The sequence below is a fragment of the Mercurialis annua genome, linkage group LG3 (genome assembly GCF_937616625.2).
Source record: "Mercurialis annua linkage group LG3, ddMerAnnu1.2, whole genome shotgun sequence".
Classification (NCBI taxonomy): Eukaryota; Viridiplantae; Streptophyta; class Magnoliopsida; order Malpighiales; family Euphorbiaceae; genus Mercurialis; species Mercurialis annua.
The window spans coordinates 48,715,207-49,003,564 of NC_065572.1; positions in this window are offsets into that span (position 1 = coordinate 48,715,207).

The window sequence follows — 288,358 nt, forward strand, 5'->3', positions numbered from 1 at the left end:
CAAACGTTTACAAACATTACGAAACAAATCTAAGCGTTTCACCTTTTTAGATATTTAAGCTAAACGTATACAAACGTTACGAAACATATCCAAACGTTTCACCTTTTTAGCGATTTAAACCAAACGTTTACAAACGTTACGAAACAAAACCAAACGTTTCACCTTTTTAGCAATTTCAGCCAAATATTTACAAATGCTACAAAACAAATCCAAACGTTTCACCTTTTTAGCGATTTAAGCCAAACATTTACAAACTCTACGAAACAAATCCAAACTTTTCACCTTTTTAGTGATTTAAGCCAAACGTTTACAAAGGTTACGAAACAAATCCAAACGTTTCCCTTTTTAGTTATTTAACCCAAACGTTGACAAATGTTACGAAACATATCCAAACGTTTCACCTTTTTAGCGATTTAAGCCAAACGTTTACAAACGTTACGAAACAAAACCAAACGTTTCACCTTTTTAGCAATTTCAGCCAAATATTTACAAATGCTACAAAACAAATCCAAACGTTTCACCTTTTTAGCGATTTAAGCCAAACATTTACAAACTCTACGAAACAAATCCAAACTTTTCACCTTTTTAGTGATTTAAGCCAAACGTTTACAAATGTTACGAAACAAATCCAAACGTTTCCCTTTTTAGTTATTTAACCCAAACGTTGACAAACGTTACGAAACAAATCCAAACGTTTCCCCTTTTAAGCGATTTAAGCCAAACTTTTAGAAACGTTACGAAACAAATCCAAATGCTTCACCTTTTTAGCGATTTAAGCCAAATGTTTACAAACGTTACGAAACAAATCCAAACGTTTACCCTTTTTAACGATTTAAGCCAAACGTTTAGAAATAGTACGAAACAAAACAAAATGCTCCACCTTTTTAGCGATTTAAGCCAAACGTTTACCAACGTTACGAAACGAATCCAAACGTTTCACCTTTTTAGCGATTTAAGCCAAACATTTACGAACGTTACGAAAAAAACCCAAACGTTTAAAATGTTACAAAACCAATCCAAACGTTTTACAGTTTTAGCGATTTAAGCCAAACGTTTACAAACGTTACGAAACAAATCCAAGCGTTTCACCTTTTTAGCAATTTAAGCCAAACGTTTACAAACAATAAAAAAAAATCCAAGTGTTTTACCTTTTTAGCAATTTAAGCCAAACGTTTACGAACTCTACGAAAGATATTCAAACATTTTACCTTTTTAGCGAATTAAGCCAAACGTTACGAAACAGATCCAAACGTTTCCCCTTTTTAGCGATTTAAGCCAAACGTTACAAATGTTACGAAACAAATCCAAACGTTTCCCCTTTTTAGTGAATTAAGCCAAACGTTTACAAACGATACGAAACAAATCCAAACGTTTCACATTTTTAGCGATTGAATTCAAACGTTTACAAACATAACAATACAAATCCAAACGTTTTACATATTTAGCGATTTAAGCCAAAAGTTTTCAAACGGTACGAAACAAAACCAAGCGTTTCACCTTTTTAAAAATTTAAACCAAACATTTACAAAAGTAATGAAACAAATCTAAGTGTTTCACCTTTTAGCATTTTATGCCAAACGTTTACAAACGTTACGAAACAAATCAAAGCGTTTCACCTTTTTAGCAATTTAAGCCAAACGTTTACAAACGTTAGAAAACTATTCCAACATTTCACCTTTGTAGCGATTTAAGCCAAACGTTTACCAACGGGACGAAACAAATCCAAACGTTTCACCTTTTAAGCGATTTAAGCCAAACGTTTGCAAACGCTACGAAACCAATGCAAACGTTTCCCCTTTTAAGCGATATAAGCCAAACGTTTACAAATGTTACAAAACAAATCCAAACGTTTCCCCTTTTAGCGATTTAAGCCAAACGTTTACAGACGTTACGAAACGAATCGAGACGTTTCACCTTTTTAGCGATTTAAGCCAAACATTTACAAACGTTACGAAACAAATCCAAACGATACCCCTTTTTAGAGATTTAAGCCAAACGTTTACAGACATTACGAAATAAATCAAACATTTAAAACGTTACGAAAAAAATCCAAATGTTTCACATTTTTAGCAGTTTAAGCAAAATGTTTACAAACGTTACGAAATAAAAACCAAGCGTTTCACTTTTTTAGCAATATAAGCCAAACGTTTATAAACATTACAAAACAAATCCAAGCGATTCACCTTTTTAGCAGTTTAAGCCAAACGTTTACTAACGATATCAAACATATTGAAACGTTTCACCTTTTTAGCGATTTAAGCCAAACGTTTACAAATGTTACAAAACATATCCAAACGTTTCACCTTTTTAGCAATTTTAGCCAAACATTTACAAAGGTTATGAAACAAATCCAAACGTTTCACCTTTTTAGCGAATTAAGCCACACGTCTACAAACGTTACGAAACAAAACAGGATATTTCACCTTTTTTGCCATTTAAGCCAAACGTTAACAAACATTACGAAACACAACCAAACGTTCAAAACGTTACGAAAAAAATCCCGAAGTTTCACCTTTTTAGCGATTGAAGCCAAACGTTTACAAACGTTACGAAACAAAACAAGACGTTTCACCTTTTTTGCGATTTAAGCCAAACGTTAACAAACATTACGAAACAAAACCAAATGTTTCAAACGTTACGAAACAAATCCAAGCGTTTCATGTTTTATGCAATTTAAACCAAGCATTTATAAACGTTGCGAGACAAATCCAAGCGTTTCACCTTTTTAGCAATTTAAGCCAAACGTTTACAAACGTTACGAAACAAATCCAAGCATTTCACCTTTTCAAAAATTTAATCAAAACGTTTACAAACGTTACGAAACAAATGTAAACTTTTCACCTTTTTAACAATTTAAGCCGAACTTTTACAAACGTTTCAAAAGAAAACCAAACGTTTCACCTTTTTAGCGATTTAAGCCAAACGTTAACAAACGTTACGAAACAAATCCAAACATTTCCCCTTTTTAGCGATTTAAGCCAAACGTTACAAATGTTACGAAACAAATCCAAACGTTTCCCCTTTTTAGTGAATTAAGCCAAACTTTTACAAATGTTACGAAACAAATCCAAACGTTTCACATTTTTAGCGATTGAATCCAAACGTTTACAAACATAAGCATACAAATTCAAACGTTTTACATATTTAGTGATTTAAGCCAAAAGTTTTCAAACGGTATGAAACAAAACCAAGCGTTTCACCTTTTTAGCAATTTAATCCAAATATTTACAAACATAATGAAACATATCTAAGCGTTTCACCTTTTTAGCATTTTATGCCAAACGTTTACAAACGTTACCAAACAAATCAAAGCGTTTCACCTTTTTAGCAATTTAAGCCAAACGTTTACAAACGCTACGAAACCAATGCAAATGTTTCCCCTTTTAAGAGATATAAGCCAAACGTTTACAAATGTTACAAAACAAATCCAAACGTTTCCCATTTTAGCGATTTAAGCGAAATGTTTACGGACGTTACGAAACGAATCCAAACGTTTCACCTTTTTAGCGATTTAAGCCAAACGTTTACAAACGTTACGAAACAAATCCAAACGATACCCCTTTTTAGAGATTTAAGCCAAACGTTTACAGACATTACGAAATAAACCAAACATTTAAAACGTTACGAAACAAATCCAAATGTTTCATATTTTTAGCAATTTAAGCCAAACGTTTACAAACGTTATGAAACAAAACCAAACTTTTCACCTTTTTAACGATTTAAGCCAAACGTTTACAAACGTTACGAAACAAAACCAAACGTTTACAAACATTACAAAACAAATCTAAGTGTTTCACCTTTTTAGATATTTAAGCTAAACGTATACAAATGTTACGAAACATATCCAAACGTTTCGCCTTTTTAGCGATTTAAGCCAAACGTTTACAAACGTTACGAAACAAATCCAAACGTTTCACCTTTTTAGCAATTTCAGCCAAATATTTACAAATGCTACAAAACAAATCCAAACGTTTCACCTTTTTAGCGATTTAAGCCAAACATTTACAAACTCTACGAAACAAATCCAAACGTTTCACGTTTTTAGTGATTTAAGCCAAACGTTTACAAATGTTACGAAACAAATCCAAACGTTTCCCCTTTTTAGTGATTTAAGCAAAACGTTGACAAACGTTACGAAACAAATCCAAACGTTTCCCCTTTTAAGCGATTTAAGCCAAACGTTTAGAAACGTTACGAAACAAATCCAAATGCTTCACCTTTTTAGCGATTTAAGCCAAACGTTTACAAACGTTACGAAACAAAACCAAACTTTTACAAACATTACAAAACAAATCTAAGCGTTTCACCTTTTTAGATATTTAAGCTAAACGTATACAAATGTTACGAAACATATCCAAACATTTCGCCTTTTTAGCGATTTAAGCCAAACGTTTGCAAACGTTACGAAACAAATCCAAACGTTTCCCCTTTTTAGCAATTTCAGCCAAATATTTACAAATGTTACAAAACAAATCCAAACGTTTCACCTTTTTAGCGATTTAAGCCAAACGCTTACAAACAATACAAAAAAATCCATGTGTTTTACCTTTTTTGCAATTTAAGCCAAACGTTTACAAACTTTACGAAAGATATTCAAACATTTTACCTTTCTAGCGATTTAAGCCAAACATTACGAAACAAATCCAAACTTTTTCCCTTTTTAGCGATTTAAGCCAAATGTTACAAATGTTACGAAACAAATCCAAACGTTTCCCCTTTTTAGTGAATTAAGCCAAACGTTTAGAAACGTTACGAAACAAACCCAAACGTTTCACATTTTTAGCGATTGAATCCAAACGTTTACAAACATAACAATATAAATCCAAACGTTTTACATATTTAGCGATTTAAGCCAAAAGTTTTCAAACGGTACGAAACAAAACCATGCGTTTCACCTTTTTAGCAATTTAAACCAAACATTTACAAACGTAATGAAACAAATCTAAGTGTTTCACCTTTTTAGCATTTTATGCCAAACGTTTAAAAACGTTACGAAACAAATCAAAGCGTTTCACCTTTTTAGCAATTTAAGCCAAACATTTACAAACGTTACAAAACTATTCCAACATTTAACCTTTGTAGCAATTTAAGCCAAACTTTTACCAACGGTACGAAAAAATCCAAACGTTTCCCCTTTTAAGCGATTTAAGCCAAACGTTTGCAAACACTACGAAACCAATGCTAACGTTTCACCTTTTAAGCGATATAAGCCAAACGTTTACAAATGTTACAAAACAAATACAAACGTTTCCCCTTTTAGCGATTTAAGCCAAACATTTACAGACGTTACGAAACGAATCCAAATGTTTCACCTTTTTAGCGATTTAAGCCAAACATTTACAAACATTACGAAACAAATCCAAACGATACCCCTTTTTAGAGATTTAAGCTAAACGTTTACAGACATTAATGCAAAAAAACCAAACATTTATAACGTTACGAAAAAAATCCAAATGTTTCATATTTTTAGCAATTTAAGCCAAATGTTTACAAACGTTACGAAACAAAACCAAACTTTTCACTTTTTTGGCGATTTAAGCCAAACGTTTACAAACGTTACGAAACAAAACCAAACGTTTACAAACATTACAAAACAAATCTAAGCGTTTCACCTTTTTAGATATTTAAGCTAAACGTATACAAACGTTACGAAACATATCCAAACGTTTCACCTTTTTAGCGATTGAAGCCAAACGTTTACAAACGTTACGAAGCAAATCCAAACGTTTCACCTTTTTAGCAATTTCAGCCAAATATTTACAAATGCTACAAAACAAATCCAAACGTTTCACCTTTTTAGCGATTTAAGCCAAACATTTACAAACTCTACGAAACAAATCCAAACGTTTCACCTTTTTAGTGATTTAAGCCAAACATTTACAAATATTACGAAACAAATCCAAACGTTTCCCTTTTTAGTTATTTAACCCAAACGTTGACAAACGTTACGAAACAAATCCAAACGTTTCCCCTTTTAAGCGATTTAAGCCAAACGTTTAGAAACGTTACGAAACAAATCCAAATGCTTCACCTTTTTAACGATTTAAGCCAAATGTTTACAAACGTTACGAAACAAATCCAAATGTTTCCCCTTTTTAACGATTTAAGCAAAACGTTTAGAAACGTTACGAAACAAAACAAAATGCTTCACCTTTTTAGCGATTTAAGGCAAACATTTACCAATGTTACGAAACAAATCCAAACGTTTCACCTTTTAAGCGATTTAAGCCAAACATTTACGAATGTTTCGAAAAAAACTCAAATGTTTAAAATGTTACAAAACCAATCCAAACGTTTTACAGTTTTAGCGATTTAAGCCAAATGTTACGAAACAAATCCAAGCGTTTCACCTTATTAGAAATTTAAGCCAAACGTTTACATACTCTACGAAAGATATTCAAACATTTTACCTTTCTAGCGATTTAAGCCAAACGTTACGAAACAAATCCAAAATATTCCCCTTTTTAGCGATTTAAGCCAACCGTTTCACATTTTTAGCGATTGAATCCAAACGTTTACAAACATGACAATACAAATCCAAACGTTTTACATATTTAGCGATTTATGCCAAAAGTTTTCAAACGATACGAAACAAAACCAAGCGTTTCACCTTTTTAGCAATTTAAACCAAACATTTACAAACGTAATGAAACAAATCTAAGCGTTTCACCTTTTTAGCATTTTATGCCAAACGTTTACAAACGTTACGAAACAAATCAAAGCGTTTCTCCTTTTTAGCAATTTAAGCCAAACGTTTACAAACTTTACAAAACTTTTCCAACATTTCACCTTTGTAGCAATTTAAGCCAAACGTTTACGAACGGTACGAAAAAAATCCAAACGTTTCACCTTTTAAGCGATTTAAGCCAAACGTTTGCAAACTCTACGAAACTAATGCTGACGTTTCACCTTTTAAGAGATATAAGCCAAACGTTTACAAATGTTACAAAATAAATCCAAATATTTCCTCTTTTTAGCGATTTAAGCCAAACGTTTACAAACGTTACGAAACAAATCCAAACGTTTCACCTTTTTAGCGATTTAAGCCAAAAATTTACAAACGTTACGACACAAATCCAAATGATAACAAATCCAAATGTTTTAAGCCAAATGATAACAAACATTACGATATAAACCAAACGTTTAAAACATTACGAAACAAATCCAAATGTTTCACATTTTTAGCAATTTAAGCCAAACATTTACAAAGGTTACGAAACAAAACCAAACTTTTCACCTTTTTAGCGATTTAAGCCAAACGTTTACAAACGTTACGAAACAAAACGAAACGTTTACAAACATTATAAAACAAATCCAAACGTTTCACCTTTTTAGCAATTTCAGCCAAATATTTACAAATGCTACGAAACAAATCCAAACGTTTCAACTTTTTAGTGATTTAAGCCAAACGTTTACAAATGCTACGAAACAAATCCAAACGTTTCTCCTTTTAAGTAATTTAAGCCAAACGTTGACAAACGTTACGAAAAAAATCCAAACGTTTCCCCTTTTAAGCGATTTAAGCCAAACGTTTAGAAACGTTACGAAACAAATCCCAATGCTTCACCTTTTTAGTGATTTAAGCCAAACGTTTACAAACGTTACGAAACAAATCCAAACGTTTCCCCTTTTTAACGATTTAAGCCAAACATTTAGAAACGTTACGAAACAAATCAAAATGCTTCACCCTTTTAGCGATTTAAGCCAAACGTTTACCAACGTTACGAAACAAATCCAAACGTTTCACCTTTTTAGCGATTTAAGCCAATCATTTATGAACGTTACGAAAAAAACCCAAACGTTTAAAATGTTACGAAATAAATCCAAACGTTTTACAGTTTTAGCAATTTAAGCCAAACGTTTACAAACGTTACGAAACAAATCCGAGCGTTTCACCTTTTTAGCAATTTAAGCCAAACGTTTACAAACAATACAAAAAAAATCCAAGCGTTTTACCTTTTTAGCAATAAGCCAAACGTTTACAAACTCTACGAAAGATATTCAAACATTTTACCTTTTTAGCGATTTAAGCCAAACGTTACGAAACAAATCTAAACGTTTCCCCTTTTTAGCGATTTAAGCCAAAAATTTACAAAGGTTACGAAATAAATCTAAACATTTCACCTTTTTAGCGATTTAAGCCAAACATTTACAAATGTTACGAAAAAAATCCAAACGTTTCACCTTTTTAGCGATTTAAGCCAAACGTTTACAAACGCTACAAAATATATCCAATAGTTTCAACTTTTTATCGATTTAAGCCAAACATTAACAAATGATACGAAACGAATCCAAGCATTACACCTTTTTATCAATTTAAGCCAAGCGTTTACAAACACTACGAAACAAATCCAAGCATTTCACCTTTTTAGTAATTTAAGACAAACGTTTACAAACGCTACGAAACAAATCCAACTGTTCCAACTTTTTAGCAAGTTAAGTCAAACATTTACAAACGCTACGAAACAAATCAAAACGTTTCACCTTTTTAGCAATTTAAGCCAAACGTTTACAAACGTTACGAAACAAATCTAAACGTTTCGCCTTTTTAAGGATTTAAGCCAAACATTTATAAACGTGACGAAACAAATCCTAACGTTTCACTTTTTTAGCGATTTAAGCCAAACGTTTACAAACATTACGAAATAAATCCAAATATTTCCCCATTTTAGCGATATAAGCCAAACGCGTACAAATGTTACGAAACAAATTCAAATGTTTCACCTTTATAGCAATTTAAGCCGAACGTTTTCAAACGTTATGAAACAAAAACAAACGTTTCACTTTATTAGTGATTTAAGCCAAACGTTAACAAACGTTACGAAACAAATCCAAACATTACCCCATTTAAGCGATTTAAGCCAAACATTTCAAACGTTACGAAACAAATCTAAACGTTTCCCCTTTTTAGTGATTGAAGTCAAACGTTTATAAACGTTACGAAACAAATCCAAACGTTTCACATTTTTAGCGATTGAAGCCAAACGTTTATAAACGTTACGAAACAAAACCAAACGTGTCACATATTTAGCGATTTAAGCCAAAAGTTTTCAAATCTTACGAAACAAATCAAGCGCTTAACCAAACTTTTACAAACGTAACAAAACAAATCCAAACGTTTCACTTATTTAGCATTTTACGCCAAACGTTTACAAACGTTACGAAACAAATCCAAGCGTTTCACCTTTTTAGAAATTTAAGCTAAAGGTTTACAAACGGTACGAAACAAATCCAACGTTTCACCTTTTTTAGAGATTTAAGCCAAACGTTTACAAACTCTACGAAACAAATCCAAACGTTTCACCTTTTTAGTGATTTAAGCCAAACGTTTACAAATGCTACGAAACAAATCCAAACGTTTCTCCTTTTAATTGATTTAAGCCAAACGTTGACAAACGTTACGAAAAAAATACAAACGTTTCCCCTTTTAAGCGATTTAAGCCAAACGTTTAGAAACGTTAAGAAACAAATCCAAATGCTTCACCTTTTTAGGGATTTAAGCCAAACGTTTACAAACGTTACGAAACAAATCAAAACGTTTCCCCTTTTTAACGATTTAAGCCAAACGTTTAGAAACGTTACGAAACAAATCAAAATGCTTCACCTTTTTAGCGATTTAAGCCAAACATTTACGAACGTTACGAAACAAATCCAAACGTTTCACCTTTTTAGCGATTTAAGCCAATCATTTACGAATGTTACGAAAAAAACCCAAACGTTTAAAATGTTACGAAATAAATCCAAACGTTTTACAGCTTTAGCGATTTAAGCCAAACGTTTACAAACGTTACGAAACAAATCCGGGCGTTTCACCTTTTTAGAAATTTAAGCCAAACGTTTACAAATAATACAAAAAAAATTCAAGCGTTTTACCTTTTTAGCAATTTAAGCCAAACGTTTACAAACTCTACGAAAGATATTCAAACATTTTACCTTTTTAGCGATTTAAGCCAAACGTTACGAAACAAATCTAAACGTTTCCCCTTTTTAGCGATTTAAGCCAAAAATTTACAAAGGTTACGAAATGAATCCAAACATTTCACCTTTTAAGCGATTTAAGCCAAACATTTACAAATGTTATGAAAAAAATCCAAACGTTTCACCTTTTTAGCGATTTAAGCTAAACGTTTACAAACGCTACAAAATATATCCAAACGTTTCAACTTTTTATCGATTTAAACCAAACATTAACAAATGCTACGAAACGAATCCAAGCATTCCACCTTTTTATCAATTTAAGCCAAGCGTTTACAAACACTACGAAACAAATCCAAGCATTTCACCTTTTTAGTAATTTAAGACAAACGTTTACAAACGCTACGAAACAAATCCAACTGTTCCAACTTTTTAGCAAGTTAAGCCAAACATTTACAAACGCTACGAAACAAATCCAAACATTTCACCTTTTTAGCAATTTAAGCCAAACGTTTACAAACGTTACGAAACAAATCTAAACGTTTCGCCTTTTTAAGGATTTAAGCCAAACATTTATAAACGTGACGAAACAAATCCTAACGTTTCACCTTTTTAGAGATTTAAGCCAAACGTTTACAAACGTTACGAAACAAATCCAAATATTTCCCCATTTTAGCGATATAAGCCAAACGCGTACAAATGTTACGAAACAAATTCAAATGTTTCACCTTTATAGTAATTTAAGCCGAACGTTTTCAAACGTTATGAAACAAAAACAAACGTTTTACTTTATTAGTGATTTAAGACAAACATTAACAAACGTTACGAAACAAATCCAAACATTACCCCATTTAAGCGATTTAAGCCAAACATTTTAAACGTTACGAAACAAATCTAAACGTTTCCCCTTTTTAGTGATTCAAGCCAAACGTTTATAAACGTTACGAAACAAATCCAAACGTTTCACATTTTTAGCGATTGAAGCCAAACGTTTATAAATGTTACGAAACAAAACAAAACGTGTCACATATTTCGCGATGTAAGCCAAAAGTTTTCAAATCTTACGAAACAAATCAAGCGTTTAACCAAACTTTTACAAACGTAACAAAACAAATCCAAACGTTTCACTTTTTTAGCATTTTACGCCAAACGTTTACAAACGTTACAAAACAAATCCAAGCGTTTCACCTTTTTAGAAATTTAAGCTGAAGGTTTACAAACGTTACGAAACAAATCCAACGTTTCACCCTTTTTAGCGATTTAATCCAAACGTTTACAAACGGTACGAAAAAATCCAAACGTTTCACATTTTTAGTGATTTAAGTCAAACATTTACAAACGCTATGAAACAAATCCAAATGATTCACCTTTTTAGCGATTTAAGCCAAAGGTTTACAAACGGTACGAAACAAATCCAAACGTTTCACCTTTTTAGCAATTTCAGCCAAATCTTTACAAATGCTACAAAACAAATCCAAACGTTTCACCTTTTTTGCGATTTAAGCCAAACATTTACAAACTCTACGAAACAAATCCAAACGTTTCACCTTTTTAGTGATTTAAGCCAAACGTTTACAAATGTTACGAAACAAATCCAAACGTTTCCCCTTTTTAGTGATTTAAGCCAAACGTTGACAAACGTTACGAAACAAATCCAAACGGTTCCTCTTTTATGCAATTTAAGCCAAACGTTTAGAAACGTAACGAAACAAATCCAAATGCTTCACCTTTTTAGCGATTTAAGCCAAATGTTTACAAACGTTACGAAACAAATCCAAACGTTTCCCCTTTTTGACGATTTAAGCCAAATGTTTAGAAATGATACAAAAAAATTAAAATGCTTCACCTTTTTAGCGATTTAAGCCAAACGTTTACCAACGTTACTAAACGAATCCCAACGTTTCACCTTTTTAGCGATTTAAGCCAAACATTTACGAACGTTACGAAAAAAACCCAAACGTTTAAAATGTTACAAAACCAATCCAAACGTTTTACAGTTTTAGCGATTTAAGCCTAACGTTTACAAACGTTACGAAACAAATCCACGTGTTTCACCTTTTTAGCAATTTAAGCCAAACGTTTACAAACAATACAAAAAAAAATCCAAGTGTTTTACCTTTTTAGCAATTTAAGCCAAACGTTTACAAACTCTACGAAAGATATTCAAACATTTTACCTTTTTAGCGATTTAAGCCAAACGTTACTAAACAAATCCAAATGTTTCCCCTTTTTAGTGAATTAAGCCAAATATTTACAAACGTTATGAAACAAATCCGAACGTTTCACATTTTTAGCGATTGAATCCAAACGTTTACAAACATAACAATACAAATCCAAACGTTTTACATATGTAGCGATTTAAGCCAAAAGTTTTCAAACGGTATGAAACAAAACCAAGCGTTTCACCTTTTTAGCAATTTAAACCAAACATTTACAAACGTAATGAAACAAATCTAAGCGTTTCACCTTTTTAGCATTTTATGCCAAACGTTTACAAACGTTACGAAACAAATCAAAGCGTTTTACCTTTTTAGCAATTTAAGCCAAACGTTTACAAACGTTACAAAACTATTCCAACATTTCACCTTTGTAGCGATTTAAGCCAAACGTTTACCAACGGTACGAAAAAAATCCAAACGTTTCACCTTTTAAGCGATTTAAGCCAAACGTTTGCAAACGCTACGAAACCAATGCAAACGTTTTACCTTTTAAGCGATATAAGCAAAATGTTTACAAATGTTACGAAACAAATCCAAACGTTTCCCCTTTTAGCGATTTAAGCCAAACATTTACAGACGTTACGAAACGAATCTAAACGTTTCACCCTTTTTAGCGATTTCAGCCAAACATTTAGAAACGTTACGAAACAAATCAAAACGATACCCCTTTTTTGAGATTAAAGCCAAACGTTTACAAACATTACGAAATAAACCAAACGTTTAAAAAGTTACGAAACAAATCCAAATGTTTCACATTTTTAGCAATTTAAGCCAAACGTTTACAAACGTTACGAAACAAAACCAAACTTTTCACCTTTTTAGCGATTTAAGCCAAACGTTTACAAACGTTACGAAACAAAACCAAACGTTTACAAACATTACAAAACAAATCTAAGCGTTTCACCTTTTTAGATATTTAAGCTAAACGTATACAAATGTTACGAAACATATCCAAACGTTTAACCTTTTTAGCGATTTCAGCCAAATATTTACAAATGCTACAAAAGAAATCCAAACGTTTTACCTTTTTAGCGATTTAAGCCAAACATTTACAAACTCTACGAAACAAATCCAAACGTTTCACCTTTTTAGTGATATAAGCCAAACGTTTACAAATGTTACGAAACAAATCCAAATGTTTCCCCTTTTTAGGGATTTAAGCCAAACGTTGACAAACGTTACGAAACAAATCCAAACGTTTCCCCTTTTAAACGATTTAAGCCAAACGTTTAGAAACGTTACGAAACAAATACAAATGCTTCACCTTTTTAGCGATTTAAGCCAAATGTTTACAAACGTTACTAAACAAATCCAAACGTTTCCCCTTTTTAACGATTTAAGCTAAACGTTTAGAAACGTTATGAAACAAAACAAAATGCTTCACCTTTTTAGCGTTTTTAGCCAAACGTTTACCAACGTTACGAAACGAATCCAAATGTTTCACCTTTTTAGCGATTTAAGCCAAACATTTACGAACGTTACGAAAAAAACCCAAATGTTTAAAATGTTACAAAACCAATCCAAACGTTTTACAGTTTTAGTGATTTAAGCCAAACATTTACAAACGTTACGAAACAAATCCAAGCGTTTCACCTTTTTAGCAATTTAAGCCAAACGTTTACAAACAATAAAAAAAAATCCAATTGTTTTACCTTTTTAGCAATTTAAGCCAAACGTTTACAAACACTACGAAAGATATTCAAACATTTTACCTTTTTAGCGATTTAAGAAAAACGTTACGAAACAAATCCAAATGTTTCCCCTTTTTAGCGATTTAAGCCAAACGTTACAAATGTTACGAAACAAATCCAAACATTTCACCTTTTTAGCGATTTAAGCCAAACATTTACAAATGTTACGAAAAAAATCTAAACGTTTCACCTTTTTAGCGATTTAAGCCAAACGTTTACAAACTCTACAAAATATATCCAAACGTTTCAACTTTTTATCGATTTAAGCCAAACATTTACAAATGCTACGAAACGAATCCAAGCATTCCACCTTTTTATCAATTTAAGCCAAGCGTTTACAAACACTACGAAACAAATCCAAGCATTTCACATTTTTAGTAATTTAAGACAAAAGTTTACAAACGCTACGACACAAATCCAAACGTTTCACCTTTTTCGCAATTTAAGCCAAACGTTTACAAACGTTACGAAACAAATCTAAACGTTTCGCCTTTTTAAGGATTTAAGCCAAACATTTATAAACATGACGAAACAAATCCTAACGTTTCACCTTTTTAGCGATTTAAGACAAACGTTTACAAACGTTACGAAACAAATGCAAATATTTCCCCATTTTAGCGATATAAGCCAAACGTGTACAAATGTTACGAAACAAATTCAAATGTTTCACCTCTATAGCAATTTAAGCCGAACAATTTCAAACGTTATGAAACAAAAACAAACGTTTCACTTTATTAGTGATTTAAGCCAAACGTTAACAAACGTTACGAAACAAATCCAAACGTTACCCCATTTTAGCGATTTAAGCCAAACATTTCAAACGTTATGTAACAAATCTAAACGTTTCCCCTTTTTAGTTATTGAAGCCAAGCGTTTATAAACGTTACGAAACAAATCCAAACGTTTCACATTTTTAGCGATTGAAGCCAAACGTTTACAAACAAAACCAAACGTGTCACATATTTAGCGATTTAAGCCAAAAGTTTTCAAATCTTACGAAACAAATCAAGCGTTTAACCTAACTTTTACACACGTAACGAAACAAATCCAAACGTTTCACTTTTTTAGCATTTTACGCCAAACGTTTACAAACGTTACGAAACAAATACAAGCGTTTCACCTTTTTAGAAATTTAAGCTAAAGGTTTACAAACGTTACGAAACAAATCCAACGTTTCACCTTTTTTAGCGATTTAAGCCAAACGTTTACAAACGGTACGGAAAAAATCCAAATGTTTCACATTTTTAGCGATTTAAGCCAAACGTTTACAAACGTTATAAAACAAATCCAAATGTTTCACCTTTTTAGCGATTTAAGCCAAAGGTTTACAAACATTACGAAACAAATCCAAACGTTTCACCTTTTTAGCGATTTAAGCCAAACATTTACAAACTCTACGAAACAAATCCAAACGTTTCACCTTTTTAGTGATTTAAGCCAAACGTTTACAAATGTTACGAAACAAATCCAAACATTTCCCCTTTTTAGTGATTTAAGCCAAACGTGGACAAACGTTTCGAAACAAATCCAAACGTTTCCCCTTTTAAACGACTTAAGCCAAACGTTTAGAAACGTTACGAAACAAAACAAAATGCTTCACCTTTTTAGCGATTTAAGCCAAACATTTACCAACTTTACGAAACGAATCCAAATGTTTCACCTTTTTAGCGATTTAAGCCAAACATTTACGAACGTTACGAAAAAAACCCAAACGTTTAAAATGTTACAAAACCAATCCAAACGTTTTACAGTTTTAGCGATTTAAGCCAAACGTTTATAAACATTACGAAACAAATCCAAGCGTTTCACCATATTAGTAATTTAAGACAAAGGTTTACAAACGCTACGAAACAAATCCAACTGTTTCAACTTTTTAGCAAGTTAATCTAAACATTTACAAACTCTACGAAACAAATCCAAACGTTTCACCTTTTTAGTGATTTAAGCCAAACGTTTACAAATGTTACGAAACAAATCCAAACGTTTCCCCTTTTTAGTGATTTAAGCCAAACATGGACAAACGTTACGAAACAAATCCAAACATTTCCCCTTTTAAACGACTTAAGCCAAACGTTTAGAAACGTTATGAAACAAATCCTAATGCTTTACCTTTTTAGCGATTCAAGACAAATGTTTACAAATGTTACGAAAGAAATCCAAACGTTCCCCCTTTTTAACGATTTAAGCCAAACGTTTAGAAACGTTACGAAACAAAACAAAATGCTTCACCTTTTTAGCGATTTAAGCCAAACATTTACCAACGTTACGAAACGAATCCAAACGTTTCACCTTTTTAGCGATTTAAGCCAAACATTTACGAACGTTACGAAAAAAACCGAAACATTTAAAATGTTAAAAAACCAATCCAAACGTTTTACAGTTTTAGCGATTTAAGCCAAACGTTTACAAACGTTACGAAACGAATCCAAGCGTTTCACCTTTTTAGCAATTTAAGCCAAACGTTTACAAACAATACAAAAAAAAAAATCCAAGTGTTTTACCTTTTTAGCAATTTAAGTCAAACATTTACGAACTCTACGAAAGATATTCAAACATTTTACCTTTTTAGAGAATTAAGCCAAACGTTACGAAACAAATCCAAACGTTTCCCCTTTTTAGCGATTTAAGCTAAACGTTACAAATGTTACGAAACAAATCCAAACGTTTCCCCTTTTTAGTGAATTAAGCCAAACGTTTACAAACGTTACGAAACAAACCCAAACGTTTCACATTTTTAGCGATTGAATCCAAACGTTTACAAACATAACAATACAAATCCAAACGTTTTACATATTTAGCGATTTAAGCCAAAAGTTTTCAAACGGTACGAAACAAAACCAAGCGTTTTACCTTTTTAGCAATTTAAACCAAACATTTACAAAAGTAATGAAACAAATCTAAGCGTTTCACCTATTTAGCATTTTATGCCAAACGTTTATTAACATTATGAAACAAATCAAAGCGTATCACCTTTTTAGCAATTTAAGCCAAACGTTTACAAACGTTAGAAAACTATTCCAACATTTCACCTTTGTAGGGATTTAAGCCAAACGTTTACCAACGGTACGAATCAAATCCAAACGTTCACCTTTTAAGCTATTTAAGCCAAACGTTTGCAAACGCTACGAAACCAATGCAAACGTTTCACCTTTTAAGCAATATAAGCCAAGCGTTTACAAATGTTACAAAACAAATCCAAACGTTTCCCCTTTTAGCGATTTAAGCCTAACGTTTACAGACGTTGTGAAACGAATCCAAATGTTTCACCTTTTTAGCGATTTAGGCCAAACATTTACAAACGTTACGAAACAAATCCAAACGATACCCCTTTTTAGAGATTTAAGCCAAACGTTTACAGACATTACGAAATAAACCAAACATTTAAAACGTTACGAAACAAATCCAAATGTTTCATATTTTTAGCAATTTAAGCCAAACGTTTACAAACGTTACGAAACAAAACCAAACGTTTCACATTTTTAGCGATTTAAGCCAAACGTATACAAGCGTTACGAAACAAAACCAAACGTTTACAAATATTACAAAACAAATCTAAGCGTTTCACCTTTTTAGATATTTAAGCTAAACGTATGCAAACGTTACGAAACATATCCAAACGTTTCACCTTTTTAGCGATTTAAGCCAAACGTGTACAAACGTTACGAAACAAATCCAAACGTTTCACCTTTTTAGCAATTTCAGCCAAATATTTACAAATGCTACAAAACAAATCCAAACGTTCCCCCTTTTTAGCGATTTAAGCCAAACATTTACAAACTATACGAAACAAATCCAAATGTTTCACCTTTTTAGTGATTTAAGCCAAACGTTTACAAATGTTACGAAACAAATCCAAACGTTTCCCCTTTTTAGAGATTTAAGCCAAACGTTGACAAACGTTACGAAACAAATCCAAACGTTTCCCCTTTTAAGCGATTTAAGCCAAACGTTTAGAAACGTTACGAAACAAATCCAAATGCTTCACCTTTTTAGCGATTTAATCCAAATGTTTACAAACGTTACGAAACAAATCCAAACGTTTCCCCTTTTTAACGATTTAAGCCAAACGTTTACAAACGCTACAAAACACATGCAAACGTTTCCCCTTTTTAGCGATTTATGCCAAACGTTTACAAACGTTACGAAACAAATTCAAACGTTTCACCTTTTTAGCTATTTAAGCCAAACGTTACAAACCTTACGAAACAAATCCAAACGTTTCACCTTTTTAGCGATTTAAACCAAACGTTTACAAACGTTACGAAACAAAACAAAACGTTTCTAACGTTACGAAACAAATTGAAACGTGTCACATTTTTAGCGATTTAAGCAAAACGTTTACAAACGTTACGTAACAAAACCAAGCGTTTCACCTTTTTAGCAATTTAAGCCAAATGTTTACAATTATACAAAACAAATCCAAGTTTTTTACTTTTTTCGCAGTTTAAGCCAAACGTTTACAAACGTTACGAAACATATCCAAACGTTTCACCTTTTGTAGCGATTTAAGCCAAACATTTACAAAGGTTACGAAACAAAGCAAACGTTTCACCTTTTTCGCGAATTAAGCAAAACGTTTACAAAGCTTACGAAACAAATCCAAATGTTTCACCTTATTTTCAATTTAAGCCAAACGTTTACAAATGCTAAGAAATAAAACCAAGCGTTTCACCTTTTTAGCAATCTAAGCCAAACGTTTACGAACATTACGAAACAAATCCAAATGTTTCACCTTTTTAGCAATTTAAATCCAAACGCTTCACCATTTTAGCGATTTACGGCAAACGTTTATAGACGTTACGAAACAAATCCAAACGTTTCACCTTTTTAGTGTTTTAAGCCAATTTTTTAGCGATTTAAGCTAACCGTTTACAGACGTTACGATACAAATCCAAATGTTTCACCTTTTTAGCAATATAAGCCAAACGCTTACAAACGTTACGAAACTAATCCAAACGTTTAAAATTTTACACCCTTTTTATAAATTTAAGCAAACGTTTACAAACGTTACGAAACAAATCCAAACTTTTCACCTTTTTTGCGATTTAAAACAAACGTTTAAAAACATTACGAAACAAATCGAAACGTTTCACCTTTTTAGCGATTTAAGCCAAACATTTACAAACGTAACGAAAGAAAACAAAACGTTTCACCTTTTTAGCGATATAAGCCAAACACTTACAAACATTAGGAAACAAATCCCAAACGTTTTCCATTATTAGCGATTTAAGCCAAACGTTTACAAAGGTTAGAAACAAATCCAAACGTTTCACCTTTTTAGCGATTTAAGCCAAACGTTTACAAATGGTACGAAACAAAACCAAATGTTTATAACGTTACGAAACAAATCCAAACGTTTCACATTTTTAGCAATTTTAGCAAAATGTTTACAAACGTTACGAAATAAAACCAAGCGTTTCACTTTTTTAGCAATTTAAGCCAAACGTTTACAAACATTACAAAACAAATCCAAGCGATTCACCTTTTTAGCAGTTTAAGCCAAACGTCTACTAACGATATCAAACATATCGAAACGTTTCACCTTTTTAGCGATTTAAGCCAAATGTTTACAAATGCTACGAAACAAATCCAAACGTTTCCCCTTTTTAACGATTTAAGCCAAACGTTTACAAACGCTACAAAACACATGCAAATGTTTCCCCTTTTTAGCGATTTATGCCAAACGTTTACAAACGTTACGAAACAAATTCAAACGTTTCACCTTTTTAGCTATTTAAGCCAAACGTTACAAACCTTACGAAACAAATCCAAACGTTTCACCTTTTTAGCGATTTAAACCAAACGTTTACAAACGTTACGAAACAAAACAAAACGTTTCTAACGTTACGAAACAAATTGAAACGTGTCACATTTTTAGCGATTTAAGCAAAACGTTTACAAACGTTACGAAACAAAACCAAGCGTTTCACCTTTTTAGCAATTTAAGCCAAATGTTTACAATTATACTAAACAAATCCAAGTTTTTTACTTTTTTCGCAGTTTAAGCCAAACGTTTACAAACGTTACGAAACATATCCAAACGTTTCACCTTTTTAGCGATTTAAGCCAAACATTTACAAAGGTTACGAAACAAAGCAAACGTTTCACCTTTTTCGCGAATTAAGCAAAACGTTTACAAAGCTTACGAAACAAATCCAAATGTTTCACCTTATTTTCAATTTAAGCCAAACGTTTACAAATGCTAAGAAATAAAACCAAGTGTTTCACCTTTTTAGCAATCTAAGCCAAACGTTTACGAACATTACGAATTAAATCCAAATGTTTCACCTTTTTAGCAATTTAAATCCAAACGCTTCACCATTTTAGCGATTTACGGCAAACGTTTATAGACGTTACGAAACAAATCCAAACGTTTCACCTTTTTAGTGTTTTAAGCCAATTTTTTAGCGATTTAAGCTAATCATTTACAGACGTTACGATACAAATCCAAATGTTTCACCTTTTTAGCAATATAAGCCAAACGTTTACAAACGTTACGAAACTAATCCAAACGTTTAAAATGTTACACCCTTTTTATAAATTTAAGCAAACGTTTACAAACGTTACGAAACAAATCCAAACTTTTCACCTTTTTTGCGATTTAAAACAAACGTTTAAAAACATTACGAAACAAATCGAAACGTTTCACCTTTTTAGCGATTTAAGCCTAACATTTACAAACGTAACGAAAGAAAACAAAACGTTTCACCTTTTTAGCGATATAAGCCAAACACTTACAAACATTAGGAAACAAATCCCAAACGTTTTCCATTATTAGCGATTTAAGCCAAACGTTTACAAAGGTTAGAAACAAATCCAAACGTTTCACCTTTTTAGCGATTTAAGCCAAACTTTTACAAATGGTACGAAACAAAACCAAATGTTTATAACGTTACGAAACAAATCCAAACGTTTCACATTTTTAGCAATTTTAGCAAAATGTTTACAAACGTTACGAAATAAAACCAAGCGTTTCACTTTTTTAGCAATTTAAGCCAAACGTTTACAAACATTACAAAACAAATCCAAGCGATTCACCTTTTTAGCAGTTTAAGCCAAACTTCTACTAACGATATCAAACATATCGAAACGTTTTACCTTTTTAGAAATTTTAGCCAAACATTTACAAAGGTTATGAAACAAATCCAAACATTTCACCTTTTTAGCGAATTAAGCCACACGTCTACAAACTTTACGAAACAAAACAGGATGTTTCACCTTTTTTGCCATTTAAGCCAAACGTTAACAAACATTACGAAACACAACCAAACGTTCAAAACGTTACGAAAAAAATCCCAAAGTTTCATCTTTTTAGCGATTGAAGCCAAACGTTTACAAACGTTACGAAACAAAACACGACGTTTCACCTTTTTTGCGACTTAAGCCAAACGTTAACAAACGTTACGAAACAAAACCAAACGTTACGAAACAAATCCAAGCGTTTCATGTTTTATGCAATTTAAACCAAACATTTATAAACGTTGCGAGACAAATCCAAGCGTTTCACCTTTTTAGCAATTTAAGCCAAACGTTTACAAACGTTACGAAACAAATCCAAGCATTTCACCTTTTTAGAAATTTAATCAAAACGTTTACAAACGTTACGAAACAAATCTAAACTTTTCACCTTTTTAACAATTTAAGCCGAACTTTTACAAATGTTTCAAAAGAAAACCAAATGTTTCACCTTTTTAGCGATTTAAGCCAAACGTTAACAAACGTTACGAAACAAATCCAAACATTTCCCCTTTTTAGCGATTTAAGCCAAACGTTACAAATGTTACGAAACAAATCCAAACGTTTCCCCTTTTTAGTGAATTAAGCCAAACTTTTACAAATGTTACGAAACAAATCCAAACGTTTCACATTTTTAGCGATTGAATCCAAACGTTTACAAACATAAGAATACAAATTCAAACGTTTTACATATTTAGCGATTTAAGCCAAAAGTTTTGAAACGGTATGAAACAAAACCAAGCGTTTCACCTTTTTAGCAATTTAATCCAAACATTTACAAACGTAATGAAACAAATCTAAGCGTTTCACCTTTTTAGCATTTTATGCCAAACGTTTACAAACGTTACCAAACAAATCAAGGCGTTTCACCTTTTTAGCAATTTAAGCCAAACGTTAACAAACGTTACAAAACTATTCCAACATTTCACCTTTGTAGCGATTTAAGCCAAACATTTACCAACGGTACGAAACAAAATCAAATGTTTCACCTTTTAAGCGATTTAAGCCAAACGTTTGCAAACGCTACGAAACCAATGCAAACGTTTCCCCTTTTAAGCGATATAAGCCAAACGTTTACAAATGTTATAAAACAAATCCAAACGTTTCCCCTTTTAGCGATTTACGCCAAACGTTTACAGACGTTACGAAACGAATCCAAACGTTTCACCTTTTTCGCGATTTAAGCCAAACGTTTACAAACGTTACGAAACAAATCCAAACGATACCCCTTTTTAGAGATTTAAGCCAAACGTTTACAGACATTACGAAATAAACCAAAAATTTAAAACGTTATGAAACAAATCCAAATGTTTCATATTTTTAGCAATTTAAGCCAAACGTTTACAAACGTTACAAAACAAAACCAAACTTTTCACCTTTTCAGTGATTTAAGCCAAACGTTTACAAACGTTACGAAACAAAACCAAACGTTGACAAACATTACGAAACAAATCTAAGCGTTTCACCTTTTTAGATATTTAAGCTAAACGTATACAAACGTTACGAAACAAATCCAAATGTTTCATATTTTTAGAAATTTAAGCCAAACGTTTACAAACGTTATGAAACAAAACCAAACTTTTCACCTTTTTAGCGATTTAAGCCAACCGTTTACAAACGTTACGAAACAAAACCAAACGTTTACAAATATTACAAAACAAATCTAAGCGTTTCACCTTTTTAGATATTTAAGCTAAACGTATACAAACGTTACGAAACATATCCAAACGTTTCACCTTTTTAGCGATTTAAGCCAAACGTTTACAAACGTTACGAAACAAATCCAAACGTTTCACCTTTTTAGCAATTTCAGCCAAATATTTACAAATGCTACAAAACAAATCCAAACGTTTCCCCTTTTTAGCGATTTAAGCCAAACATTTACAAACTATATGAAACAAATCCAAACGTTTCACCTTTTTAGTGATTTAAGCCAAACGTTTACAAATGTTACGAAACAAATCCAAACGTTTCCCCTTTTTAGTGATTTAAGCCAAACGTTGACAAACGTTACGAAACAAATCCAAACGTTTCCCCTTTTAAGCGATTTAAGCCAAACGTTTAGAAACGTTAGGAAACAAATCCAAATGCTTCACCTTTTTAGCGATTTAAGCCAAATGTTTACAAACGTTACGAAACAAATCCAAACGTTTCCCCTTTTTAACGATTTAAGCCAAACGTTTAGAAACGTTACGAAACAAAACAAAATGCTTCACCTTTTTTTAGCGATTTAAGCCAAACATTTACGAATGTTACGAAAAAAACCCAAACGTTTAAAATGTTACAAAACCAATCCAAACGTTTTACAGTTTTAGCGATTTAAGCCAAACGTTTACAAACATTATGACACAAATCCAAGCGTTTCCCCTTTTTAGCAATTTAAGCCAAACGTTTACAAACAATACAAAAAAAATCAGAGTGTTTTACCTTTTTAGCAATTTAAGCCAAACGTTTACAAACTCTACGAAAGATATTCAAACATTTTACCTTTCTAGCGATTTAAGCCAAAAGTTACGAAACAAATCCAAACGTTTCCTCTTTTTAGCGATTTAAGCCAAACGTTACAAATGTTACGAAACAAATCCAAACGTTTCCCCTTTTTAGTGAATTAAGCCAAACGTTTACAAACGTTACGAAACAAATCCAAACGTTTGGCTTAAATCCAAACGTTTACAAACATAACAATACAAATCAAAGCGTTTTAAATATTTAGCGATTTAAGCCAAAAGTTTTCAAACGGTACGAAACAAAACCAAGCGTTTCACCTTTTTAGCAATTTAAACCAAACATTTACAAACGTAATGAAACATATCTAAGCGTTTCACCTTTTTAGCATTTTATGCCAAACGTTTAAAAACGTTACGAAACAAATCAAAGCGTTTCACCTTTTTAGCAATTTAAGCCAAACATTTACAAACGTTACAAAACTATTCCAACATTTCACCTTTGTAGCAATTTAAGACAAACTTATACCAACGGTACGAAAAAATCCAAACGTTTCACCTTTTAAGCTATTTAAGCCAAACGTTTGCAAACGCTACGAAACCAATGCTAACGTTTCACCTTTTAAGCGATATAAGCCAAACGTTTACAAATGTTACAAAACAAATCCAAACGTTTCCCCTTTTAGCGATTTAAGCCAAACGTTTACAGACGTTGCGAAACGAATCCAAACGTTTCACCTTTTTAGTGATTTAAGCCAAACATTTACAAACGTTACGAAACAAACCCAAACGATACCCCTTTTTAAAGATTTAAGCTAAACGTTTACAGACATTACGAAACAAACCAAACATTTAAAACGTTACGAAACAAATCCAAATGTTTCATATTTTTAGCAATTTAAGCCAAACATTTACAAACGTTACGAAACAAAACCAAACTTTTCACCTTTTTAGCGATTTAAGCCAAACGTTTACAAACGTTACGAAACAAAACCAAACGTTTACAAACATTAAAAAAAATCTAAGTGTTTCACCTTTTTAGATATTTAAGCTAAACGTATACAAACGTTACGAAACATATCCAAACGTTTCACCTTTTTAGCGATTTAAGCCAAACGTTTACAAACGTTACGAAACAAATCCAAACGTTTCACCTTTTTAGCAATTTCAGCCAAATATTTATAAATGCTACAAAACAAATCCAAACATTTCACCTTTTTAGCGATTTAAGCCAAACATACAAACTCTACGAAACAAATCCAAACGTTTCCCCTTTTTAGTGATTTAAGCCAAACGTTGACAAACGTTACGAAACAAATCCAAATGTTTCCCCTTTTAAGCGATTTAGGCCAAACGTTTAGAAACGTTACGAAACAAATCCAAATGCTTCACCTTTTTAGCGATTTAAGCCAAATGTTTACAAACGTTACGAAACAAATCCAAATGTTTCCCCTTTTTAACGATTTAAGCCAAACGTTTACAAACGTTACGAAACAAAACAAAATGCTTCACCTTTTTAGCGATTTAAGGAAAACGTTTACCAATGTTACGAAACGAATCTAAACGTTTCACCTTTTTAGCGATTTAAGCCAAACATTTACGAATGTTACGAAAAAACCCAAACGTTTAAAATGTTACAAAATCAATCCAAACGTTTTACAGTTTTAGCGATTTAAGCCAAACGTTAAGAAACAAATCCAAGCGTTTCACCTTTTTAGCAATTTAAGCCAAACACTTACAAACAATACAAAAAAAATCCAAGTGTTTTACCTTTTTAGCAATTTAAGCCAAACGTTTACAAACTCTACGAAAGATATTCAAACATTTTACCTTTCTAGCGATTTAAGCCAAACGTTACGAAACAAATCCAAACTTTTCCCGTTTTTACCGATTTAAGCCAAACGTTACAAATGTTACGAAACAAATCCAAACGTTTCCCCTTTTTAGTGAATTAAGACAAACGTTTACAAACGTTACGAAACAAATCCAAACGTTTCACATTTTTAGCGATTGAATCCAAAAGTTTACAAACATAACAATACAAATCCAACCGTTTTACATATTTAGCGATTTAAGCCAAAAGTTTTCAAACGGTACGAAACAAAACCAAGCGTTTCACCTTTTTAGCAATTTAAACCAAACATTTACAAACGTAAGGAAACAAATCTAAGCGTTTCACCTTTTAATCATTTTATGCCAAACGTTTACAAACGTTACGAAACAAATGAAAGCGTTTCTCCTTTTTAGCAAATTAAGACAAACGTTTACAAACGTTACAAAACTATTCCAACATTTCACCTTTGTAGCAGTTTAAGCCAAACGTTTACCAACGGTACGAAAAAAATCCAAACGTTTCACCTTTTAAGCGATTTAAAACATTTGCAAACGCTACGAAACTAATGCTGACGTTTCACCTTTTAAGCAATATAAGCCAAACGTTTACAAATGTTACAAAACAAATTCAAATGTTTCCCCTTTTTAGCGATTTAAGCCAAACGTTTACAAACGTTACGAAACAAATCCAAACGTTTCACCTTTTTAGCGATTTAAGCCAAACATTTACAAACGTTATGAAGCAAATCCAAATGATAACCCTTTTTAGAGATTTAAGCCAAACATTTACAATCATTACGATATAAACCAAACGTTTAAAACATTACGAAACAAATCCAAATGTTTCACATTTTTAGCAATTTAAGCCAAACATTTATAAATGTTACGAAACAAAACCAAACTTTTCACCTTTTTAGAGATTTAAGTCAAACGTTTACAAACATTACGAAACAATACCAAACGTTTACAAACATTATAAAACAAATCTAAGAGTTTCACCTTTTTAGATATTTAAGCTAAACGTATACAAACGTTACGAAACATATCCAAACGTTTCACCTTTTTAGCGATTTAAGCCAAACGTTACGAAACAAATCCAAACGTTTCACCTTTTTACCAATTTCAGCCAAATCTTTACAAATGCTACAAAACAAATCCAAACGTTTCACCTTTAAAGTGATTTAAGCCAAACATTTACAAACTCTACGAAACAAATCCAAACGTTTCACCTTTTTAGTGATATAAGCCAAACATTTACAAATGTTACGAAACAAATCCAAGCGTTTCCCCTTTTTAGTGATTTAAGCCAAACGTTGACAAACGTTACGAAACAAATCCAAACGTTTCCCCTTTTAAGCGATTTAAGCCAAACGTTTAGAAACGTTACGAAACAAATCCAAATGCTTCACCTTTTTAGCGATTTAAGCAAAACGTTTACAAACGTTACGAAACAAATCCAAACCTTTCCCCTTTTTGACAATTTAAGCCAAATGTTTAGAAATGTTACGAAAAAAATAAAATGCTTCACCTTTTTAGCGATTTAAGCCAAACGTTTACCAACGTTACAAAACGAATCCAAACGTTTCACCTTTTTAGCGATTTAAGTCAAACATTTACGAACGTTACGAAAAAAACCCAAACGTTTAAAATGTTACAAAACCAATCCAAACGTTTTACAGTTTAGCGATTTAAGCCAAACGTTTACAAACGTTACGAAACAAATCCAAGCGTTTCACCTTTTTAGCAATTTAAGCCAAACGTTTACAAACAATACAAAAAAAAAAATCCAAGTGTTTTACCTTTTTAGCAATTTAAGCCAGACGTTTACAAACTCTACGAAAGATATTCAAACATTTTCCCTTTTTAGCGATTTAAGCTAAACGTTACGAAACAAATCCAAACGTTTCCCCTTTTTAGCAATTTAAGCCAAACGTTACAAACGTTACGAAACAAATCCAAACGTTTCCCCTTTTTAGTGAATTAAGCCAAATATTTACAAACGTTACGAAACAATTCCAAACGTTTCACATTTTTAGCGATTGAATCCAAACGTTTACAAACATAACAATACAAATCCAAACGTTTTACATATTTAGCGATTTAAGCCAAAAGTTTTCAAACGGTACGAAACAAAACCAAGCGTTTCACCTTTTTAGCAATTTAAACCAAACATTTACAAACGTAATAAAACAAATCTAAGAGTTTCACCTTTTTAGCATTTTATGCCAAACGTTTACAAACGTTACGAAACAAATCAAAGCGTTTCACCTTTTTAGCAATTTAAGCCAAACGTTTACAAACAATACAAAAAAAAATCCAAGTGTTTTACCTTTTTAGCAATTTAAGCCAAACGTTTACAAACTCTACGAAAGATATTCAAACATTTTACCTTTTTAGCGATTTAAGCCAAACGTTACGAAACAAATCCAAACGTTTCCCCTTTTTAGCGATTTAAGCCAAACGTTACAAATGTTAAGAGACAAATCCAAACGTTTCCCCTTTTTAGTGAATTAAGCCAAATATTTACAAAAGTTACGAAACAATTCCAAACGTTTCACATTTTTAGCGATTGAATCCAAACGTTTACAAACATAACAATACAAATCCAAACGTTTTACATATTTAGCGATTTAAGCCAAAAGGTTTCAAATGGTACGAAACAAAACCAAGTATTTCACCTTTTTAGCAATTTAAACCAAACATTTACAAACGTAATGAAACAAATCTAAGAGTTTCACCTTTTTAGCATTTTATGCCAAACGTTTACAAACGTTACGAAACAAATCAAAGCGTTTCACCTTTTTAGCAATTTAAGCCAAACGTTTACAAACGTTACAAAACTATTCCAACATTTCCCCTTTGTAGCGATTTAAGCCAAACGTTTACAAACGGTACGAAACAAACCCAAACGTTTCACCTATGAAGCGATTTAAGCCAAACGTTTGCAAACGCTACGAAACCAATGCAAACGTTTCCCCTTTTAAGCGATATAAGCCAAATGTTTACAAATGTTACGAAACAAATCCAAACGTTTCCCCTTTTAGCGATATAAGCAAAACGTTTACAGACGTTACGAAACGAATCCAAACGTTTCACCTTTTTAGCGATTTCAGCCAAACATTTACAAACGTTACGAAACAAATCCAAACGATACCCCTTTTTAGAGATTAAAGCCAAACGTTTACAGACATTATGAAATAAACCAAACATTTAAAACGTTACGAAACAAATCAAAATGTTTCACATTTTTAGCAATTTAAGCCAAACGTTACGAAACAAAACCAAACTTTTCACCTTTTTAGCGATTTAAGCCAAACGTTTACAAACATTACGAAACAAAACCAAACGTTTACAAACATTACAAAACAAATCTAAGCGTTTCACCTTTTTAGATATTTAAGCTAAACGTATACAAATGTTACGAAACATATCCAAACGTTTCACCTTTTTAGCGATTTAAGCCAAACGTTTACAAATGCTACGAAACAAATCAAAACGTTTCACCTTTTTAGCAATTTCAGCCAAATATTTACAAATGCTACAAAAGAAATCCAAACGTTTTACCTTTTTAGCGATTTAAGCCAAACATTTACAAACTCTACGAAACAAATCCAAACGTTTCCCGTTTTTAGTGATTTAAGCCAAACGTTACAAATGTTACGAAACAAATCAAAACATTTCACTTTTTTAGCGATTTAAGCCAAACATTTACAAATGTTACGAAAAAAATCCAAACGTTTCACCTTTTTAGCGATTTAAGCCAAACGTTTACAAACGCTACAAAATATATCCAAACGTTTCAACTTTTTATCGATTTAAGCCAAAAATTTACAAATGCTACGAAACGAATCCAAGCATTCCACCTTTTTATCAATTTAAGCCAAGCGTTTACAAACACTACGAAACAAATCCAAGCATTTCACCTTTTTAGTAATTTAAGACAAAAGTTTACAAACGCTACGAAACAAATCGAAGTGTTTCAACTTTTTAGCAAGTTAAGCCAAACATTTACAAACGCTACGAAACAAATCCAAACGTTTCACCTTTTTAGCAATTTAAGCCAAACGTTTACAAACGTTACGAAACAAATCCAAATATTTCCCCATTTTAGCGATATAAGCCAAACGTGTACAAATGTTACGAAACAAATTCAAATGTTTCACCTCTATAGCAATTTAAGCCGAACGTTTTCAAACGTTATGAAACAAAAACAAACGTTTCACTTTATTAGTGATTTAAGCCAAACGTTAACAAACGTTACGAAACAAATCCAAACGTTACCCCATTTCAGCGATTTAAGCCAAACATTTCAAACGTTACGTAACAAATCTAAACGTTTCCCTTTTTTAGTGATTGAAGCCAAACGTTTATAAACGTTACGAAACAAATCCAAACGTTTCACATTTTTAGCGATTGAAGCCAAACGTTTACAAACAAAACCAAACGTGTCACATATTTAGCGATTTAAGCCAAAAGTTTTCAAATCTTACGAAACAAATCAAGCGTTTAACCAAACTTTTACAAACGTAACGAAACAAATCCAAACGTTTCACTTTTTTAGCATTTTACGCCAAACGTTTACAAACGTTACGAAATAAATACAAGCGTTTCACCTTTTTAGAAATTTAAGCTAAAGGTTTACAAACGTTACGAAACAAATCCAATGTTTTACCTTTTTTAGCGATTTAAGCCAAATGTTTACAAACGGTACGAGAAAAATCCAAACGTTTCACATTTTTAGCGATTTAAGCCAAACATTTACAAACTCTACGAAACAAATCCAAACGTTTCACCTTTTTAGTGATTTAAGCCAAACGTTTACAAATGTTACGAAACAAATCCAAACGTTTCCCGTTTTTAGTGATTTAAGCCAAACGTGGACAAACGTTATGAAACAAATCAAAACGTTTCCCCTTTTAAACGACTTAAGCCAAACGTTTAGAAACGTTACGAAACAAATCCAAATGCTTTACCTTTTTAGCAATTTAAGCCAAAGGTTTACAAACTTTACGAAACAAATCCAAACGTTTCCCCTTTTTAGTGATTTAAGTCAAACGTGGACAAACGTTATGAAACAAATCCAAACGTTTCCCCTTTTAAACGACTTAAGCCAAACGTTTACAAACATTATGAAACAAATCCAAATGTTTCACCTTTTTAGCGATTTAAGCCAAAGGTTTACAAACTTTACGAAACAAATCCAAACGTTTCACCTTTTTAGCAATTTCGGCCAAATCTTTACAAATGCTACAAAACAAATCCAAACGTTTCACCTTTTTAGCGATTTAAGCCAAACATTTACAAACTCTACGAAACAAATCCAAACGTTTCACCTTTTTAGTGATTTAAGCCAAACGTTTACAAATGTTACGAAACAAATCAAAACGTTTCCCCTTTTTAGTGATTTAAGCCAAACGTGGACAAACGTTATGAAACAAATCCAAACGTTTCCCCTTTTAAACGACTTAAGCCAAACGTTTAGAAACGTTACGAAACAAATCCAAATGCTTTACCTTTTTAGCGATTTAAGACAAATGTTTACAAACGTTACGAAACAAATCCAAACGTTCCCCCTTTTTAACGATTTAAGCCAAACGTTTAGAAACGTTACGAAACAAAACAAAATGCTTCACCTTTTTAGCGATTTAAGCCAAACATTTACCAACGTTACGAAACGAATCCAAACGTTTCACCTTTTTAGCGATTTAAGCCAAACATTTACAAACGTTACGAAAAAAACCCAAACGTTTAAAATGTTACAAAACCAATCCAAACGTTTTACAGTTTTAGCGATTTAAGCCAAACGTTTACAAAAGTTACGAAACAAATCCAAGCGTTTGACCTTTTTATCAATTTAAGCCAAACGTTTACAAACAATACAAAAACAAATCCAAGTGTTTTACCTTTTTAGCAATATAAGCCAAGCGTTTACAAACTCTACGAAAGATATTCAAACATTTTACCTTTTTAGCAATTTAAACCAAACGTTACGAAACAAATCCAAACGTTTTTCCTTTTTAGAGATTTAAGCCAAACGTTACAAATGTTACGAAACAAATCCAAACGTTTCCCCTTTTTAGTGAATTAAGCCAAACGTTTACAAACGTTACGAAACAAATCCACACGTTTCACATTTTTAGCGATTGAATCCAAACGTTTACAAACATAATAATACAAATCCAAACGTTTTACATATTTAGCGATTTAAGCCAAAGGTTTTCAAACGGTACGAAACAAAACCAAGCGTTTCACCTTTTTAGCAATTTAAACCAAACATTTACAAACGTAATGAAACAAATCTAAGCGTTTCACCTATTTAGCATTTTATGCCAAACGTTTACAAACGTTACAAAACAAATCAAAGCGTTTCACCTTTTTAGCAATTTAAGTCAAACGTTTACAAACGTTACAAAACTATTCCAACATTTCACCTTTGTAGCAATTTAAGCCAAACGTTTACAAACTCTACGAAAGATATTCAAACATTTTACCTTTTTAGCGATTTAAGCCAAACGTTACGAAACAAATCTAAACGTTTCCCCTTTGTAGCGATTTAAGCCAAAAATTTACAAAGGTTACGAAATAAATCCAAACATATCACCTTTTTAGCGATTTAAGCCAAACATTTACAAATGTTATGAAAAAAATCCAAATGTTTCACCTTTTAACGATTTAAGCCAAATGTTTACAAACGCTACAAAATATATCCAAACGTTTCAACTTTTTATCGATTTAAGCCAAATATTTACAAATGCTACGAAACGAATCCAAGCATTCCACCTTTTTTTTAATTTAAGCCAAGCGTTTACAAACACTACGAAACAAATCCAAGCATTTCACCTTTTTAGTAATTTAAGACAAACGTTTACAAATGCTACGAAACAAATCCAATTGTTTCAACTTTTTAGCAAGTTAAGCCAAACATTTACATACGCTATGAATCAAATCCAAACGTTTCACCTCTTTAGCAATTAAAGCCAAACGTTTACAAACGTTACGAAACAAATCTAAATGTTTCGCCTTTTTCAGGATTTAAGCCAAACGTTTAGAAACGTTACGAAATAAAATAAAATGCTTCACCTTTTTTGCGATTTAAGCCAAACATTTACCAACGTTACGAAACGAATCCAAACGTTTCACCTTTTTAGCGATTTAAGCCAAACATTTACGAACGTTACGAAAAAAACCCAAACGTTTAAAATGTTAAAAAACCAATCCAAACGTTTTACAGTTTTAGCGAGTTAAGCCAAATGTTTACAAACGTTACGAAACAAATCCAAATGCTTTACCTTTTTAGCGATTTAAGACAAATGTTTACAAACGTTACGAAACAAATCCAAGTGTTTTACCTATTTAGCAATATAAGCCAAACGTTTACAAACTCTACGAAAGATATTCAAACATTTTACCTTTTTAGCGATTTAAGCCAAACGTTACGAAACAAATCCAAACGTTTTCCCTTTTTAGCGATTTAAGCCAAACGTTACAAATGTTACGAAACAAATCCAAACGTTTCCCCTTTTTAGTGAATTAAGCCAAACGTTTACAAACGTTACGAAACAAATCCAAACGTTTCACATTTTTTGCGATTGAATCCAAACGTTTACAAACATAACAATACAAATCCAAACGTTTTACATATTTAGCGATTTAAGCCAAAAGTTTTCAAACGGTACGAAACAAAACCAAGCGTTTCACCTTTTTAGCTATTTAAACCAAACATTTACAAACGTAATGAAACAAATCTAAGCATTTCACCTATTTAGCATTTTATGCCAAACGTTTACAAACGTTACGAAACAAATCAAAGTGTTTCACCTTTTTAGCAATTTAAGCCAAACGTTTACAAACGTTACAAAACTATTCCAACATTTCACCTTTGTAGCAATTTAAGCCAAACGTTTACAAACTCTACGAAAGATATTCAAACATTTTACCTTTTTAGCGATTTAAGCCAAACGTTACGAAACAAATACAAACGTTTCCCCTTTTTAGCGATTTAAGCCAAAAATTTACAAAGGTTACGAAATAAATCCAAACATATCACCTTTTTAGTGATTTAAGCCAAACATTTACAAATGTTACGAAAAAAATCCAAATGTTTCACCTTATTAGCGATTTAAGCCAAACGTTTACAAACGCTACAAAGTATATCCAAATGTTTCAACTTTTTATCGATTTAAGCCAAATATTTACAAATGCTACGAAACGAATCCAAGCATTCCACCTTTTTTTCAATTTAAGCCAAGCGTTTACAAACACTATGAAACAAATCCAAGCATTTCACCTTTTTAGTAATTTAAGACAAATGTTTACAAACGCTACGGAACAAATCCAACTGTTTCAACTTTTTAGCAAGTTAAGCCAAACATTTACAAACGCTATGAATCAAATCCAAACGTTTCACCTTTTTAGCAATTTAAGCCAAACATTTACAAACGTTACGAAACAAATCTAAACGTTTTCGCCTTTTTAAGGATTTAAGCCAAACGTTTATAAACGTGATGAAACAAATCCTAACGTTTCCCCTTTTTAGCGATTTAAGCCAAACATTTACAAACGTTATGAAACAAATCTTAATATTTCCCCATTTTAGCGATATAAGCCAAACGTGTACAAATGTTACGAAACAAATTCAAATGTTTCCCCTTTATAGCAATTTAAGCCGAACGTTTTCAAACGTGTTGAAACAAAAACAAACGTTTCACTTTATTAGCGATCTAAGCCAAACGTTAACAAACGTTACCAAACAAATCCAAACGTTACCCCATTTTAGCGATTTAAGCCAAACATTTCAAACGTTACGAAACAAATCTAAACGTTTCCCCTTTTTAGGGATTGAAGCAAAACATTTATAAACATTACGAAACAAATCCAAACGTTTCACATTTTTAGCAATTGAAGCCAAACGTTTACAAACGTTACGAAACAAAACCAAACGTGTCACATATTTAGCGATTTAAGCCAAAAGTTTTCAAATCTTACGAAACAAATCAAGCGTTTAACCAAACTTTTACAAACGTAACAAAACAAATCCAAACGTTTCACTTTTTTAGCATTTTACGCCAAACGTTTACAAACGTTACGAAACAAATCCAAGCGTTTCACTTTTTTAGAAATTTAAGCTAAAGGTTCACAAACGTTACGAAACAAATGCAACGTTTCACCTTTTTTAGCAATTTAAGTCAAACGTTTACAAACGGTAAGAAAAAATCCAAACGTTTCACATTTTTAGCGATTTAAGCCAAACGTTTACAAACGCTATGAAACAAATCCAAATGTTTCACCTTTTTAGCGATTTAAGCCAAACGTTTACAAACGTTACGAAACAAATCCAAACGTTTCACCTTTTTAGCAATTTCAGCAAAATATTTACAAATGCTACAAAGCAAATCCAAACGTTTCACCTTTTTAGCGATTTAAGCCAAACATTTACAAACTCTACGAAACAAATCCAAATGCTTCACCTTTTTAGCGATTTAAGCCACATGTTTACAAACGTTACGAAACAAATCCAAACGTTTCCCCTTTTTAACAATTTAAGCCAAACGTTTAGAAACGTTACGAAACAAAAGAAAATGCTTCACCTTTTTAGCGATTTAAGCCAAACGTTTACCAACGTTACAAAACGAATCCAAACGTTTCACCTTTTTAGCGATTTAAGCCAAACATTTACGAACGTTACGAAAAAAATCCAAACGTTTAAAATGTTACAAAACCAATCCAAACGTTTTACAGTTTTAGCGATTTAAGCCAAACGTTTACAAACGTTACGAAACAAATCCAAACGTTTCACATTTTTTGCGATTGAATCCAAACGTTTACAAACATAACAATACAAATCCAAACGTTTTACATATTTAGCGATTTAAGCCAAAAGTTTTCAAACGGTACGAAACGAAACCAAGCGTTTCACCTTTTTAGCTATTTAAACCAAACATTTACAAACGTAATGAAACAAATCTAAGCATTTCACCTATTTAGCATTTTATGCCAAACGTTTACAAACGTTACGAAACAAATCAAAGCGTTTCACCTTTTTAGCAATTTAAGCCAAACGTTTACCAACGTTACAAAACTATTCCAACATTTCACCTTTGTAGCAATTTAAGCCAAACGTTTACAAACTCTACGAAAGATATTCAAACATTTTACCTTTTTAGCGATTTAAGCCAAACGTTACGAAACAAATACAAACGTTTCCCCTTTTTAGCGATTTAAGCCAAAAATTTACAAAGGTTACGAAATAAATCCAAACATATCACCTTTTTAGTGATTTAAGCCAAACATTTACAAATGTTACGAAAAAAATCCAAATGTTTCACCTTATTAGCGATTTAAGCCAAACGTTTACAAACGATACAAAGTATATCCAAATGTTTTAACTTTTTATCTATTTAAGCCAAATATTTACAAATGCTACGAAACGAATCCAAGCATTCCACCTTTTTTTCAATTTAAGCCAAGCGTTTACAAACACTATGAAACAAATCCAAGCATTTCACCTTTTTAGTAATTTAAGACAAACGTTTACAAACGCTACGGAACAAATTCAACTGTTTCAACTTTTTAGCAAGTTAAGCCAAACATTTACAAACGCTATGAATCAAATCCAAACGTTTCACCTTTTTAGCAATTTAAGCCATACATTTACAAACGTTACGAAACAAATCTAAACGTTTTCGCCTTTTTAAGGATTTAAGCCAAACGTTTATAAACGTGATGAAACAAATCCTAACGTTTCCCCTTTTTAGTGATTTAAGCCAAACATTTACAAACGTTATGAAACAAATCTAAATATTTCCCCATTTTAGAGATATAAGCCAAACGTGTACAAATGTTACGAAACAAATTCAAATGTTTCACCTTTATAGCAATTTAAGCCGAACGTTTTCAAACGTTTTGAAACAAAAACAAACGTTTCACTTTATTAGCGATCTAAGCCAAACGTTAACAAACGTTACGAAACAAATCCAAACGTTACCCCATTTTAGTGATTTAAGCCAAACATTTCAAACGTTACGAAACAAATCTAAACGTTTCCCCTTTTTAGTGATTGAAGCAAAACATTTATAAACGTTACGAAACAAATCCAAACGTTTCACATTTTTAGCGATTGAAGCCAAACGTTTACAAACGTTACGAAACAAAACCAAACGTGTCACATATTTAGCGATTTAAGCCAAAAGTTTTCAAATCTTACGAAACAAATCAAGCGTTTAACCAAACTTTTACAAACGTAACAAAACAAATCCAAACGTTTCACTTTTTTAGCATTTTACACCAAACGTTTACAAACGTTACGAAACAAATCCAAGCGTTTCACGTTTTTAGAAATTTAAGCTAAAGGTTTACAAACGTTACGAAATAAATGCAACGTTTCACCTTTTTTAGCGATTTAAGCCAAACGTTTACAAACGGTACGAAAAAATCCAAACGTTTCACATTTTTAGCGATTTAAGCCAAACGTTTACAAACGCTATGAAACAAATCCAAATGTTTCACCTTTTTAGCAATTTAAGCCAAACGTTTACAAACGTTACGAAACAAATCCAAACGTTTCACCTTTTTAGCAATTTCAGCCAAATATTTACAAATGCTACAAAACAAATCCAAACGGTTCACCTTTTTAGCGATTTAAGCCAAACATTTACAAACTCTACGAAACAAATCCAAATGCTTCACCTTTTTAGCGATTTAAGCCAAATGCTTACAAACGTTACGAAACAAATCCAAACGTTTCCCCTTTTTAACAATTTAAGCCAAACGTTTAGAAACGTTACGAAACAAAAGAAAATGCTTCACCTTTTTAGCGATTTAAGCCAAACGTTTACCAACGTTACAAAACGAATCCAAACGTTTCACCTTTTTAGCGATTTAAGCCAAACATTTACGAACGTTACGAAAAAAACCCAAACGTTTAAAATGTTACAAAACCAATCCAAACGTTTTACAGTTTTAGCGATTTAAGCCAAACGTTTACAAACGTTACGAAACAAATCCAAACGTTTCACCTTTTTAGCCATTTAAGCCAAACGTTTACAAACAATACAAAAAAAATCCAAGTGTTTTACCTTTTTAGCAATTTAAGCCAAACATTTACAAACTCTAAGAAAGATATTCAAACATTTTACCTTTTTAGCGATTTAAGCAAAACGTTACGAAACAAATCCAAACGTTTCCCCTTTTTAGCGATTTAAGCCAAACGTTACAAATGTTACGAAACAAATCCAAACGTTTCCCCTTTTTAGTGAATTAAGCCAAACGTTTGCAAACGTTACGAAACAAATCCAAACGTTTCCCATTTTTAGCGATTGAATCCAAACGTTTACAAACATAACAATACAAATCCAAACGTTTTACATATTTAGCGATTTAAGCCAAAAGTTTTCAAACGGTACGAAACAAAACCAAGCGTTTCACCTTTTTAGCAATTTAAACCAAACATTTACAAACGTAATGAAACAAATCTAAGCGTTTCACCTTTTTAGCATTTTATGCCAAACGTTTACAAACGTTACGAAACAAATCAAAGCGTTTCACCTTTTTAGCAATTTAAGCCAAACGTTTACACACGTTACAAAACTATTCCAACATTTCACCTTTGTAGCGATTTAAGCCTAACGTTTACCAACGGTACGAAACAAATCCAAACGTTTCACCTTTTAAGCGATTTAAGCCAAACGTTTGCAAATGCTACGAAACCAATGCAAACGTTTCACCTTTTAAGCGATATAAGCCAAACGTTTACAAATGTTACGAAACAAATCCAAATGTTTCCCCTTTTAGCGATTTAAGCCAAACGTTTACAGACGTTACGAAACGAATCCAAACGTTTCACCTTTTTAGCAATTTCAGCCAAACATTTACAAACGTTACGAAACAAATCCAAACGATACCCCTTTTTAGAGATTTAAGCTAAACGTTTACAAACATTACGAAATAAACCAAACGTTTAAAACGTTACGAAACAAATCCAAAAGTTTCACATTTTTAGCAATTTAAGCCAAACGTTTACAAACGTTACGAAACAAAACCAAACTTTTCACCTTTTAAGCGATTTAAGCCAAACGTTTACAAACGTTATGAAAAAAAACCAAACGTTTACAAACATTACAAAATAAATCTAAGCGTTTCATCTTTTTAGATATTTAAGCTAAACGTATACAAACGTTACGAAACATATCCAAACGTTTCACCTTTTTAGCGATTTAAGCCAAACGTTTACAAACGTTACGAAACAAATCCAAACGTTTCACCTTTTTAGCAATTTCAACCAAATATTTACAAATGCTACAAAACAAATCCAAACGTTTCACCTTTTTAGAGATTTAAGCCAAACATTTACAAACTCTACGAAACAAATCCAAACGTTTCACCTTTTTAGTGATTTAAGCCAAACATTTACAAATGTTACGAAATAAATCCAAACGTTTCCCATTTTAAACGATTTAAGCCAAACGTTTAGAAAAGTTATGAAACAAATCCAAATGCTTCACCTTTTTAGGCGATTTAAGCCAAATGTTTTCAAACATTACAAAACAAATCCAAACGTTTCCCCTTTTCAACGATTTAAGCCAAACGTTTAGAGACGTTACGAAAGAAAACAAAATGCTTCACCTTTTTAGCGATTTAAGCCAAACGTTTACCAACGTTACGAAACGAATCCAAACGTTTCACCTTTTTAGCGATTTAAGCCAAACATTTACGAACGTTACTAAAAAAACCCAAACGTTTAAAATGTTACAAAACGAATCCAAACGTTTTACAGTTTTAGTGATTTAATCCAAACGTTTACAAACGTTACGAAACAAATCCAAGCGTTTCACCTATTTAGCAATTTAAGCCAAACGTTTACAAACGTTACGAAACAAACCAAAACATTTCACATTTTTAGCGATTGAATCCAAACGTTTACAAACATAACAATACAAATCCAAACGTTTTACATATTTAGCGATTTAAGCCAAATGTTTTCAAACGGTACGAAACAAAACCAAGCGTTTCACCTTTTTAGCAATTTAAACCAAACATAATGAACCAAATCTAAGCGTTTCACCTTTTTAGCATTTTATGCCAAACGTTTACAAACGTTACGAAACAAATCAAAGCGTTTCACCTTTTTAGCAATTTCAGCCAAACGTTTACAAACGTTACAAAACTATTCAAACATTTCACCTTTGTAGCAATTTAAGCCAAACGTTTACCGACGGTACGAAAAAATCCAAACGTTTCACCTTTTAAGCGATATAAGCCAAACGTTTGCAAACGCTACGAAACCAATGCTGACGTTTCACCTTTTAAGCGATATAAGCCAAACGTTTACAAATGTTACAAAACAAATCCAAACGTTTCCCCTTTTTAGCGATTTAAGCCAAACGTTTACAAACGTTACGAAACAAATCCAAACGTTTCACCTTTTTAGCGATTTAAGCCAAACATTTACAAACGTTACGAAACAAATCCAAATGATACCCCTTTTTAGAGATTTAAGCCAAACGTTTACAAACACTACGAAATAAACCAAACGTTTAAAACGTTATGAAACAAATCCAAATGTTTCACATTTTTAGCAATTTAAGCCAAACATTTACAAACGTTACGAAACAAATCCAAACTTTTTACCTTTTTAGCGATTTAAGCCAAACGTTTACAAACGTTACGAAACAAAACCAAACGTTTACAAACATTACAAAACAAATCTAAGTGTTTCACCTTTTTAGATATTTAAGCTAAATGTATACAAACGTTACGAAACATATCCAAACGTTTCACCTTTTTTGCGATTTAAGCCAAACGTTACGAAACAAATCCAAACGTTTCACCTTTTTAGCGATTTAAGCCATTCATTTACAAACGTTGTGAAACAAAAACAAAAGTTTCACTTTATTAGCGATTTAAGCCAAACGTTAACAAACGTTTCACCTTTTTAGTGATTTAAGCCAAACGTTTTCAAACGTTACGAAACAAATCTAAACGTTTCCCCTTTTTAGTGATTGAAGCCAAACGTTGACAAACGTTACGAAACAAATCCAAACGTTTCCCCTTTTAAGTGATATAAGCCAAACGTTTAGAAACGTTACGAAACAAATCCAAATGCTTCACCTTTTTAGTGATTTAAACCAAACGTTACGAAACAAATCCAAACGTTTCCCCGTTTTAACGATTTAAGCCAAACGTTTAAAAACGTTACGAAATAAATCAAAATGCTTCACCTTTTTAGCGATTTAAGCCAAACGTTTACCAACATTACGAAACAAATCCAAACGTTTCACCTTTTTAGCGATTTAAGCCATTCATTTACGAACGTTACGAAAAAAATCCAAACGTTTAAAATGTTACGAAACAAATCCAAACGTTTTACAGTTTTAGCGATTTAAGCCAAAAGTTTACAAACGTTACGAAACAAATCCAAGCGTTTCACCTTTTTAGCAATTTAAGCCAAACGTTTACAAACAATACAAAAAAAATCCAAGCGTTTTACCTTTTTAGCAATTTAAGCCAAACGTTTAAAAACTCTAGGAAAGATATTCAAACATTTTACCTCTTTAGCGATTTAAGATAAACGTGACGAAACAAATCCTAACGTTTCCCCTTTTTAGCGATTTAAGCCAAACTTTTACAAACGTTACGAAACAAATCCAAATGATACCCCTTTTTAGAGATTTAAGCTAAACGTTTACAAACATTACGAAATAAACCAAACGTTTAAAACGTTACGAAACAAATCCAAAAGTTTCACATTTTTAGCAATTTAAGCCAAACGTTACGAAACAAAACCAAACTTTTCACCTTTTAAGCGATTTAAGCCAAACGTTTACAAACGTTATGAAACAAAACCAAACGTTTACAAACATTACAAAATAAATCTAAGCGTTTCATCTTTTTAGATATTTAAGCTAAACGTATACAAACGTTACGAAACATATCCAAACGTTTCACCTTTTTAGCGATTTAAGCCAAACGTTTACAAACGTTACGAAACAAATCCAAACGTTTCACCTTTTTAGCAATTTCAACCAAATATTTACAAATGCTACAAAACAAATCCAAACGTTTCACCTTTTTAGAGATTTAAGCCAAACATTTACAAACTCTACGAAACAAATCCAAACGTTTCACCTTTTTAGTGATTTAAGCCAAACATTTACAAATGTTACGAAATAAATCCAAACGTTTCCCATTTTAAACGATTTAAGCCAAACGTTTAGAAAAGTTATGAAACAAATCCAAATGCTTCACCTTTTTAGGCGATTTAAGCCAAATGTTTTCAAACATTACAAAACAAATCCAAACGTTTCCCCTTTTCAACGATTTAAGCCAAACGTTTAGAGACGTTACGAAAGAAAACAAAATGCTTCACCTTTTTAGCGATTTAAGCCAAACGTTTACCAACGTTACGAAACGAATCCAAACGTTTCACCTTTTTAGCGATTTAAGCCAAACATTTACGAACGTTACTAAAAAAACCCAAACGTTTAAAATGTTACAAAACGAATCCAAACGTTTTACAGTTTTAGTGATTTAATCCAAACGTTTACAAACGTTACGAAACAAATCCAAGCGTTTCACCTATTTAGCAATTTAAGCCAAACGTTTACAAACGTTACGAAACAAACCAAAACATTTCACATTTTTAGCGATTGAATCCAAACGTTTACAAACATAACAATACAAATCCAAACGTTTTACATATTTAGCGATTTAAGCCAAATGTTTTCAAACGGTACGAAACAAAACCAAGCGTTTCACCTTTTTAGCAATTTAAACCAAACATTTACAAACATAATGAAACAAATCTAAGCGTTTCACCTTTTTAGCATTTTATGCCAAACGTTTACAAACGTTACGAAACAAATCAAAGCGTTTCACCTTTTTAGCAATTTCAGCCAAACGTTTACAAACGTTACAAAACTATTCAAACATTTCACCTTTGTAGCAATTTAAGCCAAACGTTTACCGACGGTACGAAAAAATCCAAACGTTTCACCTTTTAAGCGATATAAGCCAAACGTTTGCAAACGCTACGAAACCAATGCTGACGTTTCACCTTTTAAGCGATATAAGCCAAACGTTTACAAATGTTACAAAACAAATCCAAACGTTTCCCCTTTTTAGCGATTTAAGCCAAACGTTTACAAACGTTACGAAACAAATCCAAACGTTTCACCTTTTTAGCGATTTAAGCCAAACATTTACAAACGTTACGAAACAAATCCAAATGATACCCCTTTTTAGAGATTTAAGCCAAACGTTTACAAACACTACGAAATAAACCAAACGTTTAAAACGTTATGAAACAAATCCAAATGTTTCACATTTTTAGCAATTTAAGCCAAACATTTACAAACGTTACGAAACAAAACCAAACTTTTTACCTTTTTAGCGATTTAAGCCAAACGTTTACAAACGTTACGAAACAAAACCAAACGTTTACAAACATTACAAAACAAATCTAAGTGTTTCACCTTTTTAGATATTTAAGCTAAATGTATACAAACGTTACGAAACATATCCAAACGTTTCACCTTTTTTGCGATTTAAGCCAAACGTTACGAAACAAATCCAAACGTTTCACCTTTTTAGCGATTTAAGCCATTCATTTACAAACGTTGTGAAACAAAAACAAAAGTTTCACTTTATTAGCGATTTAAGCCAAACGTTAACAAACGTTTCACCTTTTTAGTGATTTAAGCCAAACGTTTTCAAACGTTACGAAACAAATCTAAACGTTTCCCCTTTTTAGTGATTGAAGCCAAACGTTGACAAACGTTACGAAACAAATCCAAACGTTTCCCCTTTTAAGTGATATAAGCCAAACGTTTAGAAACGTTACGAAACAAATCCAAATGCTTCACCTTTTTAGTGATTTAAACCAAACGTTACGAAACAAATCCAAACGTTTCCCCGTTTTAACGATTTAAGCCAAACGTTTAAAAACGTTACGAAATAAATCAAAATGCTTCACCTTTTTAGCGATTTAAGCCAAACGTTTACCAACATTACGAAACAAATCCAAACGTTTCACCTTTTTAGCGATTTAAGCCATTCATTTACGAACGTTACGAAAAAAATCCAAACGTTTAAAATGTTACGAAACAAATCCAAACGTTTTACAGTTTTAGCGATTTAAGCCAAAAGTTTACAAACGTTACGAAACAAATCCAAGCGTTTCACCTTTTTAGCAATTTAAGCCAAACGTTTACAAACAATACAAAAAAAATCCAAGCGTTTTACCTTTTTAGCAATTTAAGCCAAACGTTTAAAAACTCTAGGAAAGATATTCAAACATTTTACCTCTTTAGCGATTTAAGATAAACGTGACGAAACAAATCCTAACGTTTCCCCTTTTTAGCGATTTAAGCCAAACTTTTACAAACGTTACGAAACAAATCCAAATGATACCCCTTTTTAGAGATTTAAGCTAAACGTTTACAAACATTACGAAATAAACCAAACGTTTAAAACGTTACGAAACAAATCCAAAAGTTTCACATTTTTAGCAATTTAAGCCAAACGTTACGAAACAAAACCAAACTTTTCACCTTTTAAGCGATTTAAGCCAAACGTTTACAAACGTTATGAAACAAAACCAAACGTTTACAAACATTACAAAATAAATCTAAGCGTTTCATCTTTTTAGATATTTAAGCTAAACGTATACAAACGTTACGAAACATATCCAAACGTTTCACCTTTTTAGCGATTTAAGCCAAACGTTTACAAACGTTACGAAACAAATCCAAACGTTTCACCTTTTTAGCAATTTCAACCAAATATTTACAAATGCTACAAAACAAATCCAAACGTTTCACCTTTTTAGAGATTTAAGCCAAACATTTACAAACTCTACGAAACAAATCCAAACGTTTCACCTTTTTAGTGATTTAAGCCAAACATTTACAAATGTTACGAAATAAATCCAAACGTTTCCCATTTTAAACGATTTAAGCCAAACGTTTAGAAAAGTTATGAAACAAATCCAAATGCTTCACCTTTTTAGGCGATTTAAGCCAAATGTTTTCAAACATTACAAAACAAATCCAAACGTTTCCCCTTTTCAACGATTTAAGCCAAACGTTTAGAGACGTTACGAAAGAAAACAAAATGCTTCACCTTTTTAGCGATTTAAGCCAAACGTTTACCAACGTTACGAAACGAATCCAAACGTTTCACCTTTTTAGCGATTTAAGCCAAACATTTACGAACGTTACTAAAAAAACCCAAACGTTTAAAATGTTACAAAACGAATCCAAACGTTTTACAGTTTTAGTGATTTAATCCAAACGTTTACAAACGTTACGAAACAAATCCAAGCGTTTCACCTATTTAGCAATTTAAGCCAAACGTTTACAAACGTTACGAAACAAACCAAAACATTTCACATTTTTAGCGATTGAATCCAAACGTTTACAAACATAACAATACAAATCCAAACGTTTTACATATTTAGCGATTTAAGCCAAATGTTTTCAAACGGTACGAAACAAAACCAAGCGTTTCACCTTTTTAGCAATTTAAACCAAACATTTACAAACATAATGAAACAAATCTAAGCGTTTCACCTTTTTAGCATTTTATGCCAAACGTTTACAAACGTTACGAAACAAATCAAAGCGTTTCACCTTTTTAGCAATTTCAGCCAAACGTTTACAAACGTTACAAAACTATTCAAACATTTCACCTTTGTAGCAATTTAAGCCAAACGTTTACCGACGGTACGAAAAAATCCAAACGTTTCACCTTTTAAGCGATATAAGCCAAACGTTTGCAAACGCTACGAAACCAATGCTGACGTTTCACCTTTTAAGCGATATAAGCCAAACGTTTACAAATGTTACAAAACAAATCCAAACGTTTCCCCTTTTTAGCGATTTAAGCCAAACGTTTACAAACGTTACGAAACAAATCCAAACGTTTCACCTTTTTAGCGATTTAAGCCAAACATTTACAAACGTTACGAAACAAATCCAAATGATACCCCTTTTTAGAGATTTAAGCCAAACGTTTACAAACACTACGAAATAAACCAAACGTTTAAAACGTTATGAAACAAATCCAAATGTTTCACATTTTTAGCAATTTAAGCCAAACATTTACAAACGTTACGAAACAAAACCAAACTTTTTACCTTTTTAGCGATTTAAGCCAAACGTTTACAAACGTTACGAAACAAAACCAAACGTTTACAAACATTACAAAACAAATCTAAGTGTTTCACCTTTTTAGATATTTAAGCTAAATGTATACAAACGTTACGAAACATATCCAAACGTTTCACCTTTTTTGCGATTTAAGCCAAACGTTACGAAACAAATCCAAACGTTTCACCTTTTTAGCGATTTAAGCCATTCATTTACAAACGTTGTGAAACAAAAACAAAAGTTTCACTTTATTAGCGATTTAAGCCAAACGTTAACAAACGTTTCACCTTTTTAGTGATTTAAGCCAAACGTTTTCAAACGTTACGAAACAAATCTAAACGTTTCCCCTTTTTAGTGATTGAAGCCAAACGTTGACAAACGTTACGAAACAAATCCAAACGTTTCCCCTTTTAAGTGATATAAGCCAAACGTTTAGAAACGTTACGAAACAAATCCAAATGCTTCACCTTTTTAGTGATTTAAACCAAACGTTACGAAACAAATCCAAACGTTTCCCCGTTTTAACGATTTAAGCCAAACGTTTAAAAACGTTACGAAATAAATCAAAATGCTTCACCTTTTTAGCGATTTAAGCCAAACGTTTACCAACATTACGAAACAAATCCAAACGTTTCACCTTTTTAGCGATTTAAGCCATTCATTTACGAACGTTACGAAAAAAATCCAAACGTTTAAAATGTTACGAAACAAATCCAAACGTTTTACAGTTTTAGCGATTTAAGCCAAAAGTTTACAAACGTTACGAAACAAATCCAAGCGTTTCACCTTTTTAGCAATTTAAGCCAAACGTTTACAAACAATACAAAAAAAATCCAAGCGTTTTACCTTTTTAGCAATTTAAGCCAAACGTTTAAAAACTCTAGGAAAGATATTCAAACATTTTACCTCTTTAGCGATTTAAGATAAACGTGACGAAACAAATCCTAACGTTTCCCCTTTTTAGCGATTTAAGCCAAACTTTTACAAACGTTACGAAACAAATCCAAATATTTTCCCATTTTAGCGATATAAGCAAAACGTGTACAAATGTTACGAAACAAATTCAAATGTTTCACCTTTATAGCAATTTAAGCCGAACGTTTTCAAACGTTATGAAACAAAAACAAACGTTACACTTTATTAGCGATTTAAGCCAAACGTTAACAAACGTTACGAAACAAATCCAAACATTACCCCATTTTAGCGATTTAAGCCAAACATTTCAAACGTTACGAAACAAATCTAAACGTTTCCCCTTTTTAGTGATTGAATCCAAACGTTTATAAACGTTACGAAACAAATCCAAACGTTTCCCCTTTTTAGTGATTGAATCCAAACGTTTATAAACGTTACGAAACAAATCCATACGTTTCACCTTTTTAGCGATTTAAACCAAATGTTTACAAACGTTACGAAATAAAACCAAACGTTTACAAACATTACAAACAAATCCAAGCGTTCCACCTTTTTGGCAATTTAAGCCAAACGTTTACAAACGTTACGAAACAAATCCAAACGTTTCACCTTTTAAGCGATTTAAGCCAAACGTTTACAAACTCTACGAAACAAATCCAAACGTTTCACCTTTTTAGCGATTTAAGCCAAACATGTACAAAGGCCACGAAACAAATCCAAACGTTTCACCTTTTTAGCGATTTATGCCAAACGTTTACAAACGCTACGAAACAAATTGTAATACCCCGCAAATTTTCAGTGTTTTTCCGACAAATTTTTCCTATCGTTTTGAAGTAAAAATCAAAGTTAATGGTAGGGTTCGTGTTAGTTCGTGAGTGGATTAATTTGTGGTTCAACCATTTAATATTTTTAAATTAAAAAGAAAAAAAAAAGAAATTTGATCAATTCCTGTTCGAGAATTAAGATTCTTGAACGAGAATCATATTTTGGGCCTGGTCTCATACAAGACCAGGGGTTCTCGAACGAGAACCAAGCCCAAATGGGCTTTTCTCGTTCCAGAACATCTCAGCCTGTGTGATGCCTTGCATCCGGCCCTCTTCCATCACGATTCTAACCTAAATCCATTCGATATTTAAAGACGATTTCTCAACAGAAAATCTACATCACACTTCCCTTTAACCCTAGCCGTCATCCTCTTGCTCGTTCGCTGAGAAACAAAACAGTTATCGTCCTCCAAAGGTCGTTGTCCGGTAAGTTTCTAAAACCTTTGAAATTCAGTTTATGTTCAAAGCGGCAATTCTGTATTTTTTATCGTTCTTGCTCGTTTCTGGATCGAAATTGATTCCGTTTGATCTCAGACGTTGTGGACTCAATTCTCTACGTTTCCCTATCTCGTTTACGCTAAACAGTACGCTATCGATCTCGTTTCAATCGCTGTACGATTTCCGTTTTTTATTTTGCGTTAACTGTTATTGATACCTTTGAGTTACTGCTGATGCTTCCTTTCCCTTTTGGTTCATGATATTTCTTGTTTATGACTATGAATCCATTGGGTATGCTTAGTGTTTAATAGTTTAAGCTTTTGGATTGATTTCGTTAATGTCGTTCTCGGGCGGTTAAAATTTCAACGATGTCTTGAATTGTTTTTGATGTTCATGTTGATGGCTCGGTTGTGTATGGATTGTAGATTGTTTGTTTATTATTTTTAGGTTGAATTAAGAAGGTTTGATTTCATGAAAAGTTTGAGTTTTAGTTTCTGCAAATGGTTGAGCATGGCGGGGATGATTTCTTTTGAATGAGGAAGATGATGGCTTATTAGCCACTTTGATCATTAAATTGTGTTGTTTGAATTAACTAGATCCTTTAAGTTATTTTCATTTGTTTCGATAATAACTTTGATTTTAAATAGACAATTTGTATACGTAAATTTTTATAACATAAATTAATATAATTACTCGGGTAATTATATGTAATTTTAATTGAAATGTCAATTTGGCTAAATTGCGGTTTAGCCCCTAAGGTTTTTAAAAGACTTATTCAAGTAAAATTTTATCTATTGGATAACTTTTGGATTTTGATTAAATTATGAATTAGTAAATTGAGATCGAATAATTAATTTGATTTCGGATATCAAATTGGCTAAAGTATAGTTTAGTCCCTAATTGGCTAAAGTATAGTTTAGTCCCTAATTGGTCAAAGTACAGTTTAGTCCCTAAACTTTTATAAACTTAAAATGATTAGATGTTTGGATTGTAACTTGGGTTACTTGGAATTGAAGTTATTGAGTTCCGCTTTTAAAATAGATTATTATTTTATTGAATTATTTTATAAATATAAACTCGGGTTTATATTGGTAAACGTTTTGAGTCGGGTTAGACTTGGGTCACCCGACAAGTGAGGTTAGCTTGGTAGTTAATGATAACTCGGCTAACCCACTATTTGGAAATTAATTATTATTTAAAGATTATTAAATAAAATTTATAAATTGGATTTTAAGCGAGAACTCAATAGACATATATTAATTTTACTTTATTACCTTTTGGTTATTTTTGTGTTGCTTTGGATTATTTAATTCCGACGTATAATTGTGCTAGTCCTATGTGGTGTCTAGTACTCTCTAGAGTTAGGGTCTGTTTTAATAATTATTTTATTTGTCTAGACCCGTCTATTGTTCGTGCTCCACAGGCGAACCAGGATTAGTTGCTTGCCGGTATTCACGTGGATTAGCAAGCAGTGAGTTTGTACTTACTATTTACCGCTTTATTAAGTAAATTGTTATTTTAATATTAAATATATACATTGTACGTATATTTCGAACAGTTTTTATATTATGGCTCTTAGTTGGAACATGCTACATAATGGGCATCATTAGGACTGCGTGCGCACCGGTAATGATCTGGGTAATGTAATTATGGTAATGTGGTAATTGGGTGTGAGCATAGCTCTCGGGACCCAGTAGAGTAACTCGGTGTAGCTCCGCTCTCGGGACTCTGGTATAAGTGTGGTCAGTGGTAACTCGGTGTAGCTCAGCTCTCGGGACAAGACCTATTGGATTATGTTATTTATTTAGAATTGTGGATTAGGGTTCCAACTATTATTCATAATATCGTTATTAAATGTTTTAAACGCTTTTAAAGATTTTCCACTTAATAAATATAGATAGTGGTATAAACTCATCAAAGTATATCTGACCCCGTTGTTTTCCCAATTTTTCCCAGGGTTATGATCTGAGAGAGTCTGGTGATCTCCGCATTTACTTTTCCTTGGAGGTTGTATTTATTTTTGATAAACTGTAAAACTGTTTTATTCTTAGACCGCAGTAATAACTAGACGTTTTTATTATTATTATAGTTTTTGTCAGATTGGTCTGACTGATTATTTATTGCTCTGGCATGTTAAACGATTATTCCAGATTATTTATGTTAAGCCGATTAAATACTATTATTGGAAAGCATGTTATTTTAATTGTTAAATATTATAACTGCTAGATTTAGGCTGAAGTCTCGGTTGCCCCCTGGCATTGGTTTTCTGCAGGTTTACGTGTTTATATGTTAAATGAAAGGCTAGCTACGGGTTTTGGAACTACATTACCCATACCCTAACGCCGGTCGCGATTCATGAAAATGGGTCGTGACACAAATCCAGACATTTCACCTTTTTAGTGATTTATGCCAAATGTTTAGAAACGTTACGAAACAAATCCAAACGTTTCACCTTTTTAACGATTTAAGCCAGACGTTGACAAACGTTAAGAAAAAAATCCCGACGTTTCCCCTTTTTAGCGATTTAAGCCAAACGTTTACAAACGTTACGAAACAAATCCAAACGCTTCACCTTTTTAGCGAATTAAGCTAAACGTTTACAAACGTTACGAAAGAAATCCAAACATTTCACCTTTTTCGCGATTTAAGCCAAACGTTTACAAACGTTATGAAACAAAACCAAACGTTTAAAACATTACGAAACAAATCCAAACGTTCTACATTTTTAGCGATTTAAGCCAAACGTTTACAAACATTACGAAACAAAACCTTACGTTTCATCTTTTTAGCAATTTCAGCCAAACGTTTACAAACAACACAAAAGAAATCCAAGAGTTTCACTTTTTTAGCAATTTAAGCCAAACGTTTGAAAACGTTACGAAACAAATCCAACTGTTTCACCTTTTTAGCGATTTAAGCCAAACATTTACAAAAGTTACGAAACAAATCCAAACGTTTCACCTTTTTAGCGATTTAAGCCAAATATTTACAAAAGCTACGAAACAAATCCAAACGATTCCGCATTTTAGCGATTTAAGCCAAACGTTTACAAATGCTACGTAACTTATCCAAACGTTTCGCTTTTTTATAGATTTAAGCCAAACATTTACAAATGCTACGAAACGAATCCATGCGTTTCACCTTTTTATCAATTTAAGCCAAGCGTTTACAAACGCTACGAAACAAATCCAAGCATTTCACCTTTTTAGCAATTTACGACAAACGTTTACAAATGCTACGAAACAAATCAAAACGTTTCACCTTTTTTAGCAAGTTAAGCCAAACATTTACAAATGCTATTAAACAAATCCAAATGTTTCCCCTTTATAGCAATTTAAGCCAAAACGTTTACAAACGTTACGAAATAAAACCAAACGTTTCACCTTTTTAGTGATTTAAGCCAAACGTTACGAAACAAATCCAAACGTTTCCCCATTTTAGCGATTTAAACCAAATGTTTCAAACGTTACGAAACAAATCCAAACGTTCCCCCTTTTTAGCGATTTAAGCTAATTGTTTACAAACGTTATGAAACAAATCCAAACGTTTCGAATTTTTAGCGATTGAAGCCAAACGTTTACAAACGGTACGAAACAAATCCAAACGTTTCACCTTTTTTGCGATTTAAGCCAAACGTTTAAAAACGCTAGGAAACAAATCCAAACTTTTTACCTTTTTAGTGATTTAAGCCAAACGTCTACAAACATTACGAAACAAATCCAAACGTTTCAGCTTTTTAGCAATTTAAGCTAAACGTTGACAAATGTTATGAAAAAATCCCAATGTTTCGCCTTATTAGCGATTTAAGCGAAACGTTTACAAACGTTACGAAACAAATCCAAACACTTCACCTTATTACCAATTTAAGCCAAACGATTACAAACTTTACGAAAAAATCCAAACATTTCACCTTTTTAGTGATTTTAGCCAAACGTTTACAAACGTTACGAAACAAAACCAAACGTTTTAAACCTTACGAAACAAATCCAATCGTTTTACATTTTTAGCTATTTAAGCCAAACGTTTACAAACGTTATGAAACAAAACCAAGTGTTTCACCTCTTCAGCAATTTAAGCCAAACGTTTACAAACAATATAAAACAAATCCAAGCGTTTCACCTTTTTAGCAATTTAAGCCAAACGTTACGAAACATATCGAAACGATTCACCTTTTTAGCGATTTAAGCCAAACGTTTACAAACGTTCCTAAACAAATCCAAATGTTTGACCTTTTTAGCAATTTAAGCCAAACATTTACAAAGGTTACAAAACAAATCCAAATGTTTCACCTTTTTAGAGATTTAAGCCAAACGTTTACAAATGTTACGAAACAAATCCTAACGTTTCCCCTTTTTAGCGATTTAAGCCAAACGTTTATAAACACTACGAACATATCCAAACGTTTCACCTTTTTATCGATTTATGCCAGACATTTACAAACGCTACGAAACAAATCCAAGCGTTCCACCTTTTTATCAATTTGAGCCAAGCGTTTACAAACGCTACGAAACAAATCCAAGCATTTCATCTTTTTAGCAATTTAAGCCAAACATTTACAAACGTTATGAAACAAATCCAAACGTTTCACCTTTTTTGCAATTTCAGCCAAACGTTTACAAACGTTAGGAAACAAAACTAAACGTTTCAAACTTCACGAAACAAATCCAAACATTTCCCCTTTTTAGCGATATAAGCCAAATGTTTACAAACGTTACGAAACAAATCCAAACGTTTCACATGTTTAGCGATTTAAGCCAAAAAAATTCAAACATTATGAAACAAAACCAAGAGTTTCACTTTTTAGCAATTTAAACCAAACATTTACAAAGGTAACGAAACAAATCCAAGCGTTTCACCTTTTTAGCATTTTAAGCCAAACGTTTACAAACGCTATGAAACAAATCCAAGCGTTTCACCATTTTAGCAATTTAAGTCAAACATTTACAAACGTTACGAAACAAATCCAACGTTTCACCTTTGTAGTGATTTAAGCCAAACGTTTACAAACGGTACGAAACAAATCCAAAAGATTTCATCTTTTTAGCGATTTAAGCCAAACGTCTACAAACGTTACCAAACAAATCCAAACGTTTCACCTTTTAAGCGATTTAAGCCAAACATTTACAAACGTTACAAAACAAATCCAAACGTTTCCCCTTTTTAGCGATTTAATCCAAACGTTTACAAGCGTTACGAAACAAAACCAAACGTTTAAAACGATACGAAACAAATCCAAACGTTACGAAATAAAACCAAGCGTTCCACCTTTTTAGCGATTTAAGCCAAACATTTACAAAGGTTACGAAACAAATCCAAACGTTTACAAACGTTACGAAACAAATCCAAAAGTTTCCCCTTTTTAGCGATATAAGCCAAACGTTTACAAACGTTACGAAACGGAACCAAACGTTTATAAACATTACAAAACAAATCCAAGCATTTCCCTTTTTCTGCAATTTAAGCCAAACTTTTACAAACGTTACGAATCATATCTAAACACTTCACCTTTTTAGCAATTTAAGACAAACGTTTACAAACATTACGAAACAAATCCAAACGTTTCACCTTTTTAGCGATTTAAGCCAAACTTTTACAAATGTTACGAAACAAATCCAAACGTTTCACTTTTTTAGCGATTTAAGCCAAACGTTTACAAACGTTACGAAACAAAACCAAACATTTACAAACATTATATAACAAATCCAAGTGTTTCACCTTTTTAGAGATTTAAGCCAAACGTTTACTAAAGTTACGAAACAAATCCAAACGTTTCATCTTTTTATCGATTTAAGCCAAAACGTTTACAAACGTTACGAAACAAATCCAAACGTTACAAAACAAAACCAAATGTTTACAAACATTACGAAAAAGATCCCAGCGTTTCACCTTTTTAGCGATTTAAGCCAAACGTCTACAAACGTTACGAAACAAATCCAAACGTTTCACTTTTTTAGCGATTTAAGCCAAACATTTACAAAGGTTACAAAACAAATCCAAACGTTTCCCCTTTTTTTAGATTTATGCCAAACGTTTACAAATGTTACGAAACAAATCCAAATGTTTCCCCTTTTTAGCGATTTAAGCCAAGTGTTTACAAACTCTACGAAACATATCCAAACGTTTCACCTTTTTATCAATTTAAGCCAAACATTTAGAAATGCTATGAAACAAATCCAAGCATTTCACCTTTTTATCTATTTGACCCAAGCGTTTACAAACACTACGAAACAAATCCAAGCACTTCACCTTTTCAGTAATTTAAGACAAACGTTTACAAAACGCTACAAAAAAAATCCAAACGCTTCATCTTTTTAGCAATTTAAGCCAAACGTTTACAAACGTTACGAAACAAACCCAAACGTTTTCACCTTTTTAGAAATTTAAGCCGAACGTGTAGAAAACGTTAGGAAACAAAACCAAACGTTTCACATATTTTGCGATTTAACCCAAAACATTTCAAAAGTTACGAAATAAAACCAAGAGTTTCACCTTTTTAGTAATTTAAACCAAACATTTACAAACGTAACGAAATAAATCCAAGAGTTTCACCTTTTTAGCATTTTAAGCCAAACGTTTACAAACGTTATGAAAAGAAATCCAAGCGTTTCACCTTTTTCGCAATTTAATTCAAACGTTTACAAACGTTACGAAACAAATCCAACGTTTCACCTTTGTAGCGATTTAAGCCAAACGTTTTCAAACGGTACGAAACAAATCCAAACGTTTACAAACGCTAGGAAACAAATCAAAACGTTTCACCATTTTAGCGATTTAAGCCAAACGTTTACAAACGTTACGAAACAAATCCAAACGTTTCATCTTTTTAGCGATTTAAGCCAAACGTTGACAAACGTTACCGAACAAATCCAAAAATTAAACCTTTTTAGCGATTTAAGTCAAACGTCTACAAACGTTACGAAATAAATTCAAACGTTTCACCTTTTTAGCGATTTAGGCCAAACGTTTACAAACGTTACAAAACAAATCCAAACGTTTCATCTTTTTAGCGATTTAAGCCAAACATTATACAAACGTTACGAAACAAAACCAAACGTTTATAACGATACGAAACAAATCCAAACATTACGAAATAAAACCAAGCGTTCCACCTGTTTAGCGATTTAAGCCAAACATTTACACAGGTTACGAAACAAATCCAAACGTTTCACCTTTTTAGCGATTTAAGCCAAACGTTTACAAACGTTGCGAAACGAAACCAAACGTTTATAAACATTACAAAACAAATCCAAGCGGTTCCCTTTTTCTGCAATTTAAGCCAAACTTTTACAAACGTTACGAAACATATCCAAACGCTTCACCTTTTTAGTGATTTAAGCCAAACATTATTAAACAAATTCAAACGTTTCACCTTTTTAGCAATCTAAGCCAAACATTATCAAAGGCTATAAAACAAATCCAAACGTTTCACCTTTTTAGCGATTTATGCCAAACTTTTACAAATGTTATGAAACAAATCCAAACGTTTCACCTTTTTAGCAATCTATGCCGAACTTTTACAAACGCTACGAAACAAAACCAAGCGTTTCACCTTTTTAGCAAATTAAACAAAACATTTACAAAACGTAACGAAACAAATCCAAGTGTTTCAGATTTTTAGCATTTTAATCCAAACGATGACAAAGGTTATGAAACAAATCTAACCGTTTCACCTCTTTAGCAATTTAAGTCAAACGTTTACAAACGTTACAAAACAAATCCAACGTTTCACCTTTGTAGCGATTTAAACCAAAGGTTTACAAATGGTACGAAACAAATCCAAACGTTTCTCCTTTTTAGCGATTTAAGCCAAACATTTAGAAATGCTATGAAACAAATCCAAGCATTTCACCTTTTTAGCGATTTAAGCCAAACGTCTACAAACGTTACGAAACAAATCCAAACGTTTCACCTTTTTAGCGATTTAAGCCAAACGTCTACAAACGTTACGAAACAAATCCAAACGTTTCACCTTTTTATCGATTTAAGCCAAACTTTTACAAATGTTACGAAAAAAAAAACAAACGTTTACAATGTTACGAAACAAATCCAAACATTAACAAACGTTACGAAACAAATACAAACGTTTCACCTTTTTAGCGATTTAAGCCAAACGTTTACACACGCTACGAAACATATCCAAAAGTTTCACCTTTTTATGGATTTAAGCCAAACATTTACAAACGCTACGAAACGAATCCAAGCGTTTCACCTTTTTATCCATATAAGCCAAGTGTTTACAAATGCTGCAAAACAAATCCAAGTATTTCACATTTTTAGCAATTTAAGACAACCGTTTACAAACGCTACAAAACAAATCCAAACCTTTTACCTTTTTAGCGATTTAAGTCAAACGTCTACAAACGTTACGAAACAAATTCAAACGTTTCACCTTTTTAGCGATTTAAGCCAAACGTTTACAAACGTTACAAAAGCAATCCAAACGTGTCACCTTTTTAGCAATTTAATCCAAACATTAACAAACGTTACGAAACAAATACAAACGTTTCACCTTTTTAGCGATTTAAGCCAAACGTTTACACACGCTACGAAACATATCCAAAAGTTTCACCTTTTTATGGATTTAAGCCAAACATTTACAAACGCTACGAAACGAATCCAAGCGTTTCACCTTTTTATCCATATAAGCCAAGTGTTTACAAATGCTGCAAAACAAATCCAAGTATTTCACATTTTTAGCAATTTAAGACAACCGTTTACAAACGCTACAAAACAAATCCAAACCTTTTACCTTTTTAGCGATTTAAGTCAAACGTCTACAAACGTTACGAAGCAAATTCAAACGTTTCACCTTTTTAGCGATTTAAGCCAAACGTTTACAAACGTTACAAAAGCAATCCAAACGTGTCACCTTTTTAGCAATTTAAGCCAAACGTTTACAAACGTTATGAAACAAATCCAAGCGTTTCACATTTTTAGCAATTTAAGCAAAACGTTTACAAACGTTATGAAGCAAATCCAAATGTTTAACTTTTTTTGCAATTTAAGCCGATGTTTACAAACGTTGCGAAACAAATCCAAACATTTCACCTCTTTAGCAATTTAAGCCAAACGTTTACAAACTTTACGAAACAAAACCAAACGTTTACAAACATTAGAAAACAAATCAAAGTGTTTCCTCTTTTTAGCAATTTAAGAGAAACGTTTACAAACGTTACGGAACATATCCAAACGTTTCCCCTTTTTAGCGAATTAAGCGAAACGTTTACAAATGTTACAAAACAAACCCAAACGTTTCACCTTTTTAGCAATTTAAGCCAAACATTTACAAAGGCTACGAACAAATCCAAACGTTTCCCCTTTTTAGCGATTTAAGCCAAACGTTTACAAACGCTACCAAACAATCCAAACGTTTCCCCTTTTTAGCAATTTCAGCCAAACGTTTACAAACGTTACGAAACAAAACCAAACGTTTACAAACATTACAAAACAAATCCAAGCGTTTCACCGTTTTAGCGATTTAAGCTAATCATTTACAAAGGGTACGAAACAAATCCAACGTTTCCCCTTTTTAGAGATTTAAGCCAAACATTTACAAACGCTACAAAACAAATCCAAATGTTTCCCCTTTTTAGCGATTTAAGCCAAACGTTTACAAACTCTACGAAAGATATCCAAACGTTTCCCCTTTTTATGGATTTAAGCCAAATATTTACAAACGCTACTAAACGAATCCAAGCGTTTCACCTTTATATCAATTTAATCCAAGCGTTTACAAACACTACGAAACAAATCCAAGCATTTTACCTTTTTAGCAATCTAAGACAAACGTTTACAGACGTTACGAAACAAATCCAAACGTTTCACCTTTTTAGCAATTTAAACAAAACGTTTACAAACGTTACAAAACAAATCCAAACGTTTCCCCTTTTTAGCGATTTAAGCCAAACGTTTACAAGCGTTACGAAACAAAACCAAACGTTTAAAACGATACGAAACAAATCCAAACGTTACGAAATAAAACCAAGCGTTCCACCTTTTTAGCGATTTAAGCCAAACATTTACAAAGGTTACGAAACAAATCCAAATGTTTACAAACGTTACGAAACAAATCCAAAAGTTTCCCCTTTTTAGCGATATAAGCCAAACGTTTACAAACGTTACGAAACGGAACCAAACGTTTATAAACATTACAAAACAAATCCAAGCGTTTCCCTTTTTCTGCAATTTAAGCAAAACTTTTACAAACATTACGAATCATATCTAAACGCTTCACCTTTTTAGCAATTTAAGACAAACGTTTACAAACATTACGAAACAAATCCAAACGTTTCACCTTTTTAGCGATTTAAGCCAAACTTTTACAAATGTTACGAAACAAATCCAAACGTTTCACTTTTTTAGCGATTTAAGCCAAACGTTTACAAACGTTACGAAACAAAATCAAACATTTACAAACATTATATAACAAATCCAAGTGTTTCACCTTTTTAGAGATTTAAGCCAAACGTTTACTAAAGTTACGAAACAAATCCAAACGTTTCATCTTTTTATCGATTTAAGCCAAAACGTTTACAAACGTTACGAAACAAATCCAAACGTTACAAAACAAAACCAAATGTTTACAAACATTACGAAAAAGATCCCAGCGTTTCACCTTTTTAGCGATTTAAGCCAAACGTCTACAAACGTTACGAAACAAATCCAAACGTTTCACTTTTTTAGCGATTTAAGCCAAACATTTAAAAAGGTTACAAAACAAATCCAAACGTTTCCCCTTTTTTTAGATTTATGCCAAACGTTTACAAATGTTACGAAACAAATCCAAACGTTTCCCCTTTTTAGCGATTTAAGCCAAATGTTTACAAACTCTACGAAATATATCCAAACGTTTCACCTTTTTATCAATTTAAGCCAAACATTTAGAAATGCTATGAAACAAATCCAAGCATTTCACCTTTTTATCTATTTGACCCAAGCGTTTACAAACACTACGAAACAAATCCAAGCACTTCACCTTTTCAGTAAGTGAAGACAAACGTTTACAAAACGCTACAAAACAAATCCAAACGTTTCATCTTTTTAGCAATTTAAGCCAAACGTTTACAAACGTTACGAAACAAACCCAAACGTTTTACCTTTTTAGAAATTTAAGCCGAACGTTTAGAAAACGTTAGGAAACAAAACCAAACGTTTCACATATTTTGCGATTTAACCCAAAACATTTCAAAAGTTACGAAATAAAACCAAGAGTTTCACCTTTTTAGTAATTTAAACCAAACATTTACAAACGTAACGAAATAAATCCAAGAGTTTCACCTTTATAGCATTTTAAGCCAAACGTTTACAAACGTTATGAAAAGAAATCCAAGCGTTTCACCTTTTTTCGCAATTTAATTCAATCGTTTACAAACGTTACGAAACAAATCCAACGTTTCACCTTTGTAGCGATTTAAGCCAAACGTTTACAAATGGTACGAAACAAATCCAAGCGTTTACAAACGCTAGGAAACAAATCAAAACGTTTCACCATTTTAGCGATTTAAGCCAAACGTTTACAAACGTTACGAAACAAATCCAAACGTTTCACCTTTTTAGCTATTTAAGCCAAACGTTGACAAACGTTACCGAACAAATCCAAAAATTAAACCTTTTTAGCGATTTAAGTCAAACGTCTACAAACGTTACGAAATAAATTCAAACGTTTCACCTTTTTAGCGATTTAGGCCAAAGGTTTACAAACGTTACAAAACAAATCCAAACGTTTCATTTTTTTAGCGATTTAAGCCAAACATTATACAAACGTTACGAAACAAAACCAAACGTTTATAACGATACGAAACAAATCCAAACGTTACGAAATAAAACCAAGTGTTCCACCTGTTTAGCGATTTAAGCCAAACATTTACACAGGTTACGAAACAAATCCAAACGTTTCACCTTTTCAGCGATTTAAGCCAAACGTTTACAAACGTTGCGAAACGAAACCAAACGTTTATAAACATTACAAAACAAATCCAAGCGGTTCCCTTTTTCTGCAATTTAAGCCAAACTCTTACAAACGTTACGAAACATATCCAAACGCTTCACCTTTTTAGTGATTTAAGCCAAACATTATTAAACAAATTCAAACGTTTCATCTTTTTAGCAATTTAAGCCAAACATTATCAAAGGCTATGAAAAAAATCCAAACGTTTCACCTTTTTAGCGATTTATGCCAAACTTTTACAAATGTTATGAAACAAATCCAAACGTTTCACCTTTTTAGCAATCTATGCCGAACTTTTACAAACGCTACGAAAGAAAACCAAGGCGTTTTACCTTTTTAGCAAATTAAACAAAACATTTACAAAACGTAACGAAACAAATCCAAGTGTTTCAGATTTTTAACATTTTAAGCCAAACGTTTACAAAGGTTATGAAACAAATCTAACCGTTTCACCTCTTTAGCAATTTAAGTCAAACGTTTACAAACGTTACAAAACAAATCAAACGTTTCACCTTTGTAGCGATTTAAGCCAAAGGTTTACAAATGGTACGAAACAAATCCAAACGTTTCTCCTTTTTAGCGATTTAAGCCAAACATTTAGAAATGCTATGAAACAAATCCAAGCATTTCACCTTTTTAGCGATTTAAGCCAAACGTCTACAAACGTTACGAAACAAATCCAAACGTTTCACCTTTTTAGCGATTTAAGCCAAACGTCTACAAACGTTACGAAACAAATCCAAACGTTTCACCTTTTTATCGATTTAAGCCAAACTTTTACAAATGTTACGAAAAAAAAACAAACGTTTACAATGTTACGAAACAAATCCAAACATTAACAAACGTTACGAAACAAATACAAACGTTTCACCTTTTTAGCGATTTAAGCCAAACGTTTACACACGCTACGAAACATATCCAAAAGTTTCACCTTTTTATGGATTTAAGCCAAACATTTACAAACGCTACGAAACGAATCCAAGCGTTTCAACTTTTTATCCATATAAGCCAAGTGTTTACAAATGCTGCAAAACAAATCCAAGTATTTCACATTTTTAGCAATTTAAGACAACCGTTTACAAACGCTACAAAACAAATCCAAACCTTTTACCTTTTTAGCGATTTAAGTCAAACGTCTACAAACGTTACGAAACAAATTCAAACGTTTCACCTTTTTAGCGATTTAAGCCAAACGTTTACAAACGTTACAAAAGCAATCCAAACGTGTCACCTTTTTAGCAATTTAAGCCAAACATTTACAAACGTTACGAAACAAAGCCAAACGTTTAAAACGATACGAATTAAATCCAAACGTTACGAAATAAAACCAAGCGTTCCACCTTTTTAGCGATTTAAGCCAAACATTTACAAAGGTTACGAAACAAATCCAAACGCTTACAAACGTTACGAAACAAATCCAAACGTTTCCCCTTTTTAGCGATTTAAGCCAAACGTTTACAAACGTTGCAAAAAGAAACCAAACGTTTATAAAAATTACAAAACAAATCCAAGCGTTTCCCTTTTTCTGCAATTTAAGTCAAACTTTTACAAACGTTACGAAACATATCCAAACGCTTCACCTTTTTAGCAATTTAAGCCAAACGTTTACAAACATTACGAAACAAATCCAAACGTTTCTCCTTTTTAGCGATTTAAGCCAAACATTAACAAAGGCTACGAAACAAATCCAAACGTTTCGCCTTTTTAGCGAATTAAGCCAAACTTTTACAAATATTACGAAACAAATCCAAGCGTTTCACCTTTTTAACGATTTAAGCCAAACGTTTACAAACGTTACAAAACAAAACCAAACATTTACAAACATTATATAATAAATTCAAGTGTTTCACCTTTTTAGCGATTCAAGCCAAATTACGAAACAAATCCAAACGTTTCATCTTTTTATCGATTTAAGCCAAAACGTTTACAAACGTTACGAAACAAATACAAATGTTACGAAACAAAACCAAACATTTACAAACATTACAAAAAGATCCAAGCGTTTCACCTTTTTAGCAATTTAAGGCAAACGTTTACAAACGTTATGAAACAAATCCAAGCGTTTCACATTTTTAGCAATTTAAGCAAAACGTTTACAAACGTTATGAAGCAAATCCAAATGTTTAACTTTTTTTGCAATTTAAGCCGAAGTTTACAAACGTTGCGAAACAAATCCAAACGTTTCACCTCTTTAGCAATTGAAGCCAAACGTTTACAAACTTTACGAAACAAAACCAAACGTTTACAAACATTAGAAAACAAATCAAAGCGTTTCCTCTTTTTAGCAATTTAAGAGAAACGTTTACAAACGTTACGGAACATATCCAAACGTTTCCCCTTTTTAGCGAATTAAGCGAAACGTTTACAAATGTTACAAAACAAACCCAAACGTTTCACTTTTTTAGCAATTTAAGCCAAACATTTACAAAGGCTACGAACAAATCCAAACGTTTCCCCTTTTTAGCGATTTAAGCCAAACGTTTACAAACGCTACCAAACAATCCAAACGTTTCCCCTTTTTAGCAATTTCAGCCAAACGTTTACAAACGTTACGAAACAAAACCAAACGTTTACAAACATTACAAAACAAATCCAAGCGTTTCACCGTTTTAGCGATTTAAGCTAATCATTTACAAAGGGTACGAAACAAATCCAACATTTCCCCTTTTTAGAGATTTAAGCCAAACATTTACAAACGCTACAAAACAAATCCAAATGTTTCCCCTTTTTAGCGATTTAAGCCAAACGTTTACAAACTCTACGAAAGATATCCAAACGTTTCCCCTTTTTATGGATTTAAGCCAAATATTTACAAACGCTACTAAACGAATCCAAGTGTTTCACCTTTATATCAATTTAATCCAAGCGTTTACAAACACTACGAAACAAATCCAAGCATTTTACCTTTTTAGCAATCTAAGACAAACGTTTACAGACGTTACGAAACAAATCCAAACGTTTCACCTTTTTAGCAATTTAAACAAAACGTTTACAAAACGTAACGAAACTTATCCAAGCGTTTCAGATTTTTAGCATTTTAAGCCAAACGTTTACAAACGCTACGAAACATATCTAAGCGTTTTACCTTTTTAGCAATTTAAGTCAAACGTTTACAAGCGTTACGAAACAAATCCAACGTTTCACCTCTGCAGCAATTTAAGCCATACGTTTACAAACGGTACGAAACAAATCCAAACGTTTCTCCTTTTTAGCGATTTAAGCCAAACGTTTACAAACGCTATGAAACAAATCCAAACATTTCTCCTTTTTAGCGATTTAAGCCAAACGTTTACAAATGTTACGAAACAAATCCAAACGTTTCACCTTTTAATCGATTTAAGCCAAACTTTTACAAACATTACGAAAAAAACCAAACGTTTACAATGTTACGAAACAAATCCAAACGTTTACAAACTTTACGAAACAAAACCAAGTAGCGATTTAAGCCAAACATTTACAAAGGTTACGAAACAAATTCAAACGTTTCACCTTTTTAGCGATTTAAGCCAAACATTAACAAACGTTACGAAACAAATATAAACGTTTCACCTTTTTAGCGATTTAAGCCAAACGTTTACACACGCTACGAAACATATCCAAACGTTTCACCTTTTTCTCGATTTAAGCCAAACATTTACAAACGCTACGCAACGAATCCAAGCGTTTCACCTTTTTATCCATTTAAGCCACGTATTTACAAACGCTGCGAAACAAATCCAAGCATTTCACCTTTTTAGCAATTTAAGACAACCGTTTACAAACGCTACGAAACAAATCCAAACCTTTTACCTTTTCAGCAAGTTAAGCCAAACATTTACAAACGCTACGAAACAAATCCAAACGTTTCACCTTTTTAGCAATTTATGCCAAATGTTTTCAAACGTTACAAAATAAATCCAAACGTTTTACCTTTTTAGCAATTTAAATCCAAACGTTACACCTTTTTAGCGTAATAGACCAAAGGTTTATAAACATTGCGTAACAAATTCAAACGTTTCACCTTTTTAGCGATATAAGCCAAACGTTCCCCTTTTTTAGCGATTTAACTAAACGTTTACAAACGTTACGAAAATAATCCAAACGTCTAAAACGTTACAGAATCCTTTTTAGCAATTTAAGCCAAACGTATACAAACGCTACGAAAAAAATCCAAACGTTTCACCTTTTTAGCGATTTAAAACAAACGTTTACAAACATTACGAAACAAATCCAAACGTTTTCCCCTTTTTAGGGAATTAAGCCAAACGTTTACAAACGTTACGAAAAAAACAAAACTTTTCACCCTTTTATCGATTTAAGCCAAACATTTACAGACGCTACGAAAAAAATCAAAACGTTTCTCCTTTTTAACGATTTAAGCCAAACGTTTACGGACGTTACGAAGCAAATCCAAACGTTTCACCTTTATTGCGATTTAAGTGAAACATTTACAAACATTACGAAACAAATCCAAGCGTTTCCCATTTTTATCGATTTAAGCCAAACGTTTAAAAACGTTACGAAACAAATCCAACTGTTTCATCTTTTTAGCGATTTAAGCCAAACTTTTACAAACGTTACGAAACAAATCCAAGCGTTTCACCTTTTTAGTTATTTAAGCCAAATGTTTACAAACGTTACAAAATAAATCCAAGCTTTATTCTATTTAGCAATTTAATCCAAATTCTTACAAACGTTACAAAACAAATCCAAACATTTCACCTTTTTAGCGATTTAAGCCAATCGTTAACAAATGTTACGAAACAAAACCAAACGTTTAAAACGTTACGAAACAAATCAAAACGTTTCACCTTTTTAGCAATTTAAGCCAAAGATTTACAAACGTTACGAAACAAAACCAAGCGTTTAACCTTTTTAGCAATTTAAGCCAAACATTTACAAAAATTACCGAACAAATCCAAGGGTTTTACCTTTATAGGAGTTTAAACCAAACGTTTACGAACGTTACGAAACATATCCAAACGTTTCCCCTTTTTAGCGATTCAAGCCAAACAATTACAAACGTTACGAAACAAATCCAGACGTTTCACCTTTTTAGCTATTTAAGCCAAACATTTACAAAGGTTACGATACAACTCCAAACGTTTCACCTTTTTTGCAAATTAAGCCAAACGTTTACAAACGTTACGAAGAAAATCTAAATATTTCACCTATTTAGCAATTTAACCCAAACGTTTACAAACGTTGCGAAACTAATCCAAACGTTTAAAATCTTATGGAACCCTTTTTAGGAATTTAAGCCAAACGTTTGCAAATGTTACGAAACAAATCCAAACGTTTCCCCTTTTTAGTGATTTAGAACAAATGTTTACAAACATTACGAAAAAAATCCAAACGTTTCCTATTTTTAGCGATTTAAGCCAAACGTTTACAAACATTACGAAACAGAACTAATTGTTTCACCTCTTTAGTGATTTGATCCAAACATTTACAGACGTTACGATACAAATCCAAACGTTTCACCTTTTTAGCGATTTAGGCCAAACGTTTACATACGTTACAAAATAAATCTAAACGTTTCACCTTTATAGCGTTTTAAGCCAAACATTTACAAACATTACGAATCAAATCCAATTGTTTCCCCTTTTTAGCGGTTTAAGCCAAACGTTTAAAAATCTTACGAAACAAATCCAATTGTTTCACCTTTTTAGTGATTTAAGCCAAACTTTTACAAACGTTAAGAAACAAATCCAAGCGTTTTCCCTTTTTAGCAATAAAAGCCAAACATTTACAAACGTTACAAAACAAATCCAAACTTTTCACCTTTTTAGCGATTTAAGCCAAACGTTTACAAACATTGCCAAAAAAACAAAACGTTCAAAAACATTACAAAAAAAAAACAAGTGTTTAAAACGTTACGAAACAAATCCAAGCGTTTCACGTTTTTTGAAATTTAAGCCAAACATTTATAAACGTTGCGAAACAAATCCAAACGTTTCACCTTTATAGCGATTTAAGCCAAACGTTTACAAACGTAACGAAAAAATCCAAGCGTTTCACCTTTTTAGCAATTTAAGTCAAATGTTTAAAAACATTACGAAACAAATCCAAGTGTTTTACCTTTTTAGCGATTTAAACCGAACGTTACGAAACAAATCCAAAAGTTTCACCTTTTTAGCGATTTAAGCTAAACATTTACAAACGTTACGAAACAAAACATGACGTTTCACCTCTTTTGCGATTTTAGCAAATCTTTAACAAACATTACGAAACAAAACCAAACGTTTAAAACGTTACGAAAAAAATCCAAGCGTTTCACGTTTTTTGCAATTTATGCCAAAAGTTTACAAACGTTGCGAAACAAATCCAAACGTTTCACCATTTTAGTGATATAAGCCACACATTTACAAACATTCTGAATCAAATCCAAACGTTTCACCTTTTTAGCAATTTATACCAAACGTTTACAAACGTTACAAAACAAATCCAAGCGTTACGAAACAAAACCAATCTTTTACAAACGTTACGAAAAAAATCTAAGTGTTTCACCTTTTTAGCAATTTCAGCCAAACGTTTACAAACGTTACAAAAAAAATCCAAGTGTTTCACCTTTTTAGCAATATAAGCAAAACGTTTACAAACGTTACTAAACAAATCCAAACGTTTCACATTTTTAGAGATTTATGTCGAACGTTTACAAACGTTACGAAACAAAACCAAACATTTCACCTTTTTTGCTATTTAAGCCAAACGTAAATAAACGCTACGAAACAAATCCAAATGTTTCCCCATTTTAGCGATTTAAGCCAAACGTTACAAAACAGATCCAAACGTTTAATCTTTTTAGCAATTTAAGCAAAACTTTACAAACGTTACGTAACAAATACAAAACGTTTCACATTTATATCGATTGAAGCCAAACTTTTACAAACGTAACGAAACAATTCTAAACGTTTTATATATTCAGCAATTTTACAAACGTTACAAAATAAAACCAAGCGTTTCACATTTTTAGCAATTTAAACCAAATGTTTACAAACGTAACGATACAAATCCAACCGTTTCACCTTTTTAGCAATTTAAGCCAAACGTTACGAAATAAATCCAAGCGTTTCACCCTTTATAAAAATTTAGGCTAAACGTTTACAAACGTTACGAAACAATTCCAACGTTTCACCTTTTTAGCAATTTAAGCCAAACGTTTAGAAACGTTACGAAACAAATCCAAACGTTTCTACCTTTTTAGCGATTTAAGCCAAACGTTTACAAACGTTACGAAAGAAAACCAAACGTTTAAAACGTCACGAAACAAATCCAAACGTTTCACATTTTTTGCGATTTAAGCAAGACATTTACAAATGTTTCTAATTAAAACCAAGCGTTTCACCTTTTTAGCAATATATGCCAAATGTTTACAAACACTACAAAACATATCCAAGCTTTTACCTTTTTTAGCATTTTAAGACAAATGCTTACAGACGTTACGAAACATATCCAAACGTTTTCCCTTTTTAGCGATATAAGCCAAACGTTCACAAACGTTATGAAACAAATTTAAACGGTTCACCTTTTTAGTGATTTAAGGCAAACATTTACAAAGGTTACGAAAGAAATCCAAACGTTTCACCTTTTTAGCGAATTAAGCCAAACGTTTACAAACGTTGCGAAACCAATCCAAACGTTTCACCTTCTGACCGATTTAAGCCAAACGTTTACAAACATTACGAAACAAAACCATGCGTTTCACCTTTTTAGCAATCTAAGTCAAAAGTTTACAAACGTAACGAAACAAATCTAAACGTTTCACATTTATAACAATTTAAATCCAAATGTTTCCCCTTTCAAGAGATTTACGCCAAACATTTACAAACGTTACGAAACAAATCCAAACGTTTCACCTTTTTAGCGATTTAAGTCAAATTTTTAGCGATTTAAGCAAAACGTTTACAAACGTTACGAAACAAATCCAAATGTTTCCCCTTTTTAGCGATTTAAGCCAAACGTTTATAAACGTTACGAAACTAATCCAAACGTTTAAAACGTTACGGAACCCTTTTTTGAAATTTAAGCCAAACCTTTATAAACGTTACAAAACAAATCCCAAAGTTTCACCATTTTAATGATTTCAGACAATCGTTTCCAAACATTACGGAACAAATTTAAACGTTTCACCTTTTTAGCGAATTAAGCCAAACATCTACAAACGTTACAAAACAAAACCAAACATTTCACCTTTTTAGCGATTTAAGCCAAACGTTTACAAACGTTACGAAACAAATCCAAACATTTCACCTTTTTAGCGATTTAAGACAAACGTTTGCAAACATTATGAAACGAAACCAAACGTTTCACCTTTTTAGCGATTTAAGACAAACGTTTGCAAACATTACGAAACAAAACCAAACGTTTAAAATGTTGCGAAACAAATCCAAACTTTTTACATTTTTAGCGATTTAAACAAAACGTTTACAAACGTTACGAAGGAAAACCAAGCGTTTCACCTTTTTAGAAATTTAAGCCAAATGTTTATAAAAGTGGCGAAACAAATCCAAACGTTTTACCTTTTTAGAGATTTAAGCCAAACGTTTACAAACGTAACGAAAAAATCCAATCGTTTCACCTTTTTGGCAATTTAAGCCAAACGTTTAAAAACATTACCAAATAAATCCAAGCGTTTTACCTTTTTAGCGATTTAAGCTAAACGTTACGAACGTTTCACCGTTTTAGTGATTTAAGCCAAACGTTTACAAACGTTACGCAACAAAACATGACGTTTCACCTTTTTTGCAATTTTAGCAAATCTTTAACAAACATTAAGAAACAAAACCAAACGTTTAAAACGTTACGAAAAAAATCTAAGCGTTTCACGTTTTTTGCAATTTATGCCAAACGTTTACAAATGTTGCGAAACAAATCCAAACGTTTCACCATTTTAACGAGATAGGCCAAACATTTACAAAAGTTTCGAATCCAATCCAAACGTTTCACCTTTTTAGCAATTTATGCCAAACGTTTACAAACGTTATGAAACAAATCCAAGAGTGACGACACAAAACCAATCGTTTACAAAAGTTACGCAAAAAATCTAAGTGTTTCACGTTTTTAGCAATTTAAACCAAACGTTTACAAACGTTACGAAACAAATCCAAGCATTTCACCTTTTTAGCAATTTAAGCAAAACGTTTACAAACGTTACTAAAAAAATCCAAACGTTTCCCCTTTTTAGCGATTTAAGCCAAACGTTTACAAACGTTATGAAACAAAACCAAATTTTTCACCTTTTTACTGATTTAGGCCAAAGTTACGAAACAAATCCAAACGTTTCCCCATTTTAGCGATTTAAGCCAAACGTTTAAAACGTCACAAAACAGATCCAAACGTTTAACCTTTTTAGCGATTTAAGCCAAACTTTAAACGTTACGAAACCAATCCAAACGATTCATATTTTTAGCGATTGAAGCCAAACTTTTACAAACGTTACGAAACAATTCTAAACGTTTTATATATTTAGCAATTTTACAAACGTTACGAAAAAAACTAGGCGTTTCACCTTTTTAGCAAATTAAGCCAAACGTTTACAAACGTAACGAAAATAATCAAAACGTCTAAAACGTTACAGAATCCTTTTTAGCAATTTAAGCCAAACGTATACAAACGCTACGAAAAAAATCCAAACGTTTCACCTTTTTAGCGATTTAAAACAAACGTTTACAAACATTACGAAACAAATCCAAACGTTTTCCCCTTTTTAGGGATTTAAGCCAAACGTTTACAAACGTTACGAAAAAAAACCAAACTTTTCACCCTTTTATCGATTTAAGCCAAACATTTACAGACGTTACGAAAAAAATCAAAACGTTTCACCTTTTTAACGATTTAAGCCAAACGTTTACGGACGTTACGAAGCAAATCCAAACGTTTCACCTTTATTGCGATTTAAGTGAAACATTTACAAACATTACGAAACAAATCCAAGCGTTTCTCATTTTTATCGATTTAAGCCAAACGTTTAAAAACGTTACGAAACAAATCCAACTGTTTCACCTTTTTAGCGATTTAAGCCAAACTTTTACAAACGTTACGAAACAAATCCAAGTGTTTCACCTTTTTAGTTATTTAAGCCATATGTTTACAAACGTTACAAAATAAATCCAAGCTTTATTCTAATTAGCAATTTAATCCAAATTCTGACAAACGTTTCAAAACAAATCCAAACATTTCACCTTTTTAGCGATTTAAGCCAATCGTTAACAAATGTTACGAAACAAAACCAAACGTTTAAAACGTTACGAAACAAATAAAAACGTTTCACCTTTTTAGCAATTTAAGCTAAAGATTTACAAACGTTACGAAACAAAACCAAGCGTTTAACCTTTTTAGCAATTTAAGCCAAACATTTACAAAAATTACTGAACAAATCCAAGGGTTTTACCATTTTAGGAGTTTAAGCCAAACGTTTACGAACGTTACGAAACATATCCAAACGTTTCCCCTTTTTAGCGATTCAAGCCAAACAATTACAAACGTTACGAAATAAATCCAAACGTTTCACCTTTTTAGCTATTTAAGCCAAACATTTACAAAGGTTACGATACAACTCCAAACGTTTCACCTTTTTTGCGAATGAAGCCAAACGGTTACAAACGTTACAAAGAAAATCTAAATATTTCACCTATTTAGCAATTTAACCCAAACGTTTACAAACGTTACGAAACTAATCCAAACGTTTAAAATTTTATGGAACCCTTTTTAGGAATTTAAGCCAAACGTTTGCAAATGTTACGAAACAAATCCAAACGTTTCCCCTTTTTAGCGATTTAGAACAAACGTTTACAAACATTACGAAACAAATCCAAACGTTTCCTATTTTTAGCGATTTAAGCCAAACGTTTACAAACATTACGAAACAGAACCAATTGTTTCACCTCTTTAGTGATTTAATCCAAACATTTACAGACGTTACGATACAAATCCAAACGTTTCACCTTTTTAGCGATTTAGGCCAAACGTTTACACACGTTACAAAACAAATCTAAACGTTTCACCTTTATAGCGTTTTAAGCCAAAGATTTTCAAACATTACGAATCAAATCCAATTGTTTCCTCTTTTTAGCGGTTTAAGCCAAACGTTTAAAAATGTTACGAAACAAATCCAATTGTTTCGCCTTTTTAGTGATTTAAGCCAAACTTTTACAAACGTTAAGAAACAAATCCAAGCGTTTTCCCTTTTTAGCAATAAAAGCCAAACGTTTACATACGTTACGAAACAAATCCAAACTTTTCACCTTTTTAGCGATTTAAGCCAAACATTTACAAACATTGCCAAAAAAAACAAAACGTTTACAAACATTACGAAAAAAAAAACAAATGTTTAAAACGTTACGAAACAAATCCAAGCGTTTCCCGTTTTTTGAAATTTAAGCCAAACATTTATAAACGTTGCGAAACAAATCCAAACGTTTCACCTTTATAGCGATTTAAGCCAAACGTTTACAAACGTAACGAAAAAATCCAAGCGTTTCACCTTTTTAGCAATTTAAGTCAAATGTTTAAAAACATTATAAAACAAATCCAAGTGTTTTACTTTTTTAGCGATTTAAACCGAACGTTACGAAACAAATCCAAAAGTTTCACCTTTTTAGCGATTTAAGCTAAACGTTTACAAACGTTACGAAACAAAACATGACGTTTCACCTCTTTTGCGATTTTAGCAAATCTTTAACAAACATTATGAAACAAAACCAAACGTTTAAAACGTTACAAAACAAATCCAAGCGTTTCACGTTTTTTGCAATTTATGCCAAAAGTTTACAAACGTTGCGAAACAAATCCAAACGTTTCACCATTTTAGTCATATAAGCCAAACATTTACAAACGTTCTGAATCAAATCTAAACGTTTCACCTTTTTAGCAATTTATACCAAACGTTTACAAACGTTACAAAACAAATCCAAGCGTTACGAAACAAAACCAATCTTTTACAAACGTTATGAAAAAAATCTAAGTGTTTCACCTTTTTAGCAATTTCAGCCAAACGTTTACAAACGTTACAAAAAAATCCAAGTGTTTCACCTTTTTAGCAATTTAAGCAAAACGTTTACAAACGTTACTAAACAAATCCAAACGTTTCACATTTTTAGAGATTTATGTCGAACGTTTACAAACGTTACGAAACAAAACCAAACATTTCACCTTTTTAGCTATTTAAGCCAAACATAATTAAACGCTACGAAACAAATCCAAATGTTTCCCCATTTTAGCGATTTAAGCCAAACGTTACAAAACAGATCCAAACGTTTAACCTTTTTAGCAATTTAAGCAAAACGTTACAAACGTTACGTAACAAATACAAAACATTTCACATTTATATCGATTGAAGCCAAACTTTTACAAACGTAACGAAACAATTCTAAACGTTTTATATATTCAGCAATTTTACAAACGTTACAAAATAAAACCAAGCGTGTCACATTTTTGGCAATTTAAACCAAACGTTTACAAACGTAACGATACAAATCCAAGCGTTTCACCGTTTTAGCAATTTAAGCCAAACGTTACGAAATAAATCCAAGCGTTTCACCCTTTATAAAAATTTAGGCTAAACGTTTACAAACGTTACGAAACAATTCCAACGTTTCACCTTTTTAGCAATTTAAGCCAAACGTCTAGAAACGTTACGAAACAAATCCAAACGTTTCTACCTTTTTAGCGATTTAAGCCAAACGTTTACAAATGTTACGAAAGAAAACCAAACGTTTAAAACGTCACGAAACAAATCCAAACGTTTCACATTTTTTGCGATTTAAGCAAAACATTTACAAATGTTACTAATTAAAACCAAGCATTTCACCTTTTTAGCAATATATGCCAAATGTTTACAAACACTACAAAACATATCCAAGCTTTTACCTTTTTTAGCATTTTAAGCCAAATGCTTTCAGACGTTACGAAACATATCCAAACGTTTTCCCTTTTTAGCGATATAAGCCAAACGTTCACAAACGTTATGAGACAAATTGAAACGGCTCACCTTTTTAGTGATTTAAGGCAAACATTTACAAAGGTTACGAAAGAAATCCAAACGTTTCACCTTTTTAGCGAATTAAGCCAAACGTTTACAAACGTTGCGAAACCAATCCAAACGTTTCCCCTTCTGACCGATTTAAGCCAAACGTTTACAAACATTACGAAACAAAACCATGCGTTTCACCTTTTTAGCAATCTAAGTCTAAAGTTTACAAACGTAACGAAACAAATCCAAACGTTTCACATTTATAACAATTTAAATCCAAATGTTTCCCCTTTCTAGAGATTTACGCCAAACATTTACAAACGTTACGAAACAAATCCAAACGTTTCACCCTTTTAGCGATTTAAGTCAAATTTTTAGCGATTTAAGCAAAATGTTTACAAACGTTACGAAACAAATCCAAACGTTTCCCCTTTTTAGCGATTTAAGCCAAACGTTTACAAACGTTACGAAACTAATCCAAACGTTTAAAACGTTACAGAACCCTCTTTTGAAATTTAAGCCAAACGTTTATAAACGTTACAAAACAAATCTAAACGTTTTATATATTTAGCAATTTTACCAACGTTACGAAAAAAAACTAGGCGTTTCACCTTTTTAGCAATTTAAGCCAAACGTTTACAAACGTAACGAAACAAATCCAAGAGTTTAACCTTTTTAGCAATTTAAGCCAAACGTTTACAAACGTTACGAAATAAATCCAAACGTTTCACCCTTATAAAAATTTAGGCCAAATGTATACAAGCATTACGAAACAAATCCAATGTTTCCCCTTATTAGCAATTTAAGCCAAACGTTTAGAAACGTTACGAAACAAATACAAACGTTTCACCTTTTTAGCGATTTAAGCCAAACATTTATAAACGTTACGAAAGAAAACCAAACTTTTAAAACGTCATGAAACAAATCCAAACGTTTCATATTTTTTGCGATTTAAGCAAAACGTTTGCAAATATTACTAAACACAACCAAGCGTTTCACCTTTTTAGCAATTTATGCCAAATGTTTACAAACATTACAAAACAAATCCAAGATTTTACCTTTTGAACAGTTTAAGCCAAACGTTTACAAACGTTTTCCTTTTTTAGCGATATAAGCCAAATGTTTACAAACATTATGAAACAAATTGAAACGTTTCACCTTTTTAGCGATTTAAGGCAAACATTTATAAAGGTTACGAAAGAAATACAAATGTTTCACCTTTTTAGCGAATTAAGCCAAACGTTTACAAACGTTACGAAACAAATCCAAACGTTTCACCTTCTTAACGATTTAAGCCAAACGTTTACAAACACTACGAAACAAAACCAAGCGTTTCACCTTTTTAGCAATCTAAGCTAAACATTTACAAACGTGACGAAACAAATCCAAACGTTTCACATTTTTAACAATTTAAATCCAAACGTTTCCCCTTTCTAGCGATTTACGCCAAATGTTTACAACCGTTACAAAACAAATCCAAACTTTTCACCTTTTTAGCGATTTAAGCCAAATATTTAGCGATATAAGCTAAACGTTTACAAACATTACGAAACAAATCCAAAAGTTTCACCTTTTTAGCAATTTAAGCCAAACGTTTACAAACATTACGAAACTAATCGAAACGTTTAAAACGTTACGGAACCCTTTTTAGCAATTTAAGACAAACGTTTATAAACGTTACTAAACAAATCCCAAAGTTTCACCATTTTAGCGATTTCAGACAAACGTTTCCAAACATTACGAAACAAAACCAAACTTTTCACCTTAATAGCGATTTAAGCCAAATGTTTACAAACGTTAGAAACAAATCCAAACGTTTCACCTTTTTAGAGATTTAAGCCAAACGTTTCGAAATGTTATGAAACAAATCCAAATGTTTAACCTTTTTAGCGATTTAAGCCAAACGTTTACAAACATTACGAAACAAAACCAAACGTTTAAAATGTTGCAAAACCAATCCAAACTTTTCACATTTTTAGCGATTTAAACAAAACTTTTACGAATGTTACGAAGAAAAACCAAGTGTTTCACCTTTTTAGCAATTTAAGCCAAACGTTTACAAGCATTACAAAACAAATCCAAGTGTTTTACCTTTTTAGCAGTTTAAGCCAAACGTTTACAAACGATACGAAACATATCCAAACATTTCACCTTTTTAGCGATTTAAGCTAAACGTTTTCAAACGTTACGAAACAAATCCAAACGTTTCCCCTTTTTAGCGATTTAAGCCAAACATTTACAAACGTTACGAAACAAATCCAAACATTTCACCTTTTTTAGCGAATTAAGCCAAACGTTTATACACGTTACGAAACAAATCCAAATGTTTCCCCTTCTTAACGATTTAAGCCAAACGTTTACAAACGTTATGAAACAAAACTCAGCGTTTCACCTTTTCAGCAATCTAAGCCAAACGTTTACAAACGTTACGAAACAAATCCAAAGTTTTTCCTTTTTAGCAATTTAAATCCAAACGTTTCACCATTTTAGCTATTTACGCCAAATGTTTACAAACGTTACGAAACAAATCCAAACATTTGACCTTTTTAGCGATTTAAGCAAAACGTTTACAAACGTTACGAAACTAATCCAAACGTTCAAAACGTTATGGAACCCTTTTTAGCAATTTAAGCCAAACGTTTACAAACTTTACGAAAACAATCAAAACGTTTTACCGTTTTAGCGATTTAAAACAAAATTTTACAAACATTATGAAACAAATTTAAACGTTTCACCTTTTTAGCGATTTAAGCCAAACATTTACAATCGTTACGAAATTAAACCAAATGTTTCACCTTTTAAGTGATTTAAGCCAAACGTTTACAAACATTACGAAACAAATCCAAACATTTCACCTTTTTAGCAATTGAAGACAAGCGTTTACAAACGTTACGAAATAAGTCCAAACTTTTCACCTTTTTAGCGATTTAAGCCAAAAGTTTACAAACGTTATGAAACAAATCCAAGCGATTCCCCATTTAAGCGACTTAAGATAAACATTTATAAATGTTACGAAACAAAGCCAAACGTTTACAAATGTTACGACAAAAATCCATGCGTTTCACCTTTTTAGTAATTTAAGCCAATATTTACAAACGTTACGAAGCAAATGCAAATGGTCCACCTTTTTAGTGATGAAAGCCAAACGTTTATAAATTTTTAATGATTGAAGCCAAACGTTTACAAACTTTACGAAACAAATCCAAATGTATCACCTTTTTAACAATTTAAGCCAATCGTTTACAAACGTTATGAAACAAATCCAAATGTTTCACCTTTTTATCATATTAAGCCAAAAGTTTACAAACGTTACAAAACAAATCCCGTTTTTAGAAATTTAAGCTAAATGTTTACAAATAATACGAAACAAATCCAAACGTTTCACCTTTTAGCGATTGAAGACAAGCGTTTACAAACGTTACGAAACAAGTCCAAACGTTTTACCTTTTTAGCGATTTAAGCCAAAAGTTTAGAAACGTTACGAAACAAATCCAAGCGATTCCCCATTTAAGCGACTTAAGACAAACATTTATAAATGTTACGAAATAAAGCCAAACGTTTACAAACGATACGAAAAAAATCCAAACTATTCACGTTTTTAGCAATTTAAACCAAACGTTTAGAAACGTTACGAAACAAATCCAAAAGTTTCCCCATTTTAGCGATTTAAGCCAAACGTTTACAAACGCTACGAAACAAATCCAAACGTTTCCCCTTTTTAACAATTTAAGCCAAACGTTTACAAACGCTAAGAAACAAAACCAAACGTTTGAAACTTTACATAACAATTCCAAACGTTTCACATTTTTAGCGATTTAAGCCAAACGTTTACAAACGTTACGAAACAAATCCAAGCGTTTCACCTTTTTAGCATTTTAAGCCAAACGTTTACGAAAGTTATGAAACAAATCCAATTGTTTCATCTTTTTAGCAATATAAGCAAAACATTTACAATCATTACGAAAAAAATCCAAGTGTTTCACCTTTTTAGCGGTTTAAGCCAAATGCTTACAAACGTTACGAAACAAAACAAACATTAACCTTTTTAGCGATTTAAGCCAAATATTTAAAATTTTACGAAATAAATTCAAACGTTTACAAACATTACAGAACATAAACAAACGTTTCACATTTTCTGCAATTTAAGCCAAACGTTTACAAAGGTTACGAAATAAATCCAAACTTTTCACCTTTTTAGCGATTACAGCCAAAAGTTTACAAACTTTACAAAACAAATCCAAACGTTTACAAACATTACCGAACAAAAACAAATTTTTTACATTTTTAGCAATTTAAGCCGAACGTTTACAAATGTTACGAAACAAATCCAAACGTTTTACCTTTTTAGCGAATGATGCCAAACGTTTTCAAACGTTACGAAACAAATTCAGATGATTCCCCATTTAAGCAATTTAAGCAAAACATTTATAAACGTTACGAAACAAAACCAAAGGTTTACAAACATTACGAAACAAATCCAAACATTTACAAAAGTTACGAAACAAATCCAAACGTTTCCCCATTTTAGCGAATTAAGCCAAACGTTTACAAACATTACGAAACAAAACCAAACGTTTCATCTTTTTTGCAATTTAAGCCAAACGTTTACATACGTTTACAAACAAATCCAAACGTCTACAAACATTACGGAACAAAAATAAACTTTTCACATATTTAGCAATTTAAGCCAAACGTTTCTCGTTCTTAGCGACTGAAGCCAAACGTTTACAAAAGATATGAAAAAAATCCAAATGTTTCCCCAGTTTAGCGATTTAAGCCAAACGTTTATAAACGTTACGAAATAAAACCAAACGTTTACAAACGTTACAAAACAAATCCAAATGTTTACAAACGTTACGATACAAATCAAATTATTTCCCCATTTTAGCGATTTAAGTCAAATGTTTACGAACGTTACAAAACAAATCCAAACGTGTCACCTTTTTATCGATTTAAGCCAAACGTCTACAAGCGTTACGAAACAAATCCAAACGTTTCCTTATTTTAGCGATTTAAGCCAAAACTTTACAAACGTTACGAAACACATCCAAATGTTTCCCCTTTCTTGCGATTGAAGCCAAACGTTTACAAACATTACGAAACAAATCCAAACGTTTCACCTTTTCGCGATTTAAGCCAAATGTTTACAAACGTTACAAAACAAATCCAAGCGTTTCACCTTTTTAGCAATATGAGCCAAACGTTTGCAAACTTTACGAAACAAATCCAAACGTTTCACCTCTTAAGCGATATAAGTCAAACGTTTACAAACTTTACGAAAAAAATCCAAATGTTTCCCAAATTTAGCGATTTAAGCCAAACGTTTAAAACGTAACAAAACAAATCCAAATGTTTCCCCTTTTTAGCGATTTAAGCCAAATGTTTACAAACGTTACGAAACAAATCCAAATGTTTCCGCCTTTTAGCGATTGAAGCCAAACGTTTACAAATGTTACGAAACAAATCCAAACGATTCACCTTTTTAGAAATTTAAACGAAACGTTTACAAACGTTACGAAACAAATCCAAACGTTTTGCCTTTTTAGTGATTTAAGCCAACCGTTTACAAACGTTACGAAACAAAACAAAACGTTTAAAACATTACTAAGCAAATCCAAAGGTTTCACATTTTTAGCGATTTAAGCCAAACGTTTACAAATATTACGAAACAAATCTAAGCGTTTCACATTTTCAGCAATTTAACCTAAACGTTTACAAACGTCACAAAACAAATCCAAACGTTTCACCTTTTAAGCGATTTAAGCAAAACGTTTAAAACGTCACGAAACAAATCGAAACGTTTTTTCTTTTTAGCGATATAAGCCAAACGTTTACAAACGTCACAAAACAAATCCAAACGTTTCACCTTTTTAGTTATGTAAGCCAAACGTTTACAAACATTACGAAGCAAACCCAAATGTTTTACCTTTTTAATAATATAAGCCAAACGTTTACGAATGGTACGAATCAAATCTAAACGTTTCCCTCTTTTAGCGATTTAAGCCAAACGTTTACAAAGGTTATGAAACAAATCCAAATGCTTCACCTTTTTTATCAATTTAAGCCAATCGTTAACAAACGTTATGAAGCAAATCCAAACGTTTTACCTTTTTAGCAATTTAAGCCAAACGTTTACAAACGTTACGAAATAAATCCAAGCGTCTCACCTTTTTGGAGATATAAAACAAACATTTACAAACGTCACGAAGCATATCCAAACGTTTCAATTTTTTAGCGATTTAAGCCAAACGTTTACAAACGTCACCAAATAAATCCAAACGTTTCACCTTTTTAGGGTTTTAAGCCAAACGTCATCAAACGTCACGAAACAAGTCCAAACGTTTCACCTTTTGAGAGATTTAAGCCAAACGTTTACATACGTAATAAAACAAATCGAAACGTTTAACTTGTTTAGTGATTTAAGCAAAACGTTTACAAACGTTACGAAACAAATCCAAACGTTTCACTTTTTAGCAATTTAAGCCAAACGTTTACAAACGTTACGAAACAAATCCAAACGTTTCCCCTTTTTAGCGATTTAAGCCAAACATTTACAAATGTTACGAAACAAAACCAAACGTTTCCGTATTGTAGCGATTTAAGCCGAACGTTAATAAACATTACGAAACAAAACCAAACATTTACAAACGTTTCGAAACAAATCCAAATATTTACAAACGTTACGAAGCAAATCCAAACGTTTCTCCTTTTTAGCGATTTAAGCCAAACGTTTACAAACATTACGAAACAAATCCAAACGTTTCCCCATTTTAGCGATTTAAGCCAATTTTTCTAAAGTTTACGAAACAAAATCCAAACGTTTCCCCTTTTTTGAGATTGATGCCAAACGTTTACAAACATTACGAAACAAATCCAAACGTTTCCCCTTTTTAGCGATTTAAGCCAAACGTTTACAAACATTACGAAACAAATCCAAGCATTTCCCCTTTTTAGCAATATAAGCCAAACCTTTACAAAAGCTATGAAACAAATCGAGCCGTTTCTCCTTTTTTAGCGATTTAAGGCAAACGTTTACAAACTTACAAAACAAATCCAAATGTTTCCCCATTTTAGCGATTTAAGCCAAACGTATAAAACGTTACGAAACAAATCCAAACGTTTCACCTTTTTAGCCATTTAAGCCAAACGTTTACAAACTTTACGAGACAAAAACAAACGTTTCACTTTTTTAGCGATTTAAGTGAAACGTTCACAAATTTTTAGTGATTGGAGCCAAACATTTACAAATGTTACGAAACAAATCCAAACGTTTCACTTTTTTAACGATTTAAGCCAAACTTTTACAAACACTAAGAAACAAAACCAAACGTTTAAAACGTTACAAAACAATTCCAAATGTTTCACATTTTTGGCGATTTAAGCCAAACGTTAACAAACTTTATGGAACAAAACCAAACTTTTCACAGTTTTAGCAATTTAAGCCAAATGTTACGAAACAAATCCAAGCGTTTCACCTTTTTAGCGATTTAAGCCAAACGACTACAAAAGTTACGAAACTGTTTCATCTTTTTAGCAATATAAGCCAAACATTTACAAATGGTACGAAACAAATCCAAGTGTTTCACCTTTTTAGCGGTTTAAGCTAAATGCTTAGAAACGTTACGAAACAAAACCAAACATTTGACATTTTTAGCGATTTAAGCTAAATATTTAAAACATTACGAAATAAATCCAAACGTTTACAAACATTACAGAACAAAAAAAAAAACGTTTCACATTTTTAGCAATTTAAGCCAAACGTTTACAAACGTTACGAAACAAATCCAAACTTTTCAACTTTTTAGCGATTGAAGCCAAACGTTTACAAAGGTTACGAAACAAATCCAAATGTTTACAAACGTTACGAAACAAATCCAAATGTTTATAGCGATTTAAGGAAAACGTTTATAAACGTTACGAAATAAATCCAAATCTTTCACCTTTTTAGCGATTTAAGCCAAACGTTTACAAACGTTACGAAACAAATCAAAACATTTCAACATTTTAACAATTTATGCTAAACGTTTACAAACGTTACGTAAGAAATCCAAACGTTTCCCCTTTTCTGCGATTGAAGCCAAACGTTTACAAACATTACGCAACAAATCTAAATGTTTCGCCTTTTTAGCAATTTAGGCCAAACGTTTACAAACGTTACAAAACAAATCCAAGCGTTTCACCTTCTTTGCAATTTAAGCCAAACGTTTACAAACGTTACGAAATAAATCCAAACGTTTCACCTTTTTAGCGATTTAAGTCAAACGTTTACAAACATTACGAAACAAATCCAAACTTTTCACCTTTTTAGCAATTTAAGCCAAAGGTTTACAAACATTAAGAAACAAATCCAAGCGTTTCACCTTTTTAGGATTTTTAGCCAAACGTTTACAAACGCTACTAAACAAATCCGAGCGTTTCCTGTCTTTAGCAATTTAAGCCAAACATTTACAAACATTACAAAACAAATCCAAACATTTCACTTTTTTAGCGATTGAAGCCAAGCGTTTACAAACGTTATGAAACAAATCAAAACATTTCACCTTTTTAGCGATTTAAGCCAACAGTTTACAAACGTTACGAAACAAATCCATGCGATTCCCCATTTAAGCGACTTAAGCTAAACATTTATAAACGTTACGAAACAAAGCCAAACGTTTACAAATGCGACGACACAAATCCATGTGTTTCACCTTTTTAGCAATTTAAGCCAACATTTACAAATGTTACGAAGAAAATCCAAACATTCAACCTTTTTAGTGATTAAAGCCAAACGTTTAAAAAAATTTATTGATTGAAGCCACACGTTTACAAACGTTACGAAACAAATCCAAACGTATCACCTTTTTAGCAATTTAAGCCAATCGTTTACAAACGTTATGAAACAAATTAAAACGTTTCACCTTTTTAGCGATTTAAGCCAAACGTTAAAAAACTTTAGGAAACAAATCCAAATGTTTCCCAGTTTTAGCAATTTAAGCCAAACTTTTACAAACGTTATGAAACAAATCCAAACGTTTAACTTTTTTAGCGATTTAAGCCAGATGTTTACAAACGTTACAAAACAAATCCAAACGTTTCACATTTTTAGCGATTTAAGACAAACGTGTAGAAACGTTACGAAACAAATCCAAAAGTTTCCTCATTTTAGCGATTTAGGCCAAACGTTTACAAACGTTACGAAAAAATCCAAACGTTTCACCTTTTTAACGATTTAAGCCAAACATTTACAAACGTTTAAAACGTTACGAAACAATTCCTAACGTTTCACATTTTTGTCGATTTAAGCCAAATGTTTACAAACGTTACGGAACAAAACTAAACTTTTAACAGTTTTAGCAAATTAAGCTAAACGTTTACAAACGTCACGAAACAAATCTAAGCGTTTCACCTTTTTAGCGAAATAAGCCAAAAGTTTACAAAAGCTACGAAACAAATCCAACCGTTTCATCTTTTTAGCAATATAAGCCAAACGTGTACAAAGGTTATGAAATAAATCAAAACGTTTCACCTTTTTAGCAATTTATGCCAAACGTTTACAAACGTTACGAAATACAAGCGTTTCCCCTTCTTAAAAATATAAGCCAAAAGTTTACAAACGTTATGAAACAAATCCAAACGTTTCCCCTTTTTAGCTATTTAAGTCAAACGTTTATAGACATTACGAAACAAATCCAAGCGTTTCACCTTTTTAGCAATTTAAGCAAAACGTTTACAAATATTAGGAGACACATACAAGCGTTTCACCTTTTTAGCATTTTAAGCCAAACGTTTACAAACGTTACGAAACAAATCCAAGCGTTTCCCGTTTTTTGCAATTTAAGCCGAACGTTTACAAACATTACGAAACAAATCCAAACGTTTCACCTTTTTAGCGATTGAAGCCAAGCGTTTACAAACGTTACGAAACAAGTTCAAACGTTTCACCTTTTTAGCGATTTAAGCCAAAAGTTTACAAACGTTACGAAACAAATCCAAACGATTCCCCATTTAAGCGACTTAAGCCAAACATTTATAAATGTTATGAAACAAAGCCAAACGTTTACAAATGTTACTAAACAAATCCAAGCATTTCACCTTTTTAGCAATTTAAGCCAACATTTACAAACGTTCAACCTTTATAGCTATTAAAGGCAAATGTTTAGAAATTTTTAATGATTGAAGCCAAACGTTTACAAACGTTATGAAACAAATCCAAACGTATCACCTTTTTAGCAATTTAAGTCGATCGTTTACAAACGTTATGAAACAAATGCAAACGTTTCACCTTTTTAGTGATTTAAGCCAAACGTTTAAAAAGGTTACAAATCAAATCCAAATGTTTCCTAATTTTAGCAATTTAAGTCAAACGTTTACAAACGTTACGAAACAAATCTAAACGTTTCACTTTTTTAGCGATTTAAGCCAGATGTTTACAAACGTCACGAAAAAACCAAACGTTTCACGTTTTTTGCGATATAAGCCAAACGTTTAAAAATGTTACGAAACAAATCCAAAAGTTTCCCTATTTTAGAGATTTAAGCCAAAAGCTTACAAACGTTACGAAACAAATCCAAATGTTTCACCTTTTTAACGATTTAAGCCAAACATTTACAAACGCTAAACAAAACCAAACATTTAAAACGTTACGAAACAATTCCAAACATTTCACATTTTTGGCGATTTAAGCCAAATGTTTACTAACGTTACGAAACAAAACCAAACTTTTGACAATTTTAGCGATTGAAACAAAACGTTTACAAACGTCACGAAACAAATCCAATTGTTTCACCTTTTTAGCGATTTAAGCCAAACGTTTACAAAAGTTATGAAACGAATCCAACTGTTTCATTTTTTTAGGAATATAAGAAAAACATTTACAAACATTACGAAACAAATTCAAACTTTTCGCCTTTTTAGCGATATAAGCCAAACGTTTACAAACGTTACGAAACAAATCCAAGCGTTTCCCCTTCTTAGCAATTTAAGCCAAACGTTTACAAACGTTACGAAACAAATCCAAACGTTTCACCTTTTTAGCGATTTCAGTCAAACGTTTACAAACGTTACGAAACAAATCCAAACGTTTCACCTTTTTAGCAATTTAAGCCAAACATTTGCAGACATTACAAAACAAATCCAAGCGTTTCACCTTTTTAGCATTTTAAGCAAAACGTTCGCAAACGTTACGAAACAATTCCAAGCGTTTCCCGTTTTTAGCAATATAAGCCAAACGTTTACAAACATTATGAACAAATCAAAACGTTTCACCTTTTTAGCGATTGAAGCCAAGCGTTTACAAACGTTACGAAACGAGTCCAAACGTTTCACCTTTTTAGCAATTTAAGCCAAAAGTTTACAAACATTACGAAACAAATCCAAACGATTCCCCATTTAAGCGACTTAAGCCAAACATTTATAAATGTTACGAAACAAAGCCAAATGTTAACAAATCTTACGACACAGATCCAAGCATTTCATCTTTTTAGCAATTTAAGCCAACATTTACAAACGTTACGAAGCAAATCCAACCGTTCCACCTTTTTAGTGATTAAAGGCAAACCTTTACAAATTTTTAATTATTGAATCCAAACGTTTACAAACCTTACAAAACAAATCCAAACGTATCACCTTTTTAGCAATTTAAGGCATTTGTTTACAAACGTTATGAAACAAATCCAAACGTTTCACCTTTTTAACGATTTAAGCCAAACGTTTAAAAACGTTGCAAAACAAATCCAAATGTTTCCCAATTTTAGCAATTTATGCCAAACTTTTACAAACATTACGAAACAAATCCAAACGTTTCACTTTTTTAGCGATTTAAGCCAGACGTTTACAAACATTACGAAACTGATCCAAACATTTCACGTTTTTAGAGATTTAAGCCAAAAGTTTAGAAACGTTACGAAACAAATCCAAATGTTTCCCCATTTTAGCGATATAAGCCAAACGTTTACAAACGTTACGAAACAAATCTAAACGTTTCACCTTTTTAACGATTTAAGCCAAACGTTTAAAACGTTATGAAACAAATCCAAACGTTTCACATTTTTGGCGATTTAAGCTAAACATTTATATACGTTACGGAACAAAACCAAACTTTTGACAATTTTAGCGATTTAAGCCAAACGTTTACAAACGTTACGAAACAAATCCAAGCGTTTCACCTTTTTATCAATTGAAGCAAAACGTTTACAAAAGTTACGAAACAAATTCAACCGTTCCATCTTTTTAGCAATATAAACCAAACATTAACAAACGTTACGAAATAAATCCAAACGTTTCACCTTTTTAGCGGCTTAAGCCAAATGCTTACAAACGTTACGAAACAAAACAAAACATTTAACCTTTTTATCGATTTAAGCCAAATATTTAAAATGTTACGAAATAAATCCAAACGTTTACAAACATTACAGAATAAAAACAGACGTTTCATATTTTTAGCAATTTAAGCCAAACGTTTACAAACATTACGAAACAAATCTAAACGTTTCACCTTTTTAGCGAATGAAGCCAAATGTTTACAAACGTTACGAAACAAATCCAAACGATTCCCTATTTAAGCGATTTAAGCCAAACATTTATAAACGTTACGAAACAAAACCAAAGATTTACAAACGTTACGAAATAAATCCAAACGTTTACAAACGCTACGAAACAAATCCAAACGTTTCCCCATTTTAGCGAATTAAGTTAAAAGTTTAAAAACTTTACGAAACAAATCCAAACGTTTCATCTTTTTAGCGATTTAAGCCGAACGTTTACGTACGTTTACGAACAAATCCAAACGTTTGCAAACATTACAGAACAAAAAAAACTTTTCACATATTTAGCAATTTAAGCCAAACTTTACAAACGTTACTAAAAACAAATTTAAATGTTTCCCCTTTATAGCGATTAAAGACAAACGTTAAGAAAAAAATCCAAATGTTTCCCCAGTTTATCTATTTAAGCCAAACATTTATAAACGTTACGAAACAAAACCAAACGATTACAAACATTACGAAACAAAGCCAAATGTTTATAAACGTTACGATACAAATCTAATTGTTTCCCCATTTTAGCGATATAAGCCAAATGTTTCCGAACGTTATGAAACAAATCCAAACGTTTCACCTTTTTAGCGATTTAAGCCAAATGTCTACAAACGTTACGTAACAAATCCAAACGTTTTCCCATTTTAATGACTTAAGCTAAAAGTTTACAAACATTACGAAACAAATCCAAATGTTTCCCCTTTTTTGCGATTGAAGCCAAACGTTTACAAACATAACGAAACAAATCCAAACGTTTCCCCTTTTCGCAATTTGAGCCAAATGTTTACAAACGTTACGAACTAAATCCAAGCCTTTCACCTTTTTAGCAATATGAGTCAAACATTTACAAAAGTTACAAAAAAATCCAAACGGTTCACCTCTTTAGTAATTTAAGTCAAACGTTTACAAACTTTACGAAACAAATCCAAATGTTTCCCCATTTTAGCGATTTAAGTCAAACGTTTAAAACGTTACGAAACAAATCCAAACTTTTCACCTTTATAGCGATTTAAGCCAGACGTTTACAAACGTTACGAAACAAATCCAAACGTTTCCCTTTTTTTTTAGCAATTGAAGCCAAACGTTTACAAATGTTTCGAAACAAATCCAAACGTTTCACCTTTTTAGCAATTTAAACGAAACGTTTACAATCGTTACGAAACAAATCCAAACGTTTCACCTTTTTAGCGATTTAAGCCAAGCGTTTACAAACGTTTAAAACATTACTAAACAAATCCAAAGGTTACATTTTTAGCGATTTAAGCCAAACGTTTACAAACATTACGAGACAAAACCAATTGTTTATAAACGTTATGAAACAAATAAAAACGTTTCCCTCTTTTAGCGATTTAAGTTGAACGTTTACATACGTTACAAAACAAAACCAAACTTTTTACCTTTTTAGCTACTTAAGCCGAACCTTTACAAACGTTACGAAATATATCCAAACGATTCACCTTTTTGGCTATTTAACCCAAAAGTGTAAAAACGCTACGAAACAAATCCAAGCGTTTCACCTTTTTAGCAATTTAAACCAAACATTTACAAACGTTATGAAATAAGACCAAATGTTTCACCTTTTTAGCGATATAAGCCAAACGGTTACAAACATTACACAACAAATCCAAACGTTTCACCTTTTTAGCGATTTAAGTCAAACATTTACAAACGTAACGAAACAAATCCAAACGTTTCACCTTTTTGGCAATTTAAATCCAAACGTTTCACCTCCTTAGCGATTGAATCCAAAAGTTTACAAACGTTACGAAACAAATCCAAATGTTTCACTTTTTTAGCGATTTAAGCCAAACGTTTACAAACGAAACAAAAATAATCCAAACGTTTAAAACGTTACGAAACTCTTTTTAGCAATTTAAGACAAACGTTTACAAACGTTACGAAACAAATCCAAACGTTTCACCTTTTTGCGATTTAAAACAAACGTTTACAAAAATTACGAAACAAATCCAATCATTTCACCTCTTTAGCGATTTAAGCTGAACGTTTACAAACGTTTCACCTTTTTAGCGATTTAAGACAAACGTTTACAGATGTTACAGAAAAAATTTAAACGTTTCCCCTTCTTAGCGATTTAAGCCAAACATTTACAAACGTTTCGAAACAAGAGCAAAGGTTTCACTTTTTTAGCGATATAAGCCAAAAGTTTACGAACGTTACGAATTAAATCCAAGCGTTTCACCTTTTTTAAGATTTTAGCCAAACGTTTGAAAACGTTACGAAACCAATCCAAACGTTTCACCTTTTTGCGATTTAAAATAAACGTTTACAAATATTACGAAACAAATCCAAACATTTCACCTTTTTAGCGATTTAAGCTGAACGTTTACAAACGTTTCACCTTTTTAGCGATTTAAGCCAAACGTTAACAAACGTTACAAAACAAATTTAAACGTTTCACCTTCTTAGCGATTTAAGCCAAACGTTTACAAACGTTTCGAAACAAATCCAAAGGTTTCACTTTTTTAGCGATTTAAGCCAAACGTTACGAAACAAATCCAAACGTTTCACTTTTTTTGCGATTCAAGCCAAACGTTTACAAATATTACGAAACAAAACCAAACGTTTCAAACGTTACAAAACAAATCCAAGAGTTTCACCTTTTTAGCGATGTAAGCCAAACATTTACAAACGTTGCGAAACAAATCCAGACGATTCACCTTTTTAGCGATATAAGCCAAGCGTTTACAAATTTTTCGAAACAAATCCAAACTTTTCACCTTTTTAGCGATTTAAGCCAATCATTTACAAACATTACGAAACAAATCCAAGCGTTTCACCTTTTTAGAAATTTTAGCCAAACGTTGACAAACGGTACAAAACAAATCCAAACGTTTCCCTTTTTTAGCGATTTAAGCCAAACGTTTGAAAACGTTACGAAACAAATCCAAACGTTTTCCCTTTACGCGAAACGTTTACAAACGTTACGAAACTAATTCAAATATTTCCCCTTTTTACCGATTTAAGCCAAACATTGACAAACATTACGAAACAAAACAGGACGTTTCACCTTTTTTGCGATTTAAGCCAAACGTTTACAAATATTACGAGACAAAATCAAACGTGTAAAACGCTATAAAACAAATCCAAGCGTTTCACCTTTTTAGCAATATAAGCCAAATGTTTATAAACGTTGTGAAACAAATCAAAACGATTCACCTTTTAACCGATATAAGCCAAACATTTGCAAACGTTACGAAACAAATCCAAACGTTTCCCCTTTTTAGCGATTGGAGCCAAACGTTTACAAACGTTACGAAACAAATCCAAGTGTTTCATCTTTTTAGCAATTTATGCACAACGCTTAAAAACGTTACGAAAGAAAATCAAACGTTTCACCTTTTTAGTGATTTAGGCCAAACGTTTACAAACGTTACGAAACAAAACCAAGAGTTTCACCCTTTTTAGCAATTTAAGCCAAACTTTTACAAATGTTACGAAACAAATCTAAACGTTTCCCCCTTTTTAGAAATTTAAGCCAAACATTTACAAACATTACGAAACAAATCCAAACGTTTTACCTTTTTAGCAATTTAAGAAAAACGTTTACAAAAGTTACGAAACAAATCCAAGCGTCTTATCTTTTTGCAATTTAATCCAAACGTTAACAAACTTTACGAAACAAATCCATGCGTTTCACCCTTATAGCAATTTAAGCCAAACGTTTACAAACGTAACAAGACAATTCCAAACATTTCACCTTTTTAGCGATTTAAGCCCAACGTTTACAAACGTTACAAAACAAATGCAAACGTTTCACCTTCTTAGCGATTTAAGCGCAACGATTACAAACGTTATGAAACAAAATAGGATGTATCACCTTTTTTGCGATTTAAGCCAAGCGTTTACAAACATTACGAAACAAAACCAAACGCGTAAAACGTTACGAAACAAATCCAAGAGATTCACCTTTTTAACAATATAAGCCAAATGTTTATAAACATTGTGAAACAAATCAAAACGATTCACCTTTTTAGCGATATAAGCTAAACGCTTACTACGTTACAAAACAAATCCAAACATTTTCCCTTTTTAGTGATTTAAGCCAAACGTTTACAAACCTTGTAAAAAAAAATCCAAGCGTTTAACCTTTTTAGCAATTTAAGCAAAACGTTAACAAACGTTACGAAACAAAACCAAGCCTTTCACCTAATAAGCAATTTAAGCCAAACGTTTACAAACGTTGTGAAACAAATCCAAACGTTTCACCTTTTTAGCAATTTAAGCCAAACGTTTACAACCGTTACGAAACAAATCCAAACGTTTCCTCGTTTTAGTTATTTAAGCCAAACGTTTACAAACATTACGAAACAAATCCACACATTTACCCACTTTAGCGATTTATGCCAAAAGTTTAAAATGTTAAGAAACATATCCAAACGTTTCACCTATTTAGCGATTTAAGCCAAACGTTTACAAATGTTACGAAATAAATCCAAAATTTTCACATTTTTAGAGATTGAAGCCAAACATTTAGACGCTACGAAACAAATTCAAGCGTTTCACCTTTTTAGCGATTTAAGCCAAACATTTACAAACGCTACGAAACAAATCTAAACGTTTCTCCTTTTTAGCAATTTAAGCGAAACATTTATAAACGTTACGAAACAAATCCAAATGTTTCCCCTTTTTAGCAATTTAAGCCAAACGTTTGCAAATGTTACGAAAGAAATCCAAACATGTCAACTTTTTTGCGATTTAAGCCAAATGTCTACATACGATATCAAACAAATCCAAACGTTTCTATCCAAACGTTTCACCTTTTTAGTGATTTAAGCCAAACGTTTACAAACCTTATGAAAGAAAACCAATCGTTTCACCTATTTAGCAATTTAAGCAAAACGTTTACAAATGTTACGAAACAAAACCAAGCGTTTCACCTTTTTAGCGATTTAAGCCAAACGTTTACAAACGTTACGAAACAATACCAAGCGTTTCACCTTTTTCGCAATTTAAGCCAAATGTTTACAAACGTTACGAAACAAATCCAAACGTTTCACATTCTTAGCTATTTAAGCCAAATGTTTATAATCGTTACGAAACAAATCCAAACATTTCCTCTTTTTAGCGATTTAAGCCAAACGTTTCACCTTTTTAACGATTTAAGCTAAACATTTACAAACGCTAAGAAACAAAACCAAACTCTTAAAACGTTACTAAACAATTCCAAACGTTTCACATTTTTGGCGATTTAAGCCAAACGTTTACAAACGTTACAGAACAAAACCAAACTTTTGACAGTTTTAGCGAATTAAGCTAAACGTTTACAAACGTCACGAAACAAATCCAAACGTTTCACCTTTTTAGCGATTTAAGCCAAACGTTTACAAAAGTTATGAAACAAATCCTACCGTTTCATCTTTTTAGCAATATAAGCCAAACATTTACAAACGTTACAAAACAAATCCAAACGTTTTACCTTTTTAGCGATTTATGCCAAACGTTGACAAACGTTACGAAACAAATACAAGCGTTTCCCCTTCTTAGAAATATAAGCCAAACGTTTACAAACGTTACGAAACAAATCCAAACGTTTCCCCTTTTTAGCTATTTAAGTCCAACGTTTACAAACATTACGAAACAAATCCAAACGTTTCACTTTTTTAGCAATATAAGCCAAACGTTTACAAACATTACGAAACAAATACAAGCGTTTCACCTTTTTCGCATTTTAAGCCAAACGTTTACAAACGTTACGAAACAAATCCAAGCGTTTCCCGTTTTTCGCAATTTAAGCCAAACGTTTACAAACATTACGAAACAAGTCCAAACGTTTCCCCTTTTTAGCGATTTAAGCCAAAAGTTTACTAACGTTACGAAACAAATCCAAACGTTTCACCTTTTAAGCGACTTAATCCAAACATTTATAAATGTTATTATACAAAGCCAAATGTTTACAAATGTTACGACACAAATCCAAGCATTTCACCTTTTTAGCAATTTAAGCCAACATTTACAAACGTTACGAAGTAAATCCAAACGTTCAACCTTTTTAGTGATTAAAGGCAAACGTTTACAAATTTCTAATGATTGAAGCCAAACGTTTACGAACGTTACGAAACAAATCCAAACGTATCACCTTTTTAGCAATTTAAGCCAATCGTTTACAAACGTTATGAAACCAATCCAAACGTTTCACCTTTTTAGCGATTTAAGCCAAACGTTTAAAAACGTTACAAATCAAATCCAAATGTTTCCTAATTTTAGCAATTTAAGCCAAAAGTTTACAAACGTTACGGAACAAATCCAAACGTTTCACATTTTTAGCGATTTAAGCCAGACGTTTACAAACGTCACGAATAAAATCCAAACGTTTCACGTTTTTTGCGATTTAAGCCAAACGTTTACAAATGTTACGAAACAAATCCCAAAGTTTCCCTATTTTAGAGATTTAAGCCAAACGCTTACAAATGTTACGAAACAAATCCAAACGTTTCACCTTTTTAACTATTTAAGCCAAACGTTTACAAACACTAAACAAAACCAAACATTTAAAATGTTACGAAACAATTCCAAACGTTTCACATTTTTGGCGATATAATCCAAATGTTTACAAACGTTACGATACAAAACCAAACTTTTGACAGTTTTTGCGATTGAAGCCAAATGTTTACAAACGTCACGAAACAAATCCAACTGTTTCACCTTTTTAGCGATATAAGCCAAACATTTACAAAGTTACGAAACGAATCAAACCGTTTCATTTTTTTAGCAATATAAGAAAAACATTTACAAACATTACGAAACAAATCCAAACGTTTCACCTTTTTAGCGATATAAGCCAAACGTTTACAAACGTTACGAAACCAATCCAAGCGTTTCCCCTTCTTAGCAATTTAAGCCAAACGTTTACAAACGTTACGAAACAAATCCAAACGTTTGACCTTTTTAGCGATTTAAGTCAAACGTTTACAAACGTTACGAAACAAATCCAAACGTTTCACCTTTTTAGCAATTTAAGACAAACGTTTACAAAAATTAAAAAACAAATCCAAGCGTTTCACCTTTTTAGCATTTTAAGAAAAACGTTCGCAAACGTTACGAAACAATTCCAAGCGTTTTCTGTATTTAGCAATTTAAGCCAAACGTTTACAAACATTATGAACAAATCCAAACGTTTCACCTTTTTAGCGATTGAAGCCAAGAGTTTACAAACGTTAGGAAACAAGTCCAAACGTTTAACCTTTTTAACAATTGAAGCAAAAGTTTACAAACGTTATGAAACAAATACAAACGATTCCCCATTTAAGCGACTTAAGCCAAACATTTATAAATGTTACGAAACAAAGCCAAATGTTTACAAATCTTACGACACAGATCCAAGCATTTCACCTTTTTAGCAATATAAGCCAACATTTACAAACGTTACGAAGCAAATACAAACGTTCCACCTTTTTAGTGATTAAAGGCAAACGTTTACAAATTTTGAATGATTGAATCCAAACGTTTACAAACCTTACGAAACAAATCTAAACGTATCACCTTTTTAGCAATTTAAGGCAATCGTTTACAAACGTTATGAAACAAATCCAAACGTTTCACCTTTTTAACGATTTAAGCAAAACGATTAAAAACGTTACAAAACAAATCCAAATGTTTCCCAATTTTAGCAATTTAAGCCAAACGGTACGAAACAAATCCAAACGTTTCACTTTTTTAGCGATTTAAGCCAGACGTTTACAAACATTACGAAACTGATCCAAACGTTTCACGTTTTAAGAGATTTAAGCCAAAAGTTTAGAAACGTTACGAAACAAATCCAAATGTTTCCCCATTTTAGCGATATAAGCCAAACATTTACAAACGTTACGAAACAAATCCAAACGTTTCACCTTTTTAACGATTTAAGCCAAACATTTACAAACGTTTAAAACGTTACGAAACAATTCCAAACGTTTCACATTTTTGGCGATTTAAGCCAAACGTTTATAAATGTTAAGGAACAAAACCAAACTTTTGACAATTTTAGCGATTTAAGCCAAACGTTTACAAACGTTACGAAACAAATCCAAGCGTTTAACCTTTTTATCGATTGAATCCAAACGTTTACAAAAGTTACGAAACAAATCCAACCGTTTCATCTTTTTAGCAATATAAGCCAAACATTAACAAACATTACGAAATAAATCTAAGCGTTTCACCTTTTTAGCAGTTTAAGCCAAATGCTTACAAACGTTACGAAACAAAACAAAACATTTAACCTTTTTAGCGATTTAAGCCAAATATTTGAAATGCTACGAAATAAATCCAAACGTTTACAAACATTACAGAACAAAAACAAACGTTTCACATTTTTAGCAATTTCAGCCAAACGTTTACAAACGCTACGAAACAAATCTAAACGTTTCACCTTTTTAGCGAATGAAGCCAAACGTTTACAAACGTTACGAAACAAATCCAAACGATTCCACATTTAAGCGATTTAAGCCAAACATTTATAAACGTTACGAAACAAAACCAAAGATTTACAAACGTTACGAAACAAATCCAAACCTTTACAAACGCTACGAAACAAATCCAAATGTTTCCCTATTTTATCGAATTAAGTCAAAAGTTTACAAACTTTACGAAACAAATCCAAATGTTTCATCTTTTTAGCGGTATAAGCCAAACGTTTACATACGTTTACAAACAAATCCAAACATTTACAAACATTACAGAACAAAAAAATTTTCTCATATTTAGCAATTTAAGACAAACGTTTACAAACGTTACTAAAAACAAATCTAAATGTTTCCTCTTTATAGCGATTAAAGACGAACGTTAAGAAAACAATCCAAATGTTTCCCCAGTTTATCTATTTAAGCCAAACATTTATAAACGTTACGAAACAAAACCAAACGTTTACAAAAATTACAAAACAAAGCCAAATGTTTACAAACGTTACGATACAAATCTAATTGTTTCCCCATTTTAGCGATATAAGCCAAATGTTTCCGAACGTTACGAAACAAATCCAAACGTTTCACCTTTTTAGCGATTTAAGCCAAATGTCTACAAACGTTACGAAACAAATCCAAACGTTTCCACATTTTAGAGAGTTAAGCTAAAAGTTTACAAACGTTACGAAACAAATCCAAATGTTTCCCCTTTTTTGCGATTGAATCAAAACGTTTACAAACATTACGAAACAAATCCAAACGTTTCACCTTTTCGCAATTTGAGCCAAATGTTTACAAACGTTCCGAATAAAATCCAAGCCTTTCACCTTTTTAGCAATATGAGTCAAACATTTACAAAAGTTACGAAACAAATCCAAACGGTTCACCTCATTAGCGATTTAAGTCAAACGTTTACAAACTTTACGAAACAAATCCAAATGTTTCCCCATTTTAGCGATTTAAGCCAAACGTATAAAACGTTACGAAACAAATCCAAACTTTTCACCTTTTTAGCGATTTAAGCCAGACGTTTACAAACGTTACGAAACAAATTGAAATGTTTCCCTTTTTTAGCAATTGAAGGCAAACGTTTACAAATGTTACGAAACAAATCCAAACGTTTCACCTTTTTAGCAATTTAAACGAAACGTTTACAATCGTTACGAAACAAATCCAAACGTTTCACCTTTTTAGCGATTTAAGCCAAACATTTACAAACGTTACGAAACAAAACCGAACGTTTATAACATTACTAAACAAATCCAAAGGTTACATTTTTAGCGATTTAAGCCAAACGTTTACAAACATTACGAAACAAAACCAATTGTTTATAAACGTTACGAAACAAATAAAAACGTTTCCCTTTTTTAGCGATTTAAGCTGAACGTTTACATACGTTACAAAACAAAACCAAACTTTTCACCTTTTTAGCTACTTAAGCCGAACGTTTACAAACGTTACGAAACAAATCCAAACGATTCACCTTTTTGGCTATTTAAACAAAAAGTGTAAAAACGCTATGAAGCAAATCCAAGTGTTTCCCGTTTTTAGCAATTTATGCCAAACGTTTACAAACATTATGAACAGATCCAAACGTTTCACCTTTTTAGCGATTGAAGCCAAGCGTTTACAAACGTTATGAAACAAGTCCAAACGTTTCACCTTTTTAGCAATTGAAGCCAAAAGTTTGCAAACATTACGAAACAAATACAAACGATTCCCCTTTTAAGCGACTTAAGCCAAACATTTATAAATGTTACGAAACAAAGCCAAATGTTTACAAGTCTTACGACACAGATCCAAGCATTTCACCTTTTTAGCAATATAAGCCAACATTTACAAACTTTACGAAGCAAATACAAACGTTCCACCTTTTTAGTGATTAAAGGCAAACGTTTACAAATTTTTAATGATTGAATCCAAACGTTTACAAACCTTACGAAACAAATCCAAATGTATCACCTTTTTAGCAATTTGAGGCAATCGTTTACAAACGTTATGAAACAAATCCAAACGTTTCACCTTTTTAACGATTTAAGCCAAACGATTAAAAACGTTACAAAACAAATCCAAATGTTTCCCAATTTTAGCAATTTAAGCCAAACGTTACGAAACAAATCCAAACGTTTCACTTTTTTAGCGATTTAAGCCAGACGTTTACAAACATTACGAAACTGATCCAAACGTTTCACGTTTTAAGAGATTTAAGCCAAAAGTTTAGAAACGTTACGAAACAAATCCAAATGTTTCCCCATTTTAGCGATATAAGCCAAACGTTTACAAACGTTACGAAACAAATCCAAACGTTTCACTTTTTTAACGATTTAAGCCAAACATTTACAAACATTTAAAACGTTACAAAACAATTCCAAACGTTTCACATTTTTGGCGATTTAAGCCAAACGTTTATAAACGTTACGGAACAAAACCAAACTTTTGACAATTTTAGTGATTTAAGCCAAACGTTTACAAACGTTACGAAACAAATCCAAGCGTTTAACCTTTTTATCGATTGAAGCCAAACGTTTACAAAAGTTACGAAATAAATCCAAGCGTTTCATCTTTTTAGCAATATAAGCCAAACATTAACAAACGTTACGAAATAAATCCAAGCGTTTCACCTTTTAGCGGTTTAAGCCAAATGCTTACAAACGTTACAAAACAAAACAAAACGTTTAACCTTTTTAGCGATTTAAGCCAAATATTTAAAATGTTACGAAATAAATCCAAACGTTTACGAACATTACAGAACCAAAACAAACGTTTCACATTTTTAGCAATTCAAGCCAAACGTTTACAAACGTTACGAAACAAATCCAAATGTTTCACCTTTTTAGCGAATGAAGCCAAACGTTTACAAACGTTACGAAACAAATCCAAACAATTCCACATTTAAGCGATTTAAGCCAAACATTTATAAACGTTACGAAACAAAACCTAACCTTTACAAACGCTACGAAACAAATCCAAACGTTTCCCTATTTTATCGAATTAAGTCAAAAGTTTACAAACTTTACGAAACAAATCCAAATGTTTCATCTTTTTAGCGGTATAAGCCAAACGTTTACAAACAAATCCAAACGTTTACAAACATTACAGAACAAAAAAAACTTTTCACATATTTAGCAATTTAAGCCAAACGTTTACAAACGTTACTAAAAACAAATCTAAATGTTTCCCCTTTATAGCGATTAAAGACAAACATTAAGAAAAAAATCCAAATGTTTCCCCAGTTTATCTATTTAAGCCAAACATTTATAAACGTTACGAAACAAAACCAAACGTTTACAAACATTACGAAACAAAGACAAATGTTTACAAACGTTACGATAGAAATCTAATTGTTTCCCCATTTTAGCGATATAAGCCAAATGTTTCCGAACGTTACGAAACAAATCCAAACGTTTCACCTTTTTAGCGATTTAGGCCAAATGTCTACAAACGTTACCAAACAAATCCAAACGTTTCCACATTTTAGAGAGTTAAGCTAAAAGTTTACAAACGTTACGAAACAAATACAAATGTTTCCCCTTTTTTGCGATTGAATCCAAACGTTTACAAACATTACGAAACAAATCCAAACGTTTCACCTTTTCGCAATTTGAGCCAAATGTTTACAAACGTTCCGAATAAAATCCAAGCCTTTCACCTTTTTAGCAATATGAGTCAAACATTTACAAAAGTTACAAAACAAATCCAAACGGTTCACCTCATTAGCGATTTAAGTCAAACGTTTACAAACTTTACGAAACAAATCCAAATGTTTCCCCATTTTAGCGATTTAAGCCAAACGTATAAAACGTTACGAAACAAATCCAAACGTTTAAAACATTACTAAACAAATCCAAAGGTTACATTTTTAGCGATTTAAGCCAAACGATTACCAACATTACGAAACAAAACCAATTGTTTATAAACGTTACGAAACAAATAAAAATGTTTCCCTTTTTAAGCGATTTAAGCTGAACGTTTACATACGTTACAAAACAAAACCAAACTTTTTACCTTTTTAGCTACTTAAGCCGAACGTTTACCAACGTTACGAAACAAATCCAAACGATTCACCTTTTTGGCTATTTAAACCAAAAGTGTAAAAACGCTACGAAACAAATCCAAGCGTTTCCCGTTTTTAGCAATTTAAGCCAAACGTTTACAAACATTATGAACAAATCCAAACGTTTCACCCTTTTAGCGATTGAAGCCAAGCGTTTACAAACGTTATGAAACAAGTCCAAACGTTTCACCTTTTTAGCAATTGAAGCCAAAAGTTTACAAACATTAAGAAACATATACAAACGATTCCCCATTTAAGCGACTTAAGCCAAACATTTATAAATGTTACGAAACAAAGCCAAATGTTTACAAATCTTACGACACAAATCCAAACGTTTCACCTTTTTAACGATTTAAGCCAAACGATTAAAAACATTACAAAACAAATCCAAATGTTTCCCAATTTTAGTAATTTAAGCCAAACGTTACGAAACAAATCCAAACGTTTCACTTTTTTAGCGATTTAAGCCAGACGTTTACAAACATTACGAAACTGATCCAAACGTTTCACGTTTTAAGAGATTTAAGCCAAAAGTTTAGAAACGTTACGAAACAAATCCAAATGTTTCCCCAGTTTAGCGATATAAGCCAAACGTTTACAAACGTTACGAAACAAATCCAAACGTTTCACTTTTTTAACGATTTAAGCCAAACATTTACAAACGTTTAAAACGTTACGAAACAATTCCAAACGTTTCACATTTTTGGCGATTTAAGACAAACGTTTATAAACATTACGGAACAAAACAAAACTTTTGACAATTTTAGCGATTTAAGCCAAACCTTTACAAACGTTACGAAACAAATCCAAGCGTTTAACCTTTTTATCGATTGAAGCCAAACGTTTACAAAAGTTACGAAACAAATCCAACCGTTTCATCTTTTTAGCAATATAAGCCAAACATTAACAAACGTTACGAAATAAATCCAAGCGTTTCACCTTTTTAGCGGTTTAAGCCAAATGCTTACAAACGTTACGAAACAAAACAAAACGTTTAACCTTTTTAGCGATTTAAGCCAAATATTTAAAATGTTACGAAATAAATCCAAACGTTTACAAATATTACAGAACAAAAACAAACGTTTCCCATTTTTAGCAATTCAAGCCAAACGTTTACAAACGTTACGAAACAAATCCAAACGTTTCACCTTTTTAGCGAATGAAACCAAACATTTACAAACGTTACGAAACAAATCCAAACGATTCCCCATTTAAGCGATTTAAGCCAAACATTATAAACGTTATGAAACAAAACCAAAGATTTACAAACGTTACGAAACAAATCCAAACGTTTACAAACACTACGAAACAAATCCAAACGTTTCCCTATTTTAGCGAATTAAGTCAAAAGTTTACAAACTTTACGAAACAAATCCAAACGTTTCATCTTTTTAGCGATTTAAGCCAAACGTTTACAAACAAATCCAAACGTTTACAAACATTACAGAACAAAAAAAACTTTTCACATATTTAGCAATTTAAGCCAAACGTTTACAAACGTTACTAAAAACAAATCTAAATGTTTCCCCTTTATAGCGATTAAAGAAAAAAATCCAAATGTTTCCCCAGTTTATCTATTTAAGCCAAACATTTATAAACGTTACGAAACAAAACCAAACGTTTACAAACATTACGAAACAAAGCAAAATGTTTACAAACGTTACGATACAAATCTAATTGTTTCCCCATTTTAGCAATATAAGCCAAATGTTTCCGAACGTTACGAAACAAATCCAAACGTTTCACCTTTTTAGCGATTTAAGCCAAATGTCTACAAACGTTACGAAACAAATCCAAACGTTTCCCCATTTTAGTGAGTTAAGCTAAAAGTTTACAAACATTACGAAACAAATCCAAATGTTTCCCCTTTTTTGCGATTGAAGCCAAACGTTTACAAACATTACGAAACAAATCCAAACGTTTCACCTTTTCTCAATTTGAGCCAAATGTTTACAAACGTTACGAATTAAATCCAAGCCTTTCACCTTTTTAGCAATATGAGTCAAACATTTACAAAAGTTACGAAACAAATCCAAACGGATCACCTCTTTAGCGATTTAAGTCAAACGTATACAAACTTTACGAAACAAATCCAAATGTTTCCCCATTTTAGCGATTTATGCCAAACGTTTAAAACGTTACGAAACAAATCCAAAGTTTTCACCTTTTTAGCAATTTAAGTCAGACGTTTACAAACGTTACGAAACAAATCCAAACGTTTCCCTTTTTTAGCAATTGAAGCCAAACGTTTACAAATGTTACGAAACAAATCCAAACGTTTCACCTTTTTAGCAATTTAAGCGAAACGTTTACAAACGTTACGAAACATATCCAAATGTTTCACCTTTTTAGCGATTTAAGCCAAACGTTTAAAAACGTTACGAAACAAAACCGAACGTTTAAAACATTACTAAACAAATCCAAAGGTTACATTTTTAGCGACTTAAACCAAACGTTTACAAACATTACGAAACAGAACCAATTGTTTATAAACGTTACGAAACAAATAAAAACGTTTCCCTTTTTTAGCGATTTAAGCTGAACGTTTACATACGTTACAAAACAAAACCAAACTTTTTACCTTTTTAGCTACTTAAGCCGAACGTTTACAAATGTTACCAAACAAATCCAAACGATTCACCTTTTTGGCTATTTAAACCAAAAGTGTAAAAACGCTATGAAACAAATCCAATCGTTTCACCTTTTTAGCAATTTAAGCCAAACATTTACAAACATTACGAAACAAATCCAAACATTTCACCTTCTAAGCGATTTAAGCTGAACGTTTACAAACGTTTCACCTTTTTAGCGATTTAAGACAAACGTAATAGACATTACAAAACAAATTTAAACGTTTCACCTTCTTAGAGATTTAAGCCAAACGTTTACAAACGTTTCGAAACAAATCCAAAGGTTTCACTTTTTTAGCGATTTAAGCCAAATGTTTACAAACGTTACGAAACAAATCCAAACGTTTCACATTTTTTGCGATTCAAGCCAAACGTTTACAAATAGTACGAAACAAAACAAAACGTTTCAAACGTTACAAAACAAATCCAAGAGTTTCACCTTTTTAGCTATATATACCAAACGTTTACAAACGTTGCGAAACAAATCCAAACGTTTCCCTATTTTATCGAATTAAGTCAAAAGTTTACAAACTTTACGAAACAAATCCAAATGTTTCATCTTTTTAGCGGTATAAGCCAAACGTTTACAAACAAATCCAAACGTTTACAAACATTACAGAACAAAAAAAACTTTTCACATATTTAGCAATTTAAGCCAAACGTTTACAAACGTTACTAAAAACAAATCTAAATGTTTCCCCTTTATAGCGATTAAAGACAAACATTAAGAAAAAAATCCAAATGTTTCCCCAGTTTATCTATTTAAGCCAAACATTTATAAACGTTACGAAACAAAACCAAACGTTTACAAACATTACGAAACAAAGCCAAATGTTTACAAACGTTACGATACAAATCTAATTGTTTCCCCATTTTAGCGATATAAGCCAAATGTTTCCGAACGTTACAAAACAAATCCAAACGTTTCACCTTTTTAGCGATTTAAGCCAAATGTCTACAAACGTTACCAAACAAATCCAAACGTTTCCACATTTTAGAGAGTTAAGCTAAAAGTTTACAAACGTTACGAAACAAATCCAAATGTTTCCCCTTTTTTGCGATTGAATCCAAACGTTTACAAACATTACGAAACAAATCCAAACGTTTCACCTTTTCGCAATTTGAGCCAAATGTTTACAAACGTTCCGAATAAAATCCAAGCCTTTCACCCTTTTAGCAATATGAGTCAAACATTTACAAAAGTTACAAAACAAATCCAAACGGTTCACCTCATTAGCGATTTAAGTCAAACGTTTACAAACTTTAAGAAACAAATCCAAATGTTTCCCCATTTTAGCGATTTAAGCCAAACGTATAAAACGTTACGAAACAAATCCAAACGTTTAAAACATTACTAAACAAATCCAAAGGTTACATTTTTAGCGATTTAAGCCAAACGTTTACCAACATTACGAAACAAAACCAATTGTTTATAAACGTTACGAAACAAATAAAAACGTTTCCCTTTTTAAGCGATTTAAGCTGAATGTTTACATACGTTACAAAACAAAACCAAACTTTTTACCTTTTTAGCTACTTAAGCCGAACGTTTACCAACGTTACGAAACAAATCCAAACGATTCACCTTTTTGGCTATTTAAACCAAAAGTGTAAAAACGCTACGAAACAAATCCAAGCGTTTCCCGTTTTTAGCAATTTAAGCCAAACGTTTACAAACATTATGAACAAATCCAAACGTTTCACCTTTTTAGCGATTGAAGCCAAGCGTTTACAAACGTTATGAAACAAGTCCAAATGTTTCACCTTTTTAGCAATTGAAGCCAAAAGTTTACAAACATTAAGAAACATATACAAACGATTCCCCATTTAAGCGACTTAAGCCAAACATTTATAAATGTTACGAAACAAAGCCAAATGTTTACAAATCTTACGACAAAAATCCAAACGTTTCACCTTTTTAACGATTTAAGCCAAACGATTAAAAACATTACAAAACAAATCCAAATGTTTCCCAATTTTAGTAATTTAAGCCAAACGTTACGAAACAAATCCAAACGTTTCACTTTTTTAGCGATTTAAGCCAGACGTTTACAAACATTACGAAACTGATCCAAACGTTTCACGTTTTAAGAGATTTAAGCCAAAAGTTTAGAAACGTTACGAAACAAATCCAAATGTTTCCCCAGTTTAGCGATATAAGCCAAACGTTTACAAACGTTACGAAACAAATCCAAACGTTTCACTTTTTTAACGATTTAAGCCAAACATTTACAAACGTTTAAAACGTTACGAAACAATTCCAAACGTTTCACATTTTTGGCGATTTAAGCCAAACGTTTATAAACATTACGGAACAAAACCAAACTTTTGACAATTTTAGCGATTTAAGCCAAACCTTTACAAACGTTACGAAACAAATCCAAGCGTTTAACCTTTTTATCGATTGAAGCCAAACGTTTACAAAAGTTACGAAATAAATCCAACCGTTTCATCTTTTTAGCAATATAAGCCAAACATTAACAAACGTTACGAAATAAATCCAAGCGTTTCACCTTTTTAGCGGTTTAAGCCAAATGCTTACAAACGTTACGAAACAAAACAAAACGTTTAACCTTTTTAGCGATTTAAGCCAAATATTTAAAATGTTACGAAATAAATCCAAACGTTTACAAATATTACAAAACAAAAACAAACGTTTCCCATTTTTAGCAATTCAAGCCAAACGTTTACAAACGTTACGAAACAAATCCAAACGTTTCACCTTTTTAGCGAATGAAACCAAACATTTACAAACGTTACGAAACAAATCCAAACGATTCCCCATTTAAGCGATTTAAGCCAAACATTATAAACGTTATGAAACAAAACCAAAGATTTACAAACGTTACGAAACAAATCCAAACGTTTACAAACACTACGAAACAAATCCAAACGTTTCCCTATTTTAGCGAATTAAGTCAAAAGTTTACAAACTTTACGAAACAAATCCAAACGTTTCATCTTTTTAGCGATTTAAGCCAAACGTTTACAAACAAATCCAAACGTTTACAAACATTACAGAACAAAAAAAACTTTTCACATATTTAGCAATTTAAGCCAAACGTTTACAAACGTTACTAAAAACAAATCTAAATGTTTCCCCTTTATAGCGATTAAAGAAAAAAATCCAAATGTTTCCCCAGTTTATCTATTTAAGCCAAACATTTATAAACGTTACGAAACAAAACCAAACGTTTACAAACATTACGAAACAAAGCAAAATGTTTACAAACGTTACGATACAAATCTAATTGTTTCCCCATTTTAGCAATATAAGCCAAATGTTTCCGAACGTTACGAAACAAATCCAAACGTTTCACCTTTTTAGCGATTTAAGCCAAATGTCTACAAACGTTACGAAACAAATCCAAACGTTTCCCCATTTTAGCGAGTTAAGCTAAAAGTTTACAAACATTACGAAACAAATCCAAATGTTTCCCCTTTTTTGCGATTGAAGCCAAACGTTTACAAACATTACGAAACAAATCCAAACGTTTCACCTTTTCTCAATTTCAGCCAAATGTTTACAAACGTTACGAATTAAATCCAAGCCTTTCACCTTTTTAGCAATATGAGTCAAACATTTACAAAAGTTACGAAACAAATCCAAACGGATCACCTCTTTAGCGATTTAAGTCAAACATATACAAACTTTACGAAACAAATCCAAATGTTTCCCCATTTTAGCGATTTATGCCAAACGTTTAAAACGTTACGAAACAAATCCAAAGTTTTCACCTTTTTAGCAATTTAAGCCAGACGTTTACAAACGTTACGAAACAAATCCAAACGTTTCCCTTTTTTAGCAATTGAAGCCAAACGTTTACAAATGTTACGAAACAAATCCAAACGTTTCACCTTTTTGGCAATTTAAGCGAAACGTTTACAAACGTTACGAAACATATCCAAATGTTTCACCTTTTTAGCGATTTAAGCCAAACGTTTGAAAACTTTACGAAACAAAACCGAACGTTTAAAACATTACTAAACAAATCCAAAGGTTACATTTTTAGCGACTTAAACCAAACGTTTACAAACATTACGAAACAAAACCAATTGTTTATAAACGTTACGAAACAAATAAAAACGTTTCCCTTTTTTAGCGATTTAAGCTGAACGTTTACATACGTTACAAAACAAAACCAAACTTTTTACCTTTTTAGCTACTTAAGCCGAACGTCTACAAACGTTACCAAACAAATCCAAACGATTCACCTTTTTGGCTATTTAAACCAAAAGTGTAAAAACGCTATGAAACAAATCCAATCGTTTCACCTTTTTAGCAATTTAAGCCAAACATTTACAAACATTACGAAACAAATCCAAACATTTCACCTTTTTAGCGATTTAAGCTGAACGTTTACAAACGTTTCACCTTTTTAGCGATTTAAGCCAAACGTTATAGACATTACAAAACAAATTTAAACGTTTCACCTTCTTAGAGATTTAAGCCAAACGTTTACAAACGTTTCGAAACAAATCCAAAGGTTTCACTTTTTTAGCGATTTAAGCCAAATGTTTACAAACGTTACGAAACAAATCCAAACGTTTCACATTTTTTGCGTTTCAAGCCAAACGTTTACAAATAGTACGAAACAAAACAAAACGTTTCAAACGTTACAAAACAAATCCAAGAGTTTCACCTTTTTAGCTATATAAACCAAACGTTTACAAACGTTGCGAAACAAATCCAAACGATTCACCTTTTTAGCGATATAAGCCAAGTGTTTACAAATGTTACGAAACAAATCCAAACTTTTCACCTTTTTAGCTATTTAAGCCAATCGTTTACAAACATTACGAAAAAAATCCAATCGTTTCACCTTTTTAGAAATTGAAGCCAAACGTTGAGAAACGATACGAAACAAATCCAAACGTTTCCCCTTTTTAGAAATTTAAGCCAAACGTTTAAAAACGTTACGAAACAGATCCAAACGTTTCCCCTAATTATCCATTTACGCGAAACGTTTACAAACTTTACGAAACTAATTCAAATGTTTCCCCTTTTTAGCGATTTAAGACAAACGTTGACAAACGTTACGAAACAAAACAGGACGTTTCACCTTTTTTGCGATTTAATCCAAACGTTTACAAACATTACGAGACAAAACCAAACATGTAAAACGCTACAAAACAAATCCAAGCGTTTCACCTTTTTAGCAATATAAGCCAAATGTTTATAAACGTTGTGAAACAAATCAAACAATTCATCTTTTAAGCGATATAAGCCAAACATTTGCAAACGTTACGAAACAAATCCAAACATTTCCCCTTTTTAGCCATTGGAGCCAAACGTTTACAAACATTACGAAACAAATCCAAGTGTTTCACCTTTTTAGCAATTTATGCAAAACGCTTACAAAAGTTACGAAAGAAAATCAAATGTTTCCCCTTTTTAGCGATTTAGGCCAAACGTTTACAAACATTAATAAACAAAACCAAGCGTTTCACCTTTTTTTAGCAATTTAAGCCAAACGTTTTACAAATGTTAGGAAACAAATCTAAACGTTTCCCCTTTTTAGCAATTTATGCCAAACGTTTACAAACGTTACGAAACAAATCCAAACGTTTTACCTTTTTAGCAATTTAAGAAAAACGTTTACAAAAGCTACGAAACAAATCCAAGCGTTTTACCTTTTTGCAACTTAAGCCACACGTTAACAAACTTTACGAAACAAATCCATGTGTTTCACCCTTATAGCAATTTAAGCCAAACGTTTACAAACGTAACAAAACAAATCCAAACATTTCACCTTTTTAGCGATTTAAGCCAAACGTTTACAAACGTTACAAAACAAATGCAAACGTTTCACCTTCTTAGCGATTTAAACGCAACGTTTACAAACGTTATGAAACAAAACAGGATGTATCACCTTTTTTGCAATTTAAGCCAAATGTTTATAAACGTTGTGAAACAAATCAAAATGATTCACCTTTTTAGCGATATAAGCTAAACGTTTACTACGTTACAAAACAAATCCAAACATTTCCCCTTTTTAGTGATTTAAGCCAAACGTTTACAAACCTTGTAAAAGAAATCCAAGCGTTTCACCTTTTTAGCAATTTAAGCAAAACGTTAACAAACGTTACGAAACAAAACCAAGCGTTTCACCTTTTAAGCAATTTAAGCCAAACCTTTACAAACGTTTCACCTTTTTAGCAATTTAAGCCAAACATTTACAACCGTTACGAAACAAATCCAAACGTTTCCTCTTTGTAGTGATTTAAGCCAAACGTTTACAAACGTTACGAAACAAATCCAAACACTTACCCATTTTAGCGATTTAAGCCAAAAGTTTAAAACGTTACGAAACATATCCAAACGTTTCACCTATTTAGCGATTTAAGCCAAACGTTTACAAATGTTACGAAATAAATCCAAAATTTTCACATTTTTAGCGATTGAAGCCAAACGTTTAGACGCTACGAAACAAATCCAAGCGTTTCATCTTTTTAGCGATATAAGCCAAACATTTACAAACGCTACGAAACAAATCTAAACGTTACGAAACAAATCCAAATGTTTCCCCTTTTTAGCGATTTAAGCCATACATTTGCAAATGTTACGAAAGAAATCCAGACATTTCAACTTTTTTGCGATTTAAGCCAAATGTCTACAAATGTTATGAAACAAATCTAAACGTTTCACCTTTTTTGCGATTTAAGCCAAACGTTTACAAAAGTTACGAAACAAATCCAAACGTTTAAAACGTTACGAAACAAATCCAAGCGTTTCACCTTTTTAGCAATATAAGCCAAATGTTTATAAACGTTGTGAAACACATCCAAACGTTTCACCTTTTTAGAGATACAAGCTAAACATTTACAAACGTTACAAAACAAATCTATACGTTTCACCTTTTTAGCAATTTAAGTCAAAGGATTACAAACATTACGAAACAAATCCAAGCGTTTCTCCTTTTTAGTAATTTAAGCACAACGTTTACAAACGTTACGAAACAAAACCAAACGTTTCACCTTTTTGCAATTTAAGCCAAACGTTAACAAACTTTACGAAACAAATCCAAGCGTTTCACCCTTTTAGCAATGTAAGCCAAACGTTTACGAACGTTACGAAACAAATCCAAACGTTTCACCTTTTTAGCGATTTAAGCCAAACGTTTACAAATGTTACAAAACAAATGCAAACGTTTCACCTTCTTAGCGATTTAAGCGAAAACGTTTACAAACGTTATGAAACAAAACAGGATGTTTCACCTTTTTTGCAATTTAAGCCAAGCGTTTACAAACATTATGAAATAAAACCAAACGTTTAAAACGTTACTAAACAAATCAAAGCGTTTCACCTTTTTCGCAATATAGGTCAAATGTTTATAAACCTTGTGAAACAAATCAAATCGATTCACTTTTTTAGCAATATAAGCCAAACGTTTACAAACGTTACAAAACAAATCTAAACGTTTCACCTTTTTAGTGATTTAAGCCAAACGTTTACAAACCTTATGAAAGAAATCCAAGTGTTTCACCTTTTTAGCAATGTAAGCAGAACATTTACAAACGTTACAAAACAAAACAAAGCGTTTAACCTTTTTAGCGATTTAAGCCAAACGTTTAAAAGCGTTACGAAACAAAACCAAGCGTTTAACCTTTTTAGCAATTTAAGCCAAACGTTTACAAACGTTACGAAACAAATACAAACGTTTCACCTTTTTAGCAATTTAAGCCAAACATTTACAACCGTTACTAAACAAATCCAAACATTTCCTCTTTTTAGCGATATAAGCCAAACGTTTACAAACGTTACGAAAAAAATCCAAACATTTCCCATTTTCAGCGATTTAAGCCAAATGTTTAAAACGTTACGAAACAAATCCAAACGTTTCACTTATTTAGCGATTTAAGCCAAACGTTTACAAATGTTACGAAACAAATCCAAACTTTTCACATTTTTAGCAATTGAAACCAAACGTTTAGACGCTACAAAACAAATCAAGCGTTTCTTCATTTTAGCAATTTAAGCAAAACATTTACAAACGCTACGAAACAAATCTAAACGTTTCTCCTTTTTAGAAATTTAAGCCAAACGTTTACAAATGTTACGAAACAAATCCAAACATTTCCCCTCTTCATCGATTTAAGCCATACGTTTGCAAATGTTACGAAACAAATCCAAACGTTTTAACTTTTTAGCGATTTAAGCCAAACGTCTACAAACGTTATGAAACAAATCCAAACGTTTCACCTTCTTAGCGATTTAAGTGAAACGTTTACAAACGTTATGAAACAAAACAGGATGTTTCACCTTTTTTGCAATTTATGCCAAGCGTTTACAAACATTATGAAACAAAACAAAACGTTTATAACGTTACTAAACAACTCCAAGCGTTTCACCTTTTTAGCAATATAGGTTAAATGTTTATAAACCTTGTGAAACAAATCAAAACGATTCACTTTTTTTTAGCAATATAAGACAAACGTTTACAAATGTTACAAAACAAATCCAAACGTTTCACCTTTTTAGTGATTTAAGCCAAACGTTTACAAACCTTATGAAAGAAATCCAAGCGTTTCACCTATTTAGCAATTTAAGCAAAACGTTTACAAACGTTACGAAACAAAACAAAACGTTTCACCTTTTTAGCGATATAAGCCAAACGTTTACAAACATTACGAAACAATACCAAGCGTTTCACCATTTTTGCAATTTAAGCCAAACGTTTACAAACATTACGAAACAAATCCAAACGTTTCACCTTATTAGCAATATAAGCCAAACGTTTACAATCGTTGCGAAACGAATCCAAACGTTTCCTCTTTTTAGCGATTTAAGCCAAACGTTTACAAACGTTACGAAACAAATCCAAACGTTTCTCCTCTTTAGTGATTTATGCCAGACGTTTGCAAATGTTACGAAACAAATCCAAACGTCAACTTTTTAGCAATTTAAGCCAAATGTCTACAAACGTTATAAAACAAATCCAAACGTTTAACTTTTTTTGCGATTTAAGCCAAACGTTTACAAACCTTACGAAACAAATCCAAACGTTTCACCTTTTAAGCAATTTAAGTCAATGGTTTACAAACGCTACGAAACAAATCCAAGTGTTTCACCTTTTATTAATTTAAGTACAACGTTTACAAACGTTACGAAACAAAACCAAACGTTTCAGCTTTTTAGCAATTTAAGCCAAACGTTTACAAACGTTACGACACAAATCCAAATGTTTCCCCATTTTAACGATATGAGCCAAAAGATTAAAACGTTACAAAAGAAATCCAAACTTTTCACCTTTTTAGGGATTTAAGCCAAACGTTTACAAACGCTACGAAACAAATCAAAACGTTTCCCATATTTAGCAATTTAAGCCAAACGTTTACAAACGTTACGAAAAAAACCCAAGCTTTTCACCTTTTTACCAACTTTAGCCAAACGTTTAAAATACAAAACAAATCCAAACGTTTCCCTTTTTTAGCAATTTAAGCCAAACGTTTACGAACGGTACGAATGAAATCCAGACGTTTCACCTTATTAGCGATTTAAGCCAAACGTTTAAAAACGTTAGGAAACAAATCCAAATGTTTCACCTTTATAGCAATTTAAGCCAAAGGTTTACAAATCTTACGAAACAAATCCAAACGTTTCAACTTTTTAGCGATTTAAGGAAAAAGTTACGAAACAAAACAGGATGTTTCACCTTTTTTTCGATTTAAGCCAAACGTTCACAAACATTACGAAACAAAACCAAACGTTTAAAACATTACGAAACAAATCAAAGCATTTCATCTTTTTAGCAATATAAGCCAAATGTTTATAAACATTGTGGAAAAAATCAAAACAATCCCATTTTTAGCGATATAAGCCAAACGTTTACAAACGCTACGTAACAAATCCAAACGTTTCACCTTTTTAGTGATTTAAGCCAAACGTTTAAAAACGTTACGAAACAAATCGAAGCGTTTCACCTTTTTATAAATTTAAGCAAACCGTTTACAAACGTTACGAAACAAAACTAAACGTTTCCCCATTTTACCGATTTAAGCCAAAAGTTTAAAACGTTTAGAAACAAATACAAACATTTCACCTTTTTAGCGATACAAGCCAAACGATTACAAACGTTACGAAACAAATCCAAACGTTTTAAATTTTTAGCGATTGAAACCAAACGTTTACAAACGTTACGAAACAAATCCAAACATTTCCCATATTGAGCAATTTAAGCCAAATGTTTAGAAACGTTACGAAACAAAACCAAGCGTTTCACCTTTTTATCGATATAAGCCAAACTATTACGAACATTACAAAACAAATCTAAGCTTTTCACCTTTTTAGCAATTTAAGCCAAACGTTTACAAACGGTACGAAACAAATCCAAATGTTTCCCCTTTTTAGCGATTTAAGCCAAACGTATACAAACGCTACGAAATAAATCTAAACGTTTCACCTTTTTTACAATTTAAGCCAAACGTTTGCTAACGTTACGAAACAAATTCAAATGTTTCATCTTTTTAGCTATATAAGCCAAACGTTTGCAAACGTTAAGAAACAAATCCAAACGTTTCCCCTTTTTAAAGATTTAAGCCAAACGTTTACAAACGTTACAAAATAAATTTAAACGTTTCACCTTGTCAGCGATTTAAGCCAAACTTTTACAAATGTTATTTAACAAAACCAAACGTTTAAAAAGTTAAGAAACAAATTCAAACATTTCACATTTTTAGAGATTTAAGCCAAACTTTTACAAACGTTACGAAACAAAACTAAGCGTTTCACCTTTTTAGCAATTTAAGCCAAACGTTTACAAACATTACAAAACAAATCCAAGCAATTCACCTTTTTAGAAAATTAAGTCAAACGTTTACAAACGTTACGAAACAAATCCAAACATTTCACCTTTTTAGCGATTTAAGCCAAACGTTTGCAAACGTTGCGAAACGAATCCAAACGTTTCACCTTTTTAACAATTTAAGGCAAACGTTTACAAACCTTATGAAAGAAATCCAAGCGTTTCACCTATTTAGCAATTTAAGCAAAACGTTTACAAACGTTACGAAACAAAACCAAACGTTTCACCTTTTTAGCGATATAAGCCAAACGTTTACAAACATTACGAAACAATACCAAGGGTTTCACCTTTTTCGCAATTTAAGCCAAACGTTTACAAACGTTACGAAACAAATCCAAACGTTTCACCTTATTAGCAATATAAGCCAAACGTTTACAATCGTTACGAAACGAATCCAAATGTTTCCTCTTTTTAGCGATTTAAGCCAAACGTTTACAAACGTTACGAAACAAATCCAAACGTTTCTCCTCTTTAGCGATTTATGCCAGACGTTTGCAAATGTTACGAAACAAATCCAAACGTCAACTTTTTAGCGATTTAAGCCAAATGTCTACAAACGTTATAAAACAAATCCAAACGTTTAACTTTTTTTGCGATTTAAGCCAAACGTTTACAAACCTTACGAAACAAATCCAAACGTTTCACCTTTTTAGCAATTTAAGTCAATGGTTTACAAACACTACGAAACAAATCCAAGTGTTTCACCTTTTATTAATTTAAGTACAACGTTTACAAACGTTACGAAACAAAACCAAATGTTTAAGCTTTTTAGCAATTTAAGCCAAACGTTTACAAACGTTACGACACAAATCCAAATGTTTCCCCATTTTAACGATATGAGCCAAAAGATTAAAACGTTACAAAAGAAATCCAAACTTTTCACCTTTTAAGGGATTTAAGCCAAACGTTTACAAACGCTACGAAACAAATCAAAACGTTTCCCATATTTAGCAATTTAAGCCAAACGTTTACAAACGGTACGAAAAAACCCAAGCTTTTCACCTTTTTACCAACTTTAGCCAAACGTTTAAAATACAAAACAAATCCAAACGTTTCCCATTTTTAGCAATTTAAGCCAAACGTTTACGAACGGTACGAAAGAAATCCAGACGTTTCACCTTATTAGCGATTTAAGCCAAACGTTTAAAAACGTTAGGAAACAAATCCAAATGTTTCACCTTTATAGCAATTTAAGCCAAAGATTTACAAATCTTACGAAACAAATACAAACGTTTCAACTTTTTAGCGATTTAAGGAAAACGTTACGAAACAAAACAGGATGTTTCACCTTTTTTTCGATTTAAGCCAAACGTTCACAAACATTACGAAACAAAACCAAACGTTTAAAACATTACGAAACAAATCAAAGCGTTTCACCTTTTTAGCAATATAAGCCAAATGTTTATAAACATTGTGAAAAAAATCAAAACAATTCCCATTTTTAGCGATATAAGCTAAACGTTTACAAACGTTACGTAACAAATCCAAACGTTTCACCTTTTTAGTGATTTAAGCCAAACGTTTAAAAACGTTACGAAACAAATCGAAGCGTTTCACCTTTTTATAAATTTAAGCAAACCGTTTACAAACGTTACGAAACAAAACTAAACGTTTCCCCATTTTACCGATTTAAGCCAAAAGTTTAAAACGTTTAGAAACAAATACAAACATTTCACCTTTTTAGCGATACAAGCCAAACGATTACAAACGTTACGAAACAAATCCAAACGTTTTAAATTTTTAGCGATTGAAGCCAAATGTTTACAAACGTTACGAAACAAATCCAAACATTTCCCATATTGAGCAATTTAAGCCAAATGTTTAGAAACGTTACGAAACAAAACCAAGCGTTTCACCTTTTTATCGATATAAGCCAAACGTTTACGAACATTACAAAACAAATCTAAGCTTTTCACCTTTTTAGCGATTTAAGCCAAACGTTTACAAACGGTACGAAACAAATCCAAATGTTTCCCCTTTTTAGAGATTTAAGCCAAACGTATACAAACGCTACGAAACAAATCTAAACGTTTCGCCTTTTTTACAATTTAAGCTAAACGTTTGCTAACGTTACGAAACAAATTCAAATGTTTCATCTTTTTAGCTATATAAGCCAAACGTTTGCAAACGTTACGAAACAAATCCAAACGTTTCACCTATTTAAAGATATAAGTCAAACGTTTACAAACGTTACAAAATAAATTTAAACGTTTCACCTTGTCAGCGATTTAAGCCAAACTTTTACAAACGTTATTTAACAAAATCAAACGTTTAAAAAGTTAAGAAACAAATTCAAACATTTCACATTTTTAGAGATTTAAGCCAAACTTTTACAAACGTTACGAAACAAAACAAAGCGTTTCACCTTTTTAGCAATTTAAGCCAAACGTTTACAAACATTACAAAACAAATCCAAGCAATTCACCTTTTTAGAAAATTAAGTCAAACGTTTACAAACGTTACGAAACAAATCCAAACATTTCACCTTTTTAGCGATTTAAGCCAAACGTTTGCAAACGTTACGAAACGAATCCAAACGTTTCACCTTTTTAACAATTTAAGCCATACGTTTACAAACGTTATGAAAAAATCCAAACGTTTCACCTTTTTAGCGATTTAATCCAAACGTTTACAAACGTTATTTAACAAGACCAAACGTGTAAAATTTTACGAAACAAATTCAAAAATTTCACATTTTTAGCGATTTAAGCCAAACTTTTACAAACTTTACGAAACAAAACCAAGCATTTAACCTTTTTAGCAATTTAAGCCAAACGTTTACAAACATTATAAAACAAATCCAAGCGATTCACCTTTTTAGCAATTTAAGCCAAACGTTTACAAACGCTACGAAACAAATCCAAACGTTTCACCTTTTTAGCAATTTAAGCCAAACTTTTACAAACGTTACGAAACAAATCCAAACGTTTCCCCATTTTAGTGATTTAAGCCAAACATTTATGAATGTTACGAAACAAAACCAAACGTTTGTAAATGTTTGGCTTAAATCGCTAAAAAGGTGAAAACATTTGGATTTGTTTTGGAAAGTTTGTATACGTTTGGCTTAAATCGCTAAAAAGGTGAAACGTTTGGATTTGTTTCGTAACATTTGTAAACGTTTGGCTTAAATTGCCAAAAAGGTGAAATGCTTTTATTTGTTTTGTAATTTTTGTAAACGTTTGGCTTGAATCGCTAAAAAGGTATAACATTTAGATTTGTTACGTAACATTTGTAAACGTTTGGCTTAATGGATTTGTTTGTAACGTTTGTAAACGTTTGGCTCATATCGCTAAATGGGGAAACATTTGGATTTGGTACATAATGTTTGTAAATGTTTTGCTTATATCCCTAAAAAGGTGTAACGTTTGGATTTGTTTCATAACGTTTGTAAATATTTGGCTTAAATAGCTAAAATGGGGAAACGCTTGCATTTGTTTCGTAAAGTTTGTAAACGTTTGGCTTAAATCGCTAAAATGGAGAAACGTTTGGATTTGTTTCATAACGTTTCTTTACCGTTTGTAAACGTTTGGGCTAAATCCCTAAAAATGTGAAACGTTTGGTTTTGTTCTGTATCGTTTGTAAACGTTTGGCCTAAATCGCTAAAAATTTGAAACGTTTGGATTTGTTTCGTAATGTTTGTAAACGTTCGGCATAAATCGTTAAAAAGGTGAAACGTTTGGATTTTTTTCGTAATGTTTGTAAACGTTTTGCTTAAATCGCTAAAAAGATAAAACGATTGGATTTGTTTCGTAAAATTTGTAAAAGTTTGGCTTAAATCGCTTAAATAGGGAAACATTTGAATTTGTTTCGTAACATTTCTAATCGTTTGGCTTAAATAGCTAAAAAGGTGAAATGTTTGGATTTGTTTTATAACGTTTATAAACGTTTGACTTAAATCGCGAAAAATGTCAAACGCTTGGATTTGTTTCATAACGTTTGTAAATGTAATACCCCGTATTTCTATAAGCCACGTGTAAAGAATTTATTAGCCGGGAATATATAAATTAAATTTAAATGTAAATTTAATTTATAAATATCTTTAAACATAGATCGTAATAATCAGTGTTTAAAAATTAAATCGGGGATTTAATTTTTAACAAAGAGATATAAACGGGGTTAATAAACGGAATATACGACTTGGCGTCGTATATAAAAATATATTGATAATTAATATATATCAATATGCATCTCTAAATGGAGAGTTTAAGATTTCGGAAAAAATTCCGAAGTTAAAATGTCGAAACTCAGAAAGCTCGACGGGTTATGGACGAATATACATTAAGATATATATATATATATATATATATATATATATATATATATATATATATATATATATATATATATATATATATACATATATTAAATAAATAAAAAAGAAAAAGAATAAGGGGTGAGGTGGCTGACTAAGTCGGCTTTAAATGAAAAAAAATTTCTTTAGTCCCTGAATTTTTTAGTTTAATTAATTTTAATTACGAACTAATTAAATGGTGTGTTAGATTATCAATATATCTTGATTTTTATGAAATTAGTCTACGTCACTGTTAAAGTTTTATGAAATTTGGACGTAGTAATTTTATTCAAGCGGGATTAATTTGGATCTAATAAATTTTCTGGGATTTATTAAAAATAAAATATAACTCGGATGCGAATAAATATTATATTTTTATTCGTTTTATATTTTATTAAATGTTTAGATAAAGTTTTGCGGAATTTGGAATTAGTCAACGTTTGGGCTACGGACAACTAATTAATATTAGAGTTAAAGTGCATGATTGAGCTAGTACCAAGTGGCACTTCAATCAATATGGAATTCTATAAATAGGGGGAGAGTGGCAAGCCATTTTGCTCTCTGCAGAATTACATTGACGTGCCTGCTTAGTTGTCTTGACGTGCATGCTAGTTAAAAACGGTACGCGCGATTTAGGTTTCGTCGATTTCTCAATTCCGACTCCGATTTCTTCGATGATCCGCATGTATTCGAGGTAATAACCGCTAATTTAAATTTGGTTATTTATAAATTGGATTATTATTAATATTATAACATCAACTGTATCGAATCGATCGAATTCGAATCGGTTTAACGTTTCGATTGCAGATTAGAATTGAATTAGATATCGTTGTGTTGTTTGGAGTATTTTTATGCATGTAAGCAGGTCAGATTTAGCCCGGGGTGTGTCCCCATGGCTGTGCACACGCAAAGCCAAAGAGTTGTGCGGGCGCACAGCTTAGGGAGAGGCTGTGCGAACGCACAAGCCCCTCTGTGCGGATGTACAGCGAGTTGGAGATCCGGTATTTGGATGTTTTCGTCCTAGTTCGAGTTGTATACTCGATTGTTGAATCAAGGGACGTCTGAAACGTTAGCTGATACATTTAAAAGGTTAAAAAGAACCTAGACGTTTTAGGATTGTCTGTTTATTAAAACAATGTGATGTTTTAATAATGTTCTACGTTATTCAAAGTGATTGATGTTAAAAGGACTATAACTCCATACTAAAAGTGGTATTATATATTGAACGAGAAGTTCAATATTTAGATTAGTTTATATGCGATGTTTATAATCGATAATACGATAGGACTAGAGTTAGACATTTAATGTCTAATATTATTTTATCATTTGAATTTTAATTAGATCCGACGAGTAGTTGATCTAGTGAGCCAAACACCAACGTGTTTGACTGACTAGTTTTCTTGGAGCTTACATTTTTGAAAATGGGGACGACAGTACTGTGAGTTTTACTTTGTGGTTTTTACATTTGAATATTTATATTTAAACTGTTTTAAATAACAAGTCGCACTAGTATAACTTAATCATGAAAGATCCATTGGAACAAGCTTCTTATTGGTTGTCAATAGGTCTGTGTTATCACCAGTAGTGTTTCTCGATACGAGCCTGTGTCTGACATAGATGTCAGTTAATGTCATTGGGCGTTGGAAGTGCTAGCGACCCTGACTTAACAGTCTTAGACGGCAGTAACGGTTACGGTCACATGCAATACTGTGATGGCAGTTTCACGGTTACGGTCCAGACACCCGGTTTAGACGGCAGTGATTCAGTTCACGGTCTAAGGCCTATATTGTGTAGGTTGAGACCCATACAATAGTCTTACTTGTAGGATTTCATCTGGATCGACTAATTGGTAATATTTTACATATATTAATGTTTTATGTATTTGTGATTTGAATATTTAACTGTAAATTTGTAGACTCACTCAGAAACATTTATATTTCTGACCCTTTCCATTATTCATCTTTCAGGTTATCAAATACAAGGTCGGACTTCGACAATAATTCTGGAAGTCAATATCAACCATACCTCTAGAGCTGCAAGTAGTCGTGTACTGGAAGTCTGTCTTTTTATTTACAGCATTTCAAACTTATTTTGATATACTCTAATATGAACTATTGTATATGTATATGATTGATAAGTTGCGTGTTTTTTAAAATGCTAGGACCAGGTGTTTGAGTGATACACTGGTTTCATGTGTTTAGTATTTTAGGATTGTATTAGAAACAGAGCAGGTGCGTCAACTGAGATTGATGTTTGTGCTCTAGTTTCTTTAAATACAATCGGGGTTTTACGAACCCAGTTTTTAGAAATGTGTTTACATTAAACGAGAAAAGATTTTAACGATACTTTCTGAAAACAGATCATATGTGATATATGATCTTGAATTGCGATCGCGTTTTTAATAAAGGTGTTAAAGTATTACTGCAACGAGTTTGCAAACCTTTTTATGTTTTAAAACGAGAAAAATTTACAAAGGGTTTTTTGGCTTGCTACGGGTTTCGGAGCAACCACTCCCATTCCCTAGCGCCGGTCGCGGCTTGAGATTTCGGGTGGAAATCGGGTCGTGACAGTAAACGTTTGGCTTCAAACGCTAAAAAGGTGAAACGTTTGGATTGTTTTCGTATTGTTTGTAAACGTTTGGCTTAATGGATTTGTTTGTAAAGTTTTTAAACGTTTGGCTGATATCACTAAAATGGGGAAACGTTTGGATTTGTTTCGTAACTTTTGTAAATGTTTGGCTTAAATCCCTAAAAAGGTGAAACGTTTCGATTTGTTTGTAAATATTTGGCTTAAAATCGCTAAAATGGGGAAATGCTTGCATTCGTTTCGTAACGTTTGTAAACGTTTGGCTTAAATCGCTAAAATGGAGAAACGTTTGTATTTGTTTCGTAGCGTTTGTAAACGTTTGGCTTAAATCGCAAAAAATGTAAAACATTTGGTTTTGTTCTGTATTATTTGTAAATGTTTGGCTTAAATACCTAAAAATGTGAAATGTTTGGATTTGTTTCATAACGTTTGTAAACGTTTGGCATACACTACTAAAATGCTTGCTTTTAGCGACAGATTTTTCCGTCGCTAAAAGCATGAAATCCGTTAGGAAAACGTTTCCCGACGGAGTGTCGCTAAATTTTTGGCGACAGACAAAAATATTTGGCGACGAATTTTTCAGAAATTGCCGACGGATTTTAGCGACGAATTTAAATCCGTCGCTAATTGAAAAAAAAATTGTAAAATAAATTATAATTATTTAATCGGTCACACACCCGTCACCCTCTATCACCCACCCGCCGCTCGTCTCCCTCAGTTACCCATCCGCTGCCTCCGTCAACCACTCGCAATTTTTACAAACTTCCTAGTAGGTCACCCATCCTTCCCATTGCTCCCACTCATTGCTCTTTAACTTTTAAGTTCTCCCGCGCGTAGCTCCACCTGAACCAGCTCAGCTTCTTGTTATATATATATATATGTATATTTATATTTAAATGTAACTAAAAAATAACAAATACTTCCTCCCACATTTTAAGATAATTATTTTTTATAATTAATAGTTATTTTAAATAATTATTAATGAATAAATAAATAACAATATTTTCAATATATATATGTTTCGTAACGTTTGTAAACGCTTGGCTTATATCGCTAAATTGGGGAAACGTTTAGATTTGTTTCGTAACTTTTGTAAATGTTTGGCTTAAATCCCCAAAAAGATGAAACGTTTGGATTTGTTTCGTAATATTTGTAAATATTTGGCTTAAATCGCTAAAATGGGGAAATGCTTGTATTTGTTTCGTAACGTTTGTAAACGTTTGGCTTAAATCGCTAAAATGGAGAAACGTTTAAATTTGTTTCGTAGAGTTTGTAAACGTTTGGCTTAAATCGCTAAAAATGTGAAACGTTTGGTTTTGTTCCGTATTGTTTGTAAACATTTGGCTTAAATACCTAAAAATGTGAAATGTTTGGATTTGTTTCGTAACGTTTGGCATATATCGCTAAAAAGGAGAAAGGTTTGGATTTGTTTCAAAACGTTTGTAAACGTTTGGCATTAATTGCTAAAAAGGTGAAACGCTTGGATTTGTTTCGTAACGTTTGTAAAAGTTTGGCTTAAATCGCTTAAATGGGGAAACTTTTGGATTTGTTTCGTAACGTTTGTAAACGTTTGGCTTAAATCGCTAAAAATGTGAAATGTTTGGATTCGTTTCCTAACGTTTATAAACGTTTGGCTTAAATCGCTAAAAAGATGAAATGTTTGGATTTGTTTCGTAACCTTTGTAAACTTTTCGCTTAAATTGCTAAAAAGGTCCGCTAAAAAGGTGAAACGCTTGGATTTGTTTCGTAACGTTTGTAAACGTTTGGCTTAAATCACTAAAAAGGGGGAAACGTTTGGATTTGTTTCGTAACATTTGTAAACGCTTGGCTTAAATCGCTAGAATGGGGAAATGTTTGGATTTGTTTTGTAACGTTTATAAACGTTTGGCTTAAATCGCTAAAAAGGTGAAATGTTTGGTTTTGTATCCAAACGTTTGTAAACGTTTGGATTAAATTTCTAAAAAGGTGAAACACTTGGATTTGTTTCGTAACGTTATAAATGTTTGGCTTAAATCGCTAAAAAAGCGAAACGTTTGGTTTTGTTTCGTAACGTTTGTAAACGTTTGGCTTAAATTGCTAAAAAGGTGAAATGTTTGGATTTGTTTCTTAACGTTTATAAAAGTTTGGTTTTGTTTCGTAACATTTGTAAACGTTTGGCTTCAATCGCTAAAAAGGTGAAACGTTTCGATTTGTTTCGAAACATTTGTAAACGTGGCTTAAATTGCTAAAAAGGTGAAACGCTTGGATTTGTTTCGTAACATTTGTAAACGTTTGTTTTAAATCTCTAAAAGTTTTAACGTTTGGATTTGTTTCGTAACGTTTTAAACGTTTGGTTTTGTTTAATATCGTTTTTAAACGTTTGACTTCAATCGCTAAAATGGTGAAACTTATTGATTTGTTTCGTAGCGATTGTAAACATTTGTCTTAAATTGCTAAACTGGTGAAACGTTTAGATTTGTTTTGAAACGTTTGTAAACGTTTGGATTAAATTGCTAAAAAGGTGAAACAGTTGGATTTGTATCATAAAGTTCGTAAAGGTTTGGCTTAAATTGCTAAAAAGGTGAAACGTTTGGATTTGTTTCTTAACGTTTGTAAACGTTTGGCTTATATTGCTAATAATGTGAAATGTTTGTATTTGTTCAGTAATGTTTTAAAGATTTGGCTTAAATCGCTAAAAAGGTTAAACATTTGGTTTTTTTTCGTAACGTTTCTAAACGTTTGGCTTAAATATCTAAAAAGGGGAAACGTTTGGATTTGTTTCGTCACGTTTGGCTTAAATTGCTAATATTTGTAAACGTTACGAAACAAATGCAAACATTTCACATTTTTAGCGATTTAAACCAAACATTTACAAACGTTACGGAACACAACCAAAGGTTTAAAACGTTACTGTAATATCCCGTATTTTTCCGGCTTGTTCCAATGATTTTTTGATGTGTTCTGGTTCGGTCTTTGGTGGTTTGGTTCCTTGAAACCATGGTTTGGTTTGCATAACCTTTGGTGTGTTGTTTTGATTAGGTTTTGAGCTTTATCGAACGAGTGTTTATGTGTTTTCTAGATGTGACATGCTTTAGTAAAATTCCCATATCTCCCTAATGCACTGTTGGATCGAGCTCCATTTTGGATATGTCGTTCCTGAGAGAATTTGCTAAAAACTGGTCTGTTTGGATCTTTTTCTTTCTGTCGCGGGCGCGATGTGTCCGTATCTTGGGCGCAACGCGACACTGTAAGGTTCGCTGTTTTTGTATAAATAGTCTTTTAACTCGATTTCTTTAGCCCCTTTTCACCCTATCAGACCTAGAACGACCCTTTACTCAAATAAACTCAATTTCTATCATTGCTTTATGATTCATGTTGGATTTTAACAATTATTTGGTGATTGATTATCAGTTTCGCGGAATCTATGTAATTCCTTCTTCGCATGATTTGTTGGTGTGATTTGTGGCTTCATTATTTCGGACCAGACCCTTAACCTAGGGTTTATTATCTTTATTATCATATTCTTCATCACTCTAAGGTATTGTCTTCATCCCTTTTGTATTGGGTTATTGTTGTTGATGTGTTATGCGTAGAATTGCATGATTTAGGGTGTTTTGAGGATTGAAACCTTATGTTTGATGGTCTTAGTTTTATGATCTGATATATGTGTTTACATTGGAGTTTAGTATGATTAATTTCTGATGTGTAGTGATTGGAATTGGTTTGGCATGGTTTAAGCGATGATTATGCATTTTCAAGCTTTTTGCGTTATGTATTCGCTTAGCGATTTGTATATTATGTTACATCTGATTTGGCATGATATTTTTATGTTTCTCACCTATATCTACTAATCTAAATAGTTTGTATTTGAATTTGGGATTTGAAATTAAGTTGTTATGTAAAATCTCTACGATTTGCGAAATTGTCAATTTTATGAAAGTTAAACGCTACAATTGCAAAATGGTTTTCAAATGCTATACCTACTGATCTAGTATTTTCTATATGATGTTTTGATGTTTTTAAATCAGTAGTAATATACTTTGGTTCATCGATTGTTGGTTTTGAAAGGTTTGGCTAGTTTAGGCAATTTTCAGCAAATTTCCATATTTGATTATTTGAGTGCTTTGGTTTAATTTTGGTTTTGATCAAATTGTTAATGGCTGGAAACTTTGTTTATAAAATGGTTCAAACATATTTAAAGGATGTTAGTCTTATTCTAGGTTGTGGTTAACATTGGTTAAATGAGTTATAAGGCATGAAAGGTTTATATGGGTTATTACGTGTTGATTGAACTATTTTAGTCTCAAGCTGATACTTGAAAGATATCGAATCTTATTGATTCTATTTAGGATGGAATGTTAAGTGTACTTTGGGTGTTACTTGTCAAGTGATGGCAAGCTTATTTGGATTGTTGTTTTCTATATTGTTTCGTGGCATTATTAAGTTAAGGTATGAGTTCTTATTTAAAATAACTTTGGTTTCATTTAAGGTTTGATTTAAGACTTTGGTTTTTAAACTTTGGTTTATGGATCGGTCGGGTTAGACGTGGTCTCCCGACATGTTGTGTTGAGCTATACTGCAGTAAGGCTAACACACTACTTTGGGAACTGTAATTGTTTTGTAAAGACTATTTAAGTATTTAAGACTTTGGTTTCGTTTTCAAAGATAAGAACTCACCTAAACTTAATTTACCTAATTTTGTATTTGGTTTGAATGGATACTTTGGTTGTACCTTGGTTGTGTTTTGAACTGCTAGTCCTACGTGGTGTCTAGTAATCTTAGAGTTAGGGGTTGATCAGATTTTAACTTATACATTGTTTTACACCCTTCGACTGCTCGTGCTTCGGAGTCTACGCAGGGTTAGCTGTTTGCCAAGATTCACGTGGATAAGCAAGCAGTGAGTTTGTAGTGTTATTTACCGCTTTATTAAGTACCGCACATTATTTTAGTATATCAAATGTTTGTGAACTGTTTTAAGGATTATGGATATGGATTGAAACGAGCTACTCGATAGGCTTGTATCGAGACTTTGTGCACCGTACTTTGGGATTGGCTGACTAATGTCTGGCCTACTTTGGGAATCGATGAGGATATGTTCCCATCTACTTTGGATTAAATACTTTGGGATTTCATTTCAATACTGTTTTCCATAATCAAGTATATATATTAGTATGAAAGGATTTGTTTTAAGGGTTTTAAACTTAATAAATGTAAATAGCACTATGAACTCATCTCAGTATATCTGACCCCGTTGTTTTCCAAACATTCCAGGTTTATGATTTTGAGAGCGTTGGTCATCTCCGATCTTTTGATTCCTCGGAGGTGTTTTTATGTTATCAAACTAGTTTACTGTTTTACTTCTTAGACCGCAGTAGAACTAGTTGTCTCTTTTATTGTACTTTGTTTTGTCGTAGTGGTACAAATTTTATATTATTATACTTTGATATGTTACATTGGATTATTTATTATATGAGGCATGTTTCATAGTTTTGAATTGCTATTAAATAATTATATTAGAACTGCTATATAAGTTGTTAGACTTAGGCTGAAGTCTCGGTTGCCCCCGAGCATTGGTTTTCTTGCAGGTTATATTGAATATAAGGTTTTCCGCGAGGCTTGCTACGTTGTTCGGTACGACCATACCCATACCCTAGCACCGGTCGCGATCCATGAAATTGGGTCGTGACAGGTTACGAAACAAATCCAAACGTTTCACATTTTTAGCGATTTAAGCCAAAAGTTTACAAACGTTACGAAACAAAACAAAATGTTTCACCATTTTAGCGATTGCAGCCACACGCTTGGATTTGTTTCATAATATTTGTAAACGTTTGGCTTCAACTGCTAATAGAAAATGCTTGGATTTGTCTCGTAACATTTGTAAATGTTCGGATTAAATCGCTAAAGATGTGAAACATTTGGATTTGTTTCGTAACGTTTGTAAACGTTTGGCTTAAATCGCTAAAAAAGGGAAACGTTTGGATTTGTTTCGTAATATTTGTACACGTTTTGCTTAAATCACTAAAAAGGAGAAACATTTGGATTTGTTTGTAACGTTTGTAAACGTTTGGCTTGAATCGCTAAAATGGGGAAACGCTTGTAGTTGTTACGCAACATTTGTAAACGTTTGGCGTAAATCACTAAAATGGGGAAACATTTGGATTTGCTTCGTACCGTTTTTAAACATTTGGCTGCTATCGCTAAAAATGTGAAACGTTTGGTTTTGTTCTGTAACGTTTGTAAACGTTTGACTTCAATCGCTAAAAAGGTGAAAAGTTTGGATTTGTTTCGTAACGTTTACAAATGTCTTGCTTAAAGAGCTTAATAGGTGAAATGTTTGGTTTGTTTCGTACTTTTGTAAACGTTCGGCTTAAATTGCTAAAAAGGTGAAACGTTTGGATTTGTTTCGTATCTTTTGTAAACGTTTGGCTGAAATTGCTAAAGAGGTGAAATGCTTGGATTTGTTTCATAACGTTTGTACACGTTTGCCTCAAATCGCTAAAATGGGGAAACATTTGGATTTCTCTCGTAATGTTTGTAAACATTTGGCTTAAATTCCTAAAAAGGTGAACCACTAGGATTTGTTTCGTAACCTTTGTAAACGTTTGGCTTAAATTGCTAAAGAAATTAAATGTTTGGAATTGTTTCGTAACGTTTTAGACCTTAGGTTTTGTTTTGAAACGTTTGAAAATGTTCTGCGTAAATTGCTAAAAAGGTAAAACGCTTGGATTTGTTTCGTAACGTTTGTGTCTAGCTGAAATTGCTAAAAATGTGAAACATTTGGATTTCTTTTGTGACGTTTTAAACGTTTGTATTCGTTTCGTAACGTTTGTAAATGTTTGCCTTAAATCGCTAAAAAGGTGACACATTTGTATTTGTTTCGTAACGTATGTAAACGTTTGGCTTAAATCGCTAAAAAGGTGAAACATTTAGATTTGTTTTGTAACGTTTGTAAAGGTTTTGCTTAAATCACAAAAAAGGTGAAATGTTTGGTTTTGTTTCGTAATGTTTGTAAACGTTTGGCTTCAATCGCTAAAAAGGTGAAACGTTTGGATTTGTTTCGTAACATTAGTAAACGTTTGGCTTAAATTGCTAAAAAGGTGAAACACTTGGATTTTTTTCGTAACGTTTGTAAACGTTTGACTTAAATCGCTGAAAAGGGGAAATGTTTGGATTTGTTTTGTAATATTTTACACGTTTGGTTATATTTCGTAACGTTTGAAAACGTTTCACTTCAATCGCTAAAAAGATAAAATGTTTCGATTTGTTTTCTAACGTTTGTAAACGTTTGGCTTAAATCGCTGAAAAGGGGAAACGTTTGGAATTTTTTTGTTACGTTTGTAAACGTTTGGCTTAAATTGCTAAATAGGTGAAACGTTTGGATTTGTTTCTTAACGTTTGTGAACGTGTGGATTAAACTGCTAGAAAGGTTACACGTTTTGTCTTTTTCATAACGGTTGTAAACGTTTGGTTTCAATCGATAATAGGGGAAACATTTGGATTTGTTTCGTAACGTTAGTAAACGTTTGGCTTAAATTGCTAAAAAAATTAAAACGTTAGGCTTTGTTTCGTAACGATTTAAACGTTAGGTATTGTCTCGTAAAGTTTGTAAATGTTTGGCTTAAATTACTAAAAAGGAAAAACGCTTGGATTTGTTTTGTAACGTTTGTGTTTGGCTTAAATAGCTAAAAAGGTGAACCATTTGGATTTCTTTCGTAACGTTTGTAAACGTTTGGCTTAAATTGCTAAAAAGGTGAAATATTTGGATCTGTTTTGTAACGTTTTAAACGTTTGTAGTTGTTTCCTAATGTTTGTATATGTTTCGCAACGTTTGTAAACATCTGGCTTAAATCGCTAAAAAGGTGAAACGTTTGGTTATGTTTCGTAACGTTTGTAAACGCTTGGTTTTGTTTTGTAATGTTTGTAAACGTTTGGCTTAAATCGCTAAAAAGTTTAAACGTTTGGATTTGTTTCGTAACGTTAAAAAACATTTGGCTTAAATAGCTAAAAAGTTGAAACGTTTGAATTTGTTTCATAACATTTATAAACGTTTGGCATAATTCACTAAAACGGTGAAACGTTTGGTTTTGTTTCGCAATGTTTTTAAACTTTTGGCTCAAATTCCTAAAAAGGTGAAATATTTGGTTTTGTTTCGCAATGTTTTGAAAACGTATGGCTTAAATCTTTAATAAAGGGAAACGTTTTGATTTTTTTCGTAACATTTGTAAACGTTTGCTTAAATAGCTTAAAAGGTGAAACGTTTGAATTTGTTTCGTAACGTTTGTAAACGTTTGGCTTAATTTGCTAAAAAGGTTAAACACTTGGATTTGTTTCGTAATATTTGTAATCGTTTGGCTTAAATTGCTAAAAAGATGAAACGCTTGGATTTGTTTCGTAACGTTTGTAAACGTTTGGCTTAAATTGCTAAAAAGGTGAAACGCCTGGATTTGTTTCGTAACGTTTGTAAACGTTTGGCTTAAATTGCTAAAAAAGGTGAAACGCTTGGTATTGCCTCGTAACCTTAGTAAACATTTGGCTTAAATCGCTAAAAATGGGAAACGTTTGGATTTTTTTCGTAGCGTTTTAAACGTTTGGTTTTGTTTCATAACGTTTGTAAACGTTTGGGTTAAATCGGTAAAAAGGTTCAACGTTTGGATTTGTTTCATAATGTTTGTAAACGTTTGGCTTAAATTGCTAAAAAGGTGAAACTTTTGGATTTGTTTGGTAACGTTTGTAAATGTTTGGTTTAAATCGCTAAAATGGTGAAACGTTTGTATTTGTTTTGTAATGTTTGTAAACGTTTGGCTAAAATCGCGTTTGGATTTGTTTCGTAATGTTTGTAAATGTTTGGCTTAAATTAATATAATGGAGAAACGTTTAGATTTGTTTCGTAACGTTTTGAACGTTTGCTTAAATCACTAAAAAGGTGAAACGTTTGCTTTTGTTTCGTAATGATCGTAAACGTTTGTAAATGTTTGACTTAAATTACTAAAAAGGTGAAACGCTTGGATTTGTTTCGTAACATTTTTAATATTTGGCTTATGTCGCTAAAATGGGTCAACGTTTGGATTTGTATTGTAACATTTATAAACGTATGGCTTAAATCGCTAAAAAGGTGAAACATTTGTTTTTGCTTAGTTACGTTTGTAAAAGTTTGGCTTAAATCGCTAAAATGGGGAAAGGTTTGGAATTGTTTCGTAACATTTATAAACATTTGGTTTTGTTTCGTAATGATCGTAAACGTTTGGCTTCATTCGCTAAAAAGGAGAAAAGTTTGAATTTGTTTCGTAACATTTGTAAACGTTTGGCTTAAATTGCTAAAAAGGTGAAACAGATGGATGTGTTCCGTAACGTTTGTAAACGTTTGGCTTAAATCGCTATAAAAGTGAAACGTGTGGATTTGTTTCGTAACGTTTTAAACGATTGGTTATATTTCATAATGTTTGTAGATGTTTGACTTCAATAGCTGAAACATTATATCAAAATATTTATACATATATGCTGATACGACAATATGTTTTCAATCATGTCTTTCATACTTCCTGTGGCTTACTATATACTGGGTCTGCGCACAATTATACTTTAAAAAGAAACCTCAAAGCTTTATTTCTTTTGTAAACATCATAAGTCAACTCAGATCGGAACTTCTGTGACATTTTAGCTTTCTTTACTATGGCTTTTTATCAATCTTATTGGTGTATTTTATTCTTGTTCTCTATCTTCTTATCATACACTATCAAGCTACGCTCAGGACATAACTTAGTTTATTCGTGCATATTTAACATTTTGTAGAATATGTCGAACGCTTTTAATGTTTGTTTGATGTGTATTTTCTATGTTTTGTTTTCCTTTCTAAAGAATATCTTAAGTTATGCACCTAGGTTCTCAATTTTTTGCTAGTGCATTATCTATTTGATAACAATCTATCCCTCATAAATCCTTCTCAGTATGCATATCGCGCATGCATACGCTAGCGCAAATGAAGCACGCACTCTTATTGTATACACTTATCCCGCAAAGAATAAACCATCGTCCACATATAAATCGATCCTATAGACTCGCATCCTATCAAGGAGAGTTAGAAGTTTTGGTTAAAAAAGAGAGGACTTATCGATAACATGACTCGAATTCTATAGCTACAATAGTTCCTAGCTTAACCTAGTGACACCGTCAATCCTAGGTATAAAAAACCTCAAAGGTATATAAGAAATGGTCTATGAATCTAAACCATTACTCTGATACCAACTTTGTCACAACCCAAAAATCTCGAGCCGTGACCGACGCTAGAAAATGGGAGTGGTAGCTCCGAATTCCGTAGCAAGCCTAAAAACGAGTAAAATGTTTTTGCAATATAATGTATAATATAAACAAAACGATTCTTCATAAAACATTTTCATAAACTTGAAATATCTACAATACTTATAACAACGTTCGAAGCGATGTACGATAAGTTAGGGTCTTATTATGCGATGTTACACATAAAGCATAGCCCAGTTTGCAAAATAAAGTAAACGGTTAAAAGAACAGTCTAAAACTTTATTTACATATTAGAGTTTGGATAAAATATTAGAACCGTTCAACAAAGCCATATTTATAACTAGGACTTGACATCTACTGCAGCACTATCGATCGACGTCTTCTTATTTACATACTTCCAAAATACGGACTTCTGAACAAGGTTAGATGTCCGTCACACCAAAACATTTTACCTGAAAGGAAAGACTATTTGGGGGTCAGTCAACCGTGAGTGAGTTATTAGTTTACAAGTGAGTATTATTTAAAGCAAAACAATGCTATAAATATTTATTCATATGCATCCAAATATAAATTCCGAATGAAACCCTACACCCAAGTAAATCATTCATATTCGAGAATCATTGTAACCATAGTATATAACATCATATCATTTAATTCTTAGTGGTACGGTCCCGAGATAGTTCAACCGAGCTACCGCTACCACGTGGCAGAGTCCCGAATTAGTTCAACCGAGTTACTCATGCCACTAATTAATCTCAAGGTGTGAGTCCCGAGATAGTTCGACCGAGTTACTCACTAGATACGGGTCCCGAGATAGTTCCACCGAGTTACTCTCGTATCTATCAAAAACATAATCCTCCTTCCGATTTCACCATCAAACAACTCTCAAACTCACCAAAAACTTAACAACAAACCATAAATTCTATAGCTGAATTTTTAATCATCAAAATTACCAAAACCTATCATATTACTAATCCACAATTCACCAAAATTAACCAACCAACTTTCAAATTAATGAGTTTAAAGTAGTTACTTTTGATTTTTAGTTGATCTTCCTTCAAAATTCTTTTATTTTGATGAATAATATAAATATTAGGCCACAAAAAGAGGCAAAGCCAGTTCAAAGTTTTCGCACAAAAGTGGCACACTCAAGGTGGCACACTATAGGCTACGACTAAGAGAAAGGCTAAAAAACGATCAAGGTCCTGAGAAAAGAATACAATAAGGGTTCCGAAAGAAATCCGAACCCGAATATGAAAACGCTCTATTACAAAGCTTGTATTGAAAACTGCCTTAGAAAAACAACTAAATAACTCACTCTCTCTATCATACGACGAACTCTGGAAAATTCTCCTGTTGCGACACTTCCAGATGTCTCATACCACAAGAAACCATAAAATCCTTCATAAATGCTAGTAAGGATCTCTAGGAATAATAAATTGCCATTGAACCATAAAATCAATAAAAATATAGGGGAAATCCATACCACGTCAAGTTTCTGCAATATGTCGCACCAAATACCTCTAGCAAAAGAACAATGAATAAAGATGTGGTCTTGAGCTTCCACTAACCCGCATAAAGTGCATAAGGAGTTACCAATCGTTATAATTGAGCGACGAGCCAAAAAAATCCAATGAAGGGACTCTATTATGCAGAGCTAACCAAATAAAAAACTTGACTCGTGGCGGCGCTTTTGATTTCCATACTTCTGTAAACATGTTCACAGTTACGTCACTAGCGGTTGCCTCAACACGTCTTCCTGTTGCATTAAAATTAGACGGACCAGCTGCCACAATTGAAGAATTATTGTTGGACTCAGTATCAACAGGGATATTAGCTCGTCTTGAATCAGAAGCAGCAGCTTCCATTAAATCAGTAGCAGGACGTGTTTGAAGAGAAGAGACAACATGAGAGTTCCGGACAGGAACAGCAGCAGCTCGGAGTTGAGCAGGGACAACAACAATGTTTTCCATAAAAGAATTAACAGGGAAAGTAGCTCGTCTTGAACCAGCAGCCGCAGTTTCCATGAGAGCAGCAACCGGAACAGCAGCTCTGCTTGTAACAGCAGCAACATCTTCCATTAAAACTATAGCGGGTTGTGTTTGAACAGTAGAACCAGCAGATGAGTTCCGATCAGGGACAGCAGCAGCAGCTACCAAAAAAAGCCAGCCAAAAATAGCATTGACATCAGTTGAGTTCCGGTCAGGGACAGCAGCAGCAGCTACCAAAAAAAGCCGGCCAAAAATAGCATTGACAGCAGTTGAGTTCTGGTTATTGACAGCAGCAACAATTGCCAAAATATGGACAGTAGAAGAATTCTCGTTCACTGTGACTGCTGCAAAAGAATTCCTAGTAGCTTGAAAACCTCCCTCCAAATTAATAATAACAGTAAAGGCCCTACAACAAATAGATGGCGTGTACAATCCCGACTTGCCATTCCATGAAACTATATCAATTTGACCCACACGACATTAAATCATGTTAAAAAGAGATAATAAATTATTATACAATAACAATTCATCACATCTCAAACGCCCCCTCCAACGCCATCCCTCTCGCCAAATAATGCTAAGATTAATTTGCTTTTGATTTGAAAGTTTATAGAGCTGAGGAAACCAAATACTTGATGTATCAATGTTGCTCCAATTCTCATTCCAAAGAGAAATTGAAGTGCCTTCACCAACAATGTAACTCGAATTGTTAATTAAAACACTCGAAGCTCGTTTATCATCACAACAAGCTTTCTTAATATCTTTCCATATAAAGGACGTTCTCTTAACATCACCATTCATCAAAGAATTCCAATTCATAACATTGGAACAACTTGAAACAATATTAAACCATAGAGAGGCTCTATTGTTAATTCTTACTTTATTGGAACAACTTGAAACAATATTAAACCATAGAGAGGCTCTATTGTTAATTCTTACTTTCCAAACCCATTTAAAAAGAAGACTTTGATTTCTAGTTTTTAAATTATAGAAGCCCAAACCACCACTCTGAAAGTCATTACAAATAACTTTCCAAGAAACTTTACTCAACACTCTAGGGGAAACATCACCCTTCCATAAAAAACGCATCATATACAACTCTAGCTGATTCTGAACTGAGCCAGACATTCTAAACAAAGACATGAAATAAAACGGAATGCTAAAGAGAACCGATTTAATTAGAACTAACCGTCATGCAGGAGAAAGCAAAGAGCCCTTCCACAGAGCCATGCGGGACTTGAAACGTTCAACTATGGAGTCCCAAGAATTAGCAAAGAGCTTTCTATTCGACAAAGGCAAATCCAGGTATTTGATAAGGAAAACATCAATTTTGGCACCCAACCACTTGTGCCGCAATTAACAAATCAGCCTCCGGTACATTAATTCCCATGATGGAACTTTTTTGATAAATAATTGTCAACCCAGAGATCAATTCAAAAAGCAAAGAATCCGAGTCAAGTTCCTAAGCTGATCAATATCATATGGAAAATAAAGAATGGTGTCATCTGCAAACTGCGGCAAAGAGATGGGAGTTGAGTTTGGAAGTTATAATGACTCGGCTAACTCGATTGTTTTACGAATTAAGATACTTGGGTACTTTAATGCAATTAACTTGTAAAAGAGATTTTTTCGGAAAATGAATTAAAAAAAAACATGAGGCTCAAACTTGAACTTGAAAGGTTTTATGATTGACTTTAAATTTCAGAATAAATTTTGAAGTGCACTCTTATAAGATGATATAATTACAAGCTGATTTTGAAACGAAAATTCAAGCTTGTTGTAGCATGTCTTGATTTTGGTCTTTTAAGTATGTTATGCTGATTTTGCTGAATGTGATGTTTGGTTGAACTATTTTGATTGTTTTTATTTTGTCTCTTCAGAGTAACACGTGAGATGAATTAATTCACGTGGTCATGAATGGCTTACCTTGTTGTATGGTCTTAATTTGTGAGTAAGATCTTTGTTTAGACCCTGTTGCCTTTGTCTTCATTTTTAGTTTCGATGGATTTGGTGTTTTGTTTGTGAGTAGAAATCTTTGGGTTTCGATATCGAGGAAGTTGAGGGAATTTTTTTTTTTTTTTTTGAAATGGTTGGTGGTTTCTGATTATACTAGAAAAGGATATTGGAAATCCTGACCTGAGATGATAAATCGCTGTATTTAATACGCTGGTATTTTCATTAAGTTGATTCGGTGTGATGCAGGAATTGGTGGTAAGTTTTGTAGAAATGTATGTGATATGTTGTTTTCTCTGAATTAAGTTTCAGTTTATTTGGAGTTTTTTTGGATGCTATTTTATGCTTATAAGTTTTAGTGGAGATATCGTTTTTATTTGTTTTGGTGGTATTGTATGATTTGGTAGATTGTAAGTATGGAATTGAAGGAATATTTTAAGGTTCCGTGCTAGAATTTAGTTGTGCTAAGTGCGATATATAGTTATATGTAGATTAGAAAACTTTCATGAAAATTTACGATTTTGATTAGAGGATTGTTAGATTAAGGAATTTGGTTATGCTCCATTTATATTTTTTTTACACTGGAATATTAAAAGTAAGTTGTTTATTCAAGTGTTTCGGTATATTGATATAAAGGTGTTTTCGTAAACAAAGAGATATGCATTACTAAATTTTACGTCTGGGTGGAAAGAAAAGAATTTTGTCAAATTTGATTCAAAAGGAATAATTAATTTTTCGGTTGAACGATTCTCCAAATCGTATTTTTGTTCGAGAGTAAGACTTGAGAGCGACTTAAATTTTGGATATTTTGAAACTTCAATGTGTATTTTCAATACGAAGGATTTTTCCACAGTTTAATTATTTATGAGAAAAGGATAAATTATTTAGCAAATTTGATTTACAGATCACATAAATTTTACCAAATGAACGGTTTCACAAATTGCAACTTATTTAAAAGTAAGGAGAATCTGCAAATTTCAAAATGCAAATATTTTGAAAATTTCCAGGGGTTTACAAAACTGATGGTTTTCTAACGGTAAAGGTACTTCGATTTTGATACATAAAAAGAAAGTGTAAAATGTTAAGTCTTTTAAAAGAGAGGTGGAAAATTTTGAATATACAATGTTTTGAGTATTTGAAAATTTTATAATTTCATAGGTTGGTTTTGAGCATAACTAACAATTCGGTCGGGTAAATTGGTCGTAGTGATTTCTCATTGTATACGAGGTTATAGTCAATGGATGGAATAATTTTGAGAATATAGATTTGATTTGGGTATATGAACTAGTTGATTTTAGAAAAAATCTGATGATTGTGTTTGGTGAGTTTCGACAACAAAGTTGGTTGGTCGACACTGCAGATTGAGGTTTCAATTTTTGAGATTTTTGATATCGTTTTGTTCGAATATTAAAATCTTTTAGTATGGAATAATGTTAAGTTTGTGAGACATAGTTAGGATATAAGTTGATGATTAGATACTTAGATTATTACGACCTATTTTATTTTTGAATGATTGGAGGAATAATTAGGATTATGTTTTTGTTGCTAATCTGGAGATTCTGTTCTCGTGGGATAAGTTCACATCTCCTTTTAAATGACGGTAAGAGTTTTTGTATTTTATGTTCACGAAGTTGATGACATTATCGAATTTGGTGTTAATCGTCGGACCAAATGATCCTAGTAGTTATTTTTTTGGCCGAAATATTATTTAGTTGTTTATTGAGTAATGTTATCGTCTATTTTGTTGTAGATCTTACTATTAGTGGAAGGGATGGAGTGTTGTAGAACGCAAGATGATACCAAATTGTGTTTTCAGTTTTCACGTTTGGGACGATATAGTTTGGAAATGTAAGAACTATAGTTGATCTTAGGGCTTGTTTTTGCACTTTGATAATATGGAGTTAGTAATCATATAAATTTAAATTAGTTTTGAAAGACAACTTGTTAAAGAGTATTTGCGGCTCTCAATTGGATAGTTGTTGATTATTGACATTATGTTGATCGAGTGATCGTTGGGGCACTAAGTTGTTAGGATTAGAATTTTGCGCATAAGTGTATGACCGTTTAAACTGCGAGTCAGTTTCACAATTAAAAAAAAATCGAGTTCGAGTTTGAGTTTTCAAAGGTTGGAGAGAATGTAATACCCCATATGTTTTCGGCGTGTTTCGTCTTATGTTGACCTTCCCGAGTGGAAATTTTGAGAGATTTGAGGTTTCGTTGATGATTATTTTAAGTTTTTCAGTCAAAACTTTAGTGGGAGAGTTTATTTCCCTCGTTGATGTCACCTAGATATGTTGTTATCATTTATGTCAAGTGAAAGTTAGTGTTATTACTTTTTATGACCATTTAAGATTGCTTAGTGTATGAGTTGTAGTATTGAGTTATTGTTCGAGGAACAACCTATTGAGTTTTGCTTACGTAAGCGCTTGAGTCGTTAAGCCCGGAATTACCATGTTGTGGCTTGTGGTGCCATTTTTAGCATGTTTGTTATTCTAGATTTTATCGAACACTTTGGGTGCATGTTGTTAATTGTTGACTAGTTAAGTAATGTTGAGTTTCCTTTCTTTTCAAATTTTGTGTTGTTTTATCAAATGAATTTTCAGATTTTAAACATTGGTTTATGTTGGGGTTTCTTTTGTTCGGGTTCGACTAGGGTCGCCCGACACGTGATTTAAGCTTGGAAGTCTTGCTTGACTCGGCTAAGTACCATTTTGTTTTCTTTTAAGTTGTTTTACCAAATGGTTTGAAAAGGTTTTTGTCACGACCCATTTTCATGAATCGTGACCGGCGCTAGGGTATGGGTAAGGTCGTACCAAAACCCGTAGCAAGCCTTGCGGATAACAGATAAATGCCATACACAACAATGTACCTGCATAAAACCACATGCTCGGGGGCAACCGAGACTCCAACCTAGTCTAGCAGTACATATAAACAACATATATTTAAAGTACGCTTAATCTCAAATAAACTCTAACATGGCAATATAATATAAATGCCATAAACACTGTAATCATGCCAAAAGCGATAAGGTAATAGTTGGACCAATCCAACAAACAATAGTCTAAAATATAAACGTATAAGACTAAGACATAAATACCAATCCTACTACTGCGGTCTAAGAGTTCAAAAATAGTTCGACTCATTTATTCTGAAATAAAATAAAGAACCTCCGAAAATGAAGAAACGGAGATCGACCAAACGCTCAAATCATAAACCTGGAAAATTTGGGAAAACAACGGGGTCAGATTTACTGAGTAGAGTTTATATAACCATTTACATTTATTAAGTTAAAAACCTTTAAAACGTTTAATAAAACATTTTCATTATGGATTATCAATGAAACCCTAAACCACAATTCTAAATCCATTGTCGTGTCGGTGAGACGTATCTCAATAACCGATCCCCGACTATCACTTAATAAATAGTGAGCCCAGGAGACGTATCTTCCACCGGTGCCCTCACTAAGGTGAGACGTATCTCAAACCTACCTCAATACCATAATCATTACCGGTGCGCACGCAGTCCCGATGATGCCCATCGAGTAGCACGTTCCAAATCAAATCCACAATGCCGAAAACAGTTCGAAAGCTGTTTATACATATACATATATACAAAATATAATAGTTGCTTAATAAAGAGGTAAATAGAGATATAAACTCACTGCTTGCTATTCCACGTGAAACTTGACAAGCACCTAACTCTGGTTCGCCTCTGAAGTACGAACAGTCGACGGGTCTAAATAAAATATTAAAATCATAATTAAAATCAGACCCTAACTCTAAAGAGTACTAAACACCACATAGGACTAGTACACACAACAACACGCCAATGAATAATCAAACACATAAGATTAAAACGTATTAAAACTATAACCCAAGTTATAGAAATCAAATCATATAGTTATATATATGAAATTACAATTCAAGTAATTTATTAAACAATTTAATTTAACCCAAGTTAAAATTCATATCAGTGAGTCAGCCGAGTTATTAAAAACTACCAAGCTTCTTCCCACTTGTTGGGCGACCACAGTCTAACCCAAAACAAAACTTTATTAAATTTATAAACCCGAGTTTATAATTTAAAATACTTTAATAAAACAATTATCTATATTAAATAGAATTTAATATCTTATAATTCAAGTAACCCAAGTTACAACCAAAACTTAATTATTTTAAGTCTATAAAAGTTTAGGGACTAAACTGTACTTTAGCCAAATAGGGACTAAACTGTACTTTAGCCAACTAAGGATTAAATGGTACTTTAGTCAATTATAAAATCAAATTAATTTCCCATTCTTAATTTACTAAATAATAAATCAATTAGAAGTCCAAAAGTTATAACTTAACCAAAATAAGTTTTTAGAAACTTTTAGGGGCTAAATTGCAAATTAGCCAACCAGCCAATTAATCCAAATTGAATATAATTACCCGAGTAATTATAATTTAAATTGTAAAATACTTATCATTTACACTTTACTAATTTACAATTCAAATCCAAATTTCAAAGTTAAGTTCAACACAAAACATTAAATAAGGTATTTGAGGGATTTCAAATAGACAACTAAAACAATTAAGGGACTAATCTAGCCTATTAATCATCATCATTATTTCAAAAGAAACCATTTCCCCGCCATCACCATTGCTGCAACCTTCAAGGAATTCAAAGCCAAATTATAAACCTAGATCATGATCCTTTAAACAACTAAAACAATTAAGACATCACCTAATTGTTATGTAAAGGACTCCTAATTAGATACAGAAACCATGGCAACAAGACACCATCAACGGCAGCCACAACTCAAGACACGGCGGCAAGAAACTCGATAACGGCGATTCGAAACGATCACAAACGTAAGCCAAGGTTTAACTACAACACTCGTAACACGATTCACACGCAAGAATGACAGAAATAAATAACCATATGGATGGCAGTAACTATAATGCAAAACAGAATAACACCACGCATAAACACGATGAAACGGCAGTGACTATAACGTATAGAATTACGTACCGTTTTGGCGAAAACAAAGACGGGAATTGAGGAGGCGTGTGTCTATAATCTTATCGACGAAACGGAACTGGATTCGACCAAGAAACGAAGGAGAATGAATCAAAACTCAGAGGTGTCGATTAAAAACAAAATCTGGAAATTATGAAAGAAACTTACCAAATTTTCAGTCAACTTCGGAAGGGATTACGGCTAGCGAATTCTCAGCGAAATTGAAAGGGAAAGACGGCTACGGGTTGTCTGATGTGTGGAGAATAGATTAGGGTTGAAAGCTATTGATTTAACTAGGTCGGAATAGGTTAGAATGGTGGACAAAACTGCCCCCCCCCCCGCTAAGGTATATAAGTCTCGAACGAGAACAACCTTTTTGGGCTGTTTCCCGTTCGGGACTGGCCTGGTATCGAACGAGACCAGGCCCAGAAAATGATTCTCGCTCGAGAATCATCAGATTCTCGAACGAGAATTTACAAAAGGTGCTTTATATATTTTTTTTTTCTTTTTCTTGAATTAAAACATTTTATGATTTAACTACAAATTTACCCACTCACGAATTAACACGAACCCGACCGATAACTTCGATTATATTTCAAAACGATCGGAAAAATTTGTCGGAAAACGCTAAAAATTTACGGGGTATTACAGTTTTCGGATTATGTTTTCAAATGGAACTCGGTAGGGCTTAACTGCTGTATGGTTTTGGTTTTATTGGTTACTTGGTTGAGGAATGCTCTTAAGAGACGGAGTTTAATACGCATAATTATTATTATTGTTGTCCTTGATTATCTTAGGTATCTAGTTTGTGAGTTTTACGTTGGTTATGTGGATTTTGTATGTAATTTTATGTTGTGTTTTACGTTAGTCGTTTTCGCGTTCTAAATTCGATGACGAATGTTTAATAAGTTGGGGAGAATGTAATATCCTGTACTTTTAAACTATTTTATTTTATTTTATTTTAATTATAATTTTTGCATTCCATCAAGTTTTAGGTATTTTATTATTATTGTTATTAAATATTTGTATTTAATTTTATTTGAGTCGTTCGTTGATTCGGTCGTAATTTGATTCGTGCTTTTTTTATATTATTAGATTTTAAAAGAAACAAAATAAGGAAAGGAAGTTAATGAATAAATTGCATGCAACTCATGCATAATTCAAATTATCAACGTGAAAAGCCCATCATAAATTTATTATTGACCATATATATATTAGAAAAGACCAAAATGGTATAAGGAGCATAACCTAATCTTTTAGTAACATTAAAGACCTATTATAAAAAGCCCATCAAGGTTGTTCATACCTGCACATCATCTTCTTCTCTTATATATTCATCTGTTTCACGTTTCTTTCTAATAAAACCTAAATTTCATTCTCTTCTAAATAAGCTCAGCCGCTATTACTCACCTTAACAATCTGAAATCATCATCCCTTCAGTTCGTTCCAATGCGGTAAGTGTTCATGCTTGGTTTTCCTTCATTGTTCTTCGTTTCGATATCGTCATGAAACAGTTCTTGAATTCTTTCTCATTATATTAGCTTAAATCCGATTGTCTTTTGACGGTTCTCATCGACTCAGAGATCTCTACGATCGTTACGTGTTGGAATCAAGAAAGGTACGTCAAGTACCAGCCGTTTCGATTCGCCGTATTCTTGCTTGTTTACTGCCATTCCTTTGTTCATGTTACTGCCGTTATTTGAATATGTGTTGGATGTCTTTGCTTGCATTCTAGTCATAAACTGAATCGTTAGTGTCCAAGATTTGGATTCCATTCATTATTCTTCATCCTTCGTTGTTCTTCTCGGCAACGTGAACATGGTATAATGGTTGCTCTTGTCTTGAATGCCTGTTGGAGTTTTTATTAATTAAGTGCTATGAGTTGAAGTTGCTTTTAATGACAAATTATGGTTGTTGTTAATATTACTGTTGATATTTTTGGTCCATTCGAATTGTATGGTTGGCGGGAAAGGGATTCAGTGAAGTGGGGAAGATGACTAAAAGTGTGATTGGGTCATGTGTAAATTTTGTCAACTTATTTGAAATCCTTGTTCTTTTTGTTTGGGTAAATTGAACCTTTAATCAAATTGCCAATTATTCAAATTACCTTTATGTTATAAATTGATAATAACTTTTATATTTGTTCCAATTTTAAATTAACAACTTGAGAACGATATTTATTTTATATCTAAATTAATATAATTACTCGGGTAATTGTAGTTAATTTTGTTTGATATGTTAAATTGGTAAATTTGCAATTTAGCCTCTAAAGTTTCTAAATGACTTATTCAAGTTAAGTTTTATCTATTGGATAACTTTTAAATTTTTATTTTATTTATAATTTAGTAAATTGAAAACGAGTAATTAAATTTGTTTTCGAAAATCAAATTGGCTAAAGTACAGTTTAGCCCTTGAACTTTTATAAACTTAAAATGATTAAGTTCAGTTGTAATTTAGGTTACTTGGATTTGAAGTTATTGAATTCTATTTAAAAATAGATAATTAATTTATCAAATATTCAATTTATAAACTCGGATTTATAAATTTAATAAGTTTTGTTTTGGGTTAGACTGTGGTCGCCCGACAAGTGGGAAGAAGCTTGGTAGTTTTAAATAACTCGGCTGACTCACTGATATGGATTTTAACTTGGGTTAATTTAAATTATTTTATAAATCTATTTAAATATGTTTATATGATTTTTACTCTATAACTGGGGTTATATTTAGAATGCATTTAATATAAGTGTTTATTAAATGTGGCTTGATATTGTGTTGTGCTAGTCCTATGTGGTGTCTAGTACTCATTAGAGTTAGGGTCTGATTTTAATATTTTATTTAGACCCGTCGACTGTTCGTACTTCAGAGGCGAACCAGAGTTAGGTTGCTTGTCAGGTTCACGTGGAATATCAAGCAGTGAGTTTATATCTCTATTTACCTCATTATTAAGCAAATATTATATTTTGTATATGTATATGTATAAACAGCTTTTGAACTGTTTTTCGGCATTGTGGATTTGATTTGGAACGTGCTACTCGATCGGCATCATCGGGACTGCGTGCGCACCGGTAATGGTTATTATGTTATTGAGGTAGGTTTGAGATACGTCTCACCTTAGTGAGGGTACCGGTGGAAAATTTGTCTTCTGGGCTCACTATTTTATTGAGTGATAGTCGGGGATCGGTTATTGAGATACGTCTCACCGACACGACAATGGATTTAGAATTGTGCATTAGGGTTTCATTGACAATCCATAATGGAAATGTTTTATTAAATGTTTTTAAAAGTTTTCAACTTAATAAATGTAAATGGTTATATAAACTCTACTCAGTAAATATGACCATGTTGTTTTCCCAATTTTCCCCAGGGTTATGATTTGAGCGAGTCAGCTGCTCTCTGATTCTTTATTTCCTCAGAGGTTTATTTTATTTTATTAAATCTATTAAATTGATTTTATTCTTAGACCGCAGTAGTAATTAGAAGTCGTACTTGTCTAATACTTGTTATCAGAATTATTCAATTGATTAATTGTTGTTTTGGAATTAATATAATAACTTGGGTTATTAATTATTTATGCTATGTAGGAGATTCGGAATTGATCGAGCATATATTATATAAATAGTGTATTTTATGTAATGTTAGAACTAGGCTGAAGTCTCGGTTGCCCCCGAGCATTGCTTTCTTGCAGGTTATGCATTTATAAGGTTAACAGTAAGGCTAGCTACGGGTTTCGGTACAACAAAAAATATGAAACGTTTGAATTTATTTTGTAATGTTACCAAACAAATTCAAACGTTACCCCATTTTAGCGATTTAAGCAAAACGTTTAAAACATTACGAAACAAATCCAAACGTTTCACCTTTTTAGCAATTTAAGCCAAACGTTTACAAACGTTACGAAACAAATCCAAATGTTTCACCTTTTAGTGATTGAAACCAAACGTTTACAAACGTTACAAAACAAATCCAAACGTTTCATATTTTTCGAAATTTAAGCCAAACATTTACAAATGTTACGAAACAAAGCAAGGCGTTTCCCCTTTTTAGCAATTTAAGCCAAACGTTTACAAAAATTACGAAACAAATCCAAATGTTTCACCTTTTTAGCAATTTAAGCCAAACGTTTACAAACGTTACGAAACAAATCAAAATGTTTCACCTTTTTAGCGATTTAAGCCAAACATTTACAAACGGTAGAAAACAAATCCAAACGTTTCACCTTTTTAGCGATTTAAGTCGAACATTTATAAACCCTACGAAACAAATCCAAATGTTTCACCTTTTTTGCAATTTAGCCAAACGTTTACAAACGTTACGAAACAAATCCAAGCGTTTCTCCTTTTTAGCAATTTAAACCAATCGTATACAAGCGTTTCACCTTTTTTAGCAATTAAAGCAAAACGTTTTCAAAGGTTACGAAACAAATTCAAACGTTTAACTTTTTTAGCGATTTAAGCCAAACGTTTACAAACGATACGATACAAATCCAAACGTTTCACCTTTTTAGCGATTTAAGCCAAAAGTTTACAAACAGTATGAAACAAATCAAAACGTTTCACCTTTTTAGCGATTTAAGCCAAAAGTTGACAAACATTACGAAACAAATCCAAACGTTTCACCTTTTTAGCGATTTAAGCCAAACGTTTACAAACTTTATGAAACAAATCCAAGCGTGTCACCGTTTTGGCAATTTAAGCGAAACATTTACAAACGGTTCCCATTTTTAGCGATTTTAGCCAAACGTTACGAAACAAATCCAAATGTTTCACATTCTTAGCTATTTAAACCAAACGTTTACAAACGTTATGAAACAAATCCAAACGTTTCACCTTTTTAGCGATTTAAGCCAAACGTTTCAAACATTACGAAGCAAATCAAAACGTTACAAAACAAATCCAAACGTTTCACCTTTGTAGCGATTCAAGCCAAACGTTTACAAACGTTATAAAACAAAACCATAATTTTCAAACGTTATGAAACCAATCCAAACGTTTCACATTTTTAGCGATTTAAGCCAAACCTTTCCAAACGTTTCTAAACAAAACCAAGCGTTTCACCTTTTTAGCAATTTAAGTCGAACGTTTACAAACGTTACAAAACAAATCCAAGCGTTCCACCTTTTTAGTAATTTAAGACAAACATTTACAAACGTTCCGAAACAAATCTTAGCGATTAACATTTTTAGGAATTTAAGCCAAATATTTACAAACGTTACAACACAAATCCAAGCATTTAACCTTTTTAGCAATTTAAGCCAAACGTTTACAACCGTCACGAAACAAATCCAAACGTTTCCCCTTTTTAGCGATTTAAGTCGAACGTTTACAAACGTTACGAAACAAAACCAAACGTTTACAAACATAACAAAACAAATCTAAACGTTACTCCTTTTTAGCGATTTAAGCTAAACGTTTAAAACCTTACAAAACAAATCCAAACGTTTCGCCTTTTTAGCGATTTATACCAAACGCTGACAAAAGTTACAAAACAAATCTAAACCTTTCACCTTTTTAGCGATTGAAGTCAAACGTTTACAAACGTTACAAAACAAATCCAAATGTTTCATATTTTTAGCAATTTAAGCCAAACGTTTACAAACATTACGAAACAAAAACCAAGCGTTTCACCTTTTTAGTAATTTAAGCCAAACGTTTACAAAGGTTACAAAACAAATTTAAACGTTTCACATTTTTCGCAATTTAGGCCAAATATTTACAAATGTTACGAAACAAAACAAGGCGTGTCACCTTTTTAGCAATTTAAGCCAAACGTTTACAAACGTTACGAAACAAATCCAAACGTTTCTCCTTTTTAACAATTTAAGCCAAACGTTTACAAACGTTACGAAACAAATCAAAACGTTTCACCATTTTAGCCATTTAAGCCAAACGTTTACAAACGGTTCGAAACAAATCCAAACGTTTCACCTTTTTAGCGATTTAAGTCAAACATTTATAAATGCTACGAAACAAATCCCAACTTTCCACCTTTTTAGCAATTTAAGCCAAACGTTTATAAACGTTACGAAACAAATCCAAGCGTTTCTCCTTTTTAGCAATTTAAACCAATCGTATACAAACGTTACGAAATAAATCAAAGCGTTTCACGTTTTTGAGCAATTAAAGCCAAATGTTTACAAAGGTTACGAAACAAATCCAAACGTTTAACCTTTTTAGCGATTTAAGCCAAATGTTTACAAACGATATGATATAAATCCAAACGTTTCACCTTTTTAGCAATTTAAGCCTAAAGTTTACAAACGTTAAGAAACAAATCCAAACGTTTCACCTTTTTAGTGATTTAAGCCAAAAGTTTACAGACGTTACGAAAAAAATCCAAACGTTTCACCTTTTTAGCGATTTAAGCCAAATGTTTACAAACTTTACGAAACAAATCCAAGCGTGTCAGCGTTTTAGCAATTTAAGCGAAATATTGACAAACGTTTCACATTTTTAGCGATTTTAGCCAAATGTTACGAAACAAATCCAAATGTTTCACATTCTTAGCTATTTAAGCCAAACGTTTACAAACGTTATGATACAAATCCAATTAAATTTTTTAGCAATTGGATAACTTTTACAAGGGCTAAACTGTACTTTAGCCAATTTTATTTTTGAAATCAAATTTAATTACTCGTTTTCAATTTACTAAATTATAAATCAAATCCAATTAAGTTATCCAATAGCGAACGTTTCACGCTACGAAACAAATCCAAACGTTTCACCTTTTTTGCAATTTAGCCAAACGTTTACAAACGTTACAGAACAAATCCAAACGTGTCACTTTTTTAGCAATTTAAGCCAAACATTTACAAACATTACGAAGTAAATCAAAACGTTACGAAACAAATCCAAACGTTTCACCTATTTAGCGATTTAAGCCAAACTTTTACAAACGTTACAAAACAAAACCATACTTTTCAAACGTTGCGAAACCAATCCAAACGTTTCACATTATTAGCGATTTAAGCCAAACCTTTACAAACATTACTAAATAAAACCAAGCGTTTCACCTTTTTAACAATTTAAGCCAAACGTTTACAAACGTTACAAAACAAATCCAAGCATTTCGCCTTTTTAGCAAATTAAGCCAAACGTTTACAAACATCACGAAACGAATCCAAACATTTCACCTCTTTAGCGATTTAAGCCGAACGTTGACAAACGTTACGAAACAAAACCAAACGTTTCACCTTTATAGGAATTTAAGCCAAACGTTTACAAACGTTACAAAACAAATCCAAACGTTTCTTCTTTTTAGCGATTTAAGCCAATCGTTTAAAACCTTACGAAAAAATCCAAACGTTTCACCTTTTTAGCGATTTATACCAAATGTTTACAAACGTTACTAAACAAATCTAAACGTTTCACCTTTTTAGCGATTGAAGTCAAACGTTACGAAACAAATCCAAACGTTTCATATTTTTAGCAATTTAAGCCAAATGTTTAAAAACGTTACGAGACAAAAACCAAGCGTTTCACCTTTTTAGTAATTTAAGCCAAACGTTTACAAACGTAACGTAACAAATCCAAGCGTTTCACCTTTTTGTAGCAATTTAAGCCAAAATGTATACAAACGTTACGAAACAAATTCAAACGTTTCACCTTTTTAGGAATTTATGCCAAACATTTACAAACGTTAAGAAACAAATCCACAACTTTCACCTTTTTAGCGATTTAAGCCAAAAGTTTACATACGGTACGAAACAAATCCAAATGTTTCCCCTTTTTAGCAATGTAAGCCAAACGTTTACAAATGTTACGAAACAAATCCAAGCATTTCACCTTTTTAGCTTAAGGCAAACACTTACAAACGCTACATAAAAAATCCAAACATTTCACCTTTTTAGATTTAAGCCAAATTTTTACAAAGGTTAAGAAACAAATCCAAATGTTTCACCTTTTTAGCAATTTAAGCCAAACGTTTACAAACGTTACGAAACAAATCTAAGCGTTTCACCTTTTTAACAATTTAAGCCAAACGTTTACAAACGTTACGAAACAAATACAAGCGTTTCGCCTTTTTAGAGATTTAAGCCAAACGTTTACAAACATTACGAAGGCGTTTAACCTTTTTAGCAATTTAAGCCAAACGTTTACAAACGTTACAAAACAAATCCAAACGTTTCACCTTTTTAGCGATTTATGCCGAACGTTTACAAACGTTACGAAATAAAACCAAACGTTTCACCTTTTTAGCGATTTTAGCCAAACGCTTACAAACGTTACGAAACAAATCCAAACATTTCACCTTTTTAGTGATTTAAGCCAAACGTTTACAAATGTATGAAACAAATCCAAATGTTTCACCTTTTTAGCGATTTAAGTCAAACATTTACAAAGGTTACGAAACAAATCCTAATTTTTCACCTTTTTAGCAATTTAAGCCAAATGTTTACAAACGCTACAAAACAAATCCAAACGTTTGACCTTTTTAGCGATTTAAGCCAAACGTTTACAAATGTAACAAAACAAATCCAAACATTTCACCTTTTTAGCGAATTAAGCCGAACGTTTACAAACTTTACGAAACAAAACCAAACGTTTCACCTTTTTAGGAATTTAAGCCAAACGTTTACAAACGCTACAAAACGAATCCAAATGTTTCTCCTTTTTAGCGATATAAGCCAAATGTTTTGTCACGACCCATTTTCATGAATCGCGACCGGCGCTAGGGTATGGGTATGGTTGTACCAAAACCCGTAGCTAGCCTTACATATAACCTTATAAATACATAACCTGCAAGAAACCAATGCTCGGGGGCAACCGAGACTTCAGCCTAGTTCTAGCAGTTCATAAAATAAAATATTTATATAATAAATGGTCGATCAATTCCGAGTCTCAAACATATCATAAATATTTAATAAGCCAAGTTATTATATTAATGTCAAAACAACACTTAAATCAATAGAATAATTCGGATAATAAGTATTAGACAAATACGACTTCTAATTACTACTGCGGTCTAAGAATAAAATCAGTTTAATAGTTTTAATAAAATAAAGTAAACCTCCGAGGAAATAAAGAATCGGAGACCAGCTGACTCGCTCAAATCATAACCCTGGAAAATTTGGGAAAACAACGGGGTCAGATATACTGAGATGAGTTCATACAACTATTTACATTTATTAAGTGAAAACCTTTAAAAACCTTAAAACATTTATAAAGCATGTTACCATTATGGATAAGCATTGAAACCCTAAACCACAAATATCTAAATCCAGTTGTCGTGTCGGTGAGACGTATCTCCATAACCGATCCCCGACTGTCACTCAAATAAAACACATGAGTCCCAGGAGACGTATCTTCCACCGGCGCCCTCACTAGGTGAGACGTATCTCTAACCTACCTCAAATACCATATATGATCATACCGGTGCGCACGCAGTCTCGATGATGCCCATCGAGTAGCCCGTTCCAATTCAGATCCATAATGCCGAAAAACAGTTCGAAAGCTGTTTATACAATATATATATATATATATATATATATATATATATATATATATATATATATATATATATATATATATGCAAAAATACAATTTACTTAATAAAGCGGTAAATAGCGATATAAACTCACCGCTTGCTAATCCACATGATAACTCCTGGCAAGCAGTCTAAACTCGGTTCGCCTCAAAAGCATGAACGGTTGACGGGTCTAGACAAGGTATAAATAATAATTAAAACCAGACCCTAACTCTAAAGATTACTAGACACCATGTAGGACTAGTACAACACGATAGAATCAATGCATAAGCCAACATAGATTAATTACACATACACCAACCATAAGCCAAAACCATAAAATAAGTTAAGTCCTATTGAGTTCCATTTGAAATAAAAATCCGGAAACATTCCAAACCATTTGGTAAAACATTTCAAAGCCACAATGGTACTTAGCCGAGTCAAATAAGACTTCCAAGCTTAACTCACATGTCGAGCGACCCAAGTCTAACCCGACCCAACATAACCAAGTTGTAAATAAATGTTCAAAATCCGGAATCAAATAATAATTCAAAACCCAAGTTTTAAAAACAAGGAACTCAATATCGCTTAATCAACAATTAACCAACACATAGCAAGTGTTTAAATAAAATCCACAACAAATCAACTTGCTTGAAATAGACAACACAAACCATATCTTTTATGTAACAATTTAACAAGTCGAGTTATTGATACTTAGAACAACACTTAGCCAAAGTAGTATTCCAAGTAATCTTGTAATCAACATACCAAGACACTACAAGAATTTAACAAATGGCATTTGACATAAACAATTTCTATTTTCACCTTCAATTCCTTTTGTCAAAACATGCCAATTGATCACAATAATCAAACCAATTAACCAACAATCTAATATACACAAACCCCACTTATCAAACTCTATTACTTTGATTTTAAATCATCAATCACATGCTAAATCCATTATTTACAGCCCTATAATCAAGAACAATAAAACAGTTTATAGTATTTCAATTCCCTACAACATTGTAACCATTCAACCTATGGATTTACAACAACCAAGCATGATTTTATTAACTCTAACAACATAGATCCACTTTAAAACATTATGGCAGCCAATGATTCAACTAAAACAGTTTATACAATCCACACAACCTATAATTTGAATCTATGTCACAATAAACAAGATTTAATCCATAACAATGCCAAATACAATGATGCTAGCCAAAATATTATAATTCAACCTAAATCATAAAGAATCAGCCACAACATAAACAAAACTCAAGGCACAACAATCAACAATACCAAGGTAATCTACAACCTAACAATCGCAGCGATATAAAACGATTAAAAGCAAAGGAAAAGGGATTAAATACCTTGATAGATCAAAGAGTATAAGAATCTGAAAGATGGGTTGGATTCGAAGCTACAAAATTGATTTGAATGGAAAACCATAAGCTTCAATCTATTAAACTAAGAATTGAAATTGAAAAACAAGATTTAAACCACTTACCAACAGTTTTGGACACCACAAGTCGAAGGAAAAACGCCAAGGAAGTGATTAGAATATGTTTAGGGTTTTAGAAATTGAATAGGGGCTGTTTAGGTCGAGTAAAAGTCTATTAAAAGCCTCCAAACGAACCCAACCGGTTCTATGGCCGATTCTGCCCAGTAGAACCGGTTATAGAACCGGTTTGCTCACTGAAACCAAAAAAATCGAAGTGAACCGGACCTACGGCTTGATCTACCCAGCAGGTCCGGTTCACAGGTCCGGTTGACCCGAAAAAAGGTCAAAACGACGATCCGAACGGTCGAATGAAAGATAATCCTCTTAGGTACAACATATCCAAAATGCAGCCCGATCCGACGGTTCAATTGGGAGATATGAACGTTTTACTACAACGTGGCAGATTTGGAAAACATGCAAACATTGTTTTGATAACGACCCGGAAATAAATCAATTCAACATCAAATACTTAAAGGTTCAAGGGGCACACGTAAGTCATTCAACATGACACAACCAAGGTACCACAAACGCTAATTCGCACATAAATCAATTTGAAAACAAGTCGGAAGTACAACGAGAACATGTCGAAGTCAAAACACAACCAAAGTCCATCACAACCCAAACTTTAATCGGACAACCAACCACCAAAACAAGTTATAAAAATACGGGTTATTGCACGTTTAAAACTTTATGAAACAAATCCAAACGTTTCACCGTTATAGCAACTTATGCCTAATGTTTACAAACGTTACAAAACAAATCTTAACGTTTCACCTCTTTAGCAGTTAAAGTCAAACGTTTACAAACGTTATGAAACAAATCCAAACGTTTCATATTTTTTAGCAATTTAAGCCAAACGTTTACAAACATTACGAAACAAAAACCAAGCGTTTCACCTTTTTAGTAATTTAAACCAAATGTTTACAAACGTAAAGAAACAAATCCAAGCGTTTCACCTTTTTGTAGCAAGTTAAGCCAAAACGTATACAAACGTTACGAAATAAATCCAAGCGTTTCACCTTTTTAGGAATTTATGACAAACGTTTACAAACGTTAAGAAACAAATAAACACATTTCACTTTTTTAGCGATTTAAGGCAAACGTTTACAAACGGTACAAAACAAATCAAAACGTTTCTCTTTTTTAGCAATGTAAGCCAAACGTTTACAAACGTTACGAAACAAATCCATGCGTTTCACCTTTTTAACATAAGCCAAACTTTTACAAACGTTACGAAAAAAATCCAAACGTTTCACCTTTTTAGCGATTTAAGCCAAACGTTTACAAAGGTTATGAAACAAATCCAAATGTTCCACCTTTTTAGCAATTTAAGCCAAACGTTTACAAACGTTACGAAACAAATATGAGCGTTTCACCTTTTAAACAATTTATGCCAAACGTTCGCAAACGTTACGAAACAAATACAAGCGTTTCACCTTTTTAGAGATATAAGCAAGCGTTTACAAATGTTACGAGGGCGTTTCACCTTTTTAGCAATTTAAGTCAAATGTTTATAAACGATACGAAAGAAATCCAAGTGTTTCACCTTTTTAGAAATATAAGCCAAACATTTACAAACGTTACGAAACAAATTCAAACATTTCACCTTTTTAGCGGTTTAAGCCAAACGTTTACAAAAGTATGAATTAAATCTAAATATTTTACCTTTTTAGCGATTTAAGCCAAACGTTTACAAAGGTTACAAAATAAATCCTAATTTTTCACCTTTTTAGCAATTTAAGCCAAATGTTTACAAACTCTACAAAAAAAATCCAAACGTTTCACCTTTTTAGCGATTTAAGCCAAACGTTTACAAACGGTACGAAACAATTCCAAACGTTTTACCTTTTTAGTGATTTAGGCCAAACGTTTACAAACGCTATAAAACAAATTCAAACCTTTCACCTTTTTTACGATTTAAGCCAAACGTTTACAAAAATTACGAAACAAATCCAAACGTTTCACCTTTTTAGCGATTTAAGCCAAACGTTTACAAACGTTACGAAACAAAACCAAACGTTTAAAACGTTACGAAACAAAACCAAACGTTTAAAACGTTATGAAACAAATCCAAACATTTCTCATTTTTAGCGATTTAAGCCAAACGCTTACAAAAGTTACGAAACAAATCCAAGTGTTTCACCTTTTTAGCCATTCAAGCCAAACATTTAGAAACGTTACAAAACAAATCCATACGTTTCCCCTTTTTAGCTATTTAAGCCAAACATTTACAAACATTACGAAAAAAATCCAAATGTTTCACCTTTTTAGCGATTTAAGCCAAACATTTACAAAGGTAATGAAACAAATCCAAATGTTTTACCTTTTTAGTAATATAAGCCAAACGTACAAACGTTAAAAAAAACGAATCCAAGCATTTCACCTTTTTAGCAATTTAAGCTAAAAGTTTATAAATGTTACGAAACAAATCCAAACGTTTTACCTTTTTAGTGATTGAATCCAAACATTTACAAATGCTACTAAACAAATCCAAACGTTTCGAAATAAATCCAAACGTTTAAAACGTTACGTAGCAAATTCAAAATTTTCACCTTTATAGCAATTTAAGCCAAACGTTTACAAACGTTACGAAACAGAGGCGAACGTTTACAAACCTTACAAACAAATCCAAGAATTTTACCTGTTTAGTAATTTAAGACAAACCCTTACAAACGTTACGAAACAAAACCAAGAGTTTCACCTTTTTAGCAATTTAAGGCAAACGTTAACAAACGTTACGAAACAAATCGAATAGTTTGATCTTTTTAGCAATTTAAACCAAACTTTTACAAACGTTCCGAAATAAATTCAAGCGTTTTACCTTTTTAGTATTTTAAGCCAAACATTTACAAAAGTTACAAGATAAATCCAAACGTTTCACTTTTTTAGCTATTTAAGCCGAACGTTTACAAATAAATACAAACGTTTCACCTTTTTTAGTGATATAAGCGAATGTTTTTAAACGTTACGAAACAAAATAAAACATTTCACCTTTTTAGCAATTTAAACCAAACGTTTACAAACGTTACGATACAAATCCAAACGTTTCACCTTTTTAGCAATTTAAGCCAAACGTTGACAAACGTTACGAAACAAATCCAAACGTTTCACCTTTTTAGAGATTTAAGCCAAACGTTTACAAACGTTATTTAACAAATCCAAACTTTCACCTTTTTAGCGATTTAAGCCATACGTTTAAAAACATTACAAAACAAATCCAAACGTTTCACCTTTTTAGCAATTTAAGCCAAACGTTTACAAACGTTACAAAACAAAACCAAACGTTTGAAACGTTACGAAACAAATACAAACGTTCTCATTTTTAACGATTCAAGCCAAACGTTTACAAACGTTACGAAGCAAATCCAAGCGTTTCACTTTTTTAGCCATTTAAGTCAAACGTTTACAAACGTTACGAAACAAATCCAAATGTTTCACCTTTTTAGCGATTTGAGCTAAACGTTTACAAAGGTTATGAAACAAATCCATAGATTTCACCTTTTTAGCAATATAGGCCAAACGTACAAAACTTACAAAATGAATCCAACCGTTGCACCTTTTTAGCAATTTAAGCCAAACATTTACAAACGTTTCGAAAGAAATCCAAACTTTTCCCCATTTTAGTGATTGAAGCCAAACGTTTACAAATGCTAAGAAACAAATCCAAACGTTTCGAAACAAATAAAAACATTTAAAATGTTACGAAGCAAATTCAAACGTTTTACCTTTTTAGCGATTTAAGCAAAACGTTTACAAACGTTACGAAACAAAGCCTAACGTTTACAAACGTTACAAAACAAATCCAAGCTGTAACACCCCGTATTTTTCTAACTTGTTCCGTTAAGCCAAAACGGTACCTTGGGTGCGTTTGAGTGGTTCGACCGCTTAGATTCGCGTTTCGAAGGTTCCAAACCTTTTAAAATGTGTCTTAAGATTTATTAGAAGTAATCTCGAAGTTTGAATCGTTTTTGAATTGAATTTCAAAATCTCAGTTTTCCATCGGAGGCAGTAGCGTTTCGCGGGCGCGATCTGTATGGATCACGGGCGCGAAGCATGGTTCGCGGGCGCAAAGGATGTTTAGCGGGCGCGAAGCGTGACTGTCCAGTTCGCTGATTTCTATTTAAACTCACCTAATTCGACCTAAACTGATTTTACACTTTTCTAAAAACCCTAAAACGGCACATACTCTCTGATTTTCATATTCCACCTATTCCTAAGCCTTTGGTTATCATTAATAAGTATTTTCATCATTTATTTAGGGTTTAATTCATGTTTTATCTATCCTTGGGTTGTGTGCTCATTAGCTTTGGGTTGTTGTTCGTTCTTAGGCTGATTTGGATTGTTCTTATTGCTGGGTTTTCTTGTTGTGTGTTATCTCAAAAGGTTAGTAGATCTAATCCCTTATTTTGTGTTGTTGAGAATGTTAGCTTTTCGATTGGATTCGATACATTGGGTAATTTGAGTATATTTTCTGTTTGTATTGATTTTAAATCTGTAAATGGTTGATTTAAGGTGTTATCGGCTTGTTCATATTAGTTGTACCTTGGGTGGTTTGGTCTAGATGTTATAATTGAAAGGTTTATCAAATTGCTAACATTTTTGATTTGTAAATTCTGTTTTGAAACTCTAATAAAATCTGGAAATTTCAAGCGAATGAATCATAGGGTGTTAGATGCTTAACAATACTTTGGGTGGCTTGGAGAAATCGTTAAGTGGATTAGTGTTGCATTTGATTAAAGTTTTTGGGCTAAACTCTGTTTTGATTTAAAAAAACTAAAATCTAAAAATTTCTTTTAAAAAGCTTAATAGGGTGTTTGTTAACAATTGTTTCATTGTGTGATTTGAGGTAATTGTCTAATGGCTAAAATATATGTTAAGTATGGTTTTGATGGATTAAATCGCTGTTTTAATAACATATATATGTGGCTTGAAATTTGTAAGTTTAAGAATTTATTTTATAAAGTAAAATCAAATACTTTGGGTCTCTTTTGGTTGTTGGCTTAATTTGCTAAGTGTTGTGGTTTTGCCCTAGCTTTGAGACATACTTAGGGTGATTTTAATCAAGTTACTAAGGGCTGGAAATTGTTTACTATTTGGTTTAATCTTATTTCAGGATGTTAGTTCTATCTTAGGTTGTGGTTTGATTTTGATTAAACTATATAAGGCATATAAGGGTGTTATTTGTCATGTAAGGTTTTGATTGATTTATTCTATTTTCAAGTTGATACTTAAAAGATGTTGAATCTTATTGATTCTATTTAAGATGTTATAATTCAATGTACTTGAGGTGCTACTTCCTAAGTGTTAGCAAGCTTAATTGTTATGGCATTTTAAGTTTCGGTGTGAGTTCTTATTTAAAAAACTGAATTTGGTTTCATTTAAGGTTTGATTAAAGACTTTGGTTTTAAATTTGGTTTATGGTTGGGTCGGGTTAGACGTGGTCTTCCGACATGTTGTGTTAGGCTATACTGCAGTAAGGCCAACACACTACTTTGGGAACTGTTATTGTTTTGAAGATTTTTTAAGTGTGTAAGACTTTGGTTTTGTTTTCAAAGATATGAACTCACCTAAACTTAACTTGCCTTATATGGATAATTATTTGTATGGATGTTTAGTTGTAATTTGATTACCTTGTTTGATTGTTGGTTGCAATGCTAGTCCTATATGGAGTCTAGTATTCTTAGAGATAGGGGTTGTTCGGAATTTAACTTATATTATGTTTTAGACCCGTCGATTGCTCGTGCTACGGAGTCTACGCAGGGTTAGCTTTTGCCAAGACTTACGTGGATAAGCAAGCAGTGAGTTTATAGTGTTATTTACCGCTTCATTAAGTACCGCACACTATTTTAGTATATCAAATATTTGTGAATTGTTTAAAGGATTATGGATTTGGATTGAAACGAGCTACTCGATAGGCTTGTATCGAGACTGTGTGCACCGGTAAGTACTTTGGGATTGGCTGACTAATGTCTGGCCTACTTTGGGAATCGATGAGGATATGTTCTCATCTACTTTGGGTTAAATACTTTGGGATTTCATTTCAATACTGTTTTCCATAATCAAATATATATATTAGTATAAACGGATTTGTTTTAAGGGTTTTAAACTTAATAAATGTAAATAGCATTATTAACTCGTCTCAGTATATCTGACCCCGTTGTTTTCCCAACTTTCCAGGTTTATGATTTTGAGAGCGTTGGTCATCTCCGATCTTTTGATTCCTCGGAGGTCTTTTTATGATATCAAACTTGTTACTGTTTTACCTATTAGATCGCAGTAGAACTAGTTGTCTTAATATTATACTTGGGTTTGTAGTAGTGGTACGGCTTTTATATTATTATACTTTGGTATGTTTTCATTGGATTATTTATATATATATGAGGCATGTTTCATAGTTTCAGATTGTTATTAAAAGCATATATTAGAACTGCTATATAAGTTGTTAGACTTAGGCTGAAGTCTCGGTTGCCCCCGAGCATTAATTTTCTTGCAGGTTTATTAGTTTATAAGGTTTTCCGCGTGGCTTGCTATGGGTTTTGGTACGACCATACCCATACCCTAGCGCCGGTCGCGATCCACGAATTTGGGTCGTGACAAAGTTGGTATCAGAGCTTTAGTTTCGAACTAAGGCCAAATTATTGCATGTTATGTGTTTATCGCTTTAAGGCATGTTAAGTGTTACTGTTGTGTTATAGGATCTACTGCGGAATTAGGATTCAAGTCTTGTCTTTTGAAACGTCATCATTTGTTTTCAAAACTTTCTACCTTCACCTCTAGGGATGTTTGAGTCAGTCTTATGTGTTACTAACGTTACTTTGCGAAGTTTATGCTTACGTCGGAATGTTATTGTTATTACTTTGGTTAACTTGTTGATTTTTGAGCTATTTAAATTTACTTTGGGTGTTGCCTTGAGGGTTTTGTTTTGAGAATCATTTGTTTCATTCTTAGGAATGAACACTCGTAGGCGTGCTTCAGCTCAGGCTGAGGCTGAAGCTGATGACGCTATGTCGATTGAGGTTGACCAGCATGAACCAGGGGTTCAAGTTGGCGGGGGACGTGCAGGCGGAGTTCCGGCTGGTAGTGGCCGAGCTGGCAGAGGACGGGGTGGTAGAGGACAGGCTGCTGGAGGCAGAGGTAGGGGACGTGGTGGTGCAAGCTTTCAGGCACCAGGTGTACCAGAAGCTCATATGGATCCATTTCACTTCACGACGTTTCTAGCTGGAATCACTGCACTCCAAAATAATCAAGTGCAACTGCAGGAGGGACAAATCGCCATGCAGAACCAGTATGCTATGCTGGGACAGATTGTACAGCAGCAGGTGCCACAGGCTGGTGGTGTGGCAGTTGGTGGTGGCGGAACCACTGACAAAGATTTGGTGTTGGCTTATGCAAGGCGAAAGTCGACTGAGTTTTCGGGCGACGGTGATGCCCTAGACTTTCTGGAGGAAGTTGAGCGGAATGCTCAGAGATTGCAGGCTACTGAGAGGCAAACTGTCATGTTAGTGAAAATGTCCTTGAAGGGTTCTGCAAGTGATTGGTTTCGTAGTGCCATTCGTGCTGAAATGGCTACTATTACTTGGGAGGATTTTGTGACTCGATTCAAGAACTTCTACTTGCCTTTTTCAGTGAATGAAGGTCATAGAGACAGATTGCTGGTTTTTAAAAGGGGAGACAGGTCGGTGAACGAGTACACTACCCAATTTGTGAGGCTGTGTCGTTTTGCCCCAGATCTGCAGACTGAGCAGCAAAGGGTGAACGACAGTTATGTGAAAGGTTTAGGCTCAGATTTTATCAGCCTTTTGACTAAGACGAGCAAGGAATTTCCAGTTGTAGTGGATAGTGCCCGTCGGATGGAGACAAATTTATTACACTTTGGAAAAATGACTGAGACCAAGAAGGCGGGCGGTGTTACTCAGTTTAGTGGGCAGCAGAGTGGTAGCAGTAGCTATCAGTCCAAGTCTTCCCAGTACAAGAGTAAGAGAGGGGGTGAACGGAGGGGATATCAGCTGTATTCCCATAGTTCCAGTTACAGCGGTGGTAGCCGTAGTTTTGGGCAGGGTAACAGTGGAGCATCCAGTATTCCTTTTTGTCAGAACTACAGGCGCATGCACTTTGGAGTTTGTACAGTAGCACCGGGTAGCTGCTATGCTTGTGGCCAACCGGGTCATTTTGCGAGAGAGTGTCCGACATCTGGGCAGCAGGTGTCATCGGCTAGTGTTGCTCAGCCGTCTTTTCAGCAGCAAAGAACTGCTTTTACTCCTTCGACGGGGTATTCTCAACCCGCCGCTTTGTTTGGTGGTCAGCGGCGCCGTGGTTTAGGAAGACGTGGTTTTGGTGGCCGTAGTAACGGTGGTAGAGGTTCGGGTAGTTTTGGTTCTGCTCAGGCACCGCAGCAGGGGCAGGGTCAGGCTAGAGTGTTTGCTTTGACTCCTCAGGATGCTCGTGCATCAAACGCCGTGGTGCAAGGTATTATTCCGATTTCTTTCGTAGATGCAGTGGTTTTGTTTGATGATGGTGCAACTCACTCTTTTGTTTCTTCGAGTTTTGCTGCTAAGTTGAGTGTGACACCATCTAGGTTGCTAGAGCCTTTATCTGTATCTACACCTTTGTCTGACTGTGTTGTGGTGGACGTGGTTTATCCGTCTTGTTCTGTGGTTATTCATGGTAAATATCTTAGGGCTGATTTGATTGTACTTGATGTGTTATCTTTTGATGTTATCTTGGGGATGGATTGGCTTTCACGCCATTTTGCTTGTATCGACTGTCGAGGGAAGTCGGTTGTGTTTGGGGTTCCTGGTGATGTACCTTTTTCTTTCCATGGGGAGAAGGTAGAGACACCAAAGAATCTTATTTCAGCGATCAAGGCCAAGCGCATGATGGGCAAGGGTTGCCAGGGTTTCTTAGCGGTGGTTCGTGACTTAGAGGCTGTCAGTGGTAATGTGCATAGTGTCTCGATAGTGAATGAGTTCACTGATGTGTTTCCAGAAGAGTTACCTAGATTACCACCTGGTCGTGATATTGAGTTCTATATCGATGTTGTTCCTGGAACAACTCCTATTTCGATACCTCCATATCGAATGGCTCCTGGAGAGCTAAAAGAGTTGAAGGAACAGTTGCAAGAGTTGATGGATAATGGTTTTATCAGGCCGAGTACTTCTCCGTGGGGTGCTCCTGTGTTGTTTGTCAAGAAGAAGGATGGTTTTTTTCGGCTGTGTATAGACTACAGACTGCTGAACAAAGTTACTATCAAGAACATGCATCCTCTTCCTCGTAATGATGATTTGTTCGATCAGTTAGAGGGTGCTAAGTGTTTTTCAAAGATTGACTTGAGATCCGGGTATCATCAACTTCGGATCCGAGATGTCGATGTGCCTAAGACCGCTTTCAGAACGCGCTATGGGCATTTCTAGTTTCTGGTCATGTCTTTTGGGTTAACGAATGCACCAGCAGCGTTTATGGATATGATGAACCGGGTGTTCAAGCCTTTTCTGGATCAGTTCGTTATTGTGTTTATTGATGACATACTGATTTACTCTCGGAGTGAGGAGGAACATGCATTCCACTTGAAGACAATACTGCAGACGTTGCGTGAGCATCAACTGTATGCTACGTTCTCAAAGTGCGAATTCTGGCTGGACCAAGTTACTTTCTTAGGACACGTGGTGTCGAAGGATATGATCAAGGTCGATCCAAAAAAGATTGAGGTGGTTATGGATTGGCAGAGGCCAAGGTCAGTTACTGAGATCATAAGTTTTCTCGGGTTGGTTGGCTACTATCGTCGGTTCGTGCAAGATTTCTCCAGAATATCTGCACCATTGACTAAACTGACACAAAAGGGTGTTAAGTTTGAATGGACTGACAAGTGTGAGGCGAGCTTTGAGAAGCTCAAAGGGATTTTGACTACAGCTCCTGTATTGGCTTTGCCATCTGGCATTGAGGGGTTCACTGTATATTGTGATGCTTCTCGTATCGGTTTGGGTTGTGTGTTAATGCAACATGGTAAGGTGATTGCCTATGCTTCTCGTCAGGTGAAGAAGCATGAGGTGAATTATCGTACTCATGATCTGGAGTTAGCAGCTGTGGTTTTTGCTCTTAAGATTTGGAGGCACTATTTGTACGGTGCTACTTGCGAGATCTTTACTGATCATAAGAGTCTGAAGTACATCTTTGATCAGAGGGAGTTGAATCTGAGGCAGCGGAGATGGTTGGAGCTACTGAAAGACTACGATTGTTCTATTCAGTACCATCCGGGTAAGGCTAATGTGGTAGCCGATGCGTTGAGTCGTAAGTCTTCGGGCAGTTTGGCCCATATATCTGAGGTTGGGCGGAGACCCATGGTCCGTGAGTGGCATAGTCTGTTAGCTTCGGGATACGGATTTCAGGTTTCGCAGAAAGGTTGTTTGTTGGCACAGTTGCAAGTGCAACCGGTTTTGATTGATAGGATCAAAGCTTCACAAGCTGAGGATCCACAATTAAAACGGATTATGGATGAGATCCATCTGGATGGAAATTTTGGGTTTGTTCTGGCGGATGGAGTTCTCAGGTACAGTTCTCGACTATGTGTTCCGGATTAAGATGGTTTAAGAGACCAAATTCTGGAGGAAGCGCACAAGTCAGCTTACAGTGTTCATCCGGGTTCTACCAAGATGTATCATGATCTCAAGGGTACGTACTGGTGGAGCAGAATGAAGAAGGATGTTGCAGAGTTTGTGTCTAAGTATTTGACTTGCCAGCAGGTAAAGTTAGAACATCAGAGACCGTTTGGATATCTGCAACCGCTACCTATTCCAGAGTGGAAATAGGAGCGGATTGCTATGGATTTTGTGGTTGGTTTACCATGTACCCGGCAGGGGTATGATTCGATTTGAGTGATAGTTGACCGTTTGACCAAGTCAGCTCACTTCTTACCGATCAAGGTTACTTATCAGGTTTCGAAGTTGGCACAGTTGTACATCGATCGGATTGTTAGTCTCCATGGTGTACCAGTGTCGATAGTTTCGGACAGAGGATCGATTTTCACCTCTCGGTTTTGGAAGGCGATGCAGGAATCCTTGGATACGAGATTGGATTTCAGCACTGCATTTCATCCTCAGACTGACGGACAGTCTGAGAGGACAATTCAGACTTTGGAGGACATGCTCAGGATGTGTGTTCTAGATTTTCAGGGTAGCTGGGATACTCATTTGCCTTTGATTGAATTTTCCTACAACAACAGTTATCACGCTAGTATTGAGATGGCACCTTATGAGGCGTTGTACGGGCGCAAGTGTCGATCTCCTATATGTTGGGAAGAGGTCGGCGAGTGTAAACTTTCTGGAGTTGAGATCATCCAGATTACCTCTGAGAAGGTACCTTTGATCAAGCGTAGGCTTGACACTGCTTTTAGTTGTCATAAAAGCTATGCTGATCCTAAGCGGAAGGACTTTGAGTTTCAGGTTGGCGACTATGTATTTCTTCGAGTTTCTCCTATGAAAGGCGTTGTACGTTTTGGTGTTAAAGGAAAGTTAGCACCTACGTTTGTTGGTCCGTATGAGATTACGGAGAGAGTTGGGGCAGTTGCTTATCGTTTGGCTTTGCCGCCAGACATGTCTTTGGTGCATCCAGTATTTCATATCTCGATATTGCAGAAGTGCGTTTCTGACCCTTCTCAAGTGATTGTACCACAGAGTGTTGAGGTTGACCAAGAGTTGTCCTATGAGGAACAGCCTGTCGTGATTGTCGATACGCAGGTGTGTAGGTTACGGAACAAAGAGATTCTGATGGTCAAGGTTCTGTGGCGGAATCACTCTGTAGAAGAATGCACTTGGGAGACGGAGTCCGACATGAGGAACCGTTATCCTTTCCTCTTTCCTTGAGGTACGTTGTAATTGTTGGTTGCTTTTATGCTATGTTAATACTTTGAGTTATGTGTGTATTTATGTGCTACTTGGTGAGTAATATTTTGGACATTTGTACTATGTGCATTACCTTGGTGTGTTTATATGAGTTGTTGTTTAGTTTCGTTGTTGTAAAATCAAGGACGATTTTGTTTTTAAGTTGGGAAGAATGTAACACCCCGTATTTTTCTAACTTGTTCCGTTAAGCCCAAACGGTACCTTGGGTTCGTTTGGGTGGTTCAACCGCTTATATTCACGTTTCGAAGGTTCCAAATCTTTTAAAATGTGTTTTAAGATGTATTAGAAGTAATCTCGGAGTTTGAATCGTTTTTGAATTGAATTTCAAAATCTCAATTTTTCACGGAGGCAGTAGCGTTTCGCGGGCGCGATCTGTATGGATCACGGGCGCGAAGCATGGTTCGCGGGCGCGAAGGATGTTTAGCGGGCGCGAAGCGTGACTGTTCAGTTCGCTGATTTCTATTTAAACTCACCTAATTCTAAAAACCCTAAAACGACACATACTCTCTGATTTTTATATTCCACCTATTCCTAAGCCTTTGGTGATCATTACTAAGTATTTTCATCATTTTTTTAAGGTTTAATTCATGTTTTATCAATCCTTGGGTTGTGTGCTCATTAGCTTTGGGTTGTTGTTCGTTCTTACGCTGATTTGGATTGTTCTTATTGCTGGGTTTTCTTGTTGTGTGTTATCTCAAAAGGTTAGTAGATCTAATCCCTTATTTTGTGTTGTTGAGAATGTTAGCTTTTCGATTGGATTCGATACATTGGGTGGTTTGAGTATATATTCTGTTTATATTGATTTTAAATCTGTAAATGGTTGATTTAAGGTGTTATTGGCTTGTTCATATTAGTTGTACCTTGGGTTGTTTGGTCTAGATGTTACAATTGAAAGGTTTATCACATTGCTAATTGGGTTGTAAATTCTGTTTTGAAACTCTAATAAAATCTGGAAATTTCAAGCGAATGAATCATAGGGTGTTAGATGCTTAACAATACTTTGGGTGGCTTGGAGAAATCGTTTAAGTGGATTAGTGTTGCATTTGATTAAAGTTTTTGGGCTAAACTCTGTTTTAATTTAAAAAAACTAAAATCTGGAAATTTCTTTTAAAAAGGTTAATAGGGTGTTTGTTAACAATTGTTTCATTGTGTGATTTGAGGTAATTGTCTAATGGCTAAAACATATGTTAAGTATGGTTTTGATGGATTAAATCGCTGTTTTAATAACATATATATGTTGCAGGAAATTTGTAAGTTTAAGAATTTATTTTATAAAGTAAAATCGAATACTTTGGGTCTCTTTTGGTTGTTGGCTTAATTTGCTAGGTGTTGTGGTTTTGCCCTAGCTTTGAGACATACTTAGGGTGATTTTAATCAAGTTACTAAGGGCTGGAAATTGTTTACTATTTGGTTTAAACTTATTTCAGGATGTTAGTTCTATCTTAGGTTGTGGTTTTATTTTGATTAAGCTATATAAGGCATATGAGGGTGTTATTTGTCATGTAAGGTTTTGATTGATTTATTCTATTTTCAAGTTAATAATTAAAAGATGTTGAATCTTATTGATTCTATTTAAGGTGATATAGTTCAATGCACTTGAGGTGCTGTTGCTAAGTGTTAGCAAGCTTAATTGTTATAGCATTATTAAGTTTCGGTGTGAGTTCTTATTAAAAAACTGAATTTGGTTTCATTTAAGGTTTGATTAAAGACTTTGGTTTTAAATTTGGTTTATGGTTGGGTCGGGTTAGACGTGGTCTTCCGACATGTTGTGTTAGGCTATACTGCAGTAAGGCCAACACACTACTTTGGGAACTGTTATTGTTTTGAAGATTTTTTAAGTGTGTAAGACTTTGGTTTTGTTTTCAAAGATATGAACTCACCTAAACTGAACTTGCCTTATATGGATAATTAGTTGTATGGATGTTTAGTTGTACTTTGATTACCTTGTTTGATTGTTGGTTGCAATGCTAGTCCTATGTGGAGTCTAGTATTCTTAGAGATAGGGGTTGTTTGGAATTTAACTTATATTATGTTTTAGACCCGTCGACTGCTCGTACTACGGAGTCTACGCAGGGTTAGCTGTTGCCAAGACTTACGTGGATAAGCAAGCAATGAGTTTATAGTGTTATTTACCGCTTTATTAAGTACCACACATTATTTTAGTATATAAAATGTTTGTGAACCGTTTTAAGGATTATGGAACTGGATTGAAACGAGCTACTCGATAGGCTTGTATCGAGACTGTGTGCACTGGTAAGTACTTTGAGATTGGCTGACTAATGTCTGGCCTACTTTGGGAATCGATGAGGATATGTTCCCATCTACTTTGGGTTAAATACTTTGGGATTTCATTTCAATACTGTTTTCCATAATCAAGTATATATATTAATATAAACGGATTCGTTTTAAGGGTTTTAAACTTAATAAATTTAAATAGCATTATGAACTCATCTCAGTATATCTGACCCCGTTGTTTTCCCAACTTTCCAGGTTTATGATTTTGAGAGCGTTGGTCATCTCCGATCTTTTGATTCCTCGGAGGTCTTTTTATGATATTAGACTAGTTACTGTTTTACCTCTTAGACCGCAGTAGAACTAGTTGTCTTAATTTTATACTTGGGTTTGTCGTAGTGGTACGACTTTTATATTAATATACTTTGGTATTTTCATTGGATTATTTATATATATATGAGACATGATTCATAGTTTCGGATTGTTATTAAAAGCGAATATTAGAACTGCTATATAAGTTGTTAGACTTAGGCTGAAGTCTCGGTTGCCCCCGAGCATTGGTTTTCTTGCAGGTTTATTTGTTTATAAGGTTTTCCGCGAGGCTTGCTACGGGTTTTGGTATGACCATACCCATACCCTAGCGCCGTTCGTGATCCACGAATTTGGGTCTTGACAAAGTTGGTATCAGAGCTTTAGTTCTGAACTAAGGCCAAATTATTGCATGTTATGTGTTTATCGCTTTAAGGCATGTTAAGTGTTACTGTTGTGTTATAGGATCTACTGCGGAATTAGGATTCAAGTCTTGTCTTTTGAAACGTCATCATTTGTTTTCAAAACTTTCTACCTTCACCTCTAGGGATGTTTGAGTCGGTCTTATGTGTTACTAACGTTACTTTGCGAAGTTTATGCTTACGTCGGAATGTTATTGTTATTACTTTGGTTAACTTGTTGATTTTTGAGCTATTTAAATTTACTTTGGGTGTTGCCTTGAGGGCTTTGTTTTGAGAATCATTTGTTTCATTCTTAGGAATGAACACTCGTAGGCGTGCTGCAGCTCAGGCTGAGGCTGAAGCTGATGACGCTATGTCGATTGAGGTTGACCAGCATGAACCAGGGGTTCAAGTTGGCGGGGGACGTGCAGGCGGAGTTCCGGCTGGTAGAGGCCGAGCTGGCAGAGGACGGGGTGGTAGAGGACAGGTTGCTGGAGGCGCAGGTAGGGGACGTGGTGGTGCAGGCTTTCAGGCACTAGGTGTACCACAAGCTCCTATGGATCCATTTGACTTCACGACGTTTCACCTTTTTAGCTATTTAAGCCAAATGTTAACAAACATTACGAAATAAAACCAAACGTTTAAAACGTTACGAAACAAATACAAATGTTTAACATTTTTAGCGATTTAAGCCAAACGTTTACAAACGGAACGAAACAAATCCAATTGTTTCAGCTTTTTAGAAATATTGGCCAAACGTTTACAAACATTATGAAACAAATCCAAATATTTCACCTTTTTAGCAGTTTAAGCCAAACGTTTACAAAAGTATGAATTAAATCCAAATGTTTCACCTTTTTAGAGATATAAGCCAAACGTTTACAAAGGTTACGAAATAAATCCTAATTTTTCACCTTTTTAGCAATTTAAGACAAATGTTTACAAACGCTACAAAACAAATTCAACGTTTCACCTTTTTAGCGATTTCAGCTAAATGTTTACAAACGGTACGAAACAAATCCAAATATTTCACCTTTTTAGTGATTTAAGCCAAACGTTTACAAACGCTATAAAACAAATCCAAACCTTTCACCTTTTTTGTGATTTAATCCAAACGTTTACAAACATTAAGAACCAAATCCAAACGTTTCACCTTTTTAGCGATTTAAGCCAAGCGTTTACAAACGTTACGGAACAAAACCAAACGTTTAAAACGTTACATAACAAATCCAAATATTTCTCATTTTTAGCGATTTAAGCAAAACGCTTACAAACGTTACGAAACAAATCCAAGCGTTTCACCTTTTTAGCCATTTAAGCCAAACATTTAGAAACGTTACGAAACAAATCCAAACGTTTCCCCTTTTTAGCTATTTAAGCCAAACGTTTACAAACATTATGAAAAAAATCCAAATGTTTCACCTTTTTAGCGATTTAAGCCAAATGTTTACAAAGGTTATGAAACAAATCCAAATGTTTTACCTTTTTAGCAATATAAGCCAAACGTACAAACGTTACAAAAAATGAATCCAGGCGTTTCACCTTTTTAACAATTTAAGCTAAAAGTTTATAAATGCTACGAAACAAATCCAAATGTTTCACCATTTTAGTGATTGAATCCAAACATTTACAAATGTTACTAAACATATCCAAATGTTTCGAACTAAATCCAAACATTTAAAACGTTACGTAGCAAATTCAAAATTTTCACCTTTTTAACAATTTAAGCCAAACGTTTACAAACGTTACGAAACAGAGGCAAACATTTACAAACGTTACAAACAAATCCAAGAATTTTACCTATTTAGTAATTTAAGCCAAACATTTACTAACGTTACGGAACAAAACCAAACGTTTCACATGTTTAGCGATTTAAGCCAAACTTCTACAAAATCTACAAAACAAATCTAAACGTTTCACCTTTTTAGCAATTGAACCCAAACGTTTACAAACGGTATGAAACTAATCCAAACGTTTCACCTTTTTAGCGATTCAAGCCAAATATTTACAAACATTACGAAACAAAACCAAGAGTTTCAACTTTTTAGCGATTTAAGCCAAACGTTTACAAATGTCACGAAACAAAACCAAGCGATTAAAACGTTACGAAATAAATCCAAACATTTACAAACATTACAAAACAACACCAAATGTTTCCCCATTTTGCGATTTAAGCCAAACGTTTATAAACGTTATGAAACAAAACCGAACGTTTGTAAACGTAACGAAACAAATCCAAATGTTCCAACTTTTTAGAGATTTAAGTCAAACGTTTACAAATGTTAAGAAAAAATCCAAATGTTTCACCTTTTTAGTGCTAGAAGCCAAACGTTTACAAAAATTACGAAGCAAACCCATACATTTCGAAACAAATCCAAACGTTTAAAACGTTACGAAACAAATCCAACCATCTCACCTTTTCAGAGACTTAAGCCGAACGTTTACAAAGATTATGATTCAAAACCAAACGTTTCACCTTATTAGCGATTTAAGTCAAACCACAAACGTTACGAAACAAATCCAAGAGTTTCACCTTTTTGGAAATATAAGCCAAACGTTTACAAATGTTATAAAACAAATCCAAGGGTTTCAACTTTTTGGCAATTTAAGCCAAACATTTACAAACGTTACGAAACAAATCGAAGCGTTTCACCTTTTTAGCAATTTAAACCAAACGTTAAAAATGTTACAAAACAAATCCAAACTTTTCATATTATTAGCAATTTAAGCCAACAGTTTACAAACGTTACGAAAAAAATCTATACGTTTCAACTTTGTAGCGATTTACGCCAAACATTTACAAACGTTACCAAACAAATCCAAAAGTTTCACCTTTTTAGCGATTTAAGCCGAACGTTTACAATCGCTACGAACAAAAACCAAACGCTTAACCTTTTTGCGAATAAAGCAAAACGTTTTCAAACGATACGGAAAAAATCCAAACGTATCACCTTTTTAGCGATTTAAGCCAAATGTTTACAAACGTTAGGTAACAAATCCAAATGTTTCACCTTTTTAGCCATTTAAACAAAACGTTTACAAATGTTACGAAACAAATCTAAATGTTTCACCTTTTTAGCAATTTATGCCAAATGTTTACGAAGGTTATGAAAAAAACCAAACATTTCCTCTTTTTAGCGAATTAAGCCATACGTTTACAAAAGTTTCGATACAAATCCAAACGTTTCACCTTTTTAGGAATTTAAGACATGTTTACAAATGGTTCGAAACAAATCCAAACGTTTCACCTTTTTAGCGATTTAAGCCAAATGTTTACAAACGTTACGAAACAAATATAAATATTTCACATTTTTAGTGATTTAACCCGAACGTTTACAAACGCTACGAAACAAAACAAAACGTTTAAAACATTACGAAACAAATTCAAATGTTTAACCTTTTCAGCAATTTAAGCCAAACGTTTATAAACTTTACGAAACAAATTCAAGCGTTTCACCTTTTTAGAAATTTAAGTCACACGTTTACAAACGTTTCGAAATTTAAAACATTTCACCTTTTGAGTGATTTAAGCCATACGTTTACAAAAGTTACAAAACAAATCCAAAAGTTTCACTTTTTTAGCGATTTAAGCCAAACGTTTACAAACGTTACGAAACAAATCCAAATGTTTCGCCTTTTTAGCAATTTAAGCCAAACGTTTACAAACATTACGAAATAAATCCAAACGTTTCACATTTTTAGCGATTTAAGCCAAATGTTTACAAACGTTACGAAACAAAACCAAAAGTTTAAAACGTTACGAAACAATTCCAAACGTTTCATATTATTAGCGATGTAAGACAAACCCTTACAAATGTTACGAAACAAAACCAAGCGTTTCACCTTTTTAGCAATTTAAGGCAAAACGTTTCCAAACATTAGGAAACAAATCGAATAGTTTAACCTTTTTAGCAATTTAAACCAAACCTTTACAATCGTTCCGAAACAAATTCAAGCGTTTTACCTTTTTAGTAATTTAAGCCAAACATTTACAAAAGTTACGAGACAAATCCAAACGTTTTACCTTTTTAGCAATTTAAGCCGAATGTTTACAAACGTTACAAACAAATACAAACGTTTCACATTTTTAGTGATTTAAGCCGAATGTTTTTAAACGTTACGAAACAAAACCAAACATTTCACCTTTTTAGCAATTTAAGCCAAACATTTACAAACGCTACGATACAAATCCAAACGTTTCACCTTTTTAGCAATTTAAGCCAAACGTTTACAAACTTACGAAATAAATCCAAACGTTTGCCCTTTTTAGAGATTTAAGCCAAACCTTTACAAACGTCACTAAACAAATCCAAACGTTTAACCTTTTTAGCGATTTAAGCCAAACGTTTACAAACATTACTGTAATATCCCGTATTTTTAAATTATATATTTTTATTATTATTATTTTAATTATAATTTTTGCATTCCGTCAAGGTTTAGGTATTCTATTATTATTGTTATTAAATAGTTTTATTTAATTTTATTTTAGTCGCTCGTTGATTCGGCCGTAATTCGATTCGTGCTTTGTTTATATTATTAGATTTTAAAAGAAAAAAATAAAGAAAGGAAGTAAATTAATAAATTGCATGCAAGTCATGCATAATTCTAATTGTCCACGTAAAAAGCCCATGTTCAATTTGTTTTTGGCCTATATTAGAAGTCCATTGTTTATTATAATGAGAAGCAGCAACCATATATTGTAGCAGTAGGAATTTCATGTTCCTTACGTTCTTCATGGTACTGCATCACGTCTCTTTTATTTCTTAAACCTAAATTCTCATCACCTCAGCCGCCACACTATCTTTAACAATCTGAAACTCCATTAAACCCAATTCCAACTCCATTCGATTCAAGCTCGGTAAGTATCGTATTAGTTTCGTTCATTCTATTCATTATCGTCAAATGCGGTTCTTGATTTCGTATCTCATTGTTTAGCTTTAATTCGATTGTTCTTCGACGATTCACATTAACTCAGCGATCTCTATAATCGCTACGCTTCGGAATTACAAACGGTACGTAATTCAATACGTTATAGTCGCCGCCGTTTCATCGTAATTGCGCGTAGTGTTATTCTGTTTTACAATTAAGCTACTGTTGATTCTATATTGTCCTTGGGTTTGAATTGTGTGTTTTAAATGAGCATTAAACCATGATTCCTGTATTTTTAATGGGTTAAACTTTGCTTAAGCTTTCGATTGCTCCGTTCGATTCGCCGTATTCTTGCTTGTTTACTGCCATTCCTTATTCACGTATATTGTTTGCTGCCATTGTTCGTTTTTCTGTTTCCTTTTACTTTAAATTATATGAAACTGAAATTTGATATCCATCGTCAGTTGTATGCCATGCTCGATGTCGACTCGAATCCATCGTTGATTTCTTGTTCTCGATTTCGTTGTGATTAGTTGGTATCGTGTTATTATTGTTATGTTGAATATGATAGTATTAGCATGGTTTGTCAAGAATCATAAAGTTTGGTTACTTGACGTTGTATGGTTGATGTTACAGCAAGGAATGAGTTTGTTTGTTTAATTTGAAGGAGATGGCTAAATGGCTACATTAGTCACCAAATTGTTAATTTAAATCAATTGAATTATAGTTGTTTGGTTTTAACGTTTGGATTTTGTTTCACTTTTAAATTGACAACTTAAAAACGATAATTATTTTATAATCTAAATTAATATAATTGCTCGGGTAATTATATTTAATTTTGAGTGAAATGTCAATTTGGCTAATTTGCAGTTTAGCCCTAAAAGTTTCTAATAACTTATTTAAGTTATGTTTTATCTTTTGGGACTTCTAATTGATTTTTAATTAGTAAATTAAGAATGGGAAATTTATTGGATTTTATAATTGACTAAAGTACCATTTAGCCCTTAGTGGCTAAAGTACAGTTTAGTCCCTATTTGGCTAAAGAATAATTTAGTCCCTAAACTTTTATGACTTATCTAATTAAGTTTTTGGGTTGTAACTTGGGTTACTTGAACTATAAGATATTAAATTCTATTTTAATATAGATAATGGTTTTATCAAGTATTTTTAATTTATAAACTCGGGTTTATAAAATTTTTAAGTTTTGTTTGGGTTAGACTGTGGTCGCCCAACAAGTGGGAAGAAGCTTGGTAGTTTTAATAACTCGGCTGACTCACTAATGTGGATTTTTAACTTGGATCTATTTAATTATTTTGTGTATCAATTTTAAATATGTTTATATGATTGTGTGTTATAACTTGGGTTATATTTGGAATGCATTTAATATAAGTGTTTATTAACTGTGATTTGGTTTTGCGTTGTGCTAGTCCTATGTGTTGTCTAGTACTCTTTAGAGTTAGGGTCTGATTTTAATTATAATTTTAATATTTTATTTAGACCCGTCGACTGTTCGTACTTCAGAGGCGAACCAGAGTTAGATTGCTTGTCAGGATCACGTGGATTTAGCAAGCAGTGAGTTTATATCTCTATTTACCTCATAAGAAAATATTATATTTTGTATATATATATATATATGTATAAGCAGCTTTTGAACTGTTTTCGGCATTGTGGATTTGATTTGGAACGTGCTACTCGATGGGCATCATCGGGACTGCGTGCGCACCGGTAATGATTATGGTATTGAGGTAGGTTTGAGATACGTCTCACCTTAGTGAGGGCACCGGTGGAAGATACGTCTCCTGGGCTCACTATTTATTAAGTGATAGTCGGGGATCGGTTATTGAGATACGTCTCACCGACACGACAATGGATTTAGAATTGTGGTTTAGGGTTTCATTGATAATCCATAATGGAAATGTTTTATTAAACGTTTTTAAAGGTTTTTAACTTAATAAATGTAAATGGTTATATAAACTCTACTCAGTAAATCTGACCCCGTTGTTTTCCCAAATTTTCCAGGTTTGTGATTTGAGCAGTTGGTCGATCTCCGTTTCTTCATTCTCGGAGGTTCTTTATTTATTTCAGAAATAAAGTGTCGAACTATTTTAAACTCTTAGACCGCAGTAGTAGTTTCATATTATTCATGTCTTAGTCTTACGTTTATAGTTTTGACTATTGTTTGTTGGATTGGTCCAACTATTACTTTATCGTTTTTGGCATGATTACAGTGTTTATGGTATTTATATTATATTGCCATACTATTGGAGATTATTCTGAGATAAGTGTACTTTAAATATATATATTGCTTTATGTACTGCTAGACTAGGCTGAAGTCTCGGTTTCCCCCGAGCATATGGTTTTATGCAGGTACATTGTTTTAAATGATATAAATTGGTTATCCGCAAGGCTAGCTACGGGTTTTGGTACAACCATACCCATACCCTAGCGCCGGTCACGATTCATGAAAATGGGTCGTGACAAACTTGGTATCAGAGCTTTGGTTTCAAACCAAGGCCTTTTAAATGTTAAGTGTTTATTGTTTGGCATGTTAAGTGGTTAAATTGTCCTAGGAACTACTGCGGAATTAGGATTCGAGTCTTGTCTTTGAAACGTCATCTTTTGTTTTCAAAACTTTCTGCCTACTCCTATAGGAATGTCGTGAGTCAGTCGTGTGAATTTATTTGCTTTATTGGTTACTAGATTGTTATTTTCACTTGGGTGAATAAATTTTTATCATTGTTGATTTCTCGGGAAATCTTAATTGGTGCTTGTTTTGTTTCATGCTTGGGTATGAAATTTGCTGTGTTATTTAAAAAATTTCTTCATTCTTAGGAATGAATACTCGTACTCGTGCTGCGGCGCAGCGAAATGCTGATGTTGATGATGCAATCTCCATGGAGGTGGATCAGAATGAACCAGAGGTTCATGCTGGTAGAGGACTAGCAGGCAGAGGCCCAGCTGGTCGGGGTCGAGCTGGTCGAGGTCGTGGTGGCCGAGGCCAAGCTGGCAGAGGTAGAGGCAGAGGCGTAGGACGCGATGCTGCAGGGGGTGCTCAAGCACCAGGTGCGGCACAACCTGGGTTGGACGATTTCGACTTCAACACGTTTTTGGCTGGAGTCGCTGCGTTACAACTCAACCAGGTTCAGCTGCAAGAGGGACAGGTCGCTTTGCAGGATCAGTATGAAGTTTTGGTTCAGATTGCTCAGCAACAGCAACCACAGGCTGGTGGTGCAGTAGTTGGTGGTGTCGGAACCGCTGACAGGGATCTGGTATTGGCTTACATGAGGCTGAAGCCAACTGAGTTTGACGGTTCTAGAGACGCGCTGGATTTTCTCGAGGAGGTTGAGCAGAATGCTCGGCGACTACAGGCTACTGAGCGTCAGACCGTCGTTCTAGTCGAGATGTCAATGAAGGGTTCAGCTGGGGACTGGTTTCGTAGATCTGTTCATGCTGACATGGCTACAATCTCCTGGGATCAGTTTGTGGCGAGATTCAGAGCTTTCTTCTTGCCGTTTTCAGTGACAGAGGGTCACAGAGATAGGTTGCTCTCACTTACTAGGGATGATAGGTCGGTATCCGAGTACACGACAGAGTTTGTGAGGTTGGGTCGGTTTGCTCCGGACTTGCAGACGGATCAGCAAAGGGTGAACAACAGATACGTAAAAGGCTTAGGGCATGATTTTGTGAGTTTGCTGACTGAGACGCGCAGAGACTTTACAGACGTAGTAGACAGTGCTCGGCGTATGGAGAGCTCGTTATTGCAGTTTGGGGATATTTCTGGTCCTTCTCAGACCAAGAAGTCTTCTGGCCCTGGACAGCAGAGTGGTGGTGGTAGCTACGAATCGGCACCTTCTCAGTACAAGAACAAGAAGAGGGGTGTCAAGAAGAGCTATCAACCGTACACCTACAGTTCAGGCAACAGCGGTAGCAGCCGCAGTTTTGGGCGTGGTAACGGTGGAGGTGCTAGTTTTCCTTTCTGCCAGAATTGCAGACGTCGACATCCGGGCGAGTATCGTTTAGCACCAGGAGGTTGTTTTACTTGTGGCCAACCGGGTCACTTTGCCAGAGAGTGTCAGGTATCTGGGCAGCAGATGTCGGCAGCTAGTGTCGCTCAGCCATCCTATTAGAGTCAGAGACCAGCGTTCTCTGCACCAGTAGGGTTTTCTCAACCTGCTGCTTCTTTTGGTGGCCAGCGGGGCCGAGGTTCTGGAGGGCGTGGTTTTGGAGGCCGTGGCAAACGGTGGTAGAGGTTCTAGCAGCTATGGTACCGGGCAGAGCTCTCAGCAGCAGAGTCAGGGTCAGGCCAGAGTTTTCGCCTTGACTCCTCAGGATGCTCATGCATCTAACGCAGTAGTGCAAGGTACTCTTCAGATTTCTTTCGTAGATGCTCTTGTTTTATTTGATGCGGGTGCAACCCACTCTTTTGTGTCTACGTGTTTTGCTGCTAAGTTGGGTGTATCACCAACAAGTCTGTGTGAACCATTATCTGTTTCTACTCCTTCGTCTGACTGTGTGGTTGTGGACGTTGTGTATCCATCGTGTTCCGTGGTGATCCATGGAAGAGATTTACGTGCTGACTTAGTTGTTTTGGATGTACTTTCATTTGACGTGATTTTGGGGATGGATTGGCTGGCGCGCCATTATGCTTCGATCGACTGTCGAGGGAAGTCGGTTGAGTTTCGGATTCCAGGTGATCTACCCTTTTCTTTTCAAGGGGAAAAGGCAGAGACACCGAAGAATCTGATTTCTGCGATCAAGGCAAAGCGGATGATGAGTAAGGGTTGTCAAGCTTTCTTAGCTGTGGTTCGAGACATGGATGCTGAGGTGGGCAGTATGAACACTGGCCCTATAGTGAATGAGTTCACTGATATTTTTCCAGAGGAGTTGCCTGGATTACCACCTGATCGGGATATCGAGTTCTGCATTGACGTTGTTCCTGGAACTGGTCCTATTTCGATACCGCCGTATCGGATGGCTCCTGCTGAGCTGAAGGAGTTAAAGGAGCAGTTACAAGAACTTCTGGACAATGGCTTCATCAGACCGAGTACTTCTCCGTGGGGTGCTCCAGTTCTGTTTGTTAAGAAGAAGGATGGTTCCCTTCGGCTTTGTATCGACTACATGCAGTTGAATAAGGCTACCATCAAGAACAGATATCCCCTTCCTCGCATCGACGACTTGTTTGATCAGTTGCATGGTGCGAAGTGTTTTTCCAAGATTGACTTGAGATCCGGGTATCATCAACTTCGGATTCGGGATGTCGATGTGCCTAAGACTGCTTTCAGAACGCGTTATGGGCATTTCGAGTTTCTGGTCATGTCGCTTGGGTTGACTAACGCACCAGCGGCGTTCATGGACATGATGAATCGGGTTTTCAAGCCGTTTTTGGATCAGTTTGTTATCGTCTTCATTGATGACATCCTGATTTATTCTCGGAGTGAGGAGGAGCATGCTTATCACTTGAGGACTATACTATAGACCTTGCGAGAGCATCAGTTGTATGCTAAGTTCTTAAAGTGCGAGTTTTGGCTGGAACAGGTTACCTTCTTAGGACACGTGGTGTCGAAGGATGGGATCAAGGTTGATCCGAAGAAGATTGAGCCGGTTATGGATTGGCAAAGGCCGAGGTCAGTTACCGAGATCAGGAGTTTTCTTGGGTTAGCCGGCTACTACCGTCGGTTCGAGCAGGATTTCTCCCGGATATCTGCACCTTTGACTAAGCTGACATAGAAGGGTGTTAAGTTTGAGTGGACCGATAAGTGTGAGGCAAGTTTCGAGAAGCTGAAGGAGATTCTGACTACAGCTCCTGTTTTGGCGTTACCTTCTGGCATTGAGGGTTTTACTGTGTACTGCGATGCTTCTCGGATTGGCTTGGGTTGCGTGTTGATGCAACATGGCCAGGTGATCGCCTATGCTTCTCGTCAGCTGAAGAAGCATGAGGTGAATTACCCTACACATGACTTGGAGTTAGCTGTTGTGGTTTTTGCTCTGAAGATCTGGAGGCACTACTTGTACGGTGCGACCAGTGAGATTTTCACTGATCACAAGAGTCTAAAGTACATATTTGATCAGCATGAGTTGAATCTGAGACAGAGGAGGTGGCTAGAGTTGCTAAAAGACTACGACTGCACTATTCAGTACCATCCTGGAAAGGCTAATGTGGTAGCCGATGCGTTGAGTCGCAAGTCTTCGGGCAGTTTGGCTCATATTTCTGTGGTTGGACGTAGACCCATGGTTAAGGAGTGGCATGGTTTGATAGCTTCGGGCTACGGTTTTCAGGTTTCTCAGAATGGTGGTCTGTTGGCACAACTGCAGGTGCAGCCGGTTTTGATTGATAGGATTAAAGCTTTACAAGCTGAGGATCCACAATTGAAACGGATTATGGATGAGATCCATCTGGATGGGAATTCCGAGTTTGTTTTTGTTGACGGAGTTCTCAGGTTTGGTTCTAGACTGTGCGTTCCAGATTCAGATGGTTTGAGAGACCAGATTTTGGAGGAAGCACATAGGTCAGCTTACAGTGTTCATCCGGGATCTACCAAGATGTACCATGACCTCAAGGGTACGTATTGGTGGAGCGGAATGAAGAAAGATGTTGCAGAGTACGTTTCCAAGTGTCTGACTTGCCAGCAGGTGAAGCTGGAACATCAGAGACCTTTTGGCTATCTGCAGCCACTACCTATTCCAGAGTAGAAGTGGGAGCGGATTGCCATGGACTTTGTTGTTGGTTTACCACGTACTCGACAAGGGTACGATTCCATCTGGGTAATAGTTGACCGTATGACCAAGTCAGCTCATTTCCTTCCGATCAAGGTTTCGTATCCTGCTTCAAAGTTGGCTCAGTTGTACATCGACAGGATTGTCAGTTAGCATGGTGTACCGGTTTCGATTGTTTCTGACAGAGGGTCGGTCTTCACTTCGAGGTTCTGGAAAGCGTTACAGGAGTCTTTGGGTTCTCGTTTAGACTTCAGTATAGCTTTTCATCCTCAGACTGACGGTCAGTCTGAGAGGACTATTCAGACGTTGGAGGATATGCTCAGGATGTGCATTCTTGATTTCCAGTGTAACTGGGATACTCATTTGCCGTTGATTGAGTTTTATTATAACAACAGTTACCATGCGAGTATTGAGATGGCACCTTATGAGGCTCTGTACGGACGCAAGTGTCGATCTCCTATCTGCTGGGAAGAGGTCGGCGAGCGGAAGTTGTCTGGTGCTGAGATTATTCAAATTACCTCAGAGAAGGTACCGTTGATAAAACGGAGGTTGGAGACAGCTTTTAGTCGGCATAAGAGTTATGCAGATCCGAAGAGGAAAGACAACGAGTTTCAGGTGGGAGACTTCGTGTTTCTTCGGGTTTCGCCTATGAAAGGCGTGGTTCGTTTTGGTGTCAAGGGAAAGTTGGCTCCGAGGTACATTGGTCCCTATGAGATTTCAGAGAGGATTGGAACTGTGGCTTATCGTCTGGTTCTTCCGCCAGACATGTCGTTAGTACATCCTGTTTTTCATGTTTCCATGCTGAGGAAGTGCATCTCAGATCCTTAACAAGTGATTGTGCCTCAGAGCGTTGAGATTGACCAGGAGCTGTCCTATGAGGAACAGCCAATTGAAGTTGTTGATACGCAAGTGCGTAAGTTGCGGAACAAGGAGATTCCGATGGTCAAGGTTCTGTGGCGTAATCACTCTGTAGAGGAGTGCACTTGGGAAACGGAGTCTGATATGCGAAAACGTTACCCTTTCCTCTTTCCTTGAGGTACGTGTATCGTTGTTTATGTGTTTTAGTTGATTATTTCTGTACTACGTTTGTCGTTATGTTATTTGTTTATGTGTTTAAATTCGAGAGCATTTTTTATAAGTTGGGGAGAATGTAATATCCCGTATTTTTAAATTATATATTTTTATTATTATTATTTTAATTATAATTTTTGCATTCCGTCAAGGTTTAGGTATTCTATTATTATTGTTATTAAATAGTTTTATTTAATTTTATTTTAGTCGCTCGTTGATTTGGCCGTAATTCGATTCGTGCTTTGTTTATATTATTAGATTTTAAAAGAAAAAATAAAGAAAGGAAGTAAATTAATAAATTGCATGCAAGTCATGCATAATTCTAATTGTCCACGTAAAAAGCCCATGTTCAATTTGTTTTTGGCCTATATTAGAAGTCCATTGTTTATTATAATGAGAAGCAGTAACCATATATTGTAGCAGTAGGAATTTCATGTTCCTTACGTTCTTCATGGTACTGCATCACGTCTCTTTTATTTCTTAAACCTAAATTCTCATCACCTCAGCCGCCACACTATCTTTAACAATCTGAAACTCCATTAAACCCAATTCCAACTCCATTCGATTCAAGCTCGGTAAGTATCGTATTAGTTTCGTTCATTCTATTCATTATCGTCAAATGCGTTTCTTGATTTCGTATCTCATTGTTTAGCTTTAATTCGATTGTTCTTCGACGATTCACGTCAACTCAGCGATCTCTATAATCGCTACGCTTCGGAATTAGAAACGGTACGTAATTCAATACGTTATAGTCGCCGCCATTTCATCGTAATTGCGCGTAGTGTTATTCTGTTTTACAATTAAGCTACTGTCGATTCTATATTGTCCTTGGGTTTGAATTGTGTGTTTTAAATGAGCATTAAACCATGATTCCTTGATTTTTAATGGGTTAAACTTTGCTTAAGCTTTCGATTGCTCCGTTCGATTCGCCGTATTCTTGCTTGTTTACTGCCATTCCTTATTCACGTATATTGTTTGCTGCCATTGTTCGTTTTTCTGTTTCCTTTTACTTTAAATTATATGAAACTGAAATTTGATATCCATCGTCAGTTGTATGCCATGCTCGATGTCGACTCGAATCCATCGTTGATTTGTTGTTCTCGATTTCGTTGTGATTAGTTGGTATCGTGTTATTATTGTTATGTTGAATATGATAGTATTAGCATGGTTTGTCAAGAATCATAAAGTTTGGTTACTTGACGTTGTATTGTTGCTGTTACAGCAAGGAATGAATTTGTTTATTTAATTTGAAGGAGATGGCTAAATGGCTACATTAGTCACCAAATTGTTAATTTAAATCAATTGAATTATAGTTGTTTGGTTTTAACGTTTGGATTTTGTTTCACTTTTAAATTGACAATTTAAAAAGGATAATTATTTTATAATCTAAATTAATATAATTGCTCGGGTAATTATATTTAATTTTGAGTGAAATGTCAATTTGGCTAATTTGCAGTTTAGCCCTAAAAGTTTCTAAAAACTTATTTAAGTTATGTTTTATCTTTTGGGACTTCTAATTGATTTTTAATTAGTAGATTAAGAATGGGAAATTTATTGGATTTTATAATTGACTAAAGTACCATTTAGCCCTTAGTGGCTAACGTACAGTTTAGTCCCTATTTGGCTAAAGAACAATTTAGTCCCTAAACTTTTATGACTTATCTAATTAAGTTTTTGGGTTGTAACTTGGGTTACTTGAACTATAAGATATTAAATTCTGTTTTAATATAGATAATGGTTTTATCAAGTATTTTTAATTTATAAACTCGGGTTTATAAAATTTATAAGTTTTGTTTGGGTTAGACTGTGGTCGCCCAACAAGTGGGAAGAAGCTTGATAGTTTTAATAACTCGGCTGACTCACTAATGTGGATTTTTAACTTGGATCTATTTAATTATTTTGTGTATCAATTTTAAATATGTTTATATGATTGTGTGTTATAACTTGGGTTATATTTGTAATGCATTTAATATAAGTGTTTATTAACTGTGATTTGGTTTTGCGTTGTGCTAGTTCTATGTGTTGTCTAGTACTCTTTAGAGTTAGGGTCTGATTTTAATTATGATTTTAATATTTTATTTAGACCCGTCGACTGTTCGTACTTCAGAGGCGAACCAGAGTTAGATTGCTTGTCAGGATCACGTGGATTTAGCAAGCAGTGAGTTTATATCTCTATTTACCTCTTTATTAAGGAAATATTATATATATATATATATATATATATATATATATATATATATATATATATATGTATAAGCAGCTTTTGAACTGTTTTCGGCATTGTGGATTTGATTTGGAACGTGCTACTCGATGGGCATCATCGGGACTGCGTGCGCACCGGTAATGATTATGGTATTGAGGTAGGTTTGAGATACGTCTCACCTTAGTGAGGGCACCGGTGGAAGATACGTCTCCTGGGCTCACTATTTATTAAGTGATAGTCGGGGATCGGTTATTAAGATACGTCTCACCGACACGACAATGGATTTAGAATTGTGGTTTAGGGTTTCATTGATAATCCATAATGGAAATGTTTTATTAAACGTTTTTAAAGGTTTTTAACTTAATAAATGTAAATGGTTATATAAACTCTACTCAGTAAATCTGACCCCGTTGTTTTCCCAAATTTTCCAGGTTTGTGATTTGAGCATTTGGTCGATCTCCGTTTCTTCATTCTCGGAGGTTCTTTATTTATTTCAGAAATAAAGTGTCAAACTATTTTAAACTCTTAGACCGCAGTAGTAGTTTCATATTATTCATGTCTTAGTCTTACGTTTATAGTTTTGACTATTGTTTGTTGGATTGGTCCAACTATTACTTTATCGCTTTTGGCATGATTACAGTGTTTATGGTATTTATATTATATTTCCATACTATTGGAGATTATTCTGAGATAAGTGTACTTTAAATATATATATTGCTTTATGTACTGCTAGACTAGGCTGAAGTCTCGGCCCGAGCATGTGGTTTTATGCAGTTACATTGTTTTAAATGATATAAATTGGTTATCCGCAAGGCTAGCTACGGGTTTTGGTACAACCATACCCATACCCTAGCGCCGGTCACGATTCATGAAAATGGGTCGTGACAATCACAAAACAAATCTAACGTTTCACCTTTTTAGCAATTTAAGCCAAACGTTTACAAACGTTACGAAACAAAACTAAACGTTTAATACGTTACGAAACAAATACAAACGTTCTCAGTTTTAGCGATTCAAGCCAAACGTTTCCAAACTTGACGAAACAAATCCAAGCGTTTCACTTTTTTAGCCATTTAAGTCAAACGTTTACAAACGTTACGAAGCAAATCCAAATGTTTCACCTTTTTAGCGATTTAAGCTAAACGTTTACAAAGGTTATGAAACAAATCCATATATTTCAGCTTTTTAGCAATATAAGCCAAACGTACAAAACTTACGAAACTAATTCAAGCGTTTCACCTCTTTAGCAATTTAAGCCAAACATTTACAAACGTTATGAAACAAATCCAAACTTTTCCCCATTTTAGTGATTGAAGCCAAACGTTTACAAATGTTACGAAACAAATCCAAACGTTTCGAAACAAATACAAACATTTAAAACGTTACGAAGCAAATTCAAACGTTTTACCTTTTTAGCGATTTAAGCAAAACGTTTACAAACGTTACGAAACAAAGCCTAACGTTTACAAATGTTACGAAACAAATCCAAGCGCTTCACCTATTTAAAAATTTAAGCTGAACGTTAACTAACGTTACGGAACAAAACCAAACTTTTCACATTTTAAATAATTTTAGCCAAACTTTTACAAACTCTACGAAACAAATCCAAACATTTCACCTTTTTAGTGATTGAACCCAAACGTTTACAATCGATACGAAACAAATCCAAACGTTTCACCTTTTTAGCGATTTAAGCCAAACGTTTACAAACATTACGAAACAAAACCAAAAGTTTCACCTTTTTAGCGATTTAAGCAAAACGTTTACAAACATTACGAAACAAAACCAAACGATTAAAACGTTACGAAACAAATCCAAACGTATACAAACATTACAAAACAACACCAAATGTTTCCCCATTTTCGCGATTTAAGCAAAACGTTTATAAACGTTACGAAACAAAACCAAACGTTACGAAACGAATCCAAACGTTTCACCTATTTGTGATTGAAGCCAAACATTTTCAAACGTTACGAAACAAATCCAAACGTTTCGAAACAAATCCAAACGTTTAAAACGTTACGAAACAAATCCAACCGTTTCAACTTTTTAGCGACTTAAGCCGAACTTTTACAAAGGTTATGATACAAACCAAAACGGTTCACCTTATTAGCGATTTATGCCAAACCACAAACGTTACGAAACGAATCCAAGTTTTTCACCTTTTTAGCAATTTAAGCCAAACGTTTACAAACGTTAGAAAATAAATCCAAGCGTTTCAACTTTTTAGCAATTTAAGCCTAATGTTTACAAACGTTACGAAATAAATCAAAGCGTTTCACCTTTTTAGCAATTTAAATCAAACGTTTAAAACGTTACGAAACAAATCCAAAAGTTTACAAACGTTACGAAACAAATCGAAACGCTTCACCTTTTTTGCGATGTAAGCCAAACGTTTACAAACATTACGACACAAATCCAAACGTTTAATCTTTTTAGTGATTTAAGCCAAACGTTTACAAATGACACGAAACAAAACCAAACTTTTAAAACGTTACAAAACAAATCGAAACGTTTCATATTTTTAGCAATGTAAGACAAACCCTTACAAACGTTACCAAACAAATCCAAACATTTCATTTTTTTAGCGATTTAAGTCTAACGTTTACAAACGTTACGAAACTAAACCAAACGTTTTATCTTTTTTGCGATTTAAGCAAAACGTTTTCGAACATTACGGAACAAATCCAAACGCATCACCTTTTTAGCGATTTAAGCCAAATGTTTACAAATGTAAGCAAAATAAATCCAAACGTTTCACCTTTTTAGCGATTTAATCAAAACGTTTACAAATGTCACGAATAAAATATAAATGTTTCACCTTTTTAGCGATTTAAGCCAAATGTTTACAAACGTTACGAAACAAATCCAAGCGTTTCACCTATTTAGCAATTTAAGCCGAAAGTTAAGTAACATTGCAGAACAAAACCAAATGTTTCACATTTTTAGCGATTTAAGCCAAACATTTACATACGTTAGAAAACAAAACCATATTTTTCACCTTTTTAGAGATTTAATCCAAACGTTTACAAAGGCTACGGAACAAATTAAAATGTTTCAACTATTTAGCAATTTAAGCCAAATGTGTTCAAATGTACGAAACAAATCCTACCGTTTCAACTTTATAGCAATTTAAGCCAAACTTTTACAAACGATCCGAAACAAATCCAAGCGTTTCACCGTTTTAGGAATTTAAGCCAAATATTTACAAACGTCACGAAACAAATCCAAACGTTTCACCTTTTTACCAACTTAAGTCAAACGTTTACAAACGTTACGAAACAAATCCAAACATTTCACCTTTTTTTATCAATTTAAGCCGAACGTTTACAAGCGTTGCGAAACAAATCCAAACATTTCATCTTTTTAGCGAATTAAGCCGAATGTTTACAAACGTTTCGAAACAAAACAAAAAATTTCACCTTTTTAGCAATTCAAGCCAAACGTTTACAAACATTACAATACTAATCCAAATGTTTCCCCATTTTAGCGATTTAAGCCAAACATTTAAAATGTTATGAAACGAATCTAAACGCTACACCTTTTTAGCGATTTAAGCGAAATGTTTACAAACATTACGAAACAAATCCAAGCGTTTCACCTTTTTAGCAATTTAAGCGAAACGTTTACAAACGTTACAAAACAAATCCAAACATTTCACCTTTTTAGCGATTTAGGCAAACATTTACAAACGCTTCAAAACAAATCGAAACGTTTCCCCTTTTTAGTGATTTAAGCCAAACGTTTTCAAACGTTACGAAATAAATCCAAACGTTTTACCTTTTTAGCGATTTAAGCCAAATGTTCACAAATGTTACGAAACAAATCCAAACGTTTCACCTTTTTAGCGATTTAAGCCAAACATTTACAAACATTATGTAACAAATCCAAACGTTTAGCCTTTTTAGCAATTTAAACCAAACGTTTACAAATGTTACGAAACAAATCCAAACGTTTGAATATAAGCCAAACGTTTACAAATGTTATGATACAAATCCAAACATATTCCCTTTTTAGCGATTTAAGCCAAATGTTTATAAACGTTACGGCTTAAATTGCTAAAAAGGTGAAACGTTTGGATTTGTTTCATAAGGTTTTAAGCGTTTTGTTTTGTTTCATAACCTTACAAAACCAATCCTTTTACCATTATAGCGATTCAAGTCAAACGTTTTCAAACGTTACGAAACAAATCCAAACGTTCCACGTTTTTAGTAATTTAAGTCAAACGTTTACAAACGTTACAAAACAAATACAAATGTTTCACCTTTTTAGTGATTTAAGCCAAACGTTTACAAACGTTACGAAACAAATCTAAACGTTTCCTTTTTAGCTAATTAAGGCAAACGTTAACAAACGTTACGAAACAAAACCAAACGTTTACAAAAAAATCCAAACGTTTCACCAAACATTCAAAATGTTATGAAACAAATCCAAACGTTTCACCATTTTAGCGATTTAAGCCAAACATTTACAAACCCAAGATTTCTCCTTTTTAACAATTTAAGCCAAATGTTTACAAACGTGACGGAACAAAACCAAACGTTTACAAAGGTTGTAAAACAAAACCAAACGTTTCGCCTTTTTAGCGATTTAAACCAAACGTTTACAAACGTTACGAAACAAATCCAAACGTTCAATCTTTTTATCAATTTAAGCCGAATGTTTACAAAGTTTACGAAACAAATCCAAACGTTTTAACTTTTTAGCGAATTAAGCCGAACGTTTACAAACGTTTCGCAACAAAACCAAATATTTCACCTGTTTAGCAATTTAAGCCAAACGTTTACAAACGTTACGATACAAATCCAAATATTTCCCCATTTTAGCGATTTAAGTCGAACATTTAAAATGTTAGGAAACAAATCAAAACGCTACACCTTTTTATCGATTTAAGCGAAATGTTTACAAACATTATGAAACAAATCCAAGCATTTCACCTTTTTAGCAATTTAAGCGAAACGTTTACAAACGTTACGAAAACAAATCCAAACATTTCACCTTTTTCGCGATTTAAGGCATACAATTACAAACGTTACAAAACAAATCAAAACGGTTCACCTTTTTAGCGATTTAAGCCAAAAGTTTACAAACGTTACGAAACAAATCGAAACGTTTCACCTTTTTGGCGATTAGAGCCAAACGTTCACAAACGTTACAAAACAAATCCAAATGTTTTAATTTAAACCAAACGTTTACAAACGTTATAAAACAAATCCAAACGTTTCTCCTTTTTAGCGATTTAAGCCAAACGTTTATAAACGTTACGGCTAAAATCGCTAAAAAATTGAAACGTTTGGATTTGTTTCGTAATGTTTTAAACGTTTGGTTTTGTTTTATAACCATACAAAACCAAACGTTTCAACTTTTTAGAGATTTAAGCCAAACGTTTACAAACGTTACGAAACAAATCCAAATGTTTCATCTTTTTAGCAATTTAACCCAACCGTTTACAAACGTTACAAAACAAATCCAAATGTTTCACCTTTTTAACGATTTAAGCCAAACGTTTCACCTTTTTAGCAATTTAAGCCAAACGTTTACAAACGTTACGAAACAAATACAAATGTTTCACCATTAGCGATTTAAGCCGAACGTTTACAAACATTACGAAACAAATCTAAACGTTTCAACTTTTTAGCTAATTAAGCCAACTATTTACAAACGTTACGAAACAAAACCTAACGTTTACAAAAAAATCCAAACGTTTCACCAAACATTTAAAACGTTACGAAACAAATCCAAATGTTTCACCATTTTAGCGATTTAAGCCAAATGTTTACAAATCCAAGTTTTCTCCTTCTTAACAATTTAAGCCAAATGTTTACAAACGTTACAGAACAAAACAAAACTTTTCCCCATAATTGTAAAACAAAATCAAACCTTTTACCTTTTTAGCGATTTAAACCAAACGTTTATAAACGTTACAAAACAAATCCAAAAGTTTCACCTTTTTAGCGATTTAAGCCAAACATTATGAAACAAATCCAAACGTTTCACCTTTTTAGCGATTTACGCCAAACGTTTACAAACGTTACCAAACAAATCCAAACGTTTCACCTTTTTAGCGATTTAAGCCGAACGTTTAAAATCGCTACGAACCAAAACCAAACGTTTAACCTTTTTTGCGATTAAAGCAAAACGTTTTCAAACGATACGGAAAAAATCCAAACGTATCACCTTTTTAGCGATTTAAGCCAAATGTTTACAAACGTTAGGAAACAAATCCAAATTTTTCACTTTTTTAGCCATTTAAACAAAACGTTTACAAATGTTACGAAACAAATCTAAACGTTTCACCTTTTTAGCGATTTATGCCAAATGTTTACGAAGGTTATGAAACAAATCCAAACGTGTCACCTTTATAGCGATTTAAGCAAAACGTTTACAAACGTTACGAAACAAATCCAAACGTTTCACCTTTTTTGCGATTTAAGCCAAACTTCTTCAAAGGTTATGAAAACAACCAAACATTTCCCCTTTTTAGCGAATTAAGCCATACGTTTACAAAAGTTTCGATACAAATCCAAACGTGTCACCTTTTTAGGAATTTAAGACATATGTTTACAAACGGTTCGAAACAAATCCAAACGTTTCACCTTTTTAGCGATTTAAGCCAAATGTTTACAAACGTTACGAAAAAAATACATATATTTTGCATTTTTAGTGATTTAACCCGAACGTTTACAAACGCTACGAAACAAAACAAAACGTTTAAAACATTACGAAACAAATTCAAATGTTTAACCTTTTCAGCAATTTAAGCCAAACGTTTATAAACTTTACGAATCAAGCGTTTCACCTTTTTAGAAAATTAAGTCACACGTTTACAAACGTTTCGAAATTTAAAACATTTGACCTTTTGAGTGATTTAAGCATATGTTTACAAAAGTTACAAAACAAATCCAAAAGTTTCACTTTTTTAGCGATTTAAGCCAAATGTTTACAAACGTTACGAAACAAATCCAAATGTTTCGCCTTTTTAGCAATTTAAGCCAAACGTTTACAAACATTACGAAACAAATCAAAACGTTTCACCTTTTTAGCGATTTAAGCCAAATGTTTACAAACGTTATGAAACAAAACCAAACGTTTAAAACGTTACGAAACAAATCCAAACGTTTCATATTATTAGCGATGTAAGACAAACCCTTACAAACGTTACGAAACAAAACCAAGCATTTCACCTTTTTAGCAATTTAAGGCAAACGTTTACAAACGTTAGGAAACAAATCGAATAGTTTAACCTTTTTAGCAATTTAAACCAAACGTTTACAATCGTTCCGAAACAAATTCAAGCGTTTTACCTTTTTAGTAATTTAAGCCAAACGTTTACAAAAGTTACGAGACAAATCCAAACGTTTCACCTTTTTAGCAATTTAAGCCGAATGTTTACAAACGTTACAAACAAATACAAACGTTTTACTTTTTTAGTGATTTAAGCCAAATGTTTTTAAACGTTACGAAACAAAACCAAACATTTCACCTTTTTAGCAATTTAAGCCAAACATTTACAAATGCTACAATACAAATCCAAACGTTTCACCTTTTTAGAAATATAAGCCAAACATTTACAAACGTTACGAAATAAATCCAAACGTTTCCCCTTTTTAGAGATTTAAGCCAAACCTTTACAAACGTTACTAAACAAATCCAAACGTTTCACCTTTTTAGCGATTTAAGCCAAACGTTTACAAACATTACAAAACAAATCTAACTTTTCACCTTTTTAGCAATTGAAGCCAAACGTTTACAAAAGTTACGAAACAAAACTAAACGTTTAATACGTTACGAAACAAATACAAACGTTCTCAGTTTTAGCGATTCAAGCCAAACGTTTACAAACGTTACAAAACAAATCCAAGCGTTTCACTTTTTTAGCCATTTAAGTCAAACGTTTACAAACGTTACGAAGCAAATCCAAATGTTTCACTTTTTTAGCCATTTAAACAAAACGTTTACAAATGTTACGAAACAAATCTAAATGTTTCACCTTTTTAGCGATTTATGCCAAATGTTTACGAAGGTTATGAAACAAATCCAAACGTGTCACCTTTATAGCGATTTAAGCAAAACGTTTACAAACGTTACGAAACAAATCCAAACGTTTCACCTTTTTTGCGATTTATGCCAAACTTCTTCAAAGGTTATGAAAACAACCAAACATTTCCCCTTTTTAGCGAATTAAGCCATACGTTTACAAAAGTTTCGATACAAATCCAAACGTGTCACCTTTTTAGGAATTTAAGACATATGTTTACAAACGGTTCGAAACAAATCCAAACGTTTCACCTTTTTAGCGATTTAAGCCAAATGTTTACAAACGTTACGAAACAAATACATATATTTCACATTTTTAGTGATTTAACCCGAACGTTTACAAACGCTACGAAACAAAACAAAACGTTTAAAACATTACGAAACAAATTCAAATGTTTAACCTTTTCAGCAATTTAAGCCAAACGTTTATAAACTTTACGAATCAAGCGTTTCACCTTTTTAGAAAATTAAGTCACACGTTTACAAACGTTTCGAAATTTAAAACATTTGACCTTTTGAGTGATTTAAGCCATATGTTTACAAAAGTTACAAAACAAATCCAAAAGTTTCACTTTTTTAGCGATTTAAGCCAAATGTTTACAAACGTTACGAAAAAAATCCAAATGTTTCGCCTTTTTAGCAATTTAAGCCAAACGTTTACAAACATTACGAAACAAATCAAAACGTTTCACCTTTTTAGCGATTTAAGCCAAATGTTTACAAACGTTATGAAACAAAACCAAACGTTTAAAACGTTACGAAACAAATCCAAACGTTTCATATTATTAGCGATGTAAGACAAACCCTTACAAACGTTACGAAACAAAACCAAGCATTTCACCTTTTTAGCAATTTAAGGCAAACGTTTACAAACGTTAGGAAACAAATCGAATAGTTTAACCTTTTTAGCAATTTAAACCAAACGTTTACAATCGTTCCGAAACAAATTCAAGCGTTTTACCTTTTTAGTAATTTAAGCCAAACGTTTACAAAAGTTACGAGACAAATCCAAACGTTTCACCTTTTTAGCAATTTAAGCCGAATGTTTACAAACGTTACAAACAAATACAAACGTTTTACTTTTTTAGTGGCCAAATGTTTTTAAACGTTACGAAACAAAACCAAACATTTCACCTTTTTAGCAATTTAAGCCAAACATTTACAAATGCTACAATACAAATCCAAACGTTTCACCTTTTTAGAAATATAAGCCAAACATTTACAAACGTTACGAAATAAATCCAAACGTTTCCCCTTTTTAGAGATTTAAGCCAAACCTTTACAAACGTTACTAAACAAATCCAAACGTTTCACCTTTTTAGCGATTTAAGCCAAACGTTTACAAACATTAAAAAACAAATCTAACTTTTCACCTTTTTAGCAATTGAAGCCAAACGTTTACAAACGTTACGAAACAAAACTAAACGTTTAATACGTTACGAAACAAATACAAACGTTCTCAGTTTTAGCGATTCAAGCCAAACGTTTACAAACGTTACAAAACAAATCCAAGCGTTTCACTTTTTTAGCCATTTAAGTCAAACGTTTACAAATGTTACGAAGCAAATCCAAATGTTTCACCTTTTTAGCGATTTAAGCTATACGTTTACAAAGGTTATGAAACAAATCCATAGATTTCACCTTTTTAGCAATATAAGCCAAACGTACAAAACTTACGAAACTAATCCAAGCGTTTCACCTTTTTATCAATTTAAGCCAAACATTTAAAAACGTTATGAAACAAATCCAAACTTTTCCCCATTTTAGTGATTGAAGCCAAACGTTTACAAATGTTACGAAATAAATCCAAACGTTTCTAAACAAATACAAACATTTAAAACGTTACGAAGCAAATTCAAACGTTTTACCTTTTTAGCGATTTAAGCAAAACGTTTAGCATAGTTACGAAACAAAGCCTAACGATTACAAATGTTACGAAACAAATCCAAGCGCTTCACCTATTTAGAAATTTAAGCTGAACGATAACTAACGTTACGAAACAAAACCAAACGTTTCACATTTTTAATAATTTAAGCCAAACTTTTACAAACTCTACGAAACAAATCCAAACGTTTCACCTTTTTAGTGATTGAACCCAAACATTTACAATCGATACGAAACAAATCCAAATGTTTCACCTTTTTAGCGATTTAAGCCAAAAGTTTACAAACATTACGAAACAAAACAAAGAGTTTCACCTTTTTAGCGATTTAAGCAAAACGTTTACAAACATTACGAAACAAAACCAAACGATTAAAACGTTACGAAACATGTCCAAACGTATACAAACAATACAAAACAACACCAAATGTTTTCCCATTTTCGCCATTTAAGCCAAACGTTTACAAACATTACGAAACAAAACCAAACGTTACAAAACAAAACCAAACGTTATGAAACGAATCCAAACGTTTCACCTATTTGTGATTGAAGCCAAACATTTTCAAATGTTACGAAACAAATCCAAACGTTTTGAAACAAATCAAAACGTTTAAAACGTTACGAAACAAATCCAACCGTTTCAACTTTTTAGCGACTTAAGCCGAACTTTTACAAAGGTTGTGATACAAAACAAAACGGTTCACCTTATTAGCGATTTATGCCAAACCACAAACGTTACGAAACGAATCCAAGTTTTTCACCTTTTTAGCAATTTAAGCCAAACGTTTACAAACGTTACGAAATAAATCAAAGCGTTTCACCTTTTTAGCAATTTAAACCAAACGTTTAAAACGTTACGAAACAAATCCAAAAGTTTACAAACGTTACGAAACAAATCGAAACGCTTCACCTTTTTTGCGACGTAAGCCAAACGTTTACAAACATTACGACACAAATCCAAACATTTCATCTTTTTAGTGATTTAAGCCAAACGTTTACAAATGATACGAAACAAAACCAAACGTTTAAAACGTTACAAAACAAATCGAAACGTTTCATATTTTTAGCAATGTAAGATAAACCCTTACAAATGTTACCAAATAAATCCAAACGTTTCACCTTTTTAGCGATTTAAGTTGAACGTTTACAAACGTTACGAAACTAAACCAATGGTTTCATCTTTTTTGCGATTTAAGCAAAACGTTTTCAAACATTACGGAACAAATCCAAACGCATCACCTTTTTAGCGATTTAAGCCAAACGTTTACAAATGTTAGGAAATAAATCCAAATGTTTCACCTTTTTAGCGATTTAAGCCAAACGTTTACAAACGTCACGAATAAAATATAAACGTTTCACCTTTTTAGCGATTTAAGCCAAATGTTTACAAACATTACGAAACAAATCCAAGCGTTTCACCTATTTAGCAATTTAAGCCGAAAGTTAAGTAACATTGCGAAACAAAACCATATTTTTCACCTTTTTAGAGATTTAATCCAAACGTTTACAAAGGCTATGGAACAAATCCAAACGTTTCCACTATTTAGCAATTTAAGCCAAACGTGTTCAAACGTACGAAACAAATCCTACCGTTTAACCTTTATAGCAATTTAAGCCAAACTCTTACAAACGATCTGAAACAAATCCAAGCGTTTAACCTTTTTAGGAATTTAAGCCAAACCTTTACAAACGTCACGAAATAAATCCAAACGTTTCACCTTATTACCAATTTAAGTCACACATTTACAAACGTTACGAAACAAATCCAAACGTTTCACCTTTTTAGCGAATTAAGCCGAACCTTTACAAACATTTCGAAACAAAACCAAAACATTTAACTTTTTAGCAATTCAAGCCAAACGTTTACAAACGCTACAATACTAATCCAAACGTTTCCCCATTTTAGCGATTTAAGCCAAACATTTAAAATGTTATGAAAAAAATCTAAACGCTACACCTTTTTAGCGATTTAAGCGAAATATTTACAAACATTACGAAACAAATCCAAGCGTTTCACCTTTTTAGCAATTTAAGCGAAACGTTTACAAACGTTATGAAAACAAATCCAAACATTTCACCTTTTTACCAACTTAAGTCAAACGTTTACAAGCGTTGCGAAACAAATCGAAACGTTTCATCTTTTTAGCGATTTAAGCCAAACGTTTTCAAACGTTACGAAATAAATCCAAACGTTTCACCTTTTTAGCGATTTAAGCCAAATGTTCACAAACGTTACGAAACAAATCCAAACGTTTCACCTTTTTAGCGATTTAAGCCAAACGTTTACAATCATTATGAAACAAATCCAAACGTTTGAATTTAAGCCAAACGTTTACAAACGTTATGAGACAAACCCAAACGTATCCCCTTTTTAGCGATTTAAGCCAAATGTTTATAAACGTTACGGCTTAAATTGCTAAAAAGGTGAAACGTTTGGATTTGTTTCGTAAGGTTTTAAGCGTTTTGTTTTGTTTCATAACCTTACAAAACCAATCGTTTTACCTTTATAGTGATTCAAGTCAAACGTTTTCAAACGTTACGAAATTAATCCAAACGTTCCACATTTTTAGTAATTTAAGCCAAACGTTTACAAACGTTACAAAACAAATACAAATATTTCACATTTTCAGTGACTTAAGCCAAATGTTTACAAACGTTACGAAACAAATCTAAACGTTCCCTTTTTACCTAATTAAGGCAAACGTTTACAAACGTTACGAAACAAAACCAAACGTTTACAAAAAAATCCAAACGTTTCACAAACATTCAAAATGTTATGAAACAAATCCAAACGTTTCACCATTTTAGCGATTTAAGCCAAACATTTACAAACCCAAGATTTCTCCTTTTTAACAATTTAAGCCAAACGTTTACAAACGTGACGGAACAAAACCAAACGTTTACAAAGGTTGTAAAACAAAACCAAACGTTTCGCCTTTTTAGCGATTTAAACCAAACGTTTACAAACGTTACGAAACAAATCCAAACGTTCAACCTTTTTATCAATTTAAGCCGAATGTTTACAAAGGTTACGAAACAAATCCAAACGTTTTAACTTTTTAGCGAATTAAGCCGAACGTTTACAAACGTTTCGGAACAAAACCAAACATTTCACCTGTTTAGCAATTTAAGCCAAACGTTTACAAACGTTACGATACAAATCCAAACATTTCCCCATTTTAACGATTTAAGTCGAACATTTAAAATGTTAGGAAACAAATCAAAATGCTACATATTTTTAGCGATTTAAGTCGAACGTTTATAAACGTTACGGCTAAAATCGCTAAAAAGTTGAAACGTTTGGATTTGTTTCGTAATGTTTTAAACGTTTGGTTTTGTTTCATAACCATACAAAACCAAACGTTTCACCTTTTTAGAGATTTTAACCAAACGTTTACAAACGTTGCGAAACAAATCCAAATGTTTCATCTTTTTAGCAATTTAACCCAACCGTTTACAAACGTTACAAAACAAATCCAAAATGTTTCCCCTTTTTAACGATTTAAGCCAAATGTTTACAAACGTTATGAAACAAATCCAAACGTTTCACCTTTTAGCAATTTAAGCCAAACGTTTACAAACGTTACGAAACAAATACAAACGTTTCAACTTTAGCGATTTAAGCCGAACGTTTACAAACGTTACGACACAAATTTAAATGTTTCAACTTTTTAGCTAATTAAGCCAACTATTTACAAACGTTACGAAACAAAACCAAACGTTTAAAAAAAAAATCCAAACGTTTCACCAAACATTTAAAACGTTACGAAACAAATTCAAATGTTTCACCATTTTAGCGATTTAAACCAAACGTTTACAAACGTTACAAAACAAATCCAAATGTTTCACCTTTTTAGCAATTTAAGCCAAACATTATGGAACAAATCCAAACGTTTCACATTTTTAGCGATTTAAGCCAAACGTTAAAAATGTTACAAAAAAAATCCAAATTTTTTAGCGTTTTAAGCCAAACGATTACAAACGTATCGAAACGAATCCAAACGTTTCCCCTTTTTAGCGATTGAAGCCAAACGTTAACAAACGTTCCGGAACAAAACCAAACGTTTACAAACGTTACGAAACAAAACCAAACGTTTACAAACAAATCAAACGTTTCATCAAACATTGAAAACGTTACGAAACAAATCCAAACGTTTCACCTTTTTAGCGAATTAAGACAAACGTTTACAGATCCAAGATTTCACCTATTTAACAATTTAAGCGAAATGTTTACAAACGTTACGGAACTAAACCAAACATTTACAAAGGTTATAAAACAAAACCAAACGTTTCACATGTTTGGCGATTTAAGCCAAACGTTTACAAAAATTATGAAACAAATCCAAACGTTTACAAACGTTATGAAACAAAATCAAACATTTCAAAACGTTACGAAACATAACCAAATGTTTCATCTTTTTAGCTATTGAAGCCAAACGTTTACAAACGTTACAAAACAAAATCAAACGTTTACAAACATTACGAAACAAATCGAAGCATTTCACCTTTTTAGCAATTTAAGCCAAATGTTTACAAACGTTACGAAATAAATCCAAACATGTCACTTTTTTAGCGATTTAAGATAAACGTTTAAAACGTTACAAAACAAATCCAAACGTTTAAAACGTTACGAAACAAAACCAAATGTTTTCCATTTTTAACGATTTTAAGCATTACGAAACAAAAATAAACGTTAAAACGTTACGAAACAAATCCAAACTTTTGCCCATTTTAGCAAATTAAGCTGAATGTTTGCAAACGTTACGAAACGTTTCACCTTTTTAGCGATTAAAGTTAAACGTCTACAAACGTTACTGTAATACCCCAAAAGATTTAATTATTTATTTGGGCCACGTGTTCAGTTTGGACTCGCTAGAGTGGCGATATCGGAAAGACTTCAGAAAAATAAAAGTAAATAAATTGTAAGTAGGTCGGTTTTGGGAAAGCAATTATGCAGAAATTAATGTTATATTTCAATTCTAAAGTTAGAATTGGAATTAAAAGGAAAAATGTCAAGAAAAGCCCAAAATAAAGTTCAGGGACTAAAGTGGTAATTTTGCCACTATGCCTCGAAAATGGAAATTTATAGGTTTTGACGAGAAATTATTAATATTGAGCTTCGTATTATTTATCGGATATAAATAGTACGTATAAGTCATAATTAAAATGTTAATTAATATAGTTATGAACTAAATTGGACAAACGAAAAGTTTACAAGTTATTATGTAATAAGGAAAGAAGAGAAGGATCAAAACGAGCCTTTAACCATGATATACATGGTTATGAATATGGATCAGAGACACAGAAGAAGAACCGAGAGAGATTGAAAAATAACGATCGATTCTGTCGTTTCGCTGCCGTTTCTCCGTTAGACGTCTGATTCGAGCGATATTTGCGGCGATTTCTTCAAAATCGAGAGCTCAATCGATCCTAAGCTTCATTTCAAGGTAAATCTTCGAGAAGTTTGGTTAAAAATTGATATAAAAGGGCTGTTTTAAGTTATATAGGATATTAGGATCGAATTCAACGTTTTTGAAGTTATTATAGAGTATTAATGAAAACGAAGGAACGAGTTTTGATTAGGAAAATGTTTCGCACGTCGTGATGGATGCGAAACCCCGGAAATTTATTTCTGGGGGGCTGTGTACGTTGTAATAACCTGCATTTTTGTAAAAAATAAAATAATGATTTTATTTTTATTTCCAATAATAATTAGAATCGTTGCAGATTCATTTCTTTTCAATTCGTGGTTTAAATAAATTATTCGGACTGTGTCGGGTTGGTTTGACCCTAGGCTTATTCTTTTTTAGTTGGGTTTGAGTGGGTTTGGCCCATGGCTGGTTTGGCCATGGGCACATTATTCTTGCTTGTTCATATGTGAGCAATAACGTGCTCATATGTGCCTCTGCCACTTCTGAAAATAACTCACGGCCGCTATTCTTTTCCTTTTTCTGGCCTATATATTCTTCTGCTACGTTTTATTTCTTTTTCCATTCTTTCACATCAAACCCTAGCCACCATCCTACCAAATTCGCTGAAAAATCATTCACCATTCCTCCATCTTTTTAGCTTGTGTAATCGCATAGAATTGGGATCCGTCTCGTCTCAGCTGTAGGAGAAATCATACTCTTTAATCCCAAAGCTTTGGAATCGAATTGGTACGTTAATCTCTTCGTACTAAACGTCGTCGTTTTACCGTTTTTGAATGTTCTTGGTTTCTGTTTTGTGTTTGATTTTCTGCCTATTGTTCTTTAGCACGCTACTGATTCTAAGGTTATTTTTGATAAGTGTTTGTGGTTAATTGAATAGCTTAGGCTTGGTTTGAGTTTATTTGATTCGTTCTTGCCACAATTCGGACTCGTTTGAATCCAATGCGTTGCGACTCTTCATTCTTATCGAATATGGCCTTCCATGCCACTGTTTTTTTTTTGCTTGTTCTTATTCTATTAATTGTCGATGTTTGCTGTTGAGATCAGAAATTGTTGTGCTTTGTTGATTAGAAATGTTATCTTAGCTTCTGTGCTTGGTTACCTGTGATACTTGGTATAATGAACATGGCCTGGTTATATTGCTTATTGATTCAAAGTGAAAAAGGTTTTCATGGTTTGAATTGTTGAGAACTGCAAATTACGTGTTCAAATTATTAATTGCCACTTTTGTATTTGTTAATGTTAATTTTGGATTCTTCAATGACTGCATGGAAACTCTTTTGGATGTCTTAAGTATGGATTATTTGTTTTGCTATTGGTTTAAGTGGTCTTTTCTTTCATGATTATTAAATAGTTTATGTTTCAAGTTGTTGGGCTAATAATCTGACGTGAATGGCCTTATTAAATTGCTTGGTTTTGTTGTTTCATGATTATTATTATTGGTTGATTGTGCTTGTTTAAGTAAGGGTTTTAATTTGTAAAAAAAATAATATAATGATTTAAAACCGGACATCCGATTAGAGTTTTGAATTTTAATAACATTATTTAAATCTTAAATTGTTTGTCTTGATTATAATTTAAATTGTTTTGATAATTATAATCGAAAAACGATAATTTTATTTTTACTTATATTCGCATAATTAATTGGGTAATTATGAGTTATTTAAAGTTTGACTTAGCGTGCCAATTTGGCTAAATTTATAATTTAGCCTTTTTGATTATTTATTGATTTATTTAAGTAGATATTTTGCCGGTAATTTTTAACTACTTGGGTTTCAAGCTATTGAGTTCCATTTGTATATTGATTAATATTTTTATAAAATTATAATTATAAACTGTGGTTTATAATTCTGAAATATCAGTTGGATCGGTTTAGACTTGTGTCACCGACATGTGGGGTTAGCTTGGTAGTTTTAATGAAACTCGGCTAGCCCACTATTTGAGGAATTGATTTTATTTATCATTTAAATATTATTTTAATAATATTTCGGATTGGATTTAAGTGCAAACTCAATGGTCTTGAATAATTTACGGCATTATAATTTATTTGAGAATTGTATTTCTCTGTGATTTAATTATCTGGTTATTTAATTGTGCTAGTCCTACGTGGTGTCTAGTGATCTTAGAGTTAGGGGTCGCTCGGATATTAACCTATTTATTATTTTAGACCCGTCGACTGCTCGTGCTTCGGAGTCTACGCAGAGTTAGCTGTTTGCCAAGATCACGTGGATAAGCAAGCAGTGAGTTTGTAGTGCTATTTACCGCTTTATTAAGTACCGCATCATATTTTAATATTATAAATGCTTTTGAACTGTTTTTACGGATTATGGATCTGGATTGAAACGAGCTGCTCGATAGGCTTGTATCGAGACTGTGTGCACCGGTAAGTACTCTGGGATCGGCAGACTATGGTCTTGCTTACGCTGGTATATGACGAGGATTTGTTCCCGTCCACTTTGGGTTTTTCAGTATGCTATGTCATGCTTACGCTGGGATCATTTCAATACTGTTATTCCATAATCATTATATTATATTAGTAAAAAAGGTTTTGATTTAAGGGTTTTAAACTTAATAAATGTAAATAGTATTGCGAACTCATCTCAGTATATCTGACCCCGTTGTTTTCCCAAATTTTCCAGGTTTATGATTTGAAAGCTGGTCCACTCCGATTATTTTGATTCCTCGGAGATTTTATGTTATTTAAACTACTTCTGTTTTCAAACTCTTAGACCGCAGTAGAACTAGTTAATATATTACATTGTTATAGCACTTTGGGATTGTCGATCTGTTCGATTATTTATTACTGGCATGTTTACTCTGGAATATTTTATTATTATATTTAAGGCATGCTGTTGAGCATTTTGGATATTTAAGTTATTTATATTATATCTGAAATATAAATTGTTAGACTTAGGTTGGAGTCTCGGTTGCCCCCGAGCAGTTTTCTGCAGGTTTAATGTTTATTTGTTTTTCGCAAGGCTTGCTACGGGTTTTGGTACGACCATACCCATACCCTAGCGCCGGTCACGATTCATGAAATTGGGTCGTGACAAAATTAAATTTATTTTTCAATCGGGAAATAACCAATACGTTGTACGATGAAGAAAATTCAAATGAATAGCTCAAGTCTCAAAGACTACCAAAGCAACACCACAAGAGTAGGAACAATCCCAAAATTCAAATTGTAAACTTACTAAGCCAAAATTCAATGCTACAAACCAAAAATCTACAGACACTCTTCTTTGAAAATAATATTACATTACTTAAATGCACTACATCACTTATAGTGATCACAACACCAAATACCTCATATGAGAAAACTTAAAACGTCCGCTAACAAGCATACAAGAAATCCAATATGTCGTCCAATTTATATAAGTTTGGGAGAATGTCCGTAAATTTTCAGCGTATTTTCGGTCAAATTATGTTTCGTTTCGCTTGACTCTCCTTAATTGACTTTGTGGTAGAAATATCTTTCGGTGAGAGTTTGGTTTTATCTTTTGAGATTGCGGTTTTATTTTGATAAAGATGAGTTATGCGGTTTTTAATTTTGTTTCCCGTTGAGTTGTCACTTAATCGTTAAGCACTTTTAATTTTTTTTTATTGGGATGTGTTGATCCGTATTTTTGTTTTCGCGTGATTTTATGCATGCCAATTTTTTTTTTTTTTTTTTTTTTTTATTACTTTGGCTTGTGGTAAATTCGAGGACGAATTTTTTTATAAGTTGGGGAGAATGTAATAACCCGCATTTTTGTAAAAAATAAAATAATGATATTATATTTATTTCCAATAATAATTAGAATCGTTGCAGATTCATTTCTTTTCAATTCGTGGTTTAAATAAATTATTCGGACTGTGTCGGGTTGGTTTGGCCCTAGGCTTATTCTTTTTTAGTTGGGTTTGAGTGGGTTTGGCCCATGGCTGGTTTGGCCATGGGCACATTATTCTTGCTTGTTCATATGTGAGCAATAACGTGCTCATATGTGCCTCTGCCACTTCTGAAAATAACTCACGGCCGCTATCCTTTTCCTTTTTCTGGCCTATATATTCTTCTGCTACGTTTTATTTCTTTTTCCATTCTTTCACATCAAACCCTAGCCACCATCCTACCAAATTCGCTGAAAAATCATTCACCATTCCTCCATCTTTTTAGCTTGTGTAATCGCATAGAATTGGGATCCGTCTCGTCTCAGCTGTAGGAGAAATCATACTCTTAAATCCCAAAGCTTTGGAATCGAATTGGTACGTTAATCTCTTCGTACTAAACGTCGTCGTTTTACCGTTTTTGAATGTTCTTGGTTTCTGTTTTGTGTTTGATTTTCTGCCTATTGTTCTTTAGCACGCTACTGATTCTAAGGTTATTTTTGATAAGTGTTTGTGGTTAATTGAATAGCTTAGGCTTGGTTTGATTTTATTTGATTCGTTCTTGCCACAATTCGGACTCGTTTGAATCCAATGCGTTGCGACTCTTCATTCTTATCGAATATGGCCTTCCATGCCACTGTAATATCCCGTATTTTTTTTTAAATTTTTCAGAGGGTTTTTCGGTATTTTTCCGGGCCTTTTTGACTTTCGTGGTTTGATTCGTTTTGCTTCGATTTAAAAAAAAAAGATTCTTTCTTGGTTTGTGGTTCAACCGTAGTGGTTGAACCACTTCTGGTTAACTCAGGTCTCAATCGAGACCTGAGAATTTAATTTTGGTTCTCGTTCGAGAATCCAAGGATTCTCGAACGAGAATCCATTAGCAGGCCTGGTCTCGTTCGAGACCAGGCCCTTTCTCGAACGGGATCAGGCCAAAAAGGTCCATTCCCGTTCGAGAACAGCTTGTTCTTTTGGACCCCTTCGCCCAGCCCACTTCCAACCCGTTTTCGACCTAGTTCCTTTCGCTATTTAAACTCGATTTCTTCACGAAAAACCTAGATCACTCTGCAAACAAACCCTAGCCGTTTGCCTTTTATTCTTTCGCTGAGAGACGAAGCTGATATCATCATCCGAAGTTGCTGTTCCGGTAAGTTTCCTTATTCTTCAAGTTTTCAGTTTTCGGTTATGAACGATATTCCGTAATTCTTATCGTTCTCCCTCGTTTGTTGATGAAAATCAGAACCGTTTGATCTCAGACGTTCTAGACTCAATTCCCTACGATTCCCTATCTCGTTTTCGTTGAACGGTACGTAATTTAAGCTCGTTTTAATCGCCGTACGGTTAACCGCTTTGAACGTTTATATAACCTGTTCTTGCTAAGATTGGTTACTGCCGATCCTTTGTTTCTTTTTCTTGGTTATGATTTTACCTTGTTTATGATTATAAATCTCTTGGGTTGTTGTTGTGTAAGATTTGAATGATTTTGGGATCCATCGTTGCTTGACGTTCTTGATTCCGTTTTGAAATTGCCGAATGGTTCATTAGTTACTGTTCTTCTTAATTTTGATTTCTATGAGATTGATTAATAACTAGATGATTGTTGTGTGGGTTGTGATTATGATTAGTTTGATGATTTTTAAAGTCGTTAAAGAGTTGTGAGATTGGTTTCGATTTTGGACGTAAATCACAGTAGCATGAGGAAGCCTTCAATGGCTTAGGCGGGCTGCTGTTTGATTAAACAAGGAAGATGATGGCTAAATAGCCACTTTAGCCACCAAGTTATTTTGCTTAAATAAAATCAATCCTTTAAGTTTAACTTTACCTAATAACTTGGATTTTATTTTGATTTTCAAATTAAATATTTAAAACGAAAGTTGTTTATAAATTTAAGTTGATATAATTACTCGGGTTTATATTTGATAAACGTTTTGATCGGGTTAGACTTGGGTCACCCGACAAGTGGGGTTAGCTTGGTAGTTAATGATAATTCGGCTAACCCACTATTTGGAAATTAATTATTATTTAAAGTTTATTAAATAATATTTTTAAATTGGAATTTAAGTGAGAACTCAATAGACTTGTTTTTAATTGGGCTTTATTACCTAATGGTTATTTTTGGTGTTTTCTGGCTTGTTTATTTTCGACGTGTTAATTGTGCTAGTCCTATGTGGTGTCTAGTACTCTCTAGAGTTAGGGTCTGTTTTTAATAAATATTTTATTTGTCTAGACCCGTCTACTGTTCGTGCTTCAGAGGCGAACCAGGATTAGTTCTTGCCGGTATTTCACGTGGATTAGCAAGCAGTGAGTTTATATTTACTATTTACCGCTTTATTAAGTAAATTGTTATTTTAATATTAAATATATATACTGTACGTATATTTCGAACTGTTTTTATATTATGGCTCTTAGTTGGAACATGCTACCTAATGGGCATCATTAGGACTGCGTGCGCACCGGTATTGATCTGGGTAAGGTATATATGGAAATGTGGTAACTCGGTGTGAGCATAGCTCTCGGGACCAGGTAGAGTAACTCGGTGTAGCTCAGCTCTCGGGACTCTGGTATAAGTGTGGTCAGTGGTAACTCGGTGTAGCTCAGCTCTCTGGACCAGACCTATTGGATTATTATTATTATTTAGAATTGTGGATTAGGGTTCCAACTATTATCTGTAATATCGTTATTAAATGTTTTAAACGTTTTAAAGGTTTTCCACTTAATAAATGTAAATAGTGGTATGAACTCATCTCAGTATATCTGACCCCGTTGTTTTCCCAATTTTTCCCAGGGTTATGATCTGAGAGAGTCTGGTGATCTCCGCATTTACTTTTCCTCGGAGGTTCCATTTATTTTGATAAACTGTCAAACTATTTTATTCTTAGACCGCAGTAGTTGACTAGACGTCTTTATTATTATTACAGTTGTTTGTCGGATTGATCTGACTAGTTATATTGCTCTGGCATGTTATGTAGTTATTTCGGATTATTTATGTTATGCCTATTTTTAGACTCAGAATTGGATAAGCATGTTATATTATCTGTTGAATATTATATCTGCTAGATTTAGGCTGAAGTCTCGGTTGCCCCCGAGCATTGGTTTTCTGCAGGTTTATGTATTTATGTGTTAAATGATAGGCTAGCTACGGGTTTCGGTACTACATTACCCATACCCTAGCGCCGGTCGCGATTCATGAAAATGGGTCGTGACAAACTTGGTTTCAGAGCTTTGGTTTCAAACCAAGGCCATTTGCTTGCTATGTGTTTACTCTGTTAAGTATGGTTGTGTCTTAGGAACTATGCGGATATAGGATTCTGTCATGTCTTTAAAAACCGTCATCTTTTGATTTTAAAACATTCTGCCTACACCAATAGGATTGCGTCGAGTCAGTCATTATTTGTTGATTTGATGCTGTTAATTGTTAATGCTATTTCACTTGGGTGAGTATTTTATTGCTGTTGATTTTTCGGGAAATCCTAATTATTAATTGTTTTGTTTCATACTTGGGTATGAATTATGTGTTATTTATATTGTTTTTGTTCAATCCTTAGGATATGGACAATGTTGTTCGTACTCGTGCTCGTGCTGCGGCAGAGCAAGAAGCTGTGGCTGATGATGCGATTTCCATGGAAGTCGATCAGAACGTACCACCAGTTCAGGCTAATGCTGGACGTGGTCGAGGTGGAGGTGCTGGCAGAGGTAGAGGTGCTGGTAGAGGCAGAGGAGCTGGTGTTGGTAGAGGTGGAGCTAGAGGACGTGGTGCAGCAGGTGTTCAGGCACCGAATGTGCAGCAGGCACCAGAGGTGCAACATGCACCAAACATGCAAGCGTTCGACTTCACTACCTTCTTGGCTGGGATTGTCGAGATGCAGAACAACCAGGCTCTTCTGCAGAATCAGTGTACGGTACTGGGTCAGCTAGCGCAGCAACAGCAACCTCAGGCTGGTGTTGTAGCTGGTGTTGGTGGACTTGCTGGTGTCGGTCATATTCCGACGGACAGAGAGTTGGTGATGATCTACTTGAAGTTGAATCCGACTTCTTTTGATAGTACTGGGGATGCTCTGGACTTTTTGGAGGAATTTGAGTACAACAGTCAGAGGATTCAAGCTTCTGATCGTCAATCAGTGATGCTTGTGGAGATGTCGCTGAAGGGTCCAGCTAAGGACTGGTATCGCGATAACATCAGGCCAGTTATGGATACTTTGTCTTGGGCTGATTTTGTGATCTGGTTCAGAGGTTACTATCTACCCTTCTCTGTTACTGAGAGTTTCAGAGAAAAGCTGCTCACTTTGAAGAAGGGGGATAGATCGGTGACAGACTACACTACTGAGTTTGTACGTTTGGGGCGGTTTGCTACAGATCTACAGGGTGATCAAGAGCGAGTGAACGACCGTTATATTAGTGGTTTAGGCTCGGAGTTTCTCCCTTTGCTGATAGGGACAAACATGGAGTTTGCCCGGTTAGTGGATAGTGCGCGGCGGATGGAGAATTCGATGGTTCAGTTTGGAACGATCTCTGACCCTTTCCAGAATCAAAAGGGAAAGAGTGACCTTCCTAGTGGGGGGCAGCAGGCCCCAGTGCAGCATAGTAGTGGGAATTACTACAGTGGCTCTTCTCAGGCCAACAGGGGGAGTCGACGGACTCACAACAAAGGGAGGCATAGTGCCAGGAGTGCTCCGTACAGTTCCAGTAGCAGTGGGAGCAACCGTGGTTCAGGACGCGGGCACAGTGGTGGATCGAACATTCCGTTCTGCCAGAATTGCAGACGCAGGCACTATGGTCAGTGTCAGTTAGCTCCTGGAGGTTGTTTTACTTGTGGCCAGCCGGGTCATTTTTCCAGGGAGTGTCCGACATCTGGGCAGCAGATGTCTAACTCCAGTGTGGCGCAGTCTTCTTATCAGCAGCAGAGACCTGCGTTTTCACAGTCTGTAGGATACTCTCAACCTGCAGCATCTTTTGGTGGCCAGCGGGGCCGTGGTTCTGGTGGCAGAGGTTTTGGTGGCCGTGGTAACGGCGGTAGAGGTTCCAATGGTTATGGTACTGGACAGAGTTCGCAGCAGCAGCCACAGGGTCAGGCCAGAGTGTTCGCACTTACTCCTCAGGATGCGCGTGCATCAAATGCTGTGGTGCAAGGTACCATTCCGATTTCTTTTATAGATGCTTTGGTGTTAATTGATGCGGGTGCAACCCATTCGTTTGTATCTACATGTTTTGCTGGGAAATTGGGTATGACACCATCTGTTTTGAGTGAACCTCTAGCTGTGTCTACACCTATGTCTGAAGGTGTAGTAGTGGACGTCGTTTATCCTTCTTGTCCTGTGGTTATTCAGGATAGAGAATTATGTGCTGATTTGATTGTACTTGACGTTCTTTCTTTTGATGTTATCTTGAGAATTATGCTTCTATTTACTGTCGAGGGAAGTCAGTCGAGTTCAGGATTCCAGGTGATCTACCTTTTTCCTTTCAGGGAGAAAAGGCAGTGACACCTAAGAATCTGATTTCCGCCATCAAGGCGAAGCGGATGATAGGCAAGGGTTGCCAGGGTTTTCTTGCTGTGGTTCGTGATTTGGAGACTAGTAGTGGTGATATGCATAGTGTCCCGATAGTGAATGAGTTCACTGATGTGTTTCCAGAGGAATTGCCTGGATTACCACCTGATCGTGATATTGAGTTTTGCATTGATGTGGTTCCTGGTACAGCTCCGATTTCGATACCGCCGTATCGGATGGCTCCTGCAGAGCTGAAGGAGTTGAAGGACCAATTACAAGAGTTGTTGGATAGCGGGTTCATCAGACCGAGTACTTCTCCGTGGGGTGCTCCAGTTCTGTTTGTAAAGAAGAAAGACGGTTCCTTTCGACTGTGTATCGACTACAGACAATTGAACAAGGCTACTGTCAAGAACAGATATCCTCTTCCTCGCATCGATGATCTGTTTGACCAGTTGCAGGGTGCGAAGTGTTTTTCCAAGATTGATTTGAGGTCTGGGTATCATCAGCTACGGATCCGTGATGCAGATGTGCCTAAGACTGCTTTTCGGACTCGTTATGGACATTTTGAGTTTCTGGTTATGTCCTTTGGTCTGACGAACGCACCAGCAGCGTTTATGGATATGATGAACAGAGTGTTCAAGCCGTTTTTAGATCAATTCGTTATCGTTTTCATTGATGACATTTTGATCTATTCTCGGAGCGAGGAGGAGCATGCTTACCATTTGAGGACTATACTACAGACGTTGCGTGAGCATCAGTTGTATGCTAAGTTCTCAAAATGTGAGTTCTGGTTGGATCAGGTTACCTTTCTAGGACACGTGGTGTCGAAAGATGGGATCAAGGTTGATCCGAAGAAGATTGAGGCGGTCATGGATTGGCAAAGGCCAAGGTCAGTTACCGAGATTAGAAGTTTTCTGGGTTATGCTGGCTACTATCGTCGGTTCGTGCAAGATTTCTCCAGAATATCTGCACCTTTGACTAAACTGACACAGAAGGGTGTCAAGTTTGAGTGGACTGACAAGTGCGAGGCGAGCTTTGAGAAGCTTAAGGAGATTTTGACTACAGCTCCGGTTTTGGCATTGCCTTCTGGCATTGATGGTTTCACAGTGTATTGTGATGCGTCTCGGATTGGTTTGGGTTGCGTTCTGATGCAACATGGACAGGTGATTGCCTATGCTTCCAGACAGTTGAAGAAGCATGAGGTGAATTACCCTACTCATGATTTAGAGTTGGCAGCTGTGGTTTTTGCGCTGAAAATCTGGAGACATTATTTGTATGGTGCTACTTGTGAGATTTTCACTGATCATAAGAGTCTGAAATATATCTTTGATCAAAGAGAGTTGAACTTGAGACAGAGGAGGTGGTTAGAGTTGCTGAAAGACTACGACTGTACTATTCAGTACCATCCTGGTAAGGCTAATGTGGTAGCCGATGCGTTGAGTCGCAAGTTTTCGGGCAGCTTGGCTCATATTTCTGAGATTGGGCGTAGACCGATGGTTAGAGAGTGGCACAGTTTGATAGCTTCGGGCTATGCTTTGCAGATTTCTCAGGCTGGTTGTTTGTTAGCACAGTTGCAAGTGCAACCCGTTTTGATTGATCGGATCAAAGCTTTACAAGCTGAGGATCCACAGTTGAAACGGATTATTGAGGAGATTCAGCAGGACAGTAATTCTGAGTTTACTTTTGTGGATGGAGTTTTGAGACATGGTTCGAGATTGTGTGTTCCGGATTCAGATGGTTTGAGGGACCAGATTCTGGAAGTAGCGCACAAGTCTGCTTATAGTGTTCATCCGGGTTCTACTAAGATGTACCATGATCTAAAGGGTACCTACTGGTGGAGCGGGATGAAGAAGGATGTCGCTGAGTATGTTTCTAAGTGTCTGACTTGCCAGCAGGTGAAGCTGGAACATCAGAGACCTTTTGGTTATTTGCAACCACTACCTATTCCAGAGTGGAAGTGGGAGCGGATTGCTATGGATTTTGTGGTTGGTTTACCACGTACTCGACAGGGATACGATTCCATCTGGGTGATAGTTGACCGTATGACCAAGTCAGCTCATTTCCTTCCGATAAAGGTTTCGTATACTGCTTCGAGGTTGGCTCAGTTGTACATCGACTGGATTGTCAGTTTGCATGGTGTACCGGTTTCTATTATTTCAGACAGAGGTTCTGTGTTTACTTCGAGGTTTTGGAAAGCGTTACAGGAATCCTTGGGTTCTCGGTTGGATTTCAGTACAGCTTTTCATCCTCAGACTGACGGTCAGTCTGAGAGGACTATTCAGACGTTGGAGGATATGCTCAGGATGTGTGTTCTCGATTTTCAGGGTAGCTGGGATACTCATTTGCCGTTGATTGAGTTTTCCTATAACAACAGTTATCATGCGAGTATCGAGATGGCGCCGTATGAGGCTTTGTACGGGCGCAAGTGTAGATCTCCTATCTGTTGGGAGGCGGTCGGAGAGCGTAAACTCTCGGGAGCGGAGATTATTCAGATTACCTCAAAGAAGGTACCGTTGATTAAGCGGAGGTTAGAGACTGCTTTTAGTCGGCATAAGAGTTATGCTGATCCGAAGAGGAAAGACATTGAGTTCTAGGTTGGTGATTTCGTATTTCTTCGGGTTTCGCCTATGAAAGGCGTGGTTCGTTTTGGTGTCAAGGGGAAATTGGCACCGAGGTATATTGGTCCTTATGAGATTTCGGAGAGGATTGGAGCTGTGGCTTATCGTCTGGTTCTACCGCCAGACATGTCGTTAGTACATCCTGTGTTTCACGTTTCTATGTTGAGAAAGTGCGTTTCTGATCCTTCGCACGTGATTGTGCCTCAGAGTGTTGAGATTGACCAGGAGCTGTCCTATGAGGAACAGCCAGTGGAGATTGTTGATACGCAGGTGCGTAAATTGCGGAACAAGGAGATTCTGATGGTCAAAGTTCTCTGTTGCAATCATTCTGTAGAGGAGTGTACTTGGGAGACCGAGTCGGATATGCGGAATCGCTATCCTTTTCTTTTTCCGTCAGGTGCGATATCTCGATTTCTGTGACTTTTACGTTTTTTAATTGTGTTACCTGTTGTTCTGGTGGTAATTGCTTATCGTGTTAAATTCGAGGACGAATTTTTAATAAGTTGGGGAGAATGTAATATCCCGTATTTTTTTTTAAATTTTTCAGAGGGTTTTTCGGTATTTTTCCGGGCCTTTTTGACTTTCGTGGTTCGATTCGTTTTGGTTCGATTTAAAAAAAAAAAAAAGATTTCTTCTTGGTTTGTGGTTCAACCGTAGTGGTTGAACCACTTCTGGTTAACTCAGGTCTCAATCAAGACCTGAGAATTTAATTTTGGTTCTCGTTCGAGAATCCAAGGATTCTCGAACGAGAATCCATTAGCAGGCCTGGTCTCGTTCGAGACCAGGCCCTTTCTCGAACGGGATCAGGCCAAAAAGGGCCATTCCCGTTCGAGAACAGCTTGTTCTTTTGGACCCCTTCGCCCAGCCCACTTCCAACCCGTTTTCGACCTAGTTCCTTTCGCTATTTAAACTCGATTTCTTCACGAAAAACCTAGATCACGCTGCAAACAAACCCTAGCCGTTTGCCTTTTATTCTTTCGCTGAGAGACGAAGCTGATATCGTCATCCGAAGTTGCTGTTCCGGTAAGCTTCCTTATTCTTCAAGTTTTCAGTTTTCGGTTATGAACGATATTCCGTAATTCTTATCGTTCTCCCTCGTTTGTTGATGAAAATCAGAACCGTTTGATCTCAGACGTTCTAGACTCAATTCCCTACGATTCCCTATCTCGTTTTCGTTGAACGGTACGTAATTTAAGCTCGTTTTAATCGCCGTACGGTTAACCGCTTTGAACGTTTATATAACCTGTTCTTGCTAAGATTGGTTACTGCCGATCCTTTGTTTCTTTTTCTTGGTTATGATTTTACCTTGTTTATGATTATAAATCTCTTGGGTTGTTGTTGTGTAAGATTTGAATGATTTTGGGATCCATCGTTGCTTGACGTTCTTGATTCCGTTTTGAAATTGCCGAATGGTTCATTAGTTATTGTTCTTCTTAATTTTGATTTCTATGAGATTGATTAATAACTAGATGATTGTTGTGTGGGTTGTGATTATGATTAGTTTGATGATTTTTAAAGTCGTTAAAGAGTTGTGAGATTGGTTTCGATTTTGGACGTAAATCACAGTAGCATGAGGAAGCCTTCAATGGCTTAGGCGGGCTGCTGTTTGATTAAACAAGGAAGATGATGGCTAAATAGCCACTTTAGCCACCAAGTTATTTTGCTTAAATAAAATCAATCCTTTAAGTTTAACTTTACCTAATAACTTGGATTTTATTTTGATTTTCAAATTAAATATTTAAAACGAAAGTTGTTTATAAATTTAAGTTGATATAATTACTCGGGTTTATATTTGATAAACGTTTTGATCGGGTTAGACTTGGGTCACCCGACAAGTGGGGTTAGCTTGGTAGTTAATGATAATTCGGCTAACCCACTATTTGGAAATTAATTATTATTTAAAGTTTATTAAATAATATTTTTAAATTGGAATTTAAGTGAGAACTCAATAGACTTGTTTTTAATTGGGCTTTATTACCTAATGGTTATTTTTGGTGTTTTCTGGCTTGTTTATTTTCGACGTGTTAATTGTGCTAGTCCTATGTGGTGTCTAGTACTCTCTAGAGTTAGGGTCTGTTTTTAATAAATATTTTATTTGTCTAGACTCGTCTACTGTTCGTGCTTCAGAGGCGAACCAGGATTAGTGCTTGCCGGTATTTCACGTGGATTAGCAAGCAGTGAGTTTATATTTACTATTTACCGCTTTATTAAGTAAATTGTTATTTTAATATTAAATATATATATTGTACGTATATTTCGAACTGTTTTTATATTATGGCTCTTAGTTGGAACATGCTACCTAATGGGCATCACTAGGACTGCGTGCGCACCGGTATTAATCTGGGTAAGGTATATATGGAAATGTGGTAACTCGGTGTGAGCATAGCTCTCGGGACCAGGTAGAGTAACTCGGTGTAGCTCAGCTCTCGGGACTCTGGTATAAGTGTGGTCAGTGGTAACTCGGTGTAGCTCAGCTCTCGGGACCAGACCTATTGGATTATTATTATTATTTAGAATTGTGGATTAGGGTTCCAACTATTATCTGTAATATCGTTATTAAATGTTTTAAACGTTTTAAAGGTTTTCCACTTAATAAATGTAAATAGTGGTATGAACTCATCTCAGTATATCTGACCCCATTGTTTTCCCAATTTTTCCCAGGGTTATGATCTGAGAGAGTCTGGTGATCTCCGCATTTACTTTTCCTCGGAGGTTCCATTTATTTTGATAAACTGTCAAACTATTTTATTCTTAGACCGCAGTAGTTGACTAGACGTCTTTATTATTATTACAGTTGTTTGTCGGATTGATCTGACTAGTTATATTGCTCTGGCATGTTATGTAGTTATTTCGGATTATTTATGTTATGCCTATTTTTAGACTCAGAATTGGATAAGCATGTTATATTATCTGTTGAATATTATATCTGCTAGATTTAGGCTGAAGTCTCGGTTGCCCCCGAGCATTGGTTTTCTGCAGGTTTATGTATTTATGTGTTAAATGATAGGCTAGCTACGGGTTTCGGTACTACATTACCCATACCCTAGCGCCGGTCGTGATTCATGAAAATGGGTCGTGACAATTTTTTTATAAGTGTTTGTGGTTAATTGAATAGTTTAGGCTTGGTTTGAGTTTATTTGATTCGTTCTTGCCACAATTCGGACTCGTTTGAATCCAATGCGTTGCGACTCTTCATTCTTATCGAATATGGCCTTCCATGCCACTGTTTTTTTTTGCTTGTTCTTATTCTATTAATTGTCGATGTTTGCTGTTGAGATCAGAAATTGTTGTGCTTTGTTGATTAGAAATGTTATCTTAGCTTCTGTGCTTGGTTACCTGTGATACTTGGTATAATGAACATGGCCTGGTTATATTGCTTATTGATTCAAAGTGAAAAAGGTTTTCATGGTTTGAATTGTTGAGAACGGCAAATTACGTGTTCAAATTATTAATTGCCACTTTTGCATTTGTTAATGTTAATTTTGGATTCTTCAATGACTGCATGGAAACTCTTTTGGATGTCTTAAGTATGGATTATTTGTTTTGCTATTGGTTTAAGTGGTCTTTTCTTTCATGATTATTAAATGGTTTATGTTTCAAGTTGTTGGGCTAATAATCTGACGTGAATGGCCTTATTAAATTGCTTGGTTTTGTTGTTTCATGATTATTATTATTGGTTGATTGTGCTTGTTTAAGTAAGGGTTTTAATTTGTAAAAAAAATAATATAATGATTTAAAACCGGACATCCGATTAGCGTTTTGAATTTTAATAACATTATTTAAATGTTAAATTGTTTGTCTTGATTATAATTTAAATTGTTTTGATAATTATAATCGAAAAACGATAATTTTATTTTTACTTATATTCGCATAATTAATTGGGTATTTATGAGTTATTTAAAGTTTGACTTAGCGTGCCAATTTGGCTAAATTTATAATTTAGCCTTTTTGATTATTTATTGATTTATTTAAGTAGATATTTTGCCGGTAATTTTTAACTACTTGGGTTTCAAGCTATTGAGTTCCATTTGTATATTGATTAATATTTTTATAAAATTATAATTATAAACTGTGGTTTATAATTCTGAAATATCAGTTGGGTCGGTTTAGACTTGTGTCACCGACATGTGGGGTTAGCTTGGTAGTTTTAATGAAACTCGGCTAGCCCACTATTTGAGGAATTGATTTTATTTATCATTTAAATATTATTTTAATAATATTTCGGATTGGATTTAAGTGCAAACTCAATGGTCTTGAATAATTTACGGCATTATAATTTATTTGAGAATTGTATTTCTCTGTGATTTAATTATCTGGTTATTTAATTGTGCTAGTCCTACGTGGTGTCTAGTGATCTTAGGGTTAGGGGTCGCTCGGATATTAACCTATTTATTATTTTAGACCCGTCGACTGCTCGTGCTTCGGAGTTTACGCAGAGTTAGCTGTTTGCCAAGATCACGTGGATAAGCAAGCAGTGAGTTTGTAGTGCTATTTACCGCTTTATTAAGTACCGCATCATATTTTAATATTATAAATGCTTTTGAACTGTTTTTACGGATTATGGATCTGGATTGAAACGAGCTGCTCGATAGGCTTGTATCGAGACTGTGTGCACCGGTAAGTACTCTGGGATCGGCAGACTATGGTCTTGCTTACGCTGGTATATGACGAGGATTTGTTCCCGTCCACTTTGGGTTTTTCAGTATGCTATGTCATGCTTACGCTGGGATCATTTCAATACTGTTATTCCATAATCATTATATTATATTAGTAAAAAAGGTTTTGATTTAAGGGTTTTAAACTTAATAAATGTAAATAGTATTGCGAACTCATCTCAGTATATCTGACCCCGTTGTTTTCCCAAATTTTCCAGGTTTATGATTTGAAAGCTGGTCCACTCCGATTATTTTGATTCCTCGGAGATTTTATGTTATTTAAACTACTTCTGTTTTCAAACTCTTAGACCGCAGTAGAACTAGTTAATATATTACATTGTTATAGCACTTTGGGATTGTCGATCTGTTCGATTATTTATTACTGGCATGTTTACTCTGGAATATTTTATTATTATATTTAAGGCATGTTGTTGAGCATTTTGGATATTTAAGTTATTTATATTATATCTGAAATATAAATTGTTAGACTTAGGTTGGAGTCTCGGTTGCCCCCGAGCAGTTTTCTGCAGGTTTAATGTTTATTTGTTTTTCGCAAGGCTTGCTACGGGTTTTGGTACGACCATACCCATACCCTAGCGCCGGTCACGATTCATGAAATTATCGTTTCCTTGAAATGCGATGCTATGTTTTTATAATAATACCGTTAGTTAATGCATACTCACTCTGTATTTTCCTAAATACTGACCCCTCACCTTTGATGTCTTTCAGGTGCTTAGTGTGTGGACTTAGCTAGAGGCCAGTTTTGAAGTCCATAAGTCAGCTTTGTATGTATAGTTTCTGACATCTGTGAGTGCTGCAGTAGTGGTCCCGACAGTAGTATGTTTTGAGTGTACATATTACTTGCTATCCTGTTTATATGTTTTTGATAGGCTACATGTAATATGTTTCATCCACGGCCCGATATGCTGGTGGTATGTTTTATTACACTAACTTTTGTATACAGTACCGCGAGGCCAGTTCGTACAGGGTACGGTAACTAGAGCCCGCGAGGTTTTAAACAGTTAGAGTAAATATGTAATTATATGTTATGTATGTTTGCTTCTGTTGTGTTGTATTATTTGTTTATTATTTGCGAAAAATTAATAGTGGTATGAGGGTTGCTACGGGTTCTGGAGCTACCACTCACGTTCCCTAGCGCCGGTTGCTGCTCAATATTTTGGGTCGTGACAGTTACGAAACAAAACTAAACGTTTAAAATGTTGCGAAACAAAACCAAACATTTTACCTTTGTTGCGATTTAAGCCAAACATTTACAAATGCTACAAAACAAAAACAAATGTTTCACATTTTTAGCAATTTAAGCCAAACGTTTACAAATGTTACAAAACAAATCCAAGCATTTCAATTTTTTAGCAATTTATGCCAAACGTTTACAAACGTTACAAAACAAATCCAAACGTTTCACTCTTTTATCGATTTAAGCCAAATGTTTACAAATTTGACGAAACAAATCCAAACGATTCCCCATTTTAGCAATTTAATCCAAACGTTTGAAACGTCACGAAACAAATCCTAACGTTTCACCTTTTAGCGATTTGAGCCAAACGTTTACAAACGTTACCAAACAAATCCAAACGTTTCACCTTTTTAGCGATTTAAGCCAAACGTTTACAAAAGTTACGAAACAAATCCAAGCGTTTCCCCTTTTTAGCTATATAAGCCAAACGTTTCGAAACGCTACGAAACAAATCTAAATGTTTCACCTTTTTAGCAATTTAAGCCAAACGTTGACAAACTTCACGAAACAAATCCTAACAGTTCACCATTTTAGTGATTTAAGCCAAACGTTCACAAACGTTACGAAATAAATCCAAACATTTCACCTTTTTATTGATTTAAGCAAACATTTACAAGCGTTACGAAATAAAGCCAAACGTTTAACCTTTATAGCGATTTAAGCCAAACGTTTACAAACGTTACAAAAGAAATCCAAACGTTTACAAACGTTATGAAACAAATCCAAATGTTTCCCCTTTTTAGCGATTTAAGCCAAACGTTTATAACGTTATGTCTTAAAACGCTAAATAGGCGAGACGTTTGGATTTGTTTCGTAAGGTTTTAAACATTTGGTTTTGTTTCATAATCTTACAAAACCAAACATTTCACCTTTTTAGCGATTTAAGCCAAACGTTACGAAACAAATACAAACGTTTCCCCTTTTTAGTAATTTAACCCAACCGTTTACAAACTTTACGAAACAAATCCAAATGTTTCACCTTTTTAGCGATTTAAGCAAAACATTTACAAACGTTACGAAACAAATCCAAACGTTTCACCTTTTTAGCAATTTAATCTGAACATTTACAAACGTTACGAACCTAATCCAAACCTTTCAACTTTTTAGCGAACGTTTAACCTTTTTAGCGATTTAACTCGAACGTTTAAAAATGTTGCGAAACAAATCCAAACGTTTAAAACGTTACGAAACAAATCCAAGCGTTTCACCTTCTTAGCAATTTAATACGAACGTTTACAAACGTTACGAAACAAAACAAAATGTTTCACCTTTATAGTGAATAAGTGAAACGTTTAGAAACGTTACGAAGCAAATCTAAGTGTATTACCTTTTTAGCAATTTAAGCCAAACGTTATGAAACAAATCTAAACGTTTCACCTTTTGTAGTGATTTAAGCCAAACGTTTACAAACATTATGAAACAAATCCAAACGTTTTTCCTTTTTAGCGATATAAGACAAACGTTACGAAACAAATCTAAACTTTCACCTTTATAGTGATTTAAGCCAAACGTTTGCAACGTTACGAAACAAATCATAACGTTTTTCCTTTTCAGCGATTTAAGCCAAACGTTTACAAACGTTACGAAACAAAATCCAAGCGTTTCACCTTTTTAGCAATATAAGCCAAACATTTACAAATGCTACAAAACAAAAACAAATGTTTCACATTTTTAGCGATTTAAGCCAAACGTTTACAAATGTTACGAAACAAATCCAAGCATTTCAATTTTTTAACAATTTATGCCAAACGTTTACAAACTTTACAAAACAAATCCAAACGTTTCACTCTTTTAGCGATTTATGCCAAATGTTTACAAATTTCACGAAACAAATCCAACCGATTCCCCATTTTAGCAATTTAAGCCAAACTTTTGAAACGTTACGAAACAAATCCAAACGTTTCACCTTTTAGCGATTTGAGCCAAACGTTTACAAATATTACCAAACAAATCCAAACGTTTCACCTTTTTAGTGATTTAAGCCAAACGTTTACAAAAGTTACGAAACAAATCCAAGCGTTCCCCCTTTTTAGCTATATAAGCCAAACGTTTCGAAACATTACGAAACAAATCTAAATGTTTCACCTTTTTAGCAATTTAAGCCAAACGTTGACAAACTTTAAGAAACAAATCCAAATGTTTCACCATTTTAGTGATTTAAGCCAAACGTTCACAAACGTTACGAAATAAATCTAAACATTTCACCTTTTTATCGATTTAAGCAAACATTTACAAGCGTTACGAAATAAAGCCAAACGTTTAACCTTTATAGCGATTTAAGCCAAACGTTTACAAACGTTACAAAATAAATCCAAACGTTTTAATTTAAGCCAAACGTTTACAAACGTTATGAAAAATCCAAACGTTTCCCCTTTTTAGCGATTTAAGCCAAACGTTTATAAACGTTACGTCTTAAAACGCCAAAAAGGTGAAACGTTTGGATTTGTTTCGTAAGGTTTTAAACATTTGGTTTTGTTTCATAACCTTCCAAAACCAAACGTTTCACCTTTTTAGCGATTTAAGCCAAACGTTATGAAACAAATACAAACGTTTCATCTTTTTAGCAATTTAACCCAACCGTTTACAAACGTTACGAAACAAATCCAAATGTTTCACCTTTTTAGCGATTTAAGCCAAACATTTACAAACGTTACGAAACAAATCCAAACGTTTCACCTTTTTAGCAATTTAATCCGAACATTTACAAACGTTACGAACCAAATCCAAACCTTTCAACTTTTTAGCGAACGTTTAACCTTTTTAGCGATTTAAGCCGAGCGTTTAAAAATGTTGCGAAACAAATCCAAACGTTTAAAACGTTACGAAACAAATCCAAGCGTTTCACCTTCTTAGCAATTTAATACGAACGTTTACAAATGTTACGAAACAAAACAAAATGTTTCACCTTTATAGCGATTAAGCGAAACGTTTAGAAACGTTACGAAGCAAATCTCAGTGTATTGCCTTTTTAGCAATTTAAGCCAAACGCTACGAAACAAATCTAAACGTTTCACCTTTTGTAGCGATTTAAGCCAAACGTTTACAAACATTACGAAACAAATCCAAACGTTTCTCCTTTTTAGCGATATAAGCCAAATGTTTACAAACGTTACGAAACAAATCTAAATGTTTAACCTTTATAGTGATTTAAGCCAAACGTTTACAGCGTTACGAAACAATCAAAACGTTTCTCCTTTTCAGCGATTTAAGCCAAACGTTTACAAACGTTTCGATACAAAATTAAATGTATTACCTTTTTAACGATTTAAGCCAAACGGTAATAAACGTTACAAAAAATTCCAAACGTTTCCCATTGTTCGCAGTTCTAGCCAAATGTTTACAAATGTTACGGAACAAAACCAAACGCCTAAAACGTTACGAAACAAATCCAAACATTTCACATTTTCAGCGATTTAAGCCAAACATATTACAAACGTTATGAAACAAAGATAAACGTTTACAAGTGTTTCCCCTTTTCAACAATATAAACGTTTACAAACGTTACAAAACAAATCCAAATGTTTCACCTTTTTAGCGATTTAAGCCAAACGTTTAGAATTATTAAAAAAATCAAAACGTTTCACCTTTTTAGCTATTGAAGCCAAATGATTACAAACATTACGAAACAAAACCAAATATTTCACCTTTTTAGCGATTTAAGCAAAACGTTTACAAATGTTACAAAACTAATCGAAATGTTTCACATTTTTAGCAATTTAAGCCAAACTTTGACAAACATTACAAAACAAATCCAAATATTTCCCCATTTAAGCAAATTAAGCGAAACATTTAAAAATGTTACAAATTAAATCCAAACGTTTCACATTTTTAAAATGCTACGAAAAAAAACCAAACGTTTAAAACGTTATGAAACAAAACCAAACGTTTTACCTTTTTTGCGATATAAGCCAAACATTTAAAACGTTGCGAAACAAATCCAAATATTTAACCTTTTTAGCGATTCAAGGCAAACGCTTACAACATTACGTAACAAATATAAACGTTTCACCTATTTAGCGATTTAAGCCAAACGTTTACAAAAGTTACGAAACAAATCCAAGCGTTTTCCCCTTTTAGCTATATAAGCCAAAAATTTCGAAACATTACGAAACAAATCTAAATGTTTTACCTTTTTAGCGATTTAAGCCAAACGTTGACAAACTTTACGAAACAAATCCAAACGTTTCACCATTTTAGTGATTTAAGCCAAACGTTCACAAACGTTACGAAATAAATCCAAACATTTCACCTTTTTATCGATTTAAGCAAACATTTACAAGCGTTACAAAATAAAGCCAAACGTTTAACCTTTATAGCGATTTAAGCCAAACGTTTACAAACGTTACAAAATAAATCCAAACGTTTTAATTTAAGCCAAACGTTTACAAACGTTATGAAAAATCCAAACGTTTCCCCTTTTTAGCGATTTAAGCCAAACGTTTATAAACGTTACGTCTTAAAACGCCAAAAAGGTGAAACGTTTGGATTTGTTTCGTAAGGTTTTAAACATTTGGTTTTGTTTCATAACCTTCCAAAACCAAACGTTTCACCTTTTTAGCGATTTAAGCCAAACGTTACGAAACAAATACAAACGTTTCACCGTTTTAGCAATTTAACCCAACCGTTTACAAACGTTACGAAACAAATCCAAATGTTTCACCTTTTTAGCGATTTAAGCCAAACATTTACAAACGTTACGAAACAAATCCAAACGTTTCACCTTTTTAGCAACTTAATCCGAACATTTACAAACGTTACGAACTAAATCCAAACCTTTCAACTTTTTAGCGAACGTTTAACCTTTTTAGCGATTTAAGCTGAACGTTTAAAAATGTTGCGAAACAAATCCAGACGTTTAAACCGTTACGAAACAAATCCAAGCGTTTCACCTTCTTAGCAATTTAATACGAACGTTTACAAACGTTACGAAACAAAACAAAATGTTTCACCTTTATAGCGATTAAGCGAAACGTTTAGAAACGTTACGAAGCAAATCTCAGTGTATTGCCTTTTTAGCAATTTAAGCCAAACGTTACGAAACAAATCTAAACGTTTCACCTTATGTAACGATTTAAGCCAAACGTTTACAAACATTAAGAAACAAATCCAAACGTTTCTCCTTTTTACTTATATAAGCCAAATGTTTACAAACGTTACGAAACAAATCTAAATGTTTCACCTTTATAGTGATTTAAGCCAAACGTTTACAGCGTTACGAAACAATCAAAACGTTTCTCCTTTTCAGCGATTTAAGCCAAACGTTTACAAACGTTTCGATACAAAATTAAATGTATTACCTTTTTAACGATTTAAGCCAAACGGTAATAAACGTTACAAAAAATTCCAAACGTTTCCCATTGTTCGCAGTTCTAGCCAAATGTTTACAAATGTTACGGAACAAAACCAAACGCCTAAAACGTTACGAAACAAATCCAAACATTTCACATTTTCAGCGATTTAAGCCAAACATATTACAAACGTTATGAAACAAAGATAAACGTTTACAAGTGTTTCCCCTTTTCAACAATATAAACGTTTACAAACGTTACAAAACAAATCCAAATGTTTCACCTTTTTAGCGATTTAAGCCAAACGTTTAGAATTATGAAAAAAATCAAAACGTTTCACCTTTTTAGCTATTGAAGCCAAACGATTACAAACATTACGAAACAAAACCAAATATTTCACCTTTTTAGCGATTTAAGCAAAACGTTTACAAATGTTACAAAACTAATCGAAATGTTTCACATTTTTAGCAATTAAAGCCAAACTTTGACAAACATTACAAAACAAATCCAAATATTTCCCCATTTAAGCAAATTAAGCGAAACATTTAAAAATGTTACAAATTAAATCCAAACGTTTCACATTTTTAAAATGCTACGAAAAAAACCCAAACGTTTAAAACGTTATGAAACAAAACCAAACGTTTTACCTTTTTTGCGATATAAGCCAAACATTTAAAACGTTGCGAAACAAATCCAAATATTTAACCTTTTTAGCGATTCAAGGCAAACGTTTACAACATTACGTAACAAATATAAACGTTTCACCTATTTAGCGATTTAAGCCAAACGTTTACAAAAGTTACGAAACAAATCCAAGCGTTTTCCCCTTTTAGCTATATAAGCCAAACGTTTTGAAACATTACGAAACAAATCTAAATGTTTTACCTTTTTAGCGATTTAAGCCAAACGTTGACAAACTTTACGAAACAAATCCAAACGTTTCACCATTTTAGTGATTTAAGCCAAACGTTCACAAACGTTACGAAATAAATCCAAACATTTCACCTTTTTATCGATTTAAGCAAACATTTACAAGCGTTACAAAATAAAGCCAAACGTTTAACCTTTATAGCGATTTAAGCCAAACGTTTACAAACGTTACAAAATAAATCCAAACGTTTTAATTTAAGCCAAACGTTTACAAACGTTATGAAAAATCCAAACGTTTCCCCTTTTTAGCGATTTAAGCCAAACGTTTATAAACGTTGCGTCTTAAAACGCCAAAAAGGTGAAACGTTTGGATTTGTTTCGTAAGGTTTTAAACATTTGGTTTTGTTTCATAACCTTCCAAAACCAAACGTTTCACCTTTTTAGCGATTTAAGCCAAACGTTACGAAACAAATACAAACGTTTCACCTTTTTAGCAATTTAACCCAACCGTTTACAAACGTTACGAAACAAATCCAAATGTTTCACCTTTTTAGCGATTTAAGCCAAACATTTACAAACGTTACGAAACAAATCCAAACGTTTCACCTTTTTAGCAACTTAATCCGAACATTTACAAACGATACGAACCAAATCCAAACCTTTCAACTTTTTAGCGAACGTTTAACCTTTTTAGCGATTTAAGCCGAACGTTTAAAAATGTTGCGAAACAAATCCAGACGTTTAAAACGTTACGAAACAAATCCAAGCGTTTCACCTTCTTAGCAATTTAATACGAACGTTTACAAACATTACGAAACAAAACAAAATGTTTCACCTTTATAGCGATTAAGCGAAACGTTTAGAAACGTTACGAAGCAAATCTCAGTGTATTGCCTTTTTAGCAATTTAAGCCAAACGTTACGAAACAAATCTAAACGTTTCACCTTTTGTAACGATTTAAGCCAAACGTTTACAAACATTAAGAAACAAATCCAAACGTTTCTCCTTTTTACTTATATAAGCCAAATGTTTACAAACGTTACGAAACAAATCTAAATGTTTCACCTTTATAGTGATTTAAGCCGAACGTTTACAGCGTTACGAAACAATCAAAACGTTTCTCCTTTTCAGCGATTTAAGCCAAACGTTTACAAACGTTTCGATACAAAATTAAATGTATTACCTTTTTAACGATTTAAGCCAAACGGTAATAAACGTTACAAAAAATTCCAAACGTTTCCCATTGTTCGCAGTTCTAGCCAAATGTTTACAAATGTTACGGAACAAAACCAAACGCCTAAAACGTTACGAAACAAATCCAAACATTTCACATTTTCAGCGATTTAAGCCAAACATATTACAAACGTTATGAAACAAAGATAAACGTTTACAAGTGTTTCCCCTTTTCAACAATATAAACGTTTACAAACGTTACAAAACAAATCCAAATGTTTCACCTTTTTAGCGATTTAAGCCAAACGTTTAGAATTATGAAAAAAATCAAAACGTTTCACCTTTTTAGCTATTGAAGCCAAACGATTACAAACATTACGAAACAAAACCAAATATTTCACCTTTTTAGCGATTTAAGCAAAACGTTTACAAATGTTACAAAACTAATCGAAATGTTTCACATTTTTAGCAATTTAAGCCAAACTTTGACAAACATTACAAAACAAATCCAAATATTTCCCCATTTAAGCGAATTAAGCGAAACATTTAAAAATGTTACAAATTAAATCCAAACGTTTCACATTTTTAAAATGCTACGAAAAAAAACCAAACGTTTAAAACGTTATGAAACAAAACCAAACGTTTTACCTTTTTTGCGATATAAGCCAAACATTTAAAACGTTGCGAAACAAATCCAAATATTTAACCTTTTTAGCGATTCAAGGCAAACGCTTACAACATTACGTAACAAATATAAACGTTTCACCTATTTAGCGATTTAAGCCAAACGTTTACAAAAGTTACGAAACAAATCCAAGCGTTTTCCCCTTTTAGCTATATAAGCCAAAAATTTCGAAACATTACGAAACAAATCTAAATGTTTTACCTTTTTAGCGATTTAAGCCAAACGTTGACAAACTTTACGAAACAAATCCAAACGTTTCACCATTTTAGTGATTTAAGCCAAACGTTCACAAACGTTACGAAATAAATCCAAACATTTCACCTTTTTATCGATTTAAGCAAACATTTACAAGCGTTACAAAATAAAGCCAAACGTTTAACCTTTATAGCGATTTAAGCCAAACGTTTACAAACGTTACAAAATAAATCCAAACGTTTTAATTTAAGCCAAACGTTTACAAACGTTATGAAAAATCCAAACGTTTCCCCTTTTTAGCGATTTAAGCCAAACGTTTATAAAAGTTACGTAACAAATCCAAGCGTTTTCCCCTTTTAGCTATATAAGCCAAACGTTTCGAAACATTACGAAACAAATCTAAATGTTTTACCTTTTTAGCGATTTAAGCCAAACGTTGACAAACTTTACGAAACAAATCCAAACGTTTCACCATTTTAGTGATTTAAGCCAAACGTTCACAAACGTTACGAAATAAATCCAAACATTTCACCTTTTTATCGATTTAAGCAAACATTTACAAGCGTTACAAAATAAAGCCAAACGTTTAACCTTTATAGCGATTTAAGCCAAACGTTTACAACGTTACAAAATAAATCCAAACGTTTTAATTTAAGCCAAACGTTTACAAACGTTATGAAAAATCCAAACGTTTCCCCTTTTTAGCGATTTAAGCCAAACGTTTAAAAACTTTACGTCTTAAAACGCCAAAAAGGTGAAACGTTTGGATTTGTTTCGTAAGGTTTTAAACATTTGGTTTTGTTTCATAACCTTCCAAAACCAAACGTTTCACCTTTTTAGCGATTTAAGCCAAACGTTACGAAACAAATACAAACGTTTCACCTTTTTAGCAATTTAACCCAACCGTTTACAAACGTTACGAAACAAATCCAAATGTTTCACCTTTTTAGCGATTTAAGCCAAACATTTACAAACGTTACGAAACAAATCCAAACGTTTCACCTTTTTAGCAACTTAATCCGAACATTTACAAACGTTACGAACCAAATCCAAACCTTTCAACTTTTTAGCGAACGTTTAACCTTTTTAGCGATTTAAGCCGAATGTTTAAAAATGTTGCGAAACAAATCCAGACGTTTAAAACGTTACGAAACAAATCCAAGCGTTTCACCTTCTTAGCAATTTAATACGAACGTTTACAAACGTTACGAAACAAAACAAAATGTTTCACCTTTATAGCGATTAAGCGAAACGTTTAGAAACGTTACGAAGCAAATCTCAGTGTATTGCCTTTTTAGCAATTTAAGCCAAACGTTACGAAACAAATCTAAACGTTTCACCTTTTGTAACGATTTAAGCCAAACGTTTACAAACATTAAGAAACAAATCCAAACGTTTCTCCTTTTTACTTATATAAGCCAAATGTTTACAAACGTTACGAAACAAATCTAAATGTTTCACCTTTATAGTGATTTAAGCCGAACGTTTACAGCGTTACGAAACAATCAAAACGTTTCTCCTTTTCAGCGATTTAAGCCAAACGTTTACAAACGTTTCGATACAAAATTAAATGTATTACCTTTTTAACGATTTAAGCAAAACGGTAATAAATGTTACTAAAAATTCCAAACGTTTCCCATTGTTAGGAGTTTAAGCCAAACGTTTACAAATGTTACGGAATAAAACCAAACGCCTAAAACATTACGAAACAAATCCAAACATTTCACATTTTCAGCGATTTAAGCCAAACATATTACAAACGTTATGAAACAAAGCCAAACGTTTACAAGTGTTTCCCCTTTTCAACAATATAAACGTTTACAAACGTTACAAAACAAATCCAAATGTTTCACCTTTTTAGCGATTTAGGCCAAATGTTTAGAATTATGAAAAAAATCAAAACGTTTCACCTTTTTAGCTATTGAAGCCAAACGATTACAAACATTACGAAACAAAACCAAATATTTCACCTTTTTAGCGATTTAAGCAAAACGTTTACAAATGTTACAAAACTAATCCAAATTTTTCACATTTTTAGCAATTTAAGCCAAACTTTGACAAACGTTACAAAACAAATCCAAATATTTCCCCATTTAAGCAAATTAAGCCAAACATTTAAAAATGTTACAAATTAAATCCAAACGTTTCACATTTTTAGCGATTGTAGCCAAAGTTTACAAATGCTACGAAAAAAAACCAAACGTTTAAAACGTTATGAAACAAAACCAAACGTTTTACCTTTTTTGCGTTATAAGCCAAACATTTAAAACATTACGAAACAAATACAAATATTTAACCTTTTTAGCGATTCAAGGCAAACGTTTACAACATTACGTAACAAATATAAACGTTTCACCTTTTTAGCGATTTAAGCCAAACGTTTACAAACGTTACGAAACAAATCCAAGCGTTTAACCTTTTTAGCAATTTAAGCCAAACGTTTACAAATGCTACAAAACAAAACCAAACATTTCACATTTTTAGCTATTTAAGCCAAACGTTTACGAACGTTACAAAACAAATCCAAGTGTTTCACCTTTTTAGCAATTTAAGCCAAATGTTTGCAAATGTTACGAAACGAATCGAAACGTTTCACCCTTTTAGCGATATAAGCCAAACGTTTACAAATTTTACAAAACAAATCCAAACGTTTCCCCATTTTAGCGATTTAAGCCAAACGCTTTAAACGTTACGAAAAAATCCAAACTTTTTCCCTTTTTAGCAATTTAAGAAAAACGTTTACAAACGTTACGAAACACATCCAAACGTTTCACCTTTTTTGCAATTTAAGCCAAACGTTTACAAACGTTACGAAACAAATCCAACCGTTTCACCTTTTTAGCAATTTAAGCGAAACGTTTACAAACGTTACGAAACAAATCTAACTGTTTCACCTTTTTAGCGATTTAAGCCAAACATTTACAAATGTTACGAAACAAATCCAAATGTTTCACCTTTCTAGGGATTCAAGCCAAACGTTAACAAATGTTACGAAACTAATCCGATCGTTTCACCTTTTAGCGATTTAAGCCAAACGTTTACAAACGTTATGAAACAAATCCAAACGTTTAAACTTTATAGAGATTCAAGCCAAACATTTACAAACATTACGAAAAAAATCCAAACGTTTCAATTTAAGCCAAACGTTTACAAACGTTATGAAACAAATCTAAACGTTTCCCCTTTATAGCGATATAAGCCAAACGTTTATAAACGCTACGACTTAAATCGCTAAAAAGATGAAACGTTTGGATTTGTTTCGTAAGGTTTTAGATGTTTGGTTTTGTTTCATGGCCGTACAAAACCAAAAGTTTCCCCTTTTTAGCGATTTTAGCGAAACGTTTACAAACTTTACGAAACAAATCCAAGCGTTTCACCTTTTTAGCAATTTAAGCCAAACGTTTACAAACGCTACGAAATAAATCCAAATTTTTCACGTTTGAGCGATTTAAGCCAAACATTTACAAACGTTATGAAACAAATCCAAACGTTTCACATTTTTATCAATTTCTGCCAAACGTTTACAAACGTTACGAAACAAATACAAATGTTTCCCCTTTTTAGCAATTTAATACGAATGTTTACAAACATTACGAAACAAATCCAAACCTGTTAACGTTTTAGCGATTTAAGACAAACGTTTAACCTTTTTAGCGATTTAAGCCGAACATTTACAAACGTACGAAACAAAACCAAATGTTTCAACTTTTTAGCAATTTAAGCTAAACATTTACAAATGTTACTAAACAAATCCAAAAGTGTAAAACGTTACGAAAGAAATCCAAGAATTTTACCTTTTTAGCAATTTAATCCGAAGGTTTACAAACGTTACGAAACAAAACAAAATGTTTCATCTTTTTACCGATTTAAGCCAAATGTTTACAAACGTTACGAAACAAATCTAAGTGTTTCACCTGTTTAGAAAATTAAGCCAAACGTTTACAAACGTTACGAAACAAATCCAAACGTTTCCCCTTTTATAGCGATTTAAGCCAAACGTTTACATACATTACAAAACAAATCAAAACGTTTCCCGTTTTTAGCAATTTAAGCCAAACGTTTCAAAAATGTTACGAAACAAATTCAAACGTTTCACCTTTTTTTCGATTTAAGCCAAAAATTTACAAACGTTACGAAACAAATCTAAACGTTTCAATTTAAGTCAAACGTTTACAAACGTTATGAAACAAATCCAAACGTTTACCCTATTTAGCAATTTAAGCCAAACGTTACGGCTTAAATCTCTAAATAGGTGAAACGTTTGGATTTATTTCGTGAGGTTTTAAGCGTTTGGTTTTGTTTCATAACATTACAAAACCAAACATTTCACCTTTTTAGCGATATAAGCCAAACGTTAAAAATGTTACCGACAAATCCAAATGTTTCACCTTTTTAGCAATTTAAGCCAAACGTTTACAAACGTTACGAAACAAATCCAAATGTTTCACCTTTTTAGCGATTTAAGCCAAACATTTACATACAAAACGAAACAAATAGAAACGTTTCACCTTTTTAGTAATTTAATCCAAACGTTTACACACGTTACGAAAAAAATCCAAATCTGTCAACTTTTTAGCGACTTAAGACAAACATTTAACCTTTTTAGTGATTTAAGCCGAAAGTTTACAAACGTTACGAAACAAAACCAAATGTTTCACCTTTTTTGCGATTTAAGCCTAACGTTTACAAATGTTACGAAACAAATACAAACGTTTAAAACGTTACGACAGAAATCCAAGCGTTTCACCTTTTTAGCAATTTAATCCGAACGTCTACAGACGTTACGAAACAAAAAAAATGTTTCAGCTTCATAGCGATTTAAGCCAAACGTTACGAAACAAGTCTAATGTTTTCACCTTTTTAACAATTTAAGCCAAATGTTTACAAATGTTACCAAACAAATCCAAATGTTTCACCTTTTTAGCGATTTAAGCCAAACGTTTACAAACATTACAAAACAAATCCAAATGTTTCCCCTTTTTAGCGATTTAAGCCAAACGTTAACAAACGTTACGAAACAAATCCAAACGTTTCATCTTTTTTGCGATTTAAGCCAAACATTTACAAACGTTACGAAACTAATCCAAACGTTTCAATTGAAGCCAAACGTTTACAAACATTATGAAACAAATCCAAACGTTTCCTCTTTTTAGCGATTTAAGCCAAACATTTATAAACGTTACGGCTTAAATCGCTAAAAAATTGAAACGTTTCAATTTGTTTTGTAACGTTTTAAACGTTTGGTTTTGTTTCATAACCTTACAAAATCAAACGTTTCACCTTTTTTGCGATGTAACCCAAACGTTTAGAAACGTTACAAAGCAAATCTAAACGTTTCACCTTTTTAGCTATTTAAACCAAACCTTTACAAATGTTACGAAGCAAATCCAAACGTTTCACCTTTTTAGCAATTTAAAAACGTTTACAAACGTTACGAAACAAATCAAATTGTTTCGCCTTTTTAGCAATATAAGCCAAACATTTACAAACAATACGAAACAAATACAAACGTTTCACCATTTTAGTAATTTAATCCAAACGTCTACAAATGTTACGAAAAAAAATTGTAATTTGTCAACTTTTTAGCGATATAAGACAAACGTTTAACCGTTTTAGCGATTTAAGACGAACGTTTACAAACGTTACGAAACAAAACCAAACATTTCACCTTTTTTGCGATTTAAGCCTAACGTTTACAAATGTTACGAAACAAATCCAAACGTTTAAAACGTTACGAAAGAAATCCAAGCGTTTCACCTTTTTTGCGATTTAATCCGCACGTTTACAGACGTTACAAAACAAATAAATATTTCAGCGTTTTAGCGATTTAAGCCAAACATTTACAAACGTTACGAAACAAATCTAAAGGTTTCACCTTTTTAATAATTTAAGCCAAACGTTTACAAATGTTACGAAACAAATCCAAACTTTTCACCTTTTTTAGCGATTTAAGCCAAACGTTTCACCTTTTTTGCGATTTAACCCAAACATTTACAAACGTTACGAAACAAACTCAAACGTTTCAATTTAAGCCAAACGTTTACAAACGTTATGAAACAAATGCAAACGTTTCCTCTTTTTAGCCATTTAAGCCAAACGTTTATAAATGTTGCGGCTTAAATCGCTAAAAAAGTGAAACGTTTGGATTTGTTTTGTAACGTTTTAAACGTTTGGTTTTGTTTCATTACCTTACAAAACCAAACGTTTCACCATTTTAGCGATTTCAGCCAAACGTTTACAAACGTTACTTAGCGATTTAAGCCAAACGTTTACAACCGTTACAAAGCAAATCTAAACGTTTCACCTTTTTAGCAATTTGAGCCAAACATTTACCAACGTTACGAAACAAATCAAAATGTTTCGCCTTTTTAGCGATTTAAGCCAAACATTTACAAACGATACGAAACAAATACAAACGTTTCACCATTTTAGTAATTTAATCCTAACGTTAAGAAACGAATTCAAATCTGTCAACTTTTTAGCGAATTAAGACAAACGTTTAACCTTTTTAGCGATTTAAGCCAAACGTTTACAAACGTTACGAAACAATACCAAATGTTTCACCTTTTTGCGATTTAAGCCTAACATTTACAAAGGTTACGAAACAAATCCAAACGTTTCACCTTTTTTAGCGATTTAAGCCAAACGTTTACAAACATTACAAAAAAAATCCAAATGTTTCCCCTTTTCAGCGATTTAAGCCATACGTTAACAAACGTTACAAAACAAATCCAAACGTTTCACCTTTTTTGCGATTTAAGCCAAACATTTACAAACGTTACGAAACTAATCCAAACGTTTTAATTTAAGCCAAACGTTTACAAACATTATGAAACAAATCCAAACGTTTCCTCTTTTTAGTGATTTAAGCCAACCGTTTATAAACGTTACACCTTAAATCGCTAAAAAAGTGAAATGTTTGGATTTTTTTTGTAATGTTTTAAATGTTTGGTTTTTTTTCATAATCTTACAAAACCAACGATTGACCTTTTTAGCGATTTAACCCAAACGTTTACAAACGTTACGAAGCAAATCCAAACATTTCACCTTTTTAGCGATTTAAGCCAAACCATTACAAACGTTGTGAAGCAAATCCAAATGTTTCACCTTTTTAGTAATTTAAAAACGTTTACAAACGTCACGAAACAAATCAAAATGTTTCGCCTTTTTAGCGATTTAAGCCAAATATTTACAAATGATACAAAAACAAATACAAACGTTTCACCATTTTAGTAATTTAATCCAAACGTTTACAAATGTTGAGAAACAAATTCAAATCTGTCAATTTATTAGCGATTTAACACAAACGTTTAACCTTTTTAGCGATTTAAGCCGAACGTTTACAAATGTTATGAAACAAAACCAAACTTTTCACCTTTTTTTGCGATTTAAGCCTAACGTTTACAAATGCTACGAAACAAATCCAAACATTTAAAACGTTACGAAAGAAATCCAAGGATTTAACCTTTTTAGCAATTTAATCCGAACGTTTACAGACGTTACAAAACAAAAAAAATGTTTTAGATTTATAGCGATTTAAGCCAAACGTTTACAAACGTTACGAAACAAATCTAAAGGTTTCACCTTTTTAATAATTTAAGCCAAACGTTTTCAAATGTTACGAAACAAATCCAAACGTTTCACCTTTTTTAGCGATTTAAGACAAACGTTTACAAACACTGCAAAACAAATCCAAATGTTTCCCATTTTTAGCGATTTAAGCCAAACGTTAACAAATGTTACGAAACAAATCCAAACGTTTCACCTTTTTTGCGATTTAAGCCAAACATTTACAAACGTTACGAAACTAATCCAAACGTTTCAATTTAAGCCAAACGTTTACAAACGTTATGAAACAAATCCAAACGTTTCCTCTTTTTAGCGATTTAAGCCAAACGTTTATAAACGTTACGGCTTAAATCGCTAAAAAAGTGAAACGTTTGGATTTGTTTTGTAACATTTTAAACGTGTGGTTTTGTTTCATAACCTTACAAAACCAAACGTTTCACCATTTTAGCGATTTAAGCCAAACGTTTACAAACATTACGAAGCAAATCCAAACGTATCGCCTGTTTAGCGATTTAAGCCAAACGTTTACAATCGTTGCGAAGCAAATCAAAACGTTTCCCCTTTTCAGCAATTTAAGCCAAACGTTTACAAACGTTACGAACCAAATCAAAATGTTTCGCCTTTTTAGCGATTTAAGCCAAACATTTACAAACGATACGAAACAAATATAAACGTTACACCATTTTAGTAATTTAATCCAAATGTTTACAAACTTTACGAAACAAATTCAAATCTGTCAACTTTTTAGCGATTTAAGACAAACATTTAACCTTTTTAGCGATTTAAGCCGAACGTTTACAAACGTTACGAAACAATACCAAACGTTTCACCTTTTTGCGATTTAGGCCTAACGTTTACAAATGTTTAGAAACAAATCCAAACGTTTAAAACGTTACGAAAGAAATCCAACCGTTTCACCTTCTTAGCAATTTAATACGAACGTTTACACACGTTACGAAACAAAACAAAATGTTTCACCTTTATAGCGATTAAGTGAAACGTTTAGAAACGTTACGAAGCAAATCTAAGTGAATTACCTTTTTAGCAATTTAAGCCAAACGTTATGAAACAAATCTAAACGTTTCACCTTTTGTAGCGATTTAAGCCAAACGTTTACAAACATTACGAAACAAATCCAAACGTTTTTCCTTTTTAGCGATATTAGACAAACGTTACGAAACAAATCTAAACTTTCACCTTTATAGTGATTTAAGCCAAACGTTTGCAACGTTACGAAACAAATCAAAACGTTTCTCCTTTTCAGCGATTTAAGCCAAACGTTTACAAACGTTAGGAAACAAAATCTGAACATTTTGCCTTTTTACCAATTTAAGCCAAACGTTTATAAACGTCACGAAACAAATCCAAGCGTTTCACCTTTTTAGCAATTTAAGCCAAACATTTACAAATGCTACAAAACAAAAACAAATGTTTCACATTTTTAGCGATTTAAGCCAAACGTTTACAAATGTTACGAAACAAATCCAAGCATTTCAATTTTTTTAACAATTTATGCCAAACGTTTACAAACTTTACAAAACAAATCCAAATGTTTCACTCTTTTAGCGATTTATGCCAAATGTTTACAAATTTCACGAAACAAATCCAACCGATTCCCCATTTTAGCAATTTAAGCCAAACGTTTGAAACGTTACGAAACAAATCCAAACGTTTCACCTGTTAGCGATTTGAGCCAAACGTTTACAAACATTACCAAACAAATCCAAACGTTTCACCTTTTTAGTGATTTAAGCCGAACGTTTACAAAAGTTACGAAACAAATCCAAGCGTTTCCCCTTTTTAGCTATATAAGCCAAACGTTTCGAAACATTACGAAACAAATCTAAATGTTTCACCTTTTTAGCAATTTAAGCCAAACGTTGACAAACTTTACGAAACAAATCCAAACGTTTCACCATTTTAGTGATTTAAGCCAAACGTTCACAAACGTTACGAAATAAATCCAAATAATTCGCCTTTTTATCGATTTAAGCAAACATTTACAAGCGTTACGAAATAAAGCCAAACGTTTAACCTTTATAGCGATTTAAGCCAAACGTTTACAAACGTTACAAAATAAATCCAAACGTTTTAATTTAAGCCAAACGTTTACAAACGTTATGAAAAATCCAAACGTTTCCCCTTTTTAGCGATTTAAGCCAAACGTTTATAAAAGTTACGTCTTAAAACGCTAAAAAGGTGAAACGTTTGGATTTGTTTCGTAAGGTTTTAAACATTTGGTTTTGTTTCATAACCTTCCAAAACCAAACGTTTCACCTTTTTAGCGATTTAAGCCAAACGTTACGAAACAAATACAAACGTTTCACCTTTTTAGCAATTTAACCCAACCGTTTACAAACGTTACGAAACAAATCCAAATGTTTCACCTTTTTAGCGATTTAAGCCAAACATTTACAAACGTTACGAAACAAATCCAAACGTTTCACCTTTTTAGCAATTTAATCCGAACATTTACAAACGTTACGAACCAAATCCAAACCTTACAACTTTTTAGTGAACGTTTAACCTTTTTAGCGATTTAAGCCGAACGTTTAAAAATGTCGCGAAACAAATCCAAACGTTTAAAACGTTACGAAACAAATCCAAGCGTTTCACCTTCTTAGCAATTTAATACGAACGTTTACAAACGTTACGAAACAAAACAAAATGTTTCACCTTTATAGCGATTAAGCGAAACGTTTAGAAACGTTACGAAGCAAATCTCAGTGTATTGCCTTTTTAGCAATTTAAGTCAAACGTTACGAAACAAATCTAAACGTTTCACCTTTTGTAGCGAATTAAGCCAAACGTTTACAAACATTACGAAACAAATCCAAACGTTTCTCCTTTTTAGCGATATAAGCCAAATGTTTACAAACGTTACGAAACAAATCTAAATGTTTCACCTTTATAGTGATTTAAGCCAAACGTTTACAGCGTTACGAAACAATCAAAACGTTTCTCCTTTTCATCGATTTAAGCCAAACGTTTAAAAACGTTTCTATACAAAATTAAATGTATTACCTTTTTAACGATTTAAGCCAAACGGTAATAAACGTTACAAAAAATTCCAAACGTTTCCCATTGTTAGCAGTTTAAGCCAAACGTTTACAAATGTTACGGAACAAAACCAAACGCCTAAAACGTTACGAAACAAATCCAAACATTTCACATTTTCAGCGATTTAAGCCAAACATATTACAAACGTTATGAAACAAAGATAAATGTTTACAAGTGTTTCCCCTTTTCAACAATATAAACGTTTACAAACGTTACAAAACAAATCCAAATGTTTCACTTTTTTAGCGATTTAAGCCAAACGTTTAGAATTATGAAAAAAATCAAAAAGTTTCACCTTTTTAGCTATTGAAGCCAAACGATTACAAACATTACGAAACAAAACCAAATATTTCACCTTTTTAGCGATTTAAGCCAAACGTTTACAAATGTTACAAAACTAATCGAAATGTTTCACATTTTTAGCAATTTAAGCCAAACTTTGACAAACATTACAAAACAAATCCAAATATTTCCCCATTTAAGCAAATTAAGCAAAACATTTAAAAATGTTACAAATTAAATCCAAACGTTTCACATTTTTAAAATGCTATGAAAAAAAACCAAACGTTTAAAACGTTATGAAACAAAACCAAACGTTTTACCTTTTTTGCAATATAAGCCAAACATTTAAAACGCTACGAAACAAATCCAAATATTTAACCTTTTTAGCGATTCAAGGCAAACGTTTACAACATTACGTAACAAATATAAACGTTTCACCTATTTAGCGATTTAAGCCAAACGTTTTCAAAAGTTACGAAACAAATCCAAGCGTTTTCCCCTTTTAGCTATATAAGCCAAACGTTTCGAAACATTACGAATCAAATCTAAATGTTTTACCTTTTTAGCAATTTAAGCCAAACGTTGACAAACTTTACGAAACAAATCCAAACGTTTCACCATTTTAGTGATTTAAGCCAAACGTTCACAAACGTTACGAAATAAATCCAAACATTTCACCTTTTTATCGATTTAAGCAAACATTTACAAGCGTTACAAAATAAAGCCAAACGTTTAACCTTTATAGCGATTTAAGCCAAACGTTTACAAACGTTACAAAATAAATCCAAACGTTTTAATTTAAGCCAAACGTTTACAAACGTTATGAAACAAATCCAAACGTTTCCCCTTTTTAGCGATATAAGCCAAACGTTTATAAACGTTACGTCTTAAAACGCCAAAAAGGTGAAACGTTTGGATTTGTTTCGTAAGGCTTTAAACATTTGGTTTTGTTTCATAACCTTCCAAAACCAAACGTTTCACCTTTTTAGCGATTTAAGCCAAACGTCACGAAACAAATACAAACCTTTCACCTTTTTAGCAATTTAACCCAACCGTTTACAAACGTTACGAAACAAATCCAAATGTTTCACCTTTTTAGCGATTTAAGCCAAACATTTGCAAACGTTACGAAACAAATCCAAACGTTTCACCTTTTTAGCAATTTAATCCGAACATTTACAAACGTAACGAACCAAATCCAAACCTTTCAACTTTTTTGTGAACGTTAAACCTTTTTAGCGATTTAAGCCGAACGTTTAAAAATGTTGCAAAACAAATCCAAACCTTTAAAACGGTACGAAACAAATCCAAGCGTTTCACCTTCTTAGCAATTTAATACGAACGTTTACAAACGTTACGAAACAAAACAAAATGTTTCACCTTTATAGCGATTAAGCGAAACGTTTAGAAACGTTACGAAGCAAAGCTCAGTGTATTGCCTTTTTAGCAATTTAAGCCAAACGTTACGAAACAAATCTAAACGTTTCACCTTTTGTAGCGATTTAAGACAAACGTTTACAAACATTACGAAACAAATCCAAACGTTTCTCCTTTTTAGCGATATAAGCCAAATGTTTACAAACGTTACGAAACAAATCTAAATGTTTCACCTTTATAGTGATTTAAGCCAAACGTTTACAGCGTTACGAAACAATCAAAACGTTTCTCCTTTTCATCGATTTAAGCCAAACGTTTACAAACATTTCTATACAAAATTAAATGTATTACCTTTTTAACGATTTAAGCCAAACGGTAATAAACGTTACAAAAAATTCCAAACGTTTACCATTGTTAGCAGTTTAAGCCAAACGTTTACAAATGTTATGGAACAAAACCAAACGCCTAAAACGTTACGAAACAAATCCAAACATTTCACATTTTCAGCGATTTAAGCCAAACATATTACAAACGTTATGAAACAAAGATAAACGTTTACAAGTGTTTCCACTTTTCAACAATATAAACGTTTACAAACGTTACAAAACAAATCCAAATGTTTCACCTTTTTAGCGATTTAAGCCAAACGTTTAGAATTATGAAAAAAATCAAAACGTTTCACCTTTTTAGCTATTGAAGCCAAACGATTACAAACATTACGAAACAAAACCAAATATTTCACCTTTTTAGCGATTTAAGCCAAACGTTTACAAATGTTACAAAACTAATCTAAATGTTTCACATTTTTAGCAATTTAAGCCAAACTTTGACAAACGTTACAAAACAAATCCAAATATTTCCCCATTTAAGCAAATTAAGCGAAACATTTAAAAATGTTACAAATTAAATCTAAACGTTTCACATTTTTAGCGATTGTAGCCAAAGTTTACAAATGCTACGAAAAAAAACCAAACGTTTAAAACGTTATGAAACAAAACCAAACGTTTTACCTTTTTTGCGATATAAGCCAAACATTTAAAACGTTGCGAAACAAATCCAAATATTTAACCTTTTTAGCGATTCAAGGCAAACGTTTATAACATTACGTAACAAATATAAACGTTTCACCTATTTAGCGATTTAAGCCAAACGTTTACAAAAGATACGAAACAAATCCAAGCGTTTCCCCTTTTTAGCTATATAAGCCAAACGTTTCGAAACATTACGAAACAAATCTAAATGTTTTACCTTTTAAGCGATTTAAGCCAAACGTTGACAAACTTTACGAAACAAATCCAAACGTTTCACCATTTTAGTGATTTAAGCCAAACGTTCACAAACGTTACGAAATAAATCCAAACATTTCACCTTTTTATCGATTTAAGCAAACATTTACAAGCGTTACAAAATAAAGCCAAACGTTTAACCTTTATAGCGATTTAAGCCAAACGTTTACAAACGTTACAAAATAAATCCAAACGTTTTAATTTAAGCCAAACGTTTACAAACGTTATGAAACAAATCCAAACGTTTCCCCTTTTTAGCGATATAAGCCAAACGTTTATAAACGTTACGTCTTAAAACGCCAAAAAGGTGAAACGTTTGGATTTGTTTCGTAAGGCTTTAAACATTTGGTTTTGTTTCATAACCTTCCAAAACCAAACGTTTCACCTTTTTAGCGATTTAAGCCAAACGTTACGAAACAAATACAAACCTTTCACCTTTTTAGCAATTTAACCCAACCGTTTACAAACGTTACGAAACAAATCCAAATGTTTCACCTTTTTAGCGATTTAAGCCAAACATTTGCAAACGTTACGAAACAAATCCAAACGTTTCACCTTTTTAGCAATTTAATCCGAACATTTACAAACGTTACGAACCAAATCCAAACCTTTCAACTTTTTAGTGAACGTTAAACCTTTTTAGCGATTTAAGCCGAACGTTTAAAAATGTTGCGAAACAAATCCAAACCTTTAAAACGGTACGAAACAAATCCAAGCGTTTCACCTTCTTAGCAATTTAATACGAACGTTTACAAACGTTACGAAACAAAACAAAATGTTTCACCTTTATAGCGATTAAGCGAAACGTTTAGAAACGTTACGAAGCAAATCTCAGTGTATTGCCTTTTTAGCAATTTAAGCCAAACGTTACGAAACAAATCTAAACGTTTCACCTTTTGTAGCGATTTAAGACAAACGTTTACAAACATTACGAAACAAATCCAAACGTTTCTCCTTTTTAGCGATATAAGCCAAATGTTTACAAACGTTACGAAACAAATCTAAATGTTTCACCTTTATAGTGATTTAAGCCAAACGTTTACAGCGTTACGAAACAATCAAAACGTTTCTCCTTTTCATCGATTTAAGCCAAACGTTTACAAACGTTTCTATACAAAATTAAATGTATTACCTTTTTAACGATTTAAGCCAAACGGTAATAAACGTTACAAAAAATTCCAAACGTTTACCATTGTTAGCAGTTTAAACCAAACGTTTACAAATGTTACGGAACAAAACCAAACGCCTAAAACGTTACGAAACAAATCCAAACATTTCACATTTTCAGCGATTTAAGCCAAACATATTACAAACGTTATGAAACAAAGATAAACGTTTACAAGTGTTTCCACTTTTCAACAATATAAACGTTTACAAACGTTACAAAACAAATCCAAATGTTTCACCTTTTTAGCGATTTAAGCCAAACGTTTAGAATTATGAAAAAAATCAAAACGTTTCACCTTTTTAGCTATTGAAGCCAAACGATTACAAACATTACGAAACAAAACCAAATATTTCACCTTTTTAGCGATTTAAGCCAAACGTTTACAAATGTTACAAAACTAATCTAAATGTATCACATTTTTAGCAATTTAAGCCAAACTTTGACAAACGTTACAAAACAAATCCAAATATTTCCCCATTTAAGCAAATTAAGCGAAACATTTAAAAATGTTACAAATTAAATCTAAACGTTTCACATTTTTAGCGATTGTAGCCAAAGTTTACAAATGCTACGAAAAAAAACCAAACGTTTAAAACGTTATGAAACAAAACCAAACGTTTTACCGTTTTTGCGATATAAGCCAAACATTTAAAACGTTGCGAAACAAATCCAAATATTTAACCTTTTTAGCGATTCAAGGCAAACGTTTATAACATTACGTAACAAATATAAACGTTTCACCTATTTAGCGATTTAAGCCAAACGTTTACAAAAGATACGAAACAAATCCAAGCGTTTCCCCTTTTTAGCTATATAAGCCAAACGTTTCGAAACATTACGAAACAAATCTAAATGTTTTACCTTTTTAGCGATTTAAGCCAAACGTTGACAAACTTTACGAAACAAATCCAAACGTTTCACCATTTTAGTGATTTAAGCCAAACGTTCACAAACGTTACGAAATAAATCCAAACATTTCACCTTTTTATCGATTTAAGCAAACATTTACAAGCGTTACAAAATAAAGCCAAACGTTTAACCTTTATAGCGATTTAAGCCAAACGTTTACAAACGTTACAAAATAAATCCAAACGTTTTAATTTAAGCCAAACGTTTACAAACGTTATGAAACAAATCCAAACGTTTCCCCTTTTTAGCGATATAAGCCAAACGTTTATAAACGTTACGTCTTAAAACGCCAAAAAGGTGAAACGTTTGGATTTGTTTCGTAAGGCTTTAAACATTTGGTTTTGTTTCATAACCTTCCAAAACCAAACGTTTCACCTTTTTAGCGATTTAAGCCAAACGTTACGAAACAAATACAAACCTTTCACCTTTTTAGCAATTTAACCCAACCGTTTACAAACGTTACGAAACAAATCCAAATGTTTCACCTTTTTAGCGATTTAAGCCAAACATTTACAAACGTTACGAAACAAATCCAAACGTTTCACCTTTTTAGCAATTTAATCCGAACATTTACAAACGTTACGAACCAAATCCAAACCTTTCAACTTTTTAGCGAACGTTTAAACTTTTTAGCGATTTAAGCCGAACGTTTAAAAATGTTGCGAAACAAATCCAAACCTTTAAAACGTTACAAAACAAATCCAAGCGTTTCACCTTCTTAGCAATTTAATACGAACGTTTACAAACGTTACGAAACAAAACAAAATGTTTCACCTTTATAGCGATTAAGCGAAACGTTTAGAAACGTTACGAAGCAAATCTCAGTGTATTGCCTTTTTAGCAATTTAAGCCAAACGTTACGAAACAAATCTAAACGTTTCAGCTTTTGTAACGATTTAAGCCAAATGTTTACAAACATTTCGAAATAAATCCAAACGTTTCTCTTTTTTAGCGATATAAGCCAAATGTTTACAAACGTTACGAAACAAATCTAAATGTTTCACCTTTATAGTGATTTAAGCCAAACGTTTACAGCGTTACGAAACAATCAAAACGTTTCTCCTTTTCAGCGATTTAAGCCAAACGTTTACAAACGTTTCGATACAAAATTAAATGTATTACCTTTTTAACGATTTAAGCAAAACGGTAATAAACGTTACAAAAAATTCCAAACGTTTCCCATTGTTAGGAGTTTAAGCCAAACGTTTACAAATGTTACGGAATAAAACCAAACGCCTAAAACATTACGAAACAAATCCAAACATTTCACATTTTCAGCGATTTAAGCCAAACATATTACAAACGTTATGAAACAAAGCCAAACGTTTACAAGTGTTTCCCCTTTTCAACAATATAAACGTTTACAAACGTTACAAAACAAATCCAAATGTTTCACCTTTTTAGCGATTTAGGCCAAATGTTTAGAATTATGAAAAAAATCAAAACGTTTCACCTTTTTAGCTATTGAAGCCAAACGATTACAAACATTACGAAACAAAACCAAATATTTCACCTTTTTAGCGATTTAAGCCAAACGTTTACAAATGTTACAAAACTAATCCAAATTTTTCACATTTTTAGCAATTTAAGCCAAACTTTGACAAACGTTACAAAACAAATCCAAATATTTCCCCATTTAAGCAAATTAAGCCAAACATTTAAAAATGTTACAAATTAAATCCAAACGTTTCACATTTTTAGCGATTGTAGCCAAAGTTTACAAATGCTACGAAAAAAAACCAAACGTTTAAAACGTTATGAAACAAAACCAAACGTTTTACCTTTTTTGCGTTATAAGCCAAACATTTAAAACATTACGAAACAAATACAAATATTTAACCTTTTTAGCGATTCAAGGCAAACGTTTACAACATTACGTAACAAATATAAACGTTTCACCTTTTTAGCGATTTAAGCCAAACGTTTACAAACGTTACGAAACAAATCCAAGCGTTTAACCTTTTTAGCAATTTAAGCCAAACGTTTACAAATGCTACAAAACAAAACCAAACATTTCACATTTTTAGCTATTTAAGCCAAACGTTTACGAACGTTACAAAACAAATCCAAGTGTTTCACCTTTTTAGCAATTTAAGCCAAATGTTTGCAAATGTTACGAAACGAATCGAAACGTTTCACCCTTTTAGCGATATAAGCCAAACGTTTACAAATTTTACAAAACAAATCCAAACGTTTCCCCATTTTAGCGATTTAAGCCAAACGCTTTAAACGTTACGAAAAAATCCAAACGTTTTCCCTTTTTAGCAATTTAAGAAAAACGTTTACAAACGTTACGAAACACATCCAAACGTTTCACCTTTTTTGCAATTTAAGCCAAACGTTTACAAACGTTACGAAACAAATCCAACCGTTTCACCTTTTTAGCAATTTAAGCGAAACGTTTACAAACGTTACGAAACAAATCTAACTGTTTCACCTTTTTAGCGATTTAAGCCAAACGTTTACAAATGTTACGAAACAAATCCAAATGTTTCACCTTTCTAGGGATTCAAGCCAAACGTTCACAAACGTTACGAAACTAATCCGAACGTTTCACCTTTTAGCGATTTAAGCCAAACGTTTACAAACGTTACGAAACAAATCCAAACGTTTAAACTTTATAGAGATTCAAGCCAAACGTTTACAAACATTACGAAAAAAATCCGAACGTTTCAATTTAAGCCAAACGTTTACAAACGTTATGAAACAAATACAAACGTTTCCCCTTTATAGCCATATAAGCCAAACGTTTATAAACGCTATGACTTAAATCGCTAATAAGATGAAACATTTGGATTTGTTTCGTAAGGTTTTAGATGTTTGGTTTTGTTTCATAGCCGTACAAAACCAAAAGTTTCCCCTTTTTAGCGATTTTAGCGAAACGTTTACGAACTTTATGAAACAAATCCAAACGTTTCACCTTTTTAGCAATTTAAGCCTAACGTTTACAAACGCTACGAAATAAATCCAAATTTTTCACGTTTGAGCGATTTAAGCCAAACATTTACAAACGTTATGAAACAAATCCAAACGTTTCACATTTTTATCAATTTCAGCCAAACGTTTACAAACGTTACGAAACAAATACAAATGTTTCACCTTTTTAGCAATTTAATACGAATGTTTACAAACATTACGAAACAAATCAAAACCTGTTAACGTTTTAGCGATTTAAGACAAACGTTTAACCTTTTTAGCGATTTAAGCCGAACATTTACAAACGTACGAAACAAAACCAAATGTTTCAACTTTTTAGGAATTTAAGCTAAACATTTACAAATGTTACTAAACAAATCCAAAAGTTTAAAACGTTACGAAAGAAATCCAAGCGTTTCACCTTTTTAGCAATTTAATCCGAAGGTTTACAAACGTTACGAAACAAAACAAAATGTTTCATCTTTTTACCGATTTAAGCCAAATGTTTACAAACGTTACCAAACAAATCTAAGTGTTTCACCTGTTTAGAAAATTAAGCCAAACGTTTACAAACGTTATGAAACAAATCCAAACGTTTCCCCTTTTGTAGCGATTTAAGCCAAAACAAACATTATTAAACAAATCAAAACGTTTCCCCTTTTTAACAATTTAAGCCAAACGTTTCCAAAATGTTACGAAACAAATCCAAACGTTTCATCTTTTTTTCGATTTAAGCCAAAAATTTACAAACGTTACGAAACAAATCCAAACGTTTCAATTTAAGTCAAACTTTTACAAACGTTATGAAACAAATCCAAACGTTTCCCCTATTTAGCAATTTAAGCCAAACGTTACGGCTTAAATCTCTAAATAGGTGAAACGTTTGGATTTATTTCGTGAGGTTTTAAGCGTTTGGTTTTGTTTCATAACCTTACAAAACCAAACATTTCACCTTTTTAGCGATATAAGCCAAACGTTAAAAATGTTACGAAACAAATCCAAATGTTTCACCTTTTTAGCAATTTAAGCCAAACGTTTACAAACTTACGAAACAAATCCAAATGTTTCACCTTTTTAGCGATTTAAGCCAAACATTTACATACGAAACGAAACAAATAGAAACGTTTCACCTTTTTAGTAATTTAATCCAAACGTTTACACACGTTACGAAACAAATCCAAATCTATCAACTTTTTAGCGACTTAAGACAAACATTTAACCTTTTTAGTGATTTAAGCTGAAAGTTTACAAACGTTACGAAACAAAACCAAACGTTTCACCTTTTTTGCGATTTAAGCCTAACGTTTACAAATGTTACGAAACAAATACAAACGTTTAAAACGTTACGACAGAAATCCAAACGCTTCACCTTTTTAGCAATTTAATCCGAACGTCTACAGACGTTACGAAACAAGAAAAATGTTTCAGCTTTATAGCGATTTAAGCCAAACGTTACGAAACAAATCTAATGGTTTCACCTTTTTAACAATTTAAGCCAAATGTTTACAAATGTTACGAAACAAATCCAAATGTTTCACCTTTTTAGCGATTTAAGCCAAACGTTTACAAACATTACAAAACAAATCCAAATGTTTCCCCTTTTTAGCGATTTAAGCCAAACGTTAACAAACGTTACGAAACAAATCCAAACGTTTCATCTTTTTTGCGATTTAAGCCAAACATTTACAAACGTAACGAAACTAATCCAAACGTTTCCATTGAAGCCAAACGTTTACAAACATTATGAAACAAATCCAAACGTTTCCTCTTTTTAGCGATTTAAGCCAAACATTTATAAACGTTACAGCTTAAATCGCTAAAAAAGTGAAAAGTTTCAATTTGTTTTGTAACGTTTTAAACGTTTGGTTTTGTTTCATAACCTTACAAAATCAAACGTTTCACCTTTTTAGCGATGTAACCCAAACGTTTACAAACGTTACAAAGCAAATCCAAACGTTTCACCTTTTTAGCTATTTAAGCCAAACCTTTACAAATGTTACGAAGCAAATCCAAACGTTTCACCTTTTTAGCAATTAAAAAACGTTTACAAAACGTTACGAAACAAATCAAAATGTTTCGCCTTTTTAGCGATTTAAGCCAAACATTTACAAACGATACGAAACAAATACAAACGTTTCACCATTTAATAACTTAATCTAAACATCCACAAATGTTACGAAACAAATTGTAATCTGTCAACTTTTTAGTGATTTAAGACAAACGTTTAAAGTTTTAGCGATTTAAGCCGAACGTTTACAAACGTTACGAAACAAAACCAAACGTTTCACCTTTTTTGCGATTTAAGCCTAACGTTTACAAATGTTACGAAACAAATCCAAACGTTTAAAACGTTGCGAAAGAAATCCAAGCGTTTCACCTTTTTTGCGATTTAATCCGCACGTTTACAGACGTTACGAAACAAAAAAATGTTTCAGCGTTATAGCGATTTAAGCCAAAGATTTACAAACGTTACGAAACAAATCTAAAGGTTTCACCTTTTTAATAATTTAAGCCAAACGTTTACAAATGTTACGAAACAAATCCAAACATTTCACCTTTTTTAGCGATTTAAGCCAAACGTTTCACCTTTTTTGCGATTTAACCCAAACATTTACAAACGTTACGAAACAAACCCAAACGTTTCAATTTAAGCCAAAACGTTACAAACGTTATGAAACAAATGCAAACGTTTCCTCTTTTTAGCCATTTAAGCCAAACGTTTATAAATGTTGCGGCTTAAATCGCTAAAAAAGTGAAACGTTTGGATTTGTTTTGTAACGTTTTAAACGTTTGGTTTTGTTTCATTACCTTACAAAACCAAACGTTTCACCATTTTAGCGATTTAAGCCAAACGTTTACAAACGTTACTTAGCGATTTAAGCCAAACGTTTACAACCGTTACGAAGCAAATCTAAACGTTTCATCTTTTTAACAATTTGAGCCAAACATTTACCAACGTTACGAAACAAATCAAAATGTTTCGCCTTTTTAGCGATTTAAGCCAAACATTTACAAACGATACGAAACAAATACAAACGTTTCACCATTTTAGTAATTTAATCCAAACGTTTACAAACGTTAAGAAACAAATTCAAATCTGTCAACTTTTTAGCGATTTAAGACAAACGTTTAACCTTTTTAGCGATTTAAGCCAAACGTTTACAAACGTTACGAAACAATACCAAATGTTTCACCTTTTTGCGATTTAAACCTAACATTTACAAAGGTTACGAAACAAATCCAAACGTTTAAAACGTTACGAAAGAAATTCAAGCGTTTCACCTTTTTAGCAATTTAATCCGAACGTCTACAGACGTTACGAAACAAAAAAAATGTTTCAGCTTTAGAACGATTTAAGCCAAACATTACTAAACAAATCTAATGGTTTCACATTTTTAACAATTTAATCCAAATGTTTACAAATGTTACGAAACAAATCCAAATGGTTCACCTTTTTTAGCGATTTAAGCCAAACGTTTACAAACATTACAAAAAAATCCAAATGTTTCCCCTTTTCAGCGATTTAAGCCATACGTTAACAAACGTTACAAAACAAATCCAAACGTTTCACCTTTTTTGCGATTTAAGCCAAACACTTAGAAACGTTACGAAACTAATCAAAATGTTTTAATTTAAGCCAAACGTTTACAAATATTATGAAACAAATCCAAACGTTTCCTCTTTTTAGTGATTTAAGCCAACCGTTTATAAACGTTACACCTTAAATCGCTAAAAAAGTGAAACGTTTGGATTTTTTTTGTAATGTTTTAAACGTTTGGTTTTTTTCATAATCTTACAAAACCAACGTTTCACCTTTTTAGCGATTTAACCCAAACGTTTACAAACGTTACGAAGCAAATCCAAACATTTCACCTTTTTAGCGATTTAATCCAAACCTTTACAAACGTTGTGAAGCAAATCCAAATGTTTCACCTTTTTAGTAATTTAAAAACGTTTACAAACGTCACGAAACAAATCAAAATATTTCGCCTTTTTAGCGATTTAAGCCAAATATTTACAAATGATACAAAAACAAATACAAATGTTTCACCATTTTAGTGATTTAATCCAAACGTTTACAAATGTTACGAAACAAATTCAAATCTGTCAATTTATTAGCGATTTAAGACAAACGTTTAACCTTCTTAGCGATTTAAGCCGAACATTTACAAATGTTACGAAACAAAAACAAACTTTTCACCTTTTTTGTGATTTAAGCCTAACGTTTACAAATGCTACGAAACAAATCCAAACGTTTAAAACGTTACGAAAGAAATCCAAGGATTTCACCTTTTTAGCAATTTAATCCGAACGTTTACAGACGTTACAAAATAAAAAAAATGTTTTAGCTTTATAGCGATTTAAGCCAAACGTTTACAAACGATACAAAACAAATCTAAAGGTTTCACCTTTTTAATAATTTAAGCCAAACGTTTTCAAATGATACGAAACAAATCCAAATGTTTCACCTTTTTTAGCGATTTAGGACAAACGTTTACAAACACTGCAAAACAAATCCAAATGTTTCCCATTTTTAGCGATTTAAGCCAAACGTTAACAAATGTTACGAAACAAATCCAAACGTTTCACCTTTTTTGCGATTTAAGCCAAGCATTTACAAACGTTACGAAACTAATCCAAACGTTTCAATTTAAGTCAAACGTTTACAAACGTTATGAAACAAATCGAAACGTTTCCGCTTTTTAGCGATTTAAGCCAAACGTTTATAAACGTTACGGCTTAAATCGCTAAAAAAGTAAAACGTTTGGATTTGTTTTGTAACATTTTAAACGTGTGGTTTTGTTTCATAACCTTACAAAACCAAACGTTTCACCATTTTAGCGATTTAAGCCAAACGTTTACAAACATTACGAAGCAAATCCAAACGTATCGCCTGTTTAGCGATTTAAGCCAAACGTTTACAATCGTTGCGAAGCAAATCAAAACGTTTCCCCTTTTCAGCAATTTAAGCCAAACGTTTACAAACGTTACGAACCAAATCAAAATGTTTCGCCTTTTTAGCGATTTAAGCCAAACATTTACAAACGATACGAAAAAAATATAAACGTTACACCATTTTAGTAATTTAATCCAAATGTTTACAAATGTTACGAAACAAATTCAAATCTGTCAACGTTTTAGCGATTTAAGACAAACGTTTAACCTTTTTAGCGATTTAAGCCGAACGTTTACAAACGTTACGAAACAATACCAAACGTTTCACCTTTTTGCGATTTAAGCCTAACGTTTACAAATGTTTAGAAACAAATCCAAACGTTTAAAACGTTACGAAAGAAATCCAAGCGTTTCACCTTTTTAGCAATTTAATCCGAACATTTACAGAAGTTACGAAACAAAAAAAATGTTTCAGCGTTATAGCGATTTAAGCCAAACATTTACAAACGTTACGAAACAAATCTAAAGGTTTCACATTTTTTACAAATTAAGCCAAACGCGTACAATTTTTACGAAAACAATCCAAACGTTTCACCCTTTTTAGCGATTTAAGCCAAACGTTTACAAACATTACAAAACAAACGTTTCCCCCTTTTAGTGATTTAAGCCAAACGTTTACAAACGTTACGATACAAATCCAAATGTTTCACCTTTTTTGCAATTTAAGCCAAGCATTTACAAACGTTACGAAACAAATCCAATCGTTTCAATTTAAGCCAAACGTTTACAAACGTTATGAAACAAATCCAAACGTTTCCTCTTTTTAGCGATTTAAGTTAAACGTTTATAAACGTTTAATCTTAAATCGCTAAACAAGTGAAACGTTTGGATTTGTTTCGTAATGTTTTAAACGTTTGGTTTTGTTTCATATCCTTACAAAACCAAACATTTCACCTTTTTAGCAATTTAAGCCAAATGTTTACAAACGTCATGAAGCAAATCCAAACGTTCCACCTTTTTAGCAATTTAAGCCAAATGTTTACAAACGTTACGAAACAAATCCAAATGTTTCATCTTTTTAGCGATTAAAGCCAAACATTTACAAACGTTACGAAAAAAAATATAAACGTTTCACCTATTTAGAAATTTAATCCAAACGTTTACAAACATTACTAAACAAATCCAAACGTTTCTCCTTTTTAGAGATTTAAGCCAAACGTTTACAAACATTACGAAAGAAATCCAAACGTTTCACCTTTTTAGCGATTTCAGCCAAATGTTTACAAATTTTACGAAACAAAATTAAATGTTTCACCTTCTTAGCAATTTAAGCCAAACGTCTATAAACGATACAAAACAAATCCAAACATTTAACATTGTTAGCAGTTTAAGCCAAACGTTTACAAACGTTACGGAACAAAATCAAACGTTTAAAACGTTACAAACGTTACAAAACAAAACAAAATGTTTCAGCTTTATTGCGATTTAAGCCAAATGTTTACAAATGTTACGAAACAAATCTAAGTGTTGCACCTTTTTAGCAAATTAAACCAAACGTTTACAGACGTTACGAAACAAATCCTAACATTTCACATTTTTAGCGATTTAAGCCAACATTTTACAAACGTTACGAAACAAAGCCAAACGTTTTCAAGCATTACGAGGAAAATCCAAACGTTTCCCTTTTTTAACAATTTATGCCAAACGATTATAAACGTTATAAGATGAATCCAAACATTTAGCCCTTTCAGCGATTTAAGCCAAACGTTTACAAATGTTACAAAACAAATCCAAATATTTCACATTTTTAGCGATTTAAGCCAAATGTTTACAAACATTACAAGAAAAATCCAAACGTTTCACCTTTTTACCAATTTAAGCCAAACGATTACTAACGCTACGCAATAAAACCAAACATTTCACCTTTTTTTGCAATTTAAACAAACATTTAGAAACGTTATTAAACTAATCAAATGTTTCACATTTTTAGCATTTTAAGCCAAACTTTTACAAATTTTACAAAACCAATCCAAACATTTCCCTATTTTAGCAATTAAAGCCAAACATTTAAAAATGTTACGAATTAAATCCAAACGTTTCACATTTTTAGCGATTGAAGCCAAACGTTTACAAACGTTACGGAACAAAACAAAACGTTTCGCCTTTTTAGCAATTTAAGCTAAATGTTTACAAACATTACGAAACAAAACCAAATGTTTTTAGCAATTAAAGCCAAACGTTTACAAACATTATGCAATAAAACCAAACGTTACGAAACAAATCAAAACGTTTCACCTTTTTAGCGATTTAAGCCAAACGTTTGCAAATCCAAGATTTCTCCTTTTTAACAATTCAAGCCAAATGTTTACAAACGATACGAAACAAAACCAAACGTTTACAAATGTTATAAAACAAAACCAAACATTTCACCTTATTAGCGATTTATGCCGAATATTTACAAACGTTACGAAACAAATCCAAGCGTTTCACCTTTTTAGCAATATAAGCCTAACGTTTAAAAACGTTATGAAACAAATCCAAACATTTCACCTTTTTAGCGATTTAAGAAAAATGTTCACAAACGTTACAAAACAAATCCAAACGTTTTACCTTTTTAGCGATTTAAACTAAACGTTTACAAATATTGCGAAACAAATCCAAACATTTCACCTTTTTACCATTTAAAGCCAAACGTTTACAAACAATTCGGAACAAAACCAAATGTTTCGCCTTTTTAGCGATTTAAGCCAAATGTTTACAAACGTTACAAAACAAATCCAAACGTTTCACCTTTTTAGGAATATAAGCCAAACGTTTACAAACGTTACAAAACAAATCCAAACGTTTCACCTTTTTAGCATTATAAGCCAAACGTTTACAAACGAATCGAAAAAAAATCCAAACATGTCACCTTTTAGCGATTGAAGCCAAACGTTTACAAACGTTCCGGAATAAAACCAAATGTTTACCCTTTTTAGCAATTTAAGCCAAACGTTTACAAACGTTACGAAACAAAACCAAACGTTACAAAACAAAACCAAACGTTTACAAAAAAATCCAAACGTTTCACCAAACTATTAAAATGTTATGAACCAAATAAAAACGTTTCACCTTTTTAGCGAATCAAGACAAACATTTACAGATCCATGATTTCTCCTTTTTATTAATTTAAGCCAAACGTTTACGAACATTACGGAACGAAACCAAACGTTTACAAAGTGTATAAAAAAAACCAAATGTTTCACCTCTTTAGCAATTTAAGCCAAAAGTTAACAAACATTACGAAACAAATCTAAACGTTTAATGAAACAAAACCAAACGTTTCAAAACGTTACGAAACAAATCCAAGCATTTCACTTTTTAAGCGATTGAAGCCAAACGTTTACAAACGTTACGAAACAAAACCAAACGTTTACAAATGTTACGAAACAAATCCAAGTGTTTCACCTTTTTAGAAATTTAAGCCAAACATTTACGAACGTTACGAAACAAATCCAAATGTGTCACTTTTTTAGCAATTTAAGTTAAACGTTTAAAACATTACAAAACAAATCCAAATGTTTAAAACGTTACGAAACAAATCCAAATCCAAATGTTTAAAACGTTATGAAACAAATCCAAACGTGCAAAGGTGAAATGATTTGGGAAAACGTTTACAAACATTACGAAACAAAACCAAACGTTTCCCATTTTTAGCGATTTAATCCAAACGTTTTAAACGTTACGAAACAAAACAAAACGGCTAAGACTTTATAAAACAAATCCAAATCCAAACGTTTTAAACGTTATGAAACAAATCCAAACGTGAAAAGGTTAAATAATTTGGGAAAACGTTTATAAACGTTACGAAAAAAACCGAATGTTTCCCATTTTTAGCGTTTTAAGCCACACGTTTTAAACATTAAAAACTAAAACCAAACCTTTAAAACTTTACAAAACAAATCTAAACGCTTTCCCATTTTAGCGACTTAAGCCGAACGTTTACAAATGTTACGAAACAAATCCAAACGTTTCACCTTTTTAGCTATTGAAGCCATACGTTTACAAACGTTACGAAACAAAACCGAACGTTCAAAACGTTACGAAACAAAACAAAATGTTTCCCCTTTTTAGCGATTTAAGCCAAACATTTAAAATGTTATGAAACAAATCCAAACGTTTCACCTTTTAAGCGATTTAAGCCAAACATTTACAAACTTTACGTAACAAATCCAAACGTTTCGCCTATTTAGCGATTTAAGCCAAACATTTACAAACGTTGCGAAAAAAATCCAAATGTTTCACCTTTTTATCGTTTGAAGCCAAACATTTTTACCTTTTTCGTAACGTTTGGATTTGTTTCGTAACGTTTGTAAATGTTTGGCTTAAATCGCTAAAATTGTGAAACAGTTAGATTTGTTTCGTAACGTTTTAAACGTTTGGTTTTTTATTGTAACGTTTGTAAACGTTTGGCTTAAATCACTAAAAGGGGAAACGTTTACATTTGTTTCGTAACGTTTGTAAACGTTTGTAAACGTTTGGCTTAAATTTCTAAAATGGGAAACGTTTGGTTTTCTTTCGTTACGTTTGTAAATGTTTGGATTAACTTGCTAAAAATGTGAAAAGTTTGGATTTGTTTTGTAACGTTTATAATCGTTTGGCTTAAATTGCTAAAAAGGGGAAACGTTTGGTTTTGTTTCGTAACGTTTCTGAACATTTGGCTTAAATCGCTAAAAAGGGGAAACGTTTGGATTTGTTTCATAACGTTTGTTAACATTTGGCAAAAATAGGAGACGTTTGGTTTTGATTGATAACGTTTGAAAATGTTTGGCTTAAATTTCTAAAAATGTGAAGAGTTTGGATTTGTTTTGTAATGTTTATAAGCGCTTGGCTTAAATCGCTAAAAAGGTGAAACATTTGGTTTTGTTTCGAAACATTTGTAAACGTTTGGCTTATATTGCTAAAAAGGGGAAACGTTTGCATTTAATTCATAACGTTTGTAAAAATTTGGCTTAAATTGAAACGTTTGAATTTGTTTCATAACGTTTGTAACGTTTGGCTTTAATTGCTAAAAAGGTGAAACATTTGGATTAGTTTTATAATATTTCTAAACGTTTGGCTTAAATTCCAAAAAGGTGAAACGTTACGAAACAAAACCAAACGGCTAAGACGTTTCACCTTTTTAGCAATTTAAGCCAAACGTTTAAAACGTTACGAAACAAATCCAAACGTTTCACCTATTTAGCAATTTAATCCAAACGTTTACAAACGTTACGAAATAAATCCAAATGTTTCACCTTTTTGCGATTTAAGCCAAACGTTACAAACGTTACGAAACAAATCCAAACGTTTCAATTTAAGCTAAATGTATACAAACGTTATGAAACAAATCCAAACGTTTCCCCTTTTTAGCGATTTAAGCCAAAAGTTTACAAACGTTGCGAAACAAAACCAAACGTTTCCCCTTTAAGCAATTTACGCCAAACGTTTATAAATGTTATAAAAGAAATCCAAACTTTTCACATTTTTAGCCATTTAATCCAAACATTTACAAACGTTACGAAACAAAACCAAATGTTTCCCATTTTTTGTTTCATAACGTTTTAAACGTTTGGTTTTGTTTCGTAACGTTTCAACTTTTTAGCAATTTAAACCAAACGTTTAGAAACGTTATAAAACTAATACAATCGCTAAAAATGTGAAACAATTAGATTTGATACGTAATGTTGTAAACGTTTGGCTTTTATTGCAAAAAAGTTGAAACATTTAGTTTTGTTTCGTAGCGCTTGTAAACGTTTGGATTTGTTTCGTAACATTGGTAAAAATGTTTGGCTTAAAATGCAAAAAAGGGGAAACGTTTGGATTTATTTTGTAACGTTTGTAAACGTTTGGCTTATATCGCTAAAAAGGGGAAACGTTTGGATTTGTTTCGTAACGTTTGTAAATGTTTGGCTTAAATCGCTAAAATTGTGAAACAGTTAGATTTTTTTCGTAACGTTTTAAACGTTTGGTTTTGTATCGTAACGTTTGTAAACGTTTGGCTTAAATCTCTAAAAAGGGGAAATGTTTACATTTGTTTCGTAATGTTTGTAAACGTTTAGCTTAAATTTCTAAAATGGGAAACGTTTGGTTTTGTTTCGTAACGTTTGTAAATGTTTGGATTAACTTGCTAAAAATGTGAAAAGTTTGGATTTGTTTTGTAACGTTTATAATCGTTTGGCTTAAATTGCTAAAAAGGGGAAACGTTTGGTTTTGTTTCGTAACGTTTGTGAACATTTGGCTTAAATCGCTAAAAAGGGAAAACGTTTGGATTTGTTTCATAACGTTTGTTAACATTTGGCGAAAATAGGAGATGTTTGGTTTTGTTTGATAACGTTTGAAAATGTTTGGCTTAAATTTCTAAAAATGTGAAGAGTTTGGATTTGTTTTGTAATGTTTATAAGCGCTTGGCTTAAATCGCTAAAAAGGTGAAAAATTTGGTTTTGTTTCGAAACATTTGTAAACGTTTGGCTTATATCGCTAAAAAGGGGAAACGTTTGGATTTAATTCATAACGTTTGTAAAAATTTGGCTTAAATTGAAACGTTTGAATTTGTTTCATAACGTTTGTAACGTTTGGCTTTAATTGCTAAAAAGGTGAAACATTTGGATTAGTTTTATAATATTTCTAAACGTTTGGTTTAAATTCTAAAAAGGTGAAACGTTACGAAACAAAACCAAACGGCTAAGAAGTTTCACCTTTTTAGCAATTTAAGCCAAACGTTTCACCTATTTAGCAATTTAATCCAAACGTTTACAAACGTTACGAAATAAATCCAAATGTTTCACCTTTTTGCGATTTAAGCCAAACGTTACAAACGTTACGAAACAAATCCAAACGTTTCAATTTAAGCTAAATGTATACAAACGTTATGAAACAAATCCAAACGTTTCCCCTTTTTAGCGATTTAAGCCAAAAGTTTACAAACGTTGCGAAACAAAACCAAACGTTTCCCCTTTAAGCAATTTACGCCAAACGTTTATAAATGTTATAAAAGAAATCCAAACTTTTCACATTTTTAGCAATTTAATCCAAACATTTACAAATGTTACGAAACAAAACCAAATGTTTCCCATTTTTTGTTTCATAACGTTTTAAACGTTTGGTTTTGTTTCGTAACATTTCAACTTTTTAGCAATTTAAACCAAACGTTTAGAAACGTTATAAAACTAATACAAACGTTTAACCTTTTTAGCAATTTATGCCAAACGTTTACAAACGTTACAAAATAAATCTAAACGTTTCACCTTTTTAGCGATTTAAGCCAAACGTTTACAAACATTACAAAACAAATCCAAACGTTTCACCTTTTTAGCAATTGAACCCAAAAGTTTACAAACATTACGAAACAAATCAAAATGTTTCAACTTTTTAGCGATTTAAACCTTTTTTAGTGATTCGGGCCGTAACGTTTACAAAAGTTACGAAACAAAACCAAACGTTTCACCTTTTTAATGATCTAAGCAAAACATTACAAACGCTACGAAACAAATCCAAACGTTAGCGATTGAACCCAAAAGTTTACAAACATAACGAAACAAATCAAATTGTTTCAACTTTTTAGCGATTTAAACCTTTTTTAGTGATTCAGGCCGTAACGTTTACAAAAGTTACGAAACAAAACCAAACGTTTCACCTTTTTAATGATCTAAGCAAAACATTACAAACGCTACGAAACAAATCCAAACGTTAGCGATTGAACCCAAAAGTTTACAAACATTACGAAACAAATCAATATGTTTCACCTTTTTAGCAATTTAAAGCTTTTTTGCAATTTAAGCCAAATTTTTACAAACGTTACGAAACATTGGCTTAAATTGTAAAAAAGGTGAAACATTTTGATTAGATTTATAACGTTTCTAAACATTTGGTTTAAATTGCTAAAAAGATGAAACGCTTGGATTAGTTTTTTAACGTTTTAAACGTTTAGTTTTTTTCTTGAATGTTTGGTTTTATTTCATAACGTTTGTAAACGTTTGGCTTAAATCGCTAAAAAGGTTTAAATCGCTAAAAAGGTGAAAGATTTTGATTTGTTTCGTAATGTTTGTAAACTTTTTTGCTAAATTGCTAAAAAGGTGAAACGATTGGATTTTTTTCGTAACGTTTGAAAACGTTTGGCTTAAATTGCTAAAAAGGTGAAACATTTGGATTTGTTTCGTAACGTTTGTAAACGTTTGGCTTAAATTTCTAAAAAGGTGAAATGTTTAGCCGTTTGGTTTTGTTTAGTAGCGTTTGTAAACGTTTGATTTTTTCTTAACGTTTCACCTTATTAGTAATTTAATCTGAATGTTTACAAACATTATGAAACAAATCCAAACGTTTGGCTTAAATTGCTAAAAATGTGAAAAGTGTGGATTTATATTGTAACTAAAAAGGTGAAACGTTTGGTTTTGTTTTGTATCGTTTGTAAACGTTTGACTTAAATCGCTAATTAGGTGCAACGTTTAGTTTTGTTTTATAACGTTTGTAAACGTTTGGCTTAAATTGCTAAAAAGGTTTAAATCGTTAAAAAGGTGAAACGTTTGGATTCGTTTCGTAATGTTTGTAAACTTTTGGGTTAAATCGCTTAAAATGTGAAACGTTTGGATTTGTTTCGTAACGTTTGTAAACGTTTGGGGATTTGTGTCGTAACGTTTGTAAACATTTGGCCTAAATAAAAAGGTTAAGCGTTTTAGCCGTTGGGTTTTGTTTTGTAACGTTTCCCCTTTTTAGCAATTTAGGCCAAACGTTACGAAATAAATCTAAACGTTGCACCTTTTTAACAATTTAAGCCCAAAGTTTACAAACGTTATGAAACAAATCCAAACGTTTCACCTTTTTAGCAATTTAGGCAAATGTTTAGAAACGTTATAAAACTAATCCAAACGTTACGTTACGAAACAAATCCAAACGTTTAACCTTTTTAGTGATTCAAGCCACACGTTTACAACATTACGTAACAAATCTAATTGTTTCACATTTTTAGCGATTTAAGCCAAACGTTACAAACGTTACGAAACAAATCCAAACGTTTACAACATTACATAACAAATCCAAACATTTCACCTTTTTAACAATTTAAGCCAAACGTTTACAAACGTTACGAAACAAATCCAAACGTTTCACCTTTTTAGCAATTTAGCAAAAACGTTTACAAACATTACGAAACAAATCAAAATGTTTCACCTTTTTAGCGATTTAAGCCAAACGTTTACAAACGTCACGAAACAAATCCAAACGTTTCACGGAACAAAACCGAACATTTCACCTTTTTACGATTTAAGCTAAACATTACAAACGCTACGAAACAAATTCAAACGTTTCACCTTTTTAGCGATTGAACCTAAAAGTTTACAAACATTAAGAAAAAAATAAAAATGTTACCTTTTTAGCGATTTAAACTTTTTTAGTGATTTAAGCCAAATGTTTACAAACGCTACGAAAAAATTCAAACGTTTTTACCTTCTTAGCGATTGAAGCTAAACATTTACGAACGTTACAAAACAAATCTAAACGTTTCACCTTTTAAACGATTTAAGCCCAACGTTTGCAAACGTTAAGAAACAAATCCAAACGTTTCACCTATTTAGCAATTTAGGCCAAACCTTTAGAAACGTTTTAAAACTAATCCAAACGTTTACAACAAGCGTCACGAAACAATACCAATGTTTCACCTTTTTTGCAATTCAAATATCTCTAAAAAGGAGAAACGTTTGGATTTGTTTCGTAACGTTTGTAAACATTTAGCTTAAATCGCTAAAAAGGTGAAACGTTTGGATTTGTTTCGTAACGTTTGTAAACGTTTGGCTTAAATTGCTAATAAGGTGAAACACTTGGATTTGATTCGTAACGTTTGTAAACGTTTGGCTCAAATTGCTAAAAAGGTGAAACATTTGGATTTGTTTCATAACCTTTTTAAATGTTTGGCTTATACCGCTCCAAATTGCTAAAAAGGTAAAACATTTGGATTTTTTCGTAACATTTGTAAACATTTGGCTTAAATAGCTAAATAGATGAAACGTTTGGATTAGTTTCGCAACGTTTATAAATGTTTGGCTTAAATTGCTAAAAAGTTGAAACGTTCGGATTTGTTTCGCAACGCTTATAAACGTTTTGGTTGAATTGCTAAAAAGGTGAAACGCGAGGATTTCATTCGTAACGTTTTAAATGTTTGGTTTTGTTTCGTAATTATTGTTAACGTTTTTCGTAAATCGTAAAAAAAGAGAAAATTCCTGTTTTGTTTCGTAACGTTTGTAAACGGTTGGCTTAAATCTATAAAAAGGTGAAACGTTTGGATTTGTTTCGTAACGTTTGTAAACGTTTGGCTTAAATCGCTAAAAAGGTGAAACGTTTGGATTTGTTTCGTAACATTTTTAAACGTTTGGCTTAAATCGCTAAAAAGGTGAAACCCTTGGATATGTTTTGTAACGTTTGCAAAAGTTTGCCTAAATTGCTAAAAAGGTGAAAAGTTTGGATTTGTTTCTTAGCGTTTTAAACGTTTAGCTTAAATTGCAAAACAAGTAAAACATTTGGATTTGTTTCGTACCGTTTGTAAATGTTTGGCTTATATCGCTAAAAAGGTAAAACGTTTGGATTTGTTTCATAACGTTTGTAAACGTTTGGTTTAAATTGTAAAAAGATGAAACGCTTGGATTTGTTTTGTAACATTTGTAAACGTTTGGTTTAAATTGTAAAAAGATGAAACGCTTGGATTTGTTTTGTAACGTTTGTAAACGTGTGGCTTAAATTGTTAACAAGGTGAAACGCTTGAATTTGTTTCGTTAAGTTTGTAAATGTTTGGTTTAAATTGCTAAAAAGGTGAAACGCTTTATTTTGTTTCGTAGCGTTTGTAAACGTTTGGCTTAAATTACTATAATCGGGAAACGTTTGGATTTGTTTCGTAACGTTAGTAAATGTTTGGCTTCAATCGCTGAAAATGTGAAACGTTTGGATTTGTTTCATAATGTTTGTAAATGTTTGGCTTAAATTGCTAATAAGATGAAACGTTTGGATTTGTTTCGTAACGTTTTAAACGTTTGGCTTAAATTGCTAAAATGGGGAAACCTTTGGATTTGTTTCGTAACGTTTGTAAACATTTGGCTTAAATCACTAAAAAGGTGAAACATTTGGTTTTGTTTCGTAACGTTTGTAAACGTTCGGCTTAAATCGCCAAAGAGGTGAAACGTTTTGATTTGTTTCGTAACGTTTGTGAACGTTTTGTTTAAATTGCTAAAAAGGAGAAACGCTCGGTTTTGTTTAAATACGTTTGTAAAGGTTTGGCTTAAATTGATAAAAAGTTGAAACGCTTGGATTTGTTTCGTAACCTTTGTAAACTTTTGGTTTTGTTTTGTAACGTTTGGATTTGTTACGTAACATTTGTAAATGTTTGGCTTAAATCACTAAAAAGGGGAAAAGTTGGGATTTGTTTCATAACGTTTGTAAACGTTTGGCTTAAATCGCTAAAGAGGTGAAACGTTTGGATTTGTTTTGCAACGTTTATAAACGTTTGGCTTAAATTGCTAAAAAGCTGAAACTCTTGGATTTCTTTCGTAACGTTTTAAACGTTTGGTTTTGTTTCGTAAAGTTTGTGAACGTTTTTCTTATATCGCGAAAAAGGAGAAACGTCCTGTTTTTTTCCGTAACGTTTGTAAACGTTTGGCTTAACTCGCTAAAAAGGTAAAACGTTTGGATTTGTTTCATAACGTTTGTAAACGTTTGGCTTAAATCGCTAAAAAGAAAAAATGTTTGGATTTGTTTCGTAACGTTTTTAAACGTTTGGCTTAACTTGCTAAAAAGGTGAAACGCTTGGATTTGTTTCATAAAGTTTGTAAACGTTTGGTTTATATCGCTAAAAAGGGGAAACATTTGGATTTGTTTCGTAATGTTTGTAAACATTTGGCTTAAATCGCTAAAAAGACGAAACGTTTGGATTTGTTTCGTAACGTCTGTAAACGTTTGCCTTAAATCGCTAAAAAGGTGAAACGCTTGGATTTATTTCGTAACGTTTGTAAACGTTTGGCTTATATCGCTAAAAAGGGGAAACGTTTGGATTTGTTTCGTACTGTTGGCAAATGTTTGGCTTAAATCGCTAAAAAGGTGAAATGTTTGGATTTGTTTCGTAACGTCTGTAAACGTTTGCCCTAAATTGCTAAAAAAGTGAAACGTTTTATTTTGTTTCGTAACATTTGTAAACATTAGGCTTACATCGCTAAGAAGGTGAAACGTTCAGATTTGTTTCATAACGTTTGTAAACATTTGTTTTAAATTGCTAAAAAGGTGAAACGTTTAGATTTGTTTCGCAACGTTTGTAAGCATGTGGATTAAATTGCTAAAAAGGTTTTCGTAACGTTTCAAACATTTGGATTAGTTTCGTAACGTTTTAAACGTTTGGATTAGTTTCGTAACGTTGTAAACGTTTACCTTAAATCGCTTAAAAGGTGAAACGTTTGGATTTCTTTCGTATCTTTTGTAAACGTTTGACTTTAATCGCTAGAAAGGTAAAACGTTTAGCTTAAATCACTAAAAAGATGAAAAGTTTGGATTTGTCTCGTAACATTTGTAAACGTTTGGCTTTAATCGCTAAAAATGAGAAACGTTTGGATTTGTTTAGTAACGTTTGTAAATGTTTGGCTTAAGTCGCTAAAAAGGTGAAACATTTGGTTTTTTTTCGTAGCGTTTGTAAACGTTTGGTTTAAATTGCTAAAAAGGTGAAACGCTTGAATTTGTTTTGTAGCATTTGTAAACATTTGTCTTAAATCGCTTAAAAGGTGAAACGTTTCAATTTGTTTCGTAACGTTTGTAAACTTTTGTCTTAAATTGCTATAAAGGTTAAACGTTTGGATTTGTTTCGTAACGTTTGTTAATGTTTGGCTTAGATTGCTAAAAAGGTGAAACACATGGATTTTTTTCGTAACGTTTGTAAACGTTTGGCGTAAATTGCTAAAAAGGTGAAACTCTTGGATTTGTTTTTTAATGTTTGTAAACGTTCGGCTTAAATTGCTTAAAAGGTGAAATTCTTGGTTTGGTTTCGTAACATTTGTAAACGTTGGGGTTAAATCGCTAAAAATGTGAAACGTTTGGATTTGTTTCGTAACATTTTAAAAGTTTGGTTTTGTTTCGTAACGTTTGTAAATGTTTGGCTTAAATCGCCAAAAAGTTGAAACGTTTGTATTTGTTTCGTAACGTTTGTAAAGGTTTGGCTTAAATCGCTAAAAAGGTGAAGCGTTTCGATTTGTTTGGTAACGTTGGTAAATGTTTGGCTTATATCGCTAAAAAGGTGAATAGTTTTGATTTGTTTCGTAACGTTTGTAAACATTTGGCTTAAATCGCTAAAAAGGTGAAACGTTTGGATTTGTTTCGTAACGTTTGTCAATGTTTGGCTTAAATCTCAAAAAAGGTGAAATGTTTGGATTGTTTCGTAACGTTTATAAACGTTTGGCTTAAATTGCCAAAAAGGGGAAACGTTTGAATTTGTTTTGTAGCGTTTATAAAAGTTTGGCTTAAATCGCTAAAAAGGTAAAACGTTTGGATTTGTTTCGCAGCATTTGTAAATGTTTGGATTTGTTTCGTAACGTTTGTAAATGTTTGGCTTAAATTGCTAAAGAGGGTTTTGTAACGTTTTAAACGTTTGAATTAGTTTCGTAACGTTTGGATTAGTTTAGCTTAATTCGCTAAACAGGTGAAACATTTGGATTTACTTTGTAACATTTGTAAATGTTTGGCTTAAATCGCTAAAAAGGTGAAATATTTCGATTTGTTTTGTAAAGTTTGTAAACGCTTGGCTCAAATCGCTAAAAAGGTGAAACGTTTGGCTTAATTCGCAAAAAGGTGAAACATTTGGATTTGTGTCGTAATATTTGGAAACGTTTGGCTCAATTTTCTAAAAAAAGGTGAAACGTTCGGATTTGTTTCGTATCGTTTGTAAACGTTTCGCTTAAATCGCTAACATGGTGAAACGCTCGGATTTGATTTGAAACGTTTGTAAACGTTTGGCTTAAATCGCTAAAAAGGTGAAACATTTGGTTTTGTTTAGTAGCGTTTGTAAACGTTTGGTTTAAATTGCTAAAAAGGTGAAACGCCTGGATTTGTTTCGTAGCGTTGGTAAACATTTGGCTTAAATCATAAAAAAAGGTGAAACTTTTCGATTTGTTTCGTAATGTTTGTAAACGTTCGGCTTAATTCGCTAAAAAGGTGAAACGTTTTGTTTTGTTTTTTAACGTTTGTTAATGTTTGACTTAAGTCGCTAAAAAGGTGAAACATTTGTTTTTTTTTTCGTAACGTTTGTAAACGTTTGGTTTAAATTGCTAAAAAGGTGAAACGCTTGAATTTGTTTCGTAGCGTTTGTAAACATTTGTCTTAAATCGCTAAAAAGGTGAAACGTTTGAATTTGTTTCGTAACGTTTGTAAACCATTTATTTTGTTTGATAATGTTTGTAAATTCTCGTCTTTAATCGCTAAAAAGGTGAAACGTTTGCATTTGTTTCGTAATGTTTGTAAACGTTTGACATTAATTCCTAAAAAGGGGAAACATTTGAATTTGTTTTGTAATATTTGTAAACGTTTGTCTTCAATCGCTAAAAAGAAGAAACGTTTAGATATGTTTCGTAACGTTTGTAAACGTTTGGCTTAAATCGCTAAAAAGGTGAAACGTTTGGATTTGTTTCGTAATGTTTGTAAACGTTTGGCTTAAATAGCTAAAAAAGTGAAACGTTTGGATTAAATCGTTAAAAAGGTGAAACGTTTGGATTTGTTTCATAATGTTTGTAAGCATTTGGCTTAAATTGCTAAAAAGGTTAAACGTTTGGATTAAATCGTTAAAAAGGTGAAATGTTTGGATTTGTCTCGTAACGTTTGTAAACGTTTGCAATCGCTAAAAAGAAGAAACGTTTGGATTTAAATTACTTAAAAGGTAAATGTTTGGATTTGTTTCGTAACGTTTATAAACGTTTATAAACGTTTTGCTTATATCGCTAAAAAGGAGAAACGTTTGGATTTGTTTGGTAACGTTTGTAAACGTTTGGTTTAAGTTGCTAAAAAGGTGAAACATTTGTTTTTTTTTCGTAACGTTTGTAAACGTTTTGTTTAAATTTCTAAAAAGGTGAAACACTTGAATTTGTTTCGTAGCGTTTGTAAACATTTGTCTTAAACCGCTAAAAAGGTGAAACTTTTGAATTTGTTTCGTAACGTTTGATAATTTTTTTCTTAAATTGCTAAAAAGGTTAAACGTTTTGATTTGTTTCGTAACGTTTGTTAACGTTTGGCTTAGATTGCTAAAAAGGTGAAACATATGGATTTGTTTCATAACGTTTGTAAACGTTGGCTTTAATTGCTTAAAAGGTGAAACTCTTCGATTTGTTTGTTAATGTTTGTAACGTTCGGCTTAAATTGCTAAAAAGGTGAAACGCTTGGTTTGGTTTCGTAACATTTGTAATCGTTGGGTTTAAATCGCTAAAAATGTGTAACGTTTGGATTTGTTTCGTAACATTTTAAAAGTTTCGTTTTGTTTCGTAACTTTGATAGACGTTTGGCTTAAATCGCCAAAAAGGTGAAACGTTTGGATTTGTTTCATAACGTTTGTAAAAGTTTGGCTTAAATCGCTAAAAAGGTGCAGCGTTTGGATTTGTTTGGTAACGTTGGTAAATATTTGGCTTAAATCGCTAAAAAGGTGAATCGTTTGGATTTGCTTCGTAACGTTTGTAAAAGTTTGGCTTAAATCGCTAAAAAAGTGAAACGTTTGGATTTGTTTCGTAATGTTTGTCAACGATTGGCCTAAATCGCTAAAAAAGTGAAATGTTTGGCTTGTTTCGTAACGTTTGTAAACGTTTGGCTTAAATTTCTAAAAAGGGGAAACGTTTGGATTTGTTTTGTATTGTTTGTTAATGTTTGGCTTAGATCGCTAAAAAGGTAAAACGTTTGGATATGTTTCGTTGCATTTGTAAATGTTTGGATTTGTTTCGTAATGTTTGTAAATGTTTGGCTTAAAATCCTAAAGAGGGTTTTGTAACAAATTAAACGTTTGGATTAGTTTCGTAACGTTTGTAAACGTTTAGCATAAATCGCTAAAAAGGTGAAACATTAGGATTTGTTTTGTAACATTTGTAAATGTTTGGCTTAAATCGCTAAAAAGGTGAAACGTTTGGATTTGTTACGTAACGTTTGTAAATGTTTGGCTTAAATTGCTAAAGAGGGTTTTGTAACGTTTTATACGTTTGGATTAGTTTCGTAACGTTTGTAAACGTTTAGCTTAAATCGCTAAACAGGTGAAACATTTGGATTTGTTTAGTAACATTTGTAAATGTTTGGCTTAAATCGCTAAAAAGGTGAAACGTTTGGATTTGTTTCGTAACGTTTGTAAACGTTTGGCTTAAATTACTAACAACGCGAAACGTTTGGATTTGTTTTGTAACGTTTGTAAACGCTTGGCTTATGTCGCTAAAAAGGTGAAACGTTTGGCTTAAATCGCTAAAAAGGTGAAACATTTGGGTTTGTTTCGTAATGTTTGTAAACGTTTGGCTTAATTTGCTAAAAAGGGGAAATGTTTGGATTTAAATTAATAATAAGGTGAAACGTTCGGATTGGTTTCGTATCTTTTGTAAACGTTTGGCTTAAATCTCTAAAAAGGTGAAACTTTCGGATTTGTTTTGAAACGTTTGTAAACGTTTGGCTTAAATCGCTAAAAAGGTGAAACATTTGGTTTTCTTTAGTAGCGTTTGTAAACGTTTGGTTTAAATTGCTAAAAAGGCGAAACGCCTGATTTGTTTGGTAGCGTTTGTAAACATTTGGCTTAAATTACAAAAAAGGTGAAACTTTTGGATTTGTTTCGTAACGTTTGTAAACGTTCAGCTTAATTCGAAAAAAAAGTGAAACGTTTTATTTTGTTTTTTAACGTTTGTTAATGTTTGGCTTAAATAGCTAAAGAGGTGAAACGTTTCGTTTTGTTTCGTAACGTTTGTAAATGGTCGGCATAAATCACTAAACAAGGAAACGTTTGGATTTGTTTCGTAACGTTTGTAAACGTTTATCTTAAACCGCTAAAAAGTTGAAACGTTTGGATTTCTTTCGTAAGTTTTGTAAACGTTTCGCTTAAATCGCTAAAAAGGTGAAATGTTTGGATTAAATCGTTAAAAATGTGAAACGTTTGGATTTGTTTCGTAACGTTTGTAAACGTTTGGCTTAAATCTCTAAAAAAAAGTGAAACGTATGGATTTGTTTCGTAACGTTTGTCAACGATTGACCTAAATCGCTAAAAAGGTGAAACGTTTGGATTGTTTCGTAACGTTTGTAAACGTTTGGTTTAAATTGCTAAAAAGGGGAAACGTTTGGATTTGTTTTGTAGAGTTTATAAACATTTGGCTTAAATCGCTAAAAAAGTAAAACGTTTTGATTTGTTTCGTAGCATTTGTAAATGTTTGGATTTGTTTCGTAACGTTTGTAAATGTTTGGCTTAAATTCCTAAAGAGGGTCTAGTAACAAATTAAACGTTTGGATTAGTTTCGTAACGTTTGTAAATTTTTAGCATAAATCGCTAAAAAGGTGAAACATTAGGATTTGTTTTGTAACATTTGTAAATGTTTGGCTTAAATCGCTAAAAAGGTGAAACGTTTGTAAACGTTTGGCTTAAATTACTAATAACGCGAAACGTTTGGATTAGTTTTGTAATGTTTGTAAACGCTTGGCTTAAATCGCTAAAAAAGTGAAACGTTTGGCTTAAATCACTAACAAGGTGAAATATTTGGATTTGTTTCGTAACGTTTGTAAACGTTTGGCTTAATTTGCTAAAAAGGGGAAATGTTTGGATTTAAATTACTAAAAAGGTGAAACGTTTGAATTTGTTTCGTATCGTTTGTAAACGTTTGGCTTAAATCGCTAAAAAGGTGAAACGTTCGGATTTGTTTTGAACGTTTGTAAACGTTTGGCTTAAATCGCTAAAAAGGTGAAATGTTTGGATTGTTTCGTGACGTTTGTAAACGTTTGTCTTAAATTGCTAAAAAAAAAGGGAAACGTTTGGGTTTGTTTTGTAGCGTTTATAAACGTTTAGCTTAAATCGCTAAAAAGGTAAAACGTTTGGATTTGTTTCGTAGCATTTGTAAATGTTTGGGTTTTTTCGTAACGTTTGTAAATGTTTCGCTTAAATTGCTAAAGAGGGTTTTGTAACTTTTAAACGTTTGAATTAGTTTTGTAACGTTTGTAAACGTTTAGCTTAGATCGCTAAAAAGGTGAAACGTTTGGCTTAAATCGCTAAAAAGGTGAAACATTTGGATTTGTTTCGTAATGTTTGTAAACGTTTGGCTTAATTTGCTAAAAAGGGGAAATGTTTGGATTTAAATTAATAAAAAGGTGAAACGTTCGGATTGGTTTCGTATCGTTTGTAAACGTTTGGCTTAAATAGCTAAAAAGGTGAAATGTTCGGATTTGTTTTGAAACGTTTGTAAACGTTTGGCTTAAATCGCTAAAAAGGTGAAACATTTGGTTTTGTTTAGTAGCGTTTGTAAACGTTTGGTTTAAATTGCTAAAAAAGCGAAACGCCTGATTTGTTTGGCAGCGTTTGTAAACATTTGGCTTACATCACAAAAAAGGTGAAACTTTTGGATTTGTTTCGTAACGTTTGTAAAACGTTCAGCTTAATTCGCAAAAAAGGTGAAACGTTTTGTTTTGTTTTTTAACGTTTGTTAATGTTTGGCTTAAATAGCTAAAGAAGTGAAACATTTTGTTTTGTTTCGTAACGTTTATAAATGGTCGGCTTAAATCGCTAAACAAGGAAACGTTTGGATTTGTTTCGTAACATTTGTAAACGTTTGGCTTAAATTGCTAAAAAGGTGAAACGTTTGGATTTGTTTCGCAACGTTTTTAAACGATTGATTTTGTTTCATAATGTTTGTAAATGCTTGTCTTTAATAGCTAAAAAGGTGAAACGTTTGCATTTGTTTCGTAACGTTTGTAAACGTTTGGCATTAATTCCTAAAAAGGGGTAACGTTTGAATTTGTTTCGTAATATTTGTAAACGTTTGGCTTCTATCGCTAAAAATGAGAAACATTTAGATTTGTTTTGTAACGTTTGTAAACGTTTGGCTTAAATCGCTAAAAAGGTGAAACATTTGGATTTGTTTTGTAATTTTTGTAAACATTTGGCTTATATCGCTGAAAAGGTGAAACATTTGGATTAAATCGTTAAAAAGGTGAAACGTTTGGATTTCTTTCGTAACGTTTGTAAGCGTTTGGTTATATCGCTGAAAAGGTGAAACGTTTGGATTAAATCACTTGAAAGGTAAATGTTTGGATTTGTTTCGTAACGTTTATAAATGTCTGGCTTAAATCACTAAAATGGGGAAACGTGTGGATTTGTTATTTAACATTTGTAAACGTTTCGTTTCAGTCGCTAAAAAGGGGAAACGTCTTAATTTGTTTCGTAACGTTTGTAAATGTTTGGCTTAAATTGCTAATAAGGGGAAACGTTTGGATTTGTTTCGTAACGTTTGTAGACGTTTGGTTTAAATTGCTAAAAAGGTGAAACTCTTGAATTTTTTCGTGGCGTTTGTAAACATTTGTCTTAAATCGCCAAAAAGGTGAAACTTTTGGATTTGTTTCGTAACGTTTGTAAACGTTTGGCTTAAATCGCTAAAAAAAGTGAAACGTTTGGATTTGTTTCGTAACGTTTGTCAAGGATTGGCCTAAATCGCTAAAAAGGTGAAACGTTTGGATTGTTTCGTAACGTTTGTAAACGTTTGGTTTAAATTGCTAAAAAGGGGAAACGTTTGGATTTGTTTTGTAGCGTTTATAAACATTTGGCTTAAATCGCTAAAAAAGTAAAACGTTTTGATTTGTTTCGTAGCATTTGTAAATGTTTGGATTTGTTTCGTAACGTTTGAAAATGTTTGGCTTAAATTCCTAAAGAGGGTCTAGTAACAAATTAAACGTTTGGATTAGTTTCGTAACGTTTGTAAATTTTTAGCATAAATCGCTAAAAAGGTGAAACATTAGGATTTGTTTTGTAACATTTGTAAATGTTTGGCTTAAATCGCTAAAAAGGTGAAACGTTTGTAAACGTTTGGCTTAAATTACTAATAACGCGAAACGTTTGGATTTGTTTTGTAATGTCTGTAAACGCTTGGCTTAAATCGCTAAAAAAGTGAAACGTTTAGCTTAAATCACTAACAAGGTGAAATATTTGGATTTGTTTCGTTACGTTTGTAAACGTTTGGCTTAACTTGCTAAAAAGGGGAAATGTTTGGATTTAAATTACTAAAAAGGTGAAACGTTTGAATTTGTTTCGTATCGTTTGTAAACGTTTGGCTTAAATCGCTAAAAAGGTGAAACGTTCGGATTTGTTTTGAACGTTTGTAAACGTTTGGCTTAAATCGCTAAAAAGGTGAAATGTTTGGATTGTTTCGTGACGTTTGTAAACGTTTGTCTTAAATTGCTAAAAAAAAAGGGAAACGTTTGGGTTTGTTTTGTAGCGTTTATAAACGTTTAGCTTAAATCGCTAAAAAGGTAAAACGTTTGGATTTGTTTCGTAGCATTTGTAAATGTTTGGGTTTTTTTCGTAACGTTTGTAAATGTTTCGCTTAAATTGCTAAAGAGGGTTTTGTAACTTTTAAACGTTTGAATTAGTTTTGTAACGTTTGTAAACGTTTAGCTTAGATCGCTAAAAAGGTGAAACGTTTGGCTTAAATCGCTAAAAAGGTGAAACATTTGGATTTGTTTCGTAATGTTTGTAAACGTTTGGCTTAATTTGCTAAAAAGGGGAAATGTTTGGATTTAAATTAATAAAAAGGTGAAACGTTCGGATTGGTTTCGTATCGTTTGTAAACGTTTGGCTTAAATAGCTAAAAAGGTGAAATGTTCGGATTTGTTTTGAAACGTTTGTAAACGTTTGGCTTAAATCGCTAAAAAGGTGAAACATTTGGTTTTGTTTAGTAGCGTTTGTAAACGTTTGGTTTAAATTGCTAAAAAAGCGAAACGCCTGATTTGTTTGGCAGCGTTTGTAAACATTTGGCTTACATCACAAAAAAGGTGAAACTTTTGGATTTGTTTCGTAACGTTTGTAAAACGTTCAGCTTAATTCGCAAAAAAGGTGAAACGTTTTGTTTTGTTTTTTAACGTTTGTTAATGTTTGGCTTAAATAGCTAAAGAAGTGAAACATTTTGTTTTGTTTCGTAACGTTTATAAATGGTCGGCTTAAATCGCTAAACAAGGAAACGTTTGGATTTGTTTCGTAACATTTGTAAACGTTTGGCTTAAATTGCTAAAAAGGTGAAACGTTTGGATTTGTTTCGCAACGTTTTTAAACGATTGATTTTGTTTCATAATGTTTGTAAATGCTTGTCTTTAATCGCTAAAAAGGTGAAACGTTTGCATTTGTTTCGTAACGTTTGTAAACGTTTGGCATTAATTCCTAAAAAGGGGTAACGTTTGAATTTGTTTCGTAATATTTGTAAACGTTTGGCTTCTATCGCTAAAAATGAGAAACATTTAGATTTGTTTTGTAACGTTTGTAAACGTTTGGCTTAAATCGCTAAAAAGGTGAAACATTTGGATTTGTTTTGTAATTTTTGTAAACATTTGGCTTAAATCGCTGAAAAGGTGAAACATTTGGATTAAATCGTTAAAAAGGTGAAACGTTTGGATTTCTTTTGTAACGTTTGTAAGCGTTTGGTTATATCGCTGAAAAGGTGAAACGTTTGGATTAAATCACTTGAAAGGTAAATGTTTGGATTTGTTTCGTAACGTTTATAAATGTCTGTCTTAAATCACTAAAATGGGGAAACGTGTGGATTTGTTATTTAACATTTGTAAACGTTTCGTTTCAGTCGCTAAAAAGGGGAAACGTCTTAATTTGTTTCGTAACGTTTGTAAATGTTTGGCTTAAATTGCTAATAAGGGGAAACGTTTGGATTTGTTTCGTAACGTTTGTTGACGTTTGGTTTAAATTGCTAAAAAGGTGAAACTCTTGAATTTTTTCGTGGCGTTTGTAAACATTTGTCTTAAATCGCCAAAAAGGTGAAACGTTTGGATTTGTTTCGTAACGTTTGTAAACGTTTGGCTTAAATCGCTAAAAAAAGTGAAACGTTTGGATTTGTTTCGTAACGTTTGTCAACGATTGGCCTAAATCGCTAAAAAGGTGAAACGTTTGGATTGTTTCGTAACGTTTGTAAACGTTTGGTTTAAATTGCTAAAAAGGGGAAACGTTTGGATTTGTTTTGTAGCGTTTATAAACATTTGGCTTATATCGCTAAAAAAGTAAAACGTTTTGATTTGTTTCGTAGCATTTGTAAATGTTTGGATTTGTTTCGTAACGTTTGTAAATGTTTGGCTTAAATTCCTAAAGAGGGTCTAGTAACAAATTAAACGTTTGGATTAGTTTCGTAACGTTTGTAAATTTTTAACATAAATCGCTAAAAAGGTGAAACATTAGGATTTGTTTTGTAACATTTGTAAATGTTTGGCTTAAATCGCTAAAAAGGTGAAACGTTTGTAAACGTTTGGCTTAAATTACTAATAACGCGAAACGTTTGGATTTGTTTTGTAATGTCTGTAAACGCTTGGCTTAAATCGCTAAAAAAGTGAAACGTTTGGCTTATATCACTAACAAGGTGAAATATTTGGATTTGTTTCGTAACGTTTGTAAACGTTTGGCTTAATTTGCTAAAAAGGGGAAATGTTTGGATTTAAATTACTAAAAAGGTGAAACGTTTGAATTTGTTTCGTATCGTTTGTAAACGTTTGGCTTAAATCGCTAAAAAGGTTAAACGTTCGGATTTGTTTTGAACGTTTGTAAACGTTTGGCTTAAATCGCTAAAAAGGTGAAATGTTTGGATTGTTTCGTGACGTTTGTAAACGTTTGTCTTAAATTGCTAATAAAAAGGGAAACGTTTGGGTTTGTTTTGTAGCGTTTATAAACGTTTAGCTTAAATCGCTAAAAAGGTAAAACGTTTGGATTTGTTTCGTAGCATTTGTAAATGTTTGGGTTTGTTTCGTAACGTTTGTAAATGTTTCGCTTAAATTGCTAAAGAGGGTTTTGTAACTTTTAAACGTTTGAATTAGTTTTGTAACGTTTGTAAACGTTTAGCTTAGATCGCTAAAAAGGTGAAACGTTTGGCTTAAATCGCTAAAAAGGTGAAACATTTGGATTTGTTTCGTAATGTTTGTAAACGTTTGTCTTAATTTGCTAAAAAGGGGAAATGTTTGGATTTAAATTAATAAAAAGGTGAAACGTTCGGATTGGTTTCGTATCGTTTGTAAACGTTTGGCTTAAATAGCTAAAAAGGTGAAATGTTCGGATTTGTTTTGAAACGTTTGTAAACGTTTGGCTTAAATCGCTAAAAAGGTGAAACATTTGGTTTTGTTTAGTAGCGTTTGTAAACGTTTGGTTTAAATTGCTAAAAAAGCGAAACGCCTGATTTGTTTGGTAGCGTTTGTAAACATTTGGCTTACATCACAAAAAAGGTGAAACTTTTGGATTTGTTTCGTAACGTTTGTAAAATGTTCAGCTTAATTCGCAAAAAAGGTGAAACGTTTTGTTTTGTTTTTTAACGTTTGTTAATGTTTGGCTTAAATAGCTAAAGAAGTGAAACATTTTGTTTTGTTTCGTAACGTTTATAAATGGTCGGCTTAAATCGCTAAACAAGGAAACGTTTGGATTTGTTTCGTAACATTTGTAAACGTTTGGCTTAAATTGCTAAAAAGGTGAAACGTTTGGATTTGTTTCGCAACGTTTTTAAACGATTGATTTTGTTTCATAATATTTGTAAATGCTTGTCTTTAATCGCTAAAAAGGTGAAACGTTTGCATTTGTTTCGTAACGTTTGTAAACGTTTGGCATTAATTCCTAAAAAGGGGTAACGTTTGAATTTGTTTCGTAATATTTGTAAACGTTTGGCTTCTATCGCTAAAAATGAGAAACATTTAGATTTGTTTTGTAACGTTTGTAAACGTTTGGCTTAAATCGCTAAAAAGGTGAAACATTTGGATTTGTTTTGTAATTTTTGTATACATTTGGCTTAAATCGCTGAAAAGGTTAAACATTTGGATTAAATCGTTAAAAAGGTGAAACGTTTGGATTTCTTTCGTAACGTTTGTAAGCGTTTGGTTATATCGCTGAAAAGGTGAAACGTTTGGATTAAATCACTTGAAAGGTAAATGTTTGGATTTGTTTCGTAACGTTTGTAAATGTCTGGCTTAAATCACTAAAATGGGGAAACGTGTGGATTTGTTATTTAACATTTGTAAACGTTTCGTTTCAGTCGCTAAAAAGGGGAAACGTCTTAATTTGTTTCGTAACGTTTGTAAATGTTTGGCTTAAATTGCTAATAAGGGGAAACGTTTGGATTTGTTTCGTAACGTTTGTAGACGTTTGGTTTAAATTGCTAAAAAGGTGAAACTCTTCAATTTTTTCGTGGCGTTTGTAAACATTTGTCTTAAATCGCCAAAAAGGTGAAACGTTTGAATTTGTTTCATAACGTTTGTAAACTTTTGTCTTAAATTGCTAAAAGGTTAAACGTTTGGATTTGATTCGTAACGTTTGTTAACGTTAGGCTTAAATTGCTAAAAAGGTGAAACGTATGGATTTATTTTGTAACGTTTGTAAACGTTTGGCTTCAATTGCTAAAAAGGTGAAACTCTTTGATTTGTTTTTTAATGTTTGTAAACGTTTGGTTTAAAATGCTAAAAAGGTGAAACGCTTGGTTTGGTTTCGTAACATTTGTAAACGTTGGGCTTAAATCGCTAAAAATGTGTAACTTTTGGATTTGTTTCGTAACATTTTAAAAGTTTGGTTTTGTTTCGTAACGTTTGTAAACGTTTGGCTTAAATCGCCAAAAAGGTGAAACGTTTGGATTTGTTTCGTAACGTTTATAAAGGTTTGGCTTAAATCGCTAAAAAGGTGAAGCGTTTGGATTTGTTTGTAATGTTTGTAAATGTTTGGCTTAAATCGCTAAAAAGGTGAATCGTTTGGATTTGTTTCGTAACGTTTGTAAACGTTTGGCTTAAATCGCTAAAAAGTGAAACGTTTTGATTTGTTTCGTAACGTTTGTCAACGATTGGCCTAAATCGCTAAAAAGGTGAAACGTTTGGATTGTTTCATAACGTTTGTAAACGTTTGGCTTGAATTTCTAAAAAGGGGAAACGTTTGGATTTGTTTTGTAGCGTTAATAAACATTTGGCTTAAATCGCTAAAAATGTAAAACTCTTGCATTTGTTTCGTAGCATTTGTAAATGTTTGGATTTGTTTCGTAACGTTTGTAAATGTTTGGCTTAAATTGCTAAAGAGGGTTTTGTGACGTTTTAAATGTTTGGATTAGTTTCGTAATTTTTGTAAACGTTTAGCTTAAATCGCTAAACATGTGAAACATTTGGATTTGTTTTGTAACATTTGTAATTGTTTGGCTTAAATCGCTAAAAAGGTGAAACGTTTGGATTTTTTTCGTAACGTTTGTAAACATTTGGCTTAAATTACTAACAACGTGAAACTTGGATTTGTTTTGTAACGTTTGTAAACGCTTGGCTTAATTCGCTAAAAAGGTGAAACGTTTGGCTTAAATCGCTAAAAAGGTGAAACATTTGGATATGTTTCGTAATGTTTGTAAACGTTTGGCTTAATTTGCTAAAAAGGGGAAATGTTTGGATTTAAATTACTAAAAATGTGAAACGTTCGGATTGGTTTTGTATCGTTTGTAAACGTTTGGCTTAAATCGCTAAAAAGGTGAAACGTTCGGATTTGTTTTGAAACGTTTGTAAACGTTTGGCATAAATTGCTAAAAAGGTGAAACATTTGGTTTTGCTTAGTAGCGTTTGTAAACGGTTGGTTTAAATTGCTAAAAAGGTGGAACGCCTGGATTTGTTTCGTAGCGTTTGTAAACATTTGGCTTAAATCACAAAAAAGGTTAAACTTTTGGATTTTTTCCGTAACGTTTATAAACGTTCGGCTTAATTCGCTAAAACGGTGAATTGTTTTGTTTTGTTTTTTTACGTTTGTTAATGTTTGGCTTAAATAGCTAAAGAGGTGAAACGTTTGGTTTTGTTTCGTAATATTTGTAAACGGTCGGCTTAACTCGCCAAAAAGGGGAAATGTTTGGATTTGTTTCGTAACGTTTGTAAATGTTTGGCTTAAATTGCTAAAAAGGTAAAACGTTTCGATTTGTTTCGTAACGTTTGTAAACGATTGATTTTGTTTCATAATGTGTGTAAATGCTTGTCTTTAATCGCTAAAAATGTGAAACGTTTGCATTTGTTTCGTAACGTTTGTAAACGTTTGGCATTAATTCCTAATAAGGGGAAACGTTTGAATTTGTTTCGTAATATTTGTAAACGTTTGTCTTAAATCGCTAAAAAGGCAAAACGTTTGGATTTGTTTAGTAATTTTTGTAAACGTTTGGCTTAAATCGCTAAAAAGGTGAAACGTTTGGATTTGTTTCGTAACGTTTGTAAGCGTTTGACTTAAATCGTTGAAAAGGTGAAACGTTTGTATTAAATTACTTAAAAAGTAAATGTTTGGGTTTGTTTCGTAACGTTTATAAACGTTTGGCTTAAATCACAAAAATAGGAAAACGTGTGGATTTGTTTCTTAACATTTGTAAACGTTTCGCTTCAATCGCTAAAAAGGGGAAACGTCTTAACTTGTTTCATAACGTTTGTAAACATTTGGCTTAAATTGCTAAAAAGGGGAAACGTTTGGATTTGTTTCCTAACGTTTGTAAACGTTTGGTTTAAATTGCTAAAAAGGTGAAACGCTTGAATTTGTTTCGTAGCGTTTGTAAACAATTGTCTTAAATCGCTAAAAAGGTGAAACGTTTGAATTTGTTTTGTAACGTTTGTAAACTTTTGTCTTAAATTTCTAAAAAGGTTAAACGTTTGGATTTGTTTCGTAACGTTTGTTAACGTTTTGCTTAGATTGCTAAAAAGGTGAAACATATGGAAATTTTTTGTAACGTTTGTAAACGTTTGGCTTCAATTGCTAAAAAGGTGAAACTCTTGGATTTGTTTTTAATGTTTGTAAACGTTTGGCTTAAATTGCTAAAAAAGGTGATACGCTTGGTTTGGTTTCGTAACAGTTGTAAGCGTTGGGCTTAAATCGCTAAAAATGTGTAACGTTTGGATTTTTTTAGTAACATTTTATAAGTTTGGTTTTGTTTCGTAATGTTTGTAAACGTTTGGCTTAAATCGCCAAAAAGGTGAAACATTTGGATTTGTTTCGTAACGTTTGTAAAGGTTTGGCTTAAATCGCTAAAAAGGTGAAGAGTTTGGATTTGTTTGGTAACGTTGGTAAATGTTTGTCTTAAATTGCTAAAAAGGTGAATCGTTTGGATTTGTTTCGTAACGTTTGTAAACGTTTGGCTTAAATCGCTAAAAAAGTGAAACATTTGGATTTGTTTCATAACGTTTGTAAACGATTGGCCCAATTCGCTAAAAAGGTTAAACGTTTGGATTGTTTCATAACGTTTGTAAACGTTTGGCTTGAATTTCTTAAATGGGGAAATGTTTGCATTTGTTTTGCAGCGTTTATAAACATTTGGCTTAAATCGCTAAAAAATGTAAAATGTTTGGATTTGTTTCGTAGCATTTGTAAATGTTTGGATTTGTTTCGTAACGTTTGTAAATGTTTCGCTTAAATTCCTAAAGAGGGTTTTGTAATATTTTAAACGTTTGGATTAGTTTCGTAACGTTTGTAAACGTTTAGCTTAAATAGCTAAAAAGGTGAAACATTAGGATTTAATTTGTAAAATTTGTAAATGTTTGGCTTAAATCGCTAAAAAGGTGAAACGTTTGCATTTGTTTTGTAACGTTTGTAAACGCTTGGCTTCAATCGCTAAAAAGGTGAAACGTTTGGCTTAAATCGCTAAAAAGGTGAAATATTTGGATTTGTTTCGTAACATTTGTAAACGTTTGGCTTAATTTGCTAAAAAGGGGAAATTTTTGGATTTAAATTATTAAAAAGGTGAAACGTTTGAATTTGTTTCGTATCGTTTGTAAACGTTTGACTTAAATTACTAAAAAGGTGAAACTTTCGGATTTATTTTGAAATGTTTGTAAACGTTTGGCTTAAATCGCTAAAAAGGTGAAACATTTGGTTTTGTTTGTAACATTTGTAAATGTTTGGCTTAAATCGCTAAAAAGGTGAAACGTTTGCATTTGTTTCGTAACGTTTGTAAACGTTTGGCTTAAATTACTAACAACGTGAAACGTTTGCATTTGTTTTGTAACGTTTGTAAACGCTTGGCTTCAATCGCTAAAAAGGTGAAACGTTTGGCTTAAATCACTAAAAAGGTGAAATATTTGGATTTGTTTCGTAACATTTGTAAACGTTTGGCTTAATTTGCTAAAAAGGGGAAATTTTTGGATTTAAATTATTAAAAAGGTGAAACGTTTGAATTTGTTTCGTATCGTTTGTAAACGTTTGACTTAAATTACTAAAAAGGGGAAACGTTCGGATTTATTTTGAAATGTTTGTAAACGTTTGGCTTAAATCGCTAAAAAGGTGAAACGTTTTGATTAAATCATTAAAAAGGTGAAACGTTTGGATTTGTTTTGTAACGTTTATAAACCTTTTGGATTTGTTTCGTAACGTTTATAAACGTTTGGCTTAAATCGCTAAAAAGGTGAAACGTTTGGATTTGTTTCGTAACTTCTTAAACGTTCCGCTTAAATCGCTAAAAAGGTAAAACGTTTGGATTTGTTTCAAAACGTTTTAGACATTTGACTTAAATCGCTAAAATAGGAAACAGTTGGATTTATTTAGTAACGTTTGTAAATGTTTGACTTAAATCGCTAAAAAGGTGAAACATTTGGATATGTTTAGTAATGTTTGTAAACGTTTGGCATAATTTGCTAAAAAGGGGAAATGTTTGGATTTAAATTACTAAAAATGTGAAACGTTCGGATTGGTTTTGTATCGTTTGTAAACGTTTGGCTTAAATCGCTAAAAAGGTGAAACGTTCGGATTTGTTTTGAAACGTTTGTAAACGTTTGGCTTAAATTGCTAAAAAGGTGAAACATTTGGTTTTGCTTAGTAGCGTTTGTAAACGGTTGGTTTAAATTGCTAAAAAGGTGGAACGCCTGGATTTGTTTCGTAGCGTTTGTAAACATTTGGCTTAAATCACAAAAAAGGTTAAACTTTTGGATTTTTTCCGTAACGTTTATAAACGTTCGGCTTAGTTCGCTAAAACGGTGAATTGTTTTGTTTTGTTTTTTAAAGTTTGTTAATGTTTGGCTTAAATAGCTAAAGAGGTGAAACGTTTGGTTTTGTTTCGTAATATTTGTAAACCGTCGGCTTAACTCGCCAAAAAGGGGAAACGTTTGGATTTGTTTCGTAACGTTTGTAAATGCTTGGCTTAAATTGCTAAAAAGGTGAAACGTTTGGATTTGTTTCGTAACGTTTGTAAACGATTGATTTTGTTTCATAATGTGTGTAAATGCTTGTCTTTAATCGCTAAAAATGTGAAACGTTTGCATTTGTTTCGTAACGTTTGTAAACGTTTGGCATTAATTCCTAATAAGGGGAAACGTTTGAATTTGTTTCGTAATATTTGTAAACGTTTGGCTTCAATCGCTAAAAAGGAGAAACGTTTAGATATGTTTTGTAATGTTTGTAAACGTTTGGCTTAAATCGCTAAAAAGGCGAAACGTTTGGATTTGTTTAGTAAATTTTGTAAACGTTTGGCTTAAATCGCTAAAAAGGTGAAACATTTGGATTTGTTTCGTAACGTTTGTAAGCGTTTGACTTAAATCGATGAAAAGGTGAAACGTTTGGATTAAATTACTTAAAAGGTAAATGTTTGTGTTTGTTTCGTAACGTTTATAAACGTTTGGCTTAAATCACAAAAATAGGAAAACGTGTGGATTTGTTTCTTAACATTTGTAAACGTTTCGCTTCAATCGCTAAAAAGGGGAAACGTCTTAACTTGTTTCATAACGTTTGTAAACATTTGGCTTAAATTGCTAAAAAGGGGAAACGTTTGGATTTGTTTCCTAACGTTTGTAAACGTTTGGTTTAAATTGCTAAAAAGGTGAAACGCTTGAATTTGTTTCGTAGCGTTTGTAAACAATTGTCTTAAATCGCTAAAAAGGTGAAACGTTTGAATTTGTTTTGTAACGTTTGTAAACTTTTGTCATAAATTGCTAAAAAGGTTAAACGTTTGGATTTGATTCGTAACGTTTGTTAACGTTTTGCTTAGATTGCTAAAAAGGTGAAACATATGGAAATTTTTTGTAACGTTTGTAAACGTTTGGCTTCAATTGCTAAAAAGGTGAAACTCTTGGATTTGTTTCTTAATGTTTGTAAACGTTTGGCTTAAATTGCTAAAAAAAGGTGATACGCTTGGTTTGGTTTCGTAACATTTGTAAGCGTTGGGCTTAAATCGCTAAAAATGTGTAACGTTTGGATTTTTTTAGTAACATTTTAAAAGTTTGGTTTGGTTTCGTAACGTTTGTAAACGTTTGGCTTAAATCGCCAAAAAGGTTAAACATTTGGATTTGTTTCGTAACGTTTGTAAAGGTTTGGCTTAAATCGCTAAAAAGGTGAAGCGTTTGGATTTGTTTGGTAACGTTGGTAAATGTTTGTCTTAAATTGCTAAAAAGGTGAATCGTTTGGATTTGTTTCGTAACGTTTGTAAACGTTTGGCTTAAATCGCTAAAAAAGTGAAACGTTTGGATTTGTTTCATAACGTTTGTAAACGATTGGCCCAATTCGCTAAAAAGGTTAAACGTTTGGATTGTTTCATAACGTTTGTAAACGTTTGGCTTGAATTTCTTAAATGGGGAAACGTTTGCATTTGTTTTGCAGCGTTTATAAACATTTGGCTTAAATCGCTAAAAAATGTAAAATGTTTGGATTTGTTTCGTAGCATTTGTAAATGTTTGGATTTGTTTCGTAACGTTTGTAAATGTTTGGCTTAAATTCCTAAAGAGGGTTTTGTAACATTTTAAACGTTTGGATTAGTTTCGTAACGTTTGTAAACGTTTAGCTTAAATAGCTAAAAAGGTGAAACATTAGGATTTGTTTTGTAACATTTGTAAATGTTTGGCTTAAATCGCTAAAAAGGTGAAACGTTTGCATTTGTTTCGTAACGTTTGTAAACGTTTGGCTTAAATTACTAACAACGTGAAACGTTTGCATTTGTTTTGTAACGTTTGTAAACGCTTCGCTTCAATCGCTAAAAAGGTGAAACGTTTGGCTTAAATCACTAAAAAGGTGAAATATTTGGATTTGTTTCGTAACATTTGTAAACGTTTGGCTTAATTTGCTAAAAAGGGGAAATGTTTGGATTTAAATTATTAAAAAGGTGAAACGTTTGAATTTGTTTCGTATCGTTTGTAAACGTTTGACTTAAATTACTAAAAAGGTGAAACGTTCGGATTTGTTTTGAAATGTTTGTAAACGTTTGGCTTAAATCGCTAAAAAGGTGAAACATTTGGTTTTGTTTAGTAGCATTTGTAAACGTTCGGTTTAAATTGCTAAAAAGGTGAAACGCTTGGATTTGTTTCGTAGCGTTTGTAAACATTTGGCTTAATTCCTTAAAAAGGTGAAACTTTTGGATTTGTTTCGTAACGTTTGTAAACGTTCGGCTTAATTCGCTAAAAAGGTGAAACGTTTTGTTTTGTTTTTTAACCTTTGGCTTAAATAGCTAAAGAGGTGAAACGTTTGGTTTTGTTTCATAACGTTTGTAAACGGTCGGCTTAAATCGCTAAACAGGGGAAACGTTTGGATTTGTTTCATAACGTTTGTAAATGTTTGGCTTAAATTGCTAAAAAGGTGAAACGTTTGGATTTGTTTTGTAACAATTGTAAACGATTGATTTTGTTTCGTAATGTTTTTAAATGCTTGTCTTTAATCGCTAAAAAAGTGAAACATTTGCATTTGTTTCGTAACGTTTGTAAACGTTTGGCATTAATTCCTAAAAAGGGGAAACATTTGAATTTGTTTCGTAATATTTGTAAACGTTTGGCTTGAATCGCTAAAAAGGTGAAACGTTTTGATTTGTTTCGTCACGTTTGTAAACGTTTGGCTTAAATCGCTAAAAATGTGAAACGTTTGGATTTGTTTCGTAACATTTGTAAACGTTTGGCTTAAATCGCTAAAAAGGTGAAACGTTTTGATTAAATCACTAAAAAGGTGAAACGTTTTGATTTGTTTCGTAACGTTTATTAACGTTTGGATTTGTTTCGTAACGTTTATAAACGTTTGGCTTAAATCGCTAAAAAGGTGAAACGTTTGGATTTGTTTCGTAACTTCTTAAACGTTCCGCTTAAATCGCTAAAAAGGTGAAATGTTTGGATTTGTTTCAAAACGTTTTAGACATTTGACTTAAATCGCTAAAATGGGAAACAGTTGGATTTTTTTAGTAACGTTTGTAAATGTTTGACTTAAATCGCTAAAAAGGTGAAACATTTGGATATGTTTCGTAATGTTTGTAAACGTTTGGCTTAATTTGCTAAAAAGGGGAAATGTTTGGATTTAAATTACTAAAAATCTGAAACGTTCGGATTGGTTTTGTATCGTTTGTAAACGTTTGGCTTAAATTGCTAAAAAGGTGAAACGTTCGGATTTGTTTTGAAACGTTTGTAAACGTTTGGCTTAAATTGCTAAAAAGGTGGAACATTTGGTTTTGCTTAGTAGCGTTTGTTAACGGTTGGTTTAAATTGCTAAAAAGGTGGAACGCCTGGATTTGTTTCGTAGCGTTTGTAAACATTTGGCTTAAATCACAACAAAGGTTAAACTTTTGGATTTTTTCCGTAACGTTTATAAACGTTCGGCTTAATTCGCTAAAACGGTGAATTGTTTTGTTTTGTTTTTTAACGTTTGTTAATGTTTGGCTTAAATAGCTAAAGAGGTGCAATGTTTGGTTTTGTTTCGTAATATTTGTAAACCGTCGGCTTAACTCGCCAAAAAGGGGAAACAATTGGATTTGTTTCGTAACGTTTGTAAATGTTTGGCTTAAATTGCTAAAAAGGTGAAACGTTTGGATTTATTTCGTAACGTTTGTAAACGATTGATTTTGTTTCATAATGTGTGTAAATGCTTGTCTTTAATCGCTAAAAATGTGAAACGTTTGCATTTGTTTCGTAACGTTTGTAAACGTTTGGCATTAATTCCTAATAAGGGGAAACGTTTGAATTTGTTTCGTAATATTTGTAAACGTTTGGCTTCAATCGCTAAAAAGGAGAAACGTTTAGATATGTTTTGTAATGTTTGTAAACGTTTGGCTTAAATCGCTAAAAAGGCGAAACGTTTGGATTTGTTTAGTAATTTTTGTAAACGTTTGGCTTAAATCGCTAAAAAGGTGAAACGTTTGGATTTGTTTCGTAACGTTTGTAAGCGTTTGACTTAAATCGCTGAAAAGGTGAAACGTTTGGATTAAATTACTTAAAAGGTAAATGTTTGGGTTTGTTTCGTAACGTTTATAAACGTTTGGCTTAAATCACAAAAATAGGAAAACGTGTGGATTTGTTTCTTAACATTTGTAAACGTTTCGCTTCAATCGCTAAAAAGGGGAAACGTCTTAACTTGTTTCATAACGTTTGTAAACATTTGGCTTAAATTGCTAAAAAGGGGAAACGTTTGGATTTGTTTCCTAACGTTTGTAAACGTTTGGTTTAAATTGCTAAAAAGGTGAAACGCTTGAATTTGTTTCGTAGCGTTTGTAAACAATTATCTTAAATCGCTAAAAAGGTGAAACGTTTGAATTTGTTTTGTAACGTTTGTAAACTTTTGTCTTAAATTGCTAAAAAGGTTAAACGTTTGGATTTGTTTCGTAACATTTGTTAACGTTTTGCTTAGATTGCTAAAAAGGTGAAACATATGGAAATTTTTTGTAACGTTTGTAAACGTTTGGCTTCAATTGCTAAAAAGGTGAAACTCTTGGATTTGTTTCTTAATGTTTGTAAACGTTTGGCTTAAATTGTTAAAAAAGGTGATACGCTTGGTTTGGTTTCGTAACATTTGTAAGCGTTGGGCTTAAATCGCTAAAAATGTGTAACGTTTGGATTTTTTTAGTAACATTTTAAAAGTTTGGTTTTGTTTCGTAACGTTTGTAAACGTTTGGCTTAAATCGCCAAAAAGGTGAAACATTTGGATTTTTTTCGTAACGTTTGTAAAGGTTTGGTTTAAATCGCTAAAAAGGTGAAGCGTTTGGATTTGTTTGGTAACGTTGGTAAATGTTTGTCTTAAATTGCTAAAAAGGTGAATCGTTTGGATTTGTTTCGTAACGTTTGTAAACGTTTGGCATAAATCGCTAAAAAAGTGAAACGTTTGGATTTGTTTCATAACGTTTGTAAACGATTGGCCCAATTCGCTAAAAAGGTTAAACGTTTGGATTGTTTCATAACGTTTGTAAACGTTTGGCTTGAATTTCTTAAATGGGGAAACGTTTGCATTTGTTTTGCAGCGTTTATAAACATTTGGCTTAAATCGCTAAAAAATGTAAAATGTTTGGATTTGTTTCGTAGCATTTGTAAATGTTTGGATTTGTTTCGTAGCGTTTGTAAATGTTTGGCTTAAATTCCTAAAGAGGGTTTTGTAACATTTTAAACGTTTGGATTAGTTTCGTAATGTTTGTAAACGTTTAGCTTAAATAGCTAAAAAGGTGAAACATTAGGATTTGTTTTGTAACATTTGTAAATGTTTGGCTTAAATCGCTAAAAAGGTGAAACGTTTGCATTTGTTTCGTAACGTTTGTAAACGTTTGGCTTAAATTACTAACAACGTGAAACGTTTGCATTTGTTTTGTAACGTTTGTAAACGCTTCGCTTCAATCGCTAAAAAGGTGAAACGTTTGGCTTAAATCACTAAAAAGGTGAAATATTTGGATTTGTTTCGTAACATTTGTAAACGTTTGGCTTAATTTGCTAAAAAGGGGAAATGTTTGGATTTAAATTATTAAAAAGGTGAAACGTTTGAATTTGTTTCGTATCGTTTGTAAACGTTTGACTTAAATTACTAAAAAGGTGAAACGTTCGGATTTGTTTTGAAATGTTTGTAAACGTTTGGCTTAAATCGCTAAAAAGGTGAAACATTTGGTTTTGTTTAGTAGCATTTGTAAACGTTCGGTTTAAATTGCTAAAAAGGTGAAACGCTTGGATTTGTTTCGTAGCGTTTGTAAACATTTGGCTTAATTCCTTAAAAAGGTGAAACTTTTGGATTTGTTTCGTAACGTTTGTAAACGTTCGGCTTAATTCGCTAAAAAGGTGAAACGTTTTGTTTTGTTTTTTAACCTTTGGCTTAAATAGCTAAAGAGGTGAAACGTTTGGTTTTGTTTCATAACGTTTGTAAACGGTCGGCTTAAATCGCTAAACAGGGGAAACGTTTGGATTTGTTTCATAACGTTTGTAAATGTTTGGCTTAAATTGCTAAAAAGGTGAAACGTTTGGATTTGTTTTGTAACAATTGTAAACGATTGATTTTGTTTCGTAATGTTTTTAAATGCTTGTCTTTAATCGCTAAAAAAGTGAAACATTTGCATTTGTTTCGTAACGTTTGTAAACGTTTGGCATTAATTCCTAAAAAGGGGAAACATTTGAATTTGTTTCGTAATATTTGTAAACGTTTGGCTTGAATCGCGAAAAAGGTGAAACGTTTAGATATGTTTCGTCACGTTTGTAAACGTTTGGCTTAAATCGCTAAAAATGTGAAACGTTTGGATTTGTTTCGTAACATTTATAAACGTTTGGCTTAAATCGCTAAAAAGGTGAAACGTTTTGATTAAATCGTTAAAAAGGTGAAACGTTTTGATTTGTTTCGTAACGTTTATTAACGTTTGGATTTGTTTCGTAACGTTTATAAACGTTTGGCTTAAATCGCTAAAAAGGTGAAACGTTTGGATTTGTTTCGTAACTTCTTAAACGTTCCGCTTAAATCGCTAAAAAGGTGAAATGTTTGGATTTGTTTCAAAACGTTTTAGACATTTGACTTAAATCGCTAAAATGGGAAACAGTTGGATTTTTTTAGTAACGTTTGTAAATGTTTGACTTAAATCGCTAAAAAGGTGAAACATTTGGATATGTTTCGTAATGTTTGTAAACGTTTGGCTTAATTTGCTAAAAAGGGGAAATGTTTGGATTTAAATTACTAAAAATCTGAAACGTTCGGATTGGTTTTGTATCGTTTGTAAACGTTTGGCTTAAATTGCTAAAAAGGTGAAACGTTCGGATTTGTTTTGAAACGTTTGTAAACGTTTGGCTTAAATTGCTAAAAAGGTGGAACATTTGGTTTTGCTTAGTAGCGTTTGTTAACGGTTGGTTTAAATTGCTAAAAAGGTGGAACGCCTGGATTTGTTTCGTAGCGTTTGTAAACATTTGGCTTAAATCACAACAAAGGTTAAACTTTTGGATTTTTTCCGTAACGTTTATAAACGTTCGGCTTAATTCGCTAAAACGGTGAATTGTTTTGTTTTGTTTTTTAACGTTTGTTAATGTTTGGCTTAAATAGCTAAAGAGGTGCAACGTTTAGTTTTGTTTCGTAATATTTGTAAACCGTCGGCTTAACTCGCCAAAAAGGGGAAACAATTGGATTTGTTTCGTAACGTTTGTAAATGTTTGGCTTAAATTGCTAAAAAGGTGAAACGTTTGGATTTGTTTCGTAACGTTTGTAAACGATTGATTTTGTTTCATAATGTGTGTAAATGCTTGTCTTTAATCGCTAAAAATGTGAAACGTTTGCATTTGTTTCGTAATGTTTGGCATTAATTCCTAATAAGGGGAAACGTTTGAATTTGTTTCGTAATATTTGTAAACGTTTGGCTTCAATCGCTAAAAAGGAGAAACGTTTAGATATGTTTTGTAATGTTTGTAAACGTTTGGCTTAAATCGCTAAAAAGGCGAAACGTTTGGATTTGTTTAGTAATTTTTGTAAACGTTTGGCTTAAATCGCTAAAAAGGTGAAACGTTTGGATTTGTTTCGTAACGTTTGTAAGCGTTTGACTTAAATCGCTGAAAAGGTGAAACGTTTGGATTAAATTACTTAAAAGGTAAATGTTTGGGTTTGTTTCGTAACGTTTATAAACGTTTGGCTTAAATCACAAAAATAGGAAAACGTGTGGATTTGTTTCTTAACATTTGTAAACGTTTCGCTTCAATCGCTAAAAAGGGGAAACGTCTTAACTTGTTTCATAACGTTTGTAAACATTTGGCTTAAATTGCTAAAAAGGGGAAACGTTTGGATTTGTTTCCTAACGATTGTAAACGTTTGGTTTAAATTGCTAAAAAGGTGAAACGCTTGAATTTGTTTCGTAGCGTTTGTAAACAATTATCTTAAATCGCTAAAAAGGTGAAACGTTTGAATTTGTTTTGTAACGTTTGTAAACTTTTGTCTTAAATTGCTAAAAAGGTTAAACGTTTGGATTTGTTTCGTAACATTTGTTAACGTTTTGCTTAGATTGCTAAAAAGGTGAAACATATGGAAATTTTTTGTAACGTTTGTAAACGTTTGGCTTCAATTGCTAAAAAGGTGAAACTCTTGGATTTGTTTCTTAATGTTTGTAAACGTTTGGCTTAAATTGTTAAAAAAGGTGATACGCTTGGTTTGGTTTCGTAACATTTGTAAGCGTTGGGCTTAAATCGCTAAAAATGTGTAACGTTTGGATTTTTTTAGTAACATTTTAAAAGTTTGGTTTTGTTTCGTAACGTTTGTAAACGTTTGGCTTAAATCGCCAAAAAGGTGAAACATTTGGATTTTTTTCGTAACGTTTGTAAAGGTTTGGTTTAAATCGCTAAAAAGGTGAAGCGTTTGGATTTGTTTGGTAACGTTGGTAAATGTTTGTCTTAAATTGCTAAAAAGGTGAATCGTTTGGATTTGTTTCGTAACGTTTGTAAACGTTTGGCATAAATCGCTAAAAAAGTGAAACGTTTGTATTTGTTTCATAACGTTTGTAAACGATTGGCCCAATTCGCTAAAAAGGTTAAACGTTTGGATTGTTTCATAACATTTGTAAACGTTTGGCTTGAATTTCTTAAATGGGGAAACGTTTGCATTTGTTTTGCAGCGTTTATAAACATTTGGCTTAAATCGCTAAAAAATGTAAAATGTTTGGATTTGTTTCGTAGCATTTGTAAATGTTTGGATTTGTTTCGTAGCGTTTGTAAATGTTTGGCTTAAATTCCTAAAGAGGGTTTTGTAACATTTTAAACGTTTGGATTAGTTTCGTAATGTTTGTAAACGTTTAGCTTAAATAGCTAAAAAGGTGAAACATTAGGATTTGTTTTGTAACATTTGTAAATGTTTGGCTTAAATCGCTAAAAAGGTGAAACGTTTGCATTTGTTTCGTAACGTTTGTAAACGTTTGGCTTAAATTACTAACAACGTGAAACGTTTGCATTTGTTTTGTAACGTTTGTAAACGCTTCGCTTCAATCGCTAAAAAGGTGAAACGTTTGGCTTAAATCACTAAAAAGGTGAAATATTTGGATTTGTTTCGTAACATTTGTAAACGTTTGGCTTAATTTGCTAAAAAGGGGAAATGTTTGGATTTAAATTATTAAAAAGGTGAAACGTTTGAATTTGTTTCGTATCGTTTGTAAACGTTTGACTTAAATTACTAAAAAGGTGAAACGTTCGGATTTGTTTTGAAATTTTTGTAAACGTTTGGCTTAAATCGCTAAAAAGGTGAAACATTTGGTTTTGTTTAGTAGCATTTGTAAACGTTCGGTTTAAATTGCTAAAAAGGTGAAACGCTTGGATTTGTTTCGTAGCGTTTGTAAACATTTGGCTTAATTCCTTAAAAAGGTGAAACTTTTGGATTTGTTTCGTAACGTTTGTAAACGTTCGGCTTAATTCGCTAAAAAGGTGAAACGTTTTGTTTTGTTTTTTAACCTTTGGCTTAAATAGCTAAAGAGGTGAAACGTTTGGTTTTGTTTCATAACGTTTGTAAACGGTCGGCTTAAATCGCTAAACAGGGGAAACGTTTGGATTTGTTTCATAACGTTTGTAAATGTTTGGCTTAAATTGCTAAAAAGGTGAAACGTTTGGATTTGTTTTGTAACAATTGTAAACGATTGATTTTGTTTCGTAATGTTTTTAAATGCTTGTCTTTAATCGCTAAAAAAGTGAAACATTTGCATTTGTTTCGTAACGTTTGTAAACGTTTGGCATTAATTCCTAAAAAGGGGAAACATTTGAATTTGTTTCGTAATATTTGTAAACGTTTGGCTTGAATCGCGAAAAAGGTGAAACGTTTAGATATGTTTCGTCACGTTTGTAAACGTTTGGCTTAAATCGCTAAAAATGTGAAACGTTTGGATTTGTTTCGTAACATTTATAAACGTTTGGCTTAAATCGCTAAAAAGGTGAAACGTTTTGATTAAATCGTTAAAAAGGTGAAACGTTTTGATTTGTTTCGTAACGTTTATTAACGTTTGGATTTGTTTCGTAACGTTTATAAACGTTTGGCTTAAATCGCTAAAAAGGTGAAACGTTTGGATTTGTTTCGTAACTTCTTAAACGTTCCGCTTAAATCGCTAAAAAGGTGAAATGTTTGGATTTGTTTCAAAACGTTTTAGACATTTGACTTAAATCGCTAAAATGGGAAACAGTTGGATTTTTTTAGTAACGTTTGTAAATGTTTGACTTAAATCGCTAAAAAGGTGAAACATTTGGATATGTTTCGTAATGTTTGTAAACGTTTGGCTTAATTTGCTAAAAAGGGGAAATGTTTGGATTTAAATTACTAAAAATCTGAAACGTTCGGATTGGTTTTGTATCGTTTGTAAACGTTTGGCTTAAATTGCTAAAAAGGTGAAACGTTCGGATTTGTTTTGAAACGTTTGTAAACGTTTGGCTTAAATTGCTAAAAAGGTGGAACATTTGGTTTTGCTTAGTAGCGTTTGTTAACGGTTGGTTTAAATTGCTAAAAAGGTGGAACGCCTGGATTTGTTTCGTAGCGTTTGTAAACATTTGGCTTAAATCACAACAAAGGTTAAACTTTTGGATTTTTTCCGTAACGTTTATAAACGTTCGGCTTAATTCGCTAAAACGGTGAATTGTTTTGTTTTGTTTTTTAACGTTTGTTAATGTTTGGCTTAAATAGCTAAAGAGGTGCAACGTTTGGTTTTGTTTCGTAATATTTGTAAACCGTCGGCTTAACTCGCCAAAAAGGGGAAACAATTGGATTTGTTTCGTAACGTTTGTAAATGTTTGGCTTAAATTGCTAAAAAGGTGAAACGTTTGGATTTGTTTCGTAACGTTTGTAAACGATTGATTTTGTTTCATAATGTGTGTAAATGCTTGTCTTTAATCGCTAAAAATGTGAAACGTTTGCATTTGTTTCGTAATGTTTGGCATTAATTCCTAATAAGGGGAAACGTTTGAATTTGTTTCGTAATATTTGTAAACGTTTGGCTTCAATCGCTAAAAAGGAGAAACGTTTAGATATGTTTTGTAATGTTTGTAAACGTTTGGCTTAAATCGCTAAAAAGGCGAAACGTTTGGATTTGTTTAGTAATTTTTGTAAACGTTTGGCTTAAATCGCTAAAAAGGTGAAACGTTTGGATTTGTTTCGTAACGTTTGTAAGCGTTTGACTTAAATCGCTGAAAAGGTGAAACGTTTGGATTAAATTACTTAAAAGGTAAATGTTTGGGTTTGTTTCGTAACGTTTATAAACGTTTGGCTTAAATCACAAAAATAGGAAAACGTGTGGATTTGTTTCTTAACATTTGTAAACGTTTCGCTTCAATCGCTAAAAAGGAGAAACGTCTTAACTTGTTTCATAACGTTTGTAAACATTTGGCTTAAATTGCTAAAAAGGGGAAACGTTTGGATTTGTTTCCTAACGTTTGTAAACGTTTGGTTTAAATTGCTAAAAAGGTGAAACGCTTGAATTTGTTTCGTAGCGTTTGTAAACAATTGTCTTAAATCGCTAAAAGGGTGAAACGTTTGAATTTGTTTTGTAACGTTTGTAAACTTTTGTCTTAAATTGCTAAAAAGGTTAAACGTTTGGATTTGTTTCGTAACATTTGTTAACGTTTTGCTTAGATTGCTAAAAAGGTGAAACATATGGAAATTTTTTGTAACGTTTGTAAACGTTTGGCTTCAATTGCTAAAAAGGTGAAACTCTTGGATTTGTTTCTTAATGTTTGTAAACGTTTGGCTTAAATTGCTAAAAAAGGTGATACGCTTGGTTTGGTTTCGTAACATTTGTAAGCGTTGGGCTTAAATCGCTAAAAATGTGTAACGTTTGGATTTTTTTAGTAACATTTTAAAAGTTTGGTTTTGTTTCGTAACGTTTGTAAACGTTTGGCTTAAATCGCCAAAAAGGTGAAACATTTGGATTTTTTTCGTAACGTTTGTAAAGGTTTGGCTTAAATCGCTAAAAAGGTGAATCGTTTGGATTTGTTTGGTAACGTTGGTAAATGTTTGTCTTAAATTGCTAAAAAGGTGAATCGTTTGGATTTGTTTCGTAACGTTTGTAAACGTTTGGCTTAAATCGCTAAAAAAGTGAAACGTTTGGATTTGTTTCATAACGTTTGTAAACGATTGGCCCAATTCGCTAAAAAGGTTAAACGTTTGGATTGTTTCATAACGTTTGTAAACGTTTGGCTTGAATTTCTTAAATGGGGAAACGTTTGCATTTGTTTTGCAGCGTTTATAAACATTTGGCTTAAATCGCTAAAAAATGTAAAATGTTTGGATTTGTTTCGTAGCATTTGTAAATGTTTGGATTTATTTCGTAACGTTTGTAAATGTTTGGCTTAAATTCCTAAAGAGGGTTGTGTAACATTTTAAACGTTTGGATTAGTTTCGTAACGTTTGTAAACGTTTAGCTTAAATAGCTAAAAAGGTGAAACATTCGGATTTGTTTTGTAACATTTGTAAATGTTTGGCTTAAATCGCTAAAAAGGTGAAACGTTTGCATTTGTTTCGTAACGTTTGTAAACGTTTGGCTTAAACTACTAACAACGTGAAACGTTTGCATTTGTTTTGTAACGTTTGTAAACGCTTGGATTCAATCGCTAAAAAGGTGAAACGTTTGGCTTAAATCACTAAAAAGGTGAAATGTTTGGATTTGTTTCGTAACATTTGTAAACGTTTGGCTTAATTTGCTAAAAAGGGGAAATGTTTGGATTTAAATTATTAAAAAGGTGAAATGTTTGAATTTGTTTCGTATCGTTTGTAAACGTTTGACTTAAATTACTAAAAAGGTGAAACGTTCGGATTTGTTTTGAAATGTTTGTAAACGGTTGGCTTAAATCGCTAAAAAGGTGAAACATTTGGTTTTGTTTAGTAGCATTTGTAAACGTTCGATTTAAATTGCTAAAAAGGTGAAACGCTTGGATTTGTTTCGTAGCGTTTGTAAACATTTGGCTTAAATCCCTAAAAAGGTGAAACTTTTGGATTTGTTTCGTAACGTTTGTAAACGTTCGGCTTAATTCGCTAAAAAGGTGAAACGTTTTGTTTTGTTTTTTAACCTTTGGCTTAAATAGCTAAAGAGGTGAAACGTTTGGTTTTGTTTCATAACGTTTGTAAACGGTCGGCTTAAATCGCCAAACAGGGGAAACGTTTGGATTTGTTTCATAACGTTTGGAAATGTTTGGCTTAAATTGCTAAAAAGGTGAAACGTTTGGATTTGTTTCGTAACAATTGTAAACGATTGATTTTGTTTCGTAATGTTTTTAAATGCTTGTCTTTAATCGCTAAAAGAGTGAAACATTTGCATTTGTTTCGTAACGTTTGTAAACGTTTGGCATTAATTCCTAAAAAGGGGAAACGTTTGAATTTGTTTCGTAATATTTGTAAACGTTTGGCTTGAATCGCGAAAAAGGTGAAACGTTTAGATATGTTTCGTCACGTTTGTAAACGTTTGGCTTAAATCGCTAAAAATGTGAAACGTTTGGATTTGTTTCGTAACATTTATAAACGTTTGGCTTAAATCGCTAAAAAGGTGAAACGTTTTGATTAAATCGTTAAAAAGGTGAAACGTTTGGATTTGTTTCGTAACGTTTATAAACGTTGGGATTTGTTTCGTAACGTTTATAAACGTTTGGCTTAAATCGCTAAAAAGGTGAAACGTTTGGATTTGTTTCGTAACTTCTTAAACGTTCCGCTTAAATCGCTAAAAAGGTGAAACGTTTGGATTTGTTTCAAAACGTTTTAGACATTTGACTTAAATCGCTAAAATGGGAAACAGTTGGATTTGTTTAGTAACGTTTGTAAATGTTTGACTTAAATCGCTAAAATAGGGAAACATTTGGATTTGCTTAGTAACGTTTGTAAATGTTTGGCTTATACTGCTCAAAAGGTGAAACGTTTGGATTTGTTTCGTAACGTTTCTAAACATTTGGCTTATATTGCTGAAAAGGTGAAACGCTTGGATTTGTTTCGTAACGTTTGTAAACGTTTGGATTAAATCGCTAAAATGGTGAAACGTTTAGATTTGTTTCGTAATGTTTGTAAACGTTTGGCTTCGATCCCAAAAAAGGCGAAATGTTTCGATTTGTTTCGTAACGTTTGTAAACATTTGGCTAAAATGGCTAAAATGGGGAAACGTTTGGATTTATTTCATAACGTTTTTAAACTTTTGGCTTAAATCGCTAAAAAGGGGAAACGTTTGGATTTCTTTTGTAACGTTTGTAAACGTTTTGCTTAAATCTCTAAAAATGTGGAAACGTTTGGATTTGTTTCGTAACATTTGTAAACATTTGGATTTGTTTTGTAACGTTTATAAACGTTTGGTTTTGTTTCATAACGTTTATAAACGTTTGGCTTAAATCACTAAAATGGGGAAACGTGTGGATTTGTTTCTTAACATTTGTAAATATTTCGCTTCAATCACTAAAAAGGGGAAACGTCTTTATTTGTTTCGTAACGTTTGTAAACGTTTGGCTTAAATTGCTAAAAAGGGGAAACGTATGGATCTGTTTCGTAACATTTGGCTTAATTTGCTAAAAAGGTGAAACGTTTTGTTTTATTTTTTTAACGTTTGTTAACGTTTGGCTTAAATAGATAAAGAGGTGAAACGTTTGGTTTTATTTCGTAACGTTTGTAAATGTTCGACTTAAATCGCTAAACAGGGGAAACGTATGGATTTGTTTCGTAGCATTTGTAAACGTTTGGCTTAAATGGCTAAAAAGGTAAAATTTGATAAGTGTTTTATGATGTAAAATATACGCTTATTTAGTTAATTTATATGTAAAATGTAAATAGTCAGAGCCAGAAGGATTCGAGTCAAGTTCAAGAAAGCCAAAAAAGTTTTGGGTCAAACCGAGTCAAAACTGAACCGAACCAGAAATGAGATACAAACAGCAGCTCAGCCGGCCCACGACTCTTGGCCGGCTGACTTCTGGTCTCGGAGTGCAACTTCGATTCTTGGGAAATCGCTTGGGCATTCTTGGCAAATACACTCATACACCGTCCATAAGCAACATATATTGAGTTCACACCTAAAGAGATCTTCCTTGGCTTGCACTCAAAGTATGTATCAAGATGAGATTTATTCAAGCTACCTTTGGATATGGGATAAGTGAACCACGATTCACTCAAGAAGGTTATGGAAGAACTTGCTTCCTACTCCGCTCTACATGGAAAGAAGAGATCCAAAGCTTGATCATCACTCAAATTCCATGAAGAGAATAGAGATTCTTGACTTGAGCTCCACTCCTAGAAACTCTATAAATAGCTTGCATTTGTGTAGAGAAAACACATATTTCGGATCTTAGACATCTTGAGATCAGATTTTGTAGTCTTCTACTTAGATCATAGACAAAGCCATTTGAGGTAGTCTATTTTAGTATCATTTCTACTCTATCGTTTGGGATTATTACACAAAATATATTGGAATTCCGGAGCTAAGGTACAACATTATTGAGAGATCAATTACCGTTGTGTTCTTGTTAATCATGAATTCCATATATGTTATTGTTGAATTTCCTTTAAATATGAGTAGCTAAATCCATTTTCGGGGATTATTAATTGGACTTATATTTTCTTAATCATATTGGAATATTGGATTGTTATTAAAATTATGTGTTGATTAATGCTCATAATGCTTTAATGTTTTTGGCCAATTCATTCACCGTCCTATGTTTTAATTCTGACTTGAGAGAGCTTAACTAAAATAGATCAGTTAATCAACAACGTATGAATTAATAACACGAGAGTGAGTTAATGAATACGTGTTCTTGAGGTTTGCTTAATAAATATCATTTAATCACTTGATTCGGTATTTTATAACACGAGAGTGAGTAATTTGCCTATTAATTGGTTATTTGTATATTTTTATCTATAGCGGCTTGAGAGAGTTATAAATGCATTAGATTAGCCTGAACCATAAATTGATAACATAATCCATATATCCCATGAGATTAATGACATAGATAAAATTAATAATCCCTGATCTTCCTTATTATTGTTTAAACTCATTTTTATTAAAAGCTTAATTTTATTCTAAATTAAATCTGCTTAATTCAATTTTATTAATTTAAAATAACTTCAACCAAATTATCTTTTTGGCTATCCAAACTGAGTATCTTAATTGGGTGTATTTAGTTGCTTTCCTTGTGAGTACGATATCTGGACTTCACAGTCTATATTATGAGATGAAATTGTGCACTTGCAGCAATTTTCTCAACAAGTTTTTGGCGCCGTTGCCGGGGAAAGCATATCTTTAATATCTAAGTTAGGATAGCTCGGCTTGTTTTAGTCTTTTATTTTCTTGTTTTACGCGTGGGTTTTGTTGTTTTTGTTGATATAGGTACTCTTCTTGTACTGTATGTATAATACACGTCGCAAAGATCTACCTTTAGAAACATTTCAACCAGATCTCACATCTTTTAAGCGAAGCATCAGAAAATAAGCTCAAAATAATCTAAATATGGCA